The sequence below is a fragment of the Odocoileus virginianus genome, chromosome 32 (genome assembly GCF_023699985.2).
Source record: "Odocoileus virginianus isolate 20LAN1187 ecotype Illinois chromosome 32, Ovbor_1.2, whole genome shotgun sequence".
NCBI lineage: Eukaryota > Metazoa > Chordata > Mammalia > Artiodactyla > Cervidae > Odocoileus > Odocoileus virginianus.
In genome coordinates this window covers 17119517-17394938 of record NC_069705.1, presented here as the reverse complement: position 1 = coordinate 17394938, position 275422 = coordinate 17119517, and the positions used below count along the sequence as shown (strand labels likewise).

The window sequence follows — 275422 nt, the reverse complement described above, 5'->3', positions numbered from 1 at the left end:
ATTATAGCATGGCCTATTATAGCCAAATTTAAGGATTATCTAGGTCATAGAATCCAGCTCCTCCAGTCCAGTCACTGAAACTTAACTTTCTATTCGCAGGCCTGCAGCATTCCTTCCCTAGTCATTTTGGAACAGGGAACCCAAATGATGCTGAGAGAGCTAACTTAGGCAGGTTGATAAGGTGTCCAAGCCTAAGTCCCCTTTAAGGAGGAGGTGAACATTCTTTCTTTTTCACATTCTTTTGCCTTAGATAAGTAGGCCTTGTAGGCAGCAGTATCTCTTGCTCAAGGACGTGTGTTTTTTTGAGCTTTGGATGAACATTACTGGAGGCCTGGGGAAAACGTCCACAGCCTTGAGCTCTGGGTTAAGCTGTTCGTTCCTCTAGCTAATCTCATGCTGTTGTCATCCCAGGATGTATGTCACTGGGAAAGGGTCTGGGCAAAATTCTCACAGCCTTGAGGTATTTTTAATCTATTCTCAGCAGCTAGTTGAGAAGTATATAAGGCCCTGCTTCTGGCTCAGACGGGAAAGTGCCTGTCTACAATGCGGGAGACCTGGGTCCGATCCCTGGGTCGGGAAGATTCCCTAGAGAAGGAAACGGCAACCCACTCCAGTATTCTTGCCTAGAAAATCCCATGGATGGAGGAGCTTGGTGCAGGCTACTGTCCATGGGGTCTCAAAGAGTCAGGCACAGCTGAGCAACTTGCCTTTCAAATAGTGAGGTGGGTCCTCTCCTGCCCCCTTCTGATGTCTATGTCAGAAGCTTTTTCTGTCACTTTCACTTTAAATAAAATCCACACAAAGTTCTGAGTGACTGAGACTGTCTTTGGTCCTGTAGTTAAATCTCCTTTGGAGACCATGAATCTGGCGGCACCATTCACCATAAGCTATCATCTTGGGGGCTCGTTCGGGATCTTCAAGACAAGGTAAGGACACTTGGAGTATGTCAAGGCTGTATATTGTCACCCTGCTTATTTAACTTATATGCAGAGTACATCATGAGAAATGACAGGCTGGGTGAAACACAAGCTGGAATCAAGATTGCCAGGAGAAATATCAATAACCTCACATATGCAGATGACATCACCCTTATGGCAGAAAGTGAAGAAGAACTAAAGAGCCTCTTGATGAAAGTGAAAGAGGAGAGTGAAAAAGTTGGCTTAAAGCTCAACATTCAGAAAACTAAGATCATGGCATCCAGTTCGATCACTTTATGGCAAATAGATGGGGAAGCAATGGAAACAGTGAGAGACTTTATTTTTTTTTGGGGGGGGGCTCCAAAATCACTGCAGATGGTGACTGCAGCCATGAAATTAAGATACTTGCTCCTTGGAAGAAAAGTTATGACCAACCTAGACAGCATATTAAAAAGCAGAGACTACTTTGCCAACAAGGGTCTGTCTAGTCAAAGCTATGGTTTTTCCAGTAGTCATATATGGATGTGAGAGTTGGACCATGAAGAAAGCTGAGCACCAAAGAATTGATGCTTTTGAACTGTGGTTTTGGAGAAGACTCTTGAAAGTCCCTTGGACTGCAAGGAGATCCAGCTAGTTAATCCTAAAGGAAATCAGTCCTGAATATTCACTGGAGGGACTGATGCTGAAGCTGAAACTCCAACACTTTGGCCACCTGATGTGAAGAACTGAGTCATTGGAAAAGACCCTGATGCTGGGAAAGATTGAAGGCAAGAGAAGGGGACAACAGAGGATGAGATGGTTGGATGGCATCACCACGACTTGATCGACATAAGTTTGAGTAAGCTTCATGAGTTGGTGATGGACAGGGAAGCCTGGCATGATGCAGTCCATGGGGTCTCAAAGAGTCGGACTCGACTGAGTGACTGAACTGAACTGAAAGACACTTTGAGCTCTAGTTCTTCTGTTCTCCTAGTAAACACGTTTTCTATTCTACTTTACTAACTCTCTGGTGTGCCTGTGTGAGTGAGTGACTGAAAGCCAGAGATCCACAAAACAAATGAGAAACCAGAGTTAATCCCGGCTTTGGGGTTCCATGGCGCCTTGTAACACCTGAGGGCACGCCCAAAAGGGGAAGCTGTAGGGGGTTTATACCGATCTGCCAATGCCAAGAGGGACCCAGCGTCCCCAGGAGGGGAGTGACCAGAAATGGGTGAAGCATGTGGACCAATTTCCTTTCTCTGTCAACTTCTGCTGGTCTCTCTGACCATTTCATAACTGCCTGGGGAATTGAAACTACTAACCTAATGTGTTGAATCATAGACTTTCAAGGGAGTTGCTGTTACTGTGTACTGTTACTTAGACCTCAAATTTAGATTGATAGTCATCAAGCACATAGTCTTGCTAGAAGCCAAAAGTTACACCTGGGTTGTCTTTTCATGCACGGCAGACAGGATCCTGTTCAGGGAGCTGGGTGGAGCTCTGGCTCCATGAACATCTCTCAGGCTAGAGGTTGCTCTCTTAGCTGCCTGCCTCAGGGGCCAACAAGCTGAAAGTGACTCCTTGTCCCAGCTGTGCCTCCGGTCTATATGGACAAATTCCTAGGTCGGGAATCCTAGGATCCGGTCAGATTGGAAGGGCAGTGGGCTTCTTCCTCTGGTAACACCGGCCCTTAGCAGACCAGAGGAGGCTCTCCCGAGGCTTCTGTCTCCACTCCTTAGATATTCTTTCTGTGGAATCTGTGGAAATGAACTGGAAGGATGGGCCCTAATAGCTCGAGGACAAAGATCACTTTTCCTCGCTGCCCGGCCCTTCACCACCTCCTTTGCTGTCACAAATCACCCCAGGCGGCACCAGAGGAGCAGAAATCAGGCAAAGGTTTTAATGGTGAGGATGCTATTTTCCACACACTTTTGCTGGGTTTTTTTTTTTTTTTTGGGTGTGTGTTATATCTTTTGATACATTTTTTTTCGTTGTCCTCTAATGTTTTGGCAGGTACAGATACTTTTGTTAACTAAATAATAATAGGATTTGTTCTTTCTAATCATAACAAATGAAAACTCTGCCATTTCTTCCACTTGGCTACTAATTCAATTTCTGTTTCTCCTTGTTTATTTTTTTACCACAATCTATAGACCTGATGGCTCAGAGGTAAACACTTTGGCTGCCAATACAGAAGACTCAGGTTCAATCCCTGGGACAGGAAGATTGCTTGGAGAAAGAAATGGCAACCCACTCCAGTATTCTTGCCTGGTAAATCCCATGGACAGAAGGGCCTGGCAGCCTGTATAGTCCATGAGGTCACAAAAAAATCAGACATGACTTAGCCACTGAACAACAGCAATTGATTTATAATCTCATCTTATGTTTAAATTTTTAGCATTGTAAAAATTATTTAATACTTGGGGAAAGTTCGTCACACAACTAATACATAGAAAAAAAACATTGAGTGCAACTCAAAAGTGAGTTCAATTATCTAAGTTTATAAATGGGACCAAATGTTTAACAAATGTCCTTTAAAGTAATTTTTATAATTTACTACATTTGTAAATCAAATAATAAGATTTGTAAGGCAATTCATTGTGAGCTTAAGAGTTAAGTTTATGATTATAGTCTACACTGATTATTTAATTATACAATTTCAACTACATTCCTAAGACTAATCAGGTAGACGTATTAAAGTGCCAAAATTCTCTTAAACATTTTTATACTTAATTCTTTTTTTCTATAATCATCACATGCCTTTATTTATTTACTTTAAACTTTTTTATTTTCTACTGGGATATAGCCAGTTAACAATGTAGTGACAGGTGACTAGCAAGGGACTCAGCCATATATATCCATGTAACCATTCTCCCCCAAACTCCCTTCTCATCCAGGCTGCCACATAACATCGAGCAGAGCTCCACGTGCTATACAGTAGGCCCTTGTTAGTTATCCATTTTAAATATAGCAGTGTGTACTTGTCCATCCCAAACTCCCTAACCATCCTGTCCCATGATCCTTCTCTGTGGCAACCATAAGCTCGTTCTCTAATTCTGAATCTCTTGGTTTGGAAAGATGTTTACCTGCAAAGAAAATAATGATATCAACATGAACAATCTGGGTTATTTTCCCATATAACTTCAGGGGTCAGTTTATCCACTTTCTGCTGTTTCTTTTTATAAAAAGAGATTTATATACAACTGTATACAATTTAGTGTATTTTTGGCTCTGCCGACTTCGTTGCTGTGCAGGCTTTCTCTAGCTGTGCTGTGTAGGCTTCTCCTCGTGGTGGTTTCTCTAGTTGTGGAGCATGGACTCCAGAGCATCCGGGTTCAGTGGTCGTGGCTCCTGAGCTCCAGAGAACAGGCTTAATAGTGGTGCATGGGCTTAGTTGCTCCCTGGCATGTGGGATCGAACCGGTGTCTCCTGCATTGGCAGGTGGATTCTTTACCCCCCGAGCCACCAGGGAAGCCCCTTTCTGCTGTTTCTTAATGAACAGAAAGTCTCCTAGCCCAGACACCAACAGAATTCTTTTCCACAACCCAGATTATGAGGTGAGTTTCCAAAGCAACAAATATCCTGATGAATCTTTTTCTACTTAAATTTCACTGGATATAGGTGAGGATTTCATGTTTTCTTCCAGCCTGACTTGTCTTCCTTTGAGTCAATAGACTTCTTATTGCCTGAGTTGGTTGCTGATTAACATCTGCTCTATCTGGGAACTCCTCAGACATTGTCAACTCATTCTGTCTCTCTTGTTCCTGGAATGAAATTTTCTTTATTCTATACCTTTCATCCTAAATGTGGAAATCTTGTTCTAATCTAAAATTCTATTCTAACTTTAAATAGATGTTTTAAAAATAATTTCTAAGATTAACTCTGATTTCTTTTCTAGATGTCACTAGCCCACCAGGTATCACCAATGTGAATGCATCTTTTTTAATCAAAAGGCTGTAGGGTTAGCAATAAGAACAAGATTTTACCAAGGTAATGGTGAACTTTAAGTATAATCTACATCCCAGGCATGAAAAGTTTCATGTTGAATAGTTGGCAAGTACTTTAGAGTTTCTGGAAACCGAGGTCTCAGATGTTAAGTAACTTGCCCAAAGTCATATAGCTATTACTTTATTTAATATTTATAAGTAAATAATATTCTTTTCTTCCTAATAAGAAATCCCTTACTCCCTACACACTGTACTCCATGTGAAACTAGACTGAAGAGAAATGGGCTATTGAAGACAGTGTCAATTTCCAGATATATTTCATGGTTAGTTAATTTGTCTAACTGGGTTTTAACCCAAAACATCCTTGTATCAAGGCATATCAGTCTGGGTGACTTCCCTGGTGGTTTAGTGGTTGATTCCGTGCTTCCAGTGTAGGGGACGTGGGTTTGATATCTATTTGGGGAACTAAGATCCCGCATGTGCCACAGCACGGCCAAAAAAAAAAAAGAAACATTGTTCTGTTCCCTTCTCTCCCTTTCTCTCCAACATAAAGACAAGATAAAACTATCTTTTGACACTTTCAAACAGTTGGATCAAGTTGATTTTCTGTTGAATATTTTCTAGTCCTTAAGGGCTTCAGTAAATTATTTTGGAGGGACAGAAACTTTGTGTGTGTTACCAGACACTGTGCCCTTTACATATTCTTATCTTTTTCTGACAACAGTCCTGAAAAAGTGGCATTAATTTCATTTTACATTTGGAGAATCTGAGGCTCAGATCAGCCAATTTCCTAAGCACATACAGCTAATAAGTGATAGAGCAAGCATTCAAATCTAAGGGCTTTGGCTCTAAAACCCACTTTCTATTATACTACACTGAGTAGAAATTTGAAAAGAATAAGTAAAATTCTTAACTAAATTTAAAAAAGTAAAAGTAGTTTATTTGTCAAAGTTTTTAGCACCTAACAATGTTATAACCTTTATAAGTTCAGGTCTTTTGATGTTCTGTAAGGTAATTACTGTAGTTTCAGGGCAGTGCTAGGCACTTAAAAAAAGCTGCTCAACAAATGCTGTTGACTTAAATCCAAAGAAATATTTTCTCTTGAATGATTATTAATTTCCTGGGAAGAAATCTATCATGTAAAACTTTCCAGCATCTTCTCCATATAGAAAGAATCACTTGAGTAATTTTGTAATTATATGGCAAATATGCACCCAATTCCTTAGGGAAAGAGTGTAGTGGTAACTCTTCCATGACTTAAAAATGACTGATATCTCCATTACCCTCTTGGTGTGAAAAGCTTGATACTGGGAAGAATAGTACAGATTTAGTCCAGAACAAATGAGCTACTTGAGAGCAAAGAGATGGCGGCCTTGACTAACTCTAAGGTCAATATAAAACTTCTCTGATGAACTTAGATGTCGCTACTGGGATATGCTGAAAGGGCAGCTCCCTGAAGGATGAGCACAGGATGAAGGATGGGAAACTGTGGTGACAATGGCCAGCATCTATACTCAGCTTGGCCTGAATGTGGAAGCTCTTCCAGACAATGTGGGATTATCCTGGTGTTATAGTGGGGTTGTGTAGCCTTAGGAGTACAAGCTTGGGACATCAAACTAGAGAAAAAGCCTCTTTTCTCTTGAAGAATCTCTACATCTTCTTTAAGAAGCTAGATGATCAGTGGCTGTATCACAAACATAAGCCTGGGTGCAGAGGTTGGGAGTAACAGGAGTAGTGCTGGCCATGACAGACCCATTGGCTGCAGAAAAAAACAGAAACAGTTCACTAGCACGCTGATCTCTGAGTTCTTTCTCCAGGTAGCCTTCCCAAAGCAAAAGCGGCCCCTCTGTTACTTCTGAGGGCTTCCTAGGTGGCACAGTGGTAAAGAATCTGCCTGCAATGCAGGAAACAGATGCAGGTTCCTTTCCTGGGTTGGAAAGATCCCCTGGAGGAGGAAACAGCAACCGACTCCAGTATTCTTGCCTGGAGAATCCCATGGACAGGGGAGCCTGGCAGGCTACCGTCCATGGGTTCTCAAAGAGTCGACCATGACTGAGCTATGCATGCATGCATTGCACTTAGTAAGTTCCTGGAGTCCTTAGACAAATCACGGTTAGGGAGGTGCTCAGATTTAGAAAACAGTAAATGTAAGTATAGGATGCCAAGTTAAATGTAAACTTCAGACAAACAAGTAATTTTTCAATATAAGTATGTTCTGTGTAATATTTATCTGAAATTCAAATTTAACTGGTACTTTTTTTTAAAAATCTCTCAACGCCCCACATCCAAAGTAAAAATTAAGTAATTTCTGGGTAATTTTGTCAGATGAGGGTTTAAACATGGGTCATACCAGTTAATAAGCCACGGTAGAATATAAAGAATATTTTGTCTATAATCTACTAGTATCTATGCCTCCTACTACTTTAGCATTGTTCCCTGTACTGCAAGCATCAATTTTCTTAAGTCTCCCCCAATTTTCTGTGAGTTATTTGAGGGAAGGCACTGTGTTTTCCCCATATCTGTATCTCTGAAGCTCAACACAAAACCTAAGATAGCCGTATTTGTTAAACGCTAAATGGTACTTGGGACTTAACTGATGGCTCAGTGGTTAAGAATCTGCCCGCAATGTAGGAGACCTGGGTTTGATCCCTGGGTCAGGAAAATCCTTGGAGAAGCAAATGGCAACCCACTCCAGTATTCTTGCCTGGAAAATCCCACAGACAGAGGAGCCTGGCAGGCTAAAGTCCATGGGACTGCAAAGATTTGGACATGACCTGGCAACTAAACTGCAACAAAATGAATACTTGAGAAATTAGTTCCAGTTTCAATGAACCTGGGCAAGTTGTCATTCTCTCCAGTAGAGGGCAGCTGGGCACACAGTACTGTATAGAGCAACCTGTCCATTAGAGCGATCCAGCATTCTTAGCTTGAAAAATTGTAAACCATCAGCTCTCTAATTACAGCCGTTCCAGCCACTCCCCGCTCCTACCCCTACTCCTGCAGCCGTGTCAGTTCACACAGGATCCAGATCAGTCTGTGGGAAAGGCTCACACATCCTCCAGTATTCTTAATGTTCATTGTTAAGACTTTGGTCTAGATAGGGCCATACTCATCCCTACAGGTATATTGCATTTTATATAGATGTTGACTAACTTAGTGACTAAGTGTTAGCACTAAGTGTCGTACTAAGTCATGTTTGCGACCCCATGTACTGTAGCCCACCAGGCCCCTCTGTCCATGGAATTTTCTAGGCAAGAATACAGGAGTGGGTTGCTGTTTCCTTCTCCAGGGATTGAACTGGCATCTCTTGCATCTCCCACTTTGGCAGGCAGATTCTTTACCACTGTGCCACCTGGGAAGCCCCACACCTAAATTAGTGGTTCTCAATCCAGGGTCACTGTGACCTCCAGGGGACATCCGGCATTGTCCACAGACTTGTTGGTTGTCACTTCTGGGTCAGGAGAGGAGTACCATTGGGAATACTGAAGACCTTTGATGTACTGGGGCCAGAGATGGTGTTAAACATCCTTACAATGCACAGGACAGCCCCCTACAACAAAGAATTACCTGGACCAAAATATCAACATGGCTGAGGTTGGGAACCCCTGATCTATATGATCACACTTTGTATTCAGTTTTGTAGTCGCACTTAATAATGTATCACGGACATTTTCTCATGTCAAAACGTATTTTATCTTTTCTCTTTGTATTCTTCATTCAATAATAAATTTTTAAGTAAGAAATGAATTTTGAATTTTTATCCAGATATGTCCTATCCATTGAGATAACATAAGGTTTTTCTCTACTACGTTAGTAATATACACTGTGAATTCATTTTCTAATGTTGCATCAGTCTTATAAATCTCAAATAAACCTTAGTGATAAACATTTCTAATTCCAAGAACTCTTCTTTCTCAACATCCTTTACAAAAAAATTTTTATGGCAGTTTGAATCTTTTGCAAGTTCTTTGTGTCTTCAAATATGAGGACAGTAATTAGAAGTTTTTACATGGTCTCTTCTATTCACGAAATACCTGTTTCTTCTGGAGTGGGTTGTTCCACTTTGTTTATCTTAAAGCTTCCCTTCAGGCTCTTGTTTTGCTTTGAATATCTGCTTTGAGTAACTTGTTCTTGCATGTTTTTCAGTGACAGACTTGGTCATGCAGCATTCAAGCTGGCCCAGGTACCCCAGGGCACCTCCACAGTGGCTTTTCTCAGCAATAGGCGAGTGGTCAGGAATGTGCTGACAGACAGGATTCCATTCAGAGGGGGTGAAGGTGGCACAGGTGGGAAAAGCCAGCTAAGCATAGGGCCCTTATTTGCTGCAGTAAGAAAGCCCTCATGTGGCATCAGCGTGTGAGTGTGTATTTCGTGCCCTGCATGTTGCTGCACTTTCTTTCTCTCGTTGGGTCTGCTGTGGGATTGCAAAGCTTCCCTGGGTTTCATTTAACTTCTCCCTTGGATTCCAGTGCTCTCCCTGGCAGTCGTCCCCTTTTACGTATTTAGAATTTTTTCTGATCATATCTAACTTGCAAGCAAACGCCTCCACTAGGTATTCTATCTACAAACAGTAACTTAATTAAATTATCTCATTCCATGACTCATCCCAGCTCTAACTCCCTCTGAACTTGGAGTTCCTCCTAGAAACCATCGGGGGAGGTGGTGTTCAGCTGTGTATCAGGCCTCGATTTTGGACAATGGGTTTCTTATTCAGTTTCCTCATCAGGCAAAAAAAGTTTCCTTTTATGTATTTTCTAATTCTTCAATGAGATTCTGGCAGATATGAGAGACAAATACATTTTCTTAGGTCACCACCTTGAGCAAGTTAATATGTTTGAATTTCAAAACATATTCAGTGTTCGCAAAGAGTCAGACACAACTTAGTGACTGGAAAACAACAAGAACGACAAAATATTCAATACAGCCTTCTAAAATAAAATTTACACCGGTTTACACTTTTATCAATGGTAGATGAGCAGGTCAACTTCCCCATTCCCATGTCAGCTCCTGGCAAAATCTGGACTTTAAATTCTTATCTTCATAGATTCAAAATATTTTCATTTTCTTTTGATTTGTACTTTTGTCAGTGAGTTTAATATCTTTTCATCTTTGTCATAGCTTGTTAGTTAGTTTCTGTTTCTTGTTAGTTTCCATTTCTGTCAGTTTTCAGTTTGATCCCGATTTATTGTTCTATTGATGTGTTTGTTGATTTTTATTAATTTGAAAATTATTTGTACCAAGTGTATTAATTATATCCCTACCATGTTACATGTATTTTCCCCAGTTTGTTACTTGTATTTTATTTTTATTTACAACCTATTTTGCTCCAGAAGTTTAAAAATAAATTGTGTAGTCAAATCTGTCAACATTTTCTTTTATGGTTTCTATTTTAGTATATTGCTTAGAATGTTCCTTTATCTACTCTCTTTTATTTTTTGTTTCTTAAGATAAATGCATAATTGATCAATATTTATTATTTATTCATATAAATATTAATATTTACAGCATTGAATTTTACATAAAGAGCTTCACAAAATAACCAACAGTATTTTTTTTTATTAACTTTGGTGTTCAAGGAAGAAATGTAGATTAGCATTTAGGTTTGTATGGCCTTTGCAGTGTTTTCCTTTTTCTACTGTATCAGATACCAGGAATCCATTGCATCAGTTTTATTATATATGCTGTCAATGTAACCATATGTAGACAACTCACAATATTGCCAGAAGAGAAAATAAAACTAAGCTATTCAGTGATAGTAAAGGCCTGAACAAAATTATGGGTATGGCTGGGAGTTGTTAATAATTGGTTTGATCAGTGCAGAGTGGGTTGTCGCGGAGTATGACAAGTAGTAAATTGTATTGCATTTATGTGAATAGGAGATAAGTTCAGGTACCGAGTGCTCCCTGGGGCTGACAAGCCCATTACTCATACAGTACACATTGTGCAGTGATGGCAGAGCTGTTACCCTGATAAACGCTAATTGTTGTCTCTCCTTTGAATACATGAAACAGCTTTCAGGAAAAGGAGTAAGTTTAGTGCATACCATTGAGAAAATGCTGAGGAAGAGCCTGTTATGGACTGAAATATGCTCCCTTCCCCCAATTCATATGAAGCCCTAACCTTCAATGCAACTGTATTTGGAGATTGGGCCCTTAAGAAGGTAATAACTGTTGAATGAAGTCAAAAGAGTGGAACCATAATCTGGTAGACCTGATGTCCTAATAAGGAGACACTAGAGATCTCTCTCTGTTGAACTCACAGAGGAAAAGCCACAGAGACACAGTGGAAAAGCAGGTGTCTATAGGTCAGGAAGAGAGGCCTTAGCAGAAACTGATCTTACCAACACCTTGATTTTGAACTTCTAGTTCCCACAACACTAAAAAAGTAAATCTCTATTGTTTACACCATCCATTGTGTGGTGTTCTCTTGCGGCAGTCCTAGCAAACAAATGTCCAAGCATCTTTCTTTTAAACTCTCTTTTTATTAAAATGTGATCCCCTATTGTCTTTTTTCAAGGAATTCTATTCAATCGTCAGTCTCATCTCTGTTTTTTGTTCTCAATCTTGTTCTCTTTCAATCACTTCTTATCATTTTTGTCTTGCTAAGCTTTTATTAAAATTCAGTCTTTTGCTCTTTAGATAAGAAACTGAGAAAAATGTAATACAATGTTATTTCATTCTTTGAAAAAACTAGTTGGGAAAAATACAGCTTGACTCTGGTTTAGAACCAAATTGCTAAAATACCTTAGAATCCACGCACATTTTTATTATCTTTGTTGTATGCTCTGTATTAACTTTATTCATCTGAATCTTTGGAAAATGGTGACCCTCACCATCAGTCTATCAAGGCCACCATTTCTATGCAAGAGTTATTAAACACAGTTAACTTTTTTTTTTAAACCTCAGGAGTAAAGAATTCTGTCTTAAATGTTATTGTTTCAATTCCTAGCATGATCCCTGAAAGAGATGAGCAGATATTTTAAAAGTTGGATTTAATTGTGTGCACACTAACTCTCAAAATTCTCATCAGTAATAAACTCAAGTTACCAGAAAAAAGATCCAACTGTTAATGATATAGAAAATCTATTGAATGCTAGGCAATTAGTTCTTAATCATAACTTGCTTTAAGACCTTTGGTAAGGCACTTAGCTACTGGGTTTGTTTTCTTGTCTATAAAGAGCAGACACCCACTGCTGTTTGTGTTTTTCCCTCAGATGTGTGGTTCAAAGAAAAGGTAGAGGAACAGTTACAAGATGATCTGTAAGATTCCTTCCAGTTCTAATATTCTTTCAGTCACATGTCACAATTCACAGCCCATGCTGCATGGCATGCTGGGACATTCTGCCGTCAGAAAGTGGCAGTGCTGTAGAGAAACCGCCAGGACATGAGCTCTCTCTGGGAAAAAGATGTGCCGTCAGATCAACAAGTCCAAGGAGATGCAACAAACTCCAGGTTACTCTAGGTCAACGGGTACTCTCTGCGAGGGGAGACTTGACTCAGAAAAGTGGGCACAGCACAGGATTTCTGGACAGCAGTGATCCTCAGGGTCAGGGGGTTTTCCAGAACTGTGAGTCAGGGAGGACTCAGAGTCAGGCCAAGGAACAGAAGAGTCCTGGAGGGAAGCTGTGACCAACCTCGACAGCATATTCAAAAGCAGAGACATTACTTGCCAACGAAGGTCTGTCTAGTCAAGGCTATGGTTTTTCCTGAGGTGAGAGGCTGGACTATAAAGAAAGCTGAGGGCCAAAGAATTGATGCTTTTGAACTGTGGTGTTGGAGAAGACTCTTGAGGCTCCCTTGGACTCTAAGGAGATCCAACCAGTCCATCCTAAAAGAAATCAGTCCTCAATATTCATTGGAAGGACTGATGCTGAAGCTGAAGCGCCAATGCTTTGGCCACCTGATCCGAAGAACTGACTCATTGGAAAAGACCCTGATGCTGGGAAAGATTGAAGGTTGGAGGAGAAGGGGACGACAGAGGATGAGATGGCTGGATGGCATCACCAACTCAATGGACATGAGTTTGAGCAAGCTCCGGGAGTTGGTGATAGAGAGGGGGAGGCCTGGTGTGCTGCAGTCCATGGGGTTGCAGAGTCAGACACGACTGAGGGACTTAACTGACTGGAGGGAAGCAAGCAGAATACACTTAGTGAAGGGAACCTGGGTTATGGCCTACCTAGCTCAGATTCAGGGTCAAGCTTCATTCCCAGTGGGGAAGTTGCTTGGGGGCAGAGAACCCTAGTGGGCAACCAGACAGACTGGCTATACCTGAAAGCCACGTGAGTGTCTCTTTGCTGAGGGTAGGATTAGAGGCGAGCTACTGCTCAGGATTCACATCAGGAGTCTCTGCATCTTTGGTATAGCAATTATTTCCATACTCCTACTCACTACTGGGAAAAGATCGCATTTCTTGCTTGACTGAGTTTTCATGGGTTTGAAAACTGGGTAGGTCTGAGCCCACAAACAGTAGGATGTGAGTAAGCAGTGACTGACATCTGACAAGTGGAAGAGGGAGCTGACTTCTCTGGGGTCATCAGAGGCTGGAGGTTTCGTGTTTGTCTCACCTATCCATAGTGATCTACGGGCTAGAGATGCGTGGGGACACTCCCAGGGGAGCCACTGAAGACATTTTTCCTTTCAAAATCAATATTGTGGTTGCACCAGCCATTGTGAATCTTATTATGATTGCAAGACACACAGAGGTTTTCAAGGAGGAGTTTAGGAGGTGAGCGGAATGAGAATTAGTATTTAATGGATATAGAGTTTCTGTTCAGAAAGATGAAAAAATTCTGGAAATGGATAGTGGTGATGGTTGTACAACACTGAATATTCTTAATGCCATGGATTTATACACTTAAAATGGTAGTGTCTATGTTTTGTATGGGTTTCCCAGGTGGTGCACTGGTGAAGAATCTGCCTGCCAATGCAGGAGACCCGGGTTCGATCCCTGGGTCAGGAAGATCACCTGGAGAAGGAAATGGCCACCCACTCCAGTATTCTTGCCTAGATATTCCATGGACAGAGGAGCCTGGCGGGCTACAGTCCATGGGGTCGCAAGGAATCAGACACGACAGAGCACATATGTTTTGCATACTTTATTACAGTCAGCAACAACTATTAGGGAACTTTTGAAAAACAAAGTTCATTACCCATAGGTCCTAGAAGGCACATGGCACACAGCAAGGTCTCTGGTAAAGATAGTCAACCTGGGCCTGGAATTCTTTCCTTGGAGGCTGAGGGTGGGGTACCTAGGATTTCACAGATTCACTACTGTCGAATTTAAATGTTAAAGAGTGGGAATTAAAGATGGCAAAGGCAAAACAAGCAAGTAGTTATCTAAGTCAACCAGAGATCTCTAAAACAAAGGAACTTCTCTACATTAGTACACCAATAAAAATAAATAGAACAGAGGAACTTCAGGGGTGGGGCAGCCTGGCTCTTTAGTCATGTAGCTGGCAATGTGTTTATTGAAGTGAATGCCTCAGCAATCAAAGCTTAATGTCAGACACTGGTATTAAAACAAAAAGACGAACTTTCAAGCATTTACACTATGCTGAGCTAGGACCACGTGGCAGAACCATATGAGGTGGACTTAGCTCCCACAGAAAAGAAGATTGTCAATTAGACCTGAAAATGAATTCTCCATCAGCATTAGCTAAATTAGAGTTGATTGAAGAGCCATAAGATTTGTTGTTGAGGGAATTCTTCCCTAAGCCATTAGCAAGCCAGTCAGCTCTGCCTCCAAAATTTGTCTGCAACCTGACCACTTTTCCCCATCTTCCCAGTCCAGCCACCTCCACTTTCTGCCTTGACCACTGTAGCCACCTCCTCACTGGGTTGCCTTTCTCAGGAAAAGCCTAAGCAGTTTTGGAAAGACTCACCTGATTAGGTTAGGCTCACCTCAGATCCTTGAGTCAACGGACTAGGGACCTTAAAACTACAACTGCGAAACTTCTTCCCCTTTGCTGTATAATGCCACAGAGTCACAGGAGGGATGTTCCATCATAATCACAGGGCCTGTCTACACTCAAGGGGAAGGGATCATGTGAGGATGTGGGTCACTGGCAGCCATTGTAGGTTCTGCCTACCATGGATATATTGTTATACCAGCCTCAACAGGACCCCACGGGGAGCTTTGGAGCATAAGTCACACCAAGCCAAATCAGTGTGAGAAAGTCAGTGCTGTTGGGCTCTAGAGAGCCTTCATCTTGGCCATCTTTTTTTCAGGTACCAGATGGCTGGTGATAGAAGTCACCAGAGATTTTGGGACTTCCCTGGTGGTCCAGGGATTGATACTCTGCCTCCCAATGCAGGGAGCGTGGGTTCCAGCCCTGGTGGGGGAACTAAGGTTCCATATGCTGTGTGGTGTGACTATAACTTTTTTTTAAGTCTGAAATTTTGGGCAACTCCTGTTTAACGTCTCTTCTGCAATGGATCTACTCTGGTGAACATTCATGGGGCATACAAAGACCCTCTCACTTTAGCCCATTCCTCTAGGCTCCCAGGCTTACTCTTGCCAAACCTCTGACCAACCTGTTGAATTATTCACCACAGCCTGTGAGCAACAGTGAACCTAGGGTATCACCACTGGTGGAAGTGGAGGTGGAAGCGGTCCATGCCTGTGTGAGTAAGAAGGGTCTGTAGAGAATTTATGTAGAAATTCTTAAAAGACAGGTCATGTTTTATTATCACTGGGCAGTGGCAATTATAACAATGTCAGTATTAAAACTATTTCTCCACGCTGGGGTGGACTGTTCCCACTACTCCCCTCCCAACAACTTGGTAAGTCCCAATAGTATCTGCTCAACCCTCTGTGATACCATTACTCAGACATTTCTCTCTTCACACAAGTAGATGACCAGGGGCACTGCCTGAAACTCAGCCCATCAGGAGGGCCTCCACTCACTACTCTCCTTGAAGAACACTCCCGAATCAGGTTGGAGGGCAGCCCACTCTGTTTGTGGTCCCCTCTGATGAACTGAGGGCTTCTCTAGTAGCTCAGATGGTAAAGAATCTATGCCTGCAATGCAGAAGACCCAGGTTCAATCCCTGGGTTGGGAAGGTCCCCTGGAGAAGGGCATGGCAACCCACTCTAGTATTCTAGCCTGGAGAATCCCATGGACAGAGAGGAGCCTGTTCATGGGTCGCAAAGAGTTGGACACAACTGAGCAACTAACACACACACACACACACACACTGATGAGCTGACCCATCCATCCTCACCAAACATTACAGTAATTAAGTTTACCTTGTTGTTGGTAGTTAGGGTCTACCACCTGGCTTCTGCTGTTCCGGAATCCTACCACCCACATTGTCACTGAGGAGAGCAGTTCTGTAACAGCCTCCGGAATGGTCAGCCCTATGCAGGGGACCCCACGACCAAGTGTCTCAGGAGTGCTCTGTCCTCTCATTTATACATCCCTTACTGCATAAGAGAAAGAAGCATCATCTGGACCTTCCCAAGGAACAAAGTGAGTCCTTGATTCTAAATAATTGATTCATTCATCTCTGAGCCTTCAGACAACCATCCTGAGCACTCTGCCAAAGCACTTCCAACATCTTTGCTTCTTTTAATGTGGATTATTTCCCCCCATAATTTCTAAAAGCCATCCCAAGAGCACATTAGGGCAGGCTCCACTGCCAGGAAATTAATTCCTGAGTCACAAGATGGTGCCTTCAGCGTTTCAAACTGTCCCTTATCCAGGCTAGTGCATTATGCCCCACTCAGGTCCAGCACCTTCATGATCCAGGTCTTGAAGCTCCTTCAGTGCATATTCTCTTTCTCTCTGTGGCAAAAACAGTTCTTTCTCAATCAGGCCACAGTGAGATTTGTCCTTTGTTATTGGTCTAGTGGCCAGGAGGGGAAGAGACTGCTAAATTTGAGGAGGATGGCAAATACCATCTTTTAAAAATATATATATTTATTTATTTATTTGACTGCACTGGATCTTATTTCTGGCACACCGGATCTTTGATCTTAATTGTAGTATGTGGGATCTTTAGTTGTGACATGTGAACTCAGTTGCAGCATGTGGGATCTAGTTCCCTGACCAGGAATTGAACCCATTGGGAGTGCAGAATCTTAGCCACTGGACCATCAGGCAAGTTCCAGTAAATATCATCTTAGCACAGGGCATCAGCCATACTTGAGGCCTTAGGTGTTCTTTAGGTGAGGAGTGGGCTGCTATTCTCTGACTAGGGGCATAGAGGTCACTTCTGCAGACCCAGAGGGTTCAAGGTTCTCAAGTACATCTATCCAGATGTCACCATTCCAAGTCTCAGGTTCCCATTCCTTCCTGAACAAAGCCCTGGCTCTGATCTAAGAGACTTGCCTCTAGTGTCTGGTCTCTAGAGACTAAATTGCTCTCCAGCTTGCAGACAGCAGATTGTGGGACTTAGCTTCCATAACCAGGTGACCTCAGGCCTGGTTATAAATCTGGTTATAAATCTCCTCTTATATCTCTCTTTATAACCCTATGGGTTCTGTTTCTCTGGAGTACCTTAATAATAATAAAAACATAGTAATATAACAGAATTCAACATATAGGGAACTTGGTTAAAAATATTTAGGTTAGGGACTTTGCTGGGAATCCATTGGTTAAGACTCTGTGCTTCCCATGCTGGCGGGAAAGGTTTGATCCCTGGTTGGGGAACTAGGATCCCACATGCCACGTGGTGTGGCCAAAAAAAAGGTAGATCAGTGATAATTAACCTAACTTTACAGATTTATTTATCAGGAAATAAAGATGATTAAAATAGACATGATTCCTGCTCAGACTACTGCACAATTGTACTCATCTCACACGCTGTTAAAGTAATGCTCAAAATTCTCCAAGCCAGGCTTCAGCAATACATGAACCATGAACTTGCAGATGTTCAAGCTGGTTTTAGAAAAGGCAGAGGAACCAGAGATCAAATTGCCAACATCTGCTGGGTCATCAAAAAAGCAAGAGGGTTCCAGAAAAACATCTGTTTCTGCTTTATTGACTATGCCAAAGCCTTTGACCCCGTGGATCACAATAAACTGTGGAAAATTCTGAAAGAGATGGGAATACCAGACCACCTGACCTGCCTCTTGAGAAATCTGTATGCAGGTCAGGAAGCAACAGTTAGAACTGGACATGGAACAACAGACTGGTTCCAAATAGGAAAAGGAGTATGTCAAGGCTGTATATTGTCACCTTGCTTATTTAACTATATGCAGAGTACATCATGAGAAACGCTGGGCTGGAGGAGGCACAAGCTGGAATCAAGATTGCCAGGAGAAATATCAATAACCTCAGATATGCAGATGACACCACCCTTATGGCAGAAAGTGAAGAAGAACTAAGAGTCTCTTGATGAAAGTGAAAGAGAGTGAAAAGTTGGCTTAAAGCTCAACATTCAGAAAACTAAGATCATGGCATCCAGTCCCATCACTTCATGGCAAATAGATGGGGAAACAGTGAAAACAGTGCCAGACTTTATTTTTTGGGGCTCCAAAATCACTGCAGATGGTGATTGCAGCCATGAAATTAAAGGACGCTTACTCCTTGGAACGAGAGTTATAACCAACCTAGACAGCATATTAAAAAGCAGAGACATTACTTTGCCAACAAAGGTCCATCTAGTTAAGGCTATGGTTTTTCCAGTGGTCATGTATGGATATGAGAGTTGGACTATAAAGAAAACTGAGTGCCGAAAAATTGATGCTTTTGAACTGTGGTGTTGGAGAAGACTCTTGAGATTCCCAGGGACTGCAAGGAGATCCAACTAGTCCATCCTAAAGGAGATCAGTCCTGGGTGTTCATTGGAAGGACTGATGCTGAAGCTGAAACTCCAATACTTTGGCCACCTCATGTGATGAGCTGACTCATTTGAAAAGACCCTGATGCTGGGAAAGATTGAGGGCAGGAGGAGAAGGGGACAACAGAAGATGAGATGGTTGGATGGCATCACGGACTCAATGGAGATGAGTTTGAGTAAACTCTGGGAGTTGGTTGGTGATGGACAGGGAGGCCTGGCGTGCTGTGGTTCATGCGCAGAGAGTCAGACACGACTGATCGACTGAACTGAACTGAACAGTCTCATGGAGTAGAGGTGGGGAAAAAAAACATTAAATAAAAACATGTAACCACAACTATCATAAACAGTACACCTAGAGAGTATACAGCAGGAAGTCTGTGACAAGAAGGGCTTCTTTCAGAGGAAACGAGCAAGCCAGGGTGCTCTGAGAAGAGCAGGAAGGAGAAAGTGGTACAAGATGAAAACTTTGAGAGACCAGATCACTGGGCCAGGGATGACACAGAAATGGGAAATACTGAAAAGTTTTCCACAAGGGAATGATGACATTCGATTTGTGTCTTTATAAGACCATTTAACGATGTAATTTCTGTTATTCTAAATAGTATATATATATGTTCTTAACAAACCAGGAATAGAGGATAACTCCTTAACTTTGTAAAGAACATCTACAAAAAAAGCAACAGCTAGCATCATAGGGAATGGTGAGAGTTATGGGCTGAATTGTGTCTCCCTCCCCCTCGCCCCCCCATTCATATGTTGGAAGTCCTAACCACTAGAACCTGGGACTGGGACTGTATTGGTGGGTAAGGTCTTTAAAGAGGTAATTAAAATAAAATGAACTCATTAGGGTGGACCCTAATCTGATTGGTTATCTATATAAGAAATGGAAATTAGGACATAGAGAGGGAAGACCTTGTGAAGACACAGGGAGAAAACAGGCATTCACAAGCCAAGGAGGGAGACCTCAGGAGAAACCTACCCTCCGACATTTTGATCTCAGACTTCTAGCCTCCGGAGTCGTGAGACAATAAATTTCTGCCTAAGTGGCCCAGTGTGTGATACTCGGTTATGGCAGCCCTAGCGAACTAATACAGTGAGAAACTAGATGCTTTCCTAATGAGATCAGGAATACGGCAAGGTGTCCTCTATTAACACTGCTATTCAATATCATACAGAAATAACAGCAACAATAACAAACATCGCACTGGAACTCCTAGCAAATGTAATAAAAAAGAAAAGGAAATAATATGTATAGAAATTGAAAAGGAAGAAGCAAAATTTGTTCATAGGTGGCATGCTTGTCTATGTAGAAAATCCCCCAAAAATCAACCAAAAAAACTTTGGGAACTAATAAACAATTATAGTAAGATTCCAGGATACTAGGTTACTGTACAAAAAGTCAATTGCTTTCTTATATTCCAAAATTTGAAATTTAAAATGCAAAGTCATTTACACTAGCACCTCCAAAATTAAACAGTTAGGTATAAATCTAACAAAACATATATAAGAGCTATAGGAGGAAAATGGCAAAATGCTGATGAAAGAAATAAAAAAAAGATCTAAATAAGTGGAGAAAATATCCCATGTATATGAATAAGAAGATTGTAGAAGATTGTCTCAATACTGACAAGATGTCTGTTCTCCTTAACTTGAACTATAGATTTTATGCTATCCCAATCAAAACCCTAGCAAGTTATTTCATGGATATTTGTACCTGCTTTTGTGTATATGTAGACTATATTCAGAAAGTTTCATTATAAACTGCTAACAGTGATTGTCTCTGAGAGTTAGGAACACAAGGATATGGGCAGGGGGGACAGAGACGTGTTTTTACATTTTGTGTGACTTGAATTTTACACCACACACATGCTATGTAGATAAAAAAATTTAAGCTGGAAAAGAATTTGCACAAGGTCATACAGGTAGTAATGGACAAAAAAGGACAAATCTGGGTCTTCAGAACTGTAAGGGGGACAAGGTTTCTCTTTGTGCAGGTGGGTAGTGACAGAGAAGGATGGAAAGAGTCTTGTGGTCAGATTAGGAATGGGTTTGGCAGAGTGCCAGGCTCAGGAGTGTGGATGTCATCCTATAGTTCATGGAGCGTTGGCCAAGTTTTATGCAGAGAAGAATTCGATCAAAGGAGTATTAGGAACTTTACTCTTCTCTTCTCTGATGACTGCCCAGAATCTACCTAATCAGATTTCAGAGGGGGTGAATCAGGAGAAAAAGGAATTCTGGAAGAATTGAATAAGTAGGATATAGAATGATTCTCTTTTAGTAGAAGCAGACAGCTTATTTAAATAAGCCTCAAAGGGCTGCAGGAGTGATGGGAACACCTGGTAGCCCAAGCAGTGACAAAGGAATAACTTTATAAGTTGCTAAATAGACAGCATATGCATAACCAGTGAGCCATTAGAGGTCAGGGAGCAAGTCTCGGGAAAAGAATCAGGAGCAGCTCTAACATTCCTGGCTACCCTTCACAATGATTGCTTTTCTTATTGGACCAAAAAAAAAAAAAAAAAAAAAATGGAGGAAGCTGTGTTCAGATTAGAAGTACTTCTCAGTGTTATGAGTGAATTGAGGATCTAAAAGTCATTGCATTTGTACATGGAAGCCAGCTGTAATGCAATCATTTGCATTTATATAGAAACATTCGTCTAAGGCAGAAACGTGCTTCCCAGCATTAACTCATTAATCCTCACAATGTCCTTGTGAAGGAGCTGGTGAGTATGATTATCTCCACTTCACAAAGAGGAACAAGGGAGCCGCTGAGAGGGTAAGTGATTTGGGTGAGAAAAGGTTGGGTCTGTACAGGGAATTCATGCTGGTATTAACACAAGGCTCTTGAAATGAGTTATAAATGATTGATCGGTTCAACACCGCTTAGTGTTCAGATTTCTCAAAATTTTTAATAAATGAAGGTCTTGCTTTGGCTTTATAAACAACAGGATCTGATTATTATTCAGTCTTTATTCACGCTGATGAATAACAACATTTGTCTCCTGGGATTCGAAGCCACATTTCTCCCTGACTAATAACTTTAGAGCCCAGGAGTCACAGATGCTGTGGAAGGAATTGCAAGGTCAGAGAAATAATAACAGAAAGTCACTTGGCTTAATAGGTTATTGGCAATTAGTTTTAGTTTCTGAATGTCTCCCCCTCACACACAGAAAACAACTTTAAAATAAAGATTTGAGTGCAAGTAGTTTATCCAGAGGGCATCCCAGAAAGCCTGCTGAAGGAGTGTGGAGATAAGACAGGGATGACAGGAAAGTTAATAAAGTGTTGAATGAGCAGCTTGCAGCTATGGGAGTGGACCCACAGTGAGTCTGCAGGTCAAAAGTGTCCCATCCAGAGCCAGGAAGTTAGGTTTTGATGCCCTAACTCTCGGACCTCTTTAATTGATCATTTTTTCCTGCCACAGTCTGTGCGGGTAGAATGGCTCCTGGAGCCAGAAAGCCCTCAGAGAAATGCTGTGAGGCTGTAGTTTAAGTGCCTCACTTTACCGCTTTGATTTCTGAGGCATCCGTGGCAAAGACAGCCGCTCTGAATAGATCAGTTGCCAGCTGTGTGATACAGCAGCTAGCAAAAACTAGGTGAGAAAACAGGTGCCCCCACCTTCGAAAGTCCCCTTAAGAAAGCCCCGAGTGACTTAGATAACTCACCGCTGGAGTGTCCTGGCTTTTCTTTTCCAAAGCCCCAATTCCTGATCTTGTGTTTGAAATTAGACACTGATGGGACTTCCCTGGGGGTCCAGTGATTAGGACTCTGAGCTTCCACTGCAGGGGGCACGGGTTGGATCCCCGGTTGGGGAACTAAGATCCTGCAAGCCAAAATTAAACAAAATAACTTAAAAAAAAAAAGAAAAATTAGCCAGTAAACAGTGAAACCAGGAAGCCCTAGACACCCTACCCTGGACCCAGTTCTGTGTTCATTCCCTCTCTCTTCCTGCAGTTATGATAGAACCATGAGGGGTGGCCCAGGCACATCGTTGGCTCTGGGAAAAGGTCTGGGGGCTGCCAGGAGTAGTAGGAGCCCAGGTGAGTGCCTCAGCAATCCTAACTGATAGCATCACTATCAACAGCCAGATGAACACTACAGAAGGCTTCAGTAAGCCAGGGATGTCACACCTGAAACTACCGGTGATCTCAGGGCAGGCCAAGAGGAAAAGATGAATGCCCTGAAAGCATGTGTTACAATATTCAAGTATTCAACATTTACTTAAGACCTACTCTCTGCCATTTTGCTAGGTGTAGGAATACAAAATAACTAAGACATGGCATTTCTCAGAAACATAAATTCTGAACATGACACTCTTGAGAATCTCTTTACTAGTTCAGATCTGCTTCAAACTGCTACAGTATTATGAGAGATGCAGAGAAATTTGTCAGCTTGAGATGGAAAAACATCAAATAGCCTTAATATATTCTATTCAATTGGGCTTGACTGAGGGAGTGACTCCCCAGCCTGCTTCTCCAATCTCGCCCCAAAATCTAAGCTATAAGACTTTGGCTTCATTCTAGAACATGGCAGAATCCTCTCACTTTATGAACCCAATTTCACCACATTTCAATGACTTCTTCCTTACTAGGCACAATATCTATTTGGCTTCAGTTTTTTCCATTTGTCTTAGATTGAATCACAAATATACTGGTTTCTCTCCTGTTAATGTCTTTGCCTGTTTTTTAATCTTTTCAATGTGATTCTTCCCTTAAGTAATATTTTCAATGATTCTGAGTTCATTTTGAGTGTTCCTTCCCTATTCCAGTGACCTCATAATGACAGCCCCTCCCAGACAATTTCTGATCTCCATTTAAATTGAACGACATTGTTATGTAATCCTGAAATTCTAATGCTCTTTTCTGATCTCCAAGGTAAAGCTAGGTGAATTTTTCCCTGGGTTAGTAGATTGTGAGTGAGAAAAGACAAACCCCGCTGCTCTGCTTCACAAACATACCCTAGGTAGTGTTTATGGATTTTAATCATGGCTCTGCCAGCTGAAAAAAAATGCACAGGAGTTGTGAGTCAAGTTTTATTTGGACTATAAAGTATTATAAAAAGTATTACAGCCTGAAAGACAGCATCTTGGATAGCTCTCAGTAACTGCTCCAAACAGGTAAGGGGGAAAGTCAGTATGTTGCAGGAAGGGGGACCCCTTCCAGGGCCGGAAAGTGGGTTCTTGTCTAACACTTGGAAATGAATTGTCGGAGGAGACACATGTGCTGATAAAGCAAGAGGAAAGGACGCCTGGGCGGAGAGCAGTAGGGTAAGGGACCCAGGAGGACTGCTCTGGCAGTCTCGGGTTTTACGGTGATAGAATTAGTTTCAGACTGTCTTTAGCCAATCATTCTGACTCAGAGTCCTTCCTGGTGGTGCGTGCCTTGTTCAGCCAAGATGGATGCCAGCGAGGAGGATTCTGGGAGGTGGCTGGACACGTGGTGTCACTTTTTGCCCTTTCCTGAACTCTCCCAGTTGATGGTGGCTTATTAGTTCCATGTTCCTTACCAGGACCTCCTGTCGTAAAACAACTCATGCAAATGGTTACTATGGTGCCTGGCCAGGGTGGGCGGTTTCAGTCAACGTGCTTCCCCTAACAAGTATATGTGTGATTTTGGTGAAAATAGAGCACATGCAATCAAGCACATTTTTTTTTTTTTTTTTGCAGGTCACCGCTAGTCACAGGGAGCAAAGGTCACCATGAAGGATTTTAGTGCTTCTCTGGGAGATACAAGAATCGGGCTCACAAAAATCTCCTGAAAATATTTAACTATCTGAAGTCCTGTCCTGCCCACTTTTCCCAGAGCACAGAGTGCCTCATTTCTGATCCCCACCCTGAACTCTTTTCAGGGGGTGTTGATGGTCCACAGCTTCAGCAGTTCATAATTTAATCTTTTTTTTCTTTTTTTTTCCATTTATTTTTATTAGTTGGAGGCTAATTACTTTACATCATAATTTAATCTTAGATGGCAAGTGCCAGTTGGTAGGTGAGAACTCTTAAGGAGTCAACCTTCCCCTTTCTGACCCAATAGAATAGAATAGATTGACCCAATGGCATAAGGGTGACAAGACCCTCAGTTTAATGTAAAGGCAGAGGTAACATGTTTTCTAGACATAGGGTTATTTCTGCTTAAAACTTACCTCGCATTGTGTATACGTTCAGATACTCTTGTGAAGAAAGGAAATAAAATTATTTGGTGTGGTGGGGAGGATTCAAGTTATATTTCTGTTAACTATGTAGTCATTTTGAGTCAAATAGCTATTAAATTGTGTCCAACTTCTAATGTCAGACAATGAAGTTTAAAGAACAGAGTCCATGTGAACACTGGGTTTGCATGTCTGTGATTTGGTGGTGGTGGTTGTTGTTGGTTATTCACTCAGTTGTGTTTGACTCTTTGTGACCCCGTGGACTATAGCCCATCAGGCTTCACTGTGCATGGGATTCTCCAGCCAAGAATACTGGAGTGGGTTGCCATTCCTTTCTCCAGGGGATCTTCCTGACTCAGGGATTGAACCTGGATCTCCCACATTGACTGTCTGAGCCACCATTTTTTATTGCGGTAAAATATACATAACATAAAATGTACCTCTTTTAATCACTTTAAAATATACCAGGCAATGGTGTGAAGTACAGTCAAAATATTGTACAACCATCACCCTCTCCATTTGGCTGAGCCTTTATAAAAAAAAAACAACACTCTTCTTATCACCTGTTTCCTAAGAGATGAAGTCAATTACAGTAATACTGGGTTAAAATCATTATGTAAAATTATCTTACAAAAACAATTCTGTGCGGGCAAAGTAATAAGCCACCTACAAGTCACGAAGGAGCCATTTCTCCAAGATTCATATTGAGTGGACAGATCTTGTTGCACCCTGAATACCTCTTAGCCTAATTGTCTTAGTTTGGGCTGATATGTAACAAAATACTGTAGGCTTGGTGGCTTCAATAGCAAACATTAATTTCTTACAGTTCTGGAGGTTGAGAGGTCCAAGGTTCAAGGACCAGCTGGTCCAGTCCTGATTTCTGGTGTGGTTCCTCTTCCTGGATTGCAGGTGGTCACCTTCTTGCTGAAACCTCATGTGGCAGAGGGATCATTTCTCACGTCTCTTCTTCTGAGAACATGAATACCAGTCATGCCCTTCTTACCTCCAGAAGACCTCACCTCCAAACACCTTACCACCAAACACTATCACATTGGAGATTAGAGAATCAACATGGGGATTCTGGGGGATGCATTCAGCCCATAGCACTGATACTAGTGTTAGAGAAAGATAACCTGTATTTCCAGTATGTGGAGAACAACTACCCTAAAACTCAAAATCAGAGACTCTGTGGATGTATAAACATCACTGGATTCCCACTGGCAAATCAAACCACTCCAGGTCCTTGATACTATGATTTGCAGTGTCCTCACTCTTCTGAGCCTTTAAAAATAATTTAAAAGCATTTTAAATCTTGGAGGAAAAAAATTGGGCCAAAAAGAGAACAAGGCACTGAAATGAATGGCTGATGGGACACACATATTAGAATGTATTAAATGGCCCTGTGTGTTTCTGTGTGTGTGTGTGTGTGTGTGTGTGTGTCTGGTGGTGTGGGGAGGGGGTTTAGGGGAGGCAGAATTTAGAGAAAGCTGAGGAAGACACTGTCTCGTTCATTTTGGTAGACCAATGGTGGTCTTCATTTAGAATCCTAAGAGGGACTTCCTTAATGGTCCAGTGGTTAAGACTCTGCACCTCCACGGCACGGGGCACCTGTTTGATCCTTGGTTGAGAACTAATATCCTGCATGCCACGAGGTGCAGCCAAAAAAAAGTTTAAAAATAGAATCCTAAGGGATTGTTCGAGGTGATCTTCTGCTTCCCACCCCTCAGATACCTGTTTCCTTTTCTCTCCCCACTTGCCCCTCTGCCCTTTGCTGACCAGTTTTCTCTCCCACAAGTGTCCTTTGCTCTTCCATTTTTTTCTTTGCCTCAGTCCTGTGCTCGATATCACAGGCAATAACATAACATTTACACAAGTCCCTAAAGCCTCTTAGAATTCCAAAATGGATCCATGCAGGTCCAGAATCTCCTTACTTTCCCTAAGGAACTCAAGATTTGCCCTCTTCTCATGGCTGGCTGCACGGGCGTTCAGAAGTTGTATTCTCCGTTACAAGTGCATGAGATTTCCTTGTCAGTAGTGGATAATTGTGATTTCTGATATTTCAAGCCATACTTTAGTGAAAGCTTCAGGAGAAATAATAATGATCCCAGCCTCCTATTCTTATTAAAAGTGAGTGTAATGTTAGTATAATTTTTTTCAAACCTTAACTAAAGACAACAGTAGGAACTAGTGATCAAAGGCAATTAGGAGTAATTCCCAATGATTAGAACATCTGCCCTGCTTGTTATTCTACCTAGGATTCTTTTGTGATGTTAGGGTTAATGAATTAAATCGAGATTTGGTTAATACATGGCAGATGTTGGGGGATCAGACTCCCTTGTAAATAGAGCAAAGGTTTTCTCAAAAGGGATCAATTATTTCTGACATCATTGATTCAGTTGGATTTAATAAATCAGAACTTAGAATGTATAGCAGGGAACAGGTGTCTAATTTGAGGTCTTGTTGTTTTCAAGGACAGATTTTAAAGAGGGCTTTCAGTGAGGTTGATTGTCTGGGTGTGGGATCCTGGGAAAGAGATGCAAAGATGGTATCTGTAGTAAATTGGACAGTCATTACCTACTGGAGTGAGAGGGAGTCTCAAGAGGGATGGGATATATGTATACATATCACTGATTCACTTTGTTGTATAGCAGTAATTACAACATTGTAAAGCAATTATCCTCCCCCCCCCCCTCAAATTGACAGTCATCACTTTCTGATCCACAGTGCTGTTTCCAAGATATTGTCCTGCCCACAAGCACTGGAATACACCATCCCATATCAAAGCTGATAGGACAAGTTGTGGATACCCATTACTAGATAATACCAATTAAATTTTTGCTTTTGAGAAGTTGGAATTGTGGCAATGAGAGTTTGAGTCAATTAGATGGTTGGGGGTGTTTGAACTAAAAGGTCAGGACAGTCAGGGCTGAAGATGAATTTAGGGAAGCCCTATGTTCTAGCCAAAAATTTAGGGAGCTGGGAATTTATCCTCAAAGAAAAGCAGGAGACTGGCAGAGCAATATAGCCAAAAAGAGACTAGAGATCATTCAGCATCCCTGATTAGTTAGGGGTAGTCAAGCTAACTGTAGTTTGGTCCTTTTCATGGCTGAATAGTATTCCAGCCAACATACTACACCATCCCACGGTAAAGCATGACTCCTTTCTTCATTGATGAATTCTCTAGTATGAAAGCTCATTATATACCCAATAGACTTGCCAGGTTGTTCAGGCAAAAAAATTCATATCACAAAGAGATTCTTCACTTTCAGAAGGATTTTCCTCCAGAGATTCTTTAACCAGAAATGACCCTAGCAGCACTTAAAATGTAGATCAATTTACCAAAAACCAACTTAGAGGTTTTTTAATGTAAAGATTTTGTTTATATGTTAGTGTTCTAGTCCAGAAGACCCTTGGTAAAATTCCTTATTCTAGTCCTGAAGTTTATTGATACTCATACATTTAATTGTTTTTCCTTCTCTCCAGGTAAAAAAAATAAAAATAAAAAACCATGACTAACTAGTTCTCTCAAGCAAGTCTCACCAAGATTTGTGTGCACATTTCATGGGGAAAAAGTTCATACTTTATTACAAATAGGACATGCAAGCTTTGCAAAGTTCCTACAGGTGTGCATGTTAGTTGCTCAGTCATATCTGGCTCTTGCAACCCATGGACTATAGCCATCAGGCCCCTCTGTCCATGGGATTTTCCAGGCAAGAATACTGGAGTGGGGAGCCATCCCTTTCTCCAGGGGATCTTCCCAATTCAGGGATCAAATCCAGGTTTCCTGCATTGCAGGTATATTCTTTACCACCTGAGCCATCAATATTTGTACTGACATTAATGTAAAGTATGCCATATTAATGTTATATCAATATAATATTTGAACTTATAAATACTAATATTAGTACTAAATTATAGAGAGGGACCCACCCGGTAAATCCTTCTTAACTGAGATAATAGAACTATGATGAGATGTTATCATTGTCCATCTTTTCTGCATCACAAGTTTTAAAAAGGACCTGAAATGAAATTCTGCCTGCACCACAGCCAACTAGAAAGAAAAGGAACTGGAACATTTTCCCCCTTTGAAGTGGAGGAAAACCAGTGCAGACAAGAACCACTATTAGAATCACTTTTTTTTGCCTCTTAATTGGAATATGGGGAGGGCAACTTCTAATTAAACATATGAAAAAAGAAAACTCCCATGAGCAGAAGGCTAAACTTAAAAGTGGTCAGACCTGAATGTTGTTTCATTTTGTTTTGGTTAAAGAATAAATAGGCATTGAAATTTCTTTTTACTTGTCTCAGAGTCTTTTGGTATTTTAAAACTTTTTCCTATAATGTATTTCAAAATACCAAACTTAAGCCAACTCCCACAAAAAGGAGTAAGCTCTGATTTTAGCTAGTGTTGGGCATAGACACTAAGTGATCCTCTTACATTCATCTTTAAAAAGTCATCACTTCTGAGCAAGCAGAAGAATAATAACTTGCAAGATTGCATTGCCTGCTTCCAAGTACTCACCTGGAGTGATGTATTTCTCAGAATTCTCTTTGATTAGATGCCTACATTGCACATATCTTTCTTGAAAAAAATAAGAAATCATTCAGCATTCTTATTTTTCATGTAATAAATACGTGCTAGGTGTCGAGGGTATAGGAGTGAAAAAGCAATAAGTTTATCATGAAAACACTGTGAATGAACAGTTTCCAAGTGAGAAATGTGTCATGCTGAGATTTTGCTTTGGGGGAAAGATGCAGAAAATGAAGAAGACATAAAGTGACACTCCTTAAGGAATAACTTTCACCTTCACCTCCCTAAGCTTGAAAAGTCTCCAAGTTTTTTAGTGTAGAAGCTGATGCTGGGAATTACAATCTTCTTCATTCAAAATGATCTCAATTTCCTCTCCCCAACATAGAATATTGTTTCCAAGGTACAACACACAAAGAGTGGTATTTTTTAAACTTAAAAGAGAAATGGAAGATGTAGTTTGGATTTTGTGTATGAATTTCATAGATCAAAGAGCAAAGGACATTTGTTTCATCTGCAGAGAAAAAGTAAATTTCACTTGGAATCATGCTTTCAAGATAAAAATGTATAGAAATTCAAGCTAAGATATGTTTGGTATTTTTTGTCTTCAGTGAATGAATTTGCTTAGCTCCAACACCTTTTTACTATTTCATGATGAGATTGAGAAAGAAAGCCTCATATATAAATACTGGCACTGACCTTTTTTCACTGCTACCTAATCAGCAGGCTTTGTCCAGAACTACTGGGAATTGCCCCAAAAGACAAGAACTACCCCTTGCTTTTTAACTGACTACTGTTGGCAGTAATTTTCACAAAGAGAAAACATTGGCTGAAAGAAAAGGAAAGTTCTTTTCCATTGTCTATTCCTCTATAATACCAAAAATAATCTGCTGAAATGCAGTAGGGAAAAAAAAAAAACCTGACAACTGGTGCTTTGACTGTCCTAGATCAAATGATTTTTTTTTTTAATGACTTCATTGCAAAGAATGGTTGTTTCTGCATGGGGTAGAAGCAATTTAAGATTTCAAGATTTACCAACTAACAGATTCTGCTAGCCCGATCAAAATGATGGTGGTGGTAATAGAAGATACTATTTACTGAATGTTTACAACATACCAGGCATTATTCTGCCCGTCATCTAATCCCCAATAACCTAATGTCTTCATTGTGCAAGGAGAAAACGCCCAAGATCACACAACTAATATGCAACAGAGCTGGAATAGGAACTCAGGTTAGTGAGCTTCAAATACACATGTAAAGTAAACCATAAAAGGGCTCATCTTTATTGATTTTGGATATGCCTATAAAAAAACATGACTTAATATTAAAAACCTAGTAATAATAGGGCCCCAGGTGCCTTGGATTTAAATAACCATTCTTTCCTGAACAATCATCTTTGGAAAACAATTTACTATCACTATTTTCCACCACTTAGTCATCTCATCTTGAAGAAATTACAGAAGAGGATTTTTATGTCTGAAAGTTCCTAAAAATTGAAAGTGGTGTTCATCAATTTAGGTAATATTTCACAGTATATGTGACATACTTTTGGATGATGACAGTGCTACAGGTGGGCATGGGGGATGATGAGAAAATAAATACATTTGGAATGAGAATAAGAAATCACACATTTTGTATAAATTTGGGCAAGCCAGCCCATTGCTGAGGGGTTCGACATATGTATACTTGGAGTAAAAGAGTAGCATAAATTCCTGGGTTACCTGACAAAGATAGATCACAAAAATGAGATAATGTACAAAAAGTATTTAGAATGCTAAGTACAAAGTGACTATGTTGCTCTATTTCATATGACATATGCTCTATTTTATATGACATATAAAACTGCACTATATTTTTAGATATATGTCTTCTCTTTTTTTGTACAAAGAGCTTCACCTTTCTGACAATTAGTCCTCTTTTTCTCTTATATCTCACTTATTACCCAAATCCTGTAAGCTCCATCTTCAGGATATATTTATTATCCTTCTGTTTTTCACTGTCTCTACTGCTTCCCTGGTTTAAGCCACTGCCATCTCTTTTTCGGGTTACTGCAACCTCCTAACAGAATTCTCTGCTTCCCTCTGGCCCTCTTGAGGTCTATTGGGTCCTATGAAAATGCAAGTAGAAAATAAAATAAAATGCAAGTCATATCATGATACTAAACATGCTTAAAACTCTCTAGTAGCTTAATTTGATCAAAGTACACATCACTGGTCTACACATCGCTACAGGGTCCGTCCCCTTTCCCCATCAACTCTTCTCTCATCTTATCTCTTATTTTCTCTTTTTTTAAAAAAATTTTTTTAATTGGATTTTTAAAAAACTGTTTGTTTGGGGGTTTTTGGCTGCATGCCGCAGCAGTTCCCTGACCAGGGGTTGAATCCATGCTCCTTACACTGGGAGCTTAGAGCCTCACCACTGGACTACACGGGAAACCCCACTTACTATTATTTGTTAACTGTCCCAGCCACACGGACTTCCCTGCTGATCCTTAAACACTCCAGGAACAATCTTGCCTCATGGCCTCTGCACTTGCTGTTTCCTCTGCCAGTAACGCTCTTCCCTCCATATCCAGATGGTTCAGTTCCTCACTTCCTTCAGGTATTTGTATATGTTCAGCATGTCAGAGACCTCTTCCCTATGGGCCAGGACTTATCTTACCCCTGCACTCCTTATTCTTCACATTCTGCTTGATTTTCCTCCATTCCCAGCACTTTCATCACCTGTCAAATTCTTGTTTGCTTATTGTCTGACTCTCTGCTCTAGAACATAAGCCATAGAAGTAAGAACTTGTTCAGTTCACTGCTGTATCCCTAGGACATAATAAACATTCAATAAATAATTGTTTTAAAAAATGAATGAGTGATTTTGTCTTCATCATAGTTTAGGATTGAGAATAGGATGGAAAGCTACTTCCCCTTTTAAAAAAAATTGACTTGAAAGCAGATTTCCAAGACACAAATTCTGTTTGCATGTTACATAAACTTTTACATGATTTAGGAAAACTGGTTCTAAATTTCCAAAAGTTTCAATCCATGACTGATTCATGTCAATGTATGGCAAAAACCACTACAACATTGTAAAGTAATTAGCCTCCAATTAAAATAAATAAATAAGTAAATAAATAATTTCCAAAAGTTTCCATTTGGGGTTGGTGATAACCAATGTGATAAAAGTATAGGAGAGAGATGCACAAAAGTTTGAGACAAGGGACTTCCCTGATGGTCCAGTGGTTAAGACTCTTTGTTTCCACTGCAGGTCTGATCCCTGGTTGGGAAACTAAGATCCTGCATGCCCCTGGGTATGCACCCCCCCAAAAAAAGATTTGAGGCAGATCTATGTAAGCTGTATGAAAGCAGAGACTTTTTCCTGTTATATTCATTGCAGCTTTCCTAGAACTTGGACCACAAACAGCATGCAGTAGGTGCTCAACAAGTATTTATTGAACAACTAGACACATTTTGGGCTTCCCTGGTGGCTCAGTGGTAAAGAAGTCACTTGCCAATGCAGGAGACAGGGGTTTGATCCCTGGGCCAGGAAGATCCTCTGGAGGAGGAAATGGCAATCTACTCCAGTATCCTTGCCTGGAAAATTTCATGAACAGAGGAGCCTCCATGGGACTGTAGAGTCAGGTTGACTGGGAGTGCGCGCACATATACACACAGATTCATTTTTACAAAGTTCCCATTAAATTGAGTCTTATAGAAGCAAATAGCAACCTCTTTTCTCTTGCCAATGCCCATAGATAGCTTTCCAAACAATGTATTTTAGTAGGTACACCTACACTGGTGTTTGGATTATTATGTAACAAGTTTGATATCTAAACTGAAATCTGCAGTGCTGTTTCTTAAATATTTTGAAGGACATAATGCATACTCTAGTTTTGTAATATATATTTTTTTGATTTTGATTTTGAGTTGTAATTCAGTTGATTTATTCCCTGCAGTATTTCAGCACCCTCTATGTATAAAGTATGGTTCAGTGCAGTTACTGGGCTTTTGCAGAGCCCCACGAGTGGGAATGGGCCTAAACTAGGCTATTGGCCACAAGGGTATATAGAAGGAGCAGATACTAACTTCATTATGGCAGGAGACTGAATGTGAGGGACAAGAGGAAGGAGTATTGACTTATCTTGACCTTGTTACTGTTCATCCTGCCCTTCAAATGGCTGTATGGGAAATGTCTCTGAACTTCTTCAACTGGAGGCCCTATGGAAAAACCTGCCTGCTATACACAGTGTGAGAAAGCTTACAAACAAGTCTCAGATGGGACTTGAGACATCAGGGACAGAAAAATTTATGACACAATCCTTCTGTTTTTTTAAATAAATATTTACGTATTTATCTGTCTGCACCAGGTCTTAGTTGCTGCATGTGGATCTAGTTCCTTGACCAGGCGTTGAATCCAGGCCCCTTGCAGTGGCAGAGTGGAGTGCCAGCCCCTGGACCACCAAGAAAGTCCCAGTGCAATTTTTATGTTAGGATGTCTATACTTTGCTTGAAGATAATTCAGCCCTGACTGGGTGTTATTATGGATGTGTTGCTTAGATTAAGCTACAACTTAGTTACAGCTAGCATTCTGATCAGATATTACTGGGGATGGCTATCCTACACAGATGATATTTGTGTGATTAAGTGTATTATATGTATCTTGATCCACTCACAGTTACTCTGTTACTTAGCAATGTTGAAAGGTCGTTTTCCTGATCAGGTTAGTGAGTTGTTAAATAGCATAAAGAAGGTAGAAATGGGATATTTCAAGATATACTGACTGGTAAATATTTTGGAGATATTCCCCGCAGTTATATGGAGAGAATAACAAGAATCTTCTGGGGGTAACTGTAGGCTAAGAGGATTCTTATTATCTATTGTTCTGGCTTGCCCATCTAGACTGGTATGAGAATCTGGCAAGAAAGAAAAGGACAGGAAGGGAGGAAGCAAGCAAGCAGGAATTTCTTCTTCTTTTTTTAATGGGAATAATATTGCTTTTTGCTGGGAGTAAAACTTTAATGGGAGTAAAACTGGGCTTTTACTGGGCTTCCCCTCTTCCGCCCTTCCAGGTCACCCCAAGAAGGAGGAATTAGTTTTGAGCACAGAATGGGCTGTGTGAAAGGCTCTGCTCTTGCCTGTTCAGTGAACGGTTCAATACAAATATGTGTGTGGATGATCTTTTACTTTTATCTAGTTTGTTTCACTTTTTCTATTTCATATTCAGGGCTCCCATTTCATTTAGTTTATATTTTACAATTGCTCCATCTCTTTTCTTTCTCAAGCTTTTATCAGGTGTAGTAGGAAAGCTTTTGTATACCTATATATAAATCATATGTAAAATATATATGTTTTAGAAAATATGAATTTTTGCCTAACTAAAAAATTGTATGACATTTTGATTCCACTTGTTTGACTTAGTATGGATAGAATGTTATATTTCTAACTAAAAAAAAATAGATATGCAACAAAGCTTTACTGTATAGCAGAGGGAACTATAGTCAATACCTTGTCATAACCTATAATGGAAAATAATCTGAAAAATAGTATATGTGTATATGTATAACTGAATCACCTTGCTGTGCTCCTGAAATACTGTAATCTATTACACTTCAACAAAATATATATATATTAAGAAAAAAAAAGAAATGTGAGTGTGTAGGCAGAATGTGGTCTGAGGGCTCCTTTCCTCATATCCAGGCATCAAGGAGTTGGCAGAGTGCTAGTCCTCATTCAAGGCAAACTTTTGGGCAGCTATTGCCATCTTTCCAAAAGAACCCCAGTGTTTCAAAGCGGCTTGGATCAGGTGGCTGCCCCTCGCCACTGTGTGGCCCAAAATAAAAGCAAAAACTCACATAAAATAAGTGTCAGTCAGTCCAGTTATTTTAAAATCTATACCAGGATAACTGTTAGATGATTTTTGAAAATATTAAGTGTATGATTACTTATATTCTTTCTTATTGTCCAGCATCCCTGTTTTGCTGAAGCTTTAAGACTGTTTGCCAAGTCTAATCAAGATTGTTTGGCGACTTCCCTGGTGGTCCAGTGACTAAGACTCTGTGCTACCAATGCAGGAGGCCCATGTTCGATCCCTGATCGGGGAACTAGATCCCACATGCCGCAACTAAAGGTCTTGCATGCTGCAACTAAGACCCAGTTCAGCCAGATAAATAAATATTTTTAAAAATACTCTTCTGCCCAGCAAAACCCACAATGATGAGGTTGCCACTGAGCTTATGGAGACAAAAAGCCACTTGGGCAATTTGTTCCTGGTCACTCATGTCATCTTTCACAGTGCAAGGTGCTTCAGGAGATGGAACAGCAAACCGAGGCCAGGGAGGGAAGGCAACTGAAAGCAAGGGAAAGAGCAAAGGGCCGAGAAGAGACCGATGAAAAACAGAAGAATTAGGGCGAGTTGCTGAAAGAGATCATTGCTGCCCAGTGCCCTAAGGGCAGCTGGCAATTCACATGACATTTTTTCTTGTACCTTTTACATGGTGGAAAACCCAGGATCTTGCTTTGTTTATGAGGCAACTGAATGTTTTTACTCTAAAATGAGCTTTCAGACCTCTGGTATTTGGTGAAAGGGAAACAACCTCTTCATCAGTTTTCAAGCATCTGTTTTTTCAGCCCTTCAGATTTTTTTTTCTTTGTGAATGGATAAGAAGTACTAACTTTCCACCATACCGACAAATTTAGAGAAATGGAGAGATATATTACCAAATTTAGGGTAGAAAATATGTCTTGCTTACTTTAGTCTTTCTCTTTAATTATTATTTTCTGAACTTAAATTATACAGCTGTCTATAAAGATGTGCAAATAGAAAAATCACTACCTTGACACAATCAAAACAAGATACTCTGGTATATAGCTAAATTACATGTTTATCTTCAATATACCTTATTCATTACCTCACAAGGAATTTATTTGATTTGGGGGTATTTTAAAAAAGCCTTCTTTATAAATGAAGTACCGATTCATGCTACAACATGGATGAGCCTGATTCCATTTATAAGAAATGTCCAGAATTGGCAAATCGACAGAGACAGAAAGGAAATTAGTGGTTGCTGGGAAAGTGGGGCAGAGGGGAGGAAGTGGGCACAGAGGGATTGACAGCTAATGGGTATGGGGTCTCTTTCATAAGGGATGAGAATGTTCCGAAATTAGTAAACAAACACAACAAGAACTCTCATGGCACAGAGGGGTGGGATGGGGTGTGGTGGGAGGGAGACCCAAGAGGGAGGCGGTATTTGTATGCATATAGCTGATTCTTCTAGCTATATGGCAGAAACCAACACAACACTGTAAAGCAATTATCCTCCAAAAATACAGTAAGAAAGTGTTCTATAATTAGATTATAGTGACATCTGTGAGCCAACTTCTTTTATTTTCCTTTAAACCCCAACACATCTGCACATAGGAGTATATATCACCTCAAGTATTAACACAGCAAAATCACATTGTTGCATTTGGAGTTATTCAGAGACAGGCTGCTGTTTATACGTCATCTTTCACAAAGTTGGAATATGGCCAGTGATTTCAAATCCGTACACAGGGTGAGATGTTTTCCAGTGTAATTAACAAATGAGAGTTTAAATGACGGATGGGGATGCTGGGTATCTAGTTTTAGCTCAACCAGGAAACAATCTTTTAAAACCAGGAACTGCAACATAAAGAAAGTAATTATATTTAAATAACAATGCTCCATCTGTAGGAAATTGAAGCCGATTACACTAACCCTTAATTTGCTCTGTCCTCAATATTGAGGATTCAGGCAAGTCAAGAGGCATAAAGCCCTGTTAGATATTTTTTTTCCCCTGCTACCAATTGTGCAATGAATGAATAAATGCACACACGCACACACACACACACACACAAGATACAGTGAAAGAAATCACTTATATGAAGAGAAATAACATCGTGTCTAACATATGGTGCATAAATGATAAATAAATGATATGGGTGTTTCTTAATAAGTAGGAGGGGGTATTTTCTGCTAAATAGAAAGTATGCTTCAGCTTGAAGCCCTTCAGTAATACATAATTATTATTTCACTATATGAAGGATTCAGAATATAATTATGGAGTTTTCAGTAATTAGACCTTAGTTTATTGGACATGAGTGAGAGTACAGAATGTAGAAAGGAGATGATTTTGTTAGTATCTACACTCTGCTAGCATGGAGGAAAGAACACTTCATCTGTTTAGAAGGTGTGTATGTTTTTAACCTTTCCCTCTCTGGTCTCCTTGGAGATCTGTCATGAAGTTTCAAAATCTGCACGCTCTGCTTTGAGACCTACGAATCAGGAAGTTTTAGAAGTCCTGTTCTGAGATGCGAAGACGCTTTCCAATGCGGCAGCCCAACCTTCAAGCAGACTTGAGAAAGGTGTTGAGTGCACAGTCATCAGGCCAAATTGTTCTGAACTGCAACAGTAATGGGCGACAGCGACATCAGAGAATTCAGAGAAAACATGAAGCCCAGCCAGCCATCTCTGCAACATCATAAAGTATCTGTGGGCTGTTGGGCTTTGTCCCATTCTTGGCACAGAGCTCCTAAAACCCTCAAAATTTCCTGAGTGCTAAGAGTATAATAGGACTTTCCTGGTGGCTCAGTGGTAAAGTACCCGCCCGCAAATGCAGAGATGCAGTTTGATCCCTGGGTCGCAAATATCCCACATGCCAGAGGAAGTGGGGGCAACTATCTGTGCACCCCAACTACTGGGTCTGCGCTCTAGAGCCCGGAAGCCACAACTACTCAGCCCACGTGCTACAACTACTGAAGCCGGAATGCCCTAGAGCCCAAGCTCCGCAACAAGACAAGCCACTGCAATGAGAAGCCTTTGCAGTGCAACTAGAAAGTAGCCTCTGCTCACCACAACTAGAGAAAGGCCCACGAAGCAACGAAGACCTAGCAAGCCAAAATAAATAAACAGGCACATGAAATTATTATTTTTTTTAAAATGTATGATACGGATCACTAACCCCTGCATCCTTTAGGTCTCTAGGGATGGAATCAATTTTGGCCATCCCTCCCTGGGATCCAGTATTGTTTTTTATTTACTATCTTTGCTGGGAGAAGGAAGTAGTTCAGAGACTTCCATCCTTTTTCCATTAAAATTTTTTTTATTCCAAAAATCAAGGAACCAAGGTAGGATATTCTGATAACTAGAACAGAATCCAAAAATAGAACCACATGTATATGGACAATTGATTTCTCAAGGAAGATGCAAGGGTGAGTCAGTGGAAAAGAATAGTTTTTGCAACAAATGATGCTGAAACAATTGGATATTCTATTGCAACAAACCCCTTCCCTGGTGGCTCAGCTGGTAAAGAATCTGCCAGCAATGCAAGAGACCTGGATTCTATCCCAGGTTGGGGAGATCCCCTGAAGAAGGAAATGGCAACCCACTCCAGTATGATTGCCTGGAAAATCCCATGGAATTTAATCCATATCTTACATTAATGCACAGTAATTAACTCGGGGATTTCCTGGCCGTCCAGTGGTTGGGACTCTACACTTCCACTGCAGGGGGCATAGGTTTGATCTCTGGCTGGGGAATTAAGATCCCACCTGCTGCAACATGGCCACAAAATAACGATTCATTCTTAAAAAAAATTAACTCAAAATTGATCACGTGCTTCTATATATAATACATAATATTATAAAATTTGTGAAATAAAAAATTGGATAAAATTTTTGAGAACTTGGATTCTGTAATATGGTATTACAGATATATTGGACTTTTCAAAAGTAAAGGCTTCTATTCTTTGAAAGGTATTGAGAAGAAAATGAAAAAAGACTAGCCACAGAATGAGAATATATTTATACTCATCCAGCTGATACAGGACTTGTATAAAGAACTCTTAAAATTCAAGCAAGGTGGACTTCCCTGGTGGCTCAGTGGTAAAGGATCCACCTGCCAATGCAGGACACATGAGTCTGATCCCTGGTCCAGGAAGATCCCACACGCCAAGGAGCAACAAAGCCAGTGTGAAGCAATTACTCAGCCTGAGCTCTAGAGCCCTTGGAATCACAGCTACTGAAGCCTCAGAGACCTAGAGCCCACGCTCCACAACAAGAAAACCACCACACTGAGAAGCCCTAGCACTGCGACTAGAGAGTAACCCACGCAGCAAAGAAGGCCCAGCACAGCCACAAATAAATAAATAGGTAAAAATCATAAAAAATTCAAACAAGGCAATCAAAAAATTTGCAAATCAAAAATGGAAAAAGACTTGACACTTTACCCAAGTTCTGTAAATAGTAAGTACGTATATGAAAAGATTCACAGCATTACTAGTCATTAGGGAAATGGAGATTAAAACCATCTGAGATACCTCCTATATACCTACCTATTCAAAGGACACAAATTAGAAAAACTGATCATACAAAGTATTGGTGAGGATGTGGAGGAATTGCTGGTAGGAATGTAAAATGGAATAATAACGTTGGAAAACAGTTTGACAGTTTCTTAAAAAGTTAAACATGCACTTACCATATAATCCAGTCATTTCAATCTTAGATATTTGGTAAAGAGAAATGGAAGCAAGTGTACATGAAATGCTTGAACACAACTTTGTACAGCAGCTTTATTTTTAATAGCTAAAGGCCAGACACAACTCAAATGTCAATCAACAGATTAATAAATTTAGAAATTTAGTATATCCATACATTGAAATACTATTGAGCAGGTGTTGCAGGTTTGGGTGCATCTCATTGATTTGCTGAACATACTTCTCAGATGTAATTGTTTCACTGGGATTCAGAAAGCTGTAGTGCAGCAGACAGGCAGCAGATCACCAAACGACCACGACCATTTTTTTGGTGCAAGTTTGGCTATGGGAAGTGCTTTGGAGCTTCTTCTAGATCTAACCACTGAGCTGGTTGTCACTGGCTGTCATATAAAATCCACTTTTTGTCACACGTCACAGTCCAACCTAGAAATGGTTCATTGCTGTTGCCTAGAATAAGAGAAGTGAACTCATGCCAAGTCACTTCAATTAAGTCTGACTCTTTGTGATGCTATGGACTATAGCCCACCAGGTTCTCTGCCCATGGGATTTTCCAGGTAAGAATACTGGAACCTATTGCCATGCCCTCCTCCAGGGGAACTTTCTGACTCAAGGATTGAACCCTCGTCTCCTGAGGCTCCTGCATTGCAGGTAGATTTTTCCCCCCCAATATTTATTTATTTGTTAATTTTATTTGGCTCCACTAGGTCTTTGTTGTGGCATGAGGGATTTAGTTCCCTGACCAGGGATTGAACCTGGGCCCCATGCATTGGGAGCGTACAGTCTTAGCCTCTGGACCACCAGGGAAATCCATACAGTTTGTTCTTTACTGCTGAACCACCAGGCAAGGCCAGAATAAGAGAAGATGACACTTAAAAATGACGATTTTTTGGATTTCCAGTCAGCTCATGAGGAACTCATTCACTGAGCTTTTTCACCTTTCTAATTAGCTTCAAATGCCAGATGACTGAAGAATGGTTGATGCTGAGCTCTTCAGCAACTTCTCATGTAAGAGGATAAACTTTGATGATTTCTCTCAATTGGTTGCTCTCAACTTCAGATGGCTGGCCACTATGTTCATCTTCAAGGCTCTCGTCTCCTTTGCAAAACTTCTTGAATCACCACTGCCCTGCATGTTCATTAGCAGTTCCTGGGCCAAAAGCGTTGTTGATGTCGTGAGTTGTCTCTGCTGCTTTCAAACCATTGTAAGCTCAAATAAGAAAATCGTTCAAATTTGCTTTTTGTCTAACATCACTCCCATAGTCTAAAATAAATATAAAATAAATAGCAAGTAAGTCACTAGCAAAAAAATAATAATAATAATAAGTAAAGGTAGAAATGCTCATTAAAATGATGTATAACAAACCACATTTACTTAAGAATATATTCCAATATCAAATGGCAAATTTCAACAATGGAAACACAATTACGTTTGCATCAACACAATATAATTCCATTTATATGAAATGTCTACAATAGGTAATTCCGTAGAGACAAGTAGATTAGTGGCTAACAGGCCCTGTGGGAAGGGAAATTGGGATTAACTGCTAATAGGTACAGGGTTTCTTTTTAAGGGGATGAAAATGTTCTCAAATTAGATAGTGGTGATAGTTGTTTAACATAATGAATATACTAAGACCAGTGATGTGTGTACTTGAAGATAATGAATTTTATGTTGTGTGAAGTATATCTCAATTTTTTAAAATGTTATTTAAAAAACCTACAAGGAGTAAAAAAGGCATTTAAAGAAATAATTTGGGTATAGCGTAGTTGAGTAGAATAAAATATTAATTTTGTTTTAAAATTGCTTGTTTACATTAAATAAATAAATTTGGAAAACTACTCACTAAACTGTTAGCAACAGTTGCTTCTGATGAGTGAGATTATGAAGGAACTTAACATTCTAATTAATACATTTACTAATAAGTAATCTATTATATACATATTTAGCACCTATACTATATTATATCTATATATGTACAAAAGACTTTTGTGATTGAATAAAATCAAAGGCTTTTCAAGGATTAAATAAGTATGCTAGCAGAGTTTACTATTAAATATGTGATACAGGAAATCTTAAAAAAATAATCTGATTACTTTAAAATCATTCCTTTTTGTACAAATTTAAGCTTTTATATTGAAAGAGATATTTTTATTTTAATACATAAGATGCAAGCTATATAATGAGATATTTGCATATTAAAATGTTTTTAAAATTCATAAAGTAGTCGCTTTTATGTAGTAGAAATCTGACTGTTGAGCTTAAGAGTACTCATGAATGTTTTAACAATAATTGTATTTCTCATGGTCAGTTCAGACTCCACTTAGGCTAATCTTTCTCCACCAGATTTGAGTATAAGTATCAAAATTACCCCTCACTCAAAATGAGCCAAATAAGCCTGCTCATTTCATCCACGGCCGAGATGAGCTCTTTGTGAAACACCTCTATGTGGTGGGGCAGCCATGAGAATGTGCCTCTCAGATCTCCTAATGCCAGGAGGAGAGTGAGCCAAAGGCACCAACCGCTCTGCTCTGACTTCCATCACTGGGTTCAAGCCAAGACCTCATTCCCCTGGACCTTTCCCAGTGACTGCTCACGGCAGGAATACCAAGGCAGGCCCATTTCTGAAAGACACAGGACTCCTCTGAAGGGCGCCTTTGGCTCCAGGTCTCCCTCTGGGTCCTGCCAACCTCCTTTGAACAGTGCTGCAGTCTAAGATGTTCCCTCCTCATTCACACGGAGCAGCAATGAGCTGATGGCCTGTCTCCTGTGTCTCCTGCAGCTCCCCATTTTCCCTCTCTGGTATTTGCCCCTTACAACTCTAATCTGGTCTTAGTTTTTTTTTTTTTTTTAATATTTATTTATATTTATTTATTTGACTGTACTGGGTCTTAGCTGCTACATGCAGGATTTTAATTGTGGCATGCAAATTCTTAGTTGTGGCACGTGGGATCTAGTTCTTTGACCAGGAATTGAACCCCAGTCCCCTGCATTGAGAGCAGTCTTCCTTGGACCACCATGGAAATCCCCATCTTAGTTTTGCTTCTTGGATGATCTGGAGTGATACAAGCAGAACGAAGACTGACATTTGGGGCTGGCCTACCAATCAGGCAGAGGGCAAAAAGGAAGGTAACCTGGTTGATAGTTGGGGCCCAGGTAGGCCCTGGTGTAAGGAGCGTGCGTGTTGGATCGCTTCAGTCGTGTCCGACTCTTTGCAACCCCATGGACTGCAGCCCGTCAGACTTCTCTGTGCATGGGATTCTCCAGGCAAGAATACTGGAGTGGTTTGCCATGTCCTCCTCCAGGGGATCTTCCCGACTCAGGGACTGAACCCACATCTCTTACATCTCCTGAATTGGCAGGTGGGTTCTTTACCACCATCCAGGCTGCCCCTGGTGTAAGGTGGTGACTGTCAAATGCTGAAGATTTCATTGATAAAATCTGGGGGAATATCTTGGAGGAGGCAAATGTTGTTGCAGATGTGACATCCAAGCATTTGAAAACTATGGAGACAGCAATGGACTCCAAGACGGCTGAACTGTCTGATTAATGCTAAGCTGTATTGATGGCAGCAGAGAGAGAATGAGGGGCTCAGAGCCATTAACAAGCAATTAATGGCTAAGTGTGAGAGCCAGAGGGTCTCTTTGGTGCCTTCCAAAGAGACCATTACCTCCTCCAGAATGTTGGAGTCCAAAGTTGAAAAGGCCAAAAATCAAATAAAAAAATGTCAAAGCTTGTTGCACGTGTCCACAGGGCTTCGTTTTTATTTATTTATTTGGCCGTGGCAGGTCTCAGTTGTGGCAGGCGGGAACATCACTGCAGCATGAGCTTAGTGGCCCCGTGGCATGTGGGATGTTCGTTCTCGGTCCAGGCATCGACCCCGCATTCCCCGCATTGACAGGCAGATTCTAGACCACTGGACCACCAGGGAAGTCCCTGAAAGATGAAATAAAATTGCAGAGATCCCTAGATATTCAAATACTCAGCTGAGATCGATCTGCGATACCAAGATCAGAGTCGGGGAAAACCTGGAACCCTGAAAACTGGGAGGAGAACGTGTAGATGGATACCTCTGAGTGCATTGCATCTGCAGGACTACCTCCGTCCCCACCATTCAGGTTCGGAGAGGTGTCCCATCCTTTCCTGGGAAGAGCGAGCACTTCCGTCACACAGGAAGGTGCTCCAGAAACTTCTCCCTCAGGGAGGAACCCAGGCTCCCCTCAGTAGCTGCTCTCATCTCCTCCTGTCTGATGACCGGGGTTCATTCCAAGCATCACTTGGGTGCTTATGTTGCTGGTCAAAATCTTGGCTTTCTCTGCCCACCGACGTGGAATAAAATATACGAAGACAGAGTTTGGAGGAAATAGAAAGATGGCTTTAATTCTCAGCTGGCAGAAAGGGGAACGTAGTAGGCTCATTTCTCAAGAACTGTGTCCACCTTTCCCCCATGAGGAGTCTAGGGGCTTCTATAAGATGAGGGCTCCAGTCAGTAGTCGGTGATGCGGAACAAAGGTGTTAGGATCTTGACTTCTTTCTCTTGCCTTGCTTCAAAGACAGTCACAGGCTGATGTCGTATCCCGGTCATTGAGTCTGGCAGTTTGAGTGGCTCGGTGCTCTTCTTTCTGATATGTAACTACAAGGAGAAGGGTGGTGGAAGGGTTAACACCAGAGAGGGGATGTATTTAGCATAGAGTCAAAGGAAAATAGATGTGAAGTGTAGCATTAGAGTTAGAGGCAGAAAAGCAAACTTACAGACATTCATAGTTAGCAGTGGTTAAATTAAAAAAAAACTATGAATGTTCAGTTTTCTTTATCTTCTTTGTTCTCAAGAATGGGAAAGAAGAAAAGCTCATTCCTCGTTTTTTTTTTTTTTAATCCTTTTCACTATAACAGGTACATGTTAGGAATGATTAAGATGCCAGGAGGGAATTCCCTGGTGGTCCAGTGGCTAAGATTTCTTCACTCCCAATGCAGGTGGTGTGGGTTTGATCCCTGTTCAGGGAACTAGATCCCACCTGTGGAAACTAATACTCAACGCAGCCATATAAATAGGTATTCTGAAACCAGGAAGGAGACCATACATCAGAAGAACTGAGAGCATTAGCCGGTAGAACCAGCAGGAGCAGAGGTGTACCCCAGGGGCTGTATCTTGAGGGTGACTGGTAAGCGGCTTAAATATAAGTTTATCAGGACCGGAGATTCAACACCTTTGTGAGGACCCCAGGGAACGGGGCAAATTCACTGCCAGGGTGGTTCTTGGAAGTTTGGGCAAAGCACAGCACTCAGTGAGGTGGAAATTTCCGTGTTGCGCTCGGCAGGAAAGGTCCACAACCTCCACAACAGGTCCAGGCTGCGGTGCCCGCGATGCGGCTCATTGGTCCAGAGGTTAAGAGGAAGGAATAAGGAGGCTGAAGGAAGTGGGGACTCCAGCCTGCACCCTGTGAGACGTGCAGACTCCTGCCGCTTCAGTGACGTTCTTAGGGGGTCCAACGACCAAGAGCGTGCCAGGGTATCTCCTCAAAGTAAAAGGCATATGGGTACATCTTGGGTTCCCACTACATAAGGAAGCCCCGCCCACTTATGTAGTCTTTTGTGGGGGGTTCAGCAAGACAACACACTCCACAGATGAAAATGTGGCTCTGGCCCATATACTGCTTAGATAAACGCCAGCTTTGAGAAGAGATCAGAGCAGGAAATGCTCCACGGCAGGTACGGTGGCACTGCTTGCGTGGTCGTCGGGTGAACCCGAGGCTTTGGAACTGTCAGTGCCCGGGAAAGATGCAGGGGGAGAGAGAACCCAAGCCGCCACTGGCGGCCTCAGAACTAACGTGATGGAACCGGGTGGCCACGGTAAGCAGACAACCAACCAGGGGACCCACTTCACCCTGAGGAGGTGGATGGAGTTGGCCCACGGCAAGAACATGACACCATCTAGAAGGCGGCCGCTTCACAGAATGCAGAAAGGCTTCTAGAGGCACAGGTGAAGCGCCCGCTGGAGGCCATCTTCCGCAGGCACAGCGAACAGCAGGGCCTCCCAGGTGGCGCTAGTGTTAGAGAATCCGCCTGACAACGCAGGAGACGTAAGAGACGCAGGTTCGATTCCTGGATGGGGAAGATTCCCTGGAGGAGGGCATGGCAACTCACTCCAGTATTTTTGCCTGGAGAATCCAATGGAAAGAAGGCTATAGTCCATAGGGTCTGACACGACTGAAGTGACTCATCAGCCCGGATGAGAATCAGGAGTCCTAGCCACCAGGCCACAAGGGCTAGAGGCTAGAAGCTATTTCCCCCTGGATCTTTGCCCCCAGTGAAAAATACACTTCTCACGGAGGCAAAAGCCGCAAATGCAGGTACGAAGTTTATTATTAGAGACACAGCACAAGTGGAAGAGCATATAGAGAAACAGTTTGTTTAGCTAGGACAGAAGCAAGGCAGAGATGGACGCCTGGAGAGAGAGAGTGTGGGCGTCCCCCCTAGTGAAGAGGAACGCAGTTAGTCACTTATATAGGGCAGTTCTTCAGCTGTGTGTTTACCTTTAGCCAATGATCTGGTTTTTTTCCCCACACCTGACCTACCCTAGGACCCTCCCCGACATGCCAGGCGTGCACAACTTTTCCCCAAGATCGAGTCCAGACCATAGACCTACGGGATCACATTATGACCCCCCAAAAGGAGGGTGCATATGAAATGTCTTATTGCCCCAAGGATGGGAATATATGACCTTCTGAACGTTGCGTCAAACAAGGTTTAGCCTCCTTCTCTTCCTGCCATGACTATTAAGGTGTCTACAGAAGACAAAGCCTATCTATCCTGTTTCAGTTGTTACTTCCATTTTAGAGAGCAAACAGGAGGCTGGCCATAAATATCTAACCTGGAGTTTACCTACCTCCTGTTTCAGGAAATGCAAACAGATGGGCGGCTGTGAATGCTTAGCCTGAGGCCCCTTTGAGTCCCTCAGAATCAAAGGCCTCCATATAGCAACTGGGCACTCAACAGGACGAATCCACGAATCTTCCTGGGAAGAAGTGGGCATCAAGAGGTGGAAGCAGGAAAACTGTAGGGGAGGAAAACTTTTCCTTTCTTCTCTCCTAGGGAACCAAAAAGCTGTCTGGTCATATCGGATTCTTTTCTAATCAAAGCCTTGGTATTGTCCTATTATAATGAGAACAGGTTCTTTTCAACTATGTATACAATTATAGTGCCATAAAAATAAGAATGCTCACTAAGAGTTTTTTGATTCTGAAGAAATCTGGTAGGGAGAAAAAGATAAACATTTTTCATCTCTGTTCACAAAGGTGTATTTCTCCAAATCCCTGATTAATTAAGAGAAAAATATCCTTAAATCTGGGAAAACAAAACATAAAAGAATCAAAAATATTTCAAATAAATAAAACCATAACAAGTATAATCATCCTCATTGGTTCATGCAGCCCCATGTAATTAATTCTTCTTCATCTTGATCCTTTTTTAGCAGTTTTACAAAGCCATTTGTTTCTCCATTAGAGTTCTATAAATTCTCACTGAATTCACCAGTAAGAAAGTTATTAGAAAGCTGTATTCTAGAGTACTTGTCCTTTTCACGAGGTTCTCTGAAGATGAAACACTTTTGCAAAAACATCAGAGTAAAACAATAACTTGTGTAAATAAAAAGACTTTAACATGATGTTGGGTAAAACTCTGATGAAAGCTCTCAGTTCAATGTTGTTGATAAGGAAGTTTGGCTATTTCTGTGACATACATCTTAGGATAATAGCTAGTATTACAAGTGATGACATTATATTAGGACATATCAGATTTCTAGGAACTTTGTAAAATTTCTGGAACACTTACACACCTCCACAAGTAAAACATAAAGAAGGCTTAGTATTAACTCCTTATTTGATAATGTTTCCCATGTAACTTAACATATAGAATAAAGCTTATTAATTTAACCCCTCCATGTAATTTAACATATCAAATAAAGCTAATTAGTTTAACCCCTCCCTCTCTCTCATTTCTTTTTTTAATAAGGAGAGAGAGCAAATTTTTTTTTTTTTGTGCAAATTTTGTTTTGAGATGTTCCAGAGTCTCCTGGAAATAAACCCCAGTAGCTTGAGGTCAGAAAAACTTCATTTAGAATTTAATTGGGGGGGGGGGATGTGGGACATTTGCTAATTTTTTTTATAAAAAGGTTTTATAACACTTAAATAGATGGGTTCATTGATTACTGTGAAATAATACTTTGTTACCCATTTAACCAAAGTGACAAAGAAAAACAGAAAGTTACATAGTTGTAAAAAAAACACTTAGCTCTTTTAATGGCGAAGACTTGGTTTTAGATAATCAAAGACCTGATAAAGACAATGTGGGGCATAGTCAATTTTTTCAGTAAGACAAAATCTTTGCTTTCCGAGCAGATTACTTAAAAGGTAAAGAAAACATTTCTAATCTTATCAAGAGCTGACCAGTGGTCCAAGAAAACGTTGAGTTTTCAGTAGATGAAAGAAAATTAAGTTTTAGCTTTATATAAGCATAAGTACACTATTTAAATTCTATTATAATAAATTTATTGCATTTTTAGACAGTTTGAGTTACATGAAGTAAAACCCCCTTTCTTTCTCTCCTGCCAAGTTTTTCTATCAACTTAGTTTGTCCTTTACTTTCCTCTTTCTCGTTCAGAAATAAACAGTTTGACTTTGGGCAAATTAATTTCTTTTATCTTTACAAAAATGTACCTCCATACCTCAAACCTTTCTTACCCCCAAACACATCCTATTTCCTTTGCATACAGAGTGGCTTCCCTTATTATTTCTAGTATGTGTGTTAGTTGCTTAGCTATGTCTCTTTGCAGCCCATGACTATTATTAATACATCTTATCCCTTAAAACCTTCAGTTCTAGTGAAAACTAAGAAATAAGCAACTGTGAACTGTGCTACATAAACATTCTTTACACTGACAAATTTGTGAATGCATTTCATAATTTCTAGATGCATATACTTTCATACAGTATAATTTTTCAATGTGGAACAAGACATGTTTACTAATGAGTCCAAGTCTCTTTTGTTTGTGCTTCCCTCATAGCTCAGTAGATGAAGAATTTGCCTGCAATGCAGGAGATCTGGGTTCAATTCCTGGGTCGCGAAAATTCCCTGGACAAGGAAATGGCAATCCACTCCAATATTCTTGCCTGGAAAATCCCATGGACACAGGAGCCTGGTAGGTTACAGTCCATGGGGTTGCAAAAGTCAGACATGACTTAGTGACTAAACTACCACCACGAACTTTTGTTTCTCTTTAATGGGCAACCAAAAGCAAAAATCATATTCAACATAATTAATATACCTGTGTTTTATCTTACCTGGAAGTGATCCAGATATTCAATGAATTTCCAGCATTTAACTTAGCATAACTACATTATCATAGAGATTTGGGAAACTATTTCAGTAGACATACCATAAAACTTTACTTATTGTTGAAAAGTTCATTTAAAAATTTAATCCCACTTACATTTATTTAATTTACTTGTTCCCACCAATCTTCCCACTAATCAAACTTGTTCCCACCAATCAAAACAGTTTTTGATCAAACTTGTTCCCACCAATTAAAACAATTTCCACGAATCAAAACTTGTTCGCACCACTAACTTAATGAGACATCAAAGCAGCTAGTCATCACCTTAAGTTATTTTTTTGCTGATAGATTTGACAACAGAGTCAATATGAACTTACTTAACTTTCAATAAACCTAGGCAGAATAAAAGTATTATATTTAATGCTGATAACTGTAAAAATATGCCCATTTCTATAAACCAAACAAGCTAACTTTTATTTAACAAAATTATTCTAGATCATGTGAACTTGAAAACATTTGGGTTAGTTTTTATATTTCTGAGGATATACTTAATTTATATAGCACTTGATTGTCTCTAAGCCAATTAAACAGAACTCTTCAGAAATTAATTTTGGCAATACCCTTCAGAGGTAGAAAAACATCCCATATATAAAACATATATCCATAGACACAAAAACATATAGACAGACACAGAGACCCTATAGCTTTCATTCCCAAATTTTAGCTATGAATCAGGTCCAACAATATAAAACTCACTAGTTTATAAATAACAGTTGGAATATGTTAAGATTACCCACTCAGATGACTAAAGCTTTTACTATTTGTGGACAAGACTTTTGAGATTTGTGTTTTCCCATGATAAATCTTGTAGTAGCTATGGACTAGAGTTTGGGCAGAGGAGATTTTACAGCAGTGTGCATATTTCAATGCCTTTCCCCCCCATCTGTCTCAGGTGTTTGTGTGCAATGTAATTATCTCCTGGGGTGTTTATGTTTCACAGACATGGTAAGATAGATGTCTTTAATGCATAGAGAAAGAATGTAAGTTTTCTTTCTTTTTTTTCTGAGAGTTTTGGAGTCATCAAAAGTCAAGAGTAAATACTATTTAAAAATTTCCTTCTTTTCCTTATGTGCAGGACAATTGTACTTCCAATGTCCTTTTTTTTTTTTTTTTAATAATATGTGCAGATGTCTGAAGGCAAAAAAGAAAGGGTCTGAGTGGACTCTGTGCTGTTCTCAGAGTTGGACTTTTGTTTCTCTTAAGATTCAATTGGCAATTCAAGGATTTTTTTATTTTAACTTCTGTTTTCTCTTGCATTCCTGCAAGCTACCTTCCTGAATTGGGTAGCTGCTTCCATGACCATGCTAACAGTTTGACTTGCCCACTCAACCACACTATTTTGAATTTGTCTTTTTATACTTCAGAGAAAATTTCCTACTAAAGCAGAAATGAAAAAATTTCTATGTTCTGGAGCTTCATGGTTTAGTGCAGTATGCCTTTGAATAGTCTGTATAAAGTGTTCAACAAAGACTTGTGGATGTTCTTTCTGAGCCCACAATTCAACCTTAGACCAGCTCACCTTAGGGGGGAAAGCCTCTTTTATGGCTTCTATTAGCCGCTGAACATCTAGCTGATCCATTTCCTGATAATTCCTTCCTTCCTGTAGGAAGGCCTGGGAGAAACTTTGGTCATCGGTCTCCTCCGTGAAAGGGCTTTTGAGTGACCACTAATCTTTCTAATTCCTCTAAACTTGGTAGGATCTTCTGAAACTGGAGGTAAAAGGGCTTTATAATTTAAGAGGTCTGTCACTGTCCAACCAGGGTGTATAAATTCTTGATAGTGGGGGGTCAAAGATACATCTGTAAAGGATATTGCATGAGAAGGACTGATGCTTGCAGAATCAGATTTAGAGCAGGAGTTGTACAAGACAGCAAAAGCAAGCCTTACTGACCTTCCCAGGTGCTTTTACTAAAATCATTCTCTGGCTTTAGGCATTTACTCCTGGCACCTGAATACCCTGGGTGTAAAGAGCAGGCTGAAGGGCTATCTGTAAATCTTGTAGAGAAAGGAAATTAACAGACAGCTGGGTGTTTAAGGGATTTTCTGGGGGAAGATGGGGGAGTTTTGAGAATTTGTTAATAGATGATACTGAAATTTATTTTGGATGTCAACTTTAATTTTTGTTCTAAATCTAATTTCTGTTCTTTCAGCTTGTGAAGGGATTCCCTCAAGTTAGCCTTTATAGTATTTTCTGAACTCTTTTTAATTTGGTCTTTGCATAAGTATCAGTAAGATAATTGCTTAGGATGAGCACTCTCAAAAATTATTTTTTTCTTTCAAATATAGCCAATTCAAAGGATTCGTCAGCCAGTCATTGATAGTAAGATCTTACAGTAATCTCCATAGTGACTCAAACCAATAAGCCTTTTTATGGCTCAACCATGAACACAAGAGTCGTCCCAAAGGAGAGTGCAAACATGCAGTCCTTGCAAGATCCAGAAAATTCGTTCCCAGACTTAGCCCAAGAAATCAAAAACCTCCCTTGTCATAGGCAGTAAGACAGATGGAGTTCAAACAGGGTCTTGGGTCTTGCATGACAATGTGAGACATCCGACCACAAGACTGCTACTCTGTGACCCTGGACAGGAGCTGCTGGAATGGGGCTTTTCCAGAAATAACAAGACAATGAAGGCTGGAATGACCAAGGTCCCGTCAACTACAAATTGGCACTTGCCATCTACCTCTACAAGGACTAAATCATGAACCCACTGCAGCGGCTGGTCTTCAACACCCCCTGAAAGGAGTTGATAGTGAAGATCAGCAATAAGGCACTCTGTGCTCTGAGAAAAACTGCCAGAACCAGTCTTCAGATAGATATTTTCAGTAGATGATTTTATAAGCCCAATTCTTGCATCTCCTCATATCTAGAGAAGCACTAAAATCCTTCGTGGTAGCATGTGCTCCTTATGATTAGCAGTGACCTCCATGAGACTAGCAGAAACTTGGGCAAAAAAAAAAAAAAAATGTGCTTGATTGCACGTGTATACTCCCTCTTCACCAAAACCATGTGTATACTGACCTCCCACCACCTCTTTGGAGCAGTTTCTAAAAGCTATAGTTCTCATTTACCCCCCAATAAAACTTAACTCACAACTCTGACATTGTGCTTTTTTTTTTTTTTAAAGCTGACAGTCCCTTTGGGTCTGGGACCCCTTCTGACAAATTCCCCTTTGAGTTGGCACAACGAGAATGCTGCTTGCAAACTTGTTTCTCAGAATCCCAATGTGTTTGGCCACAGAAGGCAAGCCAGCACTTGCGTCTTCCAGCTGATGGAGACCAGAAAGTATATCCTCATTGGCCACAAAGCCAAGCTGTCAGGACAAAGAACAAGATGAAAGGAAAATCTCCTCTGGTTTTTGCACAGGTGACCCACAGCCAAATTTGCCTAAGTAGATGCTGGTCGGGTGACAACTGTGAACTCACCCGCCTGTGAGGCTGCCTTGAGTAAGACTTACAGGACCTGCACCTGTGTTCCACCCTATGGTTTTCTTCCTTATGACAAACGACATTAAAGAGACAAAAGAAAACAATGACCATCTCTGGGGAGGAAAGGGATCCATAGAAAACAGGCGCACTCATCACAAATCTCTACCAGAGTTGCTTTACCCAAGTAACCAGTTCACACAAATATTTTCCGCTCATCTAAACTTAAGAAAACGAAAAGGACTCTCACATGCTCACTTCCAACACATCCTTAGGCACAGATCCAGGAGACTGACGTAGTGAGAATTCTTACCTTCTGCCGGCGTTTTTCAGAGGTCCCAGGATCTCTCAGCAGGCCCAGAGCAAATAAAACCAGTCTGTGGAGAGTCCCAAGTTGGGCACCAAAACTGTTGTTGTTCAGCTGTGTCCAACTCTTTGCGACCCCATGGACTGCAGCACGCCAGGCTTGCCTGTCCTTCACTATCTCCTGGAGTTTGCTCAGACTCATGTCCATTGAGTTGATGATGCCATCCAACCATCTTGTCCTCTGTTGTCTCCTTCTCCTCCTGCCCTCAGTCTTTCTCAGGATCTTTAGGGGAAGAAAAATTTCCCCTTCTTCCCTTCTAGGTTCTTTGACTGGTCTGATAATTAAATTGACACAGGACAGATTAGCAGGGGAAAAAAAATGAACTGAATTTCATACATTTTGCAGTCCATAAAAATAGAAGACTCCAAAACGTGACCAAAGCAGGCAACTTTTATACCTTTTAAACAAAGAAACAATCCATTTGTGATAAATTGACTGAACAAAGGGGTTTGTACTTGGGGTAGCACATTATTGAAGAAGTGACAAGATATACAGCCTTTTGTGCCTTGAATTCCCTACTCTGATGATAAAGATGCCTGCTACTGTCCTGGTGCAGAGAGTAACTTCACATGAGATTTATTTCTTACTTTCAGGGGACAAAGGAGGATCAGAATGTCCTTTGTGTGCTGGCTGTTTTTTAAGTAACTTTAATTCAAAATAATTCATATGCCAAAATGGTACATTCTGGGGGTGACATACTCTGCTCTCTTTCTTCATTATTACCCACTGGGGAGTTTGTCTCCCTGTCCTCATAGCTCTGGACTCTGCAGAGTTGGATGCTCTCCTCTCCAAATGAGGCAAGTTCTTGCCAAGAAACACAGCTAGGAACCACTGAATTACAATGTAACTACAAGTTACAGCTGCTGCAGGGGGCAGGCAGGATTCCTTTTGCCAAGGAACCAGCAGGTTGGAAGAGGAGTTGCTATCTGAGGAAGGACAATTGACTGATGAGTAGAAGGAGATGGTGCTGCTTTAAACAAGGGGGCAGGGAGGGAGGAATTGTGTGAGGAACCTGCATGATCCACTCCAGCCGCCTCTAGGTACTCCCTCGCCCCACAGTATCTGCTCTCAGACGTCTGTAGCAACCACAATCTGAGAAAGCAATGCTGCTGGGTTTGATCTCAGGGCCACAACTGGAACGCATCCTGTTCCTCCTTCATCATCCATTCTAAATTACCGCTCACCCCCTCTCTCACTTGGCAGGAATCAGTGGCTTACCTGGTGGTATGATTCAAACCTTCATTCCCAAGTGGTCTGATCTCTTGGTAGTTATACCTTTATGGGGTGATGGCTCTGATGAGCTGATGTGATTATTTCCCTTTTCTTGGCAGGTTTGTATCATGGAGTCCATCATAAGATGATGCTATTCATTAATGTTACTCATTTTCTTTCTATCCGATTTTATACTTGTCAAGAAACATTGTTACTAAATTTTAGAAGTAGATTTTCTGCTGGTGAGGTGGTGCACGCCTGGAGTCTCAGCTACTCCGGAGGCTGAGGCTGGAGGATCACTTGAGCCTAGGAGTTATCGGCTATAGTGAGCAACGCGGAGCGGGTATCTGCACTAAGTTGGGCATCAATATGGTGAGCTCCAGGGAGTGGGGGTCCTCCAGGCTGCCTAGGCAGGGTGAACCTGCCCAGGTCGGAAAAAGAGCAGGTCAAAACTCCTGTGCTGATCAGTAGCAGGATCACACCTGTGAATAGCCACTGCTCTCCAGCCTGGGCAACATAGAGAACCCGTCTCAAAAAAGAAAAAAAAAAAAAAAAGGAATAAAGAAGTAGATTTTCCTACTGAGAATTGCCAACCAGTTGATACAGGTAATCTAACCTATCTAGCATTTATTTCCTTCCTTTAAATAATCATTTTTAAAATTATAAAAATAATTTGATTATCGCAAAAATAATTTTAAAAGTATAAAAGCAAAATGCGAAGTCCACTTCTTGTGCAGTTTCCTTTCAATCCTACCATCAAAGCAACACTATTTTCTGTTGGAAATTGTTTTCTCCATTGGATACTGATGCTCAAGGTATGATTTTAATGATCTTGTTTGAAAGGAATCTCTTGTGTGTTTTCCCAGAATGAACTAACAAGACTGAATTTTTATTAAACACACAAAACTGAAGGCCAACTCTTTCATGCAGAGTCATTTTTAATTTCCACAAGCCAATCTTTCATTAAATCTTTTATGATGGCAAACACTATGCTTTGCTAAAAGTGTAAACTTCAGTTACCACTTAGAATATGAGAGATTGTTTAGGGAGAGTATGTGTAGTGCTGTGCTTACTGCATTTTAAATTTTATTTACTCTTATGATTTTTTTTTCTAATTACTTGGATTAAAAAAATTTTTTTTTAAACTTTCTATTTTGTATTGGGGTTTAGCCAATTAACAATGTTATGATAGTTTCAGGTGAACAGAGAAAGGACTCAGTCATACATATACATCTATCCCTTCTCCCGACTCACTTGTTTTTGTGTTAATATTTTCCCTTATTTTCTAGAAGTCTTCCCCAAGAATAAAGCAGGGGGTAAGAAAAGTAACTGTAGTTTCAGTGTGAACTTAGTATGCACTTACTTCAGTAGTTTTAAAAAGAATGTGTAAAGACAAGTTTGAAATAATTTAGGTTATAGATTGACTTTAAAAAAAAAGGTCAGAGAATTCCGTGGAAGTCCAGTTGTTAGGACTCCATATTCCAGTGCAGGTAGGCATGGGTTTGTTTGATCCCTTGTCAGGGAACTAGGATCCCACACACACACACACAAAACTAAAAAACTAAGAAGACGGTCAATATTATTATCATTGGCCATTTTCAAACTCAAAGAAATTCTTCATGAGAAAAACCAGTTCCCTAAGATGAGTGAGGTTAGGCTGTTAGTGTACACAAAATTTAGCTTTAAAGATGTTCTTCAGTGAAAAACATTTGGATCTTTAGTTAAGTTTTCATTCAAGAATTTACAAATGCCACTTGAGCATAAGATCTCCAAGGGATATTATTGTTTAGGGAACAAAAAATGCAACTTAACAAAATAAGGTTGATAAAACTATAGAGGCGAATATAATTTTGTATCTTTTAAAAAACTTCAATGATGTTTTCATTCAATGAGGGAGGGACTACTTTATTTTCATAAACAACTAAACTTACAAAGTATAGTCATTTTATTATTTTTTAGTTATAAAAGGCAAGTGAGATTTTAAAAGTAATTTCATACTAAAAATGTTGATAAAAAATTTATGAGAATAATTTTTTAGGTGGGACAAACTATGGTCAACTGTAATTTTAAATATGGTTGACCACGGGAATAAAAATTAGAGATTTTTCCACATAGATTAAAAAGTAGATTGTTTTTTCCAAAATCAACTTATTCTCTTATCCTTTCATAAAATTAGAATTTTCTTTCTATTAACAGGCAAAATATTATCAGAAATAAAAATTTTATAGATCTTTCTCTTTTTCATCATGAAAGAAAACCTGGAACTATTTTGTAGTACATTTATTAGTTGCCAGCTTTCAAGAGATGAAATCCTGTAAAGGTAGTTATAAAAATATACAGTAGAAATGTCTTTGGGGAGAGCCTGTGATTTAGTACGTATCGCATTTGTTCAAGATAGTCATGGAGATGGGCCTTCCCTGATGTCTCAATAGTAAAGAACCCGCCTGCCAATGCAGGAGGCATGGGCTCGATCCCTGGGTTGGGAAGATCTTCTGAAGGAGGGCATGGCAACCCACTCCAGTATCCTTGCCTGGAGAATCCCATGGACAGAGGAGCCTAGCAGGCTACAGTCCATGGGGTTGCACGGAGTTGGACACAACTTATCGACTAAACAACAGCCAAGTCATGGACATGCAAACCCAGTGTTCACATGGGCTCTGGTCTCTAAACTTCACTTTCTGACATTAGAAGTTAGACATGATTTAATAACTATTTGAAGCAAAATAACTAGCTTACACTTTTTATGTAATAAAGAGCCATAGTAGTATGGGAATGTCATTTCAGTTATGGACCCATTGGATTAGGTTAATAGGTTTGATCATCTTCTATTTGAGATCAATGATTGTTGCTTGAGGAGCTTTATAGATTTAGCTGGATCTTTTTATTTATTTATTTAAAATTAATTTACTTATTTAATTGGAGGCTAATTACTTTACAATATTGTAGTGGTTTCTGCCATACATTGACATGAATCAGCCATGGGTGTACATGTGTTCCCCATCCTGAACCCCCCTCTCACCTCCCTCCCTTGGTACATATACACAATGGAATATTACTCAGCTGTTAAGAAGAATGCATTTGAATCAGTTCTAATGAGGTGGATGAAACTGGAACCTATCACACAGAGTGAAGTAAGTCAGAAAGAAAAACACCAATACAGTATATTAACACACACACATATATATAGATAGATAGATATTTTCTTTTTAAATTTAAGATTATCCTTGAGTTAGGAAAAATACCAAGCCAAGCATATGGATTCACACTTTGCCATAATATTGAATTTATCTCTAGTTGAAGAGAGACAGCCCTCTGCCGTCATGAAGAAAGGGAAGCAACTTCTTTTGTCCTAATGCTGTGATTCTTAGTGCAAATATTAAAGTTAAAAATCCAGTGAACCCCCTGCATGGAGTTATTTATTATGCCATTCTGGCATGTGATATTGGCTTTGTTCTGGAAAGTTCCAATTTGATTTTTTTTTGTGGTCCCATTTCATACTCATGGGGAGGAATTTTAAATATCATTTAGGAATGGTCTTTACAATGTCTTTGCATCATACTAAAGATTTTGAAGGCCTACTTGCTTCCATGTAAATGTTATCTCATGGACTAGGTGATAAAATTTTATTAATAAAATATTAAAATAGACACTCAGAACATTTGTGTTCTTCTCAACTTATTTCCAGATTTGATGAGTCTAAGTTTTATAGCGCTGATCTAAACTTGATTTTAGAAGTCAGGCCAACTGGATTTAAATTCCTGAAGATACCATAGATTTGGGGACACAAATAACATAATACACACTTCTAGTAGGATCTACTTTGGGTTGATATGAGGGCTCAGGAGAACTAATCTGCTTTTTGAAAAATAACCGAGAATCCAAACTAATCACACATATAAACCAGTTTATTAGATTGTCAGTGATACTTTGAGACAAATTCAAGTTATTTTTATTGTACTTTATATAAACAGAGGAAGGGAGGAAAGTTTTAAACTTCAAGCTTTGTTCAGCATGTGTGCAGTTAGCATCCACAGAAGCACCATCGGATATGGAAGAATTAGCACCACAGAATTTTCGGACCTAACTGTTAACATGCATCACTGAAAAATGTGGAACATGAAAACTGAAGTGGTACATGGTATGGTCTCTTAGAAACAATACAAGGCAATTTATGACTCATTTTCATACAGTACAATACAATCACCAATCAATGAGAACCTTTTAAGTACAATAAAGGACAAAAAACACTTTGTACCCTGTTAACACTAAAGCAGTTACAGATTTAAAAACATGTTTTCTTGGAAGAGGCGGTGGGTTGAAATGATCCCTCCTCCTCAATTTTTAAATTCAGAGTTATATAGTTACATGATCTCTTAAGAAAGTATTTTCAAATCTATATCTCTCTACTAATGCCGACAAATTTTTTTTTTAAACAGAAAGGTTTGATGAATGAAAACAAAACAAAATAAATAACAACAAAAAAAATAGAGTCTAGAAGTACTCCAGTGTGGTGAAAGATATTCCACATCAGATCGGTTTGAAAAGGATGCCAATGGTGCTGACACTTGTCTTTCCTTCCGTGGAGGAATGTCAAGTACAGAAGCCTCGCATTCACGATGAACTTCGGTTCATTTCTTTCACCGAATGCCTTTATTCTGAAGTGTAACATGAGAGATTTATTCTTTATTCCTCTACTGTTTTTGTAGTGTCATGGGGCTGTTCCTTTTGCTGGATTTGACAACAGTGAAAAGGGTTGATATTCCCTCTGGATTTAGGGTAATTTGTGAGCTAAAGAAAAAATATTAATTTAAATTTAGCACAGATGAAATTTTAAAGGGACTTTCACTATTTTCACAGTACAAACCCATAATGAATATCATTGAAAACCTTTCTGTTAGAAAACATGTAACAAACCCTCAATTTTAAGTCTAGGCCAATTTTGGCATATTTGAAGATACTGTATAAGAAATGTGCAATAAGAATAGATACAGGTATATTCAGATCTCAATGCGTTGATGCCAAGGAAAAAATATTTTTACTCACCAAGAGAAGAATATACCTTGAAGCATCTATGCAGACACATGAATCAATCATATATCTGCCCAACTTCTAATTCTGGAATAGTGATAACAGGGTCATTTAGGAAAAAGTACTCAATTACAGTACGGCAGCAATTTTATGTTGTATATATTTAACAGCAAAAACATCTTTGAAAATAGAATCAGTACTATACGGTAAGTTTACAATTCACCATTTCTATACTTGTAATACATGCGTTTATTTGTTTTCCCAGTTTTTAAAAATCCCACTAGGACCAACATCTTTCTGAACAACAATCTAACATGTAACAAAAACCTTCTAAGGAAAGTATTTAGCATCACAGAGACTTGAGAAAAATCTGTTACTTAGCATCACAAAATACTCGATAGATCTACATTTAAGATTGTTCATGCCATGACATTAACACACCTTTGGGTTAATATATCTTATCTAGAAAAAAAAAAAACAAAACGAATAAACAAAGAATTGACATGGAATTTATCTTTAGTCTCTTCTTGGTAAGAGTAGACTTCTAATAAACTTGACTCCTTTCTGTACCATGTAATGATGATTGCATCTATGAAGCAGCATTTACATGTAGTAAAACGTTTAAGACTAGTGACGTGACTGGAAAATGACCACTACAGAGAAAGAATTAAAAAATAAGTAAAATTATGGAAAAAAATTTTTTTTCTTAAGTGAACTGCCTTCAAATAAAACAAAAAAAAAATCACTAAGTCTGTTTGCTTTGAAATATTCTTGTGTTGAAAAATATATTTGGATACAAGTTAGCCTATCCTTATAAATATCAGAGAGATGTAAGGTGTACCTTGAGAAAAAAACTTAGCTTTTGAAAAAAAATCCTGTTGTGTTTTTTTCTGTTGAATCAAATCTATTGTTTAAATCAAGTATTAATTTTCTGAAGAGGAAGCAAGTATACATGGCAGCACATCCACATTACCAATTTAAATCTGGTAATTTGCCAGGCATGGTTGATTTCAGCATAGAAGCAACACTGATTTCTTAATGTGTTAGGGTTACATTAAAAAGAAAAAACACCTCAACTAAAAATTGAGTAATGACAGGCTGGGTTAATAGTTTTGATTGCCCTTATCTTTGATCAACGTTTTAAAACAAGTTAGTACCAATTAAAAATAAGATTAAAAAAATAAAAGCTGTCTAAAAATTGCTCAATGAAAAAGCTTTCAAATTTTACAACATTTTAACCTCAGATGATTGTAGACTAACTCGGACGAACAGTTTTGCCATTATCACAAACACTTTTTGTTACACTTGAGTTTCTTCCTGTAGTGTTCATTGGTTGTATTATGTAATACAATTTTGTTTCATTAAAATAGTTTAAATTATCATATTTTATTATAAGAAGCTTTAGAAAAACACATAAGTAGGATAAATTTATAAAAGGATAAAGAATATTTTATGGGATTTTAGACAAGTTCTATACAGACATATAGCTAGTTCAAGGTAATAAAGTGCCTTTATTTCCAGGTAATTACTTTTTCATTAAAATATTTTAAGGCTTTATAAGAAACTTAACATTATCAGAAGTTTGATAGCATATGGGGTTATGCTATTAATTAGCATTCTTTCATAATTTTTATTTCATTTAATCTTTGATCCATATTAGGTAATTTTTAATAATTAGCAGCTTAAAATGATAACATTTGAATTGCAAATTCTGAATTCATTTTGTGAGGAAAAAGAAAGATGTATAATTTCTAAATGCTGTGATTTGAACATAAGATTCACATGTTTCTTGTGACTGATCCATTTATGTCATAATATATAACAGCAAATGCCCCCCCAAATTCAACAGAATACTCATTTCATGGCAAACAGGGCCATGACTTCATTCATTCATATATTCTGTTGTCTGTACATTTAAAATGATTGTGCAGCCTTAAATGAAAGAGGCCACAGGAAATCTAAGATAATATCTTCAAATACAGGCACAATTAATATTTTTTATTGCAATAGCTTATGCATAATCTATATTGATGCCAATATCTAATGTTAAAGCATTTATATTTGTTTTCATTTTGCTTCTAATACCCACAGATGTATCAGAATAAAATACCGGTAACCTAATTGAAGTATATACAATAGCCATAATCATACAGAATTCTATTTCTTCTTGTCATTTTTCTTTGGAGGATATGGGAGTATTTTAAACACAACTGTGTCCTTAGTTATCTTGGCAGCTCCAGATTTTAAGATACATTATGTCTATATGGACATCAACTACTTGATTTTGCTATAATGAATTAAAATGTTTAAAGATTCTTTTTAGGTGTTTAGCTATTTTTATCAGAAAATTGCTAAAGTCGGGCACCAGATTAAAGGGCCATGATATCTAAAATGCTTTCCTAATTACCACTGTATTAATTTAAAATGTTCTTTAAAGATTTTTGAGATTAGATGTAAGAGGAAAGGTAAAACGCATTGCAAAGAATGGTTTAAGTTAATGTTCCATACAATTAGAAAAACAGGAACTACCAGTAGGACCAAAGTGCTAGTTTTAAAATTGGGTTTGGTTTCGATTTTAAAGCCTAGTAAGAGTCATTCCTGGGAATTAAAAAAAAAATTACAATGGAATAAACTTTTATAATTGCACATTCCTTTACCAAAGTGCCACAAGTTACCAAAACATTTTAAAAATGTACATGATGCTACTTTTCAAAATCTAAGTATATATAAATTTACCTTTATTTTTAATAGTATAGTACAGACAAACAGCACAGATATAAGCAGGAAGATGAATTATAACTTTCTAAAAACAGTATAGTGTATTTTAAAAAAATAACTATTAAGAACTTTTGTCATTATGAAGATTCAAACCCAAGTATAGCCAAAGCATTTCCATAAAATCTGAAAACATCATGAGAGTTTATGTAGGCAAATTTTAGTCACACGCTGTCATGCAATGCACAGACATTAAGTGCCTTTCTTTTAACACCTTTTAAAACAAATTTGACTACATATTATACTTACTTTCTTCAAATGTTGAAGGGACAATATATGCAATAACCGAGCTTTGGAGACAGTATTAAACATAAGGTTTCTAGCCTTAAGTGTTCATTCCTATTAAGTACAGCAAAAAAGGTTTGATGCATGGGTTATTGATTTTCATGCTTCTATCTCTTTATTCTAAGTAGAAATGTAGAGAGGTCATATAATAAGGACAAAAGGTCATTAGAGACCAAAGCACAAACATAAGGAACAAACGTGGTGGAACCTCTCCATATGATTAAATTTGGTGAACTGGGGGAAGACAATAAAATAAATGATTTCTTTACCATGTAATAGCTATATTAATATATATTTTAAAATAAATGCCCCCCACATAATATTAGAGTTTTAATAGTTTTGTAGTTTGAACGTGATGACATTAAACTAAGGAGGTGTCTCTTTATAAATTGTGACCAAAAAAAATCGTATTGTTCAAAGGAGAGAACATGGGATTGTGATTGTCAGTGACAGCCCCTTGTCTTTTGTTATGCTGCAGGTTAAACACTGTGGTGGAGCGTCTCATTTAATTAGGGTGAAAATGCTGGGAAAAACATACAATAACTTATATTAAAATGAGGATTAGTTCATAGGGATGGAATATTAAATGACTAGCAAAAAAGGACCTTTTCCTTTTTCTACAGTTTGAGAATCTCCCTTGGATGTAAAAATGACTACATAAAAGCATATGAAAGAAGTGCCCAATTCAATAAGTTCTTTATCTTCTGAGGATATAGGATGGGATACAAACTGAGATTTGTATCCTCTGAGAAATCCTCTGAGAAAAGTAACAAACTTTAAAATCAAGTAAAATCAGAAAGGATCAATCATGATAAATCACTGTTAACAACTCTCTCCAACCCAACATACAATAGGTAAGTCAGAGAAACAACAAATATCCCTCCTATATAATTTAAAGAAACTTCTTGTAGGTTTTGAGTATGAGAATATAATCTCTTGTTGGTAAGTAATAGTCTTGAATAGTGGTAGCATTTAAAAATTACTAGAGAAATACTTCAAACAATGGAAAAGCATAATATTTCTAATAGAAACTGTAGATGTGTGGATATTCCACACTATGTATGATAATCCAACTATATATTACCTCATGTAATACCCAATATAAGATTCCACGATCTTTCTTGCTGACACACACAGATTTTTTTTTCTTGATTTTGCAAAATCAGTTGTATTTACCTAATTTAGCTTTTCCCTGGGAGCAGTGCTATTATAATGACATAAGTACTGAAAATACCTATGAGAACCATCCCTACCATATAATTTAATCTTGCTTTCTATTTCTACTGTATTTTCTACTTAGTATTTCAATATCATTCAGCTGTTGTATAGCACTTTTGATTTCCAAATGCCTTACGAATGATTAGAACAGTCATTGCATTCCTATGAGTAAAGGAAAGTTCATAAACTGCTTGAGCAGTGGTGGAACTACTCAGACCTTAGGTATCTTCTCCAAGCCAAGAGCAGTTGTCCAATTCTATGTATCTGCACCATACAATCCCTGGGGTCAAAGGCAAGAGCTTCTCTGCTCTACAGACCTAGCAGACTGTTTAGGTCATGCTGTATGCAAAATAAATATTTGTTGACTTAATGAAGGAGAAATGAGATTGAAAAAAAAAACAGAAGAAAGAACCTCGACCCCATGCTTAACTGAAATGGTGTGCTTGGCCCACTCTTGCTTCTCTGCTACCAGAGGGTCGGTAGTATTACTCATCTTAAGTGGTAGGGTGGTATTACTCACTCACGATGGCAAAACCCATGTTGTATATGCTCACCAGAATATCAGTGACACAACTGTTATTACAACTGCTGCTAAAACTTGGAATGAATCACCTTGCCTTTTGCCAAATATTTAAATGAGAAGTTGTACTTTATGTACAGCAAACTATTCTTTTCCTAAGTTAATGCGGGCACAAAACAATTAAGGAAGTAACCCTTCTAGGTGCAATCATTATCTTGAATATGGAGGATAACAGAAGGGAGTGGACAGACAGCTACTCAGACAGTGCAAAAGGAACCGGGGACTACTGGTTCTTCAGTGTTTTGGAAATAAGTGCAGGAAAGTGAATATCCTTGAGAAGACAGAGATTTTAGTGAGCTAGGTGAATGGTGAGGTTCACCTAGATGATGTCAGTCTTTTCCAGCTCGATGTTGTGCTGTGCTTCCTCCTCTGATATGATGGGAATGTGTACGGTAATCAAAACAAATTTTATTTTTAAGAAAAAATAATAACTTTGTAACATTTAAGATCCTGGATCTCTTGAACAACTGAGTATTAAGGTTTATCTTTAAACCATCACTAGGCCTTGTTGACTGGAAAAAAAAAAAGCACAATGTGAGAGCTGTGAGTATAGTTTTATTTGGGGCAAAATGAGGATGCAGCCAAGGAGACAGCACCTCAGATAGCTCTGAGAAACTGCCCCAAAGAGGGAGGGTGGAAGTCAGTATATATGTGATTTTGCAGAAGGGGGAATATACACATCAAGCACATATTTTTTCCAAAGGTTTCTGCTAGTCTCATGACGGTCACTGCTAGTCCCAAGGAGCCGACATCACCATGAAGGACTTTAGCGCTTTTCTATATATGAGGAGATAAAAGAATTGGGCTCATAAACCATTCTCCTGAAACTATCTTACTATCTGGAGACCTGTTCTGGCAGTTTCTCCCAGAGCACAGAATGCCTCATTCCTGATCTCCACCCTGAACTCCTTTCAGAGGATGTTGAAGGTCAAGAGTTGCAGTGGCTCATGATTTAATCTTTGTAGAGGCAGATGGCAAGTGCCAATTAGTAGGTGACAGCCTTCTTTTGCAATGTGCCATGTCAAGCCTTTTAAATCCTAAATAAATCTATTTAAATTATGGCAACCTACTGTGGATATTATAATACTTTATATTATCAGCAAAATTAGCAGCTAAGAGCTTGCTCCTACTTCCACAACTTTACATGAATGTCTCTGAATAGGTCTTACCCATTAAGTTCAATTTCAAAGAGAGAAAGGTGAAATTATTTCTTGTAAAAATGAAGACTTGGTTTTAAATCACAAATGATAATCATACTGAGTATGAATCTCTAAGCTGCTATACATGTTAGTAAAAGCAGCACTATACAATAGCTAGATTAAGAAAGTTTGACAGAGAAGCAAAAACATTATTTATCCAAAATTAGGAAGAAAAATCTAATTTTTATTAGCCAGAACCATAAATACACGGGTGGAGGAAAGATGATTTACTATGAACTTTAATTTCTGCTAAGCTAGGACATCCAAAACTCTTTAAACTCTTTAAACTCACTGAGAAATCAGGCATACATTCTTTATTTCACAACCTAAGACCACTTTACACTTTGAACATTAAAATCATGTCCTTACGCATACCAAAATGGGAACCAGGGCTATATCCTTACTTCTCCACATGGCAACAAACATTATCAACAGTTAATTAAAATTAATTACTACAACCAAAAAAAAATGATGAACTGCTTAGAGAATTCATGCATACCGCTTGAAAGTGGTTAACCATCTTCATAGTGTAGAACATATATCCTTGAAGCTGAGTATGATAGCACTTCAAATCCTCCTTATGGGTTAAATTACAGTAATGAGATTCTCTTGGTAATTTAAATGTAACTGCCTTTTTATGAGAAATAAGACTTGGGCTAAATTCTACATTAAAGTAGGTCATGTTAAAGGGGAGTTTCATTTCAGTATTTCTGGAATAATCAGAATGAAATATGAATGTGGTAAAATAATTTAGGAACCATAAGGAGAAAAATAGCTATCAGAGACAAGAAGGAAAGTATGTGTATTTAGTGGCAGGCAGAAAGGCAAAGGAAATGAGAAAATAAGTAGATGAGAGGGATTCAGAGACTGGGAATAGATGAAATGTTATTAATACTCTCTCAGTGGTCTGGCAAAATATTTCCTTTGAGTGCCTTTTGCCATAGAACTGATGCAACACTGTAGTACCATATGGTTTCTCTTTCCCTTGCTGAATAGTTGTATAAACTATTGTTGAAAATGACCTCCTACCTTCCCATAAAATTAAGAAAGTGCCCGTTGGGGGTGCTTTTCGTATGACTTAGTGTTCTGCAACCTCTTTCTGGTTCTGCTGCTCCTCACTTTAGAATCTTAAGGGTGGACATGGGATGGATAGGTAAGGACTAAGCCAAAGGCCAGTTAAAGTCTCTCCTTTGTTTAGTTACATCTGAATTCAGACTCCTCTTTGGCAAGAATAGGATTCTCTTAAAAAAGACAACAGCAGATCTATTGGTACACAATTGACGATGGCACACCAGAATCACAGTATTACCTTTGCTTAAATATATTGCCGCTCCCCAGAATCTCAATGACTCTTTGCTTAAAATGGTAAAATTTAGGAATTTCCTAAATTTTTCCCTGGCGGTCCAGAAGTTAAGACTCCACACTTCCAATGCAGGGGACACAGGTTTGATCCTTGGTTGGGGAACTAAGATCCCACATACTAAGTGACCAAAAAACAAAAAAATCTCTATGCCAGAGGTGATAGTTATACAACTCTCTACATATACCAAAGATAACTGAATTGTGCAAGTAAAGCAAGTGAATTGTATGGTATGTTAATTATAATTCAAAAAATTAAAAAACAAATAAAATGGCAAAATTTTGGTAAATTCAATTAGAACTTTCAGAAAAACAAAAATGCAATCTGGATGTTGTTTTCATTGTATCCATTCTCTTTTCATAAATTATGGACCAATGTGAGTTTCCAGGAATAAAACTGAGTTCATAAGGTTTACATTATATATTACATTATATAATTTATATTATATATTACATTATATAATTTTAAAAGTGTGTACAAGCAACTGAGGCATCACCATACTAATAAACAATGAAAGCATTCCTTCCTGCATGTTTGGATAATAGAGATATCATAAGAAGTATCTCCTAGTCTGGAATTATTTTTCACATTACTTTCTGAGCTCAAAACAGAGCTATAAAGTTAAAAAAAAAAGCAGTAACCATTCACTGGCTACTGAATTGTTGAACTGCACAAGCCCATCACCTCTGTTTTTAATAGAATAATAGGATAATTTAGGGTCTCTCAAAAGAGTACAAATATAACTAAGGTAGGAGAGTAGTCTGAATGTTAAGAGCACTATCATTTAATATTAATATTAGCAGATATTTTGTCCCCTCCATCCTTACTAGAGGGTTGCTGCCATGATTTAATTAAGACAGAAAAGATCTGCTTATTTTTCGCCTGTTTAAAAAAAGCATCATTAGCAATAAAAAGGAAATATAAAATTCAACAACAGGGATGGTCCTGAAACTAGTAGGTTGAGTGAAGGAAATCAAACACAAAAAATATTTGTTAACTTATATGAAATTCCAGAATAGATGAAAGTGACTTATGGGATGAGAAATCAGACTGGTGACTGCTTCTGGAACTCAGGATGGGGGGACAGTGTGCGTGGTGACTGGGAAGGGATACGTGGGAGCTGGCGTGAGAAAAATATTCTATGTCTTAATACTTGCCCAAACTGACTGACTGGTATAAGAAGAAGTATATACAAATTAAACTTGAATATAAAACGTTCAACAGCATTACAACTAAGCAAAATATACCCGCTGAAGAACCATCGTGAAGGTTGGTATTATTTCTCTTTTTTCATGTCAAAACTTCTACCCTCACCATGCCCCATAGACAGCAACATATCCCAGAATGGGGTCTATGAGGTACTCTGCAGATGACATGGATTTTGTATCAGACAGGCTCTTTGTAACTGGAGAAAAATTAAGACACATTCTTTTATGGTCCATAGTAAATGTGTCTTTATACCCAAGAAAAGGTATAAAACACCTTATGTTTCAAATACGCCATAGAATTGGGACTTCCCTGGCAGTCTAGTGGTTAAGATTCCACGCTGCCCATGCAGAGGGCAGGGGTTTGATTCCTGGTCGGGGAACTAAGATCCAGGATGCTCCACCTGGTATGGCCAAGCAAGCAAAAAAACCCCTAGAATGTGAAAGGTTTTCCAAGTCAGATTTATTCAGGTAAATACTAATTTTTACACACAGAAAAAAAAAATCAATAAAATTTTGGCTCAAATGCTTAAGAGCCATCATGGTAGTACGGCTTACTACAAGCCTTCAAGCCGGTTCTGGTTCCCCAAGGAAGCATGAATGCAGGTGGAGCAGTAGTGACCACTAGTATCTAAAGGAGGTTGATGAACTTAAAACATTTAGGTGGGAAGGAAACAAAATTTCATCTCATGCTGTGGTGGCGGTGAAGTTGCTAAGTCGCGTCAGACTCTGGGACCCCATGGACGGTAGCCCACCAGGTTCCTTTGTCCATGGGGTTTCCCAGGCAAGAATACTGGAGTGGGCTGCCATTTCCTTCTCCATTACCTTGTGCTGCCTGGAGCATAATCAAGCGTATACAGTACGCCGCATTTTAAGACCACTTAAATGCCACTGGCTGGGGTCTAATTTTTAATGATTAGCTCATCATTTCAAATCTAAGCGGCCAAGCTCATTGACTTTAAAGAGGTGACAATCAGAGGTAAAATATTCAAGGAATTCCCAATTTCCTATAGAAATAATCTTATTACACTACTGGACAATTCTAAAAATAAAGTGAAGAAGTTCTACCAGTTCTGAGAAGAAAAGAGTAATATCCTGACATATCCTGAAGAGAATTTATGTTTCTAGTGATGCCAACTATCCATGGGCAAAATTAAGACCGTGAAGAAAACCAGATACTTATTTCTCCAAATTATTTCTTGTTTTAATTCCATTTCTAACCCACCAAAGGCTTGTGCTGTCCTAAACTGACGTGTTATACAAAGGCATCTAAAATATCTAATTTAAATGCTATTCATTTCCACCAGAGTAGAGGGAAGAAATGGAAAAAGTAAGCCATTTCCCTAGCACAATGCCTGCCGGTAGGAGGAACTCAATAAGGATTCGTGGAATCAATGAATGAATGCTTTCATTTCCTGGAACTATCATTTCTTACCTCACACAATGACTTCTTACTATACATTAAAACTTCAGTGTGATTGAAAAGGAAAAACATAGGCACATACTTAGTAAAAAAAAAAAAGTAATTCTCTGGGGGCTTCCATGGTGGTCCAGTAGTTAGGACACTGTGCTTCTCCTGCAGGGGGCATGGGTTCAATCCTGGTTGGGGAAGTAAGATCCCACATGCCACACAGTGTGGCCAAGTAAGTTTAAAAAATTAAATAAAATGAAAGTAATGCTCTGAAACCCTTAAGTCCCACATCATTATCGCTATTGCTATTGTTGACCCAAAAAGTTGTATAAATATACACTGATGTAACTAGAAAACCACAACAATAAATCGATACATGATAACCTAGATGTTTAGCTATAAAAAATTTCCTTTTAAAAACTCAGTTGACACTAAAGGACACCATTTGCTTCTCTAGAAGTGAAAGTGAAAATGAAGTTGCTAAGTCATGTCTGACTCTTTGCCATCCCATGGACTGTAGCCCACAGGCTCCTCGGTCCACGCGATTTTCCAGGCATGAATACTGGAGTGGGTTGCCATTTCCTTCTCCAGGGGATCTTCCCAACCCAGGGATCGAACCCAGGTCTCCTGCATTGTAGGCAGCCACTTTACCATCTGAGCTACCAAGGAGGAGTCTTTTCTAGAGGCAATGATAAAAACTTACATAATTAATATCATGGGTAGTTGTATGATGCTTCAGATAAATATTTTCTGAGATAGTGAGAGGTTTAAAGGTTCATAAGCACCAAAGAAAATCAGAATGCCAGGTGCTAGTAGAAGAAATATAGTCCAAGATGATATAAAATGAGGAAAAGCTCAGTATTAGAATGATGGTCTGTAGGAGCCTCTTTATGACGGTAACTGGGACCTCAATTATAACGGTTACTTTCTGGTTAAATAAGGGTTAGAGTGTGTGTCAACGATCAAACAGCTATTTTTCAGAAGAAAAAAAATGACTCACAAATATGATCTTGTTTTAATAGCTTTCAACTTTACAATAAAGAGGTGAGAGAAGTCTTGTAGCTGAGAGAAAACAAATGCATATTCTAAATGAATCACATATACCATCTCCAAGATTTTGAAGCAAAATAATAGAGAAGTAGGTATTAGGTAGTGGGAAGACCATTTAATAAGGTTTAGTTCAAGTTCTGAAATGATTAGTTAAGTGATTTTGAACAAGACATCTAATATCTTTAATGTTTTTCCTATCTGGTTTAAGAGACTCAGGTTCGATCCCTGGGTCGGGAAGATTCCCTGGAGTAGGAAACGTCCACCCACTCCAGTATCCTTGCCTGGAGAATCCCAAGGACAGAGGAGCCTGATGGTTGCAGAGTGGGACACAATTGAAGTGACTTGGCACAGCATAGCACATAAAATGAAGGTGTTACATCACTGCAAAGATTCCTTTGTTGACTGGGGGGTGGGGTGGGGGGAAGTTGAGGCAGATTAAGACGAGAAAATCCTAAATTGTCAAGTCACTAAGGATACTTACACGAATACTAGGAAACAGGTGATTATAATCCTTTTAGTTGTGGGGCAACTGGCCCCAAATTATGCAAACTGCCAAATGACCATCTTCTAACAAAAGTCAAGCAGAACATTTCTGTTTTCCTCCAGCAATGAAACCTTGGTTTCATACTTCCTTGTCTGCAGTTAGATTATTCATTTTCTTAATGGCGTCTTTTGATGAGCAGAAAATTTTAATTTTGGTGAAGTCTAGTTTTTTTTTCTTTCATAAAAGTTAGTGCTTTTTGTTTCCTGTCCAAGAAATTTCTGCCTACACAGTTGTTGGCTTTTATATTTTACTGAAAACAACTTCAATAGATTTTAACTAACCCAACTCCCTTGTTGCAGCTATACCTGACTTGAGAGTTACTCTGGTAAAAGGAAACTTCCACTTCCTTCCAATTTTGCATACTTTTGATCTACTTCCTGGAGAACCATCCACTTTAAGAGTTGGGAAGAATTAATAATGAGGTTAGTAAGTTTATTAAATGCTTATTATGTGACAGAAACTTTGCTAACAGCTTTATGTATCTTGAAAGTGAAAGTGAAGTCACCCCTTTGTGTCCGACTCTTTGTGACCTCATGGAGTGTAGCCTACCAGGCTCCTCCATCCATGGAATTTTACAGGCAAGAATACTGGAATGGGTTGCCATTTCCTTCCCTAGGATATCTTCCTGACCCAGGGATTGAACCTGGGTTGCTGGCATTGCAGGCAGACAGACGCTTTACCCTCTGAGCCACCAGGGAAGTTCAGCTTAGCCACCTAAGCTTATCTATCTTAGGATGCTGAATTTTCTTTAAGAGCATTTTGGCTGACTATAGGTTCTGTGAGGCAAGGAACCTTATCTGTTTGTTATTGATACATCCTTTGGTCCAGCACAGTGAGTCGTTATAAACAGAAAGCTGATTGAATAAATTCTCACACTGATTCTAAAAAGGTATACAATTTGTCCCAAATTACACAGTATGTGACAAAATTTGATCTTGAACCCAGGACTGGCTGACATGAAAGTCTGTTCTATACTCTTTATCATTCTCTTCTAGACTACTGACACTGCCTGATAACTCTGTGGGGAACCAGTATCTAGAAATACAGCTGAAATTATTGCCATAGTTTAAGGGGGTGGACAAAATGCACTAAAATTATTTTATTCCTCTGAAAGCAAAAAGCAAACATGGATTTTTTTCATGATAATCCTAGGTATACTGACCTTCTTATATTTATAGCAATGTGACTATTTATGCAGATTGAGCCACAGAAGTTTTATGGCCACAGAAATATATGCAGAGATAAATTCAATCTCCAGGTGAGAATTTAGAATTCAGCCTGCTAATTCCTCAGTGAGGCTGCAAGTGAAAGTGAAAGTCGCTCAGTGATGTTCAACTTTTGCAACCCCATGAACTGTATGTCCATGGAACATGGAACATTCTGGCCTGGAGACAGGCCAGAATACTGGAGTGGATAGCCTTTCCCTTCTCCAGGGGATCTTCCCAACCCAGGAATCAAACCCAGGTTTCCCACATTGCAGGCAGATTCTTTACCAGCTGAGCCACAGGGGAAGCCCAAGAATACTGGAGTGGGTAGCCTATCCCTTCTCCAGGTGATCTTCCCAGCTCAGGAATCGAACCAGGGTCTCCTGCTTTGCAGGCGGATTCTTTACCAGCTGAGCTACAGGGAAGCCCCTGTGAGGCTACAAAACCATGGTTAACTGGGAATGCTGGGACAATTCATTTATTCACTGGAACTTCCTAGTCAACAGTTTTAACCACAATGCTCTTGAGCCTGTTGAAATTCAAATATTCCTAGTATGTATGATTATTTTGATTTTCTGCTTCAATAAATATAACACAGTGAACATGATAAAATTTTGTGTGTGGGTAAAGAAGATTACTGCACTGTTAACTATTATAATGATGTAATGGAAGAAGATGTGGGTTCTTGAATTAATTTGCTAAAAACTTGGAACATCTGTTTCAAATGGGTTTCCAAAAAAGCCTGCTTCCAACTTATTATGTGATCATTTATCTCTTGTTCATGAGCGTGTCCGGAAAAAAAATCTACCGGTTGACTTTTAATTACTAATTGAATTTATTGTGCAAATAAGGTAGTTTTCTCTCTTAAATCCTCCAAATAACATTGTTTGAAGGCTACAATGCAACGCAATGCCATGATAAGACTCAAGTCTACAGGAAGGGATTTGTATTCTAGTCAATAGGATCCAGTTCTGGGAGGTTCACTAAGGTGGGGAGCTCAGGAAAGAGGGTCAAATTCTCAGTAACTAGTGGCTGAATCTAGGCAGGTGGTTTCTGTATAGACATGCACACCGATATAAAGATTTGACATGCCTTCCGCCAGGGCCAAAATAGACAAAAAATTCAGTGCAGAACTGCACCTACAGATGTAACAAAAACAGGAAAGTAGCTAGAATGCATTAAAAAAATATTTTATTTAGCTATAAAAAGCATGTACTTAATTTGAACAAATTTTAAACTTACCATTTAAAATTTCTATAGTTTTATTATGAAGGCTTCAACAAGCCATGGGCTCCTTATAAACCTTGGTTACTTTAGTAGATCACTAAGTGATTTACAGCAAACTGTTTAACCTGCCTGGACCTGTTTTCTTCATCTGTTAAATGAGGTTAATGATACTGATCTAAAGTCATCTGAATTAGTATTTTCATCAGGATGAAATGAGATCCAATATATGAAAGAACTTTGAAAAATGTCAAGTTACATGAAAATTATTATAATTTAAAAATCCCATAATTTTTTTTAACATTGAATTAGAAAATATTTTAGCAGCAATGGCCATTTATAGAAAAACTTTCAGGATAAATGAATCTTTTGTGCCAAAAAATAATTGAATTTATCCATTAACAGCTCTTCATTGCAATGAGTCTACAGTGAAAATTATTACCACTTGTGATTTACACAGACACAGTTGAATCAGGTTTACTGCATTCAGCTAAGACATCGGTGAGTAATTCATAGTTAAGAACATGGATGGATTTTGTGTATCAATCTAGACATATGGAGAGAAAAGGAGTGCATGAAGATATCATATACATGATGAGAATGAAATTAAAGTGAAGATGAATAAAAGATCTGGGGCAGGGAGGACAAATATGTGACCTGAAAGTTACTACTCCTTGTCTTCCTCATCCTCTACCCAGCTCAACCCCATGGACACACAGAAGTCACAGTGGTCTTAGGATGAGCCTGCCTGGGACTCCACAATCTCCAACTTTAGAGCTCAGGAAGTCATCACCATTTGAACACAGCATATGAGATGAATCAGAATCATTATTTTCATCCCAGGACATCAAAAGAGACTTGGAATGGAAAACTGAAAAAGACACATGTATCCCATTGTTCATCACAGCACTATTTACCATAGCTAGAACATGGAAGCAACCTAGATGTCCATCGACAGTTGAATGGGTAAAGTAGTTCTGGTACATACACATAATATAATATTACTCAGCCATAAAAAGGAATGCATCTGAGTCAGTTTTAATGAGATGCATGAACCTAGAACCTATTATACAGAGTGAAGTAAGTCAGAAAGACAAAGATAAATATCGTATTCTAACGCATATATATGGAATCTAGAAAAATGGTACAGAAGAATTTATTTACAGGGCAGCAGTGGAGAAACAGACATAGAGAATAGACTTATGGACATGGGGAAAGGGGAGGAGAGGGTGAGATGTATGGAAAGAGTAACACGGAAACTTACATAACCATATTTAAAATAGAGAGCCAATGGGAATTTGCCGTATGGTTCAGGAAACTCAAACAGTGGCTCCTGTATCAACCTAGAGGGGTGGGATGGGGAGGGAGATGGGAGGGAGGTTCAAAATGGAGGGGATATGTGTACATCTATGCCTGATTCATGTTGAGGTTTGACAGAAAACACCAAAATTCTGTAAAGCAATTATCTTTCAATTAAAAAATTAATTAAAAAAAGACAGACTTGGAATGGAGAAAACAGATATTGTTTAAAGTAGTATCATTGTAGTTCTCTAAATTGGCATCAATGAAATATATCCTAAGTACCATAATGCAGATGCAATCTAGATGCAGATCATTCATCACATTTAGAGAATAAATTGTTCAAGGGAAAAGTACATACAACTTTTATAACAGCTCCAAACATACTTATATTTACCAATACAAGGCCAGGCCTGTGGCAGATAATCAGATGGGTATCCAGTGAATGGAAAAAAATGACAGATTGATGAGGCTCCAACAGTTGCTTTGAATCAAATAACTTTGGACATGGCCCACTTCAAGCTAATGGCAGTGGAATATTATTCTTTCATAAAGCACTGTATCTTGAGTTCTTAGCGAAAGGGCTGGCACAGAGAAGCCACTTAATACTCACTGAATGAATACAAGAACAGGATCATTTATCTATTAAGCAAGGGACAAAATATTTCTGAAGTAAAATTTAGGATGGGCAGGAAACCAAAGATCTCATATGCTACAAGATTTGTGAGTCAGTTTTTGGAATAAGATGGCATAGTATTTCTTATCAGGTTTTAAATGATCACTTTCATTCCCACTTGTCATCATTCTGATTTGTCTGTTAAGTACTATGCTCTTCAGGCAACAAGATTTCAAAGGCAAAACAGGAATAGAAACGCTTGTGATTAAACGAAGAGGGATGATTTTAGTCATCAGCCCAGGGCAAGGTGTAGAGGGGAATAAAAAAGAGGAAGAAAAAACAGCCTCTGGTTTTAAACTTAAATTCAAGTTAAGGAGATGGGATTTCTGTACAGGAAAGTTAAGTTTAAATTTTTAAATATATTTAATTATGTTCTAGGTTGTGTTTAAAAAAAACCTTTTGGAACTAGAAGAATGGCCTGTGTTTTTAGTATATAGGACCAAAAGATAAGTCTACACTTTATTAAAGCAACTGTAACTAAACATGAAGGATGCCAAGAAAGAAAGGATGATCAATTAATGTCAGATGAAATGGATAAGATGTGGAGAAAATAAGAAAAGGCCACAGAAGGAAGTTGAAGGTAACTTTAGAAGTTTCATGACCCCATGGATAGAGAAATTGAAAGGTTCTTCTGATCCAATGCCCACACTGATGGATAAACAAGCTGGGGGGTCCACAGCAGTGAAATGACCTGCTGTAAGCCTACCTCGGGCCTTCCCAGGTGGCTCAGTGGTAAAGAATCCATCTGCCAGGCAGGAGACTCAGGGTTCAATCTCTGGGGCAGGACGATCCCCTGGAGAATCCAATATTCCTGCCTGAAAAATCCCATGGACAGGGGAGCCTGGTGGGCTACAATCCATGGGGCCACAGAGTCAGTCATGACTTAGCAACTAAACAACAAACTTATCTTGAAAACGCCAGAGCTGGGGCTTTCGAATGATAACATACAACACAGCATTCTCAGCCTCTGCACCACACCTCTGCATATCAGGACAGCAAAGGTGAGACCTTAGGATTCTTTAAAGTCCATGAATGCTTGAAATAATAGTCCAAATAACACACATCTGAAATTTTTTTTGCTTTATAAATAATAGCACAAATATAGTGAGTAATTTGGCACCCACAGTCATTTTACAGTTATTTTTGAAACAAAATTATTAAAACAAGCCTGTCATGTTAGAATTGAATTACTTAAATCTAATAATCAAATTTCATGTTTATCTAAAATGAAGTTTTTCCACATAAATCGTAAGTTTCCATCAAAGTGTAGATTTTCTATAATATGTCTCATGTCAGAAGCAAATGACCTAATAATCAAATTTCATGTTTATCTAAGATTAATTCTTTCCACATAAATCGTAAGTTTCCATCCAAGTGTAGATTTTCTATAATATGTCTCAGATCAGTGCTCACTTCCGCAGCACATATACTAAAATTGGAACGATACAGAGAAGATTAGCACGGTCCCTGCCCAAGGATGACATACAAATTCGTGAAGCGTTCCATATTTTTTCACGAACCTATGGTCACCTTATCTTCTACAAAGGAGGCAAGGATATACAGTGGAAAAAAGACAACCTCTTTAACAAGTGGTGTTGGGAAAACTGGTCAACCACTTGTGAAAGAATGAAACTAGAACACTTTCTAACACCATACACAAAAATAAACTCAAAATGGATTAAAGATCTAAATGTAAGACCAGAAACTATAAAACCCCTAGAGGAGAACATAGGCAAAACACTCTCTGACATAAATCACAGAAGGATCCTCTATGACCCACATCCCAGAATATTAGAAACAAAAGCAAAAATAAACAAATGGGACCTAATGAAACTTAAAAGCTTTTGCACAACAAAGGAAACTATAAGCAAGGTGAAAAGACAGCCCTCAGACTGGGAGAAAATAATAGCAAACGAAGCAACAGACAAAGGATTAATCTAAAAAATATACAAGCAACTCCTCCAGCTCAACTCCAGAAAAATAAATGACCCAATCAAAAAATGGGCCAAAGAACTAAACAGACATTTCTCCAAGGAAGACATACAAATGGCTAAAAAACACATGAAAAGATGCTCAACATCACTCATTATCAGAGAAATGCAAATCAAAACCACAACGAGGTACCATTACACGCCAGTCAGGATGGCTGCTACCCAAAAGTCTACAAGCAATAAATGCTGGAGAGGGTGTGGACAAAAGGGAACCCTCTTACACTGTTGGTGGGAATGCAAACTAGTACAGCCACTATGGAAAACAGTGTGGAGATTTCTTAAAAAGCTGGAAATAGAACTGCCATATGACCCAGCAATCCCACTTCTGGGCATACACACCAAGGAAACCAGATCTGAAAGAGACACGTGCACTCCAATGTTCATCGCAGCACTGTTTATCATAGCCAGGACATGGAAGCAACCTAGATGCCCATCAGCAGACGAATGGATGAGGAAGCTGTGGTACATAGACACCATGGAATATTACTCAGCCATTAAAAAGAATTCATTTGAATCAGTTCTAATGAGATGGATGAAACTGGAGCCCATTATACAGAGTGAAGTAAGCCAGAAAGATAAAGACCATTACAGTATACTAACACACATATATGGAATTTAGAAAGATGGTAACGATAACCCTATATGCAAAACAGAAAAAGAGACACAGATGTATAGAACAGACTTGTGGACTCTGTGGGAGAAGGCGAGGGTGGGATGTTTCACGAGAACAGCATCGAAACATGTATATTATCTAGGGTGAAATGGATCACCAGCCCAGGTTGGATGCATGAGACAAGTGCTCGGGCCTGGTGCACTGGGAAGACCCGGAGGAATCGGGTGGAGAGGGAGGTGGGAGGGGGGACCGGGATGGGGAATGCATGTGTATCCATGGCTGATTCATGTCAATGTATGACAAAGACTACTACAATATTGTAGTAGTTAGCCTCCAACTAATAAAAAAAAAAATATGTCTCAGATCAGAAGCAAATTACCTAGTGAAGGTACTGCTTGAATCCCAGCTTGGCACATCAGTAAATGTAATATTGGGAGTCTTTTTCCAAAAATGAGTCAAACAGTAAATGGTAGTGATTAACAAACCAAATTGCACATAGTTACCTAATGACCAAAAGATCCTTAAATAAGAGTACTGTTTAGCTATGTTTAAAAAATATTAAAAACTAGTTTTAATTATTATAAGTTACACATGCAGTACTAATTCTAAGTAGTTTAATATTGTAACTGATAAAGTAAACAGCTGTCAAAAAGAAAAAAAAGGCTCAGAACTTGGGGGAATTTTCAGACTGGAGTTTACCACATTAAAGATTCCCAACTGGCAAAACATTAATGCCTGCCTAGCTTATGTTAGAGACTACAAAGAGAGGAGAGATTAACTTCTAGGTTGTTAACAGCATGTGCCCTGAAGATTACATGACACAAAGAGAAGTTCTGTGTTTGTGGGATGACAGTGGTGGGCAATAGAGAAAGATCATAAATAGTGATGGGAGTTCCCTGGCAGTCCAATGGCAATCCAGTGATTAGGACACAGCACTTTCACTCCCGAGGGTCCAAGTTCAATCCCTGGTGGGGGAACTAAGATTCCACAAGGTGCACAGTGTGGCCAAATTATATATATAGTGATGGGAGCACTGCAAAGAAAAAAAATAATTGCTTAGTATGTTACTGAACCAGATGCACTCCAACTCTTTCATTAAATCTTTTCAACTCAAATTTTTTTTCCGCTTATTGAGAAAACATTTTTAATAGAAATCAAAGGAGTAACAAAATTCAATTTCAAGGAATTTTCTTTGAAATAATTTCGTTGCAACATATCATTAAAGAAAAATCTAGGTGCTACAAAAAGTATGGAGATAAAACTCATGATAAATTGGTATTATAAATTGTTAAATTAATAAAATGAAGATTCAGTTATCATTATTCAAGAATCATGATCAATTAGTTTTTGTGCCAGTTCCAAGATATTTATTTTTTTTTAATGGCTGCCCTGCACAGTATGTGGTATTAGCTTTCAATCAGGGATTGAACCCATATCCCCTGCATTGGAAGTGTGAAGTCTTAACCACTGGTCCACTACATAAGTCCCAGTTACAAGATAATTTAAGCCAAAAAAATTAATTTTTTTCCTTATGTCAAGAACATAAGCATAATTCTTATAGCATTTCTGGTTATTTAGATGGATACTGCTTTATTGATTTCTTGAAAAATTTTAATAACAGAGTAAAAGAAACTTTTTGAGGAAAAACCTTAAGAGTTTTGAAAATGTTTCTTGGGTTGAGTTTTTTCTCAACTGCCAATGATTTTGAAAATAGCATGTGAGACACTTCACTTGCAGAAAATGTATTTTTATTTATAGCTATTCCCCCAAAATTATGTTTGTAATAAAGCTACTTAAAGCTAAACAGTTTCATATTGTACTAAGCAAAGATTCTGAAATCACCTAGTGAACATCAACACTGTCAAAAGCAGAAAAATTTTCAATCTATTATATTATACAAGTAAATTTTCAATCTATTATGTATACAAGTATATATTATACAAGTAATCTATTATACAAGAATTGTCTAGAAGAAGACAATTCTAGGATGTACATAGGAAAAGTCTAGGAAATTCCAGGATTTAGCCTAATTGCACTGGTAACTCTAACTTCAAACTTTCAACAAACAGGCACAAAGATTCCACTGGAATCCTCTCAGTCTCAGGAAGAATAAAGGGTTACCTTTCCCTGTAAATTGTTTCCAGAATAAAATATCCTCATTCACAGTCACCCAAAGATTATAAGGAGCTCTTAATAGAAGCATAATTATCCTGTGATTGTATATCTTTTTGCATGAGGATTATAACAATAAAGAGTATATAAGGATTCTACTTGGAAAGCTAAGTAGCAATAATTATAAACTCATTATTGATGGAAGAACGGTTAAGGAAATATCTTGCTTATTGAGAAAAAAGGTTGAGAAGACAGCAGAATGGGGGTTGCAAGGAGATGGGGATGGTAGGATGAGGAATGTTTAATGGGTAGAGAGTTTCAGTTTTGGAAGATGAAAAAGTTTCAGAGATTGGTTGTATAACAAGGTGAATATATTTAAACACCAATGAACTATATACTTTGAAGTGGTTAAGGTAGTACATTTCTTGTTATGTACTGTTTTAAACACACATAAACACAAGTTGAGCAAGATCAGAAGGGAGGAATTCAGACTGATTAAGGATATGTTTTTCTACTTCTAACAAATTGTAAGTTATAGCTGAAAAAAACAAGGTTGAGGAGTTACTCAAGACTTGGTCAACTTGTGAGAAGACAAATTACCTGTGGATTTGATTTGGTCTGGAAAGACTCAGAATATCTTGGTTATCAAATATGGGGAGAATGTAACCAGTAGGCACACGTCAAGTAGTTTGAACCTGAATTTTAGAGGATGGGGAACTGGCATTCCCAGTGATCACTGCCCAGAAAGCTAGCCAATGAATACTGAAGTGGGTAGCCATTCCCTTCTCCAGGGGATCTTCCCGACCCAGGGATTGAACCCCAGGAATCCGGGTCTCTTGCACTGTAGGCAGACTCTTTACCATCTGAGCCACCAGGGGAGCCCCTAATATGACAGCACAAAATCTTAAATACTTGGATTTGTGTATTAAGCCTCTCTTAGAGAGCTACAGATATTACTTGCTAATAACATAACCAAAAAAGCATCTTCCATTGTGTTATGGCTGACAGTATTAAAATTTAAGCAATTCCAGCTACAAAAATGATATGGATGAAAGACTGTAAGTCTAAAACAAAGAATGGCCTCCAGACCATCTATGTCAGAATGAAAAAAGCCAATCTCAAACTCGACTCTGGACCAACAAAATCAGAATCTCCAGGGATGCAGACAAGAACCTGCATTGTTAATTGCTATGTATGCTAATATTTGAGAATGTCTAGGCTGAATTTTTTTTTTTTTTTGGCTTCATTGCATAGTACATGGGATCTTAGTTCACCAACCAGGAAGCAAACCTACATCGCCCACACTGGAAGGTAGATTCTCAGTAACTGGACCAGCAGGGAGGTTCTGGGCTGATTTAAAGGGAGAAAATGTTGTCATTTTAATGGAAGTTAGAACTCATTAAAGGCAAATATAAAGTTAAATTCCGAAGGAGATTCTTGATGACATCATCATGACCATGGTCCTTTGAGTTCTTCAGAGGTACAGAAGAGATTCTCTGCTGTGTTAAAGGAGGGACCATTAGATTAACAAAAAATTCTCTTGAAAGCATTAGGAGAGACACATTCATATGACAGTTTTCTGCTCCAAGGGCCAGTTGCCTGGCTGAGTTTGAAATTTTCAGAGCTACAATGAGAACTTTATAGCTCTAAAGCAGAGATGACTTTAGCCAAATAGCAAATATTTGGCATGAATGCTGTTCTTTTCTCTTTCCCTCTAGAGGCAAATTTCAAATTCTCAATGCAGCACTTTAGGGCAGCCAACCAATTGTCGTAACAAACAAGATGAAGCCAATTTGTCCCTACTTCTCCAAGGCATGGAAGGGGATACAGAAAGAACTGGTCTCTCTTTATAATTTTACACACACACACACACACACACACACACACACAATAATCTTGTAGAGTAAAATTTAGTTAGCTAAATAGTTAGAAATATGTAATACATATAGTTTATGGACTTTGGCATAATATATTTCAATGTATTCAGGTCTCTCTCTTAAAGGTATTAATACTTGTCCTTTTGAAATTTGGATATGTTACAGTATCACAGAAAGCACAAATGGCTTAAGTGACCAGAAAAAAAAGTGGACTCTCCAAGTGAGAACTGATTTTCATATTGGTTTACACTAGATCCCTGAATTTAGATATTATTGTCACTAATACCCTTCAGCCTTTTGTAAAGCCTTGAAATTCTCCAGGAGAGAATCACACATATTATTTACAACAATAATCAACTTTCTCGGAAGCCTAATCTCTAATACAGACTATCTGAGCTGAAATTAGCAAACTTCACGGTTTCTTTCCGTCTTAAATTAGTAGGGCAAAAAAAAAAAAAAAAAAGAAGTGAAAATATTATTTTATTGCTTCAACCTTTAAACAGAATTTAATCTGGATTTCTATAAAGAAAACCTTTATTTGATAATATCCAATAATTTGGTTTTCCAAATAAGCCTGTATAAGTACTTTCAAAAAAGCAAAAGTAAATACTAAATTTATTTCTTTAAAAAAATCCTTTCTGAAAAGAACGATTAAAAATAAAAAATTTCTTATGAAAATTAAAGTTGGATTTAATTTTGAAGGGCAAATTTCATGAAACCTGTCTTAACTAATTCATTTAAGTAGTAAAGCTCATGAAAATTGGAAAGCTGGTTCTTGTTTCGCAGTAGCAAGTGGTAGGAGGAAGTGATAAAGTTCCTTTTTTTTTCAGAATAGTATTAGAAAAACTGAAATCACACTTCTTTATCCTACCTGTTAAATTAACAGAGGACCTGACTACAAAAGTTCTAACCATTATTTCTAAGAAATTCACTCTAAGTAGAAAAGAGTTATCAAAGTTACAATAGTCCACTTATTTTTCTGATTTATTAATTACCTTTATGCATCATGTGCGAGGGGATCTTCTCCACCCAGGGATCAAACCCAGGTCTCCTGCACTGCAGGCAGATTCTTTACCAGCTGTGCTACCAGGGAAGTCCATCTCTGCTAGATCAGCAGTTAATCTTTTTCACAATTAGGAATTCGTTCATTGTGAATTCACTCATTCACTCAGTAAACACTGAAGCTGTAAAGAGAAGTTAAGGAACTTGCAGAACCACCAAGTGTATACATATGAATTTAGTATTTCTGATAGGATGTGATCCACTAAAATGACAGCTGCTAAGAGTTTACATATAGTCATATTTATTAATTATATTTATATATAAAATAGCTTTTATTAATTTTGATCAACACACTAATTATAGAATGTCCTCAAGTTGACAAACGTAAGATGAATTATTCTTTTTGTTTTTTTGAATTATTCTTTAATATGTTAGATATGTTTCCAAATCATATTCCCAGTAAGTATTTAGGTGAAATATCTCTAAATTTATATCAGTGGGTCCAACTGTTAATCTGAAAAAGTACGTAAATACACTATTGTGTGTGTGTGTGTGTGTGTGTGTGTGTGTGTATTTCCTCTATCCTCTGCATATAGATAGGACTCAGGAAGATGGTGAAAATATTACAGTCTTGCAAAAGACATTATACTGTATCTCTTACCACTTATGTATCTTGAGAGCTAAGCAGAATTTTAAGTTTTAACCTTTATTATCTGTTTACCTAGCCTATTTTAGTAATTATGAACCTTTGAAGTACATGGGGTATATCACAAAATGTAAATTTAAGGGACCAAACTAATTCCAAGGTCCCTTCAAGTCCTAATACTTAGTATTCACTAAAACTTGTATTAACAGTTCTTGAGTATAGAAATTATTCACTTTCCTTTAGCAAGACTTGTCTACCAGTTATCAATGAATCAAAAATATGTTACAGTCTCCATAAATCTGAAAGCTAAGCTTTTCACATAAGGATTCATAATGGTTAATTCCAATCACAATTATCTCAAGATAGCTGTTAAAAAATCAGAGGGAACTAATGAGTTCTTAAATGTAATGAAAGGGAAGAAAATAATTCTTTAACCAACCTCTAGTCAATTTATTCAAAAAGGTTAAAATATGAAAGTGAATGGCATAAAGCAGAAAGAATAGGATGGCAGAAAAAGTTGCAAAAAACTATCTTTTTGTCAACTTTGGGATTTGTAAACTTCTCAAAGCAGAAGGAATAATACTGGATCTTTTTCCCAGCAAGATGCTACAGCTGTCTTGACCCAAGTTTCTGCTTCAGCATCTTGTGTAGCTAAGGTAGAATCATGTCAACCTAGAGTACTGGTTCTTAAAGTATGGTCCCCAGATCGGCCGCAGGGGGTCCCCTGCAAATATATGAGAAACACAAATTCTTGCTCCCCTCTTCACTCCCCATACCTAAGGAACAGAAACTCTGGGGGTAAGGGCCACTAAACTGGTTTAGCAAACCCTCTAGGTGATTCTAATTCTCATGAAGTTTGAAAACCACTGGATCTGTAAACATGGCAGGCATCACAGTTTATCCTTTTGGAGTTCAAAAGAAAAAGAGGAAACTTGGTAATTAAAATATGAAAATGAATGGAACAATGCAGAAAGAGTAGGATGGCAGAAAAAGTTGCCAGAAAGAAAAAAAAAACTCCCAATGAAACTCTAATATTGCTAAGACCCGTTAGACATAACTGGTTGACTTTGGATCATGAAAATTAAACTGCAGACCCACAGTGAATGGTAATTTGTTTCCTCTGTGCCCTTTGGGTAGAATTGGAATGATCATCTGTATTTTCATCATCTGATCCCTTTAAAAAGTTATTTACATTTATTTGAAATAGTTGGTCAGGATGAGAGGTTCAATCTATAATCTACAGCAAAAATCAAGTAAGTTGGATTGGCATCATCCTTTAACCAGCTAGATAAATGTTCATGTAAAGTGTCTTTTGGTGGTACCAGCCCCAGGTATAGGGAATAGTTTTGGATTAAAAATAATGCCCAGTAATCGGAGGCAGATTCATTGACAGTGGTGGCTGGGGTAGACTGTGCTTTATTAGCTGGGGGTTAAATCTCAGAGTAAGTCTTAAAGGCATTCTGGCCTAACTGAGCACACTCTTTGGCTTTGTGTCAATAAGGATCAAATATATTCTGAACCAGTTTCTAAGCCTCTGGAAAATTATACTAAGATGAGGGTAACAGTAGAAGATGTCTAGCAAAGCTCAGAGCATGGAAGACAATAGTACTTATTTGTACTTCCTAGAGCATGGAAGTAGTAGTCATTAGTACTGATAAATCTTATTTGACTTTTGTTAACACTTTCTGTTTGAAAATGGTCATGGTGCAATTTTCCTAGAGGCTAAATTCATTTCTGAAATTACCTGTCAATCATGTTAGTCAAAATATTTTCTGAAGACCTGCTGGGTACTTAACAGTGGAAGTAACTGACCTTTCAGGCTGTATCACCCCAAGTAAAATGTTTTCTCATCATCTTAAACTGTTATACAGAAGTTCTGATCAGAGTGTTGAAATTAGTTAAGTGAAGCAGCAGCCCTTCTTTCTTAAGAGTCCAAAGTCAAGTTCATAGGGCCATTTATACATTTTCAAAGATGAGTTTTAGCCTTTCTTTGTGGTGTTTCAATAGTCATTGGAACAAATAAATAGGATAGAGAGGGGCCACAGTGGTAGTGGGAGAAAAATGAGTCCTTAACCACTTTCCAACACTGGATATTCACTGGAAGGACTAATGTTGAAGCTGAAGCTCTGATACTTCGGTAACCTGATGCAAAGAGCTGACTCATTGGAAAAGACTCTGTTGCTGGGAAAGATGGAGGGCAAGAGGAGAAGGGGACGACAGAGGATGAGATGGTTGGATGGTGTCACCGACTCAATGGACATGAGTTTGAGCAAACTCTGGGAGATGGTGAAGGACAGGAAAGCCTGGTGTGATGCAGGGGCGTAAACAGTCAGACGTGAGTTAGTGACTGGAACCACCACCACCACCTTCAACAGGGTAGCATGTACAGAAGGGATGGGAAAAAGAAGGAAGAGACAGAACTTAAGTCTATTTTTATGCCTGATGATAACACAGTTTACCCTTTTGTGGGAATTTACTAAACAACGATCGATGTATGTGTGCTCAGTTGCTCAGCTGTGTCTGACTCAAAAGTGTCTGACTCTTTGCAACCCTGTGGACTGACTGCAGCCTACCAGGCTCCTCTGTCCATGGGATTTTCCAGGCCAGAATACTGGAGTGGGGTGCCATTTCCTCCTCCAGGGGGCCAGGGGGTCTTCCTGACTCAGGAAGATTCCTTGCAAGTCTACAACCTGAGACTCTTGCGTCTCTTGCATTGGCAGGCAGATTCTTTGCCACTGAGCCACTTGGTAAGCCCTTTATGCATCCTACCCAATAGATAAAACCCCCTAGTAAATGCAACTGAAACTTCAGACTATTCTACCTCTTTAAATTCTAGACTGGCAATTATTGGCATAAATCACATTGCTAAAGGACCTAGAAATAAAATATAGCTGTTTCTGAAGTAAATTAGCAAATGATAAGAAAAGTTCTGTATGTTTTGTACATACAAGGTGTCTTGTACGTATCCATATCTTTATTCCTAAGTCAGCTCAAGATTTTGTTGTTTCATTTGCTGGGTAATTCTGTCACTTAGGTGTGTTCTTTTGGTAAAGCTGCTTGGAGGGTCTGAAATGGGGAACTGAGAAAAATTTCTACAAAATGGCTAGGGTGAAGAACTGCCAAACTATTCTTTTTCATCCGAGTTAGATTTCAAACTACACTGAAGAAGAAGCAATCATGAATCTAAAATGGATCTGCTATTTTGAGGAGGAGAGAAAAAAAACTTCTACAACAGCCAATTCACTCTACAGAATCTGTTGATCAGATTACTAGCGTGAACCACCACCAGCTAAAGGCTTTCATTAAATGCTTCTGCAATGGAATTTTATGTGTACAGGTATTTTTGAAATTGACAGATCACATATGTGTATATGCACTTCAAAATACACTTTCCTTGCTCTAAAATGCTGTCATTGATAAAGAAATAGGCCTCCAAAAGATGGGTTTAGAGAGAAAGGTGTCACTTTTTGTGACTGCTGTTGTTTAGTCGCTAAGTCATGCCTGACTCTTTGCGATCCCATGGACTCTAGCCCTCCAGGTTCCTCTGTCCATGGGATTTTTCCATGCAAGAATACTGGAGAGGGTTGTCATTTTCTTCTCCAGGGGATCTTCCCAAGCCAGGGATCAAACCTGTATCTCCTGCATTGGCAGGCAGATTCTTTAAAGCTGAGCCGCCTGGGAGGCCAGTCACTCTTTTTAACTCCCCTCTATCGGCAGTGATGGTGGCAATGCACAGTGGAGGACTGGGATGCCTAAATAAAAGCCTTTGAGACAAAAACCTGTGTGATGCTCCTTGTCTCTCCAATCACCAACCTCTGCAGTTTCTCAAGGCTAAAAACAAAAATACAACAAACTCATGTTTTATCTTGGCACACCCTCTGCAGCAGAACAATACTGTTTGAAGTTCAGCGTTCTTGATATTCTCTGTTAAATGTCATGACTTGTAATATAGGACATTCAGTAAGACCAAGGAGATTGGGGTCAAAGGAAGTATCTGATTGTCAGGGACCAATGTGATGATAGTTGCAGTATATTATTTAGCAATATAATTTATGGTTATTTCTGGAACAATGACATTTCAGAAACTGATGTTAACTTTATTATTTCTTAAGATAAAAAAATGACTACAGTATGTATAGACCTAGTGATGCTGCTTTCCAAAAAGGAAACCTTGAATAGACAACAAAAATTTTTGTTAAAAAATTTAAAGCCTAGGGTAGTTATGGAGTAAGTATACAACAATTTGGTTCTAAAGAAGACTACCAACAAAATTGTCTCTTGTGTGGTTACAGGGATACACACATTCTAAAACTGACACTCCTGCTAGTCTTTCAGGCATCCTGTCAGGTTGTTACATTATTATAGTTGTTATTAATATAAAGAGAATATCTCTTACACATTCCAGTTCAGGTATTATTCATCTGTTTTTTCTTTCACTCTCCATCAATACAGAATTTAAAAAGTTTAGAGTAGGAGGGAACCCTAGCTTCTAGGACAAAATTGTTCATGTTTCATATAAAGAAACAATCGAACCAAACTTAAATGATTTGCTCAGGGCCAGGCCATACACTAGCAGAATTAGGTCTTATGATTCTTTCTCAAATGTTCTTTCAAAGGTTAAATAAACAGATTTCATTCTGAGAATGACTTATTTATCTCAGTTCTCTTAGACTGATTTCTTTTGTTACAGTCAAGCAAAATAATCAGCCATCACCTTTCTCTTCTCTATTTCTTCTTTTACATTTGTGACCTCTAGACAACAACTTCAGCAAACCCACAACAAACCATAAATAAAATCCTGAATTATCCTACACAATTATTTGTTCTAAAAAGACCAAAATACTGAATATTTCAAAATATAGGCATCTCAGATTAAGATATTCTGACTCTACCCAGATCAAATAACCAGATTTATATTGCTATTTTGATAAAGACTTATCAAAAGATCTTCCCAAGTCAGGGATCAAACCTGGGTCTCCTGCATTGCAGGCAGATTCTTTACGATCTAAGCCACTAGGTAATCCCTTGATAAAGGCTAAAACCAACAAAAGCATTTTCCCCACAATCTTACACTTTGAGTGACTTTTAAATGTTTAAATACTGTAAACTCTTTTCTTAGGGATTACTTTCCTTTTTCTTTACTCCTAGTATTTCCTGGGAACAATGAATAGTTTGAGTAGAATAATATGGAAACTAAGTATAAAGAAGTAAAAATCAAAGTACAGCCAATGGCTATTCAATCTTAGAAAAAAAGTCAACAACACTCAAGAAGAAATCGTATATCCCATTTAAAAGAGTGTTCTCTCCATATTCACATTACAAACTACTTTCACTATAGCAGCACTAATTCATTTCCAGTAAGATTTTATTTACTAGATGTTACTGGCCTCAATAAGGCTAAGGAATATCTCAAAGGGATATTGCAAAGAAGGTAAAGTTTGGGAAAAAATTTACCAGAAAGCATCAACATGGGAAACTCTTTAATGAAGGACGGAAAATTATTAATATTTTTAGCCTAAACGTGAGCAAACTTCTTTCCAAAGGTGAATTTACCTTCCTTTTGATCCCTCTCTTTAAAAAAGGAACAATACCTACATACCATTTTAAGCTTAAACAAGTAAATACCTGGAAATCTTAATCAATGTTATAGACTCTGCAAAGGATAGTGAATTGTTCACTAAAATGAAAGAAGCAAACTTTAAAAATATATGTTTAAGACAATCTCGCTTTCTAACAACATCTTTCTCATGTTACAAACAGAAAATCATGCCATCAACTATGATTATTCTAAAGATGAATTAAAGTGCTTTAATTTTTTAAGTCTTTAAACATTTTCATAAAGTTTACATATACTAATCCATAAAAAAATTCTTTCTCAACCCATATACTCTTTAAGATATTTCTAATATTGGAGTTTTTACTTTGGTTGCTTTGATTCATAACTAGATAGGATCCTTCATGGTTCAAGTACTAGACATTAATCTTTCAGAACATAATCTTTTCCTGTTGGCTATTAGAAAACTGACCTTAAAATGCCCCCTTGATGTGAATAAAAAGAGAATTACAACTTTTTGCGAGGAGGGGTTGGGGAACTATTAAAGCAACTTTGTTTATATTTTCAGGAATAGTAGTTATGCTACTACATCTTAAAACAATTATATGTGCTATTTTATATTCTTCTGGCAGAGAACAGAAATGGTTTAATTGTATTTTTAACCACATAGCCCTAAGGTATTTAGTCTTTTCCCAAATCATCATAGTACCTTTTGGTCTCAAGGAAATCTGGTAGACTCTGGGTCCCTCAAAGGGACCCAATGCTTTAAATAATCAGAACTAGCATTTTCTGTTTTTTGTTTAGTCTTGGATTTGACTGCTAACTGAATGATTAATAACCATACTTTTCTTATCATATATATAAACGCTTATGTTATTAAATCAACAATCTTCAAATTGTGACTTCAGGGTCATAACCTTTTGTGATGGTTCTAGTATTGATTTTCTCTAATAAAGGTAAGGTCTTTGGATAAAAATAATAGTAACAGAATTAGTAAAAACTGATTAAAAGTGATAATTTATTAAAGCTTTTAAATATGGGTATTTTTCGTGAGGACACAGTTAATTTAAAATAATCTTTGGGTAAACAATTTCATATCCTGAACTGTATTACATCAAGAAAAAGAACACCACTTTTTTGAGGGGCAGAAGAGGAAGAGACATGAGCACAAAGTAGTTTGGAATAAGGAGGGATAACTGAATATTTATACATTTTGATATGTACATATATTTGCACTTTGAGTAAATCCCAATGGGAGTCATTCGAAATTTCCTTGGGGTTCCCTTGGTGTCATAAATAGCTCAAATTAAATGCTATGGTAACTAGATCAAACATGGCATCTAAAGGAGAAGGGGAAAAAATACACTTATGATAGACCTAATATTGATACTACTGGGTACAAGAGAGTGTCTATATGTTTTTAATTGTATGTTTTAAAAGAATATGTGTATATATACATATGTGTATATGCAGAGTAACTCTAGAAGGATGCACAAGAAATTGGTAACACTAGTTGCTACCTTTCAGTGTCTATCAATCTGGAGCATCTAAATTTTGTACTATATGCAGGTTTTCCCTATTCAAAAATATTGATTAAATAAATTTAAATTACTTAAAAAACCATGTCAAATTAAGGAGAAAAGATTAATTTTTGACATTACTCAAGAAAATACACTAATACATAAACTGTTTTTCTACATAAATTTGAGTATGACAGAATAACTGTGATCTAAAAACTCAATTTTCACAAGACATTAAATTGGGAAAAACACATTTCCCTGTACCTCATTTCTACAGCACTGTGGACTACAGATTGTCTCAACAGCATGCGAACATTTCTCCTCTCTTCCTCTGATGGGCTAGCCATGAGCCATCATTTCTCTATGAAATTCAAGGGATCTTGAAGGAAACTCCAGACAGATTTTAAGAATCTGTATTTGGCAGGGATAAATATTACACCTGTATTATTCTGTTGGCACAGAGTCAATTTTAAATTCTCTATGTGGTTTACTTTAGATTTTTATCCTGCCAATACCAAAGATGTTTGGTGTTTTGGTAAAAGACAGACTTCAAACTACGTGATGACTAAGCAAAGTTCTTACATAAAGCTTGAATAAGATTTTATAAATAGTTCCAATGAAAGACACTTGGAAATAAGCAGGAAAAAAGAAAGTCATACTTATGAAAAATTATTTTCACTATACTACTTCAAGTTTCCAATCAAATCCTATTTAAATATTAAAATAAACATAAAATCTAAAGGAATGATAGTACAAATATCAACTCTCCATGGCAGCTGCTTATTAAAACTGAATGTCTGAGGGTATATTCCAATTTCATCCTCTTCAGATTGTGCAGCTCAGATAAATGTTTATTTTACTGAAAATATTTGCAAAATTACAATATAAATACATGAGTATATTAAGATAGGATCACTCTATATAATGTATTCTTATCCACATATATAAAATGAATGCAGTAAATATAGTATACTCTTGATGAATTGTTAGTACACAGTGTTTCTTAGTAAAGTACATACAACCTATTATTAAGCAACAATTATCTACTTTTCAAATGTACATCTTAGGAAGTTTTCAGGATGGAAGGATACACTAAATCCCCTAATACCCTTTTCGGTTGGTGAAAGTTAGTTCTTCTGCAAATTTTGAAATAATGTCATATTTATTTTAGCAATTGTTCTTAGTTTCTTTGCATTTCCTTAATTTGAACGTTATGTCTTTAGTCTGGTTGTTTTTTTAATGATGCCATATCAGCCAATCATACTTTGAATTCTAATACAGTACCAGGTACTGTCTTTTCATTAGTAAGTGAAACATACATCAAAAATGAAACAGAATCATTAAAAGTTTTTTTTTGTTTGCACAAATTTCCAAAATTCATTTTCAGGGTATTATGGGGAGTCTCAATTAGATATAATCTCAACTGTAATACTAGTCTGGGTTAGAAAGAGTTTAATTAATTGATTCTAGTCCTTAAGAATACAAATATGAACTCTAAAGTTCTCTGTTAGATGTCTTGGGATTTACTTCAGAGGCATCTTCTACCCTTCTCCATGACACTGGTTGAATGGAAACTTGTTACTACAGCAGTTCCAACACAAACATATGCATGCAAGAGCTCACCCTACAGATTCTAAACTACACAGCTATTGAAACACGTCCCACCAGTCCAGTGGCATAAATGTACATCTTTTATATACAAAAGGTAAAGTGCATTATTAAATTAGTGAACTGACAGATTGTCTGCCCGGACCATATAGCTTTCAAATAGACAAATGTGAAATTCCCCCATTAGAACCCATTATTTCAAGAGGTTCCAACTAGCTTTTCCACCCTGTCATTTATTTTTTGGCCATGCTCTTTAGTGCAAATAAGCTTGTGTTTGACTCAAGTTTAAGGGACATGGCAGTTTGGGGCTTTAACAAGGAAAATTATAAAGTGTGGCAGAAGTTGAATACTTTTATAATACATTGCATCTCTTGCATATAAGCAACAGATTAGTGTGGCTTTCAACTGGTAGGAGCACACTGCCGACAATGAAGAGGAACCCGTTTCCAGATTTTGTACTACCAGCTTATATGATTACAGTTTTGAGTCTGTACCACATTATGCTTGGATTATTATGTGCAAACATCATCAGTGTTTTAGAGTTATATAGTGAAAGAGTAATTTTGGTTACTAACTGAAATGCTCACTTTTTGATTGCTAACATCCAGTTGCCTTAAGAGTTTTATATCTTCAAGGCAGGGATCCTAGTATTTTGAAGAATACCATGTACACTTGCAGCTCCATTTGTGATACAAATGACAATAAATAAAATGTATATTGCACAGATAAGAGTAGTAGCTTATTTTATAAGATACATGGCAATACATGTCCTAATACCAGAGTTTTGGACTGGATCTTACTGGATTATAGCTAATGAATGATTGGAAATTTTAAGTATCAAAAAATCATAGCATCATTTCCTTTTTCAGTGAACATTAACTTTGGAAAAAAAAGAAACTAAAGGACTGGCAAAAGGCTTAATGATTTTAAAATATATTCAACTGCCGGTATATATGCATCTATGCAATCCATAGCTTTGAGATGGTAAAAACTTTGAAGTATACATACCATGTAGAAAATTTGGCTGCTTAACCCATTTTTAACTTGAATTATTAATGAAAAATTAAACTAATAATATTTATATACAATGAGCTAAGGATATTTACGTCTGACATAGTAGTGTGTGTGAATATATATATATAACACACATATATACATACATATATATATGTGTGTGTATATATATATTATATATATATACATATACATATATATATATATAGACACACACACTCAAATCTTACCAGACTAAAAACCAAAAAGGAAATCATTTAGACTTAACGGATATAAATATGTTAGAAGAGAAGGTTTTAAGAGAGAGTACACAGTCACAGCAATAGTGATAGGAATGCTCAAATAGTGGAATATTCACAGCTCCAGTTTGCCAAAATCTGACAGGTTAATTATTATTCATAGGCACTATGATGGGCAGCAAAGCAATCAGTAGTATTGTAATGCAAGGGCACACCATTCCTTCCTAGAACCCAAAGCTACTTTTTATCAAGTCTACAATAGTTACTTTACAGTGAGGACTGTTTAAAGATCCTTGCTACTTTTAGTGTCTCAACACCCACCATGTGCTATTAACTCTAGTACTAACATCATCTTCTAACCTTCAGCTGTTCCACAGTGATCCAGATGGTCCACAATTATAATGAACTAGTGAGATTCCTTCACACTGTTTGAGGAAACCGGAAATACAATCCGAAAGCCAACACCAGCATATACGTCTGGGTTACTGACTGCTTGTTTTTAAGTAACATGAATTAGTGAAATTCATTTTCTTAATTCATCTCGTTTAGTGACTTTTTGGGGGACAACCTCTGGAGGGAAAACAACTGTTAAAATAATTGTGAATTACTTATAGCATGTAAAAGAAGAGCTACATTCTGATCTCAATCCGAGCAGTCAGCTCTCATCAATGAGAGCTATATTTAGGGGTTGAAATCAGTGTTTGGCTCCTAAACATGATTATATGGACTTATTGTGTGGGAGGTGAGGAAAGCCGAGAGAAAAGACAGTAATTTCATTCAGAATAAAATGCAGCTCAACAGATAAAATTTCAGTCACTTAATACAGGGTGGGTTGGTACACATATACATTATATCCACTTGTTTAAAAAACTGCTTAGGTGTTGGAAAATTGCAGTGGCACTTCCTGGAAAGTAATTTTTCATACAAGTAAATGGGTGAGTCTTGTGTAAAGTAAACTTTTTTAAGTATCATAAAGAGCACCTTGGAAAATGCCTGAATTTTCTTTTCAAATATGCTTGTAACCAATCTTCAAATAATATTTTTCAGGCTGAAATTTTATGTTTATTCTAAACGCTTTTTAGAAAAGAGAAAACTTTTCCTGGAATTAAAACACCTGTAAAAGTCAGGTTTATACTGGAAGTGTTGAAATGGTCTTAAGGTGCTAAAAGTGCTACTAAAATATATTATTATAGATGTATTTTTATATCAGATAACTGGTGCACCAACCCCTCTGAAACAGTGGTAAAGCAGCAGCAAAAAATATAACACCTTGAGCCTATGATATATTTTGGGAAAGAACCTCTTACAACCTTCAAATTAGTATGAAAAGCTAAAATATCAGGATTTCCATAGCAAAGCCATAGGATGAAGCCTCCCACGCAACAGTGACATAAAAAGTAATTCCTGAAACTTTGGAAAGCCACTAATAATATATGGTACAATCATCAGAGGTGAAGATAGAATTGTAACTAGCTTAGAATAACCAATAAAAACTTATAGCGTTCATACGGCAACTATAAACTGTAGGGTTACCACAAAATTTGAAATTATAGCATACTATAGTAACTAAGATTTGATTCTTTAATGGGACTGTTTAATATTCAGTTATCCAATGGACACTGAATATATTTCACCTTGTCCTTTTATAAATAAATAAATATATTTAGAATAGAAGTCAATTTCTGTTTCTGTGGTAACTGTCCTACAGGTAATTCTAGCAGCTTTTAATGAAGTAGGCATGGAATACTTTTTTGGGGGGAACTTAATAATAGAAATTCACACTTCCATATTAGGCATATGTATTTTTTTCAGGCTTATGTCATAGTGCAATGTAAATCTTAGCTAGGGTACTTAGAAGGTCAGAATGTCATACTTTGTGCTGATTTGCATACTTCAATAGTCTGGAGCAGTTGAAGCAGCTAAACTATTTAGCTTTGGGAAGGCAGGAGTTCCCATGAGAATTAGAGTGTTCTACGGGTAACATAACATGAGAATCAGACTCCTTGAAGTATAAACTACTAGAGGTATTACTGATAACAAAGGGCCCCCAAAGAGGAGAAATTTCTTCAAATGAGTATGGATCAGTTCTTTTAGCCAATCTATGATTTTAACTTTTGCCTGATGGAGTTCACTTTCATCTTAGTCGAGGCATGCTTGTTCTTCACCACTGGCCCTTCTGCCATCCATGCTCTTTTCTTTATGGCTGTTGCAAATTTTCCTCATCTCTTCTTCATACTTGATAAAATTCTCCCCAAACCTTGTCCAAGCTTTGAATGGAACGGTAATAGTATTACGGTAAGGTGGCCTCACCTCACTTACCTTCAGGAAAATTCCATATTTATTAGAGCCCACATCAAAGTAGAACCTTTTATTGTCCACTCTGAAAGAAGTCCCCTCGGGGAGTTCCACGGGGTCGTCGTCTCCACCTCTGCGTTCTTCGATGTCCCCTTCGCCATAGTCTTCGATGAGCTGAACCAAGGCATCGCGGAACTCGATCATTCCTTGAGCTGGGAGGACAATAGTCTGCTCTTGGCCCAAAGTGTGGCCAAAATAACCTATCATGCCAGTCCCCCGCATCATGGTTTGTCTAATCCTTAGGAAGCGACCCCGCTGGTTTTCCTTCAGGTCTAGATAGTATTTCCTGTTGTCCCTCTCGATGTAGTCTGTTTTGAGGACACTGTGGGGGTGCTCTTCGGACCCCACCGAGACCGGCGGGGAGGGCGCTGAGTGCTTCTGTCTCCTCCTGGAGCCCTGCTCTCTGCCGTGACCGTGCTCTTGCCGGTGGCCTTTCAGGCCCAGGTGGGCGTAGTGCTCGATGAAGTCCCCTAGACACTCCTTCAGCTCCGCTGCCACCGACAGGGAGAGGGTCAGTTTACTCTTTCTGATATTGTCTTGCCGGCCTCTCCCTATCCAGACTTCGGCTATCTTGAGGAACCGGCCCCGCGAGCTCTGCTTCACGTCTAGGTAAAACCTCTTTTTCTGGATGTCCACTCGTTTGGAGGCCAGCTCCTGGATTTCGGCGGCGCCCCCAGCCTGACTAGGGGTGGCTGAAGCCGCGTAGTGGGGGTAGTGGGAGTGCTGGGCCTGGGGGTACAGTCTACTCTTGCTTAGGCCAGAGACCCCTACATTCTTGCCGCCGCGGCCACGGCCGCCGCCGCCGCCGCCGCCGCCTCCCCTTCGCCTGGCTCTTTCCATCTTCAGCTGCAAGTGACAAACAGACACACGGGGTGGGGTGGGGGAGGGGGTGTTGAGAACAATCGCAGACGCCCCTCGGCCTGCGCTGCCCCAGCCTCTGCCCGGGACCCCCACATCGGGCCGCCGCAGCGCCGGGCTCCCCGCCTCTCCCGGACGGGCTGCGGCGGCCGGGCGAGCGGCCGGGCGAGCGGGCGGCGTCTCCCGGCTCCGCACTGGGCGCTCAGCATCCCTCCGCCGCCCCTGGCCTCCCGCTCCCGCTCTGCGCCGGGCCGCCCGCCTCGGGCTCGGCAGCCCCCGGGTCCCCCCAGTCAGCAGACACTCACATCAGCACTACCATCATCGCCGCCACCGGTGCCCTTCACGACCGCCGCCGCCGCCGCCGCCGCCAGTTCTCGGCCCCTCTATGGCAGCCGCCGCCCCCTGCCTGCTCCCCCGCCGCCGCCGCCGCCGCCGCCGCCGCTGCTCGCACCGCCCCGCGCCGGAGCAGCCGGGCAGGGGCATCGCCCGCGGCGCCCACCGCCGCCGCCGCCGCCCCTCCAGCGGCCGCTGCGGGGGCCGCCGCCGCTCTCCGGGCACCGGCCCGACGCCCGCCGCGGAGGAGGGGAGGGGGCGGGGAGGGAGGCGGCGGGAGGCGGGCAGTGGACCCCGCCTCCTCCAGCACAGCCCGCTGAAGCGAAGATCGGGTCTCGGGCTCTCCTCTGTGGCCCGCCCTGACGGAAGCCCAGCGCGTGGGACTGGGGCGTGAGCGTGAGGTGACCGGACAGGTGTGAAGATGGAGACGAGGACCTGGGTGAGGCGAGGCTGTTCTGACTTCTCCAGGTACCGCGGAGACGTTAGGACTCGGGCGGCCCACCGGCGCCCGCGCGGAGACTACACTTCCCGTAGCGCTTAGCGGCGGCGAGACCCCCTCCGCGCATGCGCGCCGCGTAGCCAGATGGGCTGGGGTGGGTGGGGCTGCAGCTCGGCGCTCCGAGAGCGGAGTACTCGGGGGCGTGGCGGAGCCCGGAGGGAGGGGTGGGGAAGGTCCGTGTCCCAGGAGTGACACGTATTGTGTGCGCAGCGATTCGCCTGCGTGGGCTCCGCAGCGCGGGAATGAGTTCTGTGGAATCGGTATCGAACTCGGATGTCTGGTTCAAGGCCGTGGTGTTGGGTCGCTGCACAAGTCACCCAGCTGATAGACAAGTCGCGTTGAATTGGCTCATCTCAGGGTAACGTGTCCTTACCCCCAACCTTGCTTCAGGATGTAGGCCTCGGGGTATCTTTCTAACCTTCTCCGACCTGGAGGTGCTCAGTCCCGCAGAGTAGGTCTCTGGGCTTTGGGTGGGAGGTTCTTTAGGGATGGACATCTTCGTTCTCCTTTTCCACCTCCCTTTTGTGTAAAGTAACAAATCATGTTGGATTTTTGAATTCAGAATACTCAGTCTTTAATTTTTGTTGTTGTTGTTTGTTTTTTTCCTGGTTAAAATTGAGTTGTTTTTTAGTTATGTGTCAGTGTGTAAATATTCTCCCTACAGAAGAGGATATTAACATCCTTAAGATGCTAATTTAGTAGTGTTTTAAGAGTACTTGGCATGTTAATTTTTAGGGAGTTGAAATCTATGGCTCGGGCAGTTAGATTTTCATGCTATTAAACAGTGATCTCCCTTTGTTAATTCCGCAAATGTTTACCGAGCGCCGCTCTAGGTCAGTCAGTGAACAAAACAAACACAAATCGCTCTGTTTTGGGAAGTTTGCATTTTGGAGAGAGATAGGCTGTAAGTCAAATGCCTGGTATGTCAGAAGGTGAAAATTCCATGGAGAATAATAAAGGAAAGAGAGATGAGGAGTGTGGGTGAGGGTAGGAAACTGAAATTTTACAGTAAGGTGGTCAGGCAAGGGCCTGGCTGAGAATGTAATTTTTTTGAATTAGTGTTTATTGGAGTATAGGTGCTTTGCAATGTTGTGTTAGTTTCTACTGTAAGGCAAAGTGAACCAGCTGTATGTATACATAGATCCTCTCTTTTTGGACTTCCCGTTTAGGTCACCACAGGTCACTGAGTCGTTTTGTGCTGTATAGTAGGTTCTCATTAGTTATCTATTTTATACATAGTATCAGTAGTGTATTTGTGTTAATCCCAGTCTCCCAATTAATCCCCCCTTCTCCCCATCTTAGTGTCCATAGGTTTGTTCTCTGTGTTATGTTTCTGTTTTGCAAATAAGATCATCTATGCCATTTTTCTAGATTCTGCATAGATGCATAAAATATATGATATTTGTTTTTCTCTTTCTGACTTACTTCACTCCTTGTTAGTGTTAGTTGCTCAGTCGTGTCTGACTCTTTGCAACCCCGTGGACTGTGGCCTGCCAGGCCCCTCTGTCCGTGGGATTCTCCAGGCAAGAATTCTGGAGTGGGTAGCCATTCCCTTCTCCAGGGGATCTTCCTCACCCAGGGATCAAACCCGGTCTCCTGCATTGCAGGATGATTCTTTATCCTCTTTGCCACCTGGGTAATTTTTGAGTAAAGAGCTGAAGGAAGTGAGAGAGCTAGTTTTGTGGCTCTCTGAGGTAAAAGAAAGTGCAAAGGCCCTGAGGGAGCCTGCTTGGTGTATTTGAAGAGCAGGGCTTTCCTGGAGGCTCAGACGGTAAAGCGTCTGCCTGCAATGTGGGAGACTTGGGTTTGATCCCTGGGTCGGAAAGATCCCCTGGAGAAGGAAATGGCAACCCACTCCAGTATTCTTGCCTGGAAAATCCCATGGGCTGAGGAGTCTGGTGGGCTACAGTCCATGGGGTCACAGAGAATCGGACATGACTAAGTGACTTCACTTTTTCACTACAAGGCCAGTAAGTTAGCAGAGAGTGAGATGGAGAAGAATTGTAGGTGATAAAGTTGGACAGAAAAGAGTGTGGGACAGATTGTATAGGACCTGGTAGGCAATTTTGAAAATTTGGGTTTTCATTCTGAGGGAGATGGGAGGTTACTGGAGAGTTTTGTCAGGGAAACACCATGAGCCGAATGATCTTAAAAAAACTGTGGTAAAATATATATAACAAAGTTTACCAGTTTAGCTATTTTTCACATGTATGATTCAGTGACATTAATTACACTATTACACAACCATCACTGTTATTTCTAAAAACTTCTTCATCAATCCAAACAAGCTCTGTAACTGGTTAATTAAGCAACAACTTCCCATTACCCTTCTGTCCAGCCCCAGGTTACCTCTGATATGCTCGCTCTCTATGAATTTGCTTATTCTAGATACTATATACAAGTGGAATCATATTTGTTTTTTTGCATCTGAACTTATTTGACTTGTCATAATGTTCTCAAGATTTATCCACGTCGTACCATGTATTAGAACTTAATTTCTTTTTATGGCTGAATATGTTTCTGTTGTGTGTACATACTATATTTTGTTTATCCATTCATCTGTTGACAGACAGTTGGGTTTCCCCCCTTTTGGTTGTTGTGAATAATGGTGCACTGAACATTGGCTTCCAAGGATCTACTTGAGTCCCTGTTTCCAGTTCCTCTTTCTTTTGGGTCTGTACCTAGGAGTGGACTTGCTGGATTGTATGATAATTATGTGTTTAGCTTTTTGAGGAACTGTTTTCCACAGTGGCGGAACCATTTTACCTATGCATTTTTTTGGGGGGGGGGCGGAACGGGGCTATGCTGGGTGACTCGGGAGATCTTAGTTCCCTGACCAGGGATTGATTCCGGGCCACAGCAGTTAAAGTGATGAGTCCTAATCACTGGACTGCCAGGGAACTCTCAATTCCATATGAATTTGAGGATTAGCTTTTCCATTTCTGCAAAAAAAAGGCCTTTGGAATTTTGATAGAGATTGTGTTGAATCTGTAGGTAGCTTGGGGTTGTATGACCTCTTAATAGTATTAAGTCTTTCCGTGAACACAGGTGGTGTTCCATTTGTTGTGGTGGAACTTGTCTTCTTTGTGAATGAAGTGTCTTCTTTAATTGGCAGCAATGAAGGAGTCTTTTGGGTCTAGAAAAGAGAACAACAGTCTCAAAGGCCCCTTGCTGAATCATCTAACTTCGGAGAAAACAAAACAGAACTTTAGTTCAGCCCTGATGCTCCAGGCCAGTTGCATCTATCTGGGACTTATCACCCCCTGTCCGGAAACCTACCACCCCCTACACCCGCCCAGAAGACTTATCACCCACTGCCCAACTACAAATGTTATCTCAACAAAAGAATACTCAAAATATCCTGCCTGATTGATATTTCCCTTATTGCTTCCACAAACCTCCTTATAAGTATGACGCCTCCCTGATCACTGTCAGCACTCAGCCTGGTCCTTAGGCTGACTGTCGCCCCTCCTTGCCTAAATAAAGGTAACCTACTTCTGTTGAGGTCATCTTTCCTTTTCTGCCTCACCTGATCTATGCCTTACAAGCAATGTTTTGTAGGTTTTGATGTACAGGTTTTTAATTTCACCTCCTGGGTATTTTATTTTTTTAGATGCTATTGTAAACAAGATTACTTTTTAAATTTCTTCTCAGATTGCTCATTGTGGTTGTCTAGAAACACAGCTGATTTTTGTGTCTTGATCATGTACCCTGTAACTTTGCTGAATTTGCTTATTAGATCTAGTAGATTTCTTGTGGTTTCTTTGGGATTTTTTTTTATAGACACAGTTACGTCATATGTGAATAGAGTTTTACTTCTTTCCAATTTATTGCCTTTTACTTCTTATTTATACCTAATTTCTCTGGGGCTAGAAATTTCAGTACTCTGTTCAATAGCTTTGGTGGAAGGAGTATCTTTGTCTTGATCTTGATTTTAGGGGAAAAGATCTTCAGACTTTTTACCATTGAGTATGATGTTAACTGCGTTTCTCATAAGTGCCCTTTGTTGTCTGGAGGAAATTCCCTTCTATCCCTAGTTTTCTGAGTTTATATCATGAAAGAGTATTTGATTTTGTCAAATGCCCATGTCAGTTGAGGTGGTCAGTTGTATTTCCTTCATTCTGTAAAAGTTACATATTACATTGATTGATTCTCTTACATTGAGCCACCTTTACATTCCTGGGATAAATCTCACTTGGTTCAGTTCAGTTCAGTTCAGTTCAGTTGCTCAGTTGTGTCTGACTCTTTGCGACCCCATGAATCGCAGCACACCAGGCCTCCCTGTCCATCACCAACTCCAGGAGTTTACTCAGACTCATGTCTATCGAGTCGATGATGCCATCCAGCCATCTCATCCTCTGTCGCCCCCTTCTGCTCCTGCCCCCAATCCCTCCCAGCATCAGGGTCTTTTCAAATGAGTCAACTCTTTGCATGAGGTGGCCAAAGTACTGGAGTTTCAGCTTCAACATCAGTCCTTCCAATGAACACCCAGGACTGATCTCCTTTAGGATGGACTGGTTGGATCTCTTTGCAGTCCAAGGGACTCTCAAGAGTCTTCTCCAACATCACAGTTCAAAAGCATCAATTTTTCGGTGCTCAGCTTTCTTCACAGTCCAACTCTCACATCCATACATGACCACTGGAAAAAACATAGCCTTGACTAGACGGACATTTGTTGGCAAAGTAATGTCTCTGCTTTTTAATATGCTGTCTAGGTTGGTCATAACTTTCCTCCCAAGGAGTAAGTGTCTTTTAATTTCACAGCTGCAATCACCATTTGCAGTGATTTTGGAGCCCCCCAAAATAAAGTCTGACACTGTTTCCACTGTTTCCCCATCTATTTGCCATGAAGTGATGGGACCAACTGAGATGCCATGATCTTACTTTTCTGAATGTTGAGCTTTAAGCCAACTTTTTCACTCTCCTCTTTCACTTTCATCAAGAGGCTTTTTAGTTCCTCTTCACTCTCTGCCATAAGGGTGGTGTCATCTGCATATCTGAGGTTATTGATATTTCTCCCGGCAATCTTGATTCTGGCTTGTGCTTCTTCCAGCCCAGCGTTTCTCATGATGTACTCTGCATATAAGTTAAATAAGCAGGGTGACAATATACAGCCTTGGTGATGGTATATAATTCTTTAAATTGAAACATTTTTTAACAGAATCACTCTGACTTCTCTTTTGAGAAGACGGTGGAGGCGGCGGAAATAAGAGGTCATGTGCTTTGAATCAGGGTTTTTCTGTGCAGGTGGTCAAAGATGAGAAACGCCTCCTTTATGTCAAGTTTCTGTATTTACATAGCTCTGTTTCTGAACATGATATATTTTGTTCCATTGATTTATATCTATTTTTATACCAATTCCACCCTATTTTAATTTCTGTTTTTCTGAACTGCTTATGTTTAATAGAGGGATTCCCTGGGGCTTCCTTTGTGGCTCAGCTGGTAAAGAATCTGCAGTATGGTAGTATGGTAGACCTGGGTTTGACACCTGGGTTGGGAAGGTCCTCTGGAGAAGGGAAAGGCTCCCCACACCAGTATTCTGGCCTGGAGAATTCCATGGACTCTACAGCCCATGGGGTCGCAAAGAGTTGGACAGTACTGAGTGACTTTCCCTTTCCCTTTCCCTGGTAGCTCAGACTGGAAAGAGTCTGCCTCCAACGTGGGAGACCCAGGTTTGATCCCTGGGTCGGGAAGATCCCCTGGAGAATGATATGGCAACCCACTCCAGTATTCTTGCCTGGAAAATCCCATGGATGGAGGAGCCTGGTGGGCTACAGTCCACAGGGTCTCAAAGAGTCGGAGACGACTGAGCGACTTCACTTTAGGAGTTCTCAAATTCTTTTTTATGTTTAATAGAGTGAATTTTTCTTTATTGGTCTTATTTTCTAAAAAAATACATTTTTTGGAATGCTCTTGACTATTTTCTTCTTTTAGTGAACTTTAAGCTTGTGTGGTTTGATGAAAAATCCTGCTGACATCTTTTCTTGTGTTGCTTCTGGAGTGTATTGATTTAATTAATTTAAAGTTTTGAGTCTTAACTGTCCAGGAATTCAGTATGTCTTCTCTAGCCCTTTTTTGATGTCTTACTAAGCTTGCCTAGTTGTCTTTAAAATGGGTCTTATGTAGTTTAAGTTTATTCCTTGGCAGATGGTCATTTTTGCTGTTTTTGAGTTTAGATATAAATTATATTTTTTAATTGATTCTTGCTCATATAATAGATAAGTCCTTTCATTTGGATATGCTTATCTTGAATCTGGTCATCTCTGGAGTATTTCAGTCTTTTAATCAAATTGATAAAATTTTATAAAATCAAATTACCTCAAAGTGATACTGGGGGACAAGTATTTTGGAGACTTTAGCTCTTTGATAGGAGTTAAGCTTACCTCTTGTGAAAACTGGTTAGTAATAGCAGTCAGGCACTACCTCCCCCCCGCCTCCCCACTTAAAATGATCATCATCAGCTTTTTTATTATCATCAGCACCATTATTTATTCTTCACTACTTCCCTCAGGGAACATAAAGGTTTAGCCTGTATCTTCCTTCACCTGCTGAGCAGTCAGCTTCTTTTAAAGGTGATTTGCTTTCTTTTTTGATAAATGTTTTATATATGGGAGGATTAAGAAAGAGGTTGGTTTTGGAATAATTTCTTCACTGGGAAATAAGTGATTAGAATAATTTCACATTATCTCCCAATAAGTGGAACCGGTGACCTTCCCTCCCTTCCATTCAGGCCTTTGCTTCTTTCTAACTCCAGAGTCTTGTCTGAATTTTATAATCTTCCACCTTTAGTCTGATAGGCTAGCTCTTCAGGGCAGGGCAGAGATTCACCCACTCTTTAGGTCTCTCTGAGGCCAAGAAGGTAGAGGTGTGGGATCTCCCTAGTATATTGTAGGAATAATAGAAGCCGTTAGAAAAAATATCAAAGGTTTGTTGCTTCTGATTTTGATCTGTAGCATGAGACATCACCTGTTGGCACATGATCTACTTTAGCTATTCATTCTTTTTTTTTTTTCAAAGGAACTTAGATCTCATCTATTTAGAATACTCCTCTGCAGAGCTGGGAACACGTGTCCAGAAGGTGCATGATTTCTTAAAGTCTAGCTCAGGATGTCACAAGGGCCTCAATCAGTATTGGCTTTGGTTTTTTCTCTCTACATTTTCAGTTTTGTTTTTAATGTCAGTGCTCATTTGTCCTGTACCTGTTGACATATTAGCTGATTTTAACATGTGCGTGACAGTAATAAAAGACTTCTGTCGTTATAAATTGTCATTTTTTAAGTAAAATTACACCTACATATTTTAAATGAGCAAAATAGATCTATAAACCTTTCTTTGAAGCAGTAAGACCCACTCTGTCTTCTGTATCATCCTTCCCCAGAGGCCACCAGGCTCAAGGCTTTGACCCGATTTACTTTGTATTTGTCTCCAAATCACATGTTCCTTAATAGTGTTTCAGTTTTAGGTATTTTCTTTTGAATTTCCATCATAGAAGGGCTTTCTTTCACCTCCCTCTCCTCTGTACACACTACCATCTCTCCAGCCTCCCAATGTTCTTTCAATTTGGTTGCATCAGTATTCATTGTTTGGTATTATAACGGTAAGGGCTTCTCACAGCTCATCACGTTGTGTACTGTGATGACTTTATGTATAAAATGTATTTTCGTGCATTTCAAATTTGTCTTTTCTGTGCAGGGCTGTGGGGACATTGATTTTGTATATTTTATTGCTAACCTGTAACCAAACCCTTCTCCCAGCTGTGTAACCTTCTCTCGGTATTCAAGCACATTGCTGCTGCTGCTGCTAAGTCGCTTCATTGTGTCCGACTCTGTGCGACCCCATAGACGGCAGCCCACCAGGCTCCGCCGTCCCTGGGATTCTCCAGGCAAGAACATGGGAGTGGGTTGCCATTTCCTTCTCCAGCTATTCATTCTTGAAATGAGGGCACCAGAGTGCGGTGGAAAGATCACTGGACTAGAAGATAACTTTTGCCTTCTGTACCATCACAGAATCGCTCGTGTTTCCTTTTACTCATTTATATAAACTTTCCCTGTCTGAAGTTCTTGGCGTTGGATAAACTTATGGTTGCTTTCAGAATTGTATATTAATTTTCTAATTTCTTTTTCACTCTGTCTCTATTTTTACCTTTTGCTATTCCTTCCACAGTTAAATTGGTCTTATTGTAAAATACTACACTTTTCTTTCTGTCTGAAAGTCCTGAATTTCAGCCCAACACAGAGGTATGCATCCTAAGGTTTAATATCACCCCCATTTATTAAGTCCTAATTTTTTGTTACATTGCTTTTTAATGTTATTTTAATTCTTATTTTGATTTAAAGAAGATATGAAGCTCTGTTTATGAAATTTTGAAACTTTTGGTACTGTATGCTTTGTGTGGCTAGTATTTTTGTATGTTTGTGTGAGGCTAGTATTTTTATCCTTATAATTTATTTTTATTTAAGATAAGGGGTTAAAGAAAAGAATTGGCCACATACTGTTATTTTCAATTATATTTGTGTGTTAGTTACAGCACAAGCACAGAAAACTTGACTTAAACAGGCTTAACAAATAAGGAAACTTATTTTTAAAATGAACCTTGAAGGCTGAGGGAGGACTAACTTGAAGACTAGTTTATCTCCTGTGTGTTGGCTTCATTCTCCAGCTAATTTCCATCACCGTGGCGAATGGGCTATCGAAGGCCCAAGGCTTCCCATACTCAAACAGGACATCTCTTGTGGTACTTTCATATAAGTGAAAAAAAAATTATTCTCAGAAGCTCCGTAAACATCTCTTGTCTGTCTTAGGTTGCAGTTTTTATTCTTAACCCAAAGCTAGGAGAATGCCTTGAGTTCAGGCCTGAGCTTCTGAATCATCACTGTGACTCGGGGAATGGGATTTATTTTAGATCAGTTGGATTTTCCATGGGAGCTGGCAGTGGAGGCAACTTCCTTAAAGCACATTAGCTTTGCAAATAACTGGTCATTATCTGAATTAAATTTACAGTACTGTGCAAAGGGTACAGGGTGGAATGGATGCTGGGTAGCCAACCATCAATGTCCTTTTGATAATGAGTCTTATAAAATTTCATCTCAGCCCATATGAAGTGACAGTGAAAAATAAAAAGGAAAAATAAGCAGCCTAAGAAAGTTTTAAATTGACTTACCTGAAAACTTTCTCTGCAGTTTTCCAGTTTATAGTGGCTGATTTTAGCTGACTGGCTATAGCTACTTACAGAACAGAGGAAATTCATTAAAAAATAATGAATTATTCAGTTGGATAATGAAATTCAGTTATAAAGCACTTCGCTGTGTCATGGACTTAGTTCAGGTCAAGTCATGTTCCTGGTATATGGGCAGTGCGGCTTCTCACGATGACACAGCATTATTCTTTTCCCCTGTTGCTAGCATTTTAATGACCTTTTTTTGTATTTATTTGGTTCTACTTATACTTTATTTCAATTAACTTTATTAACACAAATTTTAGCTTATGCTTTAAAAATATAAATTATATATTACATAATGTTTGACAGTTATGAATATTTAGTAAGATACCTATAAAGAAATAGGTCTCTCGAAAGAAAAATCCTGTTACCTTTAAAATTGCTGTGATTTACTGTAGCTGAACCAAATGCTAATGGTGGTCTTATTTAGCGTTTGTAGTTTGTTTGCCTGGGTTATTTGGAGGGAAATTACGATTCAGTAGATTAATGAAAGCCTCTTTAATTAGGGAATTTAATGAGGGCTTTGTCATGGATTCCATGGTTCTTTTTCCTCTGCCCCTTCCTATTCTTATTAATGCATTGAAAAGTAGAAAAGAATTCTCAAAAACAATACAGAAGGATACCTTATAAGTTATATCCTTTACAGTAATTACAGATTGTTCATGCTTGTGTAGAAAAATGTGTGTACATGTGTCTCTATGGGGACTTCCCAGGTGGCTCAGTGGTAAAGAATGTGCCTGCTAATGCAGGAGACGCAGGTTCATTCCCTGGGTTGGCAGTATCCTCTGGAGAAGGAAATGGCAACCAACTTCTATATTCTTGCCTGGGAAATTCCATAGACAGGAGCCTGACAGGCTATAGTCCTTGGGGTTGCAAGAATTGGACATGACTAAAACAAGTGTGTCTGTGTGTATATATATATAATTTATTATTGTTAGTCTCTCTGTCGTGTCTGACTCAAAATGTCTAACCAAAATTTGGACATTGATAACCAGAGTGAATTGCTGAATCATTTAAGCGGCTTTGGTTTTATATTATGTATAACAAGGATGACTATGTGTGTGAAGTCGCTCAGTCATGTCTGACTGTTTGCGACCCCATGGACTGCAGCCCACCAGGCTCCTCCGTCTATGGGATTTTCCAGGCAAGAATACTGGAGTGGGTTGCCATTTCCTTCTCCAGAGGATCTTCCCCACCCAGGGATTGAACCCAGGTCTCCTGCATTGTAGGCAGACGCTTTACCGTCTGAGCCTCCAAGGAAGTCAGGATGACTATACTTGTATATAAATCTTTCTGGAGAATGCTGGTTATTTTTGTAAGATTAATTTTTAAAAATGTAACTTTAGGTAAAACGGTGTGAGAAGTAGAGAAGTATTTTGAGTGGAAATCATAGTGTTGTGTGAAGAAATTTCCTTGGCCTACCTTCATGAAGATGGCTTATCTTTCACTTACCCAAGACTCTATTTAGACATTAATTTTCACACTAGACCATCAAACTAGTCCTTTTAATAATTTGACTATTGAAGCATTTGATTGATGCTGATAGTTGATGGACTGGAAGAACTGAGCTAGTGCCCTTCTCTGGATTCATCGTTTTTACTCCCAGTTTTATAGATGAGAAGGTAAATGATGGGCTGTGTGGGTGCTCCGCACGTCATTGGGAATCCATAGGGTGAAGTAATGTGCCAGGCCAGTAATGTGCCAGCAGACTCAGAAATGGGGAGAAAAGAAGACATGCTCCAGTCTTAGGATAACTCCCCTCCTACTCCTGTAATTAAGTAGGTGTCCCAGACTATCACCCTGTTTCCTGTTCTGGCATATTCCTACTGTTTCTCAACTACTCATTCTGTAGTCTAACTCCAAAAATGTACCCAAGTATTTCACTCAAAGAATGTTTTACAAAGGGATATTGACTCTTAAAATTTCTAGAGATACTCAGACCAGCTGCTGGTATTGATTTGTCTACAAGCCGAGGTTAGAATTAAGAGGCCTGCAGGAAACTGGGTCTTGGAAATTGGTATCAGACGGGAGATTGCGTAGTAACATCCATATCTTTTAAAAAATTGGAAGGTCTGGCAAAACTGGGACCATACTGATCACTGGCAAGCGTTAGCTGAAGCACTATCCTTCCAGTCTGTGCTGCAGCATAATGATATGGGTTATGGATAATGCAGGATTTTGATGGCTGCATATTTTTTATAATTTTCAAGCATAAAAACTTTTTATAAGGCAAACATTCAAAGATTTGCAGTAGGTTAAATCATATTTGAGCATTCTTTATGTAGATCATTTTATAAACTACTTGAGATCTATAACATGTATAGTTATGCACAGTAAACATGGTTGAAAAGGGCTGTGTTGTGGCTGTATCCTTCTGACTTAACTGTTAAATAATTTCCTATCTGTTAATCACTTTAATTGGGTATGTGTATGTTATTTAATCATTGGGAAACTTATATGTGTTCTTTGAATTTTCTTTCTTAATTTTCAGTTTTACTGGAAGCATAGAAAAGAGCATGATTATTAGTTAATTATTACTATTAATTGAACATATGCAGCTCAGTTGATTCAATAAAATAAGTCTTTGTAACTTCAGAAACTCATTAAAAAATATATTTGATTACCCTGAAGTGTTTTGTTTACTTTAAAATTTTTTAATTATTAAACTAAATGAAAACAAATATTTCAGTACACTTAGTTTTTGTTTAATCTCCTTAATTTAAAAATATTGTTTTTTTGGATAGGATTTGTTTAGAAATGTTCACAAGAATACAGACAGGCTAAACAACAGAAAACTTTCCCTGAGGAATTAAAGACCTGTAGTATTTTAAGTACTTTATATACAAATAGATTTAATTTCCTTAGCTACTTACTTTCCCATTTTTGATATCTAAGACTGATTAAAGCTGAAAAGTCATCCAGTTAATGAGTTGAACATAATAGTAAATATTTATTAGTCAATAATTAAGTAGTAAAGGATTATCTCAGAATTCGATTTGGTATTCCCAGAATTCTTCACTTTTCAGCCTAAATCAAATGGGGTAGGGGTGTCAGGCAGAATATTCTGATACCTTTTCATAAAACATTTATTTTATGAAACAAAAGATCTGAACTTTTGAAATTGTCTGTGAGCACAAAATAAGAACAAATTTAAGAGACTGATAAAAGAAATAATCAGATTGAACTCAAGAAGTTAGTTACAGGATTGAACAGTTAATAGAGCCCAGATTACCTCACTAGTTTGCTAAATCTACTTTTTTTCCCCCTGCCTATATGGAATAATATGTTTGGGACCAGTGAGGCAAAGGAAGTAGAAAAGTTGCCATTTTTCAGTTATTCTTTTAGAAGATATGTTGAAGATTTATGGGCTGAAGACAACACTAGAAGAAGATTAATGAAAAAAGTGTTCATTGCAGTTATGAATTCGTAAATACTGGCAGTGGTCCTCAGCAGGCTTTATAGAATCTTTGAAAAATGCCTGGAAGGACATTATTTGCTTGGCATAGAAGTTCCAAAACCAACTGGAGATGAAAAATGAAGTGAAAAATGAATATTTTGAAACACATGAGAAATTATAGAAACTGGAAATGTGGGACTGGTAACAATAGGGACGTAGAAGGGCTTTAAGTTCAACGTAAAAAACCTGATATTCCTAGTTATATGTTGTTTTATTCACAGAGAATCTCTTGTATATTAAAATTTACCTGTGGTTCTGAATTCTGCATTAAATGATGTCATAAAAATGGTGAATCTACTGAAATCCAAGTGGCTACAATGCCATCCTTTCAGCTTTAGGTGAAGAAATCCGATTAGCTATTTCATTACTGAAATAGCTTGACAGTCCAAAGGAAGATTTATAAGCTAAAGGGAAAAATTTCAAATTATTCTATGTGAATGACTCTTACTTTGCAGGTTTTTTGAAGTCTAATTATTGGCTTCAAAAAATGGTATCCTTAGCTGACATTTTGAGCACTTGAATTAACTTAATCATCACTGTAGTGATCATGTGGAAAATATATTAATGTGTAGTGACAAAATTTATGGATTCAGAGTAAAAATTCAACTTTGGCAGAGTGAAGTTAAAATAACTTTTAGAAGTGATTGTTTAATTGGTGTTATTTGAATCCTAAAGAAGGATTAATATTATTGAGAAAAGCCAGTGTGTGCCAGATACAGAACTTTAGCATTGAAATTCTTGATATAAAAATATTCATTTGTATTTGAAGCTTATTTAACATCATCAGAAGAAATGAACATATTTCTCAGTAGAGGAACAGGGAAGCATTAAAGACTCTCAGTAGGCTTGAAGTTCAATTTAAAGAGATCGAATTGTTGGAATGCTGGTTAACAGTGAAAAAGGAGCTTTCCGTATGTTGGAGCAAAGCTTCCCCTTTTGCCATTTGCTACCATTGGTGCTAACAAAGCTTGTCTATGATGGTTGCTATATGGAGTATTAAGGATATATTATTTAAAGATCTAAATCAAGAATTTTGTGTAACCATGTTAAGCATAAAACCTAATATACAGAAGTTATTTCTTCTAAATAATTTCAAGATTGTTATTTTAAAAGTTTGAAAATTTTAATTTTATAAAGGAGATAGAAGTTTCACAGTATATTCACATTCCCAGATCCCATTCCCAGCATGCCATGAAAACAGTTTCATTTTCTGAATGTGCCATGAACTTGAAAATGTCCATTTCTGGTATAGAACTTCATTTATAAGTGAATTGGACAATTGAGAGTCATCATGTATTTGAGTAAAATCAACAGATATCAAATCACTTAGCTGAATAGTTGACCCTTGATAAAAAAGAATTGTCTACGCAAAAAATAACTTAAAGAGTCCTTGTGAAAATGGATTCAGTGGATTCAATAGAAAATATATTAAAGAACTGAAAATGCTGGAAAAGGACAATTGGAAGTTAGGAAAGGAATTAAAACATTGTTTCCTAAATAAAGTACTCATTAGAATTACTGTGGTAAAACAAATGTGGCTGAAAATTAAATTGGTATTTATTGAATATGAAGAACCGATTGGGCTTAGGAAGCCTACTTGATATTTCCTGTCTTACAGGATTTAGAGGAGTTGTACTGGTGGGTTCTCTGTGCTGGTGAGCTAGAGCTTGAGATTACAACTCTGGATACCTGTGAATCAAGACACTGGCTTCTAGAACTTCATGTAAGACTTAATATAGTCTCTTGGTGCTCAGTTTGCAGCTTCCTGATGGACCCTAAGAGCTGAGGCTGCTGCTGATAAATAGAATTATATGGGTAAAGTAAAATAACATTTTACCCAGGGAATTCAGCATGAGGAACATCCAGAATAGGAAACTCCTGTTGAAACAGGTCTTTGAAATAATTAAATCATAACTTTTACTAAAGAAAGAAATTACAAGCACATTTGGGGAGGCTCAACTAGAGTGCAGAGAAACTTTCTGAAACTAACAGTCCAAATCTGAACATTGTAAAAGTTCAGTAAGGCAAATTGTAACAGGACTTTGAAAGGAAAGGGGGAATATTGAGAATGAAATTAACATCTTGGAGAACAAGTAGAAGAGATGTCTTGTAATACTGAACAAAGTTAAGGAAGTCATCATCAGGTGGGAAAAAATAGACATTAACAAGAAATTCAGGCAAGTTTTCACTGGAATGTGAATAAGTGGTATAGAAGGAAAAAAGGAATAGGTTATAGCAATTAATAACTAAACCAGTAACAAGGGTGTATTAGTTTGTTATAGCTGCTGCGATTAAGTACCACAAACTGGAAGACTCAACAGAAATGTAATATTCTGCAGTTTTGGAAGCTAGAAGTTCAAAATCACATTGTTGGCAGAGTTTCTTTTTTTCTGAGGGCTATGAGGGAAAGAAAGGTCTGCTCTGGCCTGCCTTTGTGGCTTGTAGATGACTTTTTCCATGTGTTTCTTCACATCATCTTCTGTCTATGCATGTCTTGTCTCTGTGTCCAGATTTCCCCTTTTTATAAAGACATCACTCATTTTGGATTAGGGACGGCTCTAATAACTTCATTTAAATTTGGTTACCTTTGTAATGACCCTGTCTCCAAATAAAGTGGCATTCTGAGGTACTTGGAGATTAGGACCCCAACCTGTTTTATACTGGAGAGGCATACAGTTCATCCTATAACAAGAGGAAAATTTTCTTAAGACTTGGAATCCTTTCCAAGGACTCGCTGATCCCAAGAAGAATAGAGTGGAGTGCTTTAAAATATAAAAATCCTTTAAAGTCTCTAAGGCTCCCAGATGGGAAAAATGTTACTCACAATTGAAGAAAGCAGCAGAAAAGCGATGGACTTCTTACTTGTGACATTAAACAGCAGAAGACTGTGAGAAAACATCTACAAACTGCTGAGAGACTGTTAGGCTCCGTCAACACATCATTCTCTTATCTGTCTGAAAAAATAGGTTTTTATATATGCAAGGGATCAGCACTTATCCCCTACATATTCTACCTGAGGAAAGCAATTGAAAAGAACATCTGAGCAAACAATTGTATTCAGAACAGAGATCCAAGATAGGGCAGGATGAATTGAAAAGGAAACCATAGTAAGCAATATAAGCACTTACATATATATTTAAATTTATATGAACATTAAAATGGATGATGAAATTTGTAACAAAAATGTTCAGAAAACAGTAAGGATTTCTTGAAATAGAAAAACAGTACTAGAAAGCCAACAGGCTGTAACAGCCAAAACTGTATCAGTTAACTACTGTAACAGTAGTTAAGGGTGGGAAAGTCAAAACATTCTAAGTTTTCCCTTACTGGGTGGAGGGACAGTGTAAATGTCAGGTCTGATGGGAAAGGGATATAGTTTTATTATTTTGCCCAGAGAGTGGAGTAATAGTAGGGTGTGTAAAAAGTAAAGTTTTAACACTGAAAATGGTAAAAAAAAGAGTATGAATGGTAACTTCACCCAGTTGGAAAAAATGGGCAAAGAGTAAGAGGAAACCGAAGAAAGGAAGATGAATATTAATCAAAAATGAAAGTTCTTACACTAACTGTGAATGAGATGAATCTCCTTATTGAAAGACAGCATGTTCAAATTGGCGCTGTTCAAAACCGAAACCAGAAAAATAAACCACCACAAAAATCCCAGGTGTATATTGTTTAAAGCCAGCCTTTAAAAAAGTGATAAAGGTGAAAAGTGGTAGATAGTTGTGGATAGATAGGTGAGATTATTCTAGAAAAATCCAAAGCAAATGAAAATACATTATTTATTTTAAAGAGGAACTTGGATGCAAAGAGCTGACTCATTGGAAAAGACCCTGATGCTGGGAAAGATTGAGGGCAGGAGAAGGGGACGACAGAGGGTGAGATGGTTGGATGGCATCATTGACTTGATAGACATGGGTTTGGGTGAACTCCGGGAGTTGGTGGTGGACAGGGAGGCCTGGCGTGCTGCGGTCCGTGGGGTTGCAAAGAGCCGGACACGACTGAGCGACTGAACTGAACTGGGATCCTTTAATGGCTCAAATAAGAAATGATAAGATTTGATTTTGGAAAAAGATGTGTGAACGTTGCTCATACTCAACAAGGTAACAGCTCAAATACATAGTTTAAAAATTCTATTATTCAATGACTTAGATCCCTTCCAAGAATAACCTTTATCTGATCAATGATTAAAAGCCTCATGTATGCGGAAGAATTTCTCTACTGTGAATTATTCTCCAACTTTCCTTTTCTGTGTGCTTTTTATCTGGCACAAGATGTAAGTATTAATAAGTTTGATAAAAATGTTAGGTTTGTAAACAAGTTTACTTTCAAATTCTTAACCTGGAGGCATCTAGACAGAATTTTGTGTGCAAAAAAGAGTATTTCCATCTAAAAATTAGACATGTTAAATTAAAATGATTTCAGTCTTATAGTTGGCTATAGGGAAGTGTTACTGAGGTTTATTTCTGTTCTGGCAGTGTGAATGATTACTTACAGTATTACAAGATTTTATAGTTGTTTTTATAGAGTTTATTATTTGCAGAAAACAATTTTCTGGCAGCTTTGCAAATGATCTACTCTGTATATAGCAAAACTTGTTTTCCAGTTTAATAAAAATGTATTTTAAGATTAAGAATAGACTCTTTCCCTATGTGTGTTGTGTGCATATACACATACCTTGGGATTAACTTTCGACTTTCCTGTTAAGGGCTTTGGATTTGTGGCAGATCAGTTCAGTTCAGTCGCTCATTCGTGTCCGACTCTTTGTGACCCCACAGACTGCAGCATGCCAGGCCTCCCTGTCCATCACCAACTCCCAGAACTTTCTCAAACACATGTCCATTGAGTCGGTGATGCCATCCAACCATCTCATCCTCTGTCATCCCCTTCTCCCACCTTCAGTCTTTCCCAGTGTCAGGGTCTTTTCCGATGAGTCAGCTCTTCTCATCAGGTGCCAAAGTATTGGAGTTTCAGCTTCAGCATCAGTCCTTCCAATGAGTATTCAGGACTGATTTCTTTTAGGATGGACTGGTTGGATCTCCTTGCAGTCCAAGGGACTCTCAAGAGTCTTCTCCAACACCACAGTTCAAAAGCATCAATTCTTCAGTGCTGAGCTTTCTTTATAGTCCAACTCTCACCTCCATACATGACTACTGGAAAAGCCATAGCTTTGACTCGACGGATGTTTGATGGCAAAGTAATGTCTCTACTTTTTAATATACTATCTAGGTTGGTCATAACTTTTCTTCCAAGGAGTAAGCGTCTTTTAATTTCATGGCTGCAGTCACCATCTGCAGTGATTTTGGAGTTCCAAAAAATAGTCTGTCACTGTTTCCATTGTTTTCCCATCTATTTGCCATGAAGTGATCGAACTGGATGCTGTGATCTTAGTTTTCTAAATGTTGAGTTTTAAACCAACTTTTTCACTCTCCTCTTTCACTTTCATCAAGAGGCTCTTTATTTCTTCTTCACTTTCTGCCATAAGGATGGTGTCATCTGTATATCTGAGGTTATTGATATTTCTCCTGGAAATCTTGATTCCAGCTTGCGTTTCATCCAGCATATATTTTATCTTATGACATATAATGCAGGTGGTAGTGCTAACACTCAAGTTGTTATTTCTGATTGACTGAATCATAGATCTTCCCCAATGCCAGACTTTGCTAATGATTCAAAGAGTACAGGCAAGCTTGAAGTACAGATGGAATATTATTTTCTTTTTGTTTTTTGGAGGAACCCCAAACTCTCACACACAGATTCCAAAAAATGTCCTTTTCTTCTGCATTAGTACATGTTATGGTTTTGGATTAGCAGAATAGTTTTGAGCAGTTAAAAAAAAATTTCACAAAGGAAGTTGTCTTTATTTTGGAACTCCTCTGTTTTACATTATCTTAATTGTACAGCTTGCTGACTACCTCCCATTTTCCAGACATAAATTAATAAATCCATCAATCCAAGCTTATTTATGATAAGCAATCTAGATAGGTTAGTTATATCTGGCTAACAACATTTTCTAGATAGATGCTCTTTGGGATGTTTTGGGTAGTAGATACCATTGATAAATGAGCTTGGTGGCTCAGTGGTTGAGATCTTTCATTCCCACTTCCTCAATAGAGTGAGTGAGTTACCTTCTACTACAAACTGTTTCCTTCTCAAGGTGTAAGAGTGAGTTTGTATGACAGATTTGTTTGACAAAGTAATCTTTAAAATTTTTCTTTTGTACATTATTAGTGCTATCAGTTTTGGGGGTTTATGCTTGGAAAAATAAGAACTTAATGGATACTTGCTGGATGCTGCTTAATTTCTTCAGAGTTTGTAATATCAATAGGGCTGACAAGCTAACCCATAATCATAAACAGTTGCTTTGATTATTTCATGTTGATATCATATTTCATCATAAGAATCTTCGGGTATATATTAAAGTCTGCTGTGCGTTTACTAGAAATTTGAGAGGTCAGGAACCAAGGTTGGGGTTTGAAGAGTTTTATTAAGAACTTAAGGCCACTTCAGTTTATTGTGTAAAGTGACATGAGGAGATGGCTCTGTTTTACCTTTACCAGAGTATGTCATAGTGTTCGTAGTCATTGTATTTCTGTAACCATTCTTGAAGTGCAGTTTACATTGAGGAGAGCCCTCAAAGCTCATAATAGGGTTTTAAAAACACTCCCAGTGAAATAGAGAGACTAGTTCACTTGATAGGCCAAGAGTGTAATAAAAACCCTTAATATAGAAAAGCTTTTCTGTCTTTTCAGGTAGATTTGTGAACAATTTAACAGCTTCATGAGTTTACTTAGATCTTAGGAAATATGATAAGAAAATTAAAGTTATCAAAAATTTATAGAAATTTATATACCCAGAGATTCTCATTGTGAATGAGATAAAGATTATTTTTTGAAGAGATCAAAGTCACAGAATAATAGAATTTTGAAACTGCTAGAAGCTAAAATTTAGAACTCTATTTAACTGCCTCACTTACTTTAAAAAGAAGAAATACTAAATGAATGGCTTTTAGAGCTAGCATGTTGTTTCTTCTTTTGCGATTCTGGCTCTTACATCCTGTGTTTGGGCCCAGATGCCATGGCTTACTTTAAATATGTATGTTTGGCTCTTCAGTCATGTTGATTGGTCTGTCTGTAGGTTTTCTTACAAAGACTGGATTTATTCACAGAAGAATCATTCTTTGGGTTTTGCAACTAGGACCTTTTAAAGATGAGTGAACGAAAGTTGGAAAAAGGACAGCAGCGGAAACTTCCTGAATGGATGTCTGCGAAGAAGATCTATACAGTAGAAGCAAAAAAGGTATGCAGTTCATCAGTAATTCTTTCAGATGGAAAATTTAATGTATATTTGACTGTAAACTGAGTTCATCCTCACTTTTCCCTTTTTATCTAGATCACATGGCTGGTCTTGCCAATTTGTTCCGATTCAGATTGTAATTTAGACAATATTTATTTTGGTGAATTTTTTTATGGTCAAGTGAATTTTAAGTCCTGATAGATTTAAGCTTCACCAACCAGTCTTTAGCATTTTACGGCAACATTATTGCATCTAGAAGACTACTCTAATTGCAGAAAAGCATTAGTAAAATAAATGCTTTTATGAAAATAGGGTAGAAGTTTGCAAGTAAATTTGTTAGAAAAATAATTTTACAGTAGATAGCTTCATCTTTGTTAAATTGTCCATATGACTCATTAGTCTATAAAGCTTTAGTTGATAAAACTTAGAGCTATAATTTGCCATGTTTCAGTGAATTTTATTATTTCAATGAACATTTATTATTTAATGTGACTTTTATTTGTGCCTTTTTGGAATTTTGTTTAGCTCAAGGCACCTGTTCAGAAGAGTGTTTTGGAAGATGACCTGCCCTTCTTAGAATTCACTGGATCCATTGTGTACAGTTATGAAGCTAATGATTGTTCTTTGCTCTCAGAAGATATTAGGTAAAGATTTAAATTTCCAACTTTCATTTGAATTTGGACCCTTAGACTATAAGCCTTATGGTAGTGTACTGAATTTTATAGTGGAGGTGTGTTTAGTACATAGTTGTACATGTAAAATATCACTAATTCTACTTTTTAAATAAAAACTTAAAATTTCTGAATTAAATATGTAATGTCCCTGTTTGTTCATTCATATACCTTTGTATTACTTTAGCTTATTTTTAATCTTTTCAATACTTATAGAATTACTGAACACACCAGTTTAGGAAAACATGCAAAAGTTATTTAACCTCTAAAACGTCCCTTTCTATTTCATTAAAAATACCAACATTGTAATATTGAATAGTGACTGTGACTGTCTCTGTTGCATTTAATTAGCAGCAGTTATAGCAAGTGATCCTTTAAAAGAACTTTAAAAATGATTATTAATTTTTTTAAATCATCAAATTAGTGTTCTGTAATAATGTAGTCTAAGGCTCTTCAAGCATTTTACAAGGAGAAGTAGTAGGAGATTCATTCAGATCTTTGATGTTACTATGGTTGTCCTTTTTTTTTTTTTAAATTACTGTTTACATATTGGACCTCCCTGGTGTCTCAGATGGTAAAGAATCTACCTGCAATGTGGGAGACCTGGATTCAATCCCTGGGTTGGGAAGATCCCCTGGAGAAGGGAATGGCTACCCACTCCAGTATTCTTGCCTGGAGAATCCCCATGGACAGAGGAGCCTGGTGGGCTACAATCCATGGGGTTGCAAAGAGTCAGACATGACTGAGCTTAGGACTCAGCATACACATAGCATACATTGGCTTGAAAGAAGCAGAGGTAAGTTAAGCTGTTTATTAATGGTCTCCTGGTAGATATATTCTAGAAAGAGCAGTCAGGTGACCTCCCTCCCACAATAGTTCACTGGCTATTTTTGGGTCTCATCAAATAGTACTAAGTTTGTCTTACAGAGAAAATAAAATCTGTTTTTTATGATTATGTATTAACTCTACCATCTTACCTTTAACAATGCTATAGTATGTCCTATCTGAAGGTAGTAAGCCTAAGTGTCTTGAAGGGTGTAGTTCTGATGAATTGTGTGTTTTATGGAAGATAAGCAAGTAGTTTGGTTGTTTTTTTTTTTTGCTTCACCTCATTCCAGGTTTTCAGCAATTTGATTATGATGTGCCTTTGTGTAGTGTGGTTTGTGTTTGTCTTGCTTGGGGGTTCAGTGAACTTTTTGGATCTGTGGATTTATAGTTTCATCATGTTTGAATAATTTCTTCAAATGTTTTTTCTCTCACATCCTGTTTTGCTCTTCTGCCACTCTGCATGCATGTAGGTTACATTGCTTGATACAGCAACTGTGTTCTTGGTCATGAGGCTCTTTGTCTTAAAAATTTTTGATTCTTTTTTCTCTCTGGGCTTGGGCTCTGTCTTCAAGTTCCCTTGTTTTTTTATTCTGTAGTATCTGATCAGCTATTATGCCATCCTGTGAATTTAAAATCTTGTTGTATTTTTCATGTCTGGAAGTTCTATTTTTTTTTTTTTTAATACCGTCCATTTGGCTCTTACCATATTCATTTTCATAAAAAGCAGAGACACCGTTTTGCCAGCAAAGGTCTGTCTAGTCAAGGCTATGGTTTTTCCAGTGGTCATGTATGGATGTGAGAGTTGGACTATAAAGAAAGCTCAGTGCTGAAGAATTGATGCTTTTGAACTGTGGTGTTGGAGAAGACTCTTGAAAGTCCCTTGGACTGCAGGGAGATCCAACCAGTCCATCCTAAAGGAGATCAGTCATGCATGTTCATTGGAAGGACTGATGCTGAAGCTGAAACTCTAACACTTTGTCCACCTGATGCAAAGAGCTGGCTCATTTGAAAAAACCTTGATGCTGGGAAAGATTGAAGGTGGGAGGAGAAGGGGATGACAGAGGATGAGATGGTTGGATGGCATCACCGACTCAATGGACATGAGTTTGAGTAAACTCCGGGAGTTGGTGATGGACAGGGAGGCCTGGCGTGCTGCGGTCCATGGGGTTGCAAAGAGTCGGATATGACTGAGCAACTGAACTGAACTGATATTCATGTTTTCTTTTAAATCTTTGAACATATTCAGCATATTTATAATAGCTGTGTTAATATACTCTTCTGTTAATTCCATTATACTAATTATTTTTCTATTAAATTACTATTATCCTGCTTATAAGTCATGTTTTCCTGTTTCTTTTCTCATGTCTGGCGATTTTTGATTAGATGTTATGATTTTACCTGGTTGAATGTTAGATTTTGTTGTCTTCCTTCAAAGAAAGGAGCTTTGCTGTGTTGGGCAGTAAAGTCACCTGAAAATCAGTTTTACACTTTGAGACTTATTTTTAACTTTTTTAGGCCAGATGTCAGTAACCTTTATTCTGGGCATGATTTAGTCTGTAATGGGTGTGACCTTCCTGGAGTCTTTGCTGACTGCCCCAGGTGATCAGAACGAATCTCCCTGCTCCAGCTTTGCAGAGCTCAATGCCTCTTGCCTCTGTGTAAGCCGTAGGAGTTTCCAGACTGCAGTTCCCTGGTTTTTCTTTGTCCAGCCTCAGTTTCGCTCTGTGCTGGCATGTCCTTTGCTGCCTGGCTCCCTCCTCGCCAGGACTCTGCCCGCACCTTCCAGCTGCTTCCCCTTCTTGTTCTGAACTCTGTCCTCCTAATTCCGTGCTCTGCTTTGGACTCTCCCCCCTGTTCTGTTGTCTAGAATGTTGCAGGCGGAAATCTGGGGCAGCATCTGGGCTTACACTTGATCTCCTCACCTCAGAGAGCATAGTCCTCTAGCGCCTGTTGTCCAGTGTCTGGAAACTCTTGTTTATGCATTTTGTTCAATCTTCTTTATTTGTTCATGGGGGACAGTTACGAATGATCAGTGTTATTTCATCTTAGCCCCAAACAGAGGTTGAGTTTTTAAACATTTATAAAATAGGTTTTTCACTTTTAAAAACTGTGAAGCAGGCAAATATAAGCAATAATTTAACATGCAGCCATAGTCCTTCCACTAGCTTTGTCAAACCTTAAATCTTCCTTTTCTTCAAATCTTTATTAAGACAAAACAATAAAATACAGCTCGTGTATGCTCTTTCTGATTCTCTTCTGAAGTCCTCTGAGCTAACTTCTGTCATGAGTTCAGTGTTTAGTATTCCCTCACATATTTTCTATAATTTTCATAGTTTTATGTCCCCCAATATCATATACTATTACTTTGCCCATTAAGAAACTTTCAAAATAATGCTATCAAACTCTGTGTATATTCTTCCACTTGTCTTTTTCACTCAACACTTTATATTCTTGTGAATTTTTCTTTTTGGTTTGGTATGTGAAGTTCTAGTTAAACTTTTATATAGTATTGTCTCAGTATATCATAATTTATTCACTCTTTTGTTGATGGAAATATAGTGTTTCCATTTTTGCTAGGCAGAATAGTATTGCAGTGAACATTCTTAAACATTTCTAATTATGCACATATAAGTTTCATACATTTATGAGAAAATCTTGTCAGTTCATACTGTTCATACATCTTTAGCTAGATATCATTAGAGTTTTTTCCAAGAGGATTATCAGTTTAAAAATTCACCAGTATGTGAGTGGTCCCGTCCCACTGGTAGTTTTCTTTATCAGCATTCAGTATTGTGGAGCTTTAATTTTTGTTAGTCAGATGGATGGGAAATTGTAAAGATTCAATTTGCATTTCTCTGACTTCAGAGGAGATTTTGTGTCTTCATATATATATATTTGAATTTACTGGCCATTTGGATTTCTCTCTGGGGAATCGTGTGTTCAGTTGGTCAGTCGTGTCCAACTCTGTACAACCCCATGGACAGTAGCCCACTAGGCTTCCCTGTCTATGGAATTTTCCAGGTAAGAGTAGTGGAGCGGGTTGCTATTTGCTACTCCAGGGGATGATCTTCCCAATCCAGGGATTGAGCCCCCATCTCTTGCGTTTCCTGCATTGGTAGTCAGATTCTTTTCCTCTGCACCATCTGGGAAACCCTCCTTTGGGGAATTACCTGTTCATATTTCCCCCCCTTTTTTTAAACTGGATTATTTATCTTTTTTGTATTGACTTTTCAAGGAATTTTTTAGTACTGGATTGGTGAAAAGTTCGTTTGGGTTTTTTCTGCAACATCTTGTGGAAAAACCAGAATGAACTGTTTGGCTAACCCAATATTTTCTGACTATTACATGAATATGTATGTTGCATGTATTACGATATCCTCTACAGTCTGTGGCTTGTCTTTTAACATGCTTAGTGATGTCTCCAGTGATGCAGAAATTAAAATTTTAATTAAATAATTTATGCTATTTCCCCCCTTAGTATGAGTCTCTCTAATGGAGATGTGGTAGGATTTGACATCGAGTGGCCACCAGCATACAAGAAAGGGAAACTGGGCCGAGTGGCGCTCATTCAGCTGTGTGTGTCAGAGAGCAAGTGCTACTTGTTTCACATTTCTTCTATGTCAGGTTGGTACCTCTTGGCATTTGTTTCATGTTTATATGGTAGATAATTGTATTATGTCAGCTTTGTCCACATGAAATTCAGCTCTTGAATTAACGGGTGCCTCTCTCACCACCTTATATTTAAGTATTTATATTTTAAGTATTCACTCATATCCCTGTTTTATTTAATTTTCATGTCACATCTGTCAGTCAGTGATATTATTCCTGTTTCAGAGGGTAGAGAACTGAAGTGTAAAGGGGCTAAATGTTAGTGATAATAGAGTTATTAGCATTTAAATTAGTTGTTTTTCTTGTCATTTATCAGTCAGGACTTTTTGCTTTAGGTGAAAAAAAAGCTCTCAAAAACACTCAAAATAAGTGTTGGTTTCTGAATTTAGTCTCAAATTTAAATATAAACATAGAATGTGTATGAAGTAGAACATAAATCTGTCATGTTTGATAGAACCTATGGGAATAAATATTATATATTATTATATAAATATTAATAAAAATATTATAGTTTTCCCTCAGGGACTAAAAATGTTGCTTGAAAATGAAGCAATTAAAAAGGCAGGTGTGGGAATTGAACAAGATCAGTGGAAACTTCTACGTGACTTTGATATCAAATTGAAGAGTATTGTGGAGCTGACAGATGTTGCCAATGAAAAGGTAGACATAATACATAGATTATTTTCAAAATAAAAACAAAATAAATTTGTGTTTTACAGCATGTCCCTTCTTAGTGTTAAATTTTTGTGGAGAGACTATTGTAAGCTACAAATGTTTTTATAAAAAAGAAGTCCCTAGTGCGTGTCTCATAATGAAAACTTTCAGATCTAATCAGTTGCCTTAGCAAATAATTTTTTTTAAGCAAGCACCCTCTTCTATATTTAGTACTATATCACTTTGTTTTATATATTTGCAAATTTAATTACTGTATTAAAGTTTCTCTCTTTAATCCATCTATATCAATATCCCCCCCCCCCCCCTTATTTGAGGCAAACATAATGCAGCTCTTGTGGTGTGATGCTCTTAGTGGAAGTTTGACCATCATTTCCATGGCCCATATTTCACATCTTTTATTAATGTAGTCATTTAAGTTACGTTCTCACATTAGCCAAGTGTTCATTTGGCTGAGAAGTAGGAAAATCACCAACCTATTCAACTTTTGTCCATGAATGATACTTTGACAGTCCAAGAATTTTAATACCTACATTGAGGAAATGATAGAATTACATTCTTGTAAGGTAGACTGCAAATGAGGTTTTTAGTGACTGGAAATCTACTAAGGACTATCTCTGCCTTATATTTTGGTGTAACATTTTCAACTTTATGTGTGATGTGGTCATTTGGTATCAGAAATATCTAAGAATACATGTAAAGAAATAACTTTTGCTGAGTTGATTTTTCATTATTTTTAGCTGAAATGTTTAGAGACCTGGAGCCTCAGTGGTTTGGTTAAACACCTCTTTGGTAAACAGCTTCTGAAAGACCGGTCTATCCGCTGTAGCAACTGGAGTAAGTTTCCCCTCACTGAGGACCAGAAACTGTATGCAGCCACTGATGCTTATGTAGGTACCAAAGGTCTTTTTCAAAAATTAATTTTTATTAGAATATGGTTGCTTTACAATGTTGTGTTAGTTCTACAGTATAGCAAATGAATCAGCCATACATATACATATATCCCCTCTTTTTTGGATTTCCCTCCCATTTTAGGTCATCACAGAGCATTTGAGTAGAGTTCCCTGTGCTGTACAGTAGGCTCTGATTAGTCATCTGTCTTATACATAGTAACCGTGAAATTAAAAGACGCGTGCTCTGTGGGAGAAAAGCTATGACGGACCTAGACAGTGTTTTAAAAAGCAGAGATATCACTTTGCCAACAAAGGTTCATGTAGTCAGAGCTGTGGTTTTTCCAAAATAGTCATGTATGGATGTGAGAGCTGGACCATAAAGAAGGCTGAGCACTGAAGAATTGATGCTTTTGAACTATGGTGCTGGAGAAGACTCTTGAAAGTCCCTTGGACAGTGAAGAGATGAACCCAGTCAGTCCTAAAGGAAATCAATCCTGAATATTTATTGGAAGGACTGATGCTGAAGCTGAAGCTCCAGTACTTTGTCCACCTGATGCAAACAGCAGACTTGCTGGAAAAGGCCCTGATGCTGGGAAAGGTTGAGGGTAGGAGGAGAAGGGGACGACAGAGGACAAGTTGGTTGGATGGCATCACCGACTCAATGGACATGAGTTTGAGCAAACTCCAGAAGATAGGGAAGCCTGGCATGCGGTAGTCCATGGGGTCGCAAACAGTTGGACACGACTTAGCGACTGAGCAACAACAAATCAATACTGTATGTATGTCAGTCCGGATCTTCCAATTCATCCCATCCCCCTCCTAAGATCTTTAGACTGCAATCTATTTTTTAAACTTTATAATAAATTACTTTATAAAATTTTTATTGTTTAAACTAAAATGTTTTAAGTCAGTTGGGCATTAAAAATACTTAGGTAGAAATTTAGTGAAACTGTTAATTCTAAATATTAATTAGCAAGTATCAATAGATTGTAATGCTAGTTATTTTTATCATCATGAAGCAAAAATAATGTCCAATTTTTATGTGAAAAAAAGTGAGTTCTTTGAAAACATGAGAGGACCGTAAGCTCAGACTGAACAAGCACAAGTGGTGTTGATGATGTATTTGATTATAAGCCACTTCAGAATAAAAATAACTACAATGCAGTTTCTGTATTGAAACTGGCCTTATTTCTTACATTTATATTTAAAATGCGGTAAAATTTAGAAAATTCTCTCCACAGTTAGCTCTCCGCTGCTGTTAGTCAGATGATTTTTATAGCTACCTATTTGTACATAGTGAAATTAGGGCTTATCTAACTATCTATCTTTATATATATATATATATATATATATATATAGCACTCTTTTTTTTCTTAATAGCACTCTTTTCTTTTTCCAAAAAGTCTTCTTTTATGTCCTAATAGACTTTTTTCCCTCAGCTTATACTTTTATTTGTAGATTAGTATCTTGTTTCTTTTCTTTGCATCTATTTTTAGAAATGGGAGCTTCTTTTATTTATAACCAGAAGAAAATTCATCTGTGTGGGGAAATAAAAAGATAATTTTCTTTATGTTTTGTTTAAAATAGAAAACTTGTTGAGAACTAATCTAAGTTCTGTAGCATTTTTTAGTCATGAGAAATCTGTATGATTTGATTGTTCCTGTTTACAGTAGCTAGATGGAGGACTATATATACACTAACAGCTAAGAATGCGATGATGGGAAATGGATATCTGTATCATACAGTTTTCTCTTACTTGATTGTATTTTGTTAGATTCCATTTATAAAGTGTTTGGTTTTGGTACTTGCTCATAATACTGGATGTTAAAATGAGAAAATTTTTATTTTAAAGGTGTGCCACTTTCTCCATTCTCACAATGGGTGTGGTGAATAAATGAAGACAGATCTTTTGTATAACTTAAAGGGTTGAATTCAGCTTCTTGGGTGCTTTGGGAATCATTGTTTTTAATTTTTGTAAAGGTGAGGCATCGAATTTTATTTTGGTGATTTTAGCCTACTGGTTTCATCTTTCTGTTTTCTTATAGGCTGGTTTCATCATTTATCAAAAATTAGAAAATTTGAGTGATCCTGTACAAATATTTGTCAAGAGTAAAGGTATGTTGTGATCTGAAAATAAAAGGTAAAATTTGAATTTGTTCATTTGTGAGGTTTAGGTCCAAAAGCACAGATTTTCACACATGTGTATTTAGCATTATTACAATGTGTTGGTTATCTGAGGATTAGGATGAGGTCAACTTGGCCACAGCTTAGGGTTTCAGGCATGTTACTTGTGTCAAAGCAGGACTTACTACTTATCCTTTGTAGCATTGCTGTTCACTAGGCTTCTAGTGTTGGGATTTTGTAGCTTGGAGAACATCAGTGGTACAACCAGCCGCCTCTCAGCCTGGAGATTATACACCTTTGCTATAAATATTTGGGCTCCGTGGGTGGCACAGTTGGTAAAGATCTGCCTGCCAATGCAGGAGATGGGGGGTTCGATCCCTTGGTCGAGAAGATGCCCTCTAGAGAAGGCAATGGCAGAAGGAAATGGCAACACACTCTAGTATTCCTGCCTGGAAAATTCCATGGACGGAGTCTGGTGGGGTCTACAGTCTATGGGGTCACAAAGAATCAGACATGACTGAGTGACTGAGCTCAGAGTGCCCTGGTTTAAATTTCTAAATTTTCCCCAGGATGTGATAATTCTGCTGTTTTTCTGCTAAAAGAATGGCCACTTGCAGCTTTCAAATTCAACTCTCAGATCTATTGCTAGGTCAGTGATGGCAGATCTGCTTATAGTGTCACATAGGCCAGTGGTGGAATCCCAGCCACATGACCTGGAATTTACTTGTTTCCTGTGTTTGGGAAATGAGTGATGGCATAATACCTGTTTCATAGAGTAGCTGTTGAACTCATGATATACAGAGCACCCATACCCAACTGTATAGTTGTTATTCTCGTAGCTTTCTTTTAGAGATTTTAAGTAATTGTGTTTGTTAAGGTGTTAGTTAAATAAAGTAATTTTGCCAATTTTTAAAAAATATGGCATGACCTCCTTATAAAAAATTATATAATATCCTTTATAGCTGTTATTGAGAAGGAATCCATACCCTCTGTGGGTGATCCTCCTTTGCATGTTAAAGAAGATTTCTTATACTTTCTCTTGTTGGAAGGCCACATCTGTTGAGTGCCTGCTGGCTCTCTGTTGGCAGTCATATGGTGGCTGGAAATTACCGTGATAACTGAGGCAGATGATGCATTTTTGAAGCTGGTGTAGAGAACAATTTATAAGAGCTTATTTAACTCAGAGTTCAACAGAGGGATTCATGATTTTCTGATTTTGTGGTTTATAAGATTGCTTGTAGGTTACACTGGCTATTTTGTCTCTGATGAAAATGCTTCTGAGGACTGTAAGGTATTTCTCAAGTAAAGTAGCATATGTTTTATAAGTTTTTATGAAAGTCCTGATACCTGTCATTGCAATATTGCATTCTTTGACCCTCACTTTATTCTCTGTTATGTTATTTGTTTAAGTGTATTGTGACATCTGAAGGGAAATAACTTGACTAGGATTCCAGTGAATTGTAACTAACATTGCTGCTAGGTCACGTCAGTCGTGTCCGACTCTGTGCAACCCCATAGATGGCAGCCCACCAGGCTCCCCCTCCCTGGGATTCTCCAGGCAAGAACACTGGAGTGGGTTGCCATTTCCTTCTCCAATGCATGAAAGTGAAAAGTGAAAGTGAAGTCACTCAGTTGCGTCCAACTCTTTGTGATCCCGTGGACTGCAGCCTACCGGGCTCCTCCGTCCATGGGATTTCCCAGGCAAGAGTGCTGGAGTGGGTTGCCATTGCCTTCTCCGGTAACTAACATTACCATTCCTTTTTTTCTCACCTCCTTTCATCCATCCTTTCTTTCCTTTCTTCCTCCCTCCCTCCCTCTTTCTCTTCTTTCCTTCTTGTTACTCAACCAGCAGTGTCAACCTCACCTTTCTCAAATATAGATGTATATATAGATGATATTTTCAAATGATGTTTCAAATGATATTTTCAAAACTTTTGGTTTTTATTACATTTGTGTTTTTTTCTTTTACAAAAAAATAAAAGATTAGAACATAATATTATTCAGCCCAGTATAAATGGAGAGCCAGCAGTGAAGAAGCCAGGCATGGTCTGTCTCCTGAGAGGGGAACCTACAGCTTTATGGGGAATATAGGTGAACAACAACAAAAAGGGCACTGTAGGAAGATGAGGCTTATGATGTGGGGGGAAAAAGGTGTTATGGCTAGCGTATAGAGGTACCCAGTGAATATTTGGAGGTATTAGAGAATATTTTCTGGAAAAAGTGATGTTTATGCCAAGAGCTTAAATATGAGCAGGAGTTAGCTAGTGCAAGAGGAGAGGAAGAGTGCTAAAGGCACAGGCCATGGCAGGTGCCCAGTTTCAGAAGGAAGAGGTGTCTGTAGGCAATTGAAAGCAGTTTGGTATAGTCAGCCATTGAACATGAAAGGGTAAGGGATAGAGGAGAGGCAGGGGCTTACATTTCCTCCTAAGAGCTGTTGAGAGTTTTAAACAAGAATGACATGTGTTACATGAAAAAAATTAGAACTTGGGCTGTTGAGCAGAATATTGAGTCTGGAGGGCAGGGGTCACAGTGCAAGACCTGTTAGGGTGATGTGTCCATAATCCAAGTGAAAGGTGATGGTGACCTGGCTTGGCTGGTTGTATTGTGAAAGGAGAGAAGTGGATAATGCAAAGTACATTTAACAGAGCAGTAGGATCAACAGGATTTAATGTGACGCTGTGAGCCATGTGCATGGATCAGTCCTGTGTTGGCAGCGTGAGCAGTAGGGATGAGAAACACTGAGGGCAAGGAGCCAGATTTGGGGTCAAGGGGTTAATTCAGTTGTTTTTAGACACGTTAATGGAAGGAAGCCTGCTAGATAGCAAAGTGGAGATGGTGGCCAGTAGGCTCTTAGATATACGGCCTATTAGCTCAGAGGATGATTGGATTTAAAGAATTAGGAGTTCTAGGTAAAGAACTGGGGCTGAGAGTCTCAAGGAACTCTTACTATTTCATGTTTGCATGGGGAGGGGACCCTAGAGGAGTTGCCGTGGGCATGGAAGGAAATGAGGAGGTGGACGTGCGGCAGGCCAAGTAAAGGACGTGTATTACAGAGGAAGGCGTTATCCACTGTTTACATTTTCTTGCGAGTTTGAGAAACTGAGTACTTAGAATTAGTTCTTAGGTTTGGCAATGTGGCAGTCGTTGGTAACCTTAACTCCAGCCGCGTTGGTAGACTGGGTGACAGAAGACTGTATTGAGGGGAGAGTGGTCACTGGGACACAAAAAAGGGTCGCAGGCTTGGGTACCATGAAGGTCCCATAACCGGAGCCAGAATGGGGTAGTGGAAGGACGTGGGTGGAAATCGCATTAGCATGAGTGGAGGCCTGAGATCTAAGGAAAGGGAGAAAGCACGTGTAAACAACTTTTTTTTGGTTCAGAAAGGGACTATTTATTCATATAACAGATTTGTGAGCTGCCCTGGTGCCTCAGACAGTAAAGCGTCTGCCTACAATGTGGGAGACCCAGGTTCAGTCCCTGGGTTGGGAAGATCTCCTGCAGAAGGAAATGGCAACCCACTCCAGTATTCTTGCCTGGAAAATCCCATGGATGGAGGAACCTGGTAGGCTACAGTCCGTGGGGTGGCAAAGAGTCGGACACGACTGAGCGACTTCACTTTCTATTAGGCATCAGGCACTGTACCACTTGCTGAGGAAAGTGCACTGAACAAAACAGACCCAACCTCTTCACTCTGTTTATCTGAGTGATGGAATGAGCCACATGGATGCCCTAAGGGAGAACATAGAAGGCGTGAGGGGAAGAGAGAGCAAACTTGTGAGGTATGGTGAGTGTAACCGAGACGAAATGAACAAGGGTGAGAGGAGTCGGAAATGAGGCCAGACAGGTAGCTTGGGCCAGATCATTTGGGGCTTATAGGCCATGAATCTGACTTCATATTTTATTAATTAAATACAAGGATGAGTGATGGGAAATACTTAAAGGATTTGGAGTAGCAGCATGATGTGATTAAATATTTATCTCAAAGGATTTTTCTGGCTGCTATAGGAGGGTAAGTATTTAGGCAGAGAAGTCAATTTGGAGGCTATTGTGATAATCCAAGCAAGAGATGCTTGGATTGGGCTGGTGGCAGCAGAGTGGTGAGGAGCTGGAAGATATGTATCTCTTTGCTGATGAATTCTCTGTGGGGAGTGAGATGTAGAGGTGTTTTGGTTGGATCCACTGAACGAATGCAAGGGTCAGTCACAGTGAAAGACAATGAGAAGAGCAGGTTTGGGTAAGAAGAATCTGGATTCCAGTTTTGGTCACTTCCCAGATGGCTCAGTGGTAAGAGAAACCTGCAGTGCAGGAGATGCCAGTTCAACCCCTGGGTCAAGAAGATCCCCTGGAGGGGAAAACGGCAATCAAATCTCATGGACAGAGGAGCCTGACGGGCTATAGTTCATGAGGTCGCAAAGAGTTGGCCATGACTGAGTGACTGAGAACCCATGCGTGCTAAGTTTTAGATGTTTATTGTCATCCAAGGAGATACCTTAGTTGGGAACGTGATTCTGGAGTTTGGAGGGAAGACAGGTTGGAGCTGTAACTGTGAGGGTCATCAGTATACAGATGGTAGTTAAGCTTGAGAAGATAAAATAGGAAGTGAGTGGAATAAAGAATAGAAGAGGCCCACATATTGACATCAAGGGCACACCAGCCTCTAGAGGTCAGGAAGACATGGAGAGTGTAGCGAAGAGGCCTGTGAAGGAGCAGTGATGAAGGAGGAAGCATAGGAGAGGTGGTGTTTAGAAGCCAGCCAATGTTGTGGGCTGGAGCTAGTTGTCAACTGTTTTAAATGCCTCTGACAGTTTGAGATGTTGTTGTTCAGTCACTCAAGTTGTGTCCAACTCTTTTCGACCCCATGGACTTTAGCAAGCCAGGCTTCCCTTTCCTTCACTATCTCCGGGAGTTTGCTCAAGCTCAAGTCCATTGAGAAGGTGATGCCATCCAACTGTCTCATCCTCTGTTGTCCCCGTCTCCTCTTGCCCTCAGTCTTTCCCATCACCAGGGTCTTTTCCAGTGAGTTGGCTGTTCATATCAGGTGGCTAAAGTATTGGTGATTCAGCTTCAGCATCAGTCCTTCCAGTGAATATTCCAGTGAAAGAGTGAGATGAGCAACTCAGGTGAACAGATTTGGCTCTGTGGAGGCCACTGGTAACCTTTCCATGAATAGCTTTTGGAAAAAGCTCAGTGGCAGGCAGTCAGCGTAGGAGAAAATGGAACTACAAAGTTGAAGACAGTGAGTGTGGACAGCTCTTTCTTTCAAGGAATTTTGCTGTAAATGGGAGTTGTGATATGAATTAGCAATTAGCAGGTTGGTGGCGGGAAGATGAGATAGTTCTCTTTTAGTTTCTGTTTTCTTAGTGAAGTGAGAGATGAAGTTTTTCTCTGACTAAAAAGGATGGACAAGTGTTGGAGGTGTTGGAAGCATGAAGAGACAGAAAGAAGTATGATACAGTCCTCTTGAGAGTGGGAAAGTGGGAAATGTAGACTAATTAACAGTCATTACTGAGGGTTCATGGGGTGTGTGCATGAATTGAAAGCAAAATATCACCCTCATAATTGTGTTTTTTTTCAACTGTAGTCAACTGTTTGGGTATAAGCTTCAAGTAAGTGCCATGGAAGAAGGAAGGAACAAAAGAGTTGAGTCCACAGGAGCGAATGATTAATATGGGCAAGGGAGGAGAGTAAGGCATGGGGGGTGTGGGGAGCAGTGAGAAGAATAATGGGGAGGCAGTAGGTCAGTGGGCTTGGTTCTGAAAGTGTGCAAGAATTGTTGTATTGCAGAAGTCATGCTGGTGTTCAGAGGATGGGATGCTTGCAGTTGACGTTTGGAAGTAATGACTTTATTGACAATTTTAAGATCAAGGGTATGGTTATGGGCTTCCCTGGTAGCTCAGATGATATAAAGAATCCACCTGCAATGCAGGAGACCCCAGTTTGACTCCTGGGTCAGAAGATTTATTGGAGGAGGGCAGGACAACCAACTCCAGAATTCTTGGGCTTCCTTGGTGGCTCAGATGGTAAAGCATTCGCCTGCAATGCAAGAGAATTAACAGTCCCTGGGTTCGATCCCTGGGTTGGGAAGATCCCCTGGAGGAGGGCATGGCAACCCACTCCAGTTTTCTTGACTGGAGATCCCCATGGGCAGAGGAGCCTGGCTGTTTATAGTCGATGGGGTCGCAAAGAGTCAGACACGACTGAGCGACTAAGCCCAGCACGTGGTTATGGGTAGGGTGGCTGAGAACAGCTGAGGAAAAGATGGCTGGAAATGGAGGGATTGAGGAAGTGAAAAGGCCACATTCTTAGGCAGAGAGTTTCTGTGAATGTTGAAATCGCAGAATGTTATCACAGAAATAGAGGGAAGAAAGAGACAGTGGACCAAGTGCTGAAATCTTCAGTGATGTGATTTTGAGATCACAAGATAGCTGCAACTAGTAGGAACAGCTGATGATGTAATCCAACATGCAGTGCTTCAGAGGAGCTGGACTTGTTGAAGGATGCAAGAAGTGGTGATGAAGAGTAGGAATTGTAAGCAGGGAAGGGTTTGGGAAAGGCGGGCAAGTTATGTGGTGTTTGCGGAGACACCATCAGACAGAATGAAGCTGAAAGTTTGGAAGGTGATCACTTATGAGAAAGGCGTGCATTTTATTTTGTGATGACTGGTAATGAGGACAGTGAGGGGTGTCTGTCAGGTAAGGTTATGTTTACCCAGCTGTTTTAGTAAGTAGCGTCCCATATGGTGGTCTGTTGGTTTCTGATGTTGAAACAGTGCAGGTGAGGTCAGAGTCTCATTTCTACCTTCACCTTCTGCCAAGGTTGAGAACCACTGGGTTGTAATATGTATGAATGCAGATCAGTTAGAATTTAGTCTAAAATTTTAAAGAACAGAAATTTGGAAGGGAAATAAAGTGATTGAGGTGATTTTGGGATAGGTTAAGGAAGTCTTTTTGTTGCAGTTCGTTTAAAGAAACAAAATGAAAATTTAAGCCCTAATAGTGTATAAATAAATATCTCTGCTTTGTAATTTGAAAATTAGTACTGATTCTTTTATTCCAGAGGAGAAAATACTACCTAGTGACGTGAAGAAACAGTTGACTTCGCTCTCCAAGGAGATGATGGATCTGGCTGAGTATCTTCCGGATACTTTTGGAAAACTGGAAAATCCACAGAGGTTAAATATTTCTATTTTTTTTTTTTAAATCAATTCTGTTTGTTCTTATTGCATTTTTATAAATACGGTAAAGAAGTTCATTAGGGTGGACTCATAAGTTTGCTTGAATACATGTACACAGACTGATGTATAAATTTGAGAAATATCTCCCAATTGTGAAATTGTGCACAAAAGTTGAAGGCTTTTCTGCTTTGTAGGATGCTTTATGAAGCAAAGCTGAATAAAACTCTCATGTTTACTTGAATGAAACGTTGAAGATTCGGTGTTATTTTTCTTTCTGTTTATGGGCCTTTTTCATTTAATTATGTTTATAGTTTGGTTACTTGAAATCAGTAAATAGGAGCAACTTTTAAACCTGTAACTTCGTTTTTCTGGTTTTTAAGTGATTATTATATGAGAATTCTACCTAATCAATAGACTATTAAAACAAGAGGCATTTAGATTTTAAAGAGTGTTTTATATAGCTGAAACATTGAAAAAAAAGTGAAAGAGTTAGTTGCTCAGTCATGTAGACATCTCTTTGCGACCACATGGACTGTAGCCCACCAGGCTCCTCTGTCCATGGAATTCTCCAGGCAAGAATACTGAAGTGGATTGCCATTCCCTTCTCTAGGGAGTCTTCCTGACCCAGGGATCAAACCCAGGTCTCCTGCATTGCAGGCAGATTCTTTACGGTCTGAGCCAAGCAATAGATAAACTTTTGACATTTGAATTAACAGATATTGGACTGCTGGTTGTTGTTGTTTAGTTGCTCAGTTGTGTCCGACTCTTTTGCGACTCCATGGACTGTAGCTCCCAGTAGCTGCTTCTTGGAATCTGGCTTTGCTCTGTCCTTAATGGATGAATGACTCCCTTATAAAACCTCTAAAAACAGGACTGCTCTTGAACAGTGATTGAGTATAACATGGTAACACAATTTTGAGGCTAAACTCCTTTGTAGAAATGTGAAGCAGTTAATTGAAATAGAATCCTGACTCTGATAAAATGCAGTGTTAATGTATTCTTTTTTGGATGAGTTTTGTGATATATTTTGATAGATTTCAAAGTATGAGATAGAAATTCAGCTCTTTTTCAAAGTAATTTTCCTCCTGGCAATTTGTTTTAGTAGTTGCTATGTAACTTTGAGAATATCTGAAAGAAATAACTGTCAAATGGGGAATGGTACTAATAAAGCTATTTCATATTCATTTTTACATTTTTCCCTCCATGAAAGAAGAAAATACCATTTATATGAAAAATTACTACTCACATGCATTTCAGGTTTTTTCCTAGGAATTAAAATAACTATTGAGTATGAATTACATGTGCTTAATGCTTTGCTTTATAATATTAAAGTTAAGTAGGTTTTCTTAAATTTTGAGAATGGGCAATATTGGATTCTTTTTTTTTTAATTGAAATATAATTGTTTTACAATGTTATTAGTTTCTGCTCTACAACAACATGAGTCAGCTGTATGTATACATATATCTCCTCACTCTTGAGCTTCCCTTCCACCTCCCTAGATTCATTTTTAATAAAGGTAGATCTTATAGACTTTTAGTGGGTCAAAACAAGAACTAGTTAAGATCTTTTGTTTCAGATTCTCTGTAACAAGTCTATGCTGTTGCTTCACTTATTTAGATACATCTCTGAACTGGGGGAGAACAAAAGAGATCTGTGAATAGCCAAAATACATGCCATAAGCATGAATTCATGTCCAATTAACTGCAGTTCCAGTGGAGTGCATGAGGCCGCATTCAGGGCATATTTGCTTTGCATTTATGACGCAGTTTGACAAGCTTGGATGTATGCTTAACATGAAAATCAAGAATGGATAAGGAGTGACACCATAAACAATTAGTTTGGGGCCAAACACTCCTGACACTTGGTAAGCACGTAATCAGGTGTTGAGAGTAGAAGAACCTTGCTGTACTAGCGAGGAGCCCAGAAACTATAAGCATGAAGGGCATGAAGAGCGACTTTAATCCAGGGTGTCCTTTAAGTGAAGGTCTTCTTACTAAAAAGCATTAAAACTTGTCCTTAGAGTTAACACAATTAAAGTTGAATTCACCTTTCTTAATTTTTTTTTTTAGGGTTTCCCTACTACTGAAGGATATTTCAGAAAATCTGTGTTCTTTGAGGATGATGATGTTTGGCTCTACTCAGAAGGAACTGAGACCCAGCAGTAATTTTCACTTACCGCTGGAAGAGCCAACTGCTGGTGAAGTACAAGAAAAACAAATTAGAACACATAATATTTTTCCTGAAGTTAAAGATGAGGCATGGGATGCAACACCTGATGATTTAATTGAACATGATGGAGAAGAGGTACTTGGAAATCAAATGAAACAAGAAGATGGATTTGAAGATGGACTGGAAGGCAATAAGTTGAAAGAGTATACAGAAAGAAATTGTTTGATGTCATTAGATATTACAGAAGATGAGCTCCAACTTTTGGAACAACAGGCTCAGGAAAAACATCTTACTGATGTTACTTGCACATCTCCTGAGGTACTGAATACAGTAAAGAGCAAATAGTTTTCATTTATGAAGGTGGTTGGCTGATTTTTTCTATAGATTGGCAGATAGTAAATATTTTAGGCTTTGCAGACCACCTGGTTTCTGCCCAGTTTTGCCAGTTTGATATGAAAGCGGCTGTGGACCAGCAGCCTGTCTGTATTTTAATAAAACTTTATTTACAAAAGCAAAAAGGTGGGCTGGGTTTGGCTTGTGAGCTGTTGTTTGCTACTCCTGACTTAGTATGATCAACAGCGTTTTATCGTGGAAAGATTTTTAGTGTCAGTACACATTTGTCATCATTTGCTAAGCATATATTTCTCCTGCTTTTTAACCTAGTATATACCTCTTCTTTTTGTAGATCCCTACATACCTACTAGATTGTACTTTTACAAATGTGATTCTTGAGGGTAGTTTTGTTTGCTCTTATGGGTTTTCTTTACTTGATATTCTGACAGGGTTTCTAATAAACACCATATTTTTACTTGACACTCACCTATACTGTCATTTAGAGTCAGAAACCTCATTTTGTTCTTGATAGATTATTGTTAAACATTGTATATTTTTTCTCAACTTCATGTTTAGATTTCTAGTCATATTCTGATTTTATTAATTTGTGAGATTATGTTTTTCTGTTTGCTAATAACAAGCATATTTTTTGAAATAATGAAGTTGTATTAGCGGAATTATGGTGTTTCTTTAAGACTAAAGAGACATCCAGCTGTAAACTTTATCTCATTTGTTTTTAATTAATTAAGAAATTATCTCTATTGGCCATATTTGGTAGAATTGTATACATTTTAAAAATAGTAACTGCATTTTAAAGTTTTAAAATTAGATTTTAAAGCCATTTAATAGGATTATTTACTCAGTTTTCTAAGAACAGATTCTCGGGATTTCTTTGTATTTGGTAACTATATTAGTAATCACTTCTATCAGTATGCAAATACATTTTAGCATTGTTTTCAAACTATTTTCATACCAACCATTTGTAAAGTGGACTCCACTTTTGGGAAATATCTTTTGCTAATGTCTGCAGTACCTTCTGATTTTCTAGAAATTTCATATTAGGTATTCACTTTAAAGTGATAGGTTTCATATAATGATATAGAATTATGATCAGGATTTCATGATCTGACTCACATCTTTTACCCCATTTATTGCCATTTTTTATTGTGTAATAATTATTAGCATTTAAGAAATTCATGAGACCTCATTTAAAAAATAAGAGTAAGGCTTATTTTAAGATCTTTTTTAAAGGTTAATTTTTGAACTTAATTAAGTCTATACTTCCTTTTCCTATTTCTAGTTTAAATTTTAGACTTTTTTGGGGTCCTTCTGTATTTCTTTGGTGGGTTTCTTTCATACAGGTTACTATCATTGGACATTTGCTTTGTAAGGATTGCCAGATTATTGTAGTTTCTTCATATTTCCATGTTGGCAATAGCTGAATAAATAACTTATCTGACACTATTTTCCAGATACCTGTAGATGCTATTTGTAAAATATCCAAATTTATTTAAAGGTATTATTAGTCATTGCAACTTTTTGGGATCTTTTAAAAATCAGTGTCTATAAGAGAACAAGTATAGTTCCTGGCTTTGTACAGAATTTCTCAATATTGCAAAGAGGTTCCTGTACTCAAAAAGTTTGGGAACCACACTTTGGGCTTTTTTTAAACTATAAATGAATTTGTCATTTGTACTCTCATTTAGAGAGTATGGACTATTTCAAGCTTGTTTATCTATCTTATTTGTTAGGTAAACAAGTTAGGTAGTTTTTTTATTTGCTTCTTTGTTTCTATATTTATTCCTCCTTCTCTTTTTTCCTTCCTACCATCCTCTTTCCCTTCCTTTCTATCTACCTGTCACATAAACATATAAATATATATTATAAATTTATTAGTGAAGAATAGGAGGTGGTCTAAAGTAATTTAATGTAAAGGAACTTTATTTTGTAGAAAAGAGGGTATTGAGTCAATTATACTGGAAACTAATGTTTGACATACTTTTTTTTTTTTTAAAGCATTCATCTTTCAAGGATAATGAAGAGGATCTATCTTACATAATTGAGAGTGATGAAGATTTAGAAATGGAGATGCTTAAGGTATGTTTACCATTACGGAAAATTACTTCTAGTTCTTTACAATGGACATTAATTAAGTAAAATATTGCCTGATTCTAAACTGGTCCTACCACAATGAGATTGCTGTCACTTATGTAGCATTAGATTTTGTTTTCCTTTTCATATTTCTAATATGTCTTTGTATGGCCTATGCATAATGTATTAGCAGTAGTGATGTAGAAGTTGTTAGGCAGTTAGTGTAGGAACTCGGAGACCTTGGCCTGTTTTAATAAGCATCCCACTCCATTAAACTAAGCCTATCTCCTCTGTCCCGAATTACTGGCTCTTAGAGGAAGGTGTCCTTGGTCTGATAAATTATCAGCACTCAGATTCAGTAAGGGTAGTAATTAACTTGTGTTCCATATACCCGAGGGAAAAAAACTGAGGCTCATTAATCTTCAGTGCATACATCTGGTCCATTGTAAAATGGCTGGGAGTCATGAGAAATGGTTGTGGATGGTGACTTAATGTCTAAGAAAACTAAGAATCCAAGAATCAAAAGAAGCCATAAAGATGTCAAGTCAAACATTGTGGTCTTTAAGCTGATGGTTAGAAACAACATACGTCAAAAGTAAGAACCAATCAAAAGTGTACAAATCATTACGAGTAAGGATATAAACTGCTGTTAAGTCCCACCTTTGTGGGAACTTCACCCCCTTTCAGTGTCTATCTTGAGAGCTTTGTACTCTCTGAAGTAAATCCCGTTTACTTGCTACTGTGAGTGTTCTGAGTGTTCATGAAGTTCATTCTTTGGCTCTGTGAATAGGAACTTGGATTCTCATTTCAGTAGTTTACTAATTAGATCACTTTCTCTTAATCTTTCCCTGGAACGTGGGTAGTGGTTCAGCTCTCCAGTATTTGAAACAGGTTTCTCTTTCCTCCCATCCATGTGTGTCCACTTTTATTTGGAAGTTCTGTTTTTATACATTCCATCTTCTTTACTTTGGTTTTATTTGCTGTGGATGTTTTCTTTTATACATAATTTTCTAATGTTTTAAGTGATTCAGTTTCCCCCTATTACCAAGTTGAAAATAGTATTTTATAATTTATGTATATTCTACTTCTTCACCTGACTTCCAGTTTCTTCATCAAATCTTATGAATCAAGGATGGACAATTAGAAAGAAAAGCCTAAACTTAGCTAAATTAAGGGAAAATGAGGAAAAACATGTGGTGAATGGAAGTTCACCATTATGCATACTTTTTAGTTCTCATCTTTAGGTTGATGTGATTTTTCTTTTTATGAAATGAGATTTAAGTTCCTGATTCTTTGAATTTGAGACAGTGTACTGGGTAGTGATAGGAATGTGGATTCTGAATGTGAATGTGGATTTAAAGTCTACATTCTCTCTTAATTAACTGTGTGACTTTGGGCACATTTCTTAGCTTCTTGATACTCTATTAAACAGTTGTATTTATTACTAAGGTGTTACTTGTGAAGGGTTTAACTAAAGAGCCTGGCATTTCCTAAGTGTAATAAATACTAGCTAACAGAAATAAAAGGATATAAATACTAAATCATATGCCTTTATTGATGAACCATTTCTCTGAAGAGTCCTATTAAAGTAGTGGATTTATAGGATACTTTTGGACTTTTCTACAAATTTATGTTATATATTGAACCTCTTAGAAGGCAACTTGGGTGCACAGATAAAAGTACTTTTTTTTTACAAGTATGTTCATTGACCAGAATAAAAAAAATGTGAAAGAGAATCTCTTTTTTTTCCCTTTTGCAGGCCTGAAATGAATACTTTTTAAAAAACCTTTTAAGTCAGACTTACTGAATAGAAGTTTTAATATAAAGAGAAAATGACAACTGTGGTTTAATAATTCTTCCTGTTATTTCTCATTAAGAAATTTTACAGATGAAACAATTTTGAGATACCTGCAGATTCATTAAGCAGATAATCTTCATTTAGGGGAGGAAATCAGATACCAAGCCAAAATGAAAGCATTTGTTTTACATTTGTAATATTCCTTTCCTAAAATCATTTCAGTGTTTTTGTTGTTGCTTTGACAACTCCAGAAACACATTTATTGTTGGCTTAGAGTTTAAACTTTATGCTTCCTCAAAAATAATGTCATTGACACATGATACAGAGAAACTCATTACAAGAATCACATTAAAACCCACATTTACCACTTGGGAATTGGAAGCATTGAAGTATGATAAAGAAAAAAATGTTTTAAATAATCTAAATGCAAAATTTATGAAAACTTTCCCTAGGGCCAGTTCATTGTATGCTATTAATGAACCCTGTTTGTGCTGGCAGTATTCCATCTTTGGCCTTATGCCTGAGAAACCATTCTTGAGCACATATTTAAACAGGAGCACACATGTTCTTTTGTGGTATTGCTTGCGCATCTGCCAGCTTTGAACAAAATTGTAGGCTCTGTTAATAATACTCCTTTTGTGTTTGCTGAAAAAGATACTGCACTCTCAATGCTTTTGCTTTGAAAAATTCTTTTAAATGTTCAGTCTCTAGAAAACCTCAACAGTGGCATGGTAGATCCAAATCATTCAAAATGCATAGAAATGGAAAAAAATCTGGATCTTCCTTCTGAAGAAGATGATGAAGATGAGATTGAAGCTATTGAAGAGGAAAAAGAAGTTGATGAAGGTAAGCAGTATCATGTGTTTGAACTGACTCGTCTCTGATACCTATCACTGATTTTAGTTTAGGTTTTAATTTTAGACATTTTGGACATTGAGGATTCTGTGGCATGTAGTTAATTCAGCCCTGAAAACTTGCCATTAAGTCCTGTAGTGCTTTGGTCTTCATAAAGCACAATCATACTACTTAGAGAAGTAAGTAATAAAAGTGTTATGTCATTTGGTGAACATGGTGACATGAAATTTTTCATCCTGAATTTTATATTTTGTCAAAAATGATAAAAAATAATTTAATAAGAAGCAGGGGCTTGCCTGATGGCTCAGCGGTAAAGAATCTACCTGAGATGATGGAGACAGAGGAGACCTGGGTTCAATCCTTGGGTCGGGAAGATCCGCTGGAGGAGGAAATGGCAACCCACTCCATGACCCCAGTAATCTTGCCTGGAAAATCCCATGGACAGAGGAGCCTGGTGGACTACAGTCCATAGGGTTGCAAAGAGTCAGACATGACTGAGCACAGTACAGAAATAAGAAATAATAAATTAATTACTTTTATTAAACATTATTATAAATGGTGTTGATAAATATCTGTCCTTCAGGTGCTTATTACTTAAAATAAGTGGCAAAAGTGTCAAATAGCAAAATGGACTAATTTTCATCTTGTGTGTGCAAACTCTAATAAAGAATCTGCTAAACGAATCTTCTGTCATTTACGTATAAGTGATGATGCTCATTATGACAAGCTGTAGGCATCTTCTCATAGAGTAGAACGCTCTTTGGAGCTAGATTTCTTCAATGTTATAATATGGAATATTTAAGATACATTTCATAGATGGAAAATATATGAAAACATTAAAGTTTTTTCCTTTGTTTTCTTGTATTAAACATGGACAAATATTCAGTTGTTTAGAGATGGGTTTTCTTGACTCTTTGCTTTGCTCTTGGCAACTCATGAATCCTTCAACTGGAGGAAAAAATGAAAATCAGTGGGGTGAAGTTACCATAACTCCATTCTACTTTGCAGTTGGAATTTTGATCAGAGATTTTTGGTGGAATGGTAATTAAAATGAAGGTTTTACATATGGATTTTATTTGTGACAGTAATTAATTCCTGCTTACTGTTGACTGAAAATTGGTTGTATTATAAAATTTGGATTGCTATTTTGTTTGCCATGGTTGGCTCTAAATGTTAGTTTTTAGGAGTATAATTCTGAAACATTGTATTTTTATGAAGCTAGCAAAAGTGTGAATCGTAGCAAAGTTCTTATCCTTAGTATTAAGAAATAAATCAAATAATTTATCTGGAGTTGTGCCTGGTACCCAAAGGAAAAATAAGTGTAAGTGTATTTAAAAGACCACAGTGATGTTTGGTACCTACCAGTATATTCTTTCATTGACTCAATTGGACATGTTCAGTTCAGTTTAGTTCCGTTGCTCAGTTGTGTCCAACTCTTTGTGACCCGATGAACCGCAGCATGCCAGGCCTCCCTGTCCATCACCATCTCCCGGAGTCCACCCAAACCCACGTCCATTGAGTCGGTGATGTCATCCAACCATCTCATCCTCTGTTGTCCCCTTCTTCTGCCCTCAATCTTTCCCAGTGTCAGGGTCTTTTCCGATGAGTCAGCTCTTCACATCAGGTGGCCAAAGTATTGGAGCTTCAGCTTCAACATCAGTCCTTCCAATGAACATGCATGACTGATCTCCTTTAGGATGGACTGGTTGGATCTCCTTGCAGTCCAAGGGACTCTCAAGAGTCTTCTCCAACACCACAGTTCAAAAGCATCAATTCTTTGGTGCTCAGTTTTCTTTATAGTCCAACTCTCATATCCGTACATGACCACTGGAAAAACCATAGCCTTGACTAGATGGATCTTTATTGACAAAGTAATGTCTCTACTTTTTAATGTGCTGTCTAGGTTGGTAATAACTTTCCTTCCAAGGAGTAAACGTCTTTTAGTTTCATGGCTGCAATCACCATCTGCAGTGATTTTGGAGCCCAGAAAAACAAAGTCTGACACTGTTTCCACTGTTTCTCCATCTATTTGCCATGAAGTGATGGGACCAGATGCCATGATCTTAGTTTTCTGAATGTTGAGCTTTAAGCCAACTTTTTCACTCTCCTCGTTCACTTTCATCAAGAGGCTCTTTAGTTCTTCTTCACTTTCTGCCATTGAGCAAACTCTGGCAGGTGGTGAAGGACAGGGAAGCCTGGCGTGCTGCAGTCCTTGGGGACGCAAAGAGTCAGACATGACTGACTGAACAACAACACAGCAACTAGATTCTTTAAAAGAAGTCAATAAAATAAAACTTCCTCTCACTTTGTGTACCTTTATTTTAACATAAATGCCCATTTTATTCTAAGACTGTCTGTTACCAAGACCTACTGAAAAGCAAATTAACTGCCTCAAGACCTACTTTGGCCATTCTACTTTTAAGCCGTGAGTATAGTCTCAGTTAATTAAACTGCATATTTACTGTTTTCTTTACAAACTTTAAAAGACAAATAATCCATCCATTGAATAGTACAAGTACAACTTCATTATAGTTTATACATGCTACACTGTAATTTTTCTAAGTGCAGAATTACTTTGAAGTAATATTTATGTAAAATTCATATCTGCACATTGTTTTTATAAGTGAGGAAAAATGGTTTTCCTTAAGATAGAGTTCTGAGTTTAAATACATTAATAAATTCATCCTGACTTTTATTTTATTACAAAAGTATCTGTGTGCCTGTTTTGTGCATCTTACTGTCTAAAGCATGTTGATATAATAGAAATTCATAAGACAGTAGTTTGAAAAACAGTGATAATCATATCCGTTTTAACATAGTCAAATGTATTTACATCCAAGGGAGCACACTTACAAGTTTTAAAATGAGAGGAATACAAATGAGATGAAGAACAAATAAATTTGAATAAAACTGTTGGTAATAGGAATGTAAAAATCTAGACTTTTTTTCTCTTCTGATCTGAAAACATTTTTTTTAGATTAAACTGTGTCCTACACATAGTACACATCAATCTACATATCAATGAATTTTCACAAACCAGACACCCTGTGTAGCCAGCATTCCAATAAGAAAGAATAGATCATTATCAGCGTACCAGAAGATCATCTTTCCAGTTGGTTTTCCCTCAAAATTTTATTAAAAGAAATTTCAAAGATACAGTAGTTTTTTTTTTTTTTTACTATGAATACCTGTATATTCACTGTTAATTCACTATTAGCATTTTAGTATACTTGCTTTATCACATACTGATTATCTTGTCTATCCACTTTTTAATCCATTCAATTTTTATTAATAAAATACATCTCAAGGTAAATTGTAGGCATCTTTACACTCCACTGTAACTACTTCAGCTTGTAAATCATTAACTATAGTTAAATATTTATGTTACTTTTGAGCTAAAATTTGCATGTAAGGAAATGGTTAAACTTAAGTGATTAACATTGGCAAGTCTTAAGTGTACATGCACATCTGCGTGTAACCTAAACCTTCTTAAAATATGCTACGTTACAATCACTCCAAAAAGTTCCCTTATTTCCCTTCTTAGTCAGTCCTTGCACCTAGAGCATTTCTCTTATTTATTTAAATGAGTGATTCTGTTGATATCTAGATTGAAGCTTGGAATTTATTTTATATTTTAGATATAGGTAATAAAATGTAATGCAAATATAAATGGAAATCCTAGTTGTTCAGTCACCTTGAATGGGAAGTTGGTCAAGTGGAAGTTCTGTTTTAAAGTTCCAGAATTCACGTATTTTTATTGAAACTTGGAAATGTAAAAGAAATTCTGGAGGAAATGAAAAAATAAAATGGCTTTATTACATATCGATTATCTGTCTATCTACTTTTTAATCCATTCAATTTTTATTAATAAAGTGCATCTCGGGGTAAATTGTAGACATCCTTACACTCCCTTCTAATTACTTCAGCAGGTAAATCATTAACTATAGTTAAATATTTATTTATTTATTTTACTTTTAAGTTAAAATTTACATGTAAGGAAATGGTTAGACTTAACTTGTCTCTTCCATTTCTTATTAGTAAAACAGTGCAGCATTTTGCTTTTCATCCTCCAGGGTTCAGTGGAAAGTGATTTATTCTGTACTGGAAGAAAGAAGAGATAATGTTGTTGTCATGGCAACTGGTAAGTTGTACTTAAGCAAATAACCTTATCTTTAAAAAATAAAGCTTCAAGATTTTGAAATACTTAATCTTTCCATAAGGTATGTATGTATACAAATGGTGTAAATTGTAGAAGAGAATGAGCTGAGGTTAGATGCTTGAATTTTGCATGAATTAACTCTTAGGAAGGTAGCACATTAGTAGTGACTGTTCATCTCATGCAAATACATTGAAAGAAGAAATCAGAGTACCAACAATCTAATTTTATTTCTCTGAGTGTATTATTTTTATTTTAAGGGTATGGAAAGAGTCTGTGCTTCCAGTATCCACCTGTTTATGTAGGTGGGATTGGCCTTGTCATCTCTCCCCTTATTTCTTTGATGGAAGACCAAGTGCTTCAGCTTGAGTGAGTAAGGCTTTCAGAGCCACGTTGCCACCCTTTTTTTTTTAAGTCCTGTGAAGGAAATATTGATTTATCATGTATGTTAAAATCTAGTTCCTATTAATACATTTCTATAAATGTTGCTTTGTCTTTACTAGTAATATATGACACTTCAGTGGAAGAGCTTATCTTCTTTCTTGAGTTCTCTTTAATTTAGGGCTACCAGATGACCCCCCCCCCCCATTTTTTTTTAAAAAGCAAATTTTATGCCGGTTAACACTACATATCACAAAATTATTTTCTTTGTTGGTTACCCTTCTTCTTTAGCTTGGTATGAAGTATATACATAGAGGTGTAGTTTTTATTTATGAAAAACATTTATATTCCTTCAACCTATACTTGCAGTCTTTCTGGAAAATCCACCTTAACGACCAGTCTTCTAATATAGCCATTGAAGGAATTTATTTACCAAGTTAGTGAGTTACAAAAAGAGATTGCAAAGAAGAGAAATGTACATCATTATAATTTTTTGTTTCTTCTCACTTAAAAATGAAGTTGGTATTTGTAGTGTGCACATGGTTCCAGGATATTTGTTTTTCTTCTTACAGAATATCCAGTATTCCAGCTTGTTTTCTTGGATCAGCACAGTCAAAAAATGTTGTGGAGGATATTAAACTGTAAGTTATTTATATGATCATGTTGTTAAGTGTCTGTGGTATTTTTGTCAGTGGAAAAACCTGACTGAACTTTTTAGCCTACCCAATATAATGAGATTCATTCATATTACATGTACCAATAGTTCATTCTTTTTTGTTGGTGAATAGATTACATCATGTGGATATTCCATAATTTGTTTATCTGTTCACTTGTTGATAGACATTTGGATTGTTTCCAGTTTGGGGATTTTACAAACAAAGATACTGTGAGCATCTGCGTGTGTTGTTCTGCTTAGTCGCTCAGTCGTGTCTGACTCTCTGCGACTGCAGCCTACAGTGTTCCTCTGTCCATGGGATTCTCCAGGCAAGAATGCTGGAGTGGGTTGCCATGCCCTACTCCAGGAGATCTTCCTGACACAGGGATCAAACCAGGGTCTCCTGCATTGCAGGAGGATTCTTTACCCACTGAGCTCCAAGGGAAGGCCTGTGCTGAATCACATAGTTAGTCTGTGTTAAGTTTTTGAGAAACTGCCAGACTTTTTGAGTGGTTGTACCATTTTACATTCCTACTAGCAGTGTCTTAGAATTCTAATTTCTCCTCATCTCAGCCATCACTTGGTATGGCCAAGTTTTTAATTTTAGCCATTTTAATAGAATGTCAGTGTGTGTTTTTTAAATGTTTTGATTTAGTTTTGTCTGTGCTGGGTCTCTGTTGCTGTGTGGCCTTCTCTCTAGTTGCGGTGTGGTGGTTTCTCATTGCAGGAGCTGCTCTTGCTGCTGGGCAGAGGCTTTATGGTGCAGGGGCTTCAGGAGTGTGGCACGTGGGCTCAGTGCCACAACTCAGTAGTTTCAGCACATGGGCTTAGTTGCTCCATGGCATGTGGAATCCTCCGGTACCAGGTATTGAACCTGTGTTTCCTGCATTGACAGGCAAATTCTTTACCACTGAGCCACCAGGGAAGCCCCTCAGTGTATTTTTCATTTGCATTTCCCTAATGAGTACGTTAAGGCTGTGTATTGTCACCCTGCTTATTTAACTTATATGCAGAATACATCATGCAAAATGCTGGGTTGGATGAAGCCCAAGCTGGAATCAAGATTGCCGAGAGAAATATCAATAACCTCCGATATGCAGATGACACCACCCTTATGGCAGGAAGTGAAGAAGAACTAAAGACCCTCTTGATGAAAGTGAAAGAGGAGAGTGAAAAAGTTGGCTTAAAACTCAGCATTCAAAAAATGAAGATCATGGGATCTGGTCCCATTACTTAATGGCAAATAGATGGCAAATAGATGGGGAAACAGTGAGAGACTTTATTTTTGGTGGCTCCAAAATCACTTTAGCTGGTGACTGCAGCCATGAAGTTAAAAGACACTTGCTCCTTGGAAAAAAGCTATGACAAACCTACACAGCATATTAAAAAGGAGAGACATTACTTTGCCATCAAAGGTCTGTCTAGTCAAAGCTATGGTTTTTTCAGGAGTTATGTATGGTTGTGAGAGTTGGACCGTAAAGAAAGCTTGAGTGCTGAAGAATTGATGCTTTTGAACTGTGGTGTTGGAGAAGACTCTTTAGAGTCCCTTGGATTGCAAGGAGATCCAATCAGTCAATCCTAAAAGAAATCAGTCCTGGATATACATTGGAAGGACTGATGCTGAAGTTCCAACACTTTGGCCACCTGATGTGAAGAACTGATTCGTTGGGAAAGACCCTGATGCTGGGAAAGATTGAAGGCAGAGGAGAAGGGGACGGCAGAGGATGAGATGGTTGGATGGTATCACCTACTCATGGACATGAGTTTGAGCAAGCTCTGGAAGTTGGTGATGGACAGGCATGTTGCAGTCTGTGGGATCGCAAAGAGTTGGACATGACTGAACTGAACTGAAGGACTAATTATGTTGAGCATCTCTTTATATACTTATTAGCCATCTGTTTATGTTTTTTTTTAAATCTGTGTATCTTTGATGAAGTGTTTATATCCATCTTTTGCTTATTCTTTTTTTTCTTATGTGAATTTTGATAGTTTATATTATACATTCTGAATATAAATCCTTCACTTGCTATATGGTTACCAAACATTTTCTCTTAGTTTATTATTCCATTTTTCATTCTCCTAATAGATTGTGTGTGTGTGTGTGTGTGTGTGTGTGTGTGTGTGTGTAGTTTTATTTGGGGGAAAATGAGGACCGCAGCATGGGAGGCAGCATCTCAGATCGTTCTTAGATACTGCTCCAAAGAGGCAGTGGGAGGAGGTCAACATACAAGATTTTGGTGAAGGCAGACCATTCTCCTAACAGTTAGTTTGAGAAGTATCAGGTTTTCATTTTTATAACATCCTGTTTGTCAGTTTGTTTTTTTTATGGATTTTGCTTTTGCTGTTGCTTTTTGGTGCCTCACTCAAGGTCACAGAGATTTTCCTTTATATTTTCTTCTAAAAATGTTATAGTTTCATGTTTTACATATAGATCTATGACTCATTTTGTGTAAACCTTATATATTATATCAGGTATTGAGTGCAGTTTTTTTTTTTTTTTTTACTTAGGCACATCCATTTCTTCTAGCTCCATTTGTTGGAAAGATTATCTTTTCTCCACTGTATTGCTTTTGCACCTTTGTAAAAACTAAATTGACTAAATGTACATGGGTTTATTACTGCAGTGTTTATTTTCTATTTTGTCAGTCTGTTTGTCTGCCTTGATTGGTGTCTTGATTACTATAGCTTTATAATAAGTCTTGAAATCAGGTAGTACAGGTCTTCCACTTTTGTTTTCTTGTTCTTTCAAAATAGGTTTTTTTCTTTTTCCAATTTTTTTGGGTCTATTCTAGGTCCTTTGTATTTCAATATCACCTTTTCAACTAAATTGCCAATTGGGATTTGATTGGGTTTACTTTGAATCTAGGTCTCTAAAGAATTAACTGTCTTTATAGTTCTTATCACTGTTTTACCCTGAAGAACTGATGCATGCTGAAGTTAAATACTTGCCTAAGATTACTTAGCTTGTAAGAAGTAGAACTGAGATTCAAACCTACATAGTCTGGCATCAGAACTAATTATATAGTTCCCTGTGTTAATTAGACTGCTGAGTATGAAAAGCATAACTTTTTTCTTAGTTGTTTTCTACCCATTCCTACTGAAATACCATGCCTAGCACACAGTAGATTAAATATTTTGAAGTGGTTTCATATAGAACATTATTTCATTTTACTTAATTTGATCTATGTCTTCATTTGGTAGAATGGAAAAGAGACTGTGTACCTGTTTTGCCCTAGCCCTAACCTTCATTGCAAGCATTATCTTAATTAGGATTCTATCTGCACAGAATAGAAATCAATCGAACTAGTTTAAACGAATATCAAATTTTATAGTAAGGATACAGGAATGGCTTATGGATCCCTATGAATAGTAATTAGCCAGCCCGCCGGAAGAGACTGGAATCAGTATTGAAAATACAGTAGGGTGTTTTTTTATAACCTAAATTCTTTCTGTGTCTTCCTCTTGCTTTCTCTCAGAAGGTAAGCATTCTCTGCTTTTCTAGTCACAAAATAGATTACAGGTATTTTTCATTTACATGTTACAGATCTTGCTGCTTGGAGACTGACTGGTTGTTACTTGGTTAGACCCCCAAATTCTAGGATGGAGACTGACTAACTTGACCTTAGTATGCTTTTCATCACTGGCCCAAGAAGATGTGGGCAATAGAGCAGAATATACAGGAGAAATGTGGGTGCTGTGGGTTTTATTGTGGAGATGGGATCAAGGGTAGGGTAATGGGGTTGTCGTTCTCCAGGGAAGGTGGCATGTAGGTGGATTGCTAATGTATAGAAGGTTTACTGTAGGCTTGATCAGTTAACTCAAGCACTGTGATTTTGGGGCTAGACTGCTGGAAATCAGAATCTGGCTTCTAATGGCATCTTATACTGAGTACTCTCTGACTGGTGTTGCTGTGTTTGTTTTGATGAATTGAAATCAGAGAACCAATATATGTGCATATGTCCACACATATAATATGAATTTTGTTTTTAATAAGTGGTGTAATGCATTATTTTAAAAAATTATAATGTTATGGTTTTCAGTTATATTCATTGGGTGATTGTTTTTACATTTCCTATTTCTTTGTTTCTTTTTATAGAGGCAAATACCGGATTGTATACCTAACTCCAGAATTCTGTTCAGGTAACTTGGACCTGCTTCGGCAGCTTGAGGCTAATATTGGTAAGTGGGATGATAGAATCTTTATAAGTACTTGTTAAAGTGAGATATTCTTTAAACTTGTGGATGGATCCAGGAAATCTCTGCCTCTCCTGTCCTGTCCCACAATTCCTTCTGCCCTAGAAATTAAGCTCCTGGATTATAATTGCCTGTTTGTATATCTGTTTTCTTCTACTGGACTGTAAACTTTTTAGGGGAAAATGCTCTTCTTATTTATTTATATTTCCTGAGCATGTTGCTGGCACATAGTAGGCATTTAAATATATTATTGAATAAATGTTGAAGCTTGGATTCTATGATATTATAATTTCCTTTTTTTGGTATTCTGAATCTTAATCAATATAGTGGTTCTCTACTCTTAATGTTCATAAGAATCGCCTTTCAAACTTCATAAAATTTCAGGTCCTCCAACTTTGAAAATTGTGATTTAATGCACCTGCTGTTAGGTTGTGGCAGCTGTAGTCTTTTTACTGGTGACTCTGATGTGTGATTTTCAGGTTGGAGACCACAGTACCTGTGACTATTTGTTGTCAGTGAGTACGATTAATTTTAAAAATTAGATAGTATGTCATAGCCTATTTCCTAGAAAATGTAAATAAAAAATTAGTCAAAAGCTGGTATCGTCTTTGATGTGTTTGCTAAAATCATTTTTGTCTTGTTTTTTCCCTTCTTGATGGTCAGACTCAGCTATCTAAGAGCTGCAATCACAGAATCTATTGCAATTGTTCGTGTTTCAAACATTAAGTTAAACTGACAATCTTTGCCTTCTAATGTAATATGATCTCACTTTATATTTATGTTTTAAAATAATTCCTAGCACATAAAAGTTTTTTTAAACATTGTGGTGTCTCATTTAATGGTTACTTGCAGATAACTCTGGGAAAGCATTTAACAGTTATTCTCATAATATAATGAAAATAAGTATTTATCTTTTAATATGTGTTAAGTATGAACAAAAGAATGAGGGCAGAAATTAGCATTTGATTAAATATATTATCAAAAAGGGCAAGCATCAGCTGTTAAACTCCCTTATTGGCATCTTATATTTTTGCCTTTAATTTAAAACAAATTTGATGTATACCCTATTACGTTGTATAAAGTTCTTAGGAATATTTCAATTCAGATTAAAATAACAACTCTAGATATATAAACTCCATGGTTTTATTGCAAAAGTTAGGGTCTATGTATCTAGTGGTCTGGATATGTTTTGTTCCATTTTAACATTTGCTTTGTTTCTGTGATGGATTTAATCCAATATTTGCTTAGAGCCTCCTGACAGGTTGTTCTAATTCTCTATTTTAATTTTTTGTAAGGAATAAATTATGAACACTACAATTATTAGAGCTGAGTATCTGCATAAGATGGATGAAAGTGCTCTTTTTGGGGGGCTGTCAGTGTTGAACAAAATAGGATAAATTCTCTCTGAAGTATTTTTATTGAACTTTCATTTTACAATGCTTGCAGCAGTGAATATACTCAGAATTTCATTTGTACAGTAGTTTTGACATTTAGCTATTCTGATTTATGATTTTTATGAAATGCTATTATTTAAGTAGTGTGGGTTTATAACAGAAGCAGCAAGCAGAATTTTATATAGAGACAACTTAAGAGCAAACATACTTATAATTGTCCTGTAAATTTGGGAATAAGGCTTTAATGACTGGTGTGCCAAAATGAAATATATCCTGGACCTGGGCAGATGCTTGGACTTGCACATTTAATGGGAAAGTTGGCAGAAGCTTGCATCAGTTGCTTGTGAGGGACAAAGTTTAACTCCATTAAAGAGTAGTTGCTGTTGTTTTAGTTTCTAAGTTCTGTCTGAGTCTTTTCCTATCCCTGCCCACCAGGCTCCTCCATCCATGGGATTTCCCAGAATACTGGAGTGGGTTGCCATTTCCTCCTCCAGGGGATCTTCCTGACCCAGGCAGCGAACCTGCATCTCCCACGTCTCCTCCATTGCGGGTGGATTCTTTACCACTGAGCCACCGGGGAAGTGCAGAAGCTAGTTAATCAAACCTGTGATTTTAAGGAGGGTTTTTAAATGAAGGAGCTGTCATTCTTTGTTTTAACCTATTTAATTTAAAATCTGGGTCATGCAGTTTCTAAAGCCAAATAAATATAGTGGTAATATTGAATTTTTCCACTCATCAGTTAATAAAATTTTGGTGTGAATCAATCTGGATTTACTCAGATTTAGCAGGGCTTTCTTTTTTTTCTTTCCTTCTTTTTCTTCTCCAGCCCTGTTGTAATTGGTAATCTCAATGAATTGTAGTTATATGCATGTTTCTCTGTCTCTTCCTTTAGAAATGTGAGCTCCTCAAGATCATGAACTGCATTTTACTATTATTTTATTCCTAGGGAAGTGTTTGGAACATAGTATGCATTTCCCCAGGTGGCGCTAGTGGTAAAGAACTTGCCTGCCAGTGCAGGAAACAGAAGAGACATGGGTTTGATTCCTGGGTTGGAAAGATCCCCTGGAGAAGGAAATGACAACCCACTCCAGTGTTCTTGTTTGAAGAACCCCATGGACAGAGAAACCTGATGGGCTGCAGTCCATGGGGTTGCAGAGAGTTGGACATGACTGAGCGGCTAGCACAATAGCTATAATAATAATAGTTTTTTTAAAAAATTGAGTGGTCTTTTATGCCAGCCCCTATCTTAGCGTTTTATGTGAATGATCTTAATCTTCAGAGTAACTAAAAAAATGTTAGCTACTTTTATTATCTACCTTAAACTTATGGGAAACTGACAGTTGAAAGCTTAAGTAAGATGCTTAAAGTAATGTAAATGATAAGCCAAGTTATGCATCTAGGTAGTCTGACTTATGTTTTTAATTAGCCCCCAGTGGCGTAACTTCCCCTGGGCCAGGAAGATCCCCTGGAAGAGGGAATCACAATTCACTCCAGTATTCTTGCCTGGAGAATTCCATGGACAGAGGAGCCTGGTGAGCTACAGTCCGTGGGGTTGCAAAGAGTCGAACATGACTGAGCAGTTAACACACAGTGGCAAAACATAAATGCAGATAAACATTAAGTTGTGATCATCCCCGTTGAAGGGAAAATTTTTTTCTTAAGTATTAATTTGGTAATCAAGGGCAAAAGCTGTACTGTCACTACTTTGAAATATCTAAAGACATTTTCATGGATGGTTATATAGTAAAGCCCTTTTCTGAGAGGCATTACCATACATTATTGATTCTGATTCAGTGAGGGGGTGGGGGTGGGGGCCGAGCAAAGGGGTTGCTAGGTGAAGAAGGGACAATTTGCCTTCCTTCTTACCTAGTTTGTACAAAATGAGATATAATTCCTCCCTTCCCATTTTATATTAGAAACTGTGGATGTCATCCTGTCTTTCAGAACTGGCATTTCAGAGGAATTCTGTAGTGATCATTCACAGACAGTGAGAAATGTAATCTCAGTAGAAATATGCTGACTCTTTCTCTTTGGATAGCTAATCCATGAGATAAAAGTATTATGAATGAGAATTAGAACAGCTCTTCTTTTTAAGGTATTATCATTGCAGATGAGTGATAGCTTTCAGGACAGAGTAGTAGTAATTAATTTCTCTGAGAAATAATGATGAAAACCAAAATTGAATAAACATGTTATTTGAAAAATAGATATTAAATATTTCTTTTATCCATCTGCCTTTTATCCACATATCTTCCTTTGCTTATTCTCAGTAATAATTTTTGGTGTACATGCTAAGTCGCTTCAGTCGTGTCTGAGTCTTTGTGACCCCATGGACTGTAGCCTTCGAGGCCCCTTTGACCATGGAATTCTCCAGGCAAGAATACTGGAGTGGGTTGCCATTTCCTCCTGAAGGGGATCTTCCTGACCCGGGGGATCGAACCTCCATTTCTTAGGTCTCTTGCATTGGTCTATTTATTCTTTACCACTGGCACCACTTTGGAAGCCCAATTTTTGGTGTTATCTGCTATTATTTATGCTTATATTTTTCTATGAGTCAATACTTTGAATTATTTTTCTCCTTTCTGTTATATTTACATATTCAAAGTGAAATTGGTGGTAAAACCTTAGATGAGTTTATTGCTTTCTTGAACTTTGTCTTCTCTGTTTACATATTTTTCTTTTTTGATAGGTATCACACTTATTGCTGTGGATGAGGCTCACTGTATTTCTGAGTGGGGACATGATTTTAGAAATGCATTCAGGGCTTTGGGTTCCCTAAAGGCAGTACTCCCGAAGGTAAGCTTTGCCAGGTACAACGTCTTGAAATGACTTGCTTAGCAAGGGAGGATCCAGGATTGGGGAATGGCCAAAAATCTGAAAGTGTTTTGATGGAAGGGCAGATGGTTGATTTTTAAGCAGGGGAAAGATTTTTTTACAACATGGTATATCTTTTACTTCTCTCAAGTCTTTGCTGAAAGAGGACTTTTTCATTTAGGCCTCCTGTCCACTGTAGTCAGCTTTTCAAATTAACCCCCTTCCCACAACTCTCAGCATTCCTTATATTCCTTTGCTGTCTTTTAAATAACACTTAGCAGTGTTAGCATACTTTAATTTATTTTGTCTATGGCCTGTGGGTCCCTACCGGAAATATTCTTTGTGGGGAGGGATTTTTGCTGGTTTAGTTGATAAAATCTACAACAGTGCCTGTCCCATAGTGAGTGTTCTATAAATAATTGGGTAAATGAATAAGTGAATTTTGATGAGAAAGCTGAGACCCTGAGAAGTAAGTTTACCGCACAGGTAGTGAGTGGTAGAGCTGGGCAATGCTACATGGGCTTCCAGAGCAAATGACTTGAGAGACGTTTAGAACAGTTTCTGCCCTGAAGTAGCACAGAGTCCAGTAAAGGGGTTTAGATTCAGAATTACCCATAAAAGTGGAAGCAGGAGTACCAAATGAAGTGCATGGAACAGTATGAATAATATAGAAAGATTAGTAGTGTTCATAGTCCCTGTAATATTAATAGAAAAGGAAGATTGATATGGTGAAAGCCAGTAGGCTCAGATTCCTTGAGGACTGCCTTTCATTAATTTAGAATGGTTTAAAGTAAGCTTTTGGAAATTAGGAAGATTGCTGTCTGTAATCCTTTCCTGGGCCTTTGATTCTAGAGAGATTGTGTTAGAGGAGTTTTAAGTGTTTCATGCAGTTCGGAAATGCTTTTTGATATTGAATTAGTCTTTTATTGTGTCAGGCTGTGGCCTCCACTGGATTCTTTGTATTTCTTGGGATAATTCACTGAGCCCAGAATGTTCATCAAGCAGTGGCTGAGAAACCTTTATCCCTAGTGTTTTCGTGAAATCTCTGTTAGCCAAGTGTGAGAAATGCCGCCTGGTGTCTGTAGGGCTCTCCTTTTCCTCACTGTTCTCAGCTGACTGTCACCAGGGCTTCACACTGTACTATTTCAGTAAGTTCAAAAATAGCAAAATCACTAACTTATTCCCATTTGGAGAGAATGTGACAAAATGAGTCTCCAAAGAATGACTTTGTTGTTGAAAGCTTTGTTGTTGTTGTGGATTTGCTCAGCTGTGTGTGACTCTTTGCGACCCCATGAACTGTAGCCCACCAGGCTCCTCTGTCCATGGAATTTTCCAGGCAACAATACTGGAGTGGGTAGCCATTTCCTTCTCCAGGGGATCTTCCCTACACAAGGATCAAACCTGTATCTCTTGCATTGCAGATGGATTCTTTACTCTTGAGCCATCAGGGAAGCCCTGCAAAGCTTTACATCAACCTTAAAGTTCTATAAAAGTCAAGTAAGAGGTACTGTAAGAAATGAGACGTTTTGGATCTTTCCATGACGTTCCTCCCAGCCCTTTTACAAAGATCAGCACATAGTAGAGTCGTAACTATTTGGAATAAGTGAGTGAATGAATGAATGAAGCATATTATGGAGTATATAGATTAACTGCACTACCCAAATTCAGAGGCAATTGGAATAGTAACAGTTCTTGGAGTTTGTAGTGGTAGCACCATTGAAGTATATGTCTAAGGCATTCCTAGATTTATAGTCCCAAGATTAATTTACATTTTATTGCTTGTTTCACCAAAATTTTGTACTTATTACCAAAGAAACCAAGATTTGCCAATTTAAAGAGCAAGTTTCGTGAGTTGAGAACTTGATAAAACTGAGTGACAAGATAATTTATCAACCATACCAGTTTGCTTTTAACAATTAAAAGGTTGAAGCTATTAAGAACTGTGCTGTAATATAAAGAACAGACTTTGGACTCTGTCAGAGAAGGCGAGGGTGGGATGATTAGAGAGAATAGCATTGAAACATGTATATTACCATATGTGAAATAGTTCACCAGTCCAAGTTCGGTGCATGAAAGGGCACTCAGCTGGTGTACTGGGACAGACCTGAGGGATGGGGTGGGGAGGGAGCTGGGAGGGGGGTTCAGGATGGGGGACACATGTATACCCATGGCTGATTCATGTCAGTTTATGGCGAAAACCACTACAGTGTGGTAAAGTAATTAGCCTCCAATTAAAAAAAAAAAGAACTATGCTGTGATGACCAGATAAACTGAGAGCTTCCCAGCACACCAGGCTGTATGGACACATCTTTCTCCTAGCCAACCTGAGTGTTATTTTTAAGTTTTACCCTAGTTTACTTCTTTTAAATATCATAAAGCACCAGAGTTTCTAAGCAAAAATATTCTGTTCATTTCTGAAGTGAATGTAAATATTGTTCCTTTAAATTTAATGTATTCCATTACTTTACTGTGTTTTCTAAGTTACGGAAGCAGCATTCTTAACTGTGACTTTCTAGGATGTTGGCAAAGGAGCGAATCATTTATAGTGATTTTCCCTGTTAGCTGGTCGCTAGAATAAGGAGTTTTTTTGTAGCAAAGTGGGAATTTTTAAGTTAGAAGAGAAGTTAACGTCCAGTAGCCCTGTCCATCTCATATTCTGATGAAAAAGCCGAGGCCAACAGAAGTTAGCCCTTGCCAAAGTGAGTGGCAAATCTGGGAGTAGTGGCCGTGTCTCTGGAGTTCTTGTGTGGAAGTCTTTTCAGATGTTGCCATGATAACATGAGTAATAGCTGACACTTCTTGTGTGCTTTCTGTGTACTGTGCCGTTATATTCGGCATATTAACCTTTTATCCCGTTTGCTCTTCACAGTGACTTTCTGAGGTTGTTGCTGTTATTATAGCCATCTCATAGATGAGGAAACCAAAGTTCAGAATATGAAGTAAATAGCTCCTGGGAATTCCCTGGCGATTCAATGGTTAAGACTCCGCACTTCCACTTCAGAGGGCATGGGTTCAATCCTTGGTTGGGGAGCTCAGATTCTGCAAGTTGTACGGTGCAGCCAATGTATCTAAAATAAGCAGCTCAAAATCTCACATCTCATTAGTGGTGAAAGCTGGCTTTGAACTTAGGCAACTGTTTCTGAGTCAGATTTTTCTACTACTGTGCTGCTCTTTTGCCTGATTTTTCTACTAACTTCTTCAAAATGTGTCAGGATTCATGCTTATTTCCTTTTTTTCACAAAAGCATTGCTTGTCTCCTCTTAGATGATACTGCATAGAAACAAACCAGACCCTCTTTTCTTATAGTCTCTATCCTGAAAATGTCTGTCTTTATCTGTATATGCAGTTAAATATCAAACATTTTTTTAGTCCATTTATAAATTGTTTGAATAACAGTTAAATTGATGGAAATGCTTCATTGTGGTAAGGTGAGAATATTCATGTCCTGGGAAATTCCATGTTTAAACTTACCTTATTCTCTAGCCATATTTTTGATACAAATATTTTTATTTGCTATAAAGATATATAGCAGGTAAATACATATATATTAAGCCTTGATTAGAGAAACTAGTTTCTTTATAAATTTGCCTGTTTCTATATGTTATTAGGCAGATGCTCTCTAAATTCAGAGAAGAGTCTGATTGTAAGCCAAAAATCAATTAAGTTGATTTGGGGTATTTTTTAATAATTTCACAGAATTGAGGGATAGAGAATATCAAAATGTCAGTTAACTGGTCACATTGATTTTGGTATCATTTTTTTCCATTTAAAAACTGCTCCCAGACTTAATTGATTTTTCTTTGCATGAACTTTGAGATAGGTTTCAATTCAGTAAAGCTATATTGATTATAAAAGTAGTTTACAGTTTTAATAAATTGTATCTTTTTTCAAATTCTGTAATTGCTTTTTTACAAATTGCACTTAAATTTTCACTTATGTACAGTAATTGCTTCAACTGATTTGCAGGGTAGATGTATTACATCTGAAGAGCTGTGTTATGAGCATATTATTTACCATATTTTATAATAAGCCAAAAAGTATTCAGAAAGTTGTAATCTTGGATATCAAGCAGCTAATTATATAGGAACAATTTTTCTGATTATGAAATGACTGCATAGTTGATTAATACTCCCAATGATAATAGTGATGAAAAATTAAATCTACAAGTCTACTGTACTGAAAATAGAACATGACTTGGTTGTTCAAGGAATCAGTTAATAATAGATGTCTTATTTTCTGTATTTTCCTTATATATTGTATGCCACAATTAGCCCTTTAAAACTGTTGAGAGGTCATCCAGGTCATTGAGAGCTGTTATTTTAGATCTGAAAAGCCATATACCAATGTATTTAACATAGGAATAAAAAAAAAGCCTTGGTTGGGCTTTGCATGGCTAAATTTTCACTGAGTGCAGGGTTTATAATTTGTGAATTACAGATTATCAAAGATAAGACATAACTTACCCCTCATTTGTCCCAGCACTGTTGTAAATGTATAAATAATAAATGGAGAGGTAGATAGCTAATAAGTGGATTTAACATAAGATAGAAATTGCATTTAGAAATCTTATGAGTTTAGTGTTTGAATGATTTCTTAGAAGGCTGAGAAGTAAGAAGAAAGTGTTTTTCTTCTTCTTTGAAAAAATAATTTTAAAGTTTCATTTTTATCACTGTTCTCTGTTCTTCCTATAATTGTCTTCCAGTGTCCTTCTAAGAAGGCAGTAGAAATGTTGGGAATTAACGACCTCTCTCCTTTGTTGAAAAATCACTTTTACTTATTTCAGGTTCCAATTGTTGCATTGACCGCTACAGCAGGTTCTTCAATCCGAGAAGACATTGTACGTTGCTTAAAACTGAAGGATCCTCAGATAACCTGTACTGGTTTTGATCGACCAAACTTGTATTTAGAAGTTGGACGAAAAACAGGAAGCATCCTGCAGGATCTGAAGCAGTTTCTCGTCTGTAAGTCAAGGTGAGAATTTCATGGTTGATCAATTTTGGAAACTAGTTTGTTCTTTATAAAAAATGAATTTTATTTTTAAAACTTATCTCTTTGGAATGTATATTTAATATATTTGAAATTCTGCTTAGCTTAGGTTCAAGTGTGATGTTATGTAATCAGTGACTGAGGAAGGGAGAAACTAATTTTTCTTACGTTTTCATGCTCCATACTGTATTTGAAGAGGACATACACTCTTAATGGGCTTCCCTGGTGGCTCAGCTGGTATAGAATCCGCTTGCAATGCAGGAGACCTGGGTTGGAGACCTGGGTTTGATCCCTGGGTTGGGAAGATCCCCTGGAGAAGGGAAAGGCTACCCATTCCAGTATTCTGGCCTGGAGAATTCCATGGACTTTATAGTCCATGGGGTTGCAAAGAGTTAGTTGGACACGACTGAGTGACTTTCACTACACTCTTAATAACTGACAAATACACAAAAAAAGCAAATGAGTCTTTTATCTGAATTCTTCCTAGTTCACTAGTTAAATGACTAACTTGAGTTTTAAGGAATTTAAGTACTTTTTGAGCCCATATTATGTATCAAGTAATATCCTAGGTGCGTCATGTAAATGATCTAGTTTGATTTTTATAACTGTTCTGTAAGCTACATAGTATTTTCATTTTACTGTTATAGAAACTGTCGCTAGCACTTCTTCCTATTTATTTTGTTTGGAGGCATTTTATGTATGCTAAGCTTCTCTGATCTATCTTCTCAGTGAAAAACATAATTTTTGCATTATGAAATGTAAAGTTAGAGTAAATGAAAACACTTGTTTGTCCTATCCATACAAACAAAGCAAATCTAGGAAAATAGAATTTGAAGAACACTGTTAGTATTTTCCTTCTCAGAAAGTAATAAAAAGAAGATTGATCCTAGGTTAGGAAACCCTAAAGTAACTCTTAAGGTCTCTTAGGGTGAATTTAAATGTAGAATTCACTGTTGGCTTGACTGTGCTGTGTTCAGGTTAAAGCACACATGTAATGAATGTATTTTGAGTGTTCTAGTGTAGTTTGGCTGCTCTAGGGAATCTCTCCGAAGTGAATGTACATTGTACTACACTTCCTTTCTGTCCTAAAGGTAAAATGTTCTCTTGGAGAAGGCTTTTTATTTTATGTTAGAGTCTCCACAATCAGATCCTTATTTACATTCCTAATATTTGATCCTTTTCAGTCCATAGCATTCTTAAGCTCTATGGTATTTCTCCCTAATAACCCTATCCTTTTTGAAACTGTGCTTGCCTTTTTTTCTCCCCGACTCTGTGACACTGCGATTATATTGTCCTTTTATCACATCTTACATAAATGATTTCTTCTCACTGTTGTTCATATTAATTCTATTAATTGTGGTTTGCATTACTTTTTAGCTCAGACTATTATAGTCTCTCCTAGCAGATCTCCTTGCTCCTCAGGACTCCCTGGTGCATCTGTATACAGTTTTCAGGTTTATCACCTGAGATCATATCCCCTGAGTCTTGGTGTTCCTTTTCTTGTGGCTCCCTCTTTCCTAAGACCATCCAAAGATTTTGATACTGACTGTGACAGTGGTTTTTCTAAAAGCAAATCCGAAATGATTTTGCACCTGTTTTGCATCCTCTAAGAAGAGTTGTGGTAGCCGGGAACCTTGAAGAGTCAGAATGCTCTCTGTAGAACTTGGGCAAATAGAAGTTTACCTCTTGGAAATTCCCTGGCAGTCCAGTGGTTAGGGCTCTATGCTTCTGCTATAGGCAGCATGAGTTTGATCTCTGGTTGGGTAACTAAGGCCCCACATGCCATGTGACTTGGCCAGAAACAAAAAAAGAAAAAATTTTCCTCTTAATGAGCACCGTGATGGAGGGTAAGTTAAGACTTCAAAATATTACCTGTTATCTTCATTTTCTTTCTTTCATTTAATTCTGTTTGTTTAACTGTATTCACATTTTTTCTCTTCATTGAGCCATCATGTTTCTTAAAGTCTTACCTTATTTGTTTTCTACATGCTGCTGCTGCTAAGTTGCTTCAGTTGTGTCTGACTCTGTGCGACCCCATAGACAGCAGCCCACCAGGCTCCCCCATCCCTGGGATTCTCCAGGCAAGAACACTGGAGTGGGTTGCCATTTCCTTCTCCTGTGCATGAAAGTGAAAAGTGAAAGTGAAGTCGCTCAGTCGTGTCCGACTTTTCGCGACCCCATGGACTGCAGCCTACCAGGCTCCTCCGACCATGGGATTTTCCAGGCAAGAGTACTGGAGTGGGGTGCCATTGCCTTCTCCATTTCTATATGCATGATGTGTTTAATTTAAATAAGCCTGTCTCACCTATCTAACTTGATTAAATGAGGATAATTTTTTTTCCCCTCTCAGAAAGTTGTTATGAGGAAATAATAGTCTTTAGTAAACTTTCTGGCGAAATAACGAATCCTCTTGTAACAGTGAGGTAGGAGACAGGCCCCAGGCTGAGCAGCTGCAGCCAGTCTCCCACTGACACTTTGAGATAAGATGCCAGAAGGAGCACTGGGCCCTGAGACAGTGACCACAGTTTCCTCATTCTTATGGTTAAGGGGATTTCTCAGCCTGAAACAATCTTATGGTTAAGGGGATTTCTCAGCCTGACACAATGTGCAGAGAAGGTCCTCAGTTGTCCCCTAAGGAATTCCATATGACACAACTCTAGGGGAGAGGTCGAGGGATGGAGGAGGTGACAGCCTGTAACGTGTCCTGAAAACCTCCTTGAAACCTTTGCACTGGAATGCATCTTGGCTGAGAATCGTGCACATTCACCAGGAAGGACCCTGAGTCAGGCCAGTTATAGGCACAAGCAAGATGATTGGCCAGAGATAGCCCAGAAGACTGCCCCCATATAAGTGATCCATGCCACCCCTATTGGGTGCAGCTAACTCTGCGAGTTCACCCATATGCTCTTCCACACAAGCTTTGCTTCTGTTAATAATAACAGCCTTTTGGGGCTGGTTGATTCCATGTGCCATACCTGAATCTTTTTTTGGTAATACTCCCTGGCTTTTATATAATTTGGGTGATGGAGAAAGTTGGCCCCAAAATGGGTCTGTAAATTATCATCCCATCTTGCAGTTGGATCATTCTTGCCGCAGGTTGGAGCAATGGACTGAGGTTCCCTGTGTCCCTTTACTGGAGTCCCGCCCTGTGCAGCTCAGAGGCCTGGGGAACCAGAGAATTCTCCCAGCATTCTAGACAGTCCTCTTTTAACTCCCCCCACTCTCAGTGGGGAAACCGAGCCTCTCCTATTCCTACAAGTACCCCTAATTCTCCAGATCCCCTTGGCAAATCCCAAACCTTGCTTCCCTATTCACCTCTAAACACACTGGTACCACACTTTGCCAACAAAGTTCCATCTAGTCATGGCTATGGTTTTTCCAGTAGTCATGTATGGATGTGAGAGTTGGACTATAAAGAAAGCTGAGCACTGAAGAATTGATGCTTTTGAACTGTGGTGTTAGAGAAGACTCTTGAGAGTCCCTTGGACTGCAAGGAGATCCAACCAGTCCATCCTAAAGAAGATCAGTCCTCAGTGTTCATCGGAAGGAGTGATGTTGAAGCTGAAACTCCGGTACTTTGGCTGCCTGATGCGAAGAACTGACTCATTTGAAAAGACGCTGATGCTGGGAAAGATTGAAGGCAGGAGGAGAAGGGGATGACAGAGGATGAGATGGTTGGATGGCATCACCGACTCAATGGACACGAGTTGGGTAAACTCCAAGATTTGGTGATGGAAAGGGAGGCCTGGCATGCTTTGGTCCGTGGGGGTCACAAAGAGTCAGACACGACTGAACTGAACTGAAGTGACCCCAGGATGAAAAAGCTAATCTCATCACTGAGGTATCTCTTAGGTGGGACTTCCAGTCACCCAGGATCAGGGAGAAAGTGTCCTCCCAGTAAAGTGGCAAATGGCGAAAGCACAGTCAGAGTGCACACACCCTTCTCTTTAACTGATTCAGCGGGGTGCAAAGACTGGGCCAGTTTTCTGAAGACCCTAGTAGGTTTACTGAAGGATTTCAGGCCCTAACCCTGGCATTTGATTTAGCCTGGAAGGATGTCCAACTAATACCCACTACCTGCTGTACCTGTGAGGAGAAGCAGAGGGTTTGGCCGGCAGCCTCGGGGCACACTAAGCAGCTTGCCGGGGCCCAGCCCAGCATCTGTGATGTGGGTGGGATGCAGAATCCCACTGCGGATGATAACTTCCTGGTGGGAGTGAGGGCCAGGAACCGCATGCTTCAGCGCCTATTGGAAGGAATGAGGAGTGCATTAGAAAACCAGTCAGCTGTGAAAGGGTCAAGGACGTGACCCAAGAGAAAGAAGAAAATCCAGCTTTCTCTTAGGGACAACCTGGGGAGGCTTTTAGAACGTTTACTAACATAGACACCTCCACTCCTGAGGGTCAGTCCCTATTGGGATTACATTTTATCATTCAGCTCACCCCTATGACTTTAGGCGAAAACTTCAAATGTTACAATCAGGGCCACAAACCCTGATGCCCCACCTTCTAGAGGCGGCTTTTGGGGTAAAAAATCAAGCTGAGGAGAAGGCCAGAAGTCTGGCGTGAATTGAGGCAGGCCATAGCCAAAGCTCAGCTGATAACAGTTGCCGTCAGACACGCTTTGCAACTTCAGGGCAACCGAGAGGGGACAGCAGGTGTCAACCATGAGTCCAGGGGTAAGACCAGCAAGGGGGAAGGCTTCAAGGCAAATCAACTCACCACTGGGCCCGTGAATGCCAGAAGGAGCCTCCCAGGCCATGCCCAGTCTGAAGACAGACTAATCATTGGAGATGGGACTGTTCTTGGTCCTGAAAAGGAAGAGGCACTCTTGCTTCTGAGATGACCATGCTGGGCTCCTGAGGTGTGCCAGTAGCTTCCCCCATGCCTGCCCTGAGATGTCTATCTCCATCAAGGAGCCCCGGGTCATCTCTGATGTGGCAGAAAGAAGGTTGATTTTTTACTTGATACAGAAGCCACTGACTCTGGCCTGACTTCTTACTCTGCACCTTTTTCCTCTAAAAGCTGCACAGTGACAGGTGTCAGTGAAAAGCCTCACACCTGTTACTTCACTGGAATCACTCTTGCCAGTTTGAACAGTGTTTGGTCTCATCATCTCACATGGTAGCAAAGTGATGCTCAAAATTTTCCAAGCGAGGCTTCAACTAAATGTGAACAGAGAACTTCTAGATGTTCAAACTGGATTTAGAAAAGGCAGAGAAACCAGAGATCAAATTGCCAACATCTGTTGGATCATAGAAAAAGCAGGAGAGTTCCAGGAAAACATGTACTTCTGCTTTAAAGACTATGCCAAAGCCTTTGACTGTGTGGATCACAACAAACTGGAAAATTCTTCAAGAGATGGGAATACCAGACCATCTGACCTGCCTCATGAGAAATCTCTATGCAGGTCAAGAAGCAACAGTTAGAACTGGACATGAAACAATGGACTGGTTCCAAATAGGAAAAGGTATATGTCAAGGCTATATATTGTCACCCTGCTTATTTAACTTATATGCAGAGTAGATCATGTGAAATGCCAGACTGGATGAAGCACAAGCTGGAATCAAGATTTCTGGGAGAAATATCTATAACCTCAGATACACAGATGACACAACCCTTATGGCAGAAAGTGAAGAGGAACTAAAGAGCCTCTTGATGAAAGTGAAAGAGGAGAGTGAAAAAGGTGGCTTAAAACTCAGCATTCAAAAAATGAAGATCATGGCATCTGGTCCCATCACTTCATGGGAAATAGATGGGGAAACAATGGAAACAGTGAGAGACTTTATTTTCTTGGGCTCCAAAAATCACTGCAGATGGTGACTGCAGTCATGAAATCAGGTCACTTGCTCTTTGGAAGAAAAGCTATGAATAACCTAGACAGCATATTAAAAAGCAGAGACATTACTTTGCCATCAAAGGTCTGTATAGTCAAAGCTATGGCTTTTTCAATAGTCATGTATGGATATGAGAGCTGGACCATAAAGAAGGCTGATCATCAAAGAATTGATGCTTTTGAACTGTGGTGTTGGAGAAGACTCTTGAGAGTCCCTTGGATTGATCAAGGAGATCCAATCAGTCCATCCTAAAGGAAATCAGTCCTGAATATTCATTGGAAGGACTGATGCTTACGCTGAAGCTCCAATACTTTGGCTACCTGATGTGAAGAGCTAATTCATTAGAAAAGATCCTGATGCTGGGAAAGATTGAAGGCAGGAGAAGAAGAGGACAACAGAGGATGAGATGGTTGGATGGCATCACCGACTTGATGGACATGAGTTTGAGTAAGCTCCAGGAGTTGGTGATGGACAGGGAAGCCTGGCATGCTGCAGTCATGAGGTTGCAAAGAGTTGGACACGCCTGAGCAACTGAACTGAACTGAAGTGGGCTGACATGCCCACTTTTGGTTGTCACTGAGTGTCCTACTCCACTAATGGGGAGAGACCTTCCGAGTTCTCCTCTGAGTTCCCTAACCATATTATGGTTAGAAGGTCCTGAGCAGCACCCCCTGCCCTTTTTTTTTTTTGTTGTTAAGCCATGACTCTTGCCTATAAGCAGTAAACCCTGCAGTTTGGGACAGAGGAGTCCCTGGGAGGGCCATGAATGCCCAACCTGTAAATATTAGCTTTAATCCAGAAGCTGCCTACTCTAACAAGAGACAATACCCCATAAGTTTCTAAGCAAAAAATGAGTTATACAACCCCTCGTAGATAAATTCGTAAGACCTCTTGGTGCCCTGTCAGTCTCCTACCCCTATCTGCTGGTTGTTAGGCCAAATGAGGAATATAGGATGGCGGATGGCCTCCAAGCAGTAAATGATACAGTGGTTCCTATATATCCCCTTATGATTAATCCTTACAACATCTTAGTCCAGCTCCCTCAGGATGCTAAATGGTTTACCATGATCAACCTCAAGGATGCCTTCTTTTGCATTCCAGTTCATCTCTCATCACAGTATCTGTTTGCCTTTGAGTGGACCAATTCCCACTTGGGTCAGATGCAACAGTTATACCTGGACAGTCTTGCCTTAGGGGTTTTGAGAGCCCACACTTGCTCGCTCAGGCCCTAGGAAAGGAACTAAGGGAAATATGCCTAAAAGAAGGGCCTGTTCTACAGTATGTAGATATATTAATATATAGCCCCGCCATGGAGGCCTCAGATCAGAACACCATTGAAATTCTTAATTTCCTTGGGACTTGAGGTTATAGGATCTCCCAGAAAAAGGTGCAGATCTCAAAGCAACAAGTTAAATATATGGGATACATTATAAATCTTGGAAGTAGACAGCTATCTCCAGATAAAAAATAAGCTGTATTAGGCCTAGATACTCCAAAGGCAAAAGACATCTCTATACCTTGGGCTTCCTAGGTGGTGCTAGTAGTAAGGAACCCACCTGCTAATGTAGGAGACGTAAGAGATGCAGGCTTGACCCCTGGGCCAGGAAGATCCATCACAGCTCCTGCTCTGAGGCCTCCCAGTTGACAAAAGCCGTGCATCTGGTATGTTAAGTTCATTTCTTCAAGGTGGCAGCAGTTCCGTGTCAAGATGATGGTGATGCAGGGATTCTAGCCACTCCCTAAGCCAGATTTTTCTGGACCAACAGCGGTCTCCCTGGGGCTCCACAGCCAGGCAGGATGAGGGTTCTGTGGCCCCAGTTAGGTAGGGTCCACGAGCCCGATGCCAGCCTGAAGAAGCTACAGAAGGTGGACCTTTGCCCTGCATCCTCCCAATAAAAATTCCCTGGGGTCCAGGAATCTGAGAGGGGATGTGAGCTAGGCAGTAGACGGGCCCCAGGCTGAGCTGCTGCAAAGTCTCCTGTTGACACTTTGAGAGAAGACGCCATCAGGAGCACTGGGCCCTGAGACCACAATTTCCTCTTGTGGTTAAGGGGTTTTCTCATCCCGACGTGTGCAGAGAATGTCCTCAGTTGTCCTCTAAGGATTTCTGGATGATGCAACTCCAGGGGAGGGGAGAAAAAAGGAAGAGATGCCAGCCCATAGTATGTCCTGCCAACCTCCCAGAAACCTTTGAGCTGACCAAGAAAGAACCCTGAGACAGGCCAAATATGGGAATAAGCAAGATGACTGGCCAGACATAACCCAGAAGAGTGCCCTCATATAAGCAATCTAAGCAACCCCTTCTGGGTGCAGCTCACTCTATGAGTTTGCTTTATTTTCTTCTACACGTGCTTTGCCTCCAATAAATGCTCTGTCTGCTGGTCTCTTATGAATTCTTTTGGCAAAGAAGACAAAGACCAATGTTTGTCATCAATGTTCTAGTCATTTCTGCGGTAGTCAATAGGAATGTTCACTGCTTTGATTTTTTATGCTCCATACATTCAAATTTTTATATTTTCTACTTTTTTTTTAATGTAAAAAGTGATCCATATTGTTAGTATCATTTTGAACAGTACGGATGCATGTAAACTGAAGAGTACTTAGATTTTTCCGATACCATTCCTCAGTTTTCACTGTTGATATTTTTGTATTTAGCTTTATAGGCCTCTGTTCTTTGTTTTAGACTATGTAAATATGTGCTCTCAGTTGTTCTTGTTGTTAGCTTGCCACAGAAATGGTTTTGTAGTATGTCCATTTTGTCTGCAATTTTCCTCCTTTTTGTATCTTTGTTATCTTTCTGTATATTGTGTTTTCTTAAATTAGGCCTTAATGTTTTAAGATGTTACAGTATTCATGTTTTGGTGCCCAGTTTTTCCTTCTTTGAAAAATATTTTTTTAAAAGAGATTCTTGTCCATTAAAAAGATAATTTGCATTTTTTTTCACTCCACAGAGTTATCTACTATGACATTTTGATATGGAAGCCCATTTGGTTACTCTCAAAAATTACTTTGAGTAGATTATTTAGTAAGACTCTTAGAGTAAAATTAGTTCATTATTTTTCTAAGTTTTCAATGATTTTTACCATAGTCCTTCTTAAAGGTTTTTATACATTTACTTTTTAAATATTTGATTCACTTTCATAGCATGAATGTGTATGATCAAATCTAAGTGGTACGTTCTTTTTTATATTTGTTGGGTCAGCATAAATGAATGTATTTATGTAAATGAATATATTGAAGAATTAAATATTCTATGAAATCATCATTTAACTTTTAATAAGTGCAGGTTTCTAAAACAGGCTTTCTAACATGTTATTTTCTATAACATAGCCTTAAGATTACCAGTAAATGCTTCTTTGAACTATGTAAACTATTATTACATGAAAGTTCTTGTTTTTTTGGTAAACATATAGAAATTCAATTTTACAATCATAAGAGAGATAAGAATAATGTGAAAATTTATTCTTTGTAAATATTACATTTCTTGTATAAATGAAGAGTAATTGTTAAACTAGTGTTCTGCATTTCCAAAAGGATGGTAATTGTATTTCCATTAGTTTGTTGGTTTTTAGCAAGGCTTCTGCTTCAATAAATAAACTTGTCTCTCGTTTTAATTTGAATAAAAAACTGAAGTCAGTGGTGTTTTTGTTTAACATAATTTATTTCCACATCTGAATGTCCAAATTGTTTTAGATTTTTCTTAAATATATCATTTTTAAAAAAAATAAATCATTGTTTTTTATATGCATTCTCCTTTCAGTTTTTTACTGAAAGGAAAATGTAAATTAAAATTTAAACTTGAAATTAAATTAAAAATTTAAAATGAAGGGGAAAGTAAATCACGTAAAACTCAAACATATATATATATATATATATTTGTCCTTTTGCTCTTCTTTTTCTTTAGTTCTGCTTGGGAATTTGAAGGTCCAACTATCATCTATTGTCCTTCCAGAAAAATGACAGAACAAGTTACAGCTGAACTTAAAAAACTGAAGTTGGCCTGTGGAGCATACCATGCAGGACTGAGTGTTAACTTAAGGAAACAAGTTCATCATAGGTTCTTGAGAGATGAAATTCAGGTGTGAAGATGGATCATCATTACTGTCTTTTCTCCATACTGGAAATAGTTATTTCTATAATAGTTATTTATGAATCTTTATTGAACATTTTCTTTGTGTTCCCTAACTTCCTCGCCCGCCCCTGGTTTTTAATTAATTTTTTTTAATTTTTAAAGTATATCTTATATTAGATTATAGTTGATTTACAATGTTTTGTTAATTTCACATATGCATACTATATATAAAATTATAGGACGAACTAATAGGAACCTATGGTACAGCACAGGTAACTATTCAGAACTCTGTAATGACCTGTATGGGAATGGACTCTGAAAAAGAGTGGGTATATGTATACCCGATTCACTTTACTGTACGGCAGAAACTAACACATTGTAAAACAACATTGTAAGTCAACTATACTCTGTCAAAAATTAAAAGTTTCTTTAAAGTTGGGATTGAACTTCATAATTTAATCATGAAATATTATTTGTTTAAAATTGCAGTGGTAAAGAATCCCCCTGCCAATGCAGGAGACATAAGAGTTGTGGGTTCGGTCCCTGGTTTGGGAAGATCCCCTGGAGTAGGAAATGGCAACCCACTCCAGTATTGTTGCCTGGAAAATTCCATGGACAAGGAGCCTGGTGGGCTGCGGTTCATGGGGCCCAGTTTGACATGACTGAGCACGAGCACGAAAGTGGAAAAACAGCAATGTAGATTAAAAAATTTCAGGTGTACATCCAGGTGATTCATTCGTGCATATACATTTGAGTACCGTTTTGATGCGCGTAAAGCTGTCACTCTGATAGAATCAGTGTAAAACATGGAAGATAGGTAAGAAAACTGTTGCAGGCTAGTATCAGTGGCAGCCTATACATGGAATGGTGTTTAGGTTCACAGAGGAGGGAACACTAGCTGTTAAGGTAGATTGTCAAATGAAGGTGTACACCCAGGAATAAGCAGTTAGAGTAGAATCTGAACAAGTGAACAGAAGTTCATCAGGTATGCATGGCTAGAGGGTGATGAAGGATAAGGAATTGATTATAGAATTCCTGGAAGAAGGACTGATGTGTGCAAGGCACTTTGATACTGGGTTCAAGGAATTGTGAGTAGTTTGCAATGGTTGGAGATAAAGGAAGTATGGAGTAGGAGGGACACAGGTGTGGGTAAAATGGCAGGAACTGGTGGACACTTAGGGAGAGAGTTGAATTGGTTGTTTGCCCAGGTTATAGAGGATCTTAAAACTTTGCAGAGAGGCAAGCTGGAGTTGGTGTGAAATTCCCTTATTTTTTCCAGACACGCTGTAGGATTTTTTATTTAAACGAAATTCCATCTAACAGGTAAGACAGATTAAAGTAGAAATGGCCTTGTTGAAGTTGATGTGACGGAGAACCAAGTCCAGGAACGTCCCTGACTCCATGTCAGTGTCTTGGGGGTTGTCTTAAAATCTTCAGAATTCTGCAAAACAGAACTTGAAAACCACTGTGACAGACTGCTCTGTTTTTGAGCAAGATAGTAGTATTATAGAAACATTGGACTGGGAGCACAAAGCAGGATTGATCTGAAGGAGAGAAGAAAGGTATGGATGAAGTTCACAAGAGGTGCTGCAGCTGAGATTCTTATGATTAGAATCCTGGTTCAGTGGGTGTCACACGGATTATTTTGGAGGATTTCAATTGAAACATGCGAGTAGGTTTAAATCAACACTATTAACATATCCACCCCCTGTCAACATACGCCTGGAATAGTCCTCATCTCAAATTGAGAGGAACTTAGCTTTGGTTTTGCATTTTCTGTCCAATAGATCATCCATTTCCTGTGTATCTAGAACTTTGCACATGCAGCCCACTGTGCATTGTCATGCTGCAGTACGTATCTGCCTGAAGGCATCTGTTCTCTTCTTCTTTCCAAAGCAAGAACAGCTATCACAGCTGCCTGGAATAGAGGTTTTATCCAAATCCTTAAATGCTTATATGTTTATTCTGTTATCTCTGAAGCTTGAAAATTATCAGATAAAGTTCATTAGCTGCTGCTTACTAAATCTTAACAATTGATCTTTGAGTCAATAATTGACCAGTGGTTTCTTCTCTCTTGCTGTATTACTAATTATTTATTTAAATAGAAACATCTCCTAGAGACATGAGGAAGACGAGATTGTTTGTCTTTCCTATATTTAATAATGAAATCTAACCACATTTGGATGTAGATTTGCGTTTTAAGTCTGTGATCAGTCTTTTAATCCTGGCTTTTAATTTTATGTCCTTTGTATTTTATTTGCCTTTTCAAGATGGCTTGAATTCCTTTCCTCTTTAGGATGAGGTTATGAGTAAATTATTTGATAAAGTATTTTCATTTACACCTGAGAGGTTCTTTTGAAAATCATATCTGTAGAATAGATTGATCTCTTTTAAAGATAGTATCATGAAAAAAATTAGATCTTAAAAATTTTCATCATACACACACATAGACACACATACATATACACACATACAGTAATCATGTGAGGTGATGGAGGTGTTAACCTTACTGAAGTTATCGATCATGTCACAATATATACATATATCAAATCATGTTATATATGGTAAACTTACACAATGTTATAATTCAGTTATATCAATAAAGTTGGAAAAATTGAATAAGAAATAACATTTAAAACATAAGTATTGGGATTATTATTAGATTGCTTTTTTACTCAAATATAGCAAAACTGACTAGTTGTATTCACACAAAGCTTTTTCTTAATATTATTTCCATTCCTATGTTTATTTTCTTTCATATTTCTCATACTTCCCTTTATTTGTCCTTCCTGCCTTTCTTTTTTTTCTACTCTTGGTACGTCATAACACGTTTTTGTTTCAAATGGCACTTTAATATTTACCACTTACGCACACACATAGTTTAACAAACTAAATAGTTCTCTGGTGCTTAAAATGAAAAGCATAAGCCATCATCCTTCCTGCTTCTTTTTCCTACTCTTAGCTTTTTTAGCTTATCCCTTTGGTGTTTGCCACTGTATCTTGCAATAATTTGCTTGTGCTGCTACTAGTTTACTTATTATTTGCCTGTTAGATTTAGGCATTATCTCTCAATTCCCCACTATGAAAGGTGAAAGTGTAGCTCTTTGACATCCCTTCCTGCCCTTCTCATTGCGTCCAGAAGTTTCTACCCCCTCTTTACCCAATGTATTAATATCATAATTTTGATTAGATCAGTATACTCAAATATTATGTTTATGTATTCTTTATAAATGCTCTTTATATGTAAGGCATGTAGTATACTTAGAGTTGCTTGTACATTTTTTTGTATTCTAATTAATACCTTTCAAGAAATGTGTTTAGTTTTTTTTGACAATTATCACTAATTTTTCCCTAAAATTTCCCCTAGTCATGTAAATCTCACCTCTGTATGTTCGTTCCTGTTATACCAATTTCATCCTTTTAAATTTGCAGGGAGAAATTCACATTTCATTCTGTATCTTTAATGAGCAGCTTCCTTCTGCCTTTAAGCTTCACTGGTGGCTCAGAGGGCTAAGAATCCTCCTGTAACGTAGGAGACCCGGGGTTCGACCCCTGGGTTGGGAAGCTCCCCTGGAGGAGGGAATGGTCACCCACTGCATGGTTCTTGCCTGAAGAATCCTATGGACAGAGAAGCCTGGTGGGCTGCAGTCCTGGGGTCACAAAAGTCAGACACAACTGAGCATGCCCCACACCTGTCTTTCTACCTTAGACTACTGCTAGAAAAATTAAGATGCAGTCTTGAAACTTCAAAATAACCCAAAGGCTCATTTACTATAATAAATATTTTAAGAGTCTCTTTTGTGTCCTGTATTTATATGCTTTTAAAAGAACCATGATATTCGCTGCTTTTTGTAGAAAGGGAACAAATCCTATTTGATGGTCACCAGTCCTAAATCTGTAAACTGGGCAGAGAGTCTTTTAAGCTGTAAGTGATTTGTCAAAATTATATTAAATTCCCTGGTGGCTCAGATGGTAAAGAGTCTGCCTGCAATGCAGGAGACCAGGGTTTGATCCCTGAGTCAGGAAGACCCTCTGGAGAAGGAAATGGCAACCCACCCCAGTATTCTTGCTTAGAAAATCCCATGGATGGAGGAGCCTGGCGGGCTACAGTCCATAGGGTTGCAAAGAGTCGGACACAACTGAGCAACTTTACTTTCACTTTCGTATTAATTTCAGTTGCATGCCAGGGACTGTAATGGATGAACTAATTGTACTTACCAAAGGGAAACATGTAAGGTTTTAGTTCCGCTAAATGTTTGTCAAACTCTGTCGTTATTTATCCGCAGTGTGTCATCGCTACCGTAGCTTTTGGAATGGGCATTAATAAAGCTGACATTCGCCAAGTCATTCATTACGGTGCTCCTAAGGAAATGGAATCCTATTACCAGGAGATTGGTAGAGCTGGCCGAGATGGACTTCAAAGTTCTTGTCACGTTCTCTGGGCTCCAGCAGACATGAACCTAAATCGGTAAAAACATTAATTGCTTTCACCCTTGCAGATTTCTTTCTTTCCATATGAACTTCAAAAGTATTTGAGGCAACATTCAAAATTTAAACTGATAGGTGTAAGTGCATTTAAAACCAAAAGAAAACCCAAGACATTTAAGAAGATTCCTGGTGAGTTGCCACCCAGAGGAGATGAACTCATTTCATGTATACATTTTTACTGTGAAGATTTAACTAAACCAGCACTATACTGGGAATGTAATGTAGATCTTGTGGAACACTTTCAAAATATTGTTTGTTGATGATTTGTTTTTCTCTTCAGTTCTCTCAAGTTTTGATATGTCTTCAGCCATAGTTACTTTAGATACCATTTATTTTGTTTTTTTTTTTCTTCTCATGCTGCCATGGTGCTTATTCCAATTGATTTCTGTCAATTCCAGTTTGGCTTTAATTACCATTTTTGTTTCTTTTGTTTGTTCTGTGAGAGCATGTCCGCTCTCCTTGCCTGTGTGAGTGATCATGTTGCTCTGTACTGACTGACTGCCATGGAAAAATACTGTGCTTAGTATTTAGAGGCAGGAAAGCCTTACTACTTAAATACTAAACAGGTATTTTGTTGGCATTTATGTTCTGTGAGATTGATGTTGAAAAGCAAACTTCATCTTGCAGAATTTTAGTGGCAGGATTTACCAATTTATTCCTTCACCCATAGGAAAAAAAAGTCAAGATAAGAAACATGTATGTGGTGGACTTATTGGCCATTTTATTAAAATGGTGAGAGTGCCTATCTAATAGAGTTTTTATTTTTATTTATTACTCAACAATTTTTTTAACACTATGTCCCAAGCATTATGCTCTGTGCTGAGTGTCCAATGGTAAATAAAAGTAGATATGAATAGTACCTGTTTTTATAGCGTTTACTATATAATGGGAATGACAGATCTTAATCACAGAATCATACAACTGTGGGTACATAGAGTTCATTTTACTGCTCTCTTTGTGTTTGAAAATTTCAGTAACCAAAAGTTCTTTTGGAAAGGATCGTGCAAATATGTGTAATGGTATAGCTATTACGTGCTATGAAGGAAATTTGCCTTGAGTAGCCAGTGTAATATTAGGTGTCTGTTTACCCACTTATAAAGATCAGGTAAGTCTTCCTTGAGGAACTAATGAGTTAACTTGAGGTATGAGAAAAGAATAGAGATTAGTTAGGTAAGAATGTTTGCTATGAATTTTAAGCTTCTCCTTTTAGGAGTAGTCAATAGCTTTTGTTTCTTATTGTTATGCCTTTGACACTAGTGTCTTTGTAAAGCTTTTTATAAGCTAATTTAAAATAATTGGGATAGAACACAGCTTTGCATACCACTATTAAATTTGGGGTTGTTAAAAACATTTGGGATTGTATCAAACATAAGTTGATTCCTACCAGTTCTGATTTTATTTGTGCATTGTGTTAAAGATGCTGAAGACTTAACAACTTAAGTTTTGTATTGTGGCTTGGCAGGTTCATCAGTGGATACAATTTCTGTTTATCTGAGTCTCAAAGATATTTTAAATGGTTATCTCATTAAGATTTAACGGAGGTTAACAGTGAGTAGTAATCAAATAGTGTTGCCAGAAAACCCATGCTTGAATCTTTAATACAGACAGGTTGTTCTTTGTATCCATACTACAGGAAATAAAACTATAGGGTTAATCAGCATAAAAAATATTTCAGCAAGGATCAAGGCCCAAATCCGTGCTATCCTATGACAGACCTCTTCTATTAGAGAAAAGAGAGTTTTAGAATAAATGGAATAGCTGATTTTCAAATGAAAAGGTCACTGTAATTCATGAAATATTTAGAGCCTGTCTTATGCTAGAATCCTGTGACTAAGAGAAGAAACTTGTCTGGTCATCAGTATAAATATGCAACTAAAATTTTTTTATCATAGAAGCCATACTGTTGGCAAAGTCTTAATGTCTGCAGTTGCTAGTCATTATTTGAAACAATCAAAACCCAGGTAGTTACTGTAATCTTTGTTTAAAGGGGATAATTTGCAAATTAATCTCAGTTTAATAAATCTTCCACTGGCTCCTACTGATTTCTGGTTAGGGTATTGCTTTCAGAATATTTATTCTTTTTCAACTTCTTTTTATTCTGTGGAATATTATACATTAACTATTTTGGTGGTCCCAGAAGAAGAACAGATATTCATTTGATTTGTTGTTAGAAACTTGTTATTTTATTTCCTTCAATTTGTTAGCAAAACTGATGTGTTAAATATTGGTCATTGGAACCAAAAATAAGGGATCTTTTTCTCAGAGTGTGGGCATTTGTTTCCTTGGTTCTTTCTAACTGAGGAAAAGGAGGTGACTTAAACAAACAAATCATTGCAAAATAGGGACCATATTTTTAGCCCATGAGCTAGGAATGATGTTGGATGGCTGAACTAGGAACTAGAGTCAGTCATTGGAAGAGACTTTTTAGAGAAATTACATGGAAGGGTACAGTGGTTGGTGGTGTCAACGGATAAGAATTTTTGAATAAGAGGTCATTTGTGTGTTCAGACTTTCCAGACCTCTAACTGGATTCCCTCTTGGTATCATCCTTAAGAATTGTACTTCTATCAGTACTTTTATCAGTCAGAAGGTTGTATAGTCAAAATATGAGTGAATCAGTTCCCTTTTGATGAGGAGAAGTATTATCACCTAGATCTTGTAGGTTGGGTTGTTTTCTTTTGAAATATTTGTAACCTATTCAACTCAGACTTATATTTATTCTTGGAAAGATATGCAAAGTCTATTTGGGAGATTCTCATCATCTAATATGTGATAGTCATGGAATTTCTTCACAGAAGAGTAAAATTAAGAGAGTCAGCATAAGGTATAGGAGCGGTACTTAAAAAAAAAGTCTTTTGTGTTATTTTAAAAGTTTATATAAATTCAGCATTATGGGGAAAGAAGTTTGAGGAAGGAACTTAATTTTGATAATTTTCTGATGTCTGGTCAGTCAGTTCAGTTCAGAGGCTCAGTCTTTCCAACTCTTTGCAACCCTATGGACTGCAGCACGCCAGGCTTCCCTGTCCATCACCAGCTCCTGGAGCCTACTCAAACTCATGTCCATCGAGTTGGTGATGCCATCCTACCATCTCATTTTCTGTCGTCCCCTTCTCCTTCCATCTTCAATCTTTCCCAGCATCAGGGTCTTTTCCAGTGAGTCAGTTCTTGGAGTTTCAGCTTCAGCATCAGTCCTTCCAGTGAGTATTTAGGACTGATTTCCTTTAGGATTGACTGGTTGGATCTCCTTGCTGTCTATGGGACTCTCAAGAGTCTTCTCCAACACCACCATTCAGAAGCATCAATTCTTTGGCGCTCAGCTTTCTTTATGGTCCAACTCTCACATCCATACATGACTACTGGAAAAACCATAGCTTTGACTAGATGGACCTTTGTTGGCAAAGTAATGAATGTATCTGCTTTTTAATATGCTATCTAGGTTTGTCATAGATTTTCTTCCAAAGAGCAAGTGTCTTTAATTTCATGGCTGCAGTCACCATCTGTAGTCATTTTGGAGTCCCAAAAAATAAAGTCTCTCACTGTTTCCATTGTTACCTATCGATTTGCCATGAGATGATGGGACCAGATGCCATGATCTTAGTTTTTTGAATGTTGAGTTTTAAGTCATATTTTTCACTCTCCTCTTTCATTTTCATCAAGAGGCTTTTTAGTTCTTCTTTGCTTTCTGCCATAAGGGTTGTATCATCTGCGTATCTAAGGTTATTGATATTTCTCCTGGCAATCTTGATTCCAGCTGTGCTTCATCCAGCCCAGCATTTCGCATGATGTACTCTGCATATAAGTTAAATAAGCAGGGTGACAATATACAATCTTGACATACTCCTTTCCCAATTTGAAACCAGTCTGTTCTATGTGCAGTGATGTCTGGTAAAACCCCATAATACAAAAAGGTAGTTTTTAGAAGGCTGAGAAGTTTTCTGAAGAGCTAAAGTGGTAAAGGCTCATATTTGGATCATGACTGTTTTCAGTATTCCTTATATAGATTAGATGCCTTAGTTTCTCATGTAAAATAACTTTAAGAATAATCTTTTACTGGAAAAATATAAAATTTATATAAATTTATATTTAAAATTTATATAAAATATAAAAAAATATAAAAATTCATGAACAGTAGAACGATTGCCAAAAAAGGAAGTAGCATATAAGCCAAAATGAAAAACAACTTTAGAGTGTTAACCAGTTTTTCATAGGCAATGAAAAAGTTGATATTTGGACATAGGTAGCATTCTTTCAAGGAGAAGGCAATGGCACCCCACTCCAGTACTGTTGCCTGGAAAATCCCATGGACGGAGGAGCCTGGTAGGCTGCAGTCCATGGGGTCGCGAAGAGTCAGACATGACTGAGCGACTTCACTTTCACTTTTCACTTTTATGCATTGGAGAAGGAAATGGCAACCCACTCCACTGTTCTTACCTGGAGAATCCCAGGGATGGAGTCGCACAGAGTCGGACATGACTGAAGTGACTTAGCAGCAGCATTCTTTCAAAGGCAATTTTCATAAAAATCAGAGAAATGCCTAGCTCTTGTGGGGGCATTGACTGGAAAGGGATCCAATAACTTTCTGAGATGATAGAAATATTTTTTGTCTTGTTAGTGGTGTGGATATTTTAGGTTACAAAAAATAAGCAGTAATAAATAAACTGCTAATACAATTTTAATATTACTGTGATTTTTTAATTGACAGGCACCTCCTTGGTGAGATACGCAGTGAAAAGTTTCGATTATACAAATTAAAGATGATGGCGAAGATGGAAAAATATCTTTATTCCAGCAAGTGTAGGCGACTGTAAGTATTGTTTATTTTATATCACTTAATAACAAGGATAGATAGATGATACTCTTAAGAAAAATGTTTTACAGAATAATTAGAAATACTTAGAAAATATTTGCTGTTGTTACATATGTGCTGAATTTTTAAGGCAACTTTCTTTGTGCCTCAGTAAAGTGAAGCAAAATAATGAGGTCTCAGCTAAATCAGTTAATGTTGATTTTTCCTCATTATTTTCAACAATGAATTTAACATATATGTTTTTGTACTTTTATTTAATTTTAAATTTTCTCTTGGGTAGAATCATCTTGTCTCATTTTGAAGACAAACAGCTACGAAAGGCCTCCGCAGGAATTATGGGAACTGAAAACTGCTGTGATAATTGCAGGTCCAGGTACGTTTTTCTTCTAGATGGACATTCTGAAAATCTTCCTTTGTTTCTTTCTTTTCCTTTTCAAATGATTTTAAATTGATTTTTTATGTATTGCAGTTTTTAAAAAAACTAAATAATGAATTTATTTATTTAAAAAGAGGACAAAGCAAGCAGTATTACAACATTTTACTTTTATAGAGAGGTAAACCAATAAGATGGTAGACCTAAATCTAAACATATCAATAGTTACATTAAATGTAAATGGTCTATAGACTCCATTTAAAGAAATTGTTAGAATTGGTTTAAAAATATGACCCAACCATATGCAGTCCACAAAAAATTCACAACAGATATAATTATATAAGTTGATTAAAAATAAAAGGATACATACATTGTAAAGCAGTTAAACTCCAATTAAAAAATAAGTAAGAATTGAAAAAAAAGATAAAAAACTATATACCATGAAGACATTAATCAAAAGAAAGCTGGAGTTATTTTTAATGGCAGATAATGAAGATTTTGGAGAAAAAGTATTACCAGGGTTACAGAAGGATATTACATGATGATAAAACAGTCAGTTTATGAATGTATCAGTCAGGGTTCTCCAGAGAAACAGATCACATTTGTGTATATACACATACTCACACATATACACAGAAAATGAGAATAAATGAGAGAGAGAGGTTGATTTTAAGGAACTGGCTCATGCTGTTTGTAAGGATTGACAGGTCTGAAATCTGGAGCTAATTGACTTTTATAGACCGTTTGTCAACAGGCACTACACATTCTTTTCAGGTGCAAGTGGAATGTTCTTGAAAATAGACTGTGTTTTGGGTTGTAAAACCAGTATTAACACACTTAAAAGATTTGTATTTATACAGAATATATTTTCTAACTAAAATGGAATGAAACTAGAAACCAATAGAAAGATAAGAGGCAAGTCTCCAAATACTTGGAAATTAAGCAACACACTAGTAAATAATCTATTAGTCAAAGAGGAAGTCACAAGTTAAGTCAGAAAATATTTTGAACTGAGTGAAATGAAAATGCAAAATATATGGTATAGAACTAAAGTGATACTGAAATGGAAAATTAGAGCATTAAATACTTAAAATAGAAGAAAGATTTCAAATTAGTAATTAAGCTTCTACCTTAAGAAACTAGCAAATAGGGATAAAGTAAGCTTAAAGGAAGCCAAAAAAAAAAAAAGGAAAGAGTAAAGATAAGGGACTAAATCAGTGAAATAGAAAATAGGAAAACAATTGAGAAAAGCACTGAACTCAAAAGCTCATTCTTTGAACAGGTCAATAAAATCGACAGACTCCTAAAAAGGAAAAAAAACAAAAGAAGAGACAGATTACCAATATCTGGAATGAAAGAGGAATTCCACAGATATTAAAAGGATAATGAGAAAACACTATGAGTAATTCAGTGCACATACATTCAGTAATTTAGATAAAATGGACCAGTTCCTTGAAAATTCTTAATGGCACCTTAAACAAGAAAAACCCTACAAATATGTAAAGCACCCGACTGACATAATAGTTGGAAAAAAATCGACAAATTTACCATCAAAGTAGGAGTTCAGTTCAGGTCAGTTCAGTCACTCAGTTGTGTGCGACTGTTTGCGACCCCATGGACTACAGCATGCCAGGCTTCCCTGTCCTGGAGCTGGCTCAGAATCATGTCCATTGAGTAGGTGATGCCATCCAACCATCTCATCGTCCGTTGTCCCCTTCTTCTCCTGCCTTCAATCTTTCCCAGCATCAGGGTCTTTTCCAGTGAGTTAGTTCTTTGCATCAGCTGGCTACAGTATTGGAGCTTCAACTTCAGCATCAAGCCTTCCAATGAATATTCAGGACTGATTTCCTTTAGGATATGATCTCCTTACAGTCCAAGGGACTCTCAAGAGTCTTTTCCAGCACCACAGTTCAAAACCATCAATTCTTCAGTGCTCAGCTGTCTTTATGGTCCAACTCTCACATCCATATATAACTACTGGAAAAATCATAGCTTTGACTAGATGAACCTTTATCGGCAAAGTAGTCTCTGCTTTTTAATATGCTGTCTAGGTTGGTCATAACTTTTCTTCCAAGAAGCAAATGTCTTTTAATTTCATGGCTGCAGTCACCATCTGCAGTGATCTTGGTGCCCCCAAAAATGAAGTCTCTCAGTTTCCACTGTTTCCACTGTTTGCCATGAAGTGATGGGACCAGATGCCATGATCTTAGTTTTTTGAATGTTGAGTTTTAAGCCAGCTTTTTCACTCTCCTCTTTAATTTTAATCAAGTGGTTCTTGAGTTCCTCTTCGCTTTGTGCCATAAAGGTGGTATCATCTGCATTTCTGAGGTTATTGATATTTTTGCCAGCAATCTTGATTCCAGCTTGTAATTCATCCAGCCCAACATTTCGCATGATGTACTCTGCATATAGGTTAAATAAACAGGGTGACAACATATAGCCTTGATGTACTCCTTTTCCAACTTGGAATCAGTCTGTTGATCCATGTCTGGTTCTAACTATTGCTTCCTGAGGAGCATACAGATTTCTCAGGAGGCAGGTCAGGTGGTCTGGTATTCCCATCTCTTTAAGAATTTTCCAGTTTGTTGTGATCCACACAGTCAAAGGCTTTTGTGTAGACAATGAAGCAGAAGTAGACGTTTTGGTGGAATTCTCTTGTTTTTTCTACAGTCCAGCAGAAGATGGCAATTTGATCTATGGTTCCTCTGTGTTTTCTAAATCCAGCTTGAATATCTGGAAGTTCTCGGTTCATGTACTCTTGAAGCCTAGTTTGGAGAATTTTGAGCATTACTTTGCTAAGTGTGTGAGATGAGTGCAATTGTGCAGTAGTTTGAGCATTCTTTGGCATTTCCTTTCTTTGGGATTGGAATGAAAACTGACCTTTTCCCATCCTGTGACCACTGTTGAGTTTTCCAAATTTGCTGGCATATTGAGTGCAGCACTTTCACAGCATCATCTTTTAGGATTTGAAATAGCTCAGCTGGAATTCCATCACTTCCCCTCTCTTTGTTCATAGTGATGTTTCCTAAGGCCCACTTGACTTAGCACTCCAGTATGTCTGGCTTTCGGTGAGTGATCATACCATCGTGGTTATCTGGGTCATTAACATCTTTTTTTGTATAGTTCTTCTGTGTATTCTTACCACTTCTTCTTAATATCTTCTGCTTCTGTTAGGTCCATTCCATTTCTGTCCTTTATTGTGCTCATCTTTGCATGAAATGTTCCCTTGGTATCTCTAATTTTCTTGAAGAGATCTCTAGTCTTTCCCGTTCTCTTGTTTTCCTCTAGTTCTTTGCAGTGATCACTTTGGAAGGCTTTTTTATCTCTTCATCCTATTCTTTGGAACTCTGCATTCAGATTTTCTCCTTTGCTTTTCGCTTCTCTTCTTTTCTCAGCTATTTGTCAGGCCTCCTCAGACAGCCATTTTGCCTTTTGCATTTCTTTTTCTTGGGGATGGTCTTGATCACGGCCTCCTGTTCAGCATCACAGATCTCTGTCCATAGTTCTTTAGTCACTCTGTCAGATCTAATCCCTTGAATCTATTTGCCACATCCACTGTATAATCGTAAGGGATTTGATTTAGGTCATACCTGAATGGTTTTCCCTACTTGCTTCATTTAAAGTCTGAATTTTACATTAAGGAGCTCATGATCAGAGCCATGGTCAGCTCCCAGTGTTGTTTTTGCTGACTGTATAGAGCTTCTCCATCTTTGGCTACAAGGAATATAATCAGTCTGATTTCAGTGTTGACCACCTGGTGATGTCCATGTGTAGAGTTCTCTTGTGTTGTTGGAAGAGGGTGTTTGCAATGACCAGTGCATCCTCTTGTCAAAATTCCATTAGCCTTTGCTGTGTTTCATTCTGTACTCCAAGGCCAAACTTGCCTGTTAATCCAGGTATCTCTTGACTTCCTACTTTTGCATTCTAGTCCCCTGTGATGAAAAGGACATCTTTTTTTGGTATTAGTTCTAGAAGGTCTTATAGGTCTTCATTGAACCATTCAACTTCACCTTCTTCAGCATTTGTGGTTGGGGTATATACTTGGATTACACAGAAAACTAACCAAACTTATCACATGGATCACAGTCTTCTCTAACTGAATACAACTATGAGCCATGCCGTGTAGGGCCACCTAAGACGGACGGGTCCTGGTGGAGAGTTCTGACAAAATGTGGTCCACTGGAGAAGGGGATGGCAAACCACTTTCGTATTCTTGCCATGAGAGCTCCATGAGCAGTATGAAAAGAACAAAAGATAATGACACCGAAAGGTGAACTCCCCAGGTCGATAGTGCCCAATATGCTACTGGAGAAGAGTGGAGAAACAGCTCCAGAAAGACTGAAGAGGCTAAGCCAAAGCAAAAACAACCCTCAGTTGTGGATGTGACTGGTGATGGAAGTAAAGTCCAATGCTGTAAAGAACATTGTTGCATAGGAACCTGGAATGTTAGGTCCATGAATCAAGGTAAATGGATGTGGTCAAACAGGAGATGGCAAGAGTGAACTTCGACATTTTAGGAATCAGTGAACTAAAATGGATCAGAATGGGCGAATTTAATTCAGATGACTGTTATGTCTACTACTGTGAGCAAGAATCCCTTAGAAGAAATGGAGTAGCCCTCATAGTCAACGAAAGAGTCCAAAATGCAGTACTTCTTTGCAATCTCAAAAACGACAGAATGATCTCTGTTCTTTTCCAAGGCAGACCATTCAATATCACAATAATGCAAGTCTATGCCCCAAAGTAGGAGAGGTTGATGTAATTTTTAGTTTTTGGTAGGCTAAGAAATAAAAAGGTAGGAAGCAATAGTTTATCTGGTCAATACAGTAACAAGTTTGATTTATCGATTTGTGGTATATAGAGAAGCCTGTATCAAGCAGTTAGAGTAATATGTCTCAGACATTTTTACTTCATGACCCACATAGTTAATGATATTACTTGTATAGCACATGAGGCTACTTGAGTCTAGATTGTGTTCAGAACTCTATGGTCTGAAGGGATTAGCCTTCAGCAGAGCTATAATCCATTTGCAACATCATGGCTGGGGAGCCTTGAATTAGAGACTACTTCTCAAACATAGGTAGTGTATTTATAAGCAGTGGTTGGCAAACTGTGGCCCCTGGACTAAATGCACTTGCAGCCGGTTTTCGTAAATAAAGTTTTCTTGGAACACAGACGTGTACTTTTGTTTATGTGTTATCTGTGACTGTTTTGCAAAGTTGAGACACAGAGATCATATGGTTCACAAAGCCTAAGCTATTTGCTGTCTGACCATTTATAGGAAAAGTTTTCAGACCTCTGTGTTAGACTATTTCAAATTTTTAGTGTCTTGATATCAAACACACTACATTTTCTGGCCAGAATGCAACTGAATTAGAAGTAAACAGAGGGTAAGCAGAAAAATTCTTATTCATTTCAAAATTTAAAATAATGTTTTACAATAACTCATCAATCAAGGGAAAACTCAAACTGGAAATTAAAACATTTTTAGAACTTAGTGATAATTACAGTAATGCACACTACAACCTGTATGCTGCAGCATAGGTGGTACTTTATGGGATTTTGATAACTTTAAATACTCATAGTAGAAAAGAAAATTAATGAGCTAAGTATCTTGCTAAAATAGTTATTGTAGAGAATAAACCTAAGCATAACCTTTTTCCCCCAAATATATCTAGAATACTGACTATATTCTTATTGTTATTTCAAAGATATTTATTATAGAGAAAGTAACTGAATTAGGTAGTTGAACTATGTTAGTAGATTTTCTCTTAAGTTCTTTTGTTCTCAACGTGCTGTAAAGAACTTTCATTTGTATTAATGATAATTTCAAATCTGCTTGAAGGATGGCTTAGGAATTTAACTTCTAAATGGTCTTAAATGAACAGTTTATCATCTTTGGTCATATTTTACAGTGGTTAGATTTTTGCACAGGGGATTTTTTTTGTTCAGTTCAAAACTTTTTTGGGGAATGAGGGCAATAACCCTTTTCTTCCACCAAAACCTAACACAAAAATACAGCATTTATACAATCGATCAAGTGAAGCCCTTCAAGCTATAACCCTACATTTCTGCTTGCTTGAACCTTTTTCTCCTCTGTTTTTGGTCCGAAGTACCTCCTGTGAAAATTGGGTTCTTGGGCACTAGGGTTTGAGAAACATCAAGATGACATACCTGTGATGCTGTGTTACAGGTTACATTTCTTTTTTTTTTTTTAATTTTTATTAGTTGGAGGCTAATTACTTTACATCATTACAGTAGTTTTTGTTATACATTGATATGAATTAGCCATGGATTTACATGTATTCCCCATCTCAGTCCCCCCTCCCACCTCCCTCTCCACCCGATCCCTCTGGGTCTTCCCAGTGCACCAGGCCCGAGCACTTGTCTCATGTATCCAACCTGAGCTGGTTATCCGTTTCACCCTAGATAATATACATGTTTCAATGCTGTTCTCTACAGGTTACATTTCATGTTCTGTATACTTCACGTGCTCTTTGCTGTGTTGAATTTTATTTGTAGTTTCTGAAGCAGTTGGCACATTTGAAATGTTTTTTTACTGGAATTTTTTTTTTTTTTTTACAATTTACTTATTTAATTATTACACTAACTCTTTTAATTTCTAAAGGTACATGGCTTGACTTGACTTTCTTCACGTATTGTTTTTATTTAGATTGGATCACTGCTTTTCCCTTGAAGACTCAGATGATATGTTACAGGACTTTGGTCCACAAGCATTCCAACTCTTATCTGCTGTGACCATCTTGGGAGAAAAGTTTGGCATTGGGATTCCAATTTTATTTCTCCGAGGATCTGTAAGTCTTCTTTTACTCCTATTATACTTTTCTTCAGAGGTTTGCTGTTGTGTGATTATAACTTTGGCTTTAGTTATCAGGAACTCAAGAGTCATATTAAGTTCCAGGTCAGCACTGCATTCATTACTTTTGACAAAACCTGTGTGTATCATTAAGAGTGCTTCCAGGCTGTCTGTCTTAGTTTATTACATTGCAGTCGGATGAATCCCTAGGCTGGTCTTTTTTGGGATAATTAAGAAAAGTTAACTTTCATTGTGTCAAGGGACAGGTAGAACAAATTTGTGTCTTTTGGTGCCCTGAAAAGTAGTAAAATTTTTGAGCATAACTTAAAATTTTAGTGATCTTTTGTAAATGTCTCAGTTCAGTTATATTTGGTTGTATGTTTTTTCTTTCCTTCTTTTTTTTTATCAGAAGCATTTAAAATTTGTAGAAAGTTTTCTTTTTCTTAACTAATGAAAAAAGTTAATTCAGCTACTTGGTTTTTTTTTGAGTGATTAGCGTGCCAGCATTATGCTCTCAGCTGCAGGTACAAATATGAGTAGGTCATGACCCTTATAGCCAAGGAGCTTTTTCTGTAGTCCTTTGTTTATGTGATTTTATTCCTGATTTACAAGTGTGTAAAGTTAAGTTTTATATATTGATATTAGTTGAAAAAAAAACATAAGTGGGAGATAGAATCCTTTGCAACTGTGTATATTTATTAAAAGTATACTAAAAGAGATTAAAACTCTCACTTTGTAGAATTCTGAAAATAATTTATAATTTATTTATTTTTTATTTGTTTATTTGTTAAATTCTTAAATACCTCATGTAAATATTTACTTTCTGAGTTTTTGTTCTCTTTGGAAAGAGATTTTTGAAGGTAGTCAGTTGTGAAATATTTTTAATGAAAGATTGAAAGCATGTTACCTTCAGGTACTGATATTTTTAGATTCTGAATGGAGTTTAAAATTTGATTTGATTTGATTAGAAAGCTAATGGTAGAAGTGTTGCCTGAGGAACTTGGACTAGCAACTATGAGTACTGCAGTATTTTTTTATATAAAAAAATTCAAGTTGCAAGGAACAGATTAAATATAATTGAGATCTATGAAAATTTTTTGTCTCTGTCATCCTCAAATCCTGTGTATCCCAGCTGAATGTATAATTTGTAAAAATTAGCCTTGTTTTAATTTGGTATAACCCAGCAGTATCCAGTATCAACAGATAAGTGGAAGTGGGCTCCTAGACAAATTTGAACTGGTCGCAAGAGGGATCAGATTTCACCTATTATTTAAAAACCAAGTCAGACCGCTTATAGTGACAGTCTCTTCTGGGAGTCTACAAATTAAGAAGTTTATTCTTTGTGAAATTTTATATTACCCTTGCTAGAGAAAGGTGTAAAACTTTTTAAAAAGTACCACTTAACGAAAATTTGTACACATTAACTACAGTGAAAATAAGGCAAGTTTTTTCTCTCTTATTTCAGAGATCTTGGCATCTACTGGGATATTATTTTAAAAATTATAATTGTATCTCCTTTGAGAATTTAGTGAATCGTCCACCTTAACTAATTTAGGAGAAATTAATATCTTTATAGGTAATTTTTATCTGTGTGATGATTAAACACCTTAAACTTGAAACTCTTTGAGTTTATTTAAAGAGATATTTGTACATGTAAAACAAGTATTTCAGCTACACATGATTTTCCTCTGTTACATAGATGTTTACAAATAGTATAAATGATTTTTCAGGCCATCCAGGTGTTTGTGAATAGTTTGAAAATTTTTTTTATTAATTTATTTATTCTATTTGGAGGCTAATTACTTTACAATACTGTAGTGGTTTTTGCCATACATTGACATGAATCAGCCATGGGTGTACATGTGTCCCCCATCCTGAACCCCCCTCCCACCTCCCTCCCCATCCCATCCCTTAGGTTTATTCCAGTGCACCAGGAAATTTTATTTTTAAAGCATAAGTTTTGTTGGAAAATAAATAGTAGAAATGTTGCCTAAGGAAATTTGTTTTAGGGGTCTAGCTCACCATATAAAGAGATTTCCAAAAATCTTTAAACACCTTTGTGAATAGTATTAAGATATGCAGTTATCTTAATTTTACAGATTAGAAAACAGATACAGTGATTAATTTGCATAATTAGGAGGTTAAGTGAAACCTGTTTCTTGATCATGTTATTAAAGTGCTGAACCTTATCATGGCTCCAGAATTAGAGAACACTTGATAAAAGATGCTTTGACTATATGCAGCTATTGGAAAACTATTGGTAGTTTTAATCACTCTTTATAATTTTCAAACTTTCTAGCAGGAGAGGGTTATCCATTTAATTTTCTGGACAAGTTATTTTATCAGATTGATATATATGCCTAGAGATAATTATCTTTACTTTATATTTTGGCTTGATTGTTCACATAGAACAGCAGTTCCAGAAATTACTTTTTTAAGACCTGAAATGGTAGCTGTGAACTTCTTTGACTTGATGGGACTGGGAAAGAGGCAAAGGGAAAAAATTAGTTAATATAGACAGAGACTATGAACTTTGTAATTTAAGAACACAGGAAAATTAAAACCTCAGGAGTGAAGAGTTTATAATTGTTTTTTGTTTTTTTTCCTGCTAGTTATTAAACGTCTTTGTTGTGTGTGTGTGGCTGTGCCTCAAGGGCGTGAGAGATCTTAGTTCCTCAACCAGGGACTGAACCTCTGCCCCAGGAAACGCAAGGGCAGAGTCCTAGCCACTGGACCGCCATGGAAGAACCTAAACGTCTATTTTTGTGTGAGGCACTGTACTCTGTTTGTGGGGAATTCAAAGTGAAATTAGATGAAACTTACCATCTAGTATGGAAGATGTTACTTGAGAAGAAATAAGTATATAGCAGCATAAAAAGAGATGAGGAGCAAATGAATAGGTTAAAGTACTATTCAAATTCTGAAGAGAGAGTGGTTGTTAGTAGCTGCAAAACTAGAGTAGTTTTTCCATTGTGTGGACTCTGAGAGTAGATTTGTGCACTCAGAGACGCATCAAGGGAAGAAGGCGTGGAGGGGAATGTGGCATTCCCAGCAAGAGGAACCTGCACAACAAGCAACTGTGATTTTTTTTTTAAAAGAAGTTAATCAGAGAAATGGCAAGTTTGTTTTCTGTATCATGATAGCATGTGTGTATGTTCAGTTACTCAGTCGTGCCCGACTCTTTATGTCCCCAGGGACTGTGACCCGCCAGGCTCCTGTGTCCATGGGATTTCTCAGGCAAGAATATGGGAATGGTTTGACATTTTCTCCTCCAGGGGATCTTCCCAACCCAGGGGTCGAAAACTGTGTCTTCTGAGTCTCCTTTTCATTGGCAGGTGGATTCTTCACCACTGAGCTACTTGGGAAGCCTGATAGTGGTTTAAAGATTGGGGATATGATTGTCTTTATTCTAACACACATCCATTTGTTAGTAGGTTTCCAGATTCCTTGATGCATCATTTAGTACCCTGATTTTTCCAACCTGCTTTTTATTTTATTTTTTCCATTTATTTTTATTAGTTGGAGGCTAATTACTTTACAATATTGCAGTGGTTTTTGCCATACATTGACTTGAATTAGCCATGGATTTACATGTGTTCCCCATCCCGATCCCCCCTCCCACCTCCCTCCCCATCCGATCCCTCTGGGTCTTCCCAGTGCACCAGCCCTGAGCACTTGTCTCATGCGTCCAACCTGGGCTGGTGATCTGTTTCACCCTTGATAGTATACTTGTTTCAATGCTATTCTCTCAGATCATCCCACCCTCACATTCTCCCACAGAGTCCAAAAGTTTGTTCTGTACATCTGTGTCTCTTTTTCTGTTTTGCATATAGGGTTATCGTTACCATCTTTTTAAATTCCATATATATGCGTTAGTATACTGTACTGGTCTTTATCTTTCTGGCTTACTTCACTCTGTATAATGGGGTCCAGTTTCATCCATCTCATTAGAACTGATTCAAATGAATTCTTTTTAATGGCTGAGTAATATTCCATAGTGTATATGTACAACAGCTTTCTTATCCATTTGTCTGCTGATGGGCATCTAGGTTGCTTCCATGTCCTGGCTATTATAAACAGTGTTGCGATGAACATTGGGGTACATGTGTCTCTTTCAGATCTGGTTTCCTTGGTGTGTATGCCCAGAAGTGGGATTGCTGGGTCATATGGCAGTTCTATTTCCAGTTTTTTAAGGATCTCCACACTGTTTTCCATAGTGACTATACTAGTTTGCATTCCCACCAACAGTGTAAGAGGGTTCCCTTTTGTCCACACCCTCTCCAGCATTTATTGCTTGTAGAACTTTTGGATAGCAGCCATTCTGACTGGCGTGTAATGGTACCTCATTGAGGTTTCGATTTGCATTTCTGTGATAATGAGTGATGTTGAGCATCTTTTCATGTGTTTGTTAGCCATCTCTATGTCTTCTTTGGAGAAATGTCTGTTTAGATCTTTGGCCCATTTTTTGATTGGGTCATTTATTTTTCTGGAATTGAGCTGCAGGAGTTGCTTGTATATTTTTGAGATTGATCCTTTGTCTGTTTCTTCATTTGCTATTATTTTCTCCCATTCTGAAGGCTGTCTTTTCACCTTGCTTATAGTTTCCTTTGTTGTGCAAAACCTTTTAAGTTCCAACCTGCTTTTTAAAGGGAAAGAATGGGTTGATAATTTCCTCTTTTGAGATGTTGCCCCATAGAAATAAAGACTCTTATTAGAGAATAACGATTGTTTAACTCTGCCACCTTATTACACACTGGTTGATACAAAAGCCCAGAAGTTAAATGAACTGCCTCAGGTCTGCTTTGTAGCAGAAGCAGGATGAATGACAGCTTTCCTAACTGCTGTTCTAGGGCTGTTTCTGTTTTATTATGCTGTTCACATGCAGTTTTAAATTTGTATTTTTTAGTTGAATGATCTAGAGGTACTGGAAGAAAGGTTTATGGTTGGTTAGAATGTGTGTGTAAAATTGTGTGCTCCATAAAAATCAGTGCCCAAATCCCCATGTCCTCTATAGCAGCTTTCTCATTCTTAGCAGTTTCCTTCGTCTGCGGGTTAACCTGGAAAATTAAGTTAACTGGAACATATACGTAATAAATGGAAGATGCCTCGCACAGAGAAAAAAATTGTTAGACATTTGTTGCTAAAAAGTATTCTGTTACTTGGGTAAGTTTGGATTTCTAGTTAAAAAAGGAATATGGTTCCTTTAAGACAAAATGCTCTGTGTTGAAGAGCAGAAATATTTTCTGTGTGGGGATTGCCATGGAAACAAGGCAGTGTAAATTTATTCACACCACACACAGTATTCACAGTGATTATTGCTCATGAGGGGAAGAGACAGTTACCCCTACTGATTGGAAGAGCATCTTCTTACTTCATACTAGTAAATGTGTTCATTCACTTAACAGTGTTTTCTCCTTATGAAAGGGAAGACTAGAGGAATGATTTTTAGAGTCCAGATTGCTAATAAGTACTGGTCAGGCACCTTAATACCTTTGGTGTTATTAGTTTGCAAGCAATAGAATCTCCTACTATAAAGGTAAGCCCCCAGCAGGTGTAGAATGCCATTACAGGTGTTCCAGGAAAACTGACTAGATACTGACCGAGTCAGGGCTTTTGCTTTTATGTTAAGGAATGCAGGTTAAGTTAAAGGCTCAGCTGTTAGCTCATAAAAAGAAAGTTAGTATTATGGAGCCAGACTCTGTCCTGTCCTGGTTACTGACTTAATCTTCACAACATCCCCAAGAGATTGGAGTTGTTATTATACTTATATAGCAGCCAAGGAAATAAAAACACAGGTAAGTTAAGTAACCAACTGCCCCATATCAAAAAGCTAGTAAGTACCTATGCATTGGGAAATGCTTGTGATTTTTATATGAAATTTCCTGCCATTTTTTTTTTTAAAGCAGAAAAGGAACACTATTTTAAGTGTATTTTTTTGTGAGTTAGGTATTCAGAGCAAGTAGGATGGGTATAAAAATTCCATGGGTTTTTAAAGCTGAAACTTAAGTATTAAAGCCAAAGAATCAGTAGATGGTGTTGTGTTTTACTTCTCCTGTTTAATGAAATCAACACTTTAAGTTTTATTCCCAATTTCAGAATTCTCAGCGTCTTGAAGATAGATACCGCAGCCACAGTGTCTTTGGTGCTGGCAAGGGCCACGCTGAGACTTGGTGGAAGGCTCTTTCCCGTCAGCTCATCATTGAGGGATTCTTGGCAGAAGTTCCTGGGCATAGCAAATATGTCAAGATGTGCACCCTTACAGAAAAGGTAAACCATGCAGAAGTCTGCCTGTTTGATTTCATATTCTCACTGTGCATTAAAAAGTCTTCTTGTGTTCAATAGGGTAGAAACTGGTTTGCTAAAGCCAAAACAGAATCTCCTCAGAGACTTTTCCTTCAAGCCAGTGAAGAATTGTGTCCAAGGAAAGTTTTTCTACCAAGGTTCGTTTTTCATTTTTTCTTTTAAACTTTCAGGTTTTTATGATTCATTTTATGCCAATTTGCAGGCACCACATGGGGTGAAATGAATAAAGAGAATCATTTTTGCATGCCTCTTTTAGTGTTTGGAGGTGGCCGTCAGTAGGGAGAAATAAATCATAGAACGCTCAGAAGGTGTTCTTAGTGTATAGGAAGTAGGTGACTATAATATTTAGAAAGCTGCTTTCCTATTGATTAAAGAAGTATATAGCAAAGGGAACTGTAATTGATATCTTGTAATTAACTGTAATGGTAAAGAATCAGGAAAGAAAAAGAATGTAGATTTATACGTATATTTGTGTAGAACAGAATCACTTCGCTGTCCGCTTGAAACTAACACAATCTTGTAAATCAACTATAATTAAAAACAAATAAAAGAAGCAGCATTGAGATCAATGTGGAAGAATCCATAAGCCATATTTCTTCTTCTGTATAGAAGATGGGAAAGGAATACATGTGTTGTTGGCTTGTACATGTTATAGTACTTCTATATATTATCGATCATTTTTCAGTTTTTTTTCTTTTTTTTAAGAAATGAGATATAATTGAAATGTAACACTGTGTAAGTTTGAAGTGTACAAGTATTAGTTTAATACATTTACATATTACACTATGATTATTGGATGGCATCACCGACTCGATGGACATGAGTTTGAGTAAACTCCGGGAGTTGGTGATGGACAGGGAGGCCTGGTGTGCTGTGGTTCATGGGGTTGCAGAGGACACAACTGAGCGACTGAACTGGACTGAACTGATGGCAATAGTACATAACTCATTACTTGCATATAACTTTTCTGTGTAGAGAACAATTAAGATTTAGTCTCTTAGCGACTCTGAAGTTTATAATACAGTATTACTGACTAATCACGATGTTGTGCATTAGATTATCAGTTTTACTTTAAAACTTAAAAAACTTTAGAAAGCTTAAGCTCTTTCGGGGTGGTGGGGAATTAATTTAAAAGCATCATCAGTTCTAAAAGAGTAATATAATCTCATCTGCCTCTCTAAGAGTAGAGGTGTGATGATTCATATATTAAATAATTACATTTTAACATTTGAGATAATTTTATTACTTTGCAGTTCTAGAGCTGTATCTTCAGGCACTGAGGAACGTGTCTCTGATCAAGTACCAGTTAAATTAACTTCAGAGAAGGTTTGTTTTTGTTAAAGAGATGTTTCTTATTTATTTCATTCTTCATTGATGCAATTTCTATTTTAATTTTTATTTCCATTGCATTTCCACTCAAAGAGGAAGATGCCATATATAGCAAGATGTAAAATTTGGAGAGAGAAATGATATGAATAGAATAAAATATGCAATCTATGATTTCTGGGATTAATAGAACAGTTAGAAGTATTTGAGCAAGTAACTTTCTTTTCCTTTTATGCCTACTTCATAACTCATTTTGTTTGGAGTCTTTTTTTCCTTAGCAATTATGATACTTTTGGTTGAATGTTCTCATTAAAGTTACACACACACACATTTTCCTGCTTTGTTTTGGGTCTTAGGTAACTATTACAGATTAAATACTTATCCACAGGCAGACTTCCACTAATTAGAATACTAGGGTGATGGGGTAATGGACAAATGAATTAAATTTTCTGGTGAACTTTTTCTGCTTTATTAAGTATCCAGAATGTAATTAAATCATTTTTATGAATTTGGCTCTTGCTGTGCCTCTAAAAATTCTTTTGATCACATATTTTCTGTAGATTTGGAAGGAATGGGATATTATATTGTATTTCCAACTGTCTTTAGAACCCTAGAAGTTGATAATTCATGAGCTTATTTTCAGCTGATTTCTTCAATGAGGTGTTTAGTCAGAGGAAAAATTATCATCGTAATATTTTGTATTTTATTTTCTTCATATTTAAAAGATTTTTTAAACTTCTCTCTCTTTTTTTTAATGAATCTTTATATGTTTAAAAGCAGTTTAACTTGGATCAGATGTATTCTTACAAAGCACATGATAAAATTTCTTCTGGGAGTAAGAGTCCTAAAAACAGGTACAGAATTCATATTTTATTCTCTATAATCACTGTGTTAGCACTTCTTCTCTTTCTTTCCTAGAGAGAAAGCTGTATCAGATGTTGGGTTATTTCATTGGCAGAAAGGAGTTAAAACATAAGCCTCCAGTATTATAATTATTAAGGCAGACTTATAAAATTATAGTTTTAATATTAAGAGCTAACACTTCTGGGTATTATTGTTTGCCAGGCTTGTGCTAAATGCTAATCTTTATATAAGTACTATCTCATTTAATGCGTACAACAACCTATGAGTAAGCCACTATTATTTATCCACATTTTACAGTTGAAGAGACTTAAGGGTTAAGTTAACTAACTTGTTAAGAGCATAAATCAATAGCAGAGGTGACTTTCAAATCTGTATTTGTTAACCTTTAGCATCTATATACTATTTCATTATAATTTGTATGAAATATATATATTTCCACTTCATTTTCAAGAAAGAGATCTTATGGCAACATACAATGGTGGATATTAAGGTGATGCACCTATTGTGCTTTCAAGCTTAATATTTGTCTTTCTGACTTAAAAGTGTGGAGAATGTACAGAATTATAGAAAGTCTGAAAATGGAGAATTTAAAAACTTGTTAGGACATATGCACAGGTTAAGTGGGCTATATTTACATACATATCAAGTGAAAGAAAATGGTTTGTTCTCTAAATGGTGTACTCTCTTCGATAATATTGCTTTGGAGCTTATAGAAGCATTTACTATGATATCAGTCTTCCACACCAAATGATTTCTTTTTGATTGGTTATGTCATATGTGATTACTGTGTTTCATGTAAACAAAAGGTTTAAGGACTGTGCAAAACAATAAACCCATTCAATATGCTGAAGCATTTCTTCATGTAAACATTCCCTGTGACTTCTTCTTGGTGCCACGGACGAACTTAGACCCTGGGATTGAGTGGAGAGTTGCTGGCCCTCCCAGAGTTTATATTCTAGTGGGATATACAGATGAGGGAACAGAAAATTACAATCCAGGGTTGTGGCACTTTGGAAACATACTTTGGAAGTGACTCTTGAGCTTAGTAGAAGTTAGGTGAAGTGAGGAAATGCTTTCTAAGCAGAGGAATGGCCCACACATTAAACCCTGAAAGCAGGAGAGGTTATGAAGTGATTGAGGAGCTCAACAGTTTGCTCGCAGTTCCCTGGGAGAGGGAAGCAAGGGAGTGGTAGAATTTAGGACTGGAGAATTGAACAGGGTCTCGAGGATCTGGTGGGCTTCCCAGGTGGCCCAGCGGTGAAAGAATCTGCCTGCTATCAGGAGACGTGGGTTCAATCCCTGGGTCGGGAAGATCCCCTGGAGAAGGAAATGGCAACCTACTCCAATATTTTTGCCTGGAAAATCCCTGGTAGGCTACAGTCAATGGGGTCGCAAAGATTTGGACACAACTGAGCGACTAAACAACAGCAGCAGCAAGAATATCCAGTTCCTTTCAAGTACTCCATTTGATCATAAAGGCAGTTGGAGCCAAGGAAGGGTTTTCAGCAGGGCAGTGACATAATCAAATTTATGACTGAGAACAGGTGTTGACAAACATTTTCTGTGAAGGGTCAGATAGGAAGTATTTTAGGCTTTGAGGGCCAGGTGGGCTTCCGTGGTAACTCAGCTGGTGAAGAATCCGCCTGCAAAGCAGGAGACCCTGGTTTCATTCCTGGGTCAGGAAGATCCCCTGGAGGAGGGAGAGGCGACCTGCTCCAGCATTCTTGAGCTTCCCTGCTGGCTCAGCTGGTTAAGAATCTGCCTGCAGTGTGGGAGACCTGGGTTCGATCCCTGTGTTGGGAAGATCCCACGGAGAAGGGAACAGCTACCCACGCCAGTATTCTGGCCTGGATATGCACGGGGTTGCAAAGAGTCGGACACGGCTGAGCGACTTTAACTTTCCACTTGATCTCCATCTCAACTACACAACTTTGCCGTTACGTCCTCAAGGCAGCCATGAATGATATGAAAATGAATGAGCAGGGCTCTTTTCCAATAAAACTTTATTTAGGGACACTGAAATTTGAATTTCATTTAATTTTCACATGTCACAAAATGTTCTTTTGATTTTTTTTTTTTAAGCTTTAAAAAAAATGTACAGAAGCCATTCTTAGCTACAGACTTTGCCAGAACAGACAGATTTGACCTGAGCACCCTAGCTTGCCGACCTGTGGTTGATGACGCTGACTGTGGAGGGTATGGACTGCAGGAGGAGCAGCATTATAGAGACATAAGTAGAAAGGCTGTTGGTGTGCCGTGTGTAGGAGGTGATGTTAGATTAGTCAAGGGAAGTGGCAGGAGGCGTGGAGTGAAGAGATTTGTGAGATATTTAGGAGATGGAATTGTTAGGACTCAGCCACTGAAAAGATATGGGTTGATAAAAATGGAGGACTTGACTGTGACGCTTGGATTTCTGTCTTCGAGAGTAGGGCCATTTCTTCACTGAGCCTTGTAAGAGGAAGCCAGGTTTGAAGGGTTGTATGTTTAGGGGATGAAGTTAACTTAGGAGTTTTAGTGATAGACAAACCCAACTTGAGATACCTGTGGAGTGGTCCAGTAGTTAATTTTAATGTACATGCTTAGTGTACAGAAATGATAATGATGCTTATATATCAATAACTATTATTTTAAATTTCATTTGAATTTTCATCAAAATAATACATGTGAATTTTTTAAAAGTTGATTGGCACTTAAAGACGTATAACAAAGCATAAGTTCACACCCTTCTCAAACCCATGTTCTGTTTTATAGAAGCAATTGGCCTCCATATTTCTTTTTTTTTAAATGCCTTTTCAACATATATTTTATTTTTATTGTACATTTCTCTTTGAAAGTCTGAAAAAGTGGGGAAAAGGCTAAAAGAGAGGGCTATTGTTTTCAATAATTCATCTTTCCTTTTTTATAAAATAGATGTATTGTTGGTTTACAATATAGTTTGGAGAATTGCATGGACTGTATAGTCCATGGGGTCGCAAAGAGTCGGATACGGCTGAGCAACTTTCACTTTCACTTTCTTCGGGTGTATAGCATAGTGATTCTGTATTTTTACTGATTGTACTCCATTAAAAGTTATTACAAGATAATAGCTACAATTCCTTGTGCTATCCTTGTTGCTTATTTATTTTTAAACATAGTAGTTTGTAGCTTTTAATCCCATTCCCCTAAATTAGCCCCTCCCCTCCTCCCTTTTCCCTTTGGTATAAAACCTGTGACTTTTCCATATACATTCATATTCTTATTTTTTAGATTGCGCATATAAGTGATATTGTGGCTTCCCAGGTGGCACTAGTGGTAAAGAACCCACCTGCCAATGCAGGGGATGTAAGAGACATGGGTTCGATTCCTGGGTTGGGAAGAGTCCCTGGAGGAGAAAATGGCAGCCCACTCCAGAGAATACCATGGACAGAGGAGCCTGGCAGGCTTAGCACATAAGTGATATCATCCAGTATTTGTCTTTCTCTTTCTGACTTACTTCACTACAGACAATATTCTCTAGGTCCATCCATGTTGTTGCAGATAGCAGAATTTCATTCTTTTTATGGCTGAGTAATAGTCTGTTGTATATCTATACACCACATCTTTTTTATCCATTTGTCTGTTGATGAGCACTTGGGTTGCTTCCATATCTTGGCTGTTATAAATAGTGAACACAGGCATGTATGTATCTTCGAATTAGTGTTTTGGCTTTTTTCTGGCTGTATACCTAATTGTGGAATTGCTGGATCATATGGCAACTCTAATTTTAGTTTTTTGAGTGACCTCCATACTGTTTTCTGTAGTGGCTGCACCAGTTTACAGTCTCACCAGCATTGTACAAGGATTTCCTTTTCTCTGCATTCTCTTCAATATTTGTTATTCATAGACTTTTGATGATGGTCATTCTGACAGGTGTGAGGATGCCTGCATATTTCTGACATGCTTAGATTACTGTTTTTTGACTTAACTGATTTTAGAAATGTTCTGCTTATATCCTTAATGGTAAACTAAGGCTTGTTTCCCATATCCACTTCTCTCATTTCCTTACCTTCAATCCATCTGCTTCCCTGGAACAAAATTTTGTTTCAAGTTTCGGTCATATAAATAATTTGTTTTTATTATATATGTTCAAATACTGTATGCTAAGGCAAACTGTTATTATGACCACTGCTCCCTTAATTATCTTTTTTGTTTTCTTGATTTTTAATGTTCCTGTTACTAATTTTTAATTTCTCCAATTTTCAATCTTGTTTTCATTTGTTTATTTTCTTGGAGAGTTTCTTGCCTTTGTATTCCCTCCCATCTAGTAAGAAGCTTCTCTGGTGGATCATTTGGTAAAGAATCTGCCTGCAATGCGGGAGACCTGGGTTTGATCCCTGGGTTGGGAAGTTCCCATGGAGAAGGGAAAGGCTACCCACTCCAGTATTCTTGCCTTTGGAGAATCCCATGGACAAAGGAGCCTAGCGGACCACAGCCCATGGGCTCACAAAGAGTCAGACACAACTGAGCAACTAACACATCTAATGAGATTTTAGTTTTAGTTATGAAAATTTTAATTTCTAAGAACTATTTCTCATCCTCTGTCTTCTTTGTCGAATCATGTATAGCAATCTTTTCTTGGTTCATTGATATAGGATCTTCACTTACCTCTTTGATGATGTTCGTTATATACTTTGAATCTTTCTTCTGTGCACTTTCTTTTCTAATTTTATTTACTCTTGGCTGTGCTGGGTCTTCGTGGCTACAGAGGCTGTCCCTCGCTGCGGCGAGCGGGGCTCCCCTCCAGCTGCGGTGTGGGAGCCTCTCGTTGCGCTGGCTGCTCGTGGCCGGGCACGGGCTCTACACTCGAGCGCCGGCCCAGCAGGTGTGGCACATGCGATTAGCTGCTCCGTGGCATGTGAGGTCTTCTCGGACCAGGGATCAAGCCCATGTCCCCTGCCTCGGCAGGTGGATTCTTTACCACTGAGCCACCAGGGAAGCCCTTCTGTATACTTGTAATAGCATTCAAAGGCAAAATGTTTTCTATCAAACATCTTCCACATGTATTTCTGCTTCAGGGGTATATTAGCCAGAATTTTGCCAGTATATATGATAAAAAAATTTTTCTGAGAACCAATTTAAGGTAACATTTTGCAAACAGTCCATTAGTGTATAAAGATTTCCATAAATACTAAGATAAAAGTAAATATATTAGTTCAAAGAAATTTATAATTGTCTTGAGTAATCTGATATGATTAATTCTTTGAACTGGAGTAGTCTTTCCTCATATTCAGATCTGTTTTAGTGATAGGATCTGATAATAATAAAATTGAAGTCTTTACGCTGTGGATGTTGAGCCCTTGCAACCGGGAAATTTATAAGCATTTCTTAAATACCAAGCATGTTGTTCTCTTTCACCCCTAAAAGCAGAAATTTATTTAACTTTGACATCTTTTACATATGCTGTGCTATACAATTTTATTTTTATAGCTTTTCCTCTTTATAAGTAATTTATCAGTGAGAAATGCCTCTTGTAGAAGTTGGAGTTCCATCTAACGTGCTGCCTAACACCTTTCATATATTTGCTAATTGGGTGTTTTGAAGTCTTCTTTTAAGGAGTCAAAGACAAAATTACACCTTCTGGCTTATTTTTGTTTGATTTTGAAGAAAATTGTGAATAATTTAATTAAATCCATGCTAATTTTCCTCGGCAACCAGAAATTATTATAAATTTATAAATTACTAACAGTGCTATCACAAGAAGGATTATAGATTGTATTCCTCTTGGTTTAAAAACATCTTATTTTACTTCAGTGTGGGTAAAGGAGTATTTTCTTTCAAAGAATTTGAGGAGGAGGAGGCAAATGCTATTCTTAATTACACCAGTTTTGTGATGGACTCAGATTACAGTTTTAACTTTACCTTTATAATGTATGTATTTGATCTAAAATGTTTAAAATCTAGGCTCTTGTTTAAGTAACAGTCACCTTACTGGTATTACGACTTACAAGTGTTAATGTTGACTTGGAAAGATATTCTCATTTGGAAGGCAAAATAAAAAGTGAACTTGGAGAAAGAAAAGCTTTTGTTATTAATTTTCTTTTAATTGTTTTAGCATCACAGTGTCATCACCAGGAAAATATTACAAGTCCTCAGAACCTGTTATTTCAGCTCAAGAGCAGGAGACTCAGGTATGACTTTTGTAGAAAGGCAGTTATTTTTTGAGAAGATAGTTATGAATCTAAGCATGCTTAAAGTTCTCTTGCCAGTATTTTAAAAATTGTTCTTTAACAAAGAGGCTAAGATACAGTTCAGTTTATTTTTTCATCCTAGGACAAAATGTAATATCTGAAGCTCTGAAATAAAGGACTGGATTTTTCTAAGCACATTTAAACAGATGTTGTTTATTTGCTTTTTGTTCAGACTGCATTATATGGCAAATTGGTAGCAGCTAGGCAGAAACATGCCAATACAATGGATGTTCCTCCGGCTATTCTGGCAACAAATAAAATATTGGTGGATATGGCCAAAATGAGGTAAACTATTTACATATTTTAACTTATTTTCTTTTAACATAATAGATTTGTAAAATATATCATTAAGTGGTATCATGACTATTTCTCCAGCAGTCACATCTGAGAAGTGGTTCCCAAATCTCCCGTGTTGATGCCAGTGATCTCTTCACTGAGCTTTAGTCCTACATTTCTACATGAAACCAGCTGTTTTCAGCAATCAGACCAGGATATGTTGTAAAATCTTTACACATTACCCACCAACCCCCCATATGTGCATTTCATGCAAATACCAGAACTCTACTTTCTGAATTCCTTAATTTTGTTAGTCGTACTATCATGTTCCTCATCACGCCTCTTTAATACCTGATATTACTCTTCTAACATATAGCCGCATCTTTTATTATGTAGTTTTTAGACTTTTTAAATTGTTCCTTGTATAATAATCTGTTTATGCTTTTCTTCATTTTTTTTAGTGACAGCGTGGTAGTTCAGACCATTACCTTTGAACTATTGTGAAAGCCTCTAATTAGTTTCTCTTTTAACAGTCTCTCTCTCTCTGTCTCATCTGATATATGAATAACAAATTAATCATTCTTTACCATGCTTTACTTTTGTTTAACTAGTTTCTCAGTCTTAACTTAAAGAAAGTGAAAGTGAAGTCGCTCAGTCGTGTCTGACTCTCTGCGACCCCATGGACTGTAGCCCACCAGGCTCCTCCATCCATGGGATTTTCTAGGCAAGAATACTGGAGTGGGTTGCCGTTTCCTTCTCCAGGGGGGTCTTCCTGACCCAGGAATCAAAGTCGGGCCTCCTGCATTGCAGGCGGACTCTTTACTGTCTGAGCCACCAGGGAATTTAATATAATTTTGACAAATCACTTATAGCTTAAAAGATTATCTGCCCAATTTACAGATTTAGGATTGGTGACCATCAAATAGGATTTGTTCCCTCTCTACAAAAAGAAGCAAATATCATGGTTCTTCTGAATGCATATAAATACAGGACACAAAAGAGGCTCTTAAAATATTTACTATATTAAATGAGCCTTTGGGTTATTTTGAAGTTTCAAGACTGCATCTTACTAGCTCACAATTCAAGGCCTTCCATTTATAGACTTAAACCTACTTTTCCATCTGAGTCACAGAGTTTTGATGCTTTATCTTACCTAGATTGTTCAACATTTGCTTAAGTCTCCTTTTCAGCTTCCATATACTTATTTACAATGTTGCTTCTGCTTTGTAGTTCCCTTGATTCCCCAAAACTCCTTTTAGGAAATCCTTTAAGATCTGACATTATTATTTGCTCGATGAAGCCCTCTAAGTTCTTATCATCAAAGTGATTCTTCTCTCTGGAATTCATAAAGGACTTTTAAATGTAAATTTAAAAGATGATTCTGTGGCACTTACTATATCATGCTTTATTTATGGTTTTGTTTTTATTGGTATCATGTATTGTGTCCTCTAGATTTTAAACTCTGATAAAGATGTTACATTCCTCATCTTTTTGTGTTTTCCGAAGCACCTAGCACAATGCTTAATGATCAGGTGGTCAGTAAATATTTAGAAGAAATTATTTCCAAAGAATAGTTGCTTGGTAATTGTACTTATCTTTTATTCTTCCTTTTCAAAAATTGTTTCCATTGCTAAAAAATTTCATCCAACAGATGTTACTTTAGGGAAGAGTTTTCTAATAATATTACATACTGCATGTATTTTATAATAGTTATTTCATTAAAAATACATATTCAAAGACCACATTGTAACATTAAGTGAAGATATTTAAAGGAAAAATAGTAATCATTAGATTGGCAGATTTTTAGAAAGAAGACATCAGACATTTTCTTCATATTGGACACAATAAGAAATAATGAAAGCCTGAAGTAGTTAGCAAGTTTATTGTTACAGGTAAAAACTTTGGAAATAATGAATGAAATTTTCTTCTGAGTTTCTTTGCCTCTTAGTTGTCCTCTAAGACTCAAAACCTGATTCCTTGTTTTATACATTGTTTTTGGTTTCTGGAACAAACATTAATACATGTTTATTGAGTATCAGTATGAAGCTAAATATCTATCAGCTTTGTTGCTGGAGTAGTAATGTTTCAGTGGTTTCTTGACTTTTTAATTTTTTAAAATGATAGACCTACTACAGTTGAAAATGTGAAAAGGATCGATGGTGTTTCTGAAGGCAAAGCTGTGATGTTGGCCCCTCTGTTGGAAGTCATCAGACATTTCTGTCAAATAAATAGTGTTCAGGTAAAATACTATGGTTTACTGGAGCTCTGAGGGAATAAACTTTTTTTTGACGGTTTCAAAACCTGCTTCAAAAGCAGCATTTTCTCCCTTCACTTTAATATCTATGCTGGACACTTAGAAAATGAAATTGGATAGTTTCTATATTAAATCAGTTATAAAAACATATTAGTTACCAATTTCTAAAATTAAGTATAGTTGACTTACAGTATTAGTTTCATATGTACAACATAGTGATTCAATATTTTTATATATGATACTCCAAAGTTATTATAAAATACTGGTTATTTGCCCTGTGCTGTTTATTACATCCTTGTAACTTATTTTATACCCAGTACTTTGTACCTCTTAACCCCCTTTCCCTATCGTGCCCCTTCCCCCATCCCTGTCCCCACTGATACCCACTAGTTACATAATTAAGATACTAAAGTAGTTGTCAAGGCTGCTTACGTCTGTTTATTTTGTTGAGAGGTTTTGTTTTAAAACTTGAATAAGTAGTGTATTTTGGATTAATAAATTATCTTACTTTCAAATGTAGATAGAAATTAAAGCTTCGTTTATTTACTCACTATTCACTTCCAGGGGATTAGGGGACTAATTTAGAAGCAGAGTGGTCGACATTATAGTTCATCTGTATTTTCTCTTTTTGGCTTAAGGAAAAGACTAGGAATTTTTAGTTCTGTAACCATGTTTGCTATTACAGATACTTTATTCAAAATTTATTCACTGTAGCCTATTTTACTTTTAAAAATCAATATGTAAAAAGAAAACAACTTCTTTTTTGGGCTTATCCTAAAAAGAGAATTTGGGGCTGTTCCTTGAAGGTTTTGTTATTTTTTTCCTTAATAGCTAATGATCATGTTTATATTCTGTCATTATATTGATATTATTTTTGATCATTTGTGCTACATTTAAAATTGTGTAGACAGACCTCTTTTCAAGCACAGAACTACAGGAAGAACAGAAGAAAAGTTTGGTGCTGGAAAATAAAGCAAACTCACTTTCACCGTCTGTGGCCATCACATATTCTTTTTTCCAAGATAAGAAAATGTCTTTGGTAAGTGTTACTTTCAAGTTAGAGGGAATTTTTAAATTTATCTAAATGTATTTTATCAGCTTTTCAGTATTAAATTGGGTTAAATTTCTTATAATCCTACAGTGTTAAACATTGGTTCATTTTATAATTAATTTTAGAACAAGGTCATTTTCTTTTTCTAAGCCCACTTCTAGTAAAATCAGCAAGTGTAGTTTGAACATGATTATCTTACAGAGGTTGTATCAGAGGTACTGATTAACACATTTATAGCTTAGGGATGTTGAAGCAGCCATATTTTGAAGCTATTTTTTTTTAATGGAATTAATAGTTAAAAAACTATTATAGTGTGTACTGATAATAGATAATCTCTAAGATAACACTGTTAAGTAGAGAAGGAAGGTGCCTAGTGGTGTGAAAAATTTACATAAATGTGAGTATATATGTATTTGCATGCTTATATATTTGTAAATGGGTTTCCCTGGTGGCTCAGATGGTAAGGAATCTGCCTGCAGTGCAGGAGACCGGGGTTCAGTCCCTGGAGAAGGAAATGGCAGCCCACTCCAGTATTCTTGCTTGGGAAATCCTATAGACAGAGGAGCCTGGTGGGCTACAGTCCATGGGGTTGCAAAGAGTCGGACAGGACTGAGTAATTCTTTCACTTTCAAGCATATTCATATATCCTTGTGTATGTATACAAAAGTGCATAGAATATCTCTGGAAGGATGTCCAAGAAGCTAGAAATAAGTTTTAAAAAAGCAACACACTTGCTTTTCACTCTCTCCTCTAGTGTCATGTTCTTTTTTTTTTTTTTTTCCTTAACCATGTCTGCTTGATGCTCTTTGAAAGAAATCTGACTGCTGTGAAAAATGGCCTTACTTCCTGTTTCTTCATCATTGTGGCAGACGTCCTTAAGGTTGTGGAGATTTTTTAAATACACAAAATGAAGAGGGTTTCTTAGTGGCAGAAGGGCAGAAAGTGACTTCCCCCTGAGTTTCACTGATTTGCATCCCTATCCTCTCTGATGTTAAATTGATTTAGATCAGGCTGTATGGTCCAGGGCCTGTTTTTCCTGTTCTCTGTGTCTGATGCTCTAGGCCCCATTACACATTTTCTATTCTGTTTAAGATTCAATACAAATAAGAATAAACAGTCTCTGGCTTGTCTTAGTCATTAATAGATGTTCTACTTAGATAGCCAAACTCCTTAGTTAAAAGTTTGAAACCCATTACACAAAGAACCAAATAATTCCACTGTACTCTTTTTGAAACAAATTAGGTGATAAATAGGAATTTTAAGTTCAGTCTCTTACTTAAACAGTAACATATACATGTTAAACATGCTTGTATATGTATAACCGGACCAAATATGTATGGTAAAACTGTATGGAATTACTAAGAAAATACGGAATAGCCTCTAAATTTTTTGAATAAATTATATTCTCATATTCAGCCAGGATATGAAGTTTCATATATTACATATTCATGGTTAAAAATATGAGGAGTGGTATATCTTCACTTGGATCTTTTGCTATTATTTGGTTGTATATTATTGTGAAATATTGTAGTGTAATTATCTGTGCCTCCTGGGAGCATGAGGGGGTTCTTGCTAGTTAAGCACAAAATTAAACATGCCTAAGGACTAATTAATCAGGAGCTATAATACAATTAGTTTTAGGTAACATGATGCCCAGTATCAAATAACCCTGATATTAGGTAGACATGGAAGTAACTAAAAACCTTCCTTTGAGTGATGCAGAATATTGCTTTAAATGCCCTGTTTTGTGAAAATATCAGCATTCATACAAATACAGTCCAAATTTAGACTTTCAAGGTGTGTTAAAAAAGTATCATGAAATTATTTAGAGCTGAGTGATTGAACTTCCTGAATGTTGAGAAAAATGTTTTATCTAACAGACAGTTTAACTGGATTTGGAGCTGCATTTGTTTAAAAGCTACGTAAATGTGTAACAATGTCCTTAATGTAGCATAGTTCATGTTAAGTTCAGTACTAGGCAAATGATGACAGCCACTTGTAAATTGTGTTTGTTCTTATTTTATGAATAGAGCCCATTTAAAGCACTTTTTAAAGTCTTTTTGAGAACCTTTTATAGAATACATTTGGAACCTTATGTTATCTCTAAGCATCTTAGCATTTGTCTTCCTGGAAGTTCATGTAACTGAAAGACCATGTGTTATTTCAAGTGTACAGTTTACTGAGTTACAGTTTACTGTAATTTTAAAAGGTCGTGGCAGCTATTAGACTTACATAGAATGACCGTTCACTGTTACTAATGGGTTTTTAAGGTGAATAATTGCAGAAGGGTGGGGACTGATCTCTTAGCTAAAGCTGGGTGGTTTTGCTTCATTCAATATAGTAAGTATACAAAGCAGCAGCGCCTGTGGAGTTATAGCATGTGAATCATTTTGAAGAATTAGTTAAAATGAGAAATTTAAATGAAGGTTCAGTCCACTGTTTTATTTCTCAGTGAACATTTACTACCTGAAGGTTTTGGACCTTGTGCTTCTATACACACAGTGGAAGCTTAAAAAAACTCACTGGTTGTTTTGCTGCCATTGCTCTAGAAAGATATAGCTGAGAAGAGGACTCTGCCTCTCGCAGCAGTTGGCATGCACTTATGCCAAGCGGTGAAAGCTGGCTACGCAGTCGATACGGAGCGAGCAGGCCTGACTCCAGAGATTCAAAAGATTATTGCTGATGTTATCCGAAACCCTCCCATCAACTCAGGTGATAACCATGACCTTTGTCTGCAGCCTTAATGACTTGAGTCATTGAACCCAGATGAAGTAAACAAGCAATCCACTGATATTTACACTCTGATCACACTAACCCTTTATGCTACTATGAAAACTTCACTTTTCTAATGCTTTGTCTTGTTTTAGAAAAATAATCTTTCTTCCCATCATCACTCAAAGGAAAGTCTGAATCAGAGAAATTCTTGTTTTGTTTGTTTGTTTCAGCTTCTGATTACACCTTCCACACCCATCTCCAAAACAGAGCTCTTTCATCCTTCTCTGATTTCCAGTTCATTACTTGGAAAAAAACACACGTTCCTTCCCCATAGTTTACTGACTCTTAGTTTCTTCCTACATCTTTCTGATTCCCTGTCATTGGTTTCACTGAACTAGCCTTTCTCGTCCAGGCAGTTGTGTCAGGCACTGTGAAATTGAAGGGATGGACTTGGGTCTCTTGGGCCCCTTGTGGAAGGGTTTTCACCTGTCACTATGCTGTGAAACCTCAACTGTGGTCAGCGCATTTGTTTGCCTTACAGAAAATGTTAAAATCTGCCTATTTTAAAATTATGATCCCTTTCTTACAGAAGTAAAGACGAGGTACATTATAAGGGTTTTCCTACTCTAAATGTACAAATGTAAACTAGATGTATCATAATAATCCGGTAAATCTGATGTAGTTTTTTGGACTGTTAGGACAGAGCAGAGGGCATAGCAAAAGCCTCATCTCCAGAACTGCAGTGCAAACAGTTAATTAAGCTTTTTACTACATCAGAGTCTTTCCCACTCAGGAATACGTATACAGTTCTCCAAGGTTAGAAATAAGGTGAAAAAGATCACAATTAATACTATACTTAATTGATAAGAACAAGGGTATTTAAGTTACCTTCAAAGGCAGCCTTCATTCTAGGCCTGAACAAGACTTGACTGAAGAACACCTCCATCTCTTCTGCTGATCAACCTAAGAGGCCCGGAGAGGGGCGAACACAGGTTTGAGCAGCGGTCCTCTAAGTTAGTTCCAGGGAACCTGAGTTTCCCTCTTTACTGTGTGCTATGTTAAACTTGTTCTGCCAACTTTTATTTAAAGGAAAGACATATGCAATTTCTAATCCTGGTCGATGAGACCTTCAAGTATTTTAAGGGCCTGCTGATAAATTATGTCTAGATCTTATTGGAGGGAGGAGACACCTTAACAACTAATTCTGCTTCTGTGTCACAGCTTTCTGGTTATGTTTTGATGTCCCATGTAGGGCAGTCTCTATAGGGAAAATATGTGCTAGGCTTGCTACTCTATATAATAGTTGTGAGTTCATAACTGGAAATGAATGAATTGGCTTTGTGTGAACTTGGTTCACCTGGCTCTGGTAAGGTTAATACTGGTTGTAAATCTGAAAACCTGAGGGCCAGATCCTGTCCTGTGATAAAATATCCAAGCTCACGTAGCTGTATCTTATGAGGAAGCTAGCCATCTCTGCTGGGCACTCTCCAGTCTTTCTAACTTCAGCTGCCATTTTACTAGAAGTTAAGGCGGAGAAAGAATAACAGTCATTACTTGTGGGGTTAGAGTCATGATTGTATAAAATCTTTACTTCTTCAGTGCAGGAGGAAATAGTATTTCAGAGAAAGTCAAATGCCTTCTTGCTCAGATGCCTGCTTGGTATTAACACCCAAGAATTACTTTTTTCCTTATATATGTATTGTCTCTTAGGATTTAGAGAAAGATGCGTCTCTGATAAGCTGTTTGATAATATACAATATCATCTGAAAGAGTTTGTGCAGTTTTTCCCCCTCCTTTTCCTGTTTTCTTTATTACTACATATTGAGTATAGCAAATTTTCATTCAGAGTTAAATAATAAATTGAAATTAATATTTCAATTGAATTAATAAATTCAATAAATTGAATTAATAAAGATGTTAGCATAAATTGAAATTCCAGAGAACAATGAAATTTAAATTATACATATTAAACACTTCATCTTTCTGTCCAAACATTGTATATACATTATACAGATACTATGAAAATATATATTATTGTCGTTTACTTCCAAAGCCAAAACTGAGGAAGTTAATATTCATGAGCTCTATCTAAACTTTATTTCTTTCGATTATACATTTATAGTCTGTACTATATCATTTATTGATGTGAAATTTTATTTTTAAATTCTTATTTTTCCATAATAAAATACTGTTTGTTATCTCACTGGAGGAAACATTGTTGAGTTATACATTATAATAAGAAATGAAGATATCCATGTCACACTAATGATTCAGATAGGTTATTTCATCTTTTACTTAGCTGTAGCCATATCACATAATTTGGTGTTTTAATGAACCAGTTTGTTGGCATTTAAATTCTGCACAATCTTGAATTGACAGTTTTCTATATTTTATTATGATATAATCTTAAACATAGAGTATTTGAGAACTGAGAAATTATATCTTATTATTTTCATGCTTATTTGCTAAATATATCTTATCCTTGCAACTTAATATTTTAAGGAATTTTGCACTTTTTTATTCTTTTAGTTTTTTTTCATGTTTACATAATTTTAAGCTGCTTCTTTTATGGAGTTGAGATTCTAACTATGCCTACTAATAAATGAAGCAGTGTATTTAATGATGTACCTGGATAATATTTTGAAGAATTTTGTTCTTTCATTCTTAATGTGCATGTCCCTGGAAAATTAAGGGTGGCTTCCAAGGGACATGCCACAAAAATAAGGGCAATTTAATCTCTTTATCCACTGAAGGAGTGCAGGCAGTGCTCATTGTTTCACTTGATTTTTCAGTAGATATTTTCAGCCCTTATTTGTGTGGAAAGTTAGGGCAAATAAGATCTTAAAATAAAATCTATCTTTCTCGGAAAACATATTCAATTAATAGACATTTTAAATAGTTGACGTGTTTTGTTTTGCTTCAATATCCATTGAAAGAATCGTTTTTATTAGCATCTTATTTACAAGTATGATTAGCTTCTATTTTAAGAATAAATTATTTTCAAAAAAATTAGCTTATAATTGATATTTGGAATTTGAAGCATAATTCCTTTAGAAACAGTTCTATGGGTGGTGGTTTTGATTCTCAGGGCAGCCCTCAAAAGACAGTTTGCAACGTCAGTTCTGCAGAGTGGCTGAGCTGACCTGACTCTGGGTCTTGGAAGCAGGGGCGCAGGAGTGAAGGGGCCGTGTGTTTATTCCATTTCCGATCTGTGAGGGGGTAGGCATTTGAAAGAGGAACATCTTATCTGACCACCTTCCTCCTTCCTCTCTACAAAATATTTCATTATTTCCAGCTCAAAGAATTTTCTGTGATGCTCTATGTAATTTACTTTTAAATCTTAAAAAATTCTTTTACAGATACCAATAATGTTAAACTAATTAGAATATATGTTCCTGAAAACATTGACACGTACCTTATCCACATGGCAATCAAGATCCTGGAAAAAGATGGTGACCACAGAATGCTATGCCACTCTTCATGTGATCCCAACAAAAAGCGATGTTTCCCCGACTCTGAAGAGAGCTCTTCAAATTCTAAGAGAAGCAAGGAAGAAGTAGACACCAATACCGAGGTGTTAATTATATGTAGAATTTTCATATACTGTCAGTGTTCAATTTGCATATCCTAATAGCAGAATGTTGTATTTTTTGATGTGTTATAAATTCTGATAGAAGGTTACTTTTTAAAAAAATCTCTGTGCTATGTTTCCTTTGGTTTCATAAATCTGATCTGAGAAAAGAGGTTTTTTTTTTTTAATGACAAGAGAAGAAGAATATAATCCCATCTATTCTAGCTTATTGTGTGGGAATGTCAGCTTAAATTTTACATCTACCTTTATGGACTGTGTAACCTGGAAATTCCCTTTCTTTCAGGGGCTTCCCTAAAATTTGGGGGTCCAGTGGTTAAGACTCTGTTCTTCCAACGCAGGGGGCACAGAGTCAGTCCTTTTTCAGAGAACTGAGATCCCACATGCCTTGTAGCATGGTCAGAAGCAAAACCAAAACCCAAATTCTATTATAAATACCTTTTAGATATTGGAATTTGTCTGTCATTCTGTTACTCTTCATGCTCTGTTCCTGTTATACTGAATCTCTCAGGCACAAGGGTAGTTGTTTCTCATGGCCCCAGGCATAGCCCAGTGCACTTTGGCATGATCAGAGAACGACCATGAGTTTAGTAGCATTTTACATGGTATATTTTATTAAAATCACATGCTTTGAAAATTATTGTTCTATGATTTATCTGAGATAGATAGTAATTAGAGAATAACTATTCTTTGACACTGTGACTCTACCAACTGATTGCAAACACTTGAAAATTTGACATTTAATATCTTCTGGGCCTAAAGTTCAGTGATAAAAGTTTGTGAAAATCATAATTAACTCAAAAATTACTTTAGTTCCTGGATGATAAATTCAGCATAGCGGTAGGTGGTTGCTACTATTTATATTAGAGAATTAAGAATTTTTTTTCAGTTGTAATCTTTATAAGATTTCCAACAGTTAAACTCTTTTTCTCAATAGCTTAAAAATAAGAGGGACTAGTCTTTTAAAAACTGTCCTTCAGTTAGATGTGTATATATTCATATCCTAGATAACCTAATGAAATTTGCTTACCTGGAATTCTTTATATTATTTTGGCAATTGATTAGCTATAAGAAGGGCATTAAAGAAGATAGATGTTGGGCAATGGTCGGGAAATTTGGCTGCTATTCCCAGCCTTTTATTCCTGAAATCTATATACCAAGTGCCTAAGACCTTATTTTTTTTCCAATCTGTCACTACAGGAAAAGGTGTAACTTGTTATCTTTCCTGAATATTGAAGCACATTTATAGTGAAATATTGCTTCAGTCACACGTTAACATTTTTGCTTTCCTCCTATTGAAATAATACCGTATTCTGACAACCAAGTAGAGATATTTTTTTTATCGGGACATAATCGCTTGGCAGTGTTGCGTTAGTTTCCGCTGTACAACATGAATCAACCATGTGTGTATGTGCAGAACGGGGGTGTTGTGGAGAGGGTGGGTAAGTGGGCGGAAACCACACTAAGCTTACTGGATTTAGCCTTTTCTTTTTCCCCATTTAGGGGAACAAGAATATTGAGGCTGGGAAGTAGATTATGAGATGAGTGAGCCAGCCAGCCAGTTTTTCTTCCATCCGCCTTCCAGTATAGAAAGCTGCTCTGAGCGCTGTAGAGTCTGTTGGAGGCCAGGTTTCAAGATCGTTCATGTGTTAACATTCGTCTTCTCTACCGTCCTGGGTTGTATTCCGTAGTCTCTTTCATTTTACAATTATGAGGCTTCTAATAAAAGATAATGTCAAAACAAATTCTCTTTATTAGCTGATGCATCATTAGGTTTACATCTGTTGTGAATGCTGTTTACTGTAGGAAGATTATGTCTTGATAATGGTAGTTCTGATTAATATACTAAAGTATACAGTGGATTCTTTAAATATGTAGTTTTTAAAAAATTGGTGGCAAGTTTTCTTAAATTGAAGCTTTTAAATTTTTGTTTATTTCAGGAAATTAAAAAAATTTTTGCCTTTTAGTATTTTTGTCCCATTGCTTGGTATTTCTTCTTAAAGGAGAAGAAATTTCTGCTCTCTATATATTGGATCTGCTTGTACAGATCATATAGTAGGCAACCACTGCCTTTGGGTTTAATCTTTTCCCCTAAAAGTTAGAGACTTTTAACGTAGAATTCTGAGGCTTCATTTGGTGCAAGGGACCCCCTAGAATCAGACAAAATATCGTGCATATGTACATTTGTCTTTTTTTCCTAAGTGGGTCCCTAGTTGCAGCAGATCCTCAAAAGAGTCTACGAAACAAAGATCATTTTTTTCCCCATTTACTGAGCAAATATTTTTTGAGTACCTGTGATGTCTCAGCAACTCTGCAAGGTCTTGATGATGCCTGAACTCCTCAAGTTTGTCCACCAGTGTAGATGTACATGTGTGCTTTTTAAATCACTAATATAACTCTGTGTGTGTACACGTGTGTGTACACGTGTGTGTGTACACATGTGTGTGTGTACACATGCTCAAGCAGATGCCTTCCTCAGAACATTAAATTCACCATTTTGGCATACCCAAAGTTAATATGGATCTGAAATAATATCCAGTTCTTTCCTTCCCAAATGAGAGTCTACACTTGAGTGTCTAAAAACACGTAACAGGGTGGTAGGTAATTGCCTAAACAAATGATATAGTGATTTTGTCTCTCATGTGTTTACTTTGGAAGCAGAAATAAACTCTGTAATTATCATTATTTTGTTTTATTTGAAAAGGGAATGATGATGGGTGTATACTTAGTAACTTAATGCAGGAGATGTTCGATCCCTGGGTTGGGAAGATCCCCTGGAGGAGGGCATGGCATCCCACTTCAGTATTCTTGCCTGGGAAGTCCCATGAACAGAGGATCTTGGCGGGCTAACAGTCCATGAGAGCGCAAAGAGTCGGACATGACTGAAATGACTTAGCACACAGCAGTACAAATATATGTATACATATATATAATATATATACTTTTTTTTGTTTGTTTCTTTCCTATAGACTTCATCTGAAACCTCCAAGAGAAAATTACCTGAGTGGTTTGCTAGAGGAAATGAGACCTTACCTGATACCAGCAAGAAATCAGCGGCCAAAACCAAAAAGAAGGGTCTTTTTAGTTAAACTGGCAGCTGTCAGAGGAATTATGTGTCCTGCTGTATTATAAGAGAGAAGCTGTATTTCATTTCTGAAAAGAGTAGGGAGTGTTTGTTTAAAAATTATTCTAATTTTGAAGTAAAACTCACCTATTTATTGAATAGCTGGCATTTTAAAACAGCCTTGGGCAAACCACATAAAGTTGAGTCTTCTGAGAGTCTGAGTGAGTACCTCCTAGGACAGAATCTCAAGTTACCTTCCTATGAGATTGCTTTAAGAAATCATGTCATTGCCTGTTTTCTAATCTCTTCAGTTAATTTCATGGTATGTTTGGAGTATGTAATGTGCAATGATTTAATATAGGTAACAGATTAGGAGTTGTACAGTGATTATGTGTGTGCTATGAAATATTCCTGTATTACCGAAATTCTGTCTTATACATGAAGAATGTGTATTTTACAAATTGTTTTTTTTATTTTTAGAAGACACTCTTGTACACATTTTAAAATGGTACTAGTGGGCCAGACCAGTGAAAATGAAATGTTTAGGGTTCTGTGTAAATAGACAAAAGAATAGAACAAAGGAGACCAAATGCAGTAGACAGCTATATACTTTGTATTTTACATATGATTTCTGTTATTTTTCAAATAATAATAAAAAGTCTTTCCTACTGAAAATTATAAAGATATATATTTTCTTAACTTTCATTTATTTAATTATCACTATGAACAAAGCTAGTGGAGGTGATGGAATTCCAGTTGAGTTATTTCAAATCCTAAAAGATGATGCTGTGAAAGTGCTGCACTCAATACACCAGCAAGTTTGGAAAACTCAGCAGTGGTCACAGGATGGGAAAAGGTCAGTTTTCATTCCAATCCCAAAGATGAGCAATGCCAAAGAATGTTCAAACTACCACATAATTGTACTCATCTCACACACTATCAAAGTAATGGTCAAAATTCTCCAAGTGAGGCTTTAACAGTTCATGAATTGTGAACTTCCAGATGGTCAAGCTGGATTTAGAAAAGGTGGAGAAACCAGAGATCAAATTGCCAACATCCATTGGATCATAGAAAAAGCAAGAGAATTCCAGGAAAACATCTACTGCTTTATTGATTATGCCAAAGCCTTTGACTGTGTAGATCACAACAAAGTGTGATCAGTGTGATCAGTTTTCAACAAAGTGGAAAATTCTTCAAGAGATGGGAATACCAGACCACATGACCTGCCTCCTGAGAAATCTGTATGCAGGTCAAGAAGCAACAGTTAGAACTGGACATGGAACAACAGACTGTTTCCAGATTGGGAAAGGAGTATGTCAAGGCTGTATATTGTCACCCTGCTTATTTAACTTAAATGCAGAGTACATCATGCGAAATGGCAGGCTGGATCAAGCACAAGTGCCGGGAGAAATATCAATAGACTCAGATACGCAGATGACACCACCCTTATGGCAGAAAGCGAAGAGGAACTACAGAGCCTCTTGAAGAAAGTGAAAGACGAGAGTGAAAAAACTGGCTTAAAACTCAACATTAAAAAAATGAAGATCATGGCATCTGGTCCCATCACTTCATGGCAAATAGATGGGGAAACAATGGAAACAGAGACACTATTTTCCTGGGCTCCAGAATCGCTGCAGATGGTGACTGCAGCCATGAACTTAAAAGACGCTTGCTCCTTGGAAGAAAAGCTATGACCAACCTAGACAGCATATTAAAAAGCAGAGATATTACTTTCCTATCAGAGGTCCATCTAGTCAAAGCTATGGTTTTTTCAGTAGTCATGTATGGGTGTGAGAGTTGGACTATAAAGAAAGTTGAGTGCTGAAGAATTGATGCTTTTGAATTGTGGTGTTAGAGAAGACTCTTGAGAGCCCCTTGGACTGTAAGGAGATCCAACCAGTCCATCCTAAAGGAAGTCAGTCCTGAATATTCATTGGAAGGACTGATGCTGAAGTTGAAGCTCCAATACTTTCGCCACCTGTTGCGAAGCACTGGCTCACTGGAAAAGACCCTGATACTGGGAAAGATTGAAGGCGGGAGGAGAAGGGGATGACAGGATGAAATGGTTGGATGGCATCACTGACTCAATGGACATGAGTTTGATAAGCCCTGGGAGTTGGTGATGGACAGGGAAGCCTGGCATGCTACAGTCCATGGGGTTGCAAAGGGTCGAACATGACTGAGTGACTGAACTGAACTGAATTACTTTGAGTACCTTTAACTTTTGATGATGTTGGAATTTGATTCTAATATCTCTTTATTTAGCACATGTGACTGAAATATCCAAAACCCTGCCACTGATTTGGGTAAATCACAGTTGATATAACTTTAAGCAGTTCAACATGTAGCATTTAATTAACTTCTTTGTAAATAAAAATAGCTGTTGTTAAAAAAGAAGAAATACATGTTTATTGTAGAAAAATGAAAAAATCCAGAAAAGTGAAAGAAAGAAAATAAAAATCACAGAAGTCCCCATGGTAGGTAATTTGTTAACCGTTTTCATTTATCTGGTCAAGCCATTTTATATTCACTTCATTTCTTCATTACATGAATAATACATAAATGAATATTCTTTGTGAAACATTCAAGCTACACTTAAAACATAAAAGTACCTCATATTCCCTTTTCCCTGCATCCCAGTACCAGCCCTTTTCCAGGTAACCCCTATCAAATATGTGATGTATAGTTCTCCATAATAATTTCTTCTGCATTATGTGCTTCTGCATGTGTAGCTACACATACATTCTTGTTTTTTTTACTTTTATTTTTATATTGAAGTACAGTTGATTTAAAATTTATATTTGTTTCAGGTGTATAAAATAGTGATGCAATAGTTTTATATTAACAGGTCAGTTTATATAGTTTATATAGATTATATTCCATTTACAGTTATTGTAAAATGTTGACTATATTTGCTGTGCTGCACAATATGTTCTTGTAGCTCATTTTATATATCGTAGTTTGTACCTCTTAATTCCCTAGTCCTATCTCACTGATCCCCATCACCCTACAATTTTCTGCAACAAAGGTTTTTTTACTTAGTTTATTGTGAAGATCTTTGTATGTCAGTATATGTATTTGTCTATCTTTTTTTTTTACAGCTATATCCTATGTTATTTGGTGAATATATTATAATTTATATAATCACTTCCTATTAGTGATTCTGTTATTTTTTTCTATTTCATATTATTTCAAGAAGTATAATTAGTATCAAACACAAATGTGTTCTTTATTATATTTCACTTGGTTGTATTATGAACATGTTTTTCCATGTCCTTAAATAGTTTTCCACAGAATCTTTTTTGGGGCCTTCTACAGTGCGGTGATTCTCAAAGTGTGGTCTGCAGACCGTTAGGAGTCCCTGAGGCCCTTCTGGGGATCTGCAGAAGGAAAACTATTTTTGTAATACCAAGAGGTTATTCACCTTTCGTAGTGTGTTGGTATTTGCATTGAGGGTGCATAGCCGTGTGAGTAAAATCACTGGTACTTTACTGCAAATCAAGGCAATGGCAGCAAATTACTGATCTGGTTAATTCTCATTTCTTGAACATATTTTTCCAATATTCTGTGTGATAAAAAGGCAAATTCACATCCAGCACCTGTGCTGTATACCAAAGTATGATGGTTGATTTCCAGGAAAGCTCCCGTTTGGTTGGTTAATTGTGGATTAGCTGCTTTTCTTCCATGGGATATCATTTTTACTGAAAGGAATGATCGAGAGAAAACACCGTTGGTTATTGCTTCTAGGTGGAGGCATAGGAATTCCTAGATCCCCAAGTTCTCTGTTCTCCATGAGTACCTTCTGGGTTGGTTTCTTTTGTTTTGTTTTAAATCCTCCCTGCCTCCCTCCGCCTGTCTCCTGACTCCTTGCCAGAGTGTGTTTTGGAAGCCATCCCATACATATCTGCCTCATCACCAGGTATGAATAAGTGGTTCAAAATGACCCTCGCACATTACAAAGTCTTTACCGTAAGAACAGATGGACTGAACTGTAATTTCCTGGATGCAACATCTTTCTTCAGGAGGCTCAGGTCTGAAGTTGGCCTCAGATTCATTCTTAGAAACAGAGAATTTCTTTTATTTATTTATTTACTTCTTCTTTGGCCATGTTGTGGGACTTGTGGGATCTTAGTTCCCCGACCAGGGATTGAAGCTGGGCCGTGGCAGCGGAAGCCAGAGTCACAAACACTGGCATTCCAGGGATGTCCTGGGGAATTTCTTTTAGAATTCTGTTATGCTGTCTCCCCCCAGAATAGGAATTGCTTTTTCTTCTGTGTTCTTTGTCACTGGACCTTAGGACTGTGATAACAGAGTCAAATAAATCACTGACAGTTATTTAGAATCCAACAGAGCTGTGGTCTAGATAAAAGAAAAGAATAGAGGATTCTTCCTATTCAAATAGGTTGCTTTAGAATCAACTGAGAGCATGAAAGATTCAATGGAATGGCCTTAAAGTCATCGTAGAGTTATCTATGTTATGAGACGCAAAGAAATGCAAAACCATCGAAAACACTGAAGAAAGTCAGCTAGTCTTGATAGCAGCTGTGAACTGTGGCCATCTCAGCTGTCTGAGAAGACATTCCCATCATTCTGCTTGGGAAGGCAATCTAAAAATTACTTGGGTTAATGTACTAGCTTCCTTACTGGTTACATGTGTTTAAACCGTGGAAAAGATGAGAAATAAGTAGAACACAGAATAAATTAAACCTTTGGTTATATTAGAGTTAAGAAGTAAGTACATATTTGATACTGTAAGCATTTGTAATACTTGAGATATTTTAGCTTATTAGAATAATAGGTTATTCTTGTGACTCATTTAAAATATACCATTGAAAAATTAGTATATCCGTGTTATTTTTAAGTCAAAGTCCTACCAAGTCAAAACATTGGATTATTTAATAAGTCCTTAAATTTGTTATTGCATAGAAATAGTATCAACAAATTTCCCTTATATGAGAAAGAAAAAAATCTAATATTATGCTTAGTATTACTGTTAAGGTTAATACTAATATCTTTTCATTAAACTTAAAGCTTTCATCGTTTTTTATAAAAATTAATAAAACTTCAGCCTCACATCCAGCTTCATTTTCTAACTCAATTTAAAAGGATTACTGAGAAGTATGTACTCATAATGTCTTCATTCAATAAACATTTGCATCTATAGTTTCCAAGACCATTTGCTGACTTCATAAGAGATGGAACAAAAAGGAGAAGAAAAAGCACCATGGATCCCATGTTTCCAAGAAGGGAAGGTTTACTCTGTAAAGAATTAATAGAAGAGCACATCTCACAAAAGTATTTTCTTACAGAAAACACAACATTTTTAGGAAAATATTTATTTCTCATACTCAGTAAGATGTAAGGAAAAAAATGTATGAAAGACATTTTTCTCTGTGAAGGAAAAAAGGAGCTTCTATGAAGGGATCATAGTGATAGCATTCACAACTAATAATTTATCAGGCATTTGCTATGTGTCACAGCGTGTGCAGTTAACCTTTGGGATAACCTGTAGAAATGGAGTCATGTACTGGCCTGTTAGTATATGTAGAATATACAAACTGGGAAGGAGATCACAGTCTATGGGTATGTTACCAGGTAGGTTAAAGTCTTTTCCTTTTTTCAAATGGAACTTTGCTTTCCCCCCAACCCTTCACCCCTCCCCCAACTTGACTCAACCTAGAACTGATAACAAAGGTACTAAATTCTCCAGATTCTAAATTCAGAGCGGTAGAATTCTAGCTGTTCAAGTGATCGTGTCTTTTTAGCAAAAATGGCCCCACTGTTTCGCTCTCATCGCTACTTTGAGAAAGAGGAATATTGGGTGAGAGAGAGAACTTGCTTTGCAAAGGAACATGGAGAGCAAGAAACCTTCCAACTTTCCTTTATTGTGAGGAAGGAGGCTTTTCACTTGGACCTTCCATCCTCATTTCTGGAAGAAAGGCATTGGAACTGGGCGCTATATTGAGTGTGATGGTCTCTTTCTGGAAGCTCTGACCTGCTAGTCCAGCAGAGACTGGTGTCCCTGGAGCTTGTAAATACCTGGGGCTGAGAGTCCAGGTGGAGCCGCCCTCCACCATGGGGTAACAGCAAGAATGCGTGTTTCCCGAGGGTGGAGTGGACCCCTGGAGGGAGCTGGGTTGAAAGGCCATCCCTCTGGTACCCTCAGAAGAAGGCGACCTGAGCAGTGAGGGCAACCCAGCAGCAGGAATACACTTGGCAGGAGATGGGAGAGAGGTGGACCCCTGGAGGGACCGACTAGCAAACCCCGAAGAGAGCCAACATTCAGGTGATCCGCCCACAGGCTGAGCAGCCGCTGGTCAACTGGCCAGAGAGGCAGCCCCAGCCAGAAGACGGAACAAACAGTCCTGATGGGCAGCGATATGCTCGTGCTCCTCCCCGCCTCCCCGCCTGAACTCCAGAGGCTAAGTGCGTGCAAGAGGGAGCGGGCGTGAAAGAGAGCTGGGACCGCCCGTGTAGTGGGAGGTAAGTGTGAGGAGAGCCGGGAATCGGACACGCGACTGCAGACTCAAAACCTGAATGGACCTTGTTCAGACATCCCGGAACGATAGAAAATTCTGAGATTGGACCGAGGAAGCGAAGGGAGCCACCACCCAAGGGGAAAGGGGGATTTGATAGTTGGCGGAAGTTAGAAGAAGTAAAAGTTTATACCCCAACGGGCGCACTTGTTATATGTTTGTAGGAGCAAAAACAAGCTGTGGACTGAAGCACTCCTACTTACTGAGTCAGTGGCTGGGTGTCCAGAGGCAAGCAGTCTACCTCCCTAGATAATATTTGGTGGATGCTACTTGCTGAACTCACTGTGGTCCTGCATATGTTCCTTACTGTGTTTGCTCAGAAATCTGACTGTCAACACCCCATAGTGTCTCCTTTCAAAAGCAGATTCAGCTTCTCAAACAAGTTGACAGAGATGGAAGTAAATATTGAACAAAGATTTACTGAGAACCTGCTATGTGCCTGGCACAGTCCTAGATGCTGGGGATATGACAATGGCAAAGAAAAAAGTAAGATGTTCTGTCTTGCAAGTGGCAAGGGGATGGAGAGCACAGCAGCTGGGAAGGGGTAGAGGGTTGTTTCACAGCCCTGGTGAGCTTTGGAATTAGCCTGAGTTTGACTATTTGTCATGGCAACCTTGAGCAGATCAGGCCCGTCTGAGCCTCATTTATCAACGTTTTATAGAAGAGGAAACAGGCTTAGTGTGTTTGTGGAATTAAATGAAGCACAGCCTTTTTCATAGTTCTTGGCACACCATAGGAATAATAAACGTTAGCTCTTCTCATTTTTTGCCTCCGGGAAAGCTATAGGGGAATCCACATTAGATGTAATCGGAAGCTGCCTAGTGGTTTGGTCAAAGAAAGGGGAGTTAGGTGATTTTAATATTGAAGGACACCGGATAGAGTGTACCAAAGTAAGTAAGTGTCATTTAACAGAAGATAAAAAGGGATGGATATTCCAAAACTTTTAAGATAATGGTGGTAATAAAATATTTGGAAGCCGATGAAATACTCTGGTTCATGAATTGGTTATCCAAGGCCTTGTCTTAACATTTCTGAATGTAAACCATTTAAAAATTTCCCCCAGGGTTTACTGCAGCTAATTAAAGGTAGGGGTATTTAAGCTGGGGCGCGCAGAGTACCCAAGATGTTGAAGAAGAAGGAGGGAGAAACAGGGACTTTGCGAATTGTAAGCCTTGAAGGAGATTTGAAACTTGACAAGGCCCACAAATGCCGTTTGTTTTAGGTCCTGAGATGATCAGATTATTTTTACTGACTCCTTGGAATTATACAGTTTTAAGCACCAAGAACTTGTTTCTTTATCTTGCGCCTTCATTTCATTCTCCTGGGGAGTAACCAAAGGAACATTGACCTCAGTGGTTCAAGAGCACCACCAAGTGGTCAAGTGTGGTAATGTTAGGTGATACGGTACACCGGAAAATGATAATTTGCTTGGGTTTCATCTTCATGGGGCTTCCCCTGTGGCTCAGCTGGTAAAGAATCCACCTGCAATGCGGGAGACCTGGGTGGGGAAGATCCCCTGGAGAAGGAAATGGCTACCCACTCCAGTATGCTTGCGAGGAGAATTCCATGGACAGAGGAGCCTGGGGGGGGCAACATTCCCAAGGATCGCAAAGGGTAACATGCAGCTGAGCACGACCACTGTCTTCAGGTGGTGCTCAGCTAACTTGTCAGGATTTGGAGGGAAAGGTGTTCACTCTGAGCCAGTTTTTATGAGCCACAGAGAAACTGGAGTCTGTTTATTTATTTATGGAGCAGCCAGGATTTGAATCCAAGTTGGTCAGTTCTAAGATCTAAGGACATTGGTTCAAGGGATAATAAGGTTTACTTTTCTACTCTCAACTGGAAATCTCCCTTGACCTGTATTGAAAATATCCTGTGGCTTCCCACAGTCTAGAAAGGGGCCTCTTAAACCTTTTCTCAGGTACTCAACTCACAGTTTCCTATCCATAACAAGAGCAGTGTGTAATCATCATGTAATGAATCTTTATGTCTAGTCTCCAAACCTAGATTCTAGGTCTTGAAGGTGGAACTTCACTCTTGTAGAGAGCACCTGTGAAGCCTGGGGTAAGCACTTCCATCTCCCCTCTTGTACCAACAACAAGAAGTACATCACCCAGCCATTCCCTTTCAAGGACTCTAGGTTAATTTCAAGCGGCAAGGTGATGGTGGTTGTGGTGGTGGAAGGGCTTGAGAAGGATTGGAGAAGTGATTCCAACAGTGTAGCAAGATCAGCAAAATGGAATCCAGAGGGATTAATGAGCAACTGGGCTTAAAGCATGCTGGCGTAAACAAAATCTGAAATTCTTAGTTTTCCCAGATGACCGTCAAGTCCCAGAAATGCTCTAGGTTTCCTCCATAATTTTCTCATTAATCAGGAGAACTCTGCCTTTAAAAAATGTTATGAAAGGCAGATTTTTATATCCTTACTAGTTAATCCTTCTGTGTATGTTGGCACGTCTCCTCCATAATTCATATGACAGGGTCCCCAGCCTGCTGGTCCTTCAGTAAATCTGCTCAGAGTTCTGTCAAATGAACTGAGATATTGATTTATAAATAAAACAATGTGCTGCCTGACTTTCATGATCTTAAAAAGGTAACTAATTTTTCAAGTGTGCTAATTCAACATAACAGTAAAATTGCCTTGCATTTAGAAATATGTTATTTTAGAACCTACCAAATTAGCCTGCTTTCAAAAGTTCAATTTCCCTAATGGAGAAGAACTTACTTAACTCAGCTCCAACCCTGACTTCTGGTGATAAAATGCTGTGGATATATTCAGAAGGCACTAGTTTTATGGGCATTTTTTTAAAGCCAGAAAAATGATCTGAGGTGAGAAATAAAGTCAAGTGATCTTTATTATTTTTGCTGAGATCCAGTGTTTACAGGGTATGTGTGTGTGTGTGTGTGTGTGTGTGCGTGCATGTGTTTGTTCATGTACATGACTATACAAATTCCTATAAATCAAAATCCTCAAAGTGGACCAACCATGAATGCCAAAGTTGAACCATCCAGGTTAATTTCCTGAATAATGTGTTGAATTGTACCTTCGTAACAATGTCTTAAGCCCTAAGCCAATCCAATTTTAAACAAACATAAAAGTCCTAGTTTGATTTTAAGTGTCTTTCTGCTTTGTTTTTCCTTTTCCTTCTCTTCTCCTTTTACCTCCATAACTTTCCCAGCTTTGAATACCTGAAGACCATGGCACAATATCCACAAAATTCTGAAGGAACGGAATTTTGATCTGAGACTATTATAGCCAATGAAGATGTCCTTCAAATGAAGATTTCTGGCAGGTATTGTCTAATAAAAGCATGCAAGACATGTAATACTCCAGACAATTAAATTACTAGTGAATGTAGAAAAATAAGAGTTGACTCAAAGGACATTAAGAATAGAGACGCTGTGTTCAATCTATTTAAATATAGATCTCACATTAAAACTGATAAAATCATGGCTACAGAATACAAAGCAAATGATACAAATCTGAACAATGTAAAACAATGTAACTAAGAAAAATCAAGCAGTTGGAAGAAGGGACATGGAAGAACATGTTCTTTCATAGCAGAAAGTCAAGTCCGTTTAAAACTTAAGCACAGGAGAAAAGAAAAAACTAAATTTTCCTCTATTTTTTTCCTTATCCTTAGAAGGATGTTTTATGAAACAATATCTCTTGAGAAAAAAAGAACATTGATTTGATATTGACAATTTTCTGTCCATTAAACTCAAGTGAAACTAAATTCAGTACATTTATAACAGTTGTGTGATGCCAGTTAAATAAAGGTCACTTGTTCTGTTTTCACCCATCCATTGTCCAGCAGTTCGATGGACATGTATGCACAGACCCTTGCCCCCTTTGGAAAGTGAACGTGTTAGTCGCTCAGTCGTGTCTGCCTCTTTGTGGCCCCATGGACTCTTGCCTGCCAGGCTCCTCTGTCCATGGGATTCTCAGGCAAGAATACTAGAGTGGGTTGCCATTTCCTTCTCCAGGGGATCTCCCTGACCCAGGGGTCGAACCCAGATCTCCTGCGTTGCAGGTGGATTCTTTGCCGTCTGAACCGCCAAAATCTTCTTTTCTAACTCTTAATTTGCAAGGGCTTCCAGGGAGCCCACTGGACAGGTTTGAGATGTGTTCCCGGCAGCTGGGAGACACAGGGAACTGGGGTCTGACAACCGAAGGGCAGTTCCAGAGAGTGGGAGGAGGACTCCCAGCTGCTCTGGTGGCAGAGCCGGGAGCGGGGCTTGCTGTGCCGGGAGCAGCCTGCTCTCCTGGGGCTCGTCTGGGTGAACGATGTGCGCTCGTTTCGTGGGGACCAAGCAGTAGCGATGCCTGGTGTGGGCTCCTCTGGGAGCCGGTGGTCTAGGGTTGACTGATGGAGGACATCTCAGCACGAGGAGTCTGGTTGTATACCTCTGGATGCCCAACGATATTCTTTCTGGAGTCATGGGAACTTCAGGGACCTTCTGATGAGCCCCTGAAAAGTACCACCACAATCTATGTGAAATTAACAGCCAGACCCATCTGGAAATACCAGTCGAGCAAGAACCTCACTTGACCGGGGAGCTTCCCCATAGGAGAGAAAGTAGTTAGGAGACAGTAGATGGCAGAAGAAGCCCCTCTTCTGAACTGAAGGCAACAAAGTTTGAAGGATGGAGAAAATGTAACACTAAGTCAAGTTTGGGGACTTCCAATGTTATTATGCGACTGGGTATCTTAACTTGTGAATTGAGGCCTTTCTTATGACAAAGAAAGGAGGAGGATATTTTGTTATCTTCCAGGAGTTAAGAAAATTCTGTGTACCTGCATCCAACCACATGTTTACCTCGGTGTCTGGCATTTTTATGCTGCTCTGTCTTTCTCGAATGTTTGCCATCAATTGAAACTCTGTTCTCCCTTGAAAGCCCAGTTTCAATGTCACCTTTACCGTGAAACCTGCAGGGATCCGCTGAAATGAAAACTTCTGCTGATTCCTCTACACTCTCTGAGCACGTTCTTTTTTTTTTTTTTTCTTGGTTTAGCACGAAACAGACCCTCCCTGGAACTTCACCCGCTGTCTAAACTAAGCTGCAGCAATTTGCTAACACTGAAACAAACCGGTTCTCTCTTTTGCATCTATATCGGTCTCTAGGCTCATGGGAAAAAGAGAGTAACATCACTTCAAAACTTGATGGAAAAGCAAATTAAATTCTTAGCCTTGAGGCCAGTGAAATCATGAACCGTCACCTTCACCAGCCCAGCAAGGGTCCTCACTCCACGAGATTGGCATTTAGGAAACAGGAGCACAGCTGAAGCGATCATGTTTTATTTACCCTTTTCACCTGGGACAGACTGCATGCACCAGGGCAACCCTGCCTTTTCTGTGGACTTTTCCTTCCCTGTAATAGGGTCCTTTGTTCTGTGCTGAGAGCCCCTTCCCACCAAGTGATGTCGGCCAGGGGCTACATAATACTGCGGAAAATGGAACGAGGGCTAGAAACGGGTCATATAAAATTTCAGGACCTTGTTGAAGTGAGAAGTCGCTAAATTAGAGACACTGTGACTAGAATATCGATGGAACTGGGGTTTTATTTTGTGTGATGTTTTTATGGTGACTGGGAAATGTCTGCCTCAGTGAGCCCATTTTTTAATATCTACGGGAACAGTAACAGTCCTGTCAGCTAACACTAAATAGAGAAATAAGACATGCCACAATTAGAGATGATGGTGTGTTCTCCCCAGGATGGGCAGACTTGGTGATGGCGTTAGAAACAAAGTTTGGTAAGAAGGCAAGGGAATGAGGAACAGTCCCCCTTACCCCACCCCTGGGAAAATGTAGAGCAAATTCTTGATTAAATGGTTCAACCTGATGAATTGCTTCAGTGAAATTTTAAGTATGTTAGAGACAAACAAAAACCTTCAGTGGCTTGATGCAAAAATGGCAGCTCCCCTGCACAAGGGAAGGAGACTCTTCTAATACCAAAATAAAGAGAAACAAAAGGAAACAATCTTCTCTTCAGAAGTGACTACAAAGAACTTCATGCAAATAAGTAATATTTAATTGACTCCCAAATACCTATGAGCCAACACATTTTGCTAGGTGACCTGTGAAAAAATGGAAAAGTCCAAATCACTAACAATTGTACTTTTGGAAGAAATGTATGTTTAATATCCTGAAGAGATCTTTCAGTGCAATAAAGAAATGGACTTTATATTGCAGATACTTGAAAAATCTAGAAGATGCATTTAGAAGGCTTGTGAACACTTGAAAAATCCTGTTGTCTCCCATAAATGGTATCGTTTTTTGGTAGATGAAGCATTTTAATAAAATGCTCTCATTTTATAAATTTTATAAATTATATAAATTTTCAAAGCTGCTTTCTGAGCTATTAAACTCTATCCTATTTTGCATTAACAACTTTGTTATAAAGAGCAAATTACTTGAAAAACAGGTGATTCCTTTTCATAGTCTTACTTTTAGGGTGAGTAGAAAAGATTGGTTTCAGCTTTCCCGACTCAGTGATGGGATGTTACTTTTCCTGGCTTTGTCTCACCCACTTTATTGTAACTGGTGGGGGGGGGGGGGTTCAGTTGCAGGATTTGTGTCTTTCTATACATTATTTGCTAAAAGTGACGGGAAGAAAACATTATAACCCAATCATAAAAAGTCTCCTTTCCTAGTCTTATCAGGGAAGACAATCATAAACAGAACTAAAAAAAAAAAAAATTTTATCAGTTACTAACGTAACAATACACTACATAGTCTTGTGCTTTAGCATGCCAAAGTAAGCTGTCATCTTTGGTTGAACTGGAAAAATGGGTGGGTAGGATCCCCAACCAACTGGGTAGAAGAACAGAGATCTAAACTTTTTCACAGAAATTTTCAGAAAGAACCCAACAGCAAGATGGCAACATTGGAGGCAGCTACCTGCCAGGCTGAGGGCATAGGCTGCAGACAGAGTGCCTTAGTCTGAATTCTTGCTCTGCTGTGCGTCCCTGCATCACACTCACCTCATTTGTAAAATGAGAATAATAATAATGATTGTTGCTATTGTTGAGTCACTTAGTCGTGTCTGACTCTTTGTGACCCCATGGACTGCAGGATGTCAGGCCTCCCTGTCCCTCGCCCTCTCACTAATAATAACCCACACTGTAAGGTTGCGAGAGACAATATACAAACAGTGGCCAGACCACATTTAAGAACAGAACTCTGACCCACGATCCACAGCACTTGGCCGAGGAAACCAACCTGTTATGTACAAGAAGCCAGCCTACCATCTCCAAGTCAGACTGGTGAATATCAGATCACTGTTTCTAGCAAGGACTCCAGGAAGCCAAACAGTAAGCCCTGTAACAATTGGCCCCGAAGAGCCCGGACTTGAGTGCTAACCTAATTTTTGGCCCTGCTCCCAACTGAGGACCATCCAGAGAAAAGCTAACAAGGATAACCCCTTTCTAGTCCTCCTACAGCCGCCCCCCTCCACCCCGACCACTGGCCAGTAGCCTCGGTCAGGGCGTAGTGGGAGCTGGTCCTTTTCCTGCTGTCAACCCTTTCCACTCCTCTGCCTGCCTTCAGGCCTCCGCTAAACACAGCTGACGCTGGCTGCCTGCCCTGCTCCACAGGCTCCGGATAAAGAGCCTCTGCTTGCTCTCCTTTGCGTGGTCTTGGTTTGTCTCACAGCTCTCCTGAAGTCCCTCAGAACCTGGCCTGTCCTGTCCCTGCAGACCCCTGCCTTCACCAGGAGCAAAACCACCCACGGGGGCCCGATCCCTTCTGCTGGAGGCTTGTCCAGTCTGGTAGGACACGGTCAGTCAAGCGCTGGGTCTCAATTCCACTCTCTTCGCGTTGAGTTTATTGATTCTCAGGTTATACCAGGTTTCATACCAAACTGAGAATGAATCGGCTCCCATTTGTTTGGCATCCTTGGTGGAGTCAGACCGTCCCTGTATACCGCTTGCTGTCCTTTGCATTGCTGTGTTGTGTTGTTAAAACGTTGTTCTAAGCAGACTCAGGTAAGAACAGGGGCACAAGCCCCCGAAAGCCTGCTGTTTGAACCTGCCTCATGGATTTTGCAGTTCTCACTGGACAGGCATCTGTTTGGACAAACTTCACTGTGAATTTCACGAATAAAACCAGCTGAGGTTTTCCCTTCCATGTCAGTTTTGTGTCCAGAGGGCTTGGCTTTCATGGGGAGAAAACATTCTCTGGTTTTCCATCTGAGGTCGCCAGGAGGGGTACAGATGGTCAGGTCTATGTTTTCACTTTGCCATGCTATCAGTTACTCGGGGTCAACCTTGATCTGAACATATTAAAAGAAAAATCTTATCAGTCTTAAATTTCAAGCTGTTGTTGTGATTTGCTTGATGAAATCTCGCCGGATCCCACTTGGTCCCGGCCAGACGTGGCTCGTCCCTTTGTTCAGTGTCTCCCGCCGTTTGTCCTCTCGTAGCCCTCTGGATTATCAGATTGCCAGTCATGGCATCGCGGTGCTCGCGTTCAAGTGACTTTGAAAGTGAAAAGTGAAAGGTCCTGTTCAGCGTTTTGCGACGCCATGGACTATACAGTCCATAGAATTCTCCAGGCCAGAATACTGGAGTGGGAAGCCTTTCCCTTCTCCAGGGTATCTTCTCAACCCAGGGATCAAACCCAGGTCTCCCACATTGTAGGCAGATTCTTTACAAGCTGAGCCACAAGGGAAGCCCTCAAGTAACTTAATAATGGCCCCAAATGCCAGTCAGTGATGCTGGCAATTCGGATATATCGAAGAGAAGCTGTAAAGTGCTTCTTCGAAGCAAAAAGATGAAAGTTCTTGACTTAATAAGGAAAGATAAGAAATCCTATGCTGAGGTCGCTGAGATCTACCGTAAGAAAGGATTTTCTGTCTGTAAAACTGTGAAAGGAAAAAGAAATTCATGTTTGATGTATGGTTGCACATCCAACTGCAGAAGTTATGGCCACAGTGCATGATGCATGCTTAGTTAAGATGGAAAAAACATAAATTTGTACAATACGATATTTCCAGAGAGACCAGATTTATGTGACTTTTTATTACAGTATATTGTTATAATTGTCCTATTTTATGATTAGTGATTGTTGTTAGTCTTATTGTGCCTAATAATAAATCACACTTTATCATAAGTATGTGCATACAAGAAAAAAGATGGTATATTTAAGGTTCAGTACTACCCATGGTTTTGGGCATCCATAGGTGTCTTGGGACGTATCCCTTGTGGATAAGGGGAGACCACTGTATGTTCATGCCCACTGCGGCCAGATTTCATGGGTTTGTCTAAGTCCACATCTGCTCCTCTGCCTGGAAAAACCCCTACATCTTCCCTGTGCCCTTCTCGGAATACTATTCTCATGCCTGTCTTTCTCGATGGTATAGCTTTACTGAGGTTAAGTTGGGCTTTTAGTGACCACTCAGGGAGCATTTGACTTTAACAAAATTGTTCATTTGAGAGGTGCTTTAGAAAAGAAATGGGAAACGTTTTTGAAAGCCCAGAGGGCAGTGTTGTTTGGATTGGTAAGGAGAGACCTCCAAAAAAATGTTCTGAGTCAAAAATTGTTTCATTGTAAGATTCTTTGGTCAAGGCTAATAAGCTTCCCTGTGGCTCAGCTGGTAAAGAATCTGTCTGCAGTGTGGGAGACCTGGGTTTGATCCCTGGGTTGGGAAGATCCCCTGGAGAAGGGAACGGCTACCCACTCCAGTATTCTGGCCTCAAGAATTCCACAGGCTGTATAGTCCCTGGGATCGCAAAGAGTCAGACACGACTGAGTGACTTTCACTTTCACTTTCAACAAGCAGTTGGACAAACATCAGCAAGAACAAATTAGACTCATTCCCCCTGGCTACCCCCTCACTCCTGTTTTCCAGTTGCCTCCCTCGATCCAGCTCTCCTTCCCCTCAGTTCTTCTGATCTCTTTCCCCTTTCCCATGTCCAGACCCTATGTTTTTCCAACAATGCTCCTAAAACCCCCAAATGTCAATTACTTTTAAAGATTCATCCTTCCCGTGAGCCAGGTCTGAAAGCAACTATAGAATTTAAGCTTTGGATCTGAGTTGAAGTAAGAGCTGTAATGAAAGATTTCCCCAAACCCGAACAAGACCAGAAAATATTCACAGAATAATTTAGAATTCCTTTGAGTGCACAGGAGCCAGGGTCATCTGACTTGCATCAACTTATATACATACATGTTAGCTGGAGCATCAGATGCTAAATTCTCAATGGTGGCAGCTGACTGGACTAACTCAGAACCCCAGCCTGGTAGGGATCATAGGATTCCTCTTTCCACAACCTTGAGGTCAAAAATGGGCTAGAAAATGAGGTCAAAGTCTCTTAAAAGCTATCCCTGAAACATTTCCAATAAAAGATGATTGAACCACAAATCAATCATGCAAACAAAAAAGATGAAATTGCAAAAGAAAGAGTTTGGGGATAAGACTAGGAAATACCTTCCAACAATATTTGGAAGTTACAAAAGGTACTGATGTCACAGCATCCTTTCTTCTCATTTTGTTAGGAGTTACACCTAAAATTGGAGACTTCATTCAAATACAGAAATTAGAAAGTGTGATGGCTAATTTTATGTGTCAGCTTGACCAGGCCATGGGGTGATCAGTTATTCATCAGTGCTCTGGGTGTGTCTACGCGGGTGTTTCTGGATGAGACGAAGATTTGAATTGATAGACCAAGTAAATCAGATGATCCTCCTAGTGTGAGTGGCCTCATCCAGGTAACAGCCTGAGCAGAATCAGTTAGGGGCTTCCCTGGTGGCTCAGGAGTAAAGAATCCACCTGCAACGCAGGAGTCGCAGGTTCAATCCCTGGGTCAGGAAGATCCCCTGGAGAAGGAAATGGCAATCCACTCCAATATTCTTGCCTAGGAAATCACATGGACAGCGGAGCATGGCGGGCTACAGTCCATTGGATTGCAAGAGTCAGACACCGGTTAGCAACTACACCACCATCACTACCATAATCAAGTTTAAGATCCTGAATAGAACTGAAAGACTTCCCCCACCCCCACCCCCCACACCCCCGCCCCAAGTAGGAGGGAATGTCTTCTGCCTGCCCGCCATCAAGGTGGGACATTATTTCTTTCTCTCCTTTAAATTTGAACTGGAACACTGGCTCTTTGGGGACTTGCTGGCATTTGAGATGGGACTGTACTGTCAGCTTTCCTGGGTCTTCGCTGTACTGACAGCAGGTCTGAGGACTTGTCAGCCTCCATAGCCACACGTGCTAATGCTTTACTGTGAACTTTCGCCCTCTCTCCTCATGTTTATCTAATAACTCCAGAAGGTCTGGTATTTCACCTTTCCCAAGGTGCAGTTAAGCTCTTAAGTGGCTGTAGGCACCTCTAGGGAATCCCAGCGGGGTGACTTATGATTAATACCTGTGACCCCATTACAGGATCCTTCCCCAGAGTTCTCGCTTAGCCAAGGAGTCCTGGGTGTTTGAACTTGTTTAGATGTGGGAGCTTGTTTAGATGTGGTTAACTCCTCACTCCAGCAACTGGAGTTAGGTGTCTTCCCAGCGGACCTGGGATTTTTCTACCTATAAATGCAAAGCAGCTGTGTGGGCTGCCCATCCACTCCATTTCTGGGGATTTCATGATTAGATGATCCTGCAGAGTCCTGTAACTCTAAACCCTCTGAGAACAACTCGGCCCTTGTGGCTGATTGTGGTAATCATGCCCACCTTGTCTGTGTGGGTGAAGACCACCATCTGTCCTCTTCTGTTCAGGGATCCCCTTATTTCCACTGAAACCAGGGAGCCCAGTTCCATTGTGGCATCTCCCCCTGTTGTCATTGGCTTGTGGAGGGTAGCTGCCATAGGCTTCTCAAGCATGCCGGATACCCCCCTTCCCACCAACAAATATCTTAACTTCCTAGTGCCTTGGTGAAGGGAGTGTCCTCAGGTCCTTTTAGAGACTGAGATTAGGTTAGGGGTGGCTGGGTAGGTCAGTCCTAATAGATCTGGTCCAACATTTCCATCTCATTGAGGCTTTGATTTCCTTCTCCTGTAAACTAGAGAACTGGGAACATTTTAACCTCGCTGACTACTAGTCACTGTTGAATCCAGGCTTCAATTAACCAAGCCAGTAGATAGTTTTTTGGATTTTGTAACGACTTGACTTTATATTGAAATGTGGTTGATTTATAGTGCTGCATTTCAGGTATACAGCAGAGTGATTCAGTTATTCATATACATGTACATATTCTTTTTCAAATTCTTTTCCCATTTAGGTTATTACATAACACTGAGCAGAGTTCCCTGTGCTAAACAGTAGATCCTTGTTGGTTACCTCTTTTAAATACATCAGTGTGTACATGTCCATCCCCAACTCCCTAACTACCCATCCACCCCATCCTTTCCCCCTGGTAACTGTTAAGTTCGCTAAGTCTGCGAGTCTGTTTCCTAATCCAGTAGGTGGTTAACACTATTCCCGGGCACTGAAGCCAGCTCCTTCGATGCTAATTCCTGGGGAAGTGTACAGTCGCCAATACGTGCAGTCGAGTCCAGCTTTATATTTCAGTTTTCCTGATGTCACTCTCTTCAGATCACAGGCGTTTGTGCTATTCAGAATCCCGTAGCAAAGGTGCGCTTTGTCTGAGCTCTATTAGTACTGAACTCTCGTTATGAACATGAAGGCAAGAAAAGGTTGAAGAGCTGGGTCCTGAGTAGAAGAAGCATCTGTTTTTAAAGCAGGGACAGGAATGGTCACTGAAGTGTTTTTCTCCCCCAGAAGGCTCATCCTTTGGATGGAGAGTGGGGAGGCGTTGACCCCACTCTTCAGGAAGTTTCAGCGGTCTCAGTTTCATTTCCGACTACTCAGGTGACCCCCTCTCGTATCTCTGGTCCCTGCTCCTTCACCATCAGCCCTGTCTTGGTGCGGAGACATGCTGGGGTGGAGACTTCTTAGGTTTTACAACCGACGTCTCCTAAGATCAGGCTTGCTCAGTCCTCAGAAACACTTTCTCTCTGATTGCACAAGACAAAACACCCTGTAAATCCTGCTGTGATTTTCCACTTGTGTTTTGAGTTGGGTCACCACAAACTCCAATCTCTTCTTTTCCCTGTGAATGCTCTCTAGGGCCCTCAGAAGGCAGCTGGCCCGGGGGTCCTTATAATCAACCCCTCACATTTTATGAGCACGATTGTTGCCATGCCAGTGACAGGTCCCATGCATTTTCTCCCTCAATAACTTGCTAACCTATAGGGCATCCCACGCCTTGTTATAATTTGAATAACTGTGGTGCCAAAGCTGGCTGTGGATTATTTGAATTCCCTTTTCTCTTAACAAAGAAGTTTTCTGTGAACTTTTCGAATCCCAGAATTCCACTGCACAGCCTTTTTCCTAGGACCACTCCAGGTGACAATTACTGTATCAGTGAGCGTCCTGAGAGAAGACACGGGGTACCTCAAAATAATTGGCTTTAATAAGGGAGTATTTGCAAAGGGGTAGGTAAGGTTTAAGAGAACCGACAGAGGATAATGTCGCCCTGCGGGTTAGTAACTGTGGACGCTGATGCCATCCTGGCCTGGGGAGGCAAGGGGAGGGAGTGGCTACTGGAACCCGGACCGGGCCGCTCCCCGAGGAGGCGGCCAGGCAGACCGCGGCCTCCCGGAGGAGGAGGAGAAGGAGGCAGCCAGTCAGAGCAGCCAGGAAGGAGGGACTCGAGGGCGGAAGTAGAGACCCCGGTTCTTCTCTCCTCTGATGTCAATTGGCTCAGTCCTGCCGGAAGCGGAAGCCAGAAGGCAACTGGTGACAGGGTCTCTTCCAGCCAAACACCTGGGGCTCACACTGGGTGGAGAAGGATGGAGAGTAAATGTAAGAGGACACGTGGAAGATCTCCAGCATCCCATTAGTCTAAAATACCAGGCTGCCTGGCAGAAATCAGCGATAAAGTTTTCCTGGGTTTATGATACATACATGCCATTCTGTGCTATCTGGTTTAGTGAATGTATATAAATGCCAAGGGCTTCCTTCGTAGCTTAGCTGGTAAAGAATCCGCCTACAATGCAGGGGACCTGGATTTGATTCCTGGGTTGGGAAGATCCCCCGGAGAAGGGAAAGGCTACCCACTCCAGTATTCTTGGGCTTTCCTGGTGGCTCAGATGGTAAAGAATCTGCCTGCAGTGGGGGAGACCGGGGTTCGATCCCTGGGTTGGGAAGATCCCCTGGAGGAGGGCATGGCAACCCACTCCAGTATTCTGACCTGGAGAATTCCATGGACAGAGGAGCCTGGTGGGGTCGCAAAGAGTTGGGCATGACTGAGCAATTAAGCACAGCGCATAAATGTCATGAATTATTTTCTGTTTTGGTTGACATATGTCCCTTGAAGAAGTTCTGTAAGAAAGAAGTGTTCCTGTTTCTCAAGAGTTCCAGATAAAGCTTCACTAATTCCACTTTTAATAGAGAAATAACTAACTTCCAAAACAAAAATAATTAACCTTTAATTCTTCCAAATAACAAAACCCAAAAGTGGTAATACTGAGTTGGCCAAAATTTTCACTTGAATTTTTCCAGAACATCTTACAGAAAAACCCAAACAAACTTTTTGGCAAACCTAATAATAATAATCACAACTAAAGGGAATTACTTTAATTTTGTAACCTGAAAGGTTCTCAGTAATGAGGTGATGGGGTTAAAGAGAAGAAGCATGTTAAAGCTATTACGACGCTATGATTGTTAGGCTTTGGGGACTGGATTGAGGAGAGTCTGGTGAAGGAAAAAATTTCCTCCACCCTTTCTAGGTTCTTCTGGCTGGCATAAGAATTAAGTTGACTTGGGACAATTTAACAGGAGAAAATCAGGTTTAATTATGTAGGTATGGAAAATCTGCACAAACATTGGAGATCCCAAAAACAGCCAGGCAAAATGAGGTATATATGTCATTCTAGACTAAGGACGAGGGCTTCCCAAGTGGCTCAGTGGTAAAGAATTTGCCGAGCAATGCAGGAGATGCAAGAGAGGCAGGTTCGATTCCTGGGCCGGAAAGATCCCCTGGGGCAGAAAATGGTTGACCTACTCCAGTAACCTTGCCTGGGAAATCCCATGGACAGAGGAGCTTGGAGGGCCTGCAGTCCATAGGGTTGCAAAGAGTCAGAGGCAACTGAGCCACTGTGCCTGCACAGACCAAGGAAGAAGGCGGCAGGGGTCTGAGACTTCAGAGAGAAGGAAGGCAAGTCACTGAAGATAAAAAAAAGAACAAATATCTGGTCAACAAATGTTTGCTGGGCCATGTAGAAACCGTGGGACACGGGGAAAAATTTTAACACGCGCAGTGTGCCCGGTTCTCCTCTGTCTGCAACACCTGATTCCTGTACTTTTGGATGCTCTCTGGCCCTCTTATCTGAAATCTTCTAGGCAGTTAAAATAGAAGGCCAAGATTGCTCCTGAGTCCCCCGTTTTTTTTCCTTTAAAGCAGTCCAAAATAATCCTCGTGCCAAAGAGACAATTTTGGAGTGGCAAATTTTACTTTCCTATAGAAGGAACTCTTCCTTGGTGAGAGGTTGGACGGTGTTTTAACCAAGATAGGGAGTTCTGGAGATGTTGGAGGGTTGGATTGGGGAGATACTCATTTGTGTCCAGGCTGAGTCTGGAGGTACTTCTGAGACCTGCAGAAAATAATGCAAAAGAGACAGGCTGTGGGAACACAGGAGAGAGTTCCAACACGGGGATGCCAATTTGGGTTTTGGACTTGGACGTGCTTTAGTGACTGCGTGGTCCTGATGCTGATTTAGTGAGGTGGTCCTGATGCTGATTCTCTTCGAAGCGTCCTAGTGATGTGACAAAGCAGAAAAATCACGTCATGTTCAGCTTCTGCTCGGGAGCTAAAAGGGGCTGGAAAAAAGGATGTTGGGAGGAGACTGGGACACCCTCCCCTGGCTCCCAGTTTTGTCTTGGGCTGGTGCAGACAGTGGTTCCTGAACAAATGTAGGTTGGGGGGCTCCGAGCTGGGTTCTGCATGACTCATTCTCTGCAGTAACAGCGTGGGCGTGGAGCCCAGGGAGTTCTGGCCACCTGCGTCCCTCCATGCGGTAATTAGCTGAGGCTTTTCTGCCTTTTGTCATGTTCAACGGTGCTGCACATCCAGGAAGCTGGTGCGTAATCTGGGAGAGAAAAGAGGGGCTCCTCTGCCTCTTCAAGGCTGCTCTTACAGAACTCAAGCTTTCCTAAATGGACCCCAGGGGAACTCCTCCAGGCTTCATCTGAAATTCACCTCCATTTCTGACCTACTTCTTTCAAACTAGTTCCCATTTCCTGGAGACAGGCAGCCCCTTGCCTGTTTGATGTGTGTTTCATGGGGGGTCCTGTGTGGATTTCTTTAGCTTGTTAGGGCTCTTACACTCCATAGGCTGAAGTTCTCCAGCTCTTGGTAAACAGCCAGCCTCCACGTCTTTTACACTCACCAGTTGTTTAGTAGTCAGTTTATATCAAGCCAGCCTCCCAGCATAATGGCCACGGGGAATGGACTGAGAAGAGAGTCCATCTCAGTGCCCACTAAGAGTCACCAGAAGGTTCGCTTTCTGAGGGCTTTGGGACCTATCTCTCCTTGGACGTACACTTTGGTCTCCAAGCTGGTTAGCCAGAAGAGCCCTCGCCAGCTCTGATGCTGCCCAGGCATCTGCTCTGTGGTTCCACGTGCCACGCACCTTACAGGGGGCTTCCCTGGTGGCTCAGTGATAAAGAATCCCCCTGCCAAGGCAGGAGATGCAGGTTCAACCCCTGGGTTGGGAAGATCCCCTGGAGAAGGAAATGGCAACCTGCTCCAGTATACTTGCCTGGAAAATCCCATGGACAGAGGAGCCTGGCGGGCTACAGTCCATGGGGTCACGAAGAGTCAGGCGTGACTTGGTGACTAAACTACAACCAGGCCTTACAGAACCGGAATCTGTGATCTTTCGCTGTATCGGGCTTCGGTCACCTTGTTGTTTGAGAGCAAAGAGCAGAGCAGACAATAGCTTTGTTCCCTAGGACCCTGATCAAAAATAGCTTACTAACACTGACAAAGGAAAAGCCTTCAACGGGACAGATTTCCTAAGGAGCTTCTTTTTAAGAGACTGGAGACCCACAACATCCTATGGGGCCTGCCCAGAAGAGGCTTTCCCGCATATTCTCTGCTTTAGGCCCTCTGTGAAGTACCTGTTGAGCAGATAACAGTATTTGATGCACATTTCCTGAGTTGTTTGGCAGGTGTGAAAAAGCCCCACCTAACAAAAGATCTTGACTATTTGATGACCATGAGCACATGGCCCCAGGCCTCCTGGAGCCTAGGAAGGACTGATAACATTCACCCCTGTGATACCACCTGTTGTCTCACGGTCAGCCGGTCAGAGAACTGTGATCTCATACCCTGTGGACCCCCCAATCCTACCTTCCCTTTAAAGATGCTCTGCTGAAACCTTTTGGCAAGCACAAGGCTTTTCAGGGAATGAGCCACCTCGTCTCCTTATGGGGCCCTGTGATAAACTTTCTCTGCTCCCAACTCCAATATTTCAGTTTGTTTAGCCTCCTGTGTGTTGGGCACACGAACTTGCATTAACAAGGTGACAAAGAAATGAGGGAGTGGGCAATCTGGAACCTTCCTTCTTTAAGCCTCTTCTAGCAAGATGATGGGGGTCTTCCTTCAGGCCTTTCCCCGTTTCCCTATGGCTCAGAAAGGCTGCATTTCTGCCAGTGGAGAGTTACTGCGATGGGCTTTCTAGAGGCAGCTCCTGTGCCAACTTTAGTTGTAAGTAGAGTTTCCTGTGTTTTCTTATACCCCAAATCCATCAACATTTTCTCTGAGGTGATGGCCAGGAGGATGATAGAGGTGGGTTTTCCTTTGTTGTCAGGAGCTCTGGTTTGTGATTAGTCACTGCTTTTTTAGGTAATACAAGTCGGCTTGATTTTAATAAAATATTTTCACAAATAACCATGGAAATTTACCAAAGGTATCAATTAGGGGCATGACTATGTCACAATTTTTGAGTTTTTGTTTTACAAAGTAAGTTTCCCTTGTGATGTCCCCTAAAATAGTTGAATTATTTGAATACAAACAGTTATTTCAAATTTTATGTGTCTTGTAAAAACATAAGGAATATACTTTTAAGCCAAAAAATAAACAAAAAAGTGGTCTATTTGTAATTATAAAGGTGTCAGTATTGAAGCAGTAGCTTCATGATTTATGCTCAGTTTTCTGAGGTCTAAAACAGAAGTTTTATGTTAACTAGCTAACAAGTTGTAAAGGAAATTATTTTTCCTAGGTTCCTCCAACAATCATAGCTCAAACTATGGTGTTTTTTGTTTTTTCTTTCATGAGCATGCTTAAAGGTCCTATTTCCACTGTGCGATTGACTTCCTAGGAAGTAGCTGAAGCCGAGGGCTGCACTGACCTGTAGTGGGTGAGGGGGGTTGCCTGTGCATATCTGGTGTCTGTGTGTCCACTCATGGAACACGTGGGAAGATCCTAGCTGTGCAAAGACACTTGGAAGGACGAAGATCACGACTGTCTTCCTGGTCTCATGACAGCCACTTCTGTGCAACTTACTGGGAAATAAGGAGGGTGTTGAGTTTGTGGATGGACCTGCTGTTTGGTGAGAGTTGGTAGAGATTTATGCCTGTGTCTATTTAGGCTATGTTCACACGGTCATGTGACTTGATGTATAGAGAGTCTGTTGCTCTGAGTGGCTGTCAGAATACCTTTTGTTCTGTCTCAAAGGACAGGCCTGCATGAGAAGACTCCCACCTAATGTATGCCCCTTAGAAATGACCTCATCTCCCACATGAAAGGAGACATTTTGTATTTGTCTTGGAATTCTCATTAGAGTCCTAGAAAAACTCTGAAAAGAGTCTAACACTTATGGAAACTTCTTCTCTTGAGAAGTTTTGGTTATATAAGGGATTATATAGGGCAACAAGTTGAGGAGCCTTTGCTTATATGGTAAAAAAAATCTAGTCTGATGTATTGAGGAAGAAGAGAATTGTAAAGGGTGTTGAGAAAGGTTAAAAAAAGCACATGAAAAAAAAATCACATGGTGTACTCAATATTGGAAGAAGAAATATAATAAATAACATGTGAAAATACTGTGCATTTCTCACAATGATAATGAAATGAAATGCTGATAATAGGCAGTGTGATGATATAGATGAAGTTGTTAGTGGGGTTTAAATATTTGCAACTGTGAGTGTATGTCAGTTTGTATGCGTGTGTGCATGTGTGTCTGTGTGTGCGTGTGATTGTGTGTGGTGAGCGGGGTGGGTAGTTTGAGGCAACAGGTTAAAAAAAAAAGCCACTGGATTTTCTCCCTGGGGAACTTTGCCGATGTGATTGAAGAATTGATTTATTTTTCCGTTCTCAGTGGTGGTACCCAGTTTTCTTTAAACATGATTCAGTTTCTACCTGCTGTTCTTATAGAGAATTAAGGTTTAATTCCTGATCTTAGTGGTTGGATAAATGTGCTGTTAATCCTGCTGTTTTATAGAGTCAGGCCCACCAGCAGCCCCTAACAGCTTTTATCCCTAACTGCTCCTTTGATGCCTTGAACTCACAGAGTGCTGTGTGCGCTCAGGACTCACATTCTGCAGTGCAGTGATATCTGGTCAGTTATTGAGGGAGAGAATTGTTATCTGGCCCCACCAGGCCAGTGACCCCTTCAGTGGGTCCTTTGCCTAGAGTTGGGAATGCCCATCAAATACAACTAGGTTCCATAAATCGGAGCAGAAACTTTATTCATTGATCAAGGAATAGAGAAGGGAGAGTTCATGTTCTAAAAACACCTTCCCTCCGAAGGGAGGACAGTAAGGGAATTTTAAAGTTAAGGAGGATGACATGTCTGGAAGGCTCCAGGAAAGGGGTGAAGATCCCTAGGAGCAGCTGGGCCCACGCAGTCTTCCAAGCTTCTTTATACACAGCGCTAATTTTGATGTTCTGCTAACAGCTCTGTGATGGGACAATCAGTAAGTGAATTGTCCTAATATGTTAATTACCTAGTTATTTACATTCTTTCCACAAGTATAATATCTTAACACAGTCAAAATACACACTTCATCCTAAAAAGCTGGAAGGGATGTTTTCGGTGATGGGTTACATCCAGTGCTAACGCTAGGTGTCTCTTTTATGCATGCTATTTACTCTGATTCTTTGGACAAGTGTTTTAAGGCAGCGATGTGAGCCTGGTTAATTCAACTTGGAGGTGTTGAAGGAACCCATTCTGTAAAAGTTAGCCTATAGCTACTGAATCAGGGGCCTGAATCCACCCAGGAGGTGAAAGTCTCTAAGACAAAGCAGACTGAAAATGTGGGAGGGGAACAGATTTGGGGACTGGTTTTTTTCTGACTGTCATATATAAGAGGTTTTTATTTCTGGAGTCCAATTTCTTTCTCAGCACTTACTCTGAGGGGATTCGTATGGTCGAAATTTGGTGCATGTTTGTATTGCTGCCGAAGGATCTGGGGATTAAAAAATGTCCATTTAGCGTCCTTCTGGGGAGCTGTTATAGCGCAGCCTGGCATCATTTGAGATGGACACAGGTAGGAAATGAGTTTAGGCTCGGGGTGCAGTTTGGCCTTGAAGTTAATTCAGTAAATGTTCCGTTTTGGCCATTTCAGAGCCTTTAGGTACAAAAATCCTCTCCATGTGAACCCAAGGAAGATAAAGAACAGTGATAGGTATGAACAGAGATGTTCATGGAAGTGGAAACAAAACTACTCTGGTACGCTGCAGGCTTGCTTTCTTGAGAGAGAGAGTGCGAGCCGTGTTCCCAGTTCATTGTGTATGTGGTTGTTCCAGCACAGTAAAGGCAGTGTGTGTGTGTGTTACTGGAGTTACTGGCCGCGGTGAAGAGGGAAGGCTTATCCATTATTATTTGTGCTTATTGTGAAGGGAATTTCTCCACCATGATTCCTGCTTTCAGGGGGTGATAAATATGCCAGAGGTCACTGATCTTGTGTCACTAGTTTTCTTGTCCCACATCCTGTAAGATATTCCCATCAGGCATTGCACTCCTTGGCTTCCTCTAGTAGGTCTCCCAGCTCTGGGATCCCCCAGTTTTCTGATTCCTCATGTTAAGTCAGTGGCTGGTTGAGTCAGGTCAGACCTGTGCTAGGGCCATCAGGCATCGTGGGGAGGTGATTATTAAACTTGATAATTTGGTACTTGCATTAGGAGACTTTGCTGGAAAATCCTGAATGTCCAGGTGAAGACTCCTGCTCTACCTTTTATGTCTGACACTCTTTCTTCCACCTGGAGACACAGGGGCCTGATAGGTGGTGACTTTTGTTCTCAAAACAAGGCCTGAAGACTTTCATTGCCAAAAGTGAATTTATCGAAGTTGCAAGAAGAGAAAGGAACAGAAGAACAAAGTGTACTCTTAAGTTTCTTCTGTCTTTTGCTCTTTCAGAAAGTGATGCAAATAAGAAAAGTTACAATTTCCTCTCATCATTCTCATCAATTTGGATGTAAAAGGACATCAAGTAGCTTCACTCCTGGGTTAGAGGAAGCAGTTCTCATACTTGGGGCTTGTTGGTGGGCAAACTTGTCAGTTGGTCCTTCCTAAAATAGGTGGGTGAAAGCCTGCACCATTTAGACATTTGAATGAAAGGAAAGACCCCCTACCAGTGGTGGTCTGAGAAAGCAGATCTTGTGATACTTGATTATTACCTAAGGATTTGAGTAGATATTAATCATTGAGTAGTAGATTCTGACTGATATCTCTCTTTTGGAATTCTGAATTTTTCCATCACAGGCTCTATTTGTATTTGCTTAAAATGTGCCAAAGGAAAGGGAATGCTCCCTGACCTTTGGTCAAGAAAGCCCCCAAACATTTATTGCATTATTTTTCTTTATCAAAACTTTAAGCTTGTCTGTAGTCAAATTAATTTTTTTCCATGTGACTTCTGGATTTTGTAGTATTTTTAGAAAGATCTCCTCTTTGATGTATCTATGTATGTCTGTGTGTATTTATGCATTGTAAGTATATTTATATGAATATACATTCATACTCATATTTATCGTCTACATTGATTTTGTTCTTTGGTTTAGCTTATATTTATTATAAGGAACATTCTCAAATTATGCCTAGCTGCATTATCTAATACAGTGCTCCAAAAATGTATGCGAGGAGAACAAGTTCGTAGAGTGTTTTTGGCACCAGCATGGAGAATGGGCTGGAGTGATGCAGATGGGACTTGAATGGGGGCAGAAGGATCAATGCAGGCTGCAGCGATTGTCACAACACAGAAGGCAGGAGAGCCGAAACACAGCCAAGTCCAGAAGGGGTTTCCGGTCTGGGAGGTGGAAGTGGTTACCCTGCCTGCAGTGTGGGAGCCCCGGGTTCGATCCCTGGGTCGGGAAGATCCCCTGGAGAAGGAAATGGCAGCCCACTCCAGGATCCTTGCCTAGAGAATCCCATGGACGGAGGAGCCTGGTGGGCTACAGTCCACGGGGTCGCCAAGAGTCGGACACGACTGAGCGACTTAACTGACTGTTGCACAGAGTCGGACACGACTGAGGTGACTTGGCAGCAGCAGCAGCTGTTGCGCTCTGGGGTGGAAAGCCCTCCTTCGCGCTGTCTACGCGGCGTGTCTCTGCAATTTCCACACTAGCCACTGGGTGGCGCACTCAATCCGCAGAAACACTCCCATCAGCTCAGACGTTTCTATCGCTGTTGACAAATGGAAGATCATCAGCATAAGCCAAGACTGGCTGCTCTGTAGAAATGAGAGGTTGGAAACTTAAAAAAAAATTACCCTTTTATTGAATAATCCGTTTGAGCATTGACTGCTTGCAATGTGTCTTACAAAAGCTTATTGCTTTTTAATTCCCTCTTCCTCCAGGACGCTGAATTTGAGAAAGCAATCAAGAAACATTAGTTCAGACAGCCACAATCACATAGTGATCAAATCCTTCCTGTTCCTTAACCAGACAGGTTGCTTCTTATTCCCAGACCTCACCTTTCTAATGTGTTCCACAGTCCTCCCTGTGGGCTGAATTGGGTTCCCTCCCCACCCCCAATATGACTCTACTTGGAGATATGACTTAAAGAAGGCAATTTAAGGTTAAGTGAAGTTGTAAGAGTATGGGTACTAGTCCTGTAGTACTGATGCCCTTAAGAGGATTTAACATTTCAGGATTATTTTAATGATAAGCACCGGGGAGTTGAAGAAACCCTAAGACAGTGTAATAGTAGACTATTTTTCTCATTCTCCCCAACTATCTTAAACAAGACAAAAATTCCTAAAACTTGTCGTATGTATTGTTATATAGTATATGTAACATTTTTTATTTAGGAAATGATCAGATGCCCAATTGCACAAAGCCAGAGGAAAGCTGATAATCTGTGGCAAAACTTCTAGAATCTCTCCTGCCAATTTTCCTGTTTGCTCAAATTCCTTAAATGGGGACAAGGCCTTTGATTCTGCAGTTTGGAAAGAGACTTAAAGGTGTATGTTCCCAGAAAGTTAAAGTATTGTCTTATAATCCTCCCAAGGTGTAAACCATGGATACCTTTACATGTAGCTACTTCAAGGATAGAAGAATGGTTGGTGGTCCTAAAGAAAAGGAGAAAGGTGGGAACTTCCCTGGCTGTCCAGTGGTTAAGACTTCAAGTTTCCAATGCAGGGTGCATGGGTTCGATCCCTGCTCAGGGAACTGAGATCCCATATGCAGCACAGTGTGGCCAAAAAATTAAAGAAAAGAAAAGGGGAAAGGCGAGAAAAGGTATGGTGAAACAGGGATAAGGAGGCAAATTATTCTGTTTGGAAATAGCAAGGCCCTAATCTGTCAATTAAAGAGCAGAGAAATTACTTTGCCAACAAAGGTCCATCTAGTCAATGCAATGGTTTTTCCAGTAGTCATGTATGAATGTGAGAGTTGGACTATAAAGAAAGCTGAGCGCCAAAGAATTGATGCTTTTGAACTGTGGTGTTGGAGAAGACTCTTTACAGAAAGAAGATCACACCAGCCAATCCTAAAGGAAATCAGTCCTGAATATTCATTGGAAGGACTGATGCTGAAGCTGAAGCTCCAATACTTTGGTCACCTGATGTGAAGAACAGACTCATTGAAAAAGACCCTGATGCTGGGAAAGATTGAAGACAGGAGGAGAAGGGGATGACAGAGGATGAGATGGTGGGATGGCATCACCGACTCAATGGACATGAGTTTGAGTAGACTTCGGGAGTTGGTGATGGACAGGGAGGCCTGGCGTGCTGCAGTCCATGGGGTCACAGAGAGTCAGACACGACTGAGCAACTGAACTGAACTGAACTGATCTTTAGCCTCCAGGTTTGTTATTTTTTTGTTCACTCACAAAAGGGATACACTTATAACGTTTAAATTCTCCAGACTTCACTTTGAATCAGAATCTGAGGTCCACTGCTGACACTTAGGCCTTTGGGCAAGGTGCCTTTGATGTCTTTTCCTGATGTATAAAACAAAGCTAATGCCTCCCCATGGAGGTGTCTGAGAATGAAAATGAGGTGATGCCTACGAAGCCGCTAGTCTTGTGTGGTGCAGAACTGGGGCTTAGGATTGTTTGGTGAGGGGTTCTCCTCAAAGTTAAGTCAGACCTTTTGGTCTAAATCCAACTTGGCCACTTACTCACTAGGGAATTTGAGCACTTTGCCTTACAAGTTTCCTCCTCTTGTAAGATGAGCATGTGTGCTCATCTGCATCGACTGAGCACAAGCTTTAGGTTGTATTTCCCTCCTTTTTGTGAGGGTGAGACCACTGGCCTCAAGCCCTGCGTATAGTGAGGGCCACTTAGCAGGAGCTCCAAGAGCAGCCACTGACCCCGTGCCCCGTCCGGCTCAGGGCCCGGGGGAGCACGTGGGGTAGCTGCTTCTGCTCAGGCCTCTCCCCTCACTCTTGCTCTCTCTTTTTCTCTGTTTTAGGTCTCCTGGGGATAACTGCCTCCAGTTGTAGTTTGAAAATGGGTCCAGCCAATTTTCACTTTCAAAAAATATTTTTACTTCGTATAGGGGCTTCCGTGGTCACTCAGCTGTGAAAAGAGTCTGCCTGCAACGCAGGAGACTCAGGAGACCCGGGTTCAGCCCCTGGGTCGGGAAGATGCCCTGGAGGAGGGCATGGCCACCCACTCCAGTATCCTTGCCTGGAGAATCCCATGGACAGAGGAGCCTGGTGGGCTACAGTCCATAGGGTCGCAAAGAATCACAAAGAGTGGATGTAACTGAATCAGCTGAGCACACATGCATATATTGTGTACAGAATTTTAGGTTAAAATACTTCGAAGATATTATTTCATCATCTTCTGTCTTTCATCATCTTGAAAAGCTATCCTCTGTCTTAATGTCATACCATTTATCCTTTGAAAGTAATATATTTTTTAAAAAAAATTCTCTTTAGCTCTTTTTTTTTTTTTTAAGCACTTTTAGCTCTGTAAATAAACTAGGTACATCTTACTCTGATGTATCTAGGTTTGACTTTCTTTGCATTTTTCCTGCTTTGGGTTTGAATTTGTGTATTTCATTCTCTTGGGGAAAATTGTATCATTATTACTCCAAATATGACTTTTTCCTCATTCTCTATTTCTTCTTCTAGGAGCTGATTACATATGTTGCATATTTTTATTATATTCCATTGGTCTCACACTCTTCGTATTTTCCATTTATTTTCTATGATTCACTCCAGATATTTTCTTTTTAAAAAAAGACATTTTGAGGGGAGCAGTTTTAGGGTCATAGCAAAATCGAGCAAAAGGTATAGAGATTTCTTATGTACTCCCTACCCCATGCATGCTTAGCCTCCATTGTTATCAACATCCCCTGCCAGAGGGATTACATTTGTTACAATTGATGAGCCTGCCTTGACTGAGCATAACCATCTGAAGTCCATAGGTGACTGTAGGCTTCACTCTGGGGCTGTGGGTTTGGATAAATGCATTATGACATGTATCTGCCATTATAATATCATGCAGAGTATTTTTATTGTACCCCCCATCCTCTGTGTTCCATTTATTCATTCTTCCTCCACCCCCCACCCCTATCGATCCCCTGGCAACCATCTATCTTTTTACTATCTCCATAATTTTGCCTTTTCTAGAATGTCATATGGTTGGAATTGTATAGAAGGTAGGCCTTTTCACATTGGCTTTATTCACTTAGTAATAAACATTTAACTTTCCTCCATGTCTTTTCATGGCTTGATAGCTCATTTCTTTTTAGCACTGAACAATATTTCACAGTTTATCTATTTTCTCACGTAGTGGAGATCATTGGTTGCTTCCAAATTTTGACAATTATGGATAGAGCTGCTATAAACATCCATGTGTAGGTTTTTATGTGGGCATAAGTTTTCAGCTTCTTTGGGTAAATACCAAGAAGTGCAATTGCTGGATTGTGTGATAAGAGTGTGTTTAGTTTTGTAAGAAACTGCCAAGCTGTCTTCCTCAGTGGCTGTGCCATTTTGCGTTCCCACCAGCAATGAAGGAGAGTTTCTGTGGTTCTACATTCTCCCTAGCTTTTGAAGTTGTCAGTGTTCCAGCTTTTGGCATTCTTTTTTCTTTTTCCCCAATTATTTTTATTAGTTGGAGGCTAATTACTTTACAATATTGTAGTGGTTTTTGCCATACATTGACATGAATCAGCCATGGATTTACATGTATTCCCCATCCTGAATCCTCCTCCCACCTCCCTCCCCATCCCATCCCTCTGGGTCTTCCCAGTGCACCAACCCCGCGCACTTGTCTCTTGCATCCAACCTGGGCTGGCGATCTGTTTCACACTGGAAGAAAAACACCAATACAGCATACTAACGCATATATATGAAATTTAGAAAGATGGTAATGATTTTGACCATTCTTAATAGGGCTTCCCAGGTAGCGCTGGTGGTAAAGAATCCTCCTGCCAATGCAGGAGACATGAGAGAAGATGATTCGATCCCTGGGTCAGGAAGATCCCCTGGAGGAGGAAATGGCAACCCACTCCTGTACTCGTGCCTGGGAAATTCCATGGACAGAGGAGCCTGGTGGGCTACAGTCCACGGGGTCGCCAAGAGTCAGATGCAACTGAGCACATACGAGGTATGTTGTGTTTCATTTCAAAACAAATATTTCATTGTTGCTTTAATTTGTGTTTCCTTGTGTCATATGTTGGGAGTATCTTTTCACATGCTTATATGCCATGTGTATATCTTATTTAGTGAGGTAGCTCCTAAGACCTTTGGTCCATTTTTCAGTCAAGTTGTTTTCTTATTGTTAAACTTTAAGAATTCCCTGTTGATTTTGGATAGCAGGGCTTTATCAGAGGTGTCTTTTGCAAATATTTCCTCGCAGTGTGTGGTTTGTATTCTCATTTTTGGACATTTTTTGATGTCTTTCACAGAGCAGAAATTTTAGTGAAGTCCAGCTTATCTATTGTTTCTTCTTGGATCATGCCTCTGATGTTATCTGTAAAAAGTCATCCTCATGTTTAAGGTCATCTAAGATTTATCCTATCTTATCTTCTAGGAGTTTTATAGTTTTGAATTTTACATTTAGGTCTCTGATCCACTTTGAGCTATTTTTTTGTGAAGGGTGAAAAGTCTGTGTCTAGATTTATTTGCATGTGAATGTCTAATTGGGTGTGGGTTTTTTTTGTCATTTATGAAAATACAGTCTTCTCTATTGTGTGTGTCTTTGCTCCTTTGTCAAAGATCAGTTGATTATATTTATGTGGGTCTACTTCTGGGCTTTCTGCTCTGCTTCATTGATCTCTTCATCTATTATTTTGCCAATGCCATGCTTCCTTGATTACTGTAGCTAAAAGTAAGTCTTGACATTGGGTAATATCAGTCTTCCAATTTCATTCTTCTCCTTCAATATTGTGTTGACTATTCTGGGTCTTTTGCCTATTCATGCAGACTTTAGAAGTAGTTTGTTGGTATCCACGAAACAACTTGCTGGGTATTGATCAGGCTCACATTGACTCTCTAGATCAAGTTGGGAAGAACAAACATCCTAATGATGTTGAGTCTTCCTATCCACTTGATACTTTCTTTTGAATTCCGGTCAGTCTTCTATACTGTGGGTTCTACATCTATGCATTCAACCAATTATGCTGCTGCTGCTGCTAAGTCGCTTCAGTCGTGTCCGACTCTGTGCGACCCCATAGACGGCAGCCCACCAGGCTCCCCCCTCCCTGGGATTCTCCAGGCAAGAACACTGGAGTGGGTTGCCATTTCCTTCTCCACTGCATGAAAGTGAAAAGCGAAAGTGAAGTTGCTCAGTCATGTCTGATTCTTCGAAACCCCATGGACTGTAGCCTACCAGGCTCCTCCGTCCATGGGATTTTCCAGGCAAGAGTGCTGGAGTGGGTTGCCATTGCCTTCTCCACAACCAATTATGAATTCCAAATATTCAGAAAAAAATTTTTCAGAAAGTTTCAGAAAGCAAAACTTGAATTTAAGGCATGCCAGCAAGTATTTGCATAGTATTTACATTGTATTTACAACTATTTACATAGAATTAACATTGTATTAGGTGTTACAAGTAATCACTAGATGATTTATAGGAGGATGTATGTAGGTCGTATGCAAATACTACTACATTTTATGTAAGGGACTTGTGCATTCATGGAATTTGATGTCTGCAGGGAGTCCTGGAACCAATCCCACCCCACCACCATGTATACCAAGAGAAGACTGTATCTTCTTGTCATTAATTCTATTTTTAGTTGATTAATAATTGTGTTTTTCAGGTCCAGAATTTCTATTTGATTTTTTTTTAAAGTTTACAGTTTTGAAATTTTCCAGTCTTGCTTGTTCAAGTTAAATATCTCATCCAAGGTTATTTTAATTCATGTCTGATAAGTTCCTGTCATTTGTTGTTTTTCTTAATTTTTAGACAAGTCTTATCTATTTGATACCTGATAATTTTAGATTGTAAGCTCTACATTGTCTTAGTTCGGCTGGTAAGTTGTGTCCGTCTCTTTGTGAACCCTGGACTGCAGCACGCCAGACTCCTCTATCCTTCACTATCTCTGGAGTTTGCTCAAATTCATGGCCATTGAGTCCATGATGCTATCTAACTGTCTCATTCTCTGCCACTCCCTTCTCCTTTTGCCTTTAATCTTTCTCAGCATCAGAGTCTTTTCCAGTGAGTCTGCTCTTTGCTTCAAGTGACCAAAGTATTGGAGCTTCAGCCTCAGCATCAGTCCTTCCAATGAATACTCAGGGTTAATTTTGAAATTAACCTTTGAATTGAAATTGAAAGGAATTAAAATTGAAAGGAAATTGAAATTTCCTTTGAATTGACTGGCTTGATCTCCTTGCAGTTCAAAGTACTCTCAAGAGTCTTCTCCAGCACCACAGTTCAAAAACCTCAGTTCTTAGGTGCTTAGACTTCTTTATGTTCCAACTCTCACATTTGTACATGACTACTGAGAAAACTATAACTTTAATCAGATGGACCTTTGTTGGCAAAGTAACATCTCTGCTTTTTAATATACTGTCTTGGTTTATCATAGCTTTCCTTCCAAGGAGCAAGCATCTTTTAATTTCATGACTGCAGTTATAGTGTATGAAAGATTATAGTGAAAAGTTAAGGATCTGGACACTGTTATTTTTCTCCAATGGTGATATACTTTTGCTTCTGGAAGGCAGTTAGGTCAGGGACTCATTACCTCAATTCAATCAGATACTGAGATGTTTCAAAGATTAGCATCAATCTTTGTGAAGACTGGGTTCTACTGACTCTCTCAAAGGACTGAGGGATCTTCATCCATAGTAATGTCCCCCCCAAACCTAAATGGCCTGAATTGGGCCAGATGCTCATTTCTGAAGCAATCACTTTGATTTAGCAAGAAAACGGGGACCTCAGTCTTACAACCCAAAGGAACTGAATTCTGCCCCAACCACGTGAGCTTGAATGATGCATTAGTCTGCCAGCACTGCCATAGCACGATCCCATAGACAGAGTGGCTGAAGCCACAGAAATTTATTTTCGAATAGTTCTGAAAATCAAGCTGTTGTCAGGGGTGTGTTTCTGATGAGAACTCTCTAGCTTGCAAATAGCTGCCTTCTAGCTATGTTCTCTTATGCCTTTTCTCGGTGTACACTCAGGGTGACAGAGAGAGTTTTCTGTTGTCTGTTCCTCTTACAAAAGGATGTTAGTTCTCTTAGCGGGGAGGGATAAACTGGGAGATTGAGGTTGATGTAGGCATACCTACTGTATATAAAATAGACAACTAAGAAGGACCTACAGTATAGCGCAGGGAACACCACTCAGTTGTCTGTAAGAATCTACTAATATAAAAGAGTGGAGGTATGTGTATATATATGTGTGTGTGTGTGCACATGTGTGTATAAACACACTCATATATATATATATATCTATATATATATATATCTGAATTACTTTGCCGTATACCTGAAACTAACACAACATTGTAAATCAACTATAGTTCAGTTAAAAAAGGCCAAAGATAGCCTGGAAATGTTGCACCGGCAGTTATGAGCCTTTAGGCAGCAGCATAAGCTAATAAAATTGTGAGTGAAGGAAAAAAGGGCACTAACCCTCTCAGATTAGAGCCCCACCCCTATAACCTCATTTAACCCTAATTACTTCCTAAAGGCCCTATGCCCAAGTACAGTCACACTGGGGAGTTAGGGCTCCATGAGTTTTGCGGGCACATATTTTATTCCATAACAGAAGAAGACTCCAAACTCTAGATGAGAAACGCAGGCCAAGCTGACACTTCGGTTTCAGCCCAGTGAGGCTCTGGGCAGAGAATCCAGCCTTGCCAAGCCTGGCCTTCTGGCCTCCAGAAACTATGCGTTCACACACTCATTTCCTTTCAAGCCACTAAGTTTCTGGCAATTTGTTACAAAGCAATAGAAAACTAAGGACACCTAGAAATTCTAGGCTGATCTCACTTTTTTCACGAAGAAAATCATGCCCAGTGAACTACAAAGAGTAAAGCAACATGATGACGTTTACTCCGTCAGTGTATGTTGAGGAGAGACAAACACTCAACCATGTTAGGCTCCATCCAGACCTCTTTCCACTCTGGTTGTTACTTCCTGACCTCCTGCCGATGCAGCCAAAGAGGTTTCCTTCTTAAAAACAGAACATTTCGCCTCAAAATCCCCTCCCTCCTGCTTTCCAGAACACCAGTCACTAGGAAAGCAGGCTCCCTGTTCCACTTCTTTGGGAATTCTCCCCATCTTACTCCAGAGATTTAGTTCCCAGCTTCTAGAAAGTTCTTCCTTCAGTTCAGTTCATGTGCAGAGTTTACATAAATATGGTCCGTGTGAGCCTCCTCTGTGTGAATCACCTGTGGTGCTAGCTAAAAATGCAAAATTTTCCCCCTCCCCCTGAGACAGCCTGCTTCAGTAGGTGACGCTGATATGCATGAAAGTTGCAGAAACACTATTACAGACTTGACGCTGCGGTGTGTGCCCTTTCCTATTTGTTGGCTCCTCAGAGGAGATGGAAAACATCTGTTCATCATTCTGTGCATAATAAGCCAGAGCATAATTTTGATTACCTCATTCCCACAAGACTCCGGTGAGATGGGTTTATCTTATCACTTTGGAAAGTATCCAGTGTTAGGAGCCTCATATTCTTACCTCAGCACTTTGCCTGGTTTTCCCAGGCTGCGGTCCTGTCGTCTTTCCCTTTGTTCTGCTTGCTCCAGCCAAACCATGACGCCCAAAGGAGAAGGACTGTGAGGAAACACCTGCATGACCCCAACCACTTAAGTCTCTTCTACTGAACATTTGAAGTGCATAGAGAGACCCTGGTGGTTTGTTTTCCTATCTTATTTATTTATTTTAGCCATGCCTTGCAAACTGTGGGATCTTAGTTCCCGTCCCAGCGATCGAACCTGCGCCCCCTGCGTTGGAAGCATGGGGTCTTAACCACTGGTCTGCCACGGAAGTCCCCTGCTTTTTGAGTGTTGTTGTTATTAGGACATTTGTATTTCCAAACAGAATATTTTTTTAACATAATCACTTAGATAAACAGGTGCCTATGACACACAGAAAAAAATGCTGAGATCATGTTAATTAAACACAATAAGAGATTAATAGCAAATGCGTGGAAGACACATGAGTTCCAGAATGGAGATAAACCCTGTTCTCCACTGGAGAATGAAGCACTAAAAACAGCACTGAAAAATGCTGGAAAAGAAATATAACGAGGCAGAAACAGTCGCACTGGATTCTACTTAAAATATTTGCTATCACTTTTTATAAAGCTATATGCTTTATTTGCACAGTGCTGGTACGTGAATAAATAGATAATTCAGAAAAATAACTTGATATAAAAGGTTTAATACTAAATAAAGGAAGTAAAATAAATCAATGAAAAGTGCCCTGGGGGAGAAGTGGAAGGGACGAAGGAAGAGGGGTGACTTCCTCAGCCCCCTGTGCTCTGCTCCCCTCAGAGCCTCGGAGGTGAAGGGTCCCAGGGACGGAGCTGACACAGAAGGCAGGTTGGCATCCGTGGGAGCCACACAGCAAGAAGGTGCGACATGTAGCTCATGGGCTGAATGTTATGCTTGGGAACAGAGGTGGACTCAGAGATGTTTTAGGCTAGGGTCATCCCGGAGTTAATGGCAGCGATGCTTGTTGGTAATAAGGACACTCTTCTAATTTTATGTTCTTAAGACCATTATAAATCCTTTAGAATGGGTCACGGCTGCAGTAGGGTGGATTCCTGGAGGGAGAGGACTGGTGGGGAGTGGACTGGTGGGGGTGGGTATTTAATATTGTTGACCGGTGGAAAGGATGGACCCCTGAAGTGGGGGGAAAAAGTGTCATCATAAGTATCTATTTTTTATTAAAAGTCATTTATTATTTTTAGTGTACAGAATTACAGGCACAAAATAAAATGCAATATAATTATAAAATAGAATATAATTTAATGTATGACATAATGTAGATAAATCAAACAATATATTAAGGCCTGAAAGAGGAACAGATCTCCCTTCCCACTTCACCCTCAGTCTCTCTCTTTCTCGCAAGGTTACCGCTTAGGCTTTTCTTCTGTATCCGATCAGGAAAAATCTGTACATATACTAGCATGTATTCATGCATTCACTCTGTAGGTATTTACCAAATGACTTCTCTATGTCTAACCTTGTTCTAGAATGGATGCTAGGAATAGAACAGTGAACAAAATAATCACGTCGATCTTCTATTCTAATGGGGGGAGATACACAGCAAGCACATAGCATATTAGATGGTGATAAGTGCTACCGAGAAAAACTGGACAAGTTAAGGTGTGTGTGCACCTGTGGGTTTATGTCCAGGCTGGGAGATGGGGAGTCTTTACTGTATTGTATAAATTGGCTTACTATTAATATTAAGAAGGCACTAGAACAGAAATTTAAGGGAAGTGACAAAATTATGCCTGGGAATGTCTAGAGGCAGAGCATTCCAGACAGAGGGTTTAACAAGTGCAAAGACCCTGAGGCAGCATTGTACTTTTTGTGCTTAACAAACAGGGGGTCGAGGCTGGAGGGGTGTAGGCAGCGGGGAAAGTGGTGGGATGTGGTAGCCAAGTACATGTGGTCTGTAGGCTTTTGCTCTGAGAAAGATGGGGATCCAGAGGAAGTTCTGGGCACAGAAGTGACATGATCTGACTGAAATGTTGGAAGGATTGTTCTGACTGTTGAGACTAGATGACACGAAGGGAATTTTTTTTTTTTTTTGTAATTTATAAAATTTCCCCCCAATTTTATTGAGATACAATTGGCATATAATGTATAAGTGTAAGATGCACAATGTAATGATTTGATGTGTGTATGTATGATAAATGATTACCACAATAAGTTCAGATAACATTCATCACCTCACATAATTACACATTTCTTTCCCTTATGCTGGGAACTTTTACAATCTACTATCTTTGTAACTTTCAAATACACAATACAGTATTGTTAACTACAGTCATCATGTTGTACATTCAGTTCAGTTCAGTTCAGTTGCTCTGTCGTGTCCGACTCTTTGCAACCCCATGAATTGCAGCACGCCAGGCCTCCCTGTCCATCACCGACTCCCGGAGTTTACTCAAACTCATGCCCATCCCAAGAACTTGTTTATCTTGTAGCTGGAAATTTGGACCTTTAACCACCTTCACCCAATGCCCCCAAGTCTGGTAACCACCAATTTGATCTCTCTTTATATGAGTTTGGGCTTTTTTTTTTTTTTAATTCCACATGTAAGTGGGATCATATAGTATTTTTCTCTGATTGGCTTTTTTTCACTCAGCATAATTCCCTGAAAATTCCATCTGTGTTGTCACAAATGGCACGATGTCCTTCTTTTTTGTGGCTGAATAGTCTTCCATTGTGTATATCTGTCAATGTTGATTACAAGACATTTAGTTGGTTTGGGCAGCTGGAAAGATGGAGTTGGAATTTACTCAGATGTGAAGATTATGAGAGGAACAAATTGGAGGAAATGTGTTGGAATTGAAGGCTTGGTGTTGGTCCAATTAGAAAACCAAGTAGCAATGTGGAGTAGAGAGAGCTGTAGACACATCTTGAGGCCAGAACTTGCATGTGTGAACCAGTAGCACAGAGATGGTTTTTAAAGCCATAAGCTGTGTGAGAACTTCTGAGGAGTGAGTGTAGCTCCTATGTTGGTACCAGGTTATGTGCATATCCAAAGAAACTCAGGAATTCAGGTTTGATATTTGATGGGATTAGTATACTGTCCTAAAGCAGAAAGAAATTTCAGAGAATTACAGGAAAGTTCACAGGCTTCAGTGCTTTGCAGGCTTCTGTGCTCTGTTAAACTGCTAAAATGGAAAAAGTGAGAATCCATGGAATTAGTTACCATGGAGAACTGAACATTCCTGAACATTCCAGAAATGATAAACTAACTGGACCTGAGTGTGACCCAGGAGATGCTTATGAGGGATGGGCAGGCAACCAGGGCAGACGAGCTCCCTAGGACTTTGACAGCAACCTCTCCTCAAGGGAAGGAGTCAGCTGGCTTCTCAGAAAGCAACCACCAGATTCTAAAACATACTTAACATTTCTGTCTAGTCTGTTCTTAATCTGAATCTAAGATGTTTTCCACTGAAAGAGGTTAGCAGAAGATCAAGATGGGAAGGATGAGGAATGGAGGTGGAGAGTTGAGCATATGTGCTGGAAGGGAACCTCGTAGGAATACAGGCAGCTGGGGAAAGAGCTGCAAGAATAAGTACTTAGGGAAGAAGGTGATGGTTAAAAAGGTAAGGATGAAAGTGCTGTGAAATGATGGATGGAAGCCATTACCTTTCTGCTCGTCTCAGTTCACACTTAATGGATAGTAAAATGAGTAAAACCATAAGATTTTAGGGGATGGGGGAAGAGCTGACAATGGACAGGAGATGTCAACACATTTTTGGAAGGCTGAAAACAAGACAGGGGAAGATGGGAACCAAATGCTGTGATGAGAATGTAGATCTGTTCAGGATTTGCCAGCAACAGGTACCACGAGGATGAGCTTGAGTCAAGGGGCTAAACACAGGATTGGAGGGCTCCCTGAAGTCTCTGTGTTATACAATCTGACCACATCCCTTCCCCAGCCTGAAAAGTCAGGCCCAATAAACTCCAGAGAATTTAAAATGGTAAGGGTCTGCTTTAAGGGACAAAGGTTGTGTATATATATATATATATATATGTTGACCCCTGAACAAAATGGGTTTGAATTGTGTGGGTCCACTAAAACACATATTTTTTCAATAGAAAATGCTATAGCACTGTGTGACCATGGTTGGCTGAATCTGTGGATGTGGATGCTTAGATACAAGTACATGGAATGGATACGAAGGGCTGACTCTAATAGTTGTATGTGGAGTTTTGACTGCCCAGAGGGTTAGTGTCCCTAACCCTCTGGTTGTTCAGTGCTCAACTGTATATATGATATCTTTTGTCTGAATTATGCATTTATCATATACTCCCCTAGACTATTTTTATAATCTGGGAGGAGGGAGTCTAAACTGGGAGGACAGATTTCTTAATAGTACTGCCTAAATGGGCAGTCATAAATGAAGCATTGATCAACTGGACCATGTTAAAATTAAGAATGTGTTCAAAAAATAATTAAGATCATGAAAGGGCAAGCCTCAGTCGGGACTTATATTTATAAAATATATTGGATTAGTCATAAAGTTCGTTTGGGGTTTCCCATAGCAACTTACAGAAAAACTCTAATGAACTTTTTGGCCAACCCAATAATGGTGCCTACAGATTAATAATAAAAAGGCAGAATGACTGGTAGAAAATGGAAGAAATATGCAAACCTAAAAGAGCATATCCATCTGGCAAGGAACATATGAAATAGGGGTCGAATTCACTAGCTGCCAGGGAAATCCAAATTAAAAATCACAACATGATACATACGTATACACACATATAGAACAGCTAAATTGAAAAAAGCTGTAAAAGTCAAGTGTTTTCCAGGATGGGAAGGGAGATGGCCAACAGAATTCTTTTTTTTTTCCTCCATTTATTTTTATTAGTTGGAGGCTAATTACTTTACAATATTGTAGTGGGTTTTGTCATACATTGACATGAATCAGCCATGGAGTTACATGTATTCCCCATCCCGATCCCCCCTCCCACCTCCCTCTCCACCCTATTCCTCTGGGTCTTCCCAGTGCACCAGGCCCGAGCACTTGTCTCATGCATCCCACCTGGGCTGGTGATCTGTTTCACTATAGATAATATGCATGCTGTTCTCTCGAAACATCCCACCCTCGCCTTCTCCCACAGAGTCCAAAAGTCTCCAACAGAATTCTTATATTCTGCTGATGGGAGTGTAAATTGGTATGACCACTTTGGAAATTATTTGACATTATCTACTAGCATTGAATAGGCATATATCCTATGATCCAATGGTTGGTGTAAACCCCCAAAATGCACATATATTTTCATCAGAAGACATGAAAATAATAGTAATAAAAATAAATGATAAAAATTAAGAAAACCAGTGAGTAGATAATTCATTTTCCAGTGAATTCTCAGATGGAATTCTAGACCCCCATTGATCCATCTCCTCCCTCTCATCCTACTACATTTTCATCACATTTTTCCTCTCTAGTTTTTTTAAAATTTATTTTGACCATGCCTTGCAGCTTGCAGGATCTTACTTCCCTGACCAGGGATTGAACGGGTGCCCCTTGTATTGGAAGCGTGGAATCTTCACTACTGGACCACCATCTTCAATTTTTTTCTCTTCTGTCATGACCACTAGCAGGTAGTTTTCCTTGGGGCACTATTTTTGTAATCACGTGAGAAATGTTGCTTCATCTAGAAGGTGAACAGAGAATTATAAAGCTATTTTGAGACTCGAGAGCAGGGCCGTCAGCTGTGCTCACTCATTACTTCAGTGACTCATTTCAGTTCAGCAGTCTTGCAAAGCATGCAGTACCAATTTGTGCTTCAGGAGATGTTTAAGTTTCAGAATTTCAAGAGTCTAGTGTTCTGAAGTTAAAATATCAATTAGGGTTTGTTTCCTTAGTGGTCTGTCACTCTTAATTTATGTTGGTACTTTCTCAGTGGAATACCAACATCATTCAGGAATAAAACAGACAGGTACTTTAGAGGAGTTTAAAGAAAGATGAAAGCCTCAGTGGAGAATGATAGCCATCATTTCTTACAGGATCTGGTTCATTTATGCTAAATGCTGTTTCTCTGACTCATGTTTGGTAAGTGCTGTTTCTTTGAATCTGTCTTCCATCTCTACTGGGACCAAAAGATCAGTAGTCCTGTGTTTTCCATTCTTCACTTGTAGGACCTAATCTCAGGCCCTGGATTAGACTTGGCTTACATGATCTCCTTACATGTCAAAGTATATTTTGGCATACTTTGTAAAGGGATAATAAGGCCAGACCTAAGAACAGCTGTGAAGCAAAAGGTGTCATCTGTGCCCCCAAACATGTTATTCACGGTGCCTGGCATTCTTCCTTTCTTCCCCTTCACATCTGATTTTAACAAGTATGACATATCTTAAGATGCCTCTACCAGGAGAGCCATTTTGATGGTAGAATACAAAGTTATGAAAAGAGCACAGTAAACATCTGCTAATGGAACTGGTGTCAGAGGAGCCGATTCTAGGTCGCTGGGTTGGTTTCGTAAACAAGATCAAGCAAGATCAAATGGGTAACCTGATCTGAGCCTTCTGCTTTTTCATTTACAGATGTATTCTTATAAGAAACTCCAGAGAAGTATGTACATGATGATTTCCGATTCATCATGGAAGCCAGGGGTCAGCAAACTTTTTCTACAAAAAGCCAAGATGATGAATATTTTAGGCTTTACATATCATACAGTCTCTGCTGCAACTATTCAGCTTTGCTGCAGCAGCATGAAAAAAACTGTGGACTGTGAAACTGAGTTCCAATAAAACTTTATTTACAAAAACACATGGCAGGCAGATTGGCCAATAGACTGTCGTTTGCCAGTGCCTTTAGCCTAAGATTACTTATTCTCTTGGGTTGTTCATTTCATCTATCCCATGTCTCTGGTTCCCTTAAAGAGAAAACAATGTTTATGAATTAAAATATGAGTGTTCCACAGTGTAAGGATGTAATGAAACATAACTGTAAACTTGTAGGACTCTTAGGAAGTTATTCTCCTGCTACTAGGTCTAAATCTTAACTTTGGAATTAAGATTATTTCTAAGGCTACATTCAAGTATCTGCATATGGCTTCTGAAACTGAATATAGTATATTCTCAAGGGAGAACAGATGACCCCCCACCCCCCACCCCGCCACCACACTGAATTCACCATCTGGTCAAACAGAGTGGGTACCAGTTGTCTTTGAGGGTAAGATGTGAACACCTGTTTTTTTTCTTGCAGATTGAGAATTTACTGTTGCAGGTACAAGAAGGTGTATTTGTCCACAGCTATGCAGTTAAGCCTATTTTTAAAGCTTGAGCAAATACATCCTCTAGTTGGGCCATCGTAAGTTGATTTATGACTCAAGAATGCTAAATTCCCATGTTGGAATCTGACCAACAGTTACATTGTTCTGTACACTGTCTGCTGCTTCCTACACAGATAATTACCAGAGGCTAATTTACAGATGCCAGCAGGAACGGAAATGGAGTGAATGGCTGCCCACAGAGATAGGAATTGGATTTTATCAAGAGTTGTGGACAAGCACGGTTGTTCTCAGAAGGAAAAAAAGTCAGTCAGAAGAGCGACTGGTTAAGAAATATGATAACAAAATGAATTATCCAAAGGGCAGTGCAGTATTTAAAACCATTGCTTTAGAGTTAGACTAAATCTAGGTTTAAATTTTTCCTGCTCCATTCAATATTTGGAAACCTTGGCTGAGCTGCTTAACCTAAGGCTCAATTTCTCACCTGCAATGTCAGTGTAATAGAATCTGTCTCAAAGTTGTGAGGAATAAAGAAACATGTAGAACAGTTAACTCAGTATTTAGAACATAATAAATAATGAATGTTAGCTCTTATTATTAATTAAATGCCTCCAGCTAAAGTGCCTCCAATCTAGTATTTAAATTTTCTTCCACATTCAATAATCATGAGTAAACTTTTTGCCTTCTTCATTTGCTCAAGGGTATCAGAGATTTCAAGAGTAATTGACTGCTTACTCTATAGAATAGAAAACTGAGATCTGTGAATTTATGCCAATTGCCCAAACTTAGAATTCAACCCCACCTACTGGTCCTCTTATTAATATAGAATTTCTCAAATTTGAAGGTGCACTGTTTTTTTTGACTTAACTTAGTTCTCATATGATTCTATGAAATTCAGTATCAAACTCGAGTTTATGAAAGAAGTGATCTTAGGCAAATTATATCCTTCACTCTCAGACTTTCATTTATACAAAGAGTAGGTTGCTATATAGAGGTGATCCCTAATTTTTTTTTTTTTCTTCCAGTTCTGGAGTTCTAAAGGTTTTGTGGAGAAACTCATCACTGAGGTAAACAGCTAGTGATGGAGATAGGGTAGACCATGTTTGACCAATGTCATCATGTTCATGAGAATGCTGGTGATTAGATTTTAAAATAGACTCAGGATTGTAGTTATCATGAAGATTGTTCTTGCACCTGCAAAATGGCCTTGCTGTTCTCTTTGAAGCTATGTATTGGTGATGATTCCAGACCACCCCAGGAATTGACGTCTTGCTGTCACCAGGGATGAGCCAGGATCTTAGAATTCAAGCAAGATTTTAAAGTATATAAATGAGGGCTTCCCTGGTAGTCTAGTGGTGAGGAGGAGTAGCCTAGTGATTACTAGTGAGGAGTGAGGTAGTCTAGTGGTTAGCGCATTGCCTAACAATGCAGGGGACGCTGATTTGACCCCTGGTCTGGGAGGATGCCACACGCCCTGGAGCAACTAAGCCCATGGGCCATACCTCCTGAGCCAACGCTCTAGGGTCTGGGAGCCGCAACTACTGAAGCCCACGTGCCTGGAGCCATGCTCCCCAACAAGAGGAGCCACGGCAACGAGAAACCCACACACTGCAGAAACAGTAGCCCCTGCTTGGCACAACTAGAGATAACCCAAGTGAAGACCCACCGCAGCCAAAAATAAAAGAAGTAAATGAATAACTCTTTGTTTTTTTTTAAAGTGAATAATGAATACCTATGCAAGTAGAGAAGTATATAAATAAGTGCCTTCTTTTCATTGAATAATTACTTTAGGAAAATTCATTTTTAATCTTAGAAATTATTAGTCACATAGATTCTTAAATTTTCAGTGAAAACTAAACAAACATATATATAGTCCACTTATTCTGCCAGTTACATTTGTCACTGTGCAGGGTATTTAAACTTATGTGCTAAGTGTTTTAGGGGAAATTTAGTAATGGAACTGAAGGGGGGTTGCCTAGTTTTCCAAATTCCAGGATGATCCTCAAATCACTGAATTCGGAAAATCTTTTTAAAAATAGCATGGGGGAGAACAGCACAAATATTTAACAAGACTCTTACAGAGCAGTTTAGAATTGTTAATTAGAACTGGAATATTGTTCATGAATTTAAATGATAACTGAGTAATACGTAAGTAATTATACTAATGCTTGTTCAGTTCAGTTTAGTCAGTTCAGTTGCTCATCTTTTAGGATTTGAAATAGCTCAGCTGAAATTCCATCACCTCCACTAGCTTTGTTCGTAGTGATGCTTCCTAAGGCCCACTTGACTTCATGCTCCAGGATGTCTGCCTCTAGGTGAATGATCACACCATCATGCTTATCTGAGTCATGAAGATCTTTTTTGTATAGTTCTTCTATGTATTCTTGCCACTTCTTAATATCTTCAGCTTCTGTTATGTCTATACCATTTCTGTCCTTTATTGTGCTCATCTTTGCATGAAATGTTCCCTTGGCATCTCTGATTTTCTTGAGATCTCTAATCTTTCCCACTCTGTTGTTTTCCTCTGTTTCTTTACACTGATCACTGAGGAAGACTTTCCTTATCTCTCCTTGCTATTTGTTGGAACTCTGCATTCAAATGGGTGTATCTTTCCTTTTCTCCTTTGCCTGTAGCCTCTATTCTTTTCTCAGCTCTTTGTAAGGCCTCCTCAGACAACCATTTTGCCTTTTTGCATTTCTTTTTCTTGAGGATGGTCTTGATCATGACCTCCTGTATGTTGTCATGAACCTCTGTCCATAGTTCTTTAGGCACTCTATCAGATCTAATCCCTTGAATCTATTTGTCACTTCTACTGTATAATCATAAGGGATTTGATTTAGGTCATACCTGAATGGTCTAGTGGTTACTAATGCTTGTAAGAGGAATCAGAGCTTATCCTTGAAGTACGTGTCTGTGATACACACATTTCAAAATCAACAGCAATTTTCAGAGATTTATACTTTGAGTAATAATCTTAAAAAATAGGTAATTCTCTATCAAGTGGGAATACATATTCTATATTCTATAAAATAAGATTCATAAATAACCTGAATCAGGAAATCAACCCCCCAATTATAATTCTCTCTATTGAAGCCTGTCACATTTAGGTAATGTAGTGTTGTGATTAAGACAATGAATGGGCTCTGGAATCAGACAGGCTTGGATTTTATTTTGTTCTTTGCCCTTTACTGTGTGACCGTCAAGAAAGTCCTTGATCCACCTAAGCCTCAGTTTCTTCACTGTGAAATACAGAGAGTAACTGATTATAGCATAGGTGGTCTTGAAACAGAAGCAGAAGATATTAAGAAGAGGTGGCAAGAATACACAGAAGAACTGTACAAAAAAGATCTTCACGACCCAGATAATCATGATGGAGTGATCACTCACCTAGAGCCAGACATCCTGGAATATGAAGTCAAGTGGGCCTTAGAAAGCATCACTATGAACAAAGCTAGTGGAGGTGATGGAATTCCAGTTGAGCTATTTCAAGTCCTGAAAAATGATGCTGTGAAAGTGCTGCACTCAATATGCCAGCAAATTTGGAAAACTCAATGGTGGCCACAGGACTGGAAAATGTCAGTTTTCATTCCAATCCCAAAGAAAGGTAATGCCAAAGAATGCTCAAACTACCGCACAATTGCACTCATCTCACAAGCTAGTAAAGTAATGCTCAAAATTCTCCAAGCCAGGCTTCAGCAATACGTGAACCGTGAACTTCCAGATGTTCAAGCTGGTTTTAGAAAAGGCAGAGGAACGAGAGATCAAATTGCCAACATCTGCTGGATCATTGAAAAAGCAAGAGAGTTCCAGAAAAACATCTATTTCTGCTTTATTGACTATAGCAAAGGCTTTGACTATGTGGATCACAATAAACTGTGGAAAATTCTGAAAGAGATGGGAATACCAGACCGCCTGACCTGCCTCTGGAGAAACCTGTATGCAGGTCAGGAAGCAACAGTTAGAACTGGACGTGGAACAGCAGACTGCTTCCAAATAGGAAAAGGAGTAGGTCAAGGCTGTATATTGTCACCCTGCTTATTTAACTTATATGCAGAGTACATCATGAGAAACGCTGGGCTGGAGGGAGCACAAACTGGTATCAAGATTGTTGGGAGAAGCATCAATAACCTCAGATTTGCAGATGACACCACCCTTACGGCAGAAAGTGAAGAAGAACAAAAGAGCCTCTTGATGAAAGTGAAAGAGGAGAGTGAAAAAGTTGGCTTAAAGCTCAACATTCAGAAAACTAAGATCATGGCATCTGGTCCCATCACTTCATGGGAAATAGATGAGGAAACAGTGGCTGACTTTATTTTTCTGGGCTTCAAAATCACTGCAGATGGTGATTGCAGCCATGAAATTAAAAGACATTTACTCCTTGGAAGGAATGTTATGACCAATCTAGACAGCATATTAAAAAGCAGAGACGTTACTTTGCCAACAAAGGTCCATCTAGTCAAGGCTATGGTTTTTCCAGTGGTCATGTATGGATGTGAGAGTTGGACTGTGAAGAAAGCTGAGGGCCAAAAAATTGATGCTTTTGAACTGTGGTGTTGAGAAGACTCTTGAGAGTCCGTTGGACTGCAAGGAGATCCAACCAGTCCATCCTAAAGGAGATCAGTCCTGGGTGTTCATTGGAAGGACTGATGGTGAAGCTGAAGCTGCAATACTTTGGCCACCCCATGCGAAGAAACCTCATGCGAAGAGTTGACTCACTGGAAAAAACCCTGATGCTGGGAGGGATTGGGGGCAAGAGGAGAAGGGGACGACAGAGGATGAGATGGCTGGATGGCATCACTGACTCGATGGGCATGGGTTTGGGTGGACTCCGGGAGTTGGTGATGGACAGGGAGGCCTGACGTGCTGCGATTCATGGGGTCGCAAAGAGTGGGACACAACTGAAAGACTGAACTGAACTGGTCTTGAAATAAATTGGAATATTTACCTGTGACGTATGAAGCACAGTGTTTACCAAACGCTTTGTGCTTTTTTTAAGTGACCACTTAGCTTTTGGAGAAAGATACACAGCTCCTACTCTGCAGCAACGTTTCGGTGGGGAGGGGAGGGCAGGGGGCTGAAGCAGGTTCCTGCTCGCCCTATTGTCTGTGGCAGTCAGAAGCCTGGTGAGCTGTGAGCAGGCGATGGGCCACAAGCAGGCAGGTCTGTCAAGTCCTTAAATGCATGGATGGAAACTTTTCAAGTCTGCATCTTGAAATGAGATGCTTTGTATTTGCTTTTTGTTAGGTATAGAATTTATTTCTTGGCTTTGGTGAATATTTCAAACCATCTACATTTGCCCACCTCTTTTTTTTTTCTTTTTTTCCCATTTATTATTAGTTGGAGGCTAATTACTTTACAATATTGTAGTGGTTTTTGCCATACATTGACATGAATCAGCCATGGATTTACATGTGTTCCCCATCCCGATCCCCCCTCCCGCCTCCCTCCCCATCCGATCCCTCTGGGTCTTCCCAGTGCACCAGCCCTGAGCACACGTCTCATGCATCCAACCTGGGCTGGTGATCTGTTTCACCCTTGATAATATACATGTTTCAATGCTGTTCTCTCAAAACATCCCACCCTCGCTTTCTCCCACAGAGTCCAAAAGTCTGTTCTGTACATCTGTGTCTCTTTTTCTGTCTTGCATATAGGGTTATCGTTACCATCTTTCTAAATTCCATATATATACATTAGTATACTGTATTGGTCTTTATCTTTCTGGCTTACTTCACTATTTATAATGGGCTCCAGTTTCATCCATCTCATTAGAACTGATTCAAATGAATTCTTTTTAATGGCTGAGTAATATTCCATGGTGTATATGTACCACAGTTTCCTTGTCCATTCGTCTGCTGATGGGCATCTAGGTTGCATCCATGTCCTGGCTATTATAAACAGTGCTGTGATGAACATCGGGGTGCATGTGTCTCTTTCAGATCTGGTTTCCTCGGTGTGTATGCCCAGGAGTGGGATTGCTGGGTCATATGGCAGTTCTATTTCCAGTTTTTTAAGGAATCTCCACACTGTTCTCCATAGCGGCTGGACTAGTTTGGGCTTCCCTGGCGGCTCAGACGGTAAGGAATCCACCTGCAATGCAGGAGACCTGGGTTCAACCCCTGGGTTGGGAAGATCCCCTGGAGGAGGACATGCCCACCTCTTTTTAATCTCTCTGAATCTCCAATTAATCTCAGTGGAGATGTGTATTAGAAAATTAAATTTGATGGAAATTATTTGTCCTTTTGTAATTTAAGATACAGAGAATACCTTATAGATTTTTTTTTTAACTTTCTGGCAGAAAATCATAACTAGTATATTGTATTAATTAGAAGTAGAATATATTTTTATCTATTTGTATAAAGAAAGATACCCACTTTTTATTGTTTCTACTTCAGAACACCCAGCTATGGGTCTTCCCTCATAGCTCAGTTGGTAAAGAATCTGCCTGCAATGCAGAAGACCTGGGTTTGATTCCTGGGTTGGGAAGATCCTCTGGAGAAGGAAATGGCAACCCACTCCAGTACTCTTGACTGGAGAATCCCATGGACAAGGAGCCTGGTAGGCTACAGTCCATGGGATTGCAAGAGTCAGACACGACTTAGCAACTAAACTGCTTCAGAAATTTGGATTCAGTAATTATTTAATATTTTTAAATTCACTAACTTACATACTATGGTAAGGAAAAATTATTTTTTAATTTTTATATAAAACCTGAGGCAAAGTTAGTTATAGTCCTTTGGAGTTCATTTAAATATATGTTATATCATTGTAGCAGGGTGGAAACCCCTTTTTAGTAGATGAGAACATTTTTCACTCACCCACAGAAAGGGTGAAAATGTACGTAAAACAAATAATGTGATAAAGAGAAAATCATTCCAAGTTAATTAGAATGGATGTAAAAACTATAGTTAATATATACAATATAGATGGGTTAGTATGTGTAGAAAACTTAGAATAATGTCTGATACATAATATATGTGAAATATATGCTGGGTTATATTACTATTATTATGTCCAAGGAGAATGCAAATAGTAGAATAAGAAAAAGAGTGAATTTTCCTATTTACTGTATAATATGACTGATTTCAGCTTGATCTTCGATAACATTTAGCAACAGGTGCTGTTAGAATGAAAAACATTTAGGGTTCTAATTTATTGTTAAGAGTGCAAGTGGCAGCATACTTACAGGGTTTGATATTTTTTCATTTGATTAAGGAAATAGGTATATACTTTTTATCTTTCAGAGAGTTAACAATCTACAGGGACCCCAAAAGAATAGCTAGTATATTCTGCTTACCAATTGGTTAGATTATTTTGTTAAGTGTAATTGTAGTTGACAACTTTGAGTCCACACACTAGACATCTCCTCCATGTTTGAGAATTTGGATTGCTGGACCAGTAGGCATTTGACTTTCTATCTAGTACATGGTCAATACAAAATAGTCTCTTTTTCTAACACAACTTTATGGTGGCCGTTAATATTCAGGGAGGCACAGACCTTGTGGTAATAACGCGTCATGTTTAGGTAGTTATTTTAGAGTCATCACCAAGACCGTCACGTCCACTGCCCTCAATTTCATGTAAAACAGTCTGCATGATTTCCCTTTTAACTGTGAATCAGAGAAATTGTTCACTCCGGCTCCCTCTAGTGGCAAAACCAGGGTTACTGTTCTTTCTACTCTTCTCACAAGCCTATGTGGTTAGATACATAGGGCAACACCTAAAAATAAAGAACAGCTTTAAATAGTCTCGCGTCATTCAGTGATTTTAGCTAAATGTATTTTTTTCTGTGCTTACTTTCCACTTGAAAGTGTAGGGCAGATACTCAAACATCCCCTTCTTTGAGTATTATCTGAGGATGGAAGCATGAAAGCATATGGAGGAAAGAAATCCCCCCAGTCTTCTTTTTTTCCTCCCGTTAAGAACTTCATTGCTCTCCGATAACAATATGCATTGGCATCCAGGGAGGTCCTGAGAAAGTTGTCAGGAACTGGTCGACTGTGACCTCAGGAGGACCTGGGAAGCTGGCGATGATACAGAAGATACTTCATTTTTAAATAGGATGGTCAGTTAATGGGAATCTTTTGGGGAAGTCTTTTGCAGTCACTATATTTATTTCTCTTTTAAACTTCTCTGTCACACACTATAACTCAGTGAGGCAAGTCAGGAAAGCTGTTCTTGGATTCTTAACAGTGAATTTAGCCACTAGTTCATTTGTTCTAACAGAATCTGACACTAGAGTTGTCACCCGTTTTGAGAAAAGACATTCAATCAGTTGGGTACACTGCTTTCCCCTTACTCCACTAGCTACTTTCTCAGTTTTGCAGAAAATCAAACCAAAGTACAGAAAACTTGGGACTTCACCGGCAGTGCAGTGGTTAAGACTCTGAGGTTCCACTGCAGGGGGTGTGGGTTTGATCCCTGGTTGGGGAACTAAGATCCCACATGCTCCATGGCATGGCTAACAAAAAAAACTCACAAAGTACAGAAAGTCTGGCAGACTTAATAAAGATGAATGTGAGAGCCAGGAAAAACTTAGTGATCATATTCTTTTCTCTCATAGAGGCCACAGCTCAGGAAAGCAGGGTCTCTGAGTCCAGGGGTTATAGAAATGTTCTTTGTTTTCCATAACTTCTTAGACCTATTTCATGATCGGTGGGTCCTTCTAGAATCTCTGATTTTTTTTTTCTTTCTTTGACACTGCTTTTTGACTTCTTTACACTTAAAAAAGTCTTCCTTCACCTTTTCCCACTCACCTATTACAAAAACTAGATCAGTTTTCCTGTAGAATTTACCCTAGTTTGGTGTTTTCTTTATTCTCTTTGTGGTATTATTTAACTCGATCTGTTGTCCCTTGTATTTTCTGTAATGGGAGTTAGTCTAGAGGACTGATTCGATTCAAGTTCCACTTTGGGGGCCATGATATTAGATAGGCATTTCTGTGTGCTTCTCAGTACATCTATCTATAGGCACACAATTTCTGGTTGTTCCTGCTTGAACCTTCAAAAATCCAGTCTGAATTCGTAGGTAGCTAGCTCAAACTCTGGGCTTCACCATTCTCTTCTTCTCTTCCTCTGCTTGCCAGTTGAAGAGATGTGTGAGCCATGTTAACCGGAGATTTTTAAATGATGTCAGAGTGAGATGTGAAGGTGCATCAAGAGACTGAAGCTGAGGAGTCAACACAAGACAAGAAAGCACTTAGTGTTCTTTAGAAATGAATGTGGCTGTAAGGTCTCTGGTTAGGGTGGTCCCAGAGGCTTCTCTGCTTCTTCAGATGTTTAATTCCACAAACATCTATTGAGAACCAATCTATTTAGAGAAGTTGCTTGGCTTCGCGGGACATTTACAGAGATGAATAAGCGAACATGTTAGTCTCCACCCCTTAATATGCTCATAAGATGAAATACAGGGATGACACCCACACAAAGTAGCTTTCATTTATGTCAGATGGTGTTAAGAGGTGTGTGTAGAAATGCCCATGTCCGGGCTCTAGGAGCACAAGGGAAGGAATTTACTTCTGACAGATAGGCTAAGGGAATTTCACAGATGCATGGTGTTTGAACTGGATTTGAAGAAGAAAAATGGATTTCGCTGTGTAAAAAGGAGAAGGGGCATTTCAGTCCAAAGAAATAGCTTGAATGAGTGCATAGCTGTTTAATTTATTTGTAAAATATTTATTTATTTTGGATGCACCAGGTCTTAGTTGTGGCACGTGGGATCTTTGATATTCCTTGTGGCATGTGAGATTTTTAGTTGTGGCGTGTGGGACCTAGTTCCTCAACCTGGGATTGAACCTGGGCCCTCTGCATTGGGAGTTCAGAGTCTTAGCCACCAGTCCAACAGGGAAGTCCCCAATACATAGCTGTTTTAAAGAGTTTGATGTTTTCAAGGAATGGCAGGAGTTTTACTCTGAAGAATCATGTCAGTCCACATGTCAGTCACAGAAATGCAGCTTAAAAACTAGATGGAAACAAAGCTGAGGAAGAAGTGGCCCAGACTGGGACTAGGTTTAGAAGCCATATTATGGAGTTTAAAAGATTTTCCTGGACTTCCCTGGCAGTCCAATGGTTGAGACTCTGCACTTTCAAGGGACACAGATTCAACCCCTGGCTGGGGAACTACGATCCCACACGTTGTATGGTGTGGACAAAAAAATCTTTTTCTCCTGTGGGTAACTGGAACCTGTTAAAAGAAGAAATAAGATTCATATTTCGTGGAAGATAAATTTGTTGAGTAGCTTAGAGACTCAGTAACAGCAGGTAGAAAATGACTCATTAGGAAGTCACTCGAAATGTTATAGACCTTGCAAAGGGAATGGAAGGTGTGGACTGGAGATATTTTAAGGGTGGAATGGAAAGGCCTTAGAAAAATTGAGTGTGAATTGAGAGAGCAGAGAGTAAAGACAACTTATATTTTTTAGCCACAAAGTAGATGGTTATGCCATTTAAATAAAACAGAACTTATGTGGGGCTTCCCCGATAGCTCAGTTGGTAAAGAATCCTTCTGCAATGCAGAAGACCCCCATTCGATTCCTGGGTTGGGAAGATCTGCTGAAGAAGGGATAGGCTACACAATCCAGTATTCTTGGGCTTCCCTTGTGGCTCAGCTGGTAAAGAATCTGCCCACAATGTGGGCAACCAGGTTTCAATCTCTGAGACTGTCTATCAGATCTAATCCCTTGAATCTATTTGTCACTTCCACTGTATAACCATAAGGGATTTGATTTAGGTCATACCTGAATGGTCTAGTGGTTTTCCCTACTTTCTTCAAGATAAGTCTAAATCTGGCAATAAGGAGTTCAGGATCTGAGCCACAGTCAGCTTCCAGTCTTGTTTTTGCTGACTGTATAGTCAGCATCAGCATTCTCCATTTTTGGCTACAAAGAAAATAATCAATCTGATTTCGGTATTGGCCATCTAGTGATGTCCATGTGTACAGTCATCTCTTGTGTTGTTGGAAGAGGGTGTTTGCTATGACCAGTGCGTTCTCTTGGCAAAACTCTGTTAGCCTTTGCCCTGCTTCATTTTGTACTCCAAGGCTAAATTTGCCTGTTACTCCAGGTATCTCTTGACTTCCTACTTTTGCATTCCAGCCCCCATTTTTGAGATTGCACCCAAGTACTGCATTTCAGACTCTTGTTGACTATGAGGGTGACTCCATTTCTTGTAAGGGATTCTTGCCCATAAAAATCAGAGACATTGCTTTGCCAACAAAGGTCCATCTAGTTTAAACCTATGGTTTTTCCATGGTCATGTATGGATGTGAGAGTTGGACTATAAAGAAAGCTGAGCGTGGAAAAATTGATGCTTTTGAACTGTGGTGTTGGAGAAGACTCTTGAGAGTCCCTTGGACTGCAATGAGTTCCAACCAGTCCAACCTAAAGGAAATCAGTCCTGAATATTCATTGGAAGGACTGATGCTGAGGCTGAAACTCTAATACTTTGGCCACCTGATGAGAAGAACTGACTCATTTGAAAAGACCCTTTTGCTAGGAAAGATTGAAGGCAGGAGGAGAAGGGGATGACAGAGGATGAGATGGTTGCATGGCATCACCAACTCAATGGACATGAATTTGAGCAAGTTCCCGGAGTTGGTGATGGACTGGGAAGTCTAGTGTGCTGTAGTCCATGGGGTCACAAAGAGTCGGACACGACTGAGAGACTGAACTGAACTGAACTTAGGTAAACGAACCATTTTGATGAAGGCAAAAACGGAGATACATTTGAAATTGTTGAGTCTGGCAGTCTGTGGCAAATTGATTTATTTGATAGATGAGTGAATGTCTTACCTTATTCAAGGTGCTGGGAATACAGAGGTTAAAACAAACAAAAACTGAACAGATGAAGAAGCCCTAGGCTTCATGGAGCATGTTTATGGGAGGGAAACACTAACAAAGACCAGATAGGGAAAAAAAAAAAGATCCTAATAAGCACCAAATAAAAAATAAAAAAAAAGATACTGGAAAAAGAGCGGTTGCGATAAGGGAACTGTTGGAAGGGTCAAGAAAACAGACCTGAGTGATGGGAAGAAGCCACTCATAAGAGGACCCAGCGTGAGAGAACGCCAGGCAAAGGGAGGGGCAGGCTGAAAGGCTTCAAGGCGTGAACTAGCAGTGGCTCTTCAAGTCTATGTCACAAGGGACGGGCAAGTGGAGGGGGGTGCCGATCATGTGGGTTTTGTAACATAAGAAAATCCTCAACTTTTTGTTCTTAACAAAATTCTTAATTTGAAGCGTCTTCGGCATCTCCAAAATCGACGCGAAAAATTAAATTCGTTAATTTCCGCCTCAGCTCCCCGCAGTCCCAGTTTAGCCCAATAGGTGGCGCAGCACAGTTGCTCAGGGTACAAAGCGAGCGCCCAGCCTCACTTCCTGTTCTGCTCTGCGGTCTCCCACAGCCTGTCCCTCACTAACCCGGAAGCTTTTCCCTCCCCATGATGTCTGCTCAGCCTATCGGCTCCACGTGCCTCCCTTCCTCCCTCCCCACCCGAGTCCAGGCCACCTAATGCAGCCTTGAGTTGGTCTCCTGATGAGTTCAGAGCCGCGTTCTCAGGGGCTGGGGGCATTTGGTAACATCTGAAGACGGTTGTGATTGTCACAGCTGGGCACGGGGCCGCTGCTGGTGTTGATAGGTGAAGACTTGAGGTGATGCCAGACATCTTATAATGCACCGGAGAGTTCCCACAACAAAGAGTGATCTGGTTTAACTTGTCAGTCGTGTTGCTGTTGACTGGTGTGAGCAAAGGAACATCCCCTTTTACCATCTACCTTTGCTACTGATAAAATTCTTCCGAAGCAGTCTGTGTATTCTCCAAAATGAAAATATAATTATCATTATTTAAAAATGAGAGACATTACCATGCACCACTGCTGTCCTAAATGGATATCCGTTTTAAATCCTGTTAAATAAACTCAGTAATTAACGAGTGCTTCAATAGTTAACATTAGGAAAACACTGGTTTTCTTAACATCCACTAGTAGGCAATTTCCTCTGCACTAATGTCTCTGTAATGAGGCTGTATACCTGCTCTTGTTAATTTCTCTTCAAAGTATTATGTTTTTTTACATTTGAGAATATGCTCACTGTTGGATCCTGCATTTATAACCTTCAGTGTTTAGTCATTAAACTTAATTAAAAATCCCAACAAAACAGCAAATATCAAGGAAATGAAAACAATGCCACATATCACATTAAGCAAATGGACATCATGGAAGGAACAGTAAATGAAATGAGCGCTGTTATAAACTGCTGCTGAAACTAGTTAAACACTAGTGCTCCAAAAAGAGCACTGAAAATAACGTGGAAAGTTGTGTAAGTAAAGCTGACTGCATTGTGTTTTGCCTCTCCTAGTGGGATCCCAGGAAATGAGGGAAAAATGCCTCAGTTTGAGATCAGGTTTCAAATGGAGCTCCAGATAAAGCTGGTTTCTCCTACCTACAACGGATACAGCAGGATAAGACTATGTGAAATTTATGCTGTCTTTATATTAAGCAACAGTGTAACCATGAACGTAATCATGCCTTATGTCTGTTTAACACCCTTCAGAGGTTTTCTTTGCCCTTTAGGTCTAAATTCTTGACATGAGTTAGACAAAACTGTGCAAAGTCTAGTCTCAACACCGCCACTCGCCACCCCTCTCCAGAATTTGGTCTCCCTGAACGTGTTTCAGGTGGTTGCATGTGCAATGCTCACTCATTCTTTTATCTCTGCCATTTTGCTGGTGCTACTTGCTCTGTTGGGGTATTCTTCTCCACCCCAACCCCCGCCTTTCCTGGCAGGCGTCTCTATGGCCCTTACTCTACGGGCTTTCCGATTTAGAGTGAATTTATTGTTTTGTCTGCAGTGCTCAAAATTCCCCGATGTTTCCATGAGTCTCATTTGAATTTCCAGAAGGTACAACCTTCCTCTTCCCAAATGAAAAAAGAAAACTGAACTTTAAAAACAAAGTAATGGAAGCATTTTATCGTGATCGGTAAGTGTGCTCAATCAATACTAATTTTCGGTTAGGATGCAGTGCTGAGCTTGGTCGCTCAGTCATGTCCGACTCTTTGTGACCCCATGGACTGCAGTCCGTCAGTCTCCTCTGTTCATGAGGATTCTCCAGGCAAGAATACTGGAGTGGGTTGCCATGCCCTCCTCCAGGGGATCATCCCAAACTAGGGATCGAACCCAGGTCTTCCTGCATTGCAGGCAGATTCTTTAGCATCTGAGCCACCGGGGAAGTCCAAGAATACAGGAGTGGGTAGCCTGGCCCTTCTCCAGGGGATCTTCCCAACCCAGGAGTCAAACTGGGGTCTCCTGCATTGCAGGTAGATTCTTTACCAGCTGAGCTACCAGGGAAGCCCTAGGATGCAGTATTCCTCTGTTATCCACTGACCTTCATTTGCAGCCTGCGTTTTCCACAGCCCTGTTGTGCTATGCTAGTCCACTCCTGAAGGAAGCCCCCACAGACTACCACTAATAGTAAAAGAATGGAACCACTATGAAATGAAAATAAAGGAGTGCATCACCAGGAAGATTGAATCTAGAATAGACTTCAAACTTTTTCAAACATTCCGTATAATATTCTTGATCATTCTTCAGTACTTTTGTAAAAGTGCCTAGGCGTGATCACTTTCTTCGTATGATAACTGGGATACAAGGGCTTCCCAGGTGGCTCCGTGGTAAAGGATCCGCCTACCAGCGCAAGAGATACCGGAGACGCAGTTTCCATCCCTGGGTCAGGAAGATCCCCTGGAGAAGGAAATGGCAACCTGCTCCATACTCTTCCTGGGAAATCCATGAACCGAGGAGCCTGGTGGGCTTCAGTCCATGGGGTCTCAAAGAGTCAGACACTACTGAGCACACATGCCTAGAGATACTAGATCCCATAGTTTGTTTAAGTTATGCCTTTAAGTTGTACAATTATCTTCTCCAAGTTAATTGTTTCTGTGTCATTTTAAAAACAAACTTTTCCAAGGTGGAATTTAATTTTCATCCTGAGGATAATGCTTTGACCTTCCCTTTAAAAGAGAAAATGCAAAAATCATCCCAGTGTTTAGTGATTGGTAGACTGTGTTGCAGACTCACCCTGTGATATCAGGAAGTCCATTTTGGCTCAGTTTGAATTCTGGTTTCCAACAGGGCTGTGCCCTTGCTCTGCAAGCCCTCTGAATTTTTAGCTGATAACTATTAGGGAGTCAAATATAATAATCTGTCAAACTGTCAATGAACGCTTTCCTTAGATGTAATAGGAGCTTTATGACCAAATGGCAACACTGCTGGAATTTTATTTTATTTGAACAGCAAGTTGGCATTTATGCATAAGACGTTCTGCTGTACATATAAATTATGGTGTCTGAATAGGCACAGAGGCATTCTAGAGGTTTGCAGTTTTAGGAAGTAAATCCTTTATGTGTTAGAGAGGAGCATCTTAATAAGATTCTGAAAGATGTCGATATTTGAAAGTGAAAAAGAAGCAGTATCAGAGGAGTGCGAATTACGTTATATGGAAGATAATTTTAACTGGAAAATGATTGTTGTATCCTAACCACTGAGAATGTTCATCAATAATTCTTCCCTCCTTCCAAGCACATTCTAGGCACTTAAGTTAGACATAGGTACAGGATTTGACTTGGCCAATAGAAAGGAAGCAGAAGTGATGAGGGTCCTTTATAGGCAGGAGCCTGTTAGAACCAAGATAAGTTCAGTTCAGTCACTCAGTTGTGTCCAACTCTTTGCGACTCCATGGACTGCAGCACACCAGGCTTCCCTGTCCATCACCAACTCCCAGAGCTTGCTCAGACTCATGTCCATTGAGTTGGTGATGCCATCCAACCATCTCATCTTCTGTCGTCCCCTTGTCCTCCTGCCTTCAATCTTTCCCAGCATCAGGGTCTTTTCTAAGGAGTCAGTTCTTCGCATCAGGTGGCCAAAGTATTGGAGCTTCAGCTTTAGCATCAGTCCTTCCAGTGACTATTCAGAACTGATTTCAGGAACCAGGATAGGATTTCCAAGTCCTTTCTCCATGTTCCACTGAAGGGCGATGTTCCAGATGGTGGACACACCCCCAGCCTGTGACCCTCAGTGAGGACGATGAGGTTGTGTCAAATTAAACATCTGTCATGTTGAGCCATGTACTCGGGGGCTCTTTGTTACAATAGCACAAACTAGTGTATCCTGACCAGTAGGGTAAGCTGTTGCTACCTTACTTAGATTGAAAAAAATTTAGAATGTCAGAACACATTTGATTCTTGGAATTGTCACCATCTTATTGTGAGGCCATGGTTAGGGTGTTTGAGGGAACAAGTAATTGAGTATTATAGAGCTATGATTTTTATATGTGATACCTTTAGCTGTTTAAGTTGAATAAAAATAGAGCTAAAATTATTTCTTGCAATTTAATCTACTACATAATTATTTTAGTTTAATTTAGTAATTGCTTAAAATAATTATGCTTTTATTATTTGCTTATAAACTAGAAGTATTATATCCCTCCATGTATTTGACTCATCAATTTTGAAACTCTCAGGCTATTTGGTTGCATATTTTCAAAGTACTGGAATATATTAGCCCTTGGAGTTAGCATACAGAAAGACTATGGTGGAAATCTTTAAAAACTAGTTACAAACCATCAGATTCTCTCTAATCTTAAAATATACTGCTTAAGGATTTTTTACACTCTGGTTTATATTATCAATTTTAAAATTACATCTGAATAATTAACTTGGTGGTCAGTTTTCTTTTGGAGGGTAAAGACTTCGTAGTTGCATGCATGCTCAGTTGCTTCAGTAGTGTCTGACTCTGCGACCATATGGACCGTATGTAACCTTCTAGGCTCCTG

General features: G+C 38.8%; 2 protein-coding genes, 2 long non-coding RNA genes and 1 other non-coding gene across 14 annotated transcripts; 2 read left to right on the top strand and 3 right to left on the bottom strand.

Annotated features, from left to right (window-relative positions):
- Nucleotides 1–44151: 44151 nt before the first annotated feature.
- LOC139032652 (uncharacterized) lies at nt 44152–46180 on the bottom strand. Its single transcript, XR_011485236.1, has 2 exons — nt 45666–46180; nt 44152–44431 (listed from the first exon to the last, which is right to left on the bottom strand). It is a non-coding gene; the product is annotated as an uncharacterized lncRNA (long non-coding RNA).
- Nucleotides 46181–46680: 500 nt separating this feature from the next.
- Nucleotides 46681–97196, bottom strand: PURG (purine rich element binding protein G). Of its 3 annotated transcripts, XR_011485116.1 has the most exons (4): nt 96945–97196; nt 95746–96627; nt 52926–53253; nt 46681–46886 (listed from the first exon to the last, which is right to left on the bottom strand). XR_011485116.1 is itself a non-coding variant. In XM_070459936.1 (3 exons), exons 2-3 carry the CDS (start codon nt 96619–96621, stop codon nt 58875–58877), a joined length of 981 nt encoding a protein of 326 aa, XP_070316037.1. In that variant the 5' UTR covers nt 96622–96627; nt 96945–97196; the 3' UTR covers nt 58076–58874. The 3 variants fall into 3 exon arrangements, 2 of the variants coding, with proteins under 2 accessions (XP_070316037.1, XP_070316036.1); XM_070459936.1 differs by lacking the exons at nt 46681–46886; nt 52926–53253 and adding an exon at nt 58076–58979; XM_070459935.1 differs by lacking the exons at nt 46681–46886; nt 52926–53253 and having other exon boundaries at nt 81168–96627.
- LOC139032664 (U6 spliceosomal RNA) lies at nt 76656–76762 on the top strand. The gene has a single exon (XR_011485243.1). It is a non-coding gene; the product is annotated as a U6 spliceosomal RNA (small nuclear RNA).
- A 92-nt stretch (nt 97197–97288) lies between the features above and the next one.
- On the top strand, nt 97289–213959 carry WRN (WRN RecQ like helicase). Of its 8 annotated transcripts, none has more exons than XM_070459928.1 (34): nt 97289–97411; nt 117340–117441; nt 117964–118082; nt 122416–122561; nt 123058–123206; nt 123959–124108; nt 126157–126226; nt 133292–133406; nt 135480–135897; nt 137929–138009; nt 140506–140647; nt 143006–143081; nt 144730–144797; nt 145073–145181; nt 145766–145834; nt 149945–150027; nt 154126–154232; nt 159034–159221; nt 168977–169151; nt 173431–173612; nt 178335–178436; nt 178720–178812; nt 185486–185627; nt 191726–191896; nt 191972–192069; nt 193186–193258; nt 194039–194112; nt 200193–200268; nt 200501–200613; nt 202729–202843; nt 203766–203897; nt 206459–206621; nt 209984–210198; nt 213183–213959. In XM_070459928.1, the coding sequence occupies exons 1-34, from the start codon at nt 97394–97396 to the stop codon at nt 213300–213302; spliced, it is 4254 nt and encodes a 1417-aa protein (XP_070316029.1). In that variant the 5' UTR covers nt 97289–97393; the 3' UTR covers nt 213303–213959. The 8 variants fall into 8 exon arrangements, with proteins under 8 accessions (XP_070316029.1, XP_070316028.1, XP_070316033.1 ...); XM_070459927.1 differs by having other exon boundaries at nt 194036–194112; XM_070459931.1 differs by having other exon boundaries at nt 97348–97440; nt 194036–194112.
- Nucleotides 213960–216749: 2790 nt separating this feature from the next.
- On the bottom strand, nt 216750–217431 carry LOC110142084 (uncharacterized). Its single transcript, XR_002315223.2, has 2 exons — nt 217246–217431; nt 216750–216978 (listed from the first exon to the last, which is right to left on the bottom strand). It is a non-coding gene; the product is annotated as an uncharacterized lncRNA (long non-coding RNA).
- Between the last annotated feature and the right edge of the window lie 57991 nt (nt 217432–275422).

What these genes read in the sequence shown, in the direction of transcription:
- PURG (XM_070459935.1), bottom strand. Translation starts at nt 96,621, where the DNA reads ATGGAAAGAGCCAGGCGAAGGGGAGGCGGCGGCGGCGGCGGCGGCGGC.
- WRN (XM_070459927.1), top strand. An exon ending in TGTGATAATTGCAGGTCCAG is followed by an intron (nt 178,813 to 185,485) that starts GTACGTTTTTCT and finishes GTTTTTATTTAG; the next exon opens with ATTGGATCACTGCTTTTCCC. An exon ending in GTCAAATAAATAGTGTTCAG is followed by an intron (nt 202,844 to 203,765) that starts GTAAAATACTAT and finishes AAAATTGTGTAG; the next exon opens with ACAGACCTCTTTTCAAGCAC.